A 275,327-nucleotide genomic window follows, 5' to 3' on the forward strand; every position below is an offset into this window, starting at 1 on the left:
TGGGGGAGATGTTGGAAGAAGTTTGCTTGAATAAATGATCAGGACATGTTCAAAGAATGTTTCCTTATGACTTGCAATAACAGTGCTTTACGACCTGGAAAAGAGCGGTTGGCACACAGACCTTTTTGTTATTCACTAACCTGTAGAGTCTTCTAGCTTGAGCATCCAACTTTGCCTTCAGGAAACCAAGATTCAGGTGGTAAAGAGAAAAAGAATCCGTGTCTGTGGAATGTGCTGACTCCTAGAATTTGTGTGGTAAACGTCTTTATAAATAAAACACTAACACAAAGTAAACTAACCCATTTCACTGATTTCTATTGACATCTGTCAACGAGAAGACATGGCTCATTCTGAACTCCAAAAACAATCAATTAAAGATCCAGGAGGGAGAGGACTCCCAATGGACTATGGTCCAGGATTTGAGGTGGTGGGTGTGGTGTGGTGACGTACATCTGAAGAGGCCTGACCTACCCCTCTGAATCATATGCAGTGTCGCAACCAACGTTACCGCAGTGAAGTAACGTACAATTAAAAAGAAGTGCAGGCGGCAAGCTCGGGGCTGAGCTGTGGACTTTGCAGTCCGTGCCTGTCACCGCCGCCCACACTCAATGTGTTCAGCCTCAGAAGCTGAAAAACTTCTCCCTGTTGTTCCCCTATTCAGAGGCTCTGGTGGTGGGGGCTTGAATAGAATAGCTCCAGGAGTGCTATGAAGTACCTTCTAGATGGGGAGCCATAGACTTACTGCTCCATTGTTGAATTGCATCAGAATATATCAGGAAGTCACCAAGCAACGTGTCCAGTTTTCACAGACCGAAAGGATGAAATGGAAAATATTCTATTCTTCGATCCTCCCCTCCAACATTGGTGTCTCCTCCGGGCGTTATGCCTGGGCACTCCCTGTCTCTCTCTGTGCATATTCCTCAGGCAAACCCAGATAGTTAAATGACTTAAACCACTTCTTCCCCTTTCTCCAACCCCACCTGAGATTGGCTCCATAGCTCAGCTATCTGCTGGCACCTCCATGTGGATGAGTCACCAGCACCTCAAACACACTGCGTCCGCAGATGAACTCTGTTTTTGTTCAAACCTGTTCATTGTCCTCATTTCCATCCCACCTCGGTTATTGGCATCTTTATTCACTTATTCATTCAAGCCAGGGATCCCAGTTATGCTTAATTTCCTTCTTCCTCTTCCGTTCCCCTGAGACATACAATCAAAATCCCTGAGCCCCGCCTCCCTGAACCACCGATGGGGTCCAGGGACGAAGAGGGAGTGGTGTTGGCTGTTTCTCTGCTGCCTCCCGGGGGATGCTGCCCTTGCCCTCGGCATGGATGAGGCTGGTGGCTTCCCTTGGGTCTTCATTTGCCGGACAGGGACACCACCCCCATCCTTTCAGAGGGAAGTTTCAGGGCTCAGACTGAGTCTCCGAGCACCACCCAAGGGGCAGACCTAAACGCTCCTTCCTCAGTGTTCCTTCCATGTTCCTGATCTTTTATATGTATATATATATATAATTTTATTTTTATATTCCCCATACAATTGCAACCCGCTTATTTTGACCCCAATCCCTCCCCTCCCCGGCCTCTACCCCCCATAGAGTGTCTCTGGTTCATAGTTGTTTATTGATTTTGATTTTTACTTTCTTATAGTTATTCATTTTCCTGGTCCCTTATTTAAGTTTTCTAGATTCCTGCTATGAGTGAGACCATCCGGTATTTTTCTTTTTCTTTCTGGCTTATTTCACTGAGCATGATCCCTTCCAGCGCCATCCACGTTGCTGCAAATTGCATGTGTTTATCTTTTTTGATTGCTGAGTAATATTCCATGGTGTATATGTACCACATCTTCTTGATCCAGTCATCTATTTTTGGGCATTTGGGTTGTTTCCAAAGCTTAGCTATTGTAAACAGTGCTGCTATAAACATAGGGGTGCTGGGACTACATCAAATTAAAGAGCTTCTGCACAGCAAAAGAGACAATAACAAAAACAAAGAGAAACCCCACCAACTGGGAGAACATTTTTGCACCCAACACTAATGATAAAGGACTGATCACAAAAATCTGCAAAGAGCAGATGAGACTCAACAAAAACAAAGAAAATAATCCTGTCAAAAAAATGGGCAGAAGAGCTAAAAAGAAACTTCTCTGAAGAGGAAATGCAAATGGCCAACAGGCATATGAAAATGTTCCTGATCTTTTGAAGCAGCACCTGCGTCTCGCCTCTTCTCCGCAACATTGCTCATGGAGTCTTACCTTTCACCGGCTCGCTCACTCCTACAATCCATTCAGGACAGTGTGATCTTAGAGGCGTGCTGGAGAGAAAGGCTAAATGAGATTGACTAAACTGCTTTATTTAGGTTAGGAAGGCTAACTTTAGTGTTTTGTGGAAGCTTTTCCCAAGATGAGATCATTAAACATTACTAAGAAGGAAATCCCCCGGATTCCAAAGGCTGTCGTTGGTTTCTACTCCATTTATTCTCCGTAGCCTTACCACCCATGGTCTAGCTGGGGCTGTCATCTTTTCCAACACAGTCACTAGGTTACTTCCTAAATCTCCTTCTAGCTCCTTCTGAGCTCTCATTCTCCCTGTCTTCAGAGATCCCAGATTTGCGCTGGTCGTGCCCATGCTTACAAACCTTGCTGGCTCCCTTTCACCTACAAGATTAAAGCCGCTCAGTGCGGCACCAACGTGTTCACAGTGCTGAGAGCCTTGTTCTTCTCACTCTCCGCCCAGACACTTCTTGCACTGTTGCGACTCAGTCCTTAGCACAGGGCATTCCTCTCTGGGCGCTGTTCTCCATTCCCTGTAGCACCCTCCTTTCACCACGCTTTCTTTGAACTCTGCAGGCAGAGTTGGCTGTTCCTGTTCTTTAGAAGTGCGGAGACGGGGTGACAGGTTTTCTAGTGCAGTGACATGCTGGTGTCAGCCTCCCTCCCTCTACTCCAGGCAACATGACGCAAGGCCCACAGAGAAAGCCCATCTTTACCTCTCTTCCTCTGACTCAGAAGCAGGGCTACTTATGTCTCCTGTGCCTAGATGCCAACATGTAAGTTCCAACAGGTGAACTGTGTCCTCTCGGCTCTTATTCTTTATCCCCAGACTCAAGGGCTGGTGCTTGCAGGACTAGCACAGGGTATTATAGTGCCCACCAGGGGGCAGCATATCTCCGCCGCCGCTCAGACTTTCTATTCCCTTCCATTGGCCCATTCTGCAGCACGGTCCAGGGGTCCTTTCTGGCAGCCTCACCCCGTATCAGGAGACTGCTTCCTAGGAGTAAGGCCAGGGTTATTGTCAGACAGGAGGCATTTTCAAGAAAAATAATTGACCTGTTGAGCAAAAGTTTGAGTCCCCAGTTCATTGTTCGCCATCTCTCTGCACAGCTCTTCTTAAACCAGGGTCTCAGCTTTTCTCATTTCCAACAGAAAAATATTTATTTTTTTTCCTGAAAAAATAATAACATGCTTATTTACCGAAACCAGACATTATAAAAAGTCTGATGAAAATAAAAATCACCTGACAGCCGACAATCTTTTGCTGAACATATTTCCAGTCTCCGTTTGTGCTCTCTGTGCGTGTTCACTGCTCAGAACAAGAGACAGACAGGCCGCAGGTCAGGGCCAACTCTCCAACCTCAGAAGCGTGGAATCCTACTATTTCTTTAGTCACAAAACCTTGAAAACCGACAGCTCCTATTAGGTATAATTCACAAACTGTAAAAAATTCATTTATTTTAAGTGCACAATTCAGTGCATTTATTTGAGCACAAAAGTAGAACAAACAAACATTTCCTATCCCTAAGACAGAGCATTTCCTCAGAAGATGGCCTAGGAAGAACTCCTCTTATCTCAGCCTGAATTGCTCATGAGTGGGGTGTGGCCCCCAGCTGACGAAGCGGCACCTAGGGAGACTTGCCTAGATTCAGGGACATTCAAGGGCTAAGGAGTCTTCTTTCGGCACAAGGAGACTTACAAGTCCTGACGGGGTGTGTGGAGGATTATTAAGTCTCAGAAATGCTGAGACGGCTAATCAGCCTTTAATAAGATTCAGTGAACCTGAATGAAGCTGAGCTCACAGTGCTTAATGGAGCTGACACAGGCTGCCAAGCTCTGAAAGGACAAGGGCGTGGGCCTGCCTACAAAGTCCTCAGGCTGTAAGGAAGCTAAAAACCTCCCCTGGCGGGGCTGATGTCAACCTTCCAGTGTTACCTCAGAGTAACCCCAGGCAGAGAATCTGTTGACAACCGCAAAGAACCCCCTTAGATTTACCCTTTGGTTTCTTTTATAAGCAATTTTATAAGTTCCTCCCCTTACAGAGGAAGACTAGAGGATCCATAGGACCCTTTGTGACCTGTGCCTCAGGCGATCCTGCCTCCTACCACCTCAGACCTGCTTGGAGCCCTACTTACCAGAGTGAGGTAAAAGGAGCTCACAGGGCATTTAAGAGGGAGCCGGGGGCTCAAGTGCATTGGTGAGTTTTTGTAATTCTTATCAGAATTTTAAAATGTACCTCAATCCTTATAAAAAGTTTAAAATGCACCCAGTTTTAAGTTGTTGACAACTGTATGAGAGTGATGACATTTCTATGTAAAATTTTTAAACAGTCATGAATAGTTATAGTTAGAACTCTTTGCCCTCAAGACGAAGAACTAACATCTTGAGAGTTAAGTGACTCAGCTAAAGCCACACTAGCCCATAGTCATCCTTTCCACTCTACCAGCCTTCGTGGATGGCCAGGTTTCTCTGAATTTTTCTTTGGTGTGATGAATTTGTGGCAAAGAGTCACACTAGCACAACTGAAAGTTTTGGTGAGTCCCCAGAAATGGAAGTGTTTTGTAGGGAGATGGGGCATACGCCTCATTAAATGGTGAGTCATTTAATTCCCACATCACCCCTGTGAGTTAGGTAGTTATTCTCATTTTACAGATGAGGAAACTGAGGCACAAAGAAGTTAAGTCACTTGGCTATGGTTACACAGATTCAACATTTCTTTTAATTTTCCCTGAAATGCAATGATATAGCAAGGGAGCAGGAGAAGCAGAAATAATGAACACCAGGCCTTGGGACCACCATGGGTGGTATCAGTGACAGCACTGACCCCTCAAAGCCCTTCCCTCCAATCATACTCAATTGTGCTGGAGAAATTGTGAAAATCTTTGAAATGAGCCAAACAATTTCTGGTGTCCTGAATAGAGCATCCTTCCTGATTACTTGGACTACTGGTCTTTGAGCTATTTATAACTTTGTAGCTCATAGAGTAGTACTGAGAATGCAAATGACTTTTGCTCATAAAGATGTAAACTGTGTCCTGTGAAGATACAGCTGATGATAATGGCCAGTTGATTTCAGCATTTCTGATGGCTTTTATATGTGTGTCTAGATGTTTCCCCCCTTGAGCTGGTTATAACATTTTACTGGTTCTCTCATTGAGCTAAATAAAATCTTTGCAGAGGTTTGTTTTATATGCGTAAGGGAGCTGTCATTTCATCTTTTAAAAATTTAATCTTTCACAACTGCTTATTGATCCTGATGGCCTGTGTGCCTCTCTTGTGCCATTTGCGCTTCATGTCATATATTTGCTCCCTTCTTTAGATCTAGTTCAGTGGTCAGCAGTCTGCAACCAGCTATATTTTGTGACATGTGACAATAATATGAAGTATATGATTATGAAATAAAATGACAATGTTGTTGTTTTAATAATGAAATGTTTAGGGGGCCTCCCTGGTGGTGCAGGCGGTTGAGCACCGCGCTGTGAAGCTGCCCACAGCCTCTGCAGCGCGGGTTCAATCCCGGCCGGCCAGGGGAGAATCCCACATGGCATGGCCAACCTCTCCTGTCTCGCCCACTGCTCCTCTCAGCAGTGTGTTTCATCAGTCTGCCTGTTCTGCTCCCCACTCTGTCTCTGGTGAATCCTCTCACCCTCCCGTGCATCTGGCCTGTACCTCAGCACTTGTATAAATAAAATAAATCTTTAAAAAAAAAATCCATTACCCTTGAGCTGTTAAATTCAAAAAGAAAAAAAAAAATGAAATGTTTAGGGGCCTCCCTGGTGGCGCAGAGGTTAAAGACAGCACTATCAAGCTATCACCAGCCACTGCAGCACAAGTGTTACCGAACGCCGGCCTCAGTTTCCCTCAGCCAATAAAAGGAAACTAAGTTTGAGGAAAAGGAAAGCGGTTTTATTTGTCGACAAATGAGGAGGGAGGCAGACTCATGTCCAAAAAACCACCGTCCTCCTCTTTGGCAGTGGGCAGGGGTATTTATACAGGGGGAGATGGGTAGGCATCCGCGAAGGGGAGGGGGAAGGGGTCCGCACAGAGACAAGTGGGCGCCAGCTCAACAGGGAGATGGATGGGTGTCAGCTCATTCATCTTAAGGGAAGGGGAAGGTGTCAAGGCACAGAGACGGGTGATCGCCAACTTGTTTTCCTTAGGGCGAGGGGGAAGGGTCTACAGGGAAACCGGTGGGCGCCAGCTTTTTTTTCTTCCCAAGGGGAGGGGAAGCTGCAACAAATGGGAAAGACAAGTCATCAATCCTGTTAATGCTAGATAAGGGGAATTGCAAAAAAATGGGGGAAAGACAAACTTGTTAACTGTATCACAAGTTCAATTCCCGGCCGGCCAGAGAGCAACCCACATGGCTCAGCAGACCTCTCCTGTCTCGCCTGCTGCTCCCCTCAGCAGTGTATTTCAGTAGATCTGCCTATTTTGCTCCCCATTCTCTCTGATGAATTCCTCTCACCCCTGGCACCTCTGGCTTACACCCCAGTTCTTGTATGCATAAATAAATAAATCCTTTCTAAAAAAAGAAAAAAAAATGAAATGTTTAAGTGCTCACAATTGGTTAAATGCATTACATAAGGACAAATTCATTTGTTTATCTGTTGCCTATGGTTTCAGAGACTACATACACCAAGACAGGGTTGAGGAGTTGTGAGAGGTCATAATGATGAAGGCTAAGAGTAGAAAATTTAGGATGGAGGCATCACAAGACCAGAAACTGGAGGTGGGGGTAGGAATGATTAACATAGTTGTTAAACCAGCTATAGAAATGGAAACTCCATAGGTGCCAACTGCTACCGCAAGTATCAGATTCTATAGAAAGTATCAGGAGGCACAGACCAGAGGTGGGGATATGGAGACTGAGGACCATTCTAGACAATCATTGCTCCTTACAAATCAACCTCTTCACACCTTAAAAGTGATTAACTTAACAACTGATCACAATTCCACAAAGGAATGAGCCCCTCCCAAATAGAGCACTGTATCAGGACAATTTTTGCTCTTAAAACGCAGCTCCCTGCCTGCCTGGGACTCTGCCACTCTGGCATTCCAATGCTCTTGTTATTCAGGACAGGGAGAGAATGATTACCTGAGCAAATATTGAGTGCCCATCATGTGCCAGACACTATTTAAGGCATTGGGGAGGGCAGGTGTGGACAAGACGCTATCCGTGTCTTCAGGGGGTTTACACACTAGGAATGAAGGCAAGTGAACCAGACAAGAGAGTCAAAGATCACGGTCTACGACTGCTAGTGTAGACACAGGGTGTTAGGTTCCCAGCATGAGGGAGCCAACCCAGGCAAGTGTTAGGAAGTGTCCCGGGGATATGCTGAGACAGTGGTAGCATTAAGCAGATCACAGGAGTCTTAGACCGTTTGGGCTGCTAGAATCAAGTTCTATGGGCCGGGTGACTTACGAACAACACAACTGTACTTTGCACAGATCTAAGGTTGGAAGTCCAAGATCAGGGTGCCAGCCTGGTTGGGTTCTGGTGCCAGCCTTCTTCCTGGCTGCAGCTGCCCTCTTCTCCTTACGTCCTCACAGAGGAAGGATCTGGGGAGCTCTGTAGGGATCTCTCTTCTAGGGGCCAATAATCCTGTGAGGGCGCCACCCTCATGACCTAACACATCCCGAAGACCCCACCCCCTAATACCACCATCTTTTGGGGTGGGAGCAGAAGGCCTGCACAAATGCTCAAACCATAGTAGGGGGTTAACAAACTTTTTTCTATAAAAGGTGTGATAGTTAATATTGTTTGACTTTTCAGGTGGTATTGATGTCGGTTTCATGAGGTGTGGGGTTTGGTGAGTGGGGTCCTTGGGTTACCTCTGAGAAAAGTTTTGCAGAGTTCCCCTTTCAGCAGCACATGCTGAGTTTACCCAGGAGACAGAGATGTTTGCACAGGCAAAAGGACAAGTTTATTAGGGAAAGGAGAAAGAAAAATTGCTCCACCGGCAGAGTCCCAGGCCGGCAGGGAGCTGCGTTTTAAGAGCAAAAATTGTCCTGATACAGTGCTCTATTTGGGAGGGGCTCATTCCTTTGTGGAATTGTGATCAGTTGTTAAGTTAATCACTTTTAAGGTGTGAAGAGGTTGATTTGTAAGGAGCAATGATTGTCTAGAATGGTCCTCAGTCTCCATATCCCCACCTCTGGTCTGTGCCTCCTGATACTTTCTATAGAATCTGATACTTGCGGTAGCAGTTGGCACCTATGGAGTTTCCATTTCTATAGCTGGTTTAACAACTATGTTAATCATTCCTACCCCCACCTCCAGTTTCTGGTCTTGTGATGCCTCCATCCTAAATTTTCTGAACAAGTATGTCACACGTGGCTCTCAACTTATTTTTGAAAATAAAATGACAGAAATCAGCATTTCTTTCAATTCTGAAATGAAATGATAGCTACGTCAAGGAGGCAGGGGAGGCAGAAGCAGTGAAGACCAGCTTGTGGCCTAACACCGGTGGCTGAGCTGAGAAGGTGGGACAGCCCAGTGAGAGCATGGGTTTACGGAGTTTTTGGAAAATGGGCAGCTGCAGCTCACTGCTGGCTCGGGCAGGACCAGCAGGGTTGCACCACTTCTGTCAGGATGGCTCCATGTCTTCCACTTATCTACTTATCCATGTGTCTCAAAGCTCCTCCAACTAGTCCTTTCAACTGCACCAGCTCTTTGGTTTTACTGCTTCTTCTTGCCTTGTCAAGGAGCTTTTCCCTAGGGCATCCTGGATTATTTGATGTGTCTGAGCTAAACACGCCACAGAGTTCAATACTAATTTTTTTTTTCTCCCACCTCTTCCTGCTCTGAATTTTCAATTCCTGGTGGCACTATTGGTGATAAGAGCTAAGGGTCATGTTCAATAATGACTACAGGAGTTAAGCTACTAAAACAGTTTCAAGGATGAAAATATGGATGAGGACAAGATTTGCAGAAAAGTCTAGGCTTTGCCCAAGAGCTCAGTGTTGCACTGTTCTAAGTGACCCCAACCCTGGCAGAGACTTTCCAGAATCTGTTGATTCTCATTCTTCCAGTGTGGATGTGTCACCTTGTCCTATTACAGGATTTGTCATCACCCAGTTGACCTAGGAATTCTCTACCTGCTGAGACAAGGTGGAACTGGGCACCACTCAGTACGTCCCGTATTGTGGAAGCCCCATGAGCGGTTGGCACTGGCGGAAGGAACTTCCCATTCACATGTGTGTTACAGGTTGAATTGTGTCCCTTCTCTTTCTGCAGATTCCTATGTTGAAGTCCTCACCCCTAGGACTTCAGCATTTGACCACATTTGGGAGTGGGGTCACTGCGGAAGTAATTGTTGAGATGAGGTCATGTTGGAGTAGGGTAGGTGCCCGAATCCAATCTGACTGGTGTTTTATTAAGCAGGGAATCTGGACATAGAGAGTTATGCTTGAACAGAAAACCACGGGAAAGCTGGAGTTTGCTGCCACATGCCAAGAAACCACCAGAAGCCAGGAGACAGGCTTGCGGCTGCTCCGCCCCTTACCCCTTCAGAGGGAGCACAGCCCTCCCAGCCACTTGATCTTAGGCTTTTAGCCTCCAGAACTTTAAGAAAATAATTTTGTTATTTAAGCCACTCAGCTTGTGGGGCTTTGCGGTGGAGCCCTAGCAAACTAATGTCTCATGGCATCACCCTTTCATCTCTCTCCCTAACCCCAATATGGGGGTTGTGAGTTTACTGTCACTTAGCAGTCACTGCCTTTTGAACTTGTGAATATTGTTGCTTTTCCAAATTGAATGCTTCTCCGTATTAGTTTTCTCTTGCTGCTACAACAAATTACCACAAATGGAGAGACTTCCGTCAACACAAATTTGCCATTTTACATCAGAAGGTCAGAATCAGTCTCAGCCTAAAGTTCAAGGTTCTTGAGGCTCTGAGGGCAAATGCCATTTCCTTGCCTTTGTCAGTTTCTGGAGGATACTCCCTGCCGCAAGCCCTTCCTTGCACCACTCAATCTCATTTCCATTGTCACATCTCTTACTGCTAACCCTGACACTCCGAACTCCCTCCCTCCCCTAAGGAGCTGTGCAATTAGATTGCACCCACCCGGATAATCCAGGGTTCAGCTCCCCATCTCAAGATCCTTAATCATATTTGCAAAATCATTTTTAACTTGTCACGTAACATATTTACAGGTTTTAGGGATCAGGGTGTGGATATCTTTAGAGGGTCATTATTCTGACTACCAAGCCTCTCTGCGGCAGCCTGTCTGAATTCCATTCTCCTTTCATGATCCTCCTCTGGGACTCCTCCATCTTCAGCCCATAGTGACATCTGTCTTTGTAATTACAGTCTGGATACTACTGCACGTCTGGACATGAAGCCACCCAGTTTCTCCAATTGCTCTGAAGGTGCCTTGAGTACAGAGACCACTGTTTCCACCCCTCAGTTCTCCTAAAACACTTGGTTCTGTTCATACACCCAAAGACGTAAAAATTGCTGATGGAAGGATTCATTCTTACAGGGAGTGGATACTGGTGAGGCAGAGCAGTGAACCCAGACCTTCAAATTTGCCCTTTTTCTCCCTCTTTGCTCACTTGAGACAGAGGTAAGAGTGAGCTTGGCTGAGCAGAACTGGATTCCAAAGTTAGTGTGTGCCCATGAGCCTGCTCCCCAGACCAGAGCTGCTGAGCAGTTAGGCATGTCTCTCCTATTCTCACTGTGTCCTTCCAGTCTCCATGGAAAATAACAATCATGACACATGCCTGACAACATCCAACAAGTCCCAACAGAGTTTAAGGCATTTTACGAAGCACCTGCAAGCATGGGGGACATGGAACAAGTTTTGGTTCTGCCTTCCAGAGCATCTGGCAGCCTCACAGCCAGCAGAGCCAGATGATTCTTGAAAATTGGGAGTCCTGACGCTGTGCTCTAGATGCGCAAATCTGAAAGGAGTAAGACGTGGTCTCTGCTCTTACATCAATGTGGGCATGGCCTTGGGCAGCCTCTAGTCAAGCGCGGCACTCCAGCCTCAGCACCACTGGCAGCAGCTGCTCACCTCTGCACACCCTCACAGACCACCTACCCCAGTTGGCTGGGCGGCTACCCTTTCAAGGTCCAACGTCCAGCCTCAGCTCTCAAGTGTCCGGTCAGCATCTGATTCTCTAAGGACCACGAAATTCCTCATAGTCTAACATCAATTACTCACCATTAAACCGCCCTCTAAGAAGCCGGCCACACTCGGCCTGATACAGGCATAACACACATTAGGTCTTTCATGGAAAAGGCAACACATCATCCTCTCTCACGGATTCTTTGCCCTCTACCTGCAATGACAAGCAGGTCGTGGGGGTGAAGCCCAACAGCGCGCCTGGAAGCTGCCCAGCGGGCACCAACAAGCATTACCTTTCGTCCCCTCTGGCTCCGTGTTTGGAGTCGAGTCCTTGGCCACACCTGACCACGCCTCCTGCAGGCTTGGACCAAACTTGGGTCTTCCTGGCTTTCCCTGGGGTTTTGCACTAAGCACCAATCCCCCAGGGGCAACCTGATCTACTCTCCTTGAGCTCCGGCTTTTGGCCTCTTCTCGCGCCGTTTCAGAAACCAAGGCCCTGATGTGTCCCGACCTGGTCCTACTCCACACCCAAGTCCCCGTAACGCCCTCAGTTACAGATGCCTCAGCACAGCTGCAGGGCCCTTGGGTGAGATGCCAACGCTGCCTTCTGGAGGGAGCCGAGCCTGCTGTTCAAGGCCTTTCCAAACAGAAAATATGGCCTCCCCCACCCTCCTTGGCGGAGTCTTAAGGAAGCGAGAGCAGCAGCCTCCTTCTCCCCCCTCAGGCTATTTGCAGAGCAGCAGCCTCCTTCTCCCCCCTCAGGCTATTTGCGCTGTGCAGGGTAAATGAGTTAATCAGGATGTTTACACTGCGAGCCTCTGTGGTATCACCTATGGCCTCGGTCGCATGAACGCAGAAGGCGCGTGGGTGTGGGGCACGCGTGCCTGATTGTGGACACCTGGAGCACGGGTGTGTGTGCATGTGCAAGTGTGCACACCTGTGCCCGGACAGGAGGGGCTCAAAGGGCAGCGCCACCCTGGGGGAGGGGGCGCAAGCTGCTGGCTCCCTGCTGGCTTGTGTCCTCCGGCACTGTAGAGCCAGTGAAGAGGACACCGGCTGGGAGGGCTGCAAAGCAGGGAGCAGCTTGGGACCAACTGCCTCCGACAGACAGGGAGTCCGGGCTCTTCCCCGCTGGCAGCACCACCTTAGTACCCAGAGCAGCGAGCTTGGGGGCCAGCAGCCCTCCCCGCCTCGGGCTCCTCTCCAGTACTGGCTTGGCCCAAACGGGAGAACAAATAGCTGTTCCCCTGGCCCCTGAGAAAGTCAGAACGCAGGGCCTTGCTGTAGGGTACGTAAAGCGTCAGGCTTTTCTGCCCTCCCGCCATCAGGACGGATGATGGATCCCCCGGTCCTGAATGCATGCCTGATGGCGGGCACCTGGAGTGGGGTGTGGGCATGCGTTAGTGGGTACACCTGGGCTGAGAGACTGGGATTATAGGGGCGGCGTCACGGGGACGCCAGCAGAACCAGAAGAGAGAGAACAGAACAGCAGAGCAAAAGAGGCAGAGGCCATGAGAGAAGGCCGGAGAGCCCTTGAAGACTTGCCAGGGGCTGGGAGGCCTGCCAGCCTCCCGGCCCCCCAGCACCCCTGCCTCCCGTGTACCTGGTAAATCCCAATAAAAGCCTGCAAAAGCTACCAAGGTATAGTGGCGGGAATGGGCACAGTGCAGGTTCTCTATGACCCGAGCAGCCGGGGTAAAGGAGGAGAGTCCTGGAGCCCTCAGGGGCTTTTGCAGGCTTTTATTGGGATTGATCAGGTACAGGGCAGGCAGGGGTGCTGGGGGGCCGAAAGGCTAGCAGGCCTCCCAACCCCCAGCGAGTCTTCACTCTTTCCAGGCTCTCCACCGTTCTCTGGTGATCTCTGCTTCTCTTTTGCTCTCTCTTTGGCTCTCGTTCTGCTTCTCTGCTCTACTGGTGTCCCCGTGACGCCGCCCTTGTAAGCCCAGCCTTCGCCCAGGTGTACCCACTTACGCATGCCCAGTCTCCCAGCACAGGTGTCTGCCATCAGGCATGCATTCAGGACCACAAGGATCCATCATCCATCCTGATGGCGGAAGGGCAGAAATGCCTGATATATTTTTACCATACCCTACACAAGGCCTCCAGGACTCCTCCTTTACCCGTTTGCTTGGGTCATGGAGATCCTGCACTGTGCCCCTTCCAGCCTCGACAATTGCACAGATCCACATATTCACAGACTGCTGGGCCACTGCTCAAGACCCGGTAGCCTGGTCTGGGCAGTGGCTAAGGAACAATTTTCTCAGACAAGGCAAGGCTATCTGGAGCGTCCACACAGGGAAAATAGCAAAATCCCCAATTCCTATTGTTGTTACTCACGTGTCCACCGACACTAAACACCTTACACAGGAGCCATTTTCTACAAAGTGACAGATCCCTTCACTAAGATGAGAAGTGGGAGAGCAATGACTCCCGGGGCTTTGCCTTGAGCCAAATTGGCATCATTAATGAGCCTGGAAGCACTGGGAAGCCAAGCGTTGCAAAGGGCGAACATATCAAGGTCTGTATTTTGAACAGTGTGACTCTGAGATGTTAATTAGACCTCATTAGGATGGAGAACTGAAAGCTGGGAAACTGGCTGCTTAGGCCAAGGAGAGCAGAAGTGAGAGATACCAGGAAGGAGGTATCTGAAAGCCTGAGAGAGAAAAGGGCGAAGAGGGATGGCATAAGGGGCTCAGCTGGGGAGGCCAAGTTGGAGACACTGAAGCTAAGCTTAGAAAGGCGCCAAATGAGGCCTTGTCCCAGGATGTAACTCAGGAAGCACTGACTCAGACTCACCGAGGAGGTCGAGGCATGTGTTACAAGTGACGCATATATACAGATGCCTTATAGTCGCCAACCCCATGACCCCAGAGGGTGGGGGACTTTTCCTTAAAGGCAGGCCTGGGTCCTGACCCCTGTGTTCACATAGAAGAGGAGCAGAGTGAAATGTCCCCAGAGTGAAACCGTCCCATGCCCCCCCTTTGGGCAATTAAACCAGAGGAAAAAAAACCAACAAGAGGAGTCATTTATGCCCAGTTTTTTCTTTTAATACCAACTTTATTGAGAGATAACTTACATACAATAAAACTTAATCATTTTAAGGATAGTTTTGAGTCCTGAAAAATGAACACACTGCTATAAACACCACCATAACGAAGACATTGACCATTCCCGTTCTCCCTACAAGTTCCCTCGGTGTCTTTGTGGGAGAGTCCTCACATCCCCACCCCCAGTGCCAGGCAATCGCTGACAGGATTTCTGTCACGTTACCTGAGTTTAGCCTGTTCTGAATTGGGGTTTTGGAAGCAGGCCTGGAGCCCGAGGAACCCAGGTTGGCTCTTTCTTGATTCTGGTCTTTGGGAAGGAAAGAATTCAACGTCGAGACCAAGGTCACAGAAAAGTAAGAGGTTTATTGACAGATAAGCAGAAGGACAGGAAAGCTCTCTGAACAGAGAAGGGTCCCAAGTGGGTACCGCTAAGGGGCCAAAAAGCAGTAGTTTATAGAGGTATTGTGGGCAAGAAGTGGGGTTCAGCGGTCAGGTGCTGATCGGCATCTCCTAGGTTACTGAGGCCCACTGAGTGTCCCACGTTGCTGGACTTGCCTTTCCCAAGCTAGCTGTGGTCTGTCGCTTTAACACTGTGTTACTGTGTTGATGTTCTGAACATTCCACTCTTTACTGGGTTGGGGGAGGCACCCCAACTTCCATCGATTGTTTCTCTTTAATAGATGGGTTTAGGACTCCTGGTCTCAGGTGGGGCGCCCTCCTGGCTCCCATTAATTGTTTAGATTGATAACCGGGCTTAGGGTGCACTGTTCCTAACTTCATTCAGTTCTAGTGTTTCATATAAATAAAACCTCTTTATTTGGTAGAACGTTACCGATATCAATAGTTTTACTTTTTATTGTTGATTGACACCAAGATTTGCTCATCCACTTATCTGTACACGGGCATTCGGGTTATTGCAAGTTTTTTACTCTTTAAGAGCCTTTTACTCTTTACTCCTTTAAGAGCCTGCCAGTTTTTGCTTTTAATCTCAATAGACCAAACCCACCTGCTCTTACGGGCGGGGAGCAGAGGGCTGGCTATGGACAGAGCGCAGTGTTTCCCACATGTGTCGTCAGAACGCTCACGAGCGCTTATGAAGCGCAGAAGCTGCTATCAACCCTCAGAGTATCTGATTCAGTAAACTGGGTTGGGTCAAGAATTTGCACTTCTAACAAGTCATGCTGATGCTGCTGTTCTGGGGACCACCCTGAGAACCACTGGTCTGGGGGTGACTTCTTGAGCAATCAGGAGCTGAAGTGGCATCTCCACGGGGCTGCACTCACCACACCTAAATTTTAAGCCCAAATGGCCAGTCCCTCTATACTCAGATGTCTCAGAGGCTTGTCAAAATCACTCATTACCTTGAGTGAATTGGGGCACAACTTACCCCCAAATCTGATTCATTCCTGGTGTTCCCACTTAATTGAACCTCAAGTTTGATCAGACAAGTCAGAAATCTGAAAGCCATCTTTGACATATCTCCCCTTCTCTCTACCTCTCATATCTAGTCCATTACTCCATTGCTTCTGAAGTATCTTTAGAATCCAGCTACTTTTCTCCATCTCCAGTGGCATAATTACAGACCCAACTTCTATCATTTGTGTAAACTGCTGCAGGCATCCCAGTGCCTTCTCAGCAACCTCTCTGGTCCTTCTCGCCTCCTTTCCCCATACTAAATTCTGTGAATTCTTCCCCTCCCTAAACACAAACTGGTCATACAATCCTTTGCTTCAACCACTTCAATTGCTCCCCACTTTGCATTGCTCCTTTAATAAACTCTTCAAGACCCAGCTTGGCCTGCCCCCCCCCCACATCTGCCCTAGGCACCCTGACCTTCACTCTGCAGCAGCTGTGATCTTCTCTTGCCCTCCTTGGTCCCACCTACCCCCAGCACCCCCACGCCCCAATTCCCAGCTCTCAGTGACACTTCATCTGGGAAGCCTTCTCGACCACTGGACCCAGGTCAGCTCTATTATTTGCTCTCAGAGCTGGGCATGCCTTCCCTTCTCAGCGATCTCAGTTTAGATTTGGTGTTCATTATCAGTGGCCATTGGATTAAAACCTATCATCTCACACCAGATTCCAGGCACCATGAGAACAGGAACTACATCTGGTTTTGCTCTCCTTCTTCCCTCTCCACCTGACAAAATAAATGGTTGTGAGTGCTCAAAAAAAATTGGGAACCATAGGAATAGGAACCACAGGATTTCAGCAGAAAGGGATATTTAGAAGCCATCTGCTTTCTGTCACTTTAGTAAGGAAATGGAGGCCTGGGGAGGTGGGAGGTTAGAGGGGTTCCATTACGCATGGTCACACAGGAAGACCTCGAGTGCTTAAGTCCCAGTCTCTTTCTCCCTCAAACTATTTGTTTGTTCATTTAATATAAATACTCTGCTATTATTCTGCCCTGCTGCTTTCTTAAAGTGAAAAATAAAAGCTTTCTGTCCTTTCTGAGTCATCCAATCACAAAACATTAAACCATTGGTGGCAGATGAAATGGCGCAGATAGAGAAAAGGGGGGGATAATGTTAAAGACATGCTCCTCCTCACCCCCATCAACTTGCAGCAGTGGTTGGTGCCTTGTGGCATCATGGTCCCCTCACTTCCCTGTCTCCTAATCAGCCACCTGCCCACAATCAGTAAGAGGAAGATTAACACAAACTTACTCCCTGGGAGCTGTGAACTCTTCCAAGTTGCGAACCCCACTTTCCCCGACTGCAGAAGGCAATCATTTTCTGCGCTTAGACCACAGTCTGATGATCACAAGTGGCTTACTCCTTTTCTCCAGAGGCTTTTTCTTCCTGAGGAAATGTTTCTTTTGTGCGGGAGCCCCCTGGTGGTCATTAGGAAAAAAATCCCTGGAGAGGGAGAAATTTGCTTGTGGTAAGAATTCTCAGTGCTTGGTATTTCTTTCCCTTGTGTCCACAAGCCATTTCCAGAATCAGCCATTCAGTGTAAACCAGGGAGACTATAAACCATTGGAAGAAGAAGGCTGTAATGCATCAGTGCGCTCTGTGGTCAGGCTTAAGATTTGCTGGCCCTTCTTGCTATATCACTGTGATTGACGATGCGGCCTGAGGCTGTAGCCTATGAATCTGGCCTGAGGTGTGCCACCGGGCCATCCTCATTTGCTGTTCAGAAGCAGGTACTCTCTGTGGTAGAAATGCTGAGGTGTATATAGTATTTTGCAATTGACTTATATGGTATGTTGTTATCCAGATAAGAGAGAGAGAGAGAGAGAGAGAGAGAGAGAGAGAGAGAGAGAGTGAGAGAGAGTGTGTGTGTGTGTGTGTATAATAGTAGGGTAAGGGACAGGTGTGAGCTCTGTGCCAGCATAATCTGTGGCAGGTGGAAAGCTGAGACCAGACAAGTGAAGAAGGGAAGGTGGTGGAACAGAGGCACAAGCTGGGCCTTGGCTGATTACAGACCAGTTGGGTTTGAGACAATCGTTAGAAGAGCAGGGCTGGTGAGTGAGAGTGGAGGACATACCTAGAGCACTTGCAAATGCCCAGAGTGTCTTGTCAAGCAGGAGAGGCTAAGCACTTGGAGTCACTGGTGGCGGGAGGGTGGAGGCCAGGTAAGCAGAAGAGAGGCTGACAGCAGGCTCCAGGGACCCAGAGCTGAGCAGCTCAAGTTCCAACAAAGGAAACAGGACCTGATTCCTTGAACTTTTTTTTCCTCAAAGGTTAATATCTATTCCTGTTTTTTTTTTAAATGAATGAAAATTTTTTGATATGCCCTTATTTTATTAGCTGTTTTAATCATACTAAGTTTTGTGGGGTTTTTTTCTCTGCATATAAAAACCTTTAAAAGCAAAAATCAAAGCTGAGGTGTATACAGTTTTGTGGTTTTAAAAGCTAGTTTAAAACATTAGGAAATATGTTTGAAAAAGTTAAAAATCACAGATATCAAGATTAATAGTCACTTTTTGATGGAAATCCCATGCCATCTGCCTGCACTATTACATATACCATTACCTGGACATTCACACTCCACCAGGGCATGATAAATACAAAAGAATGAGGGATTTTTGAAACCACATTTAATTTTAATACAAAATCTGTTGCACTATTACCGAAGTGACCCCTTCATGCACAGATAATTTAGCATCTACCATATGGAAGAGTAAAACTGTGGTTTTATTGTTACCCTAAAACACTGGCAAATATAAAGTAACTTTTATCTCTGTGCTCTCTGACGCCAAAGCAAGCCTGTTTTGTATATTTCTATTCCAATAGAAAGGTTGACCTGTGAGAAGCAAATACGGAGACATGAAAGGATTGAGGGCCATCTTTACTTGGGATTACTTCACACTGTGCTTTATCGAAATGACCTAATGACTAGGCCCTTGTGCTGAATAGGCAAATCTCAGAAGAGTTCATCTAGAAACCTGCATCAATATGTAGAATAGTTCACTATTTCAGTTTCACAGCAAAAAGGGGGAAAATATTCAAAAGGTAGTTAAGCAGACACTTCCCAATCCCGTGCACTGCAGTAATTAGCTTACTTCTTATACGGTACAACATACACACTGCATGTTTATTTGTATGTAACACCTATAAGCATATAGCATCTACACTTTAAGTATATTTACAAATTCAACAAAATATCTACATATAAAAGGCTTTACTTAAAATTAAACTTGATGCAAGTTATGAGAAACCAATTTATTGGCAAATGAAACTGAGCATTCCTTCAACCATAGGTTGTTATAGAATTTCATACTTGGAGGTAAACCATGTTAGATATTGTTTACGAATATAATAGAATATATGTGTTTATTTTTGGAACTGCAGATATAATCCTTCAACTGTTGGCCTTGTTAGCACTTGTCAGATTTCTTAGATTCTGAAATGGGTATATAGCAATGTGCATATACATTATTTAATGCTGCAGAGTTTCAAAAGCTGCCACATAAGTAAGACTTTGAGAATAAATTGGCATGCTTTTACATGTTTTTTGTTTTAGAATAATTTGTTTCTTGAAAAAAATTTTCTATCAAGTTGACATCTTTCTTATTTATTGTAACTTATTTTAACAGAAACCTTAAGAGACCACAAAATCATCATGCACTTCAATTGGTGATAAAGCTTTTCTTTTTATACATATGGGAAAAATGCTCCTTAAAGTGAAATGTCTTATTAATTTTATTTTCACATTTCCTTTTTTTTCAGCATTGCAGTTTTCCTTATCTCTGCTTTTTAAAAGTTACTTTTAGACAATGACAGTAATGTAGACTCTGTGTTGACTGCGGAAGGCAGTGTGTTATAGAATGCCGATCATCTGAAGGCACTGCATGTGTCTTGCCCTGTGCTTTCCGGAATAATGTTTTAAATTTCATTTGAATCATTTGTTTTTAATTCTTTCAGGATGGCACAAGTGTCCAAATGCATTGCAATACACATCATTTATGCCTAAAAACAACTGAACATAGAGGTGATGCAAAAAGTAGAACACTGTACTGCTGTAATACCTGGAAGATTAAGAAGGTTGTGAAGTAACAGGAGCGAAGAGCAGGTGACAGAGTCTCAGTAAGCATCAGCAAATGCAACTGTCATAATGAACTCATTTAAGCAAGTATATACTGTACATACTGTTCCTAACAGTCTCCCAAAAAGACTAACAACAGCTAGACATAGAGTCACCAATTTCACAACAATGTCCACAAAGACATTGAAGTCCTAGAGAATACTACAGTAACACTCTTGACAATGAAAACAGAATTCATATTTAGGGGTTCAGCTGAAGACAGTATAAACAAGGTATCAAATCATGTTTTAATAACATACACTGGTATGTCCTTTAAATGTGTAGCATTTTCATGCATCATATTAAACTGTATCTTGAAGAGGAAATAACATGATCTGTTGATGAGGTTACATTTTTTTTTATCAGTTCTGAACAAATCAAGAATACCTAGTTTGGATGACAAAGGATGCAGAACTTCGCACTGCAGTTCATATCAACATATATCATTTGACTGAGTTATGATCTTGCTCTAACTGTTCTCATAATATTAACACGCAGCAGAAAATAGACTTTCTGCCTTTATGTTCATAATATGAGAAGGCTGGCAAGCAAGTACTTACAGTTTCTAGAGAAATGGGCTATTGGCAAAGAACTTAAAATTAAACAAAGGAATTCATAGCGTTGACAGGAGAAGGTGCCTCTGAGCTTTCATTTCCTTCAGCCGGCTCTTTCTCTTTCTTACCACTGTATTGTCCAATAAAGGAGCCGTCCTCATTGAACTGGCCATTCACTCCCTCTCCATAGTCAACTAGGCTATCATCACTATCTTCTTTTTTCACAGTCCTGTCTGAAGGTGTTCGACTGCCTTTTTTCAAAGGCTTGTGGTCTTCTGCATCACTGGGGAAAAAAAAATACTTTCATCAAGACTGGCATTTAAGTGAAATGTTCTGTAAGATCATGCATGCAAACTAAGATTAAGTAAATGGAGTCCTGAGCTTCTACCAATCTACTCTTCAGGTTGACTCCACGGACTGGGATGTAGTTGGAATGAAAATCAGGTGCAGAAATGGTTTAATCATGAAGTCTTCAACAGAATGGCTTCTTATTATATGTCAATATCAATGACAGATTCTGACTCCTGACTTGGAAACAATTCAGAAATAATCACAAGCATTAAAAAAAGGAAGAGTGGAGAAAAGTTGAAAATCATCACCATTTTGAATCAAGAGGGGGTAAAAGCTGATGGCAAGTAAAGGAGTTAGTATGTTAAACTGCGTAATATCTCTGATTCCTTGGATATGAATGGAGAATGACTTGGGTTAAGTGTGAAATATGGATTTTTTTCCTGTGCAAGAGGGAGAAAGCAAAATCCTGCATTTCAAATAATTGTGTTTTTATGTGCAGGTCAGATTTGAAAACTTTAACCTTACCTTTCAAGAGACCTACAAATCCCATTAAAAGGATGCAGAAGAAACAAATGAAAATAGCCTAAGAAGAAAAGCAAAATCCTTATACTGATAGTATACAGTATTTTTTTTTTTTTGGCAAGAATTTTAATTAATGGGTAAAAACTTATTAATTTGGAAAGACACAATTTAACTTAAACTCACTATGTTTGTACATTAATAGCAGTTAAATATATTCTGAGGAGTGTGAGTGATTCCAAAACTGCAAAAGCAAACATTTCCTATACCCATCTTTACCCCTCTCCTCCCTTCTCACATGTATTATGCACTCTACTCCATGTTGGGTGGGAATGTAAGAAATATAATTTAATAAAACTTTATAGGATACATTTTATTTCTTATTTCTCTGTCGAGCCCCTAACTACAATATCTGAAGTAATCATATTTTACATCTACCCATGTGGTTATGTAACTAGGTATGTAAACTGACCTATAGCTTAGTAGGTAATGTGGTTAAAAACTAGGGAAAAAAAGGCAATGGCATCTTTTTTCTTTCAAAGAACAAAAATGCAAGGCAAAATAGGAAACACAGTATCAGCAAAAAATAAAAAGACTTAAACATAAAGGTCTCATTAGCTGCAGTGTTTCCTCTAGCAGTTGGTGCTAGTGCTTTATTGCTCCTTGTTTCTGAGAGTGACATTTTTCTAGCCAACATACAAATATTAACAAGATACACTAATATTCTGTCTCTTTGGCCAACAATTCCTACTAGGGGTTTCAATTTCTCGCCAAAAAAGGAATATCTCAAGACCAGAAAACAATACTATCTTAAAAGGACAGTGGAATGTGCTATTGAAAATTATTTGCTTCAACAACCTTCATGTTCTGGTCACAAACTTCATAAACGACTATTGTCATTGCTAATAAACACTGGGAAGTGTCACAGACCTTGCAGTAGCCTATGTTAGAGGCAGGGGACACAGCATCCAGTCTTCAATCTGCTGTAAGAATAACTTGCATATATTTGGGATTTAATCCTTGGATTGCTCATGGATTGGTGAGACACTTAATTTCATTGAAGAGTTCCATCATGAGCAGAATTCTGTTACCTGGATTCCAACTTTTAGTCTTATTTTGCTTTATAGAACTAGTCTTCCAATGAATGCACTACAAGAAACTCTAGCTTGTTCTTTGACCATCCATCCATCCATCCATCCATCCATCCACATAGACATCCATCCACATAACCATCAATCCATCCAGCCAGCCACTCACATGTTTAATAAACATTTATTGAGTACCTACTCTAGGACAGATACTAATCTAGCCATTGAAGACACAGGATGAACAAAATATAATAAAACCCTGATCTATGTATTATCTATGCCTGCTCTTGCTCTTTAATAGCAGAACTACAAAGCTGCACCAGACATCATACAGTCTGTAAAGTACAAAATTTCCTTTACAGAAAAAGTTTGCCAATGCCTGCTTTAGGGAGTCAGGGGAATTATTGCAATAACCTGGAGTGAGATTACTATGACTTGGGCCAGAGTGGAACATCGAGGGGGGGCACAGAGAGTCAGATTATAGACATATTTTGAAGGTAGCATCAATAGGATTCTCTGGAAGGATTGGATATGGAAGAATAGAGAAAAAAGTGACTCCATGATTTTTCAGTTTGAGCAACAGGAACAATGGAATTACCCTTGCTATGGCATCTAGTATATTTGGGGTGGAATATCAGCACTTCAGTTTTGTTAAAGTTTTGAATGTCAGAGGAACCTATCTTTTAATCATTTCATAGGTCTACTATAATAATGATAGCTAATCCACCACAAATACTTTGAGAAAGTAAAAACCACAGGACAGGGCCTCCCTGGTGGCGCAAAGGGTTAGGATGCAGCCTATGAAGATATCCGCAGCCACTGCAGCACGAGTTCAATCCCCAGCCAGGGAGCTGCCCACATGGTGCAGCAGACCTCTCCTGACTCACCCGCTGCTCCCCTTAGCAGTGTACTTTAGTCAGTCTGCCTGTTCTGTTCCCCGCTCTGTCTCTGGTGAATCCTCTCACCCTCTGCACCTCTGGCCTGTACCCCAGCTTTGCATGCATAAATAAAAATGAATCTTAAAAAGAAACAACACAGGATAATCTAATTTGTGAACACAGATGATAAAAATCCCAAATAAATCATGAACAAATTTATCAGCCCATTAAAAGATAATCTATCATGACCAGGTTTGGTTTATTCTAGGAATGCATGTTCATTTTAGCATTAAGACAACAATTTATAATAATTCACTATTGTAGCATAAGAAAAGAAAAAGATCTATGATCATTTCAGTAGATTTAGAAGATTTATGGTTAAATTCAAGAGACATTCAATATTCCAAAATTAATACACTTCAAACAGAAAGAATCCTCATTAATGCAATTAAGGACATCTACAAGAAACCTACAATAAATGTAATCCTTTATGGTGATTGTTGAAAACTTCTGTTTGACATCCAAATAACAGTAGATGCCTGCTATTATCATGTCTCATCAAATCTGCATTCGAAATACTAAGCAAAATGATGACAGAAAGAGAAGGCATATGTATTAAGAAAGGAAAATGTTATTCATAACTGATATGATTATATGTAAAAAATCCAAAAGGGCTTCCCTGACGGAACAGGCAGTTGAGCCCCGCACTCTGAAGCTGTCTGCAGTCTCTGTAGTGTGGGTTTGATCCCGGCCAGCCGGCGAGAATCCCACGTGGTGAAGCAGACCTGTCCTGTCTCGCCCGCTGCTCCTAAGCAGTGTGTTTCGAGTCTGCCTGTTCTGTTCCCCGCTCTGTCTCTTGCAAATCCTCTCACCCTCCCACACATCTGGCCTGTACCCTGGTTCTTGTATAAATAAGTAAATCTTTAAAAAAGAAATCCAAAAGACTTTCCTATCTGCCTATAACTATGCAGGAACCTTTTTCTTTCTCCTTTTCCTAATAAACCTGTCATTTTAAAATGTAAAAAAAATAAAATTCCAGAAGAATTTACAGGTAAACAGAATAAAAAGAGAATGTATAATGAATTTGTTAGCATAAAACTACTTTTTACATATGTAATTGCAAACAATTGGAAAATAAAATTTTTAAATGATTCAATTTTTACATAAAAATTTAAGTATATAAGAACAAATGCAACAAAAATTGTTTATCTCTCTGAAGAAAATGAAACCTTTATTCAGTTATTAAGGAAGAACTCAATAAATAGAGAAACACACCATACTATGAACAGGAAGACTCAAATACAGTAAACATTAATCTACATATTGTTCTTTCGATTTAATTTAAAAAAAATCCAGCAGATTTTTATGTAGCTCTTGGCAAGCTGATTCTAACATGTATATGTAAATGAAAAGGGCAAAGAGAATCTAAAAACTCTTGAATATTAACAAAGTTGGAGGGCTGACTTAGTAGCTATCAAGATTTATTTAATGCTATATTAGTAAGACAGTTGGTGCTCAGATAGACAAATGGGTCAGTGGAATAGAATACTAGATCTTAAAATAGTTGGGACATCTCTTTGTTGGCTTAATTCCTACACTAATTTTTTTTAAAGATTTATTTATTTATACAAGAACTGGGGTACAGGTCAGAGGTGCGGGTGTGAGAGAATTTACCAGAGATAGAGAACAGAACAGGCAGACAGACCAAAGACACTGCTGAGGGGAGCAGCAGCCATAACAAGAGAGGTCTGCCACACCATGTGGGCATCGCCCTGGCCGGCTGGGAATCGAACCCGTGCTGCAGAGGCTGCGAACAGGTCCATGGCACTGTGCTCAACCTGCTGCACTGTAGGGAGGCCCTCCTACACTAAATTTTTATGCTCCCTCATAATGGAATAATTTTTTAAATCCTATTTTCCAACTATTTGCCATTACACAGACAGAATTGACTGTTAATTTTGTGTCAAGTGGTGTTACTATGTAATCTTATTAATTCTATTATTTTTCTGCAAATTCATTTGGATTTTTAAACACACAATCATGAGTTATGAATAATGATGAGCCAAGAGAGGGCGCCTGGGAGCACCCATCCCAGATTAATAGTCCTAGTGGGTGAGAGAAAATCTACAGCAACACAGGCGGTGCTTGAAAGGAAAGAAGGAAGAGGGATGGTCTAACTGTAAACAGTCTGGTTAAATGGGAAAAAGTTACATAAGACACCAGCACAGATGTTGGCCAATATCAGAAAGATTTTTTTTCTAAGAAATACCTTGAGTAACACACTTAGAACTTTTTAGATGTGACAGGTGTTATGAGTCTGTGTTGAACTACTATATTAATGCCTGCCTTCTCAGCACAATGATGAATTCAACAATGAAATAGTAAATAAACTGCTTTTGACATTGTACGCAGGGAAGCTGCTTTATCAAGTTAAGTGTAAATGGGTGGTTTCCCAAATTAGAGGAATATAAGTTACAGCAGGTGATTTATAAGTTATGTAGCCATATACCTACACAGTATTCAAAGCTTAACATAATCATCCACTTTTTAAAGAGAACATTTAAATACAGAAGATATGAGGTGTTAACTCAGCCTAGAATGTCAAAGATTAAATTTTAAGTTCAGTGATCAAATAGGCACAGCATATACAGTTGCAAAATATATTTTTGAAACTTATATCCATGAATAACAAAAGTTGTACAATGGAAAGAAATGTTTGCATCACAATATCATAATTCAGTTCTTGTGTTACTTTCTCTGAGAAGTCTCTTGTACTATCCTTATTTATGCCCCCTACAAGGTGTTGGCTCCCTGTCCCTGCTTCCTTTATACCTTAGCTACATCCCTTTCATAGCACTTTTCACACTAGACTTAAATTGTTCTTTTACTTGACTGCATCCTTCACTAGATTATATGCTAGTGGGATCACACTCTATTGGTTTTAATATCCCATAGCATGGTATATAGCACGCTTCTAATAAATACTAGCTGCATGAACTCACTGTAAAATATTAATAGAGGAGACAGTGTTCAATTTACAAACTCTCCTAACATGAAAATGTTTTCATTCTTTCTTAATTTTATGGTGTCAGACAAAGCACTGAAATATAGTCTTTCCTTTCTTTTACTCAAAGAATGAATTTCAGGAGTTCAATTTTTTTCAACAGCAGTTCATTCAGGGTTGTGCATTCACAAGGTACCTTTTATTTGCCTACTCAGCACAAGTTAGCAACAACAGAAAAACTAGTGATCCCTGGTCTAATTTTCCAGTGATCACAATCTACCATGGTTAAACCATGCTATAATTTAGAATGATGCTGTACAATGATGTAGTTTAGAACGCTATAGACACTCATGACCCAAACACTCTTTCCAAACACCCTCTCTAATAGTCCATCATTATTAATTAATCATTGTTAATCTGCTCCCAAACAAGATTTTGTGTGTGAGCAGAGTGAATCTAAAGAATATAGCAAATGCGACATATCTTCACATCATTCAAGTTCATAAGCATGGGTTAGTATGCTTGCAACAGGACTATGTTCACACAAATGACAAGTTTCCTGTGCCATGAGTCTCTGCTTATCTATGCGTTCAAGTACCATGGTCATATAGTTTATGACCTAGGTTCATTCTGGTTTTAAAGGATGAATCTAAAGAATAAAAAAAAATACTTACACAGTTGGTTGCATTGTTTCTCTGATTTTTCTATATGCTAGTAAGGATGCAGATCCTACTGTCTGTATAATTAAAGAAACAAACAAACAAAGCTTGCAGGCTTCCACCAGAGGGTAATTGCTTGGGGGGTGGGTACTGGAGTGAGGGCATGGGGCAAATGGAAAAAAAATCAAGTTTGGCCATTAAAGTTCCATCCCTCTTTGCACTAGGAAATATCCTCTGGCTCAGAGCCGACCATACGGAAACTGTTTCATCTTTAAGCTGGAGAATGAGCAAATCATAAGCAGAATTAATTTACAGTTAGGCAATAGCCCTAATTTTGCATGTCTCTATCTGATTAGCATCATCATTTAATTTTAGGAAAAATTAGTAAGTAATATAGAGCTCAAAAGTCCAGAATGTGCAAAGCAGAGAAGGGACCCTAGTGATCTGGGGAGGAGAATGACACTTAGATGTATTATTAAAAAAAAAAAAAAAACTCTAATAAACAGTTGGAACCGTTTTCATTAATTGTGACATCTAAGGAACTAAAGATCTTTTGTTTGTTTTCTTTTTTTCTGTAAAAAAGAAACCAAAGGGAAAAATTCTGAGGTAGTGTCAGGAAGTCACAGGACAATGCCACATCTCTAGCAAAGGGTGTTGAGTGTTTGGGGAAGAGATCTCACATGTGAGATTGTCCTGTGAATTTTCAAATTCAATTAAAAAAAAATCTGTGAGTTGTGTTTCAAGTTTAAGACACCCATCAGAACTTTATCTCCCTTGGACTCTCCAATCACCATAATTACATGTATGACAAATGTTTTTGTCTTTACCCAGGAACCAATGAATTTGTACAAAATAGATCCAAGGAAAAGTCTTTCTCCTCTAAGAAACTCAAGAAATAAACTAAAGACAGTCATTTGAAAACGTTTCACAAACATATCACATATAATAACACCAAGACAAAGAAATATGATCAAATAAATGTAAATACTGTGACAATGAGGCTAATATATACTTGCTATATACTGCTCTGGAACCCAAAATCATATTTAACAAGTTGTTAGTAGATAGCTCATATGTGAACTGAGAAACCATAGAACTAGAAACTTATGGAGATCATCTACTACCTGAACAACTGTATCATATTATAAGTGGAAAAAAATGGAGATATAGACAAATTAAGTGACATATCTACAGGAATCAAGGGTAATGGTTGAATTGACCCCAAAACTAACAGTCTCTTGATTCCAAGTTAGTTCACATTCAACTTCAATTTCAATCATGTTATAATAAAGTAGTCAGCATAGTTATTACAAAAGTCACATTACATCAGATCATGGTTTCACATCACTGTAATAGCAAGTTGACATTGAAGACCCACAAGGTGAACAGTATATCGATAGATTCATTTAAGTGTGATAATGTAGAACAGGAATCCATCACCATGTGAAGAATGTATGAAGTGCGACAGTTTATTTTCAACTCATGCAAATACATAATTTTTTTTCAGGCTATATTGAAGATTTAGCTTCATCACAAAAAATAAGGAGTGGTATGCATATCCTGTGTAGAATTCCAGAGATAAGAACTCTAAAAATAAGTTATGTAGTAATGATCAGCTCACCTGCTTTACTGAATAAATGTGTTGAAAGTGAGTTAAAGATTTCAACTGATGCAGGTATGACTTGGCTGCCCTGGGCTGGGGTGGTTTGCAGGCTGTTCTAAGGTGTTGGGAAAACCTCTTGGGTAGATTGGGTGTGGATGCTGAATGAGGTTTTCATACTTTCAGTCCAGAGTCAACTTTTAACATCAAAGACAACCCTCACTAGGCATTTTTCTGTATCATAAGATACATAGTTTCTGGCAAGTTTTAGAAACTACTGTTATCTCTGTTGAAGAGATCAGAATATGACAGCTTAGATGCTGGGAAGGGAGGTACTTGTGTCTGCATGGAAAGTAGTATGAAACCAATTTTGTCAAAAACATATGGCTTTTATCAGTTAGTTCTAGATTTCTTAGTTATTCAAATTAATTTACTCCTTATGATACTAACATGGAAATACCAAAAATGATACAAATATCTACAAAAATTATCTGATAATCACAATTGTGAAATATTTCACTTCACCTAATAGTCTTCTGGCAAAAAAAAAAATCATAAAATGGGTTCAGTGCATATTTAAAAGATTATTTTTTATATAATCAAGAGACTTGCAGAAAAATACCAAGATAAAAGCATTTTATAAACAGAACACCAAAATCCAAATCTTTTAGATGAATATTTTTTTTTTGTTTTTTAAACATATCTGAAATAATCCTTTCTCTCCTTTAGAAAGACCTACTAAACCTAGGCTGGAATAACTATTTACATATATTAAAACTTTAGTATTTAGCATACAGATTACGTTAAAATTTGTCCTTAATAATGGAGCCATGCCAAGAAAATATTATCAAAGTTATGTGATAACCCTTAATAATTAATAGCTGCTAAAACAACACCATGATTAATGAGAAAGGGTATAGATATTTGTTTAGAAAAACTAGCTTCAAATCCAAGATTAAGAAGAGTAACACGGGCTTTACAAAAGCAAGACTGAGAAAGTTCAGGTCTTTAATGTTGTTTTAACTCTTTTTGTAAAACACCAGCTTTGCTAAGTTGATCAATATAGCGAAGTCTTCTGGAAAATATGATAGAGTGCAAGACAAACCTATGACTAAAATGGAAATTTATTTTTTGATGAAAATGAAATTATTTCATAGTGAGGGATGTATGAACATTTAGACAAAAAAGTGCTTCTAAACTAATATTTGAGGGAAACATGAAATACCAGGCAGACTCTTATTCTCAGGAGACAGAGCTCAGTGTGTGTGCAGGGCAGGAAGGCAAGGGGCTCATGAGGAGCAGAGGCTCACCTGTATTCTCCAAAAGTGCCATCGTCCTCCTTCATGGGCTGGATCTCAGGGTCAGCATGAGCATCTTCCTTTTCTTTAACTACAAATTACAAAATGACATTATTATCTATTGATCCTATGTTTCTTTATTCAAAGCTTGTAAAAGAGCAACCTTTCAGATACATAACAGTAGAAAATAATTCTACACATTGTGGTGTGATACAACCACATAGATGCATGATGTGGTCATGTATATATATTCTGAAGTTTTAGTGACTTTGAGACAACCTAATAACCTTATAGAATGAACATATTAACACATTAAGTTGACTTCATGGAAGCATTTTGTGTAACAAGTGTCTTACTCACTTGATAGAGTAAGTTTTAAGCTTCTGAATGGTCTTCCTTAATTTACCAATCTGTTTATTAACTATATTCATACCTACAAGCTGTTTTTGTAAATCTATTCTTCTGCAGATTTTTTACTTGTCACTGAAGAGTAAACTTCCAGGCTCACAGACATACATATTTCCCACCCAACCCCATGCCACTGGGCCCACTAAATTGAACAAAACATTAACTATACAGAGAAAACAATGTTTCATGGCCTTACTTGCTTCGGAAACCCCACAGATCCTTCCCTCTGCTAGTTGGCTTCAGATGCTATTTCTGCAACCATGATTTATTTGTAGCCTAAAGGAAAAGTCACTACTGTCTTCAGAGAACTGATTTATTTCCCCAAATGCCTTCTGATCCTTGACAGCAGTTAGTTTGCCATTATATAAAAAGGGATCAAAAATTGTTTGATCAGGAAATCCAAATTTATGGCTCTGGGAAGATATCTTTACTGCATTCTACATGATCACCCTCCTGAATTCTTGTTAGTTTAATGAATAATTATGCAGAGTCACAAAGCAATTTTAATTTTTCTTTCTTACCTGGGTATTTACCACCCTTGTTCCTTCTGATGAAGCAAACGATCAGTAAAATCAAGATAAGGAGAGCAACAGCACACATCAGCCCAATGAACCAGCCCTGAGTGGCGATATCCACCTGCCGACTTGCCATTGCTGGAAGACAAATCAGCGGTGTCGGTGGGGTGGGTTAAGGAGAGAGGAGCACTGTTGCAGTCTCTTACATTAAACATTTTCCACAGTTATGGGCTTTGTATATTTTACACATGACCCCCAAATTGTAATCTGTTGATTATCAATCAGGCGTTAACTTTGAAAAATCTTAACTAAAAAAATTTAACTAGAGAAGTCTGAGAGCTAATACCATTATTGCTAACAAAACCTGTTGAACATTATATTCAAAATTATTTTAACTGCATATTCCCAAAATAAACATAGTCCCAAACCAATTAGAAAAATAATTACTATTTATAAGTTGTTTATCAAGTCCAATGATACAAATATAAGACTGAATTTTAAACAGAACAGAATGTATACATCTAATAGAGTATTTTTCCTTCAAATAAACCATTTTTGGAGACTAAAATGGAAAATTGAAATAATGCTGCCATTAAAATTTTTTTTATATCTCTGTCAAGAAAGAAAACTTCCCACATAAGAAACCTTCCACGTAAGATAACCAATTTTATTATTTTGTATAACACCTCAATTTGCCCCCTAAATACACTTAGATTTGTTATTCATCTCATTTGGAAGCGTTTGTTCTGAATGATTTTTAAAAATTTCCAAAAAATTCAATATAATATTCAATACTATTTCAGATCTATTCAAAAGACTTTGAAATACATCTTGAACAGTGGAATCATTACTGAAATAACTGGCCAGTTTAAAGAGAAAATACTCATTCACATGTATACGTATTCTTTTCGTTTTAATCTGTTTCATTAAATAAATATGAAGGCCTCAATCCAAATAGTCACAGTATGCAAATCTCCTAAGAAAAATCACAGAATAATTAGCATTTCTGGTATTTCTCAAAGTGTCAGTCAAATGGGACAAAGTGCAGCATTAATGGCTATTCAGACACGCCCATGAGGATTTATTTAAATAAATTGGTATGAATCCTTTTTTAAAAGACCTTAATTTTTTCACTTTTGTCCAAAAACAAGGTTTTCTTCTTTTGACTTTATGAGCATACCTCTATCACGCTTTTAATTTTATTAAATTTCTTCTGAGTATATTTAACATGACTGGGTTAGGTGTATGTGATCTCAGGATGCAGAAATAAGCATGACTACACATAGGCCAGGTTCTGTTATATATTGCAAAAATAGAACCTCAATGGCTTTTTTTCTCCACATGAACTCTAGGGATAAAAATGAAATGTTTAAAACTAAACATGAAGAAGAATATGAAAATTATGTGGCTGTGTGTTTAGGAAATAAAGCAAGAAGTGGAAATGCACTATCTGGAATATAAATCAAGTGCCAGTAGTCTTTTCCCAACAGCACTTTGTGCCTCACTGGTTATAGGGGTTTTGACTGACATGGTACCTAGACACAACTGACGCATGAGAACAGGTAGTGTCCCCTTCCAAACATGTACCACAGTCACCGTGAAAATGATGAAGATGAAGACAAGGATATTGAGACTAACCCCTATAACCATTGTTCAAACCTTTACTGTGCTGAGGGCAAAATCTCATTTTATCTTCAAAACAATCCTTTGAAGTAGACACCAGGAGGGTAGACCAGAGAGGGTAAAGATCTTGCCCAAGAGTTGGAATTTGACTCACTGCTGTCTGATTCCAAAGATCTGCTACTGTTATGCTCTGCTGTTATAATGCATTCTTGAAAATATGTCCAGACAGTATTAAATCCGCAGAGGTTTTTACAAAGAATAAAATGTTATGGGGGAATTTCCACTCTGAGACAGGTAAAAAGTTCATACTCTGGCAATATATTTCTATCAATTTATATGTGGTCTTTATGGGCTTTTTCTTCAAAACCAGAAACTAACTGGTCCTCGGAACATTTGATTGAAAGTAATGAGTCTTCATCATTTTTAGATTGCTTAATGATTCATAGCCTTGTCATAATTAGTATCTCCATTTATAGTTCATCTAGTTAAACACATAAAAGAAAAATGCAATAAGTTATGCAAGTCCTAGCACAGATGTCTTACAATGATGGTGCCATGACTGAGCCATAAGCTGGCAGCTTGCAACTGTGCAATTATGCAAAAAGTGGACCTTTTTTTGACATATGATAAACAAATATCCAAGTTTACTTTGAATTTGTTGCCTATATATATAAATAAAGAAAAAGTAGCAGATATTTCACATCCATTAAGATTAGGCAACACAATATGCGAACAGGTGCATGTGTGGGCATGTTCTCTCACACATACACATACACAAACACACACACAAGTGCATCAGAAGTTTTACAAAACAAAAATTTTGTAAGTGAAAATAATGTATGTTGACTTTCTGTCCTTATAATAAGGGCTTAAAGGCCTGAATAACTATGAGGGGTTCCAAGTCTTTCAGGACCCTCTAATATCATTCTAACTATAGCATATAAACCCAAGTCAGAGCCACCCTCATGCTTCATGTCACCCTGTGGGCTTCCTGAATCCACGTTTCAGTGGATGGGTGTTAGCAGGATTGGGCAGGAAAGTGAAAAAGAATTTTCACCTTATCGGAAATGTTTACAGTAAAATTATAGTCATGTAGTACTTGAGTAATACCGAAAGCAATAATCAATCAAACTAATACAAAGAATATGGAAAAACAAAATAAGCCAGAGTGATAAAATTTGCTTTGTTTCCTGGAAGTTAGTTTTAGCAACAGTCCTCTATATCACATTGCTTGTTTGGTCATAGGTAACGTGTGCTCTGTGGTAGTTGGTCTTGGAGGAAAATGATCTTCAGTACTTAGGATGATAGATTAAATGTAGAAGAGACAGGGTGAGATAAATGGCTATTTGTTGTGTACTAGTATTATCCATTATGTATCAAAATGTCCTGTTCAATAAAGAGAATTTAAAACATTTAAAGAGAGGGGAAAAAATTACCTTGTACAAAGTTTGGAGAGAGCTGATGAAAAAAGTGTTGGATCCAGTAAAGCAAATCTGCTTTTTATCTTTCGCAAAATGAGAGAAGAAACTTGGTAATTGAGGGTAAGAGCCGAGAAAGGAAGAGAAGGAGGTGGATGGTCTTAATGTGAGGTACCAACAAAAGTGTTGATGAGAAGCTCACCATTGGGATACCATCTATAGTCTTACTTGATTTTCAGTTTATGCCATAGGACAAAAAACTAAGAAATATACCTTAAGAATCCTGACTATAAAAAACAGACATTGTGTGAAGTTAAGAAGTTTATGAAACAAAGAGATGAAAGTTAGTCTAGGTTCCTAAAATGAGAAGTACTCAGAGAAAAGCAACTCCTTAACACAGAGAATTTAAAACATTAGCCGGAATGGTATGTTTCCATGTCTATTACTGACAGTCACATCTCAAAGCCTAGCAACAGGAAGCAGAAGCAAAAGAAAATGCTTCCAAACTGGAGTCAATCTGGTACCCCAAAGGACAATTCTGTAAACTGGGAGAACAAGAGAGCTGGATTGATCAGCATTTGCTCCTAGAGGTAATATGCTAACTAAAGGCATCACAGTTGACTCAATATTTATTCTTTGTAATAGTTATATTTACATGTAAGAGGTGGCAAAAACTGGTCATTGCCATGATTAATGTATTTGTCTACCTACCTACCTACCTATCATCTTCATCATCATTATCTATCCGTGGCACACAAAAATGGCTGACCCATAACCATAGCTCACCTGGAATTACCTACCAGTTGCAGGTATATCAAAACTGAAGAAAAATAATTTTTTCCTAAAGGGTTTGCCTTTTGTCCCATAAAAGGATTAAAAAAAATGCCGTAACTCAATTTCTGTGCATGGAACCTAATTCTACCTAGACCTGGGACTATAAGGAGCACTGAGGAGTCCAGAATATCTGGAAAGACATAGCAAATTCTAAATAAAGTGGTCATTTCTGGGACATCCTGTTCCACTTCCAAGTATGGGCCCCAGTGGCTCTACGGTGGGTATAAGGAGAGCCTCTCTTCCAGTGTTGGGAAGCTGAGCCTCTCACTACAGCTCTACAACATTCTGGCTGGGTAATTTGGGTAGGCGATCCCCCTCTCAGAGTATCGACATGATGTGTAAGTGGGTAATAACAGTGCCTACTTCACAGGATTGTTGTGAGGGCTGAATGAGAAAAGCCAGGAAAGCTATTCTCCCAGTATAAGGAAGATTAAATACCAGTGTTGTTACTATTATTAGCATTCTATCTCTAGATATTAGATATTAATACAGCATTTTCCTAAAATTCTATATAAATGACTATGGAAATACAACAAACAGAATAACAGAAAAAAATTTGTTGCTTTAAACATTATGATTTCAGCACATGGATGCTTAAAAATACAATTAAGTAAGTTATTGAATATTACCTTTGGTATATATTTTTTAAAAATCATGAATATGTTTTTCTAAATAATAAGAAATGACTAAAAATCATAATGTTTGTGTACAAGACACAAAAAATACTTTGCTTACAGGAAATGCAAGATTTCCTCAAAAATCCATGAAGTGACTGAACATGACATGGATGTATGAATCACAACATGAACACATACCACAAAACCCTTCTTTAAATTTAAGCAAGGGGTTGTTTTTCATTTCTCCAGTTTAAATGAATATGAATGCATTTTATATGAACATTTTTCTTTGTTTTAGAAACATTAATTTTTATTGTATATTCTGATGTTAAAATAACTAAAACATATACTAGCAGTCAAATTTGGTGTGATAACGTGTTGTTCTATAGGAGTTTAATAATATTTACAACAGTTGTCTAACCAAACTGCAGGGTTCTACTGGGTGCAGCCATTTGGATATAAAAAGTTTCAGACCTTACTTATAAAAAGTAAGTTATTGCAGCTTCAAAAACATTTCAAAAGCTCCATTCTAACTCTGAAGGAGATTTCATAGATGTAAATGATATGAAAAATTAAATTACATCATTTACGTAGGTTGGGAATAATTTTCATCAGTTTTTGTAATGGCCATGGGCAGTAGTCCCAGTTAGACGATTTACTCAATTCTGTACTTCATTTGATATAAAGTCAAGAACAATAAAAAATTCAAACTCCATGCCCACTGGGTCCCACAGAAAGAATTCAGGGCCCTACCCATCACACAGCTCCACCAGCCCCGGTCTCGACTGGAGCACACGGTGGCTTCACCTCTGGGGTGAGTCAGAACTGGTGTGGTGTGTGCCTCACCTGGGCCTGTCTCAAACACATCCTCTGAACTCACAAAACCAGAGTCCCCCTCAGCACCAACTCGAACTTTGTATGCTGTTCCTGGCATTAGACCCTTTAACCCAAAGAAGCTCCGAGAACCATTTACAATTTCTTTCCTCCATTCTTCTTTGCCTATGGAAATTTTGTAAAAACAACACATTTAAATATTTCATGGGGCCAGAAATCACTCAATGCTTTAAGAAAGGAAAATTATTTATAAGTTAATAAGCTAAAGACAAAATCTAGGATTCACAGGGTTTATCACTTCAGATTATCGTTAAGTCAAGCCATGTCAAATAAATCAGTTAAAAGAACTACATGACAATGTACTCAAAGAAAAATTGAGTGATATCCAGATTGCATATTTATATTCCCATTGTATTAAATATTTTTTTCTTTTTTTGAGGTAACATTAAGAACACTGTATGGACTTCAGGTGTACATTTTCTCAATAAAAGAAGCTTCTTATCTGTTCCTTGCTTGTGAAACTATTGAGTTTCTCTAATGATGTTTATAAAAAGAACTGCTACATATTAAATAGCTTAAGTGAAATATTCCATGAGAGTCACAATCAGAATCTTTTGGTAAACTTAAATGTCTTCAAATTTATCCAAATTACAGATTCAATCTTTCCCTATTTCCTACAGATTCAAATTTATTCAAGTTATAGAGCACTGGTTTCCCTAAAGAAATAGTTATTTCTAAAAAATATTTGTTTGCATGATAAAGGCCTTAACAGGAAGCTAGTCTATGTCCAACATTTTCTTACAAACATTTACTGGCCACCCAGTTTAATCCGTGCAGGGCACACTGCGCTGAGGAGGGAGTGAGCAGTCTTCACAAACTACTGATAATTAAAGTTGCTTCATCTCCAGTAACATCAGCTACGACGTAAACAGAACATCTGATTTGGGAATACATTAAACATGGAAACACAATGCATGTCCCCTCTAAGTGTTAATTTTCCACAACTTCTGATAAAATTCTGTTGTCTAGTACAGGCAAAATGAGTATTTTCAAGTCAGTTTGATTTCTGCTATTTCAAAGTCCAATTTGAAGAAACTTTTCTTCTTTCCACTTATACTAACAAATACAATCATTCATTATTACTCTTGCTTACGTAGGTGGGTACAGAACAGTTTTAAGTACCATGATATGAAAATAACTATGCCATGGAACCTATAACATCTTCTATTATTAGCAACATAAAAATAGAAATTTCTATTTATATGTAAAATAGAAAGGCTGACTATTCACTTATAGTTTTTGGATAAATCTGATTCATTTAATTGGATCAAATTTTTTGTTTTTTTTTCAAGATGATCCAAACTAAATCTTTCAAAATGTTCTTAAGCTCTTAAAATGTATCCCCCAAATTAAAAACCAGGTAATGAAATTGTTTCTTACTGCCAGCTACACCATATTCAATATAAAAGTTCACAAGCTCTGGTCCCTCATATTCCCAACTGATATTGGCATAGGTCTCAGCAGCTGCAGTAGTAAGATTGCTGATCCTGGGATTTACTGCTTGAAATAAATATATAATAGAAAAATCAATCAAACAAACAAACAAACAATCACATTACAGCACCAAACACACAGATATAAAATAGATTTAAGTACTCTGAAATTGTGCAAATAAAATTAGAATTTACTGCAGAATGTTAGGGTTCATTCAGACTTTCCTTTCATTACAGAAAGGTTTTTCACTTATGAAACTGCACTATGAAAATAAATTAACAATCAGAAATACTGAGGCAGAATATTACAATATATGCATTCTATTGTATGGGTCCTGAATAATGGAAACTGTTGTCCATTAAATACAGACTCAGGAAACATCAGTCTTAATTTATTTCTATCAGTGGGGTGAGGGACTGATAAGCAATGCCGTGGGCAGAGATTACAGAACATCAGAGACTGCAAGGTAACTTGCAGGCAGTTGCTTTTCAATTCTGTTTATCACCTCATGTGGGTCTTTAAAGAATTTGTATTATGATGAGAAAGAATGGTCCTTAGAATAGTGGTTTTTGACCTGTTTTGAGTCAAAAACTTCCTTGAGAAGAATGTGCCTCTGGGGATTTCAGGGAACCCAGGTGAGGAACACTGCTTTGGAGAACAGTAAATGATTAAGGTATCTGGAAGAGAAGCTGCAAAAAAGAATCGCGAAATATGCTTATCAGAAGTTAAGAAAGAAAAATAAAAACAATGAGAACTACTTCACTTGACAAGCTCCAGAGAGGGAGACAATCTTACCTGCTGTGTGTTTGCTATATATACTGTTCTGAACAATCATAGAGCAATTTGAATAGTTTCTTAAGGCACCTAACTATAGAGACCACATAAAGCTCTACACTTGAGTCCCGAGGACATCTACAGACATTCAATGATGTTATTTATTCTCCGAGGCTGACAATTCTATCAGCCTTACCTCAGCAGACTAACTGAACATGAGATATTTACAGATACATTAACTTGAATAGTTGAAAAATGATAAGATTAATAGATGACCACAGAGAAATCTTCTTAGATTAAAACAGAAAGTGCCAATGGGTTTACTCAGACTCTAAGATTAAATTCTAAAATGTTATAAAATTTAGAAGCTAACAGCTAATTTGTTAACAAATTTAGAAGCTAAATTTGTTTCACTGAAACAAATTTAATGAAATGTGGTATTTTAAGGATCAAATAAAGAAGTAAATGAAATAAGTAAGGCATTTGACTGCTGAGATATAATTCCCGATCACCTGTGTGTTGTGGTCCTCTCTGTTGACAAGGGCAGCAAACCTGACTATTGAATTGTGAAGAGACAATAATGTTAGCTGTCTGATATTTTCCTCTTAAGGGAATAGGCAATGATAGGAATATGATCAATCAACAGAGAGAGTAAATATGTACCTGTGTGTAGAACATCAGTGAAAAGAACTGAGGTAAAACATTAACTTTCTTTAAATGACTTCAGAATTATGGAACTGAGAAATTTGGCCTGGGAGTAATTATGGAAGATATTTCAGGCAGAACCAAAGTGAAATACTTCCAATAGGGGTCTTCAGTTTATTCTTAAAGACATCAAGAAAAGATACTACAATTTCCCCAAGGTTACTATTTCTCCATTTTATCATAGAAATTTTAATTCTCCTTCCTTTTACTCCCCACTCATCCATGTTCACTTTCTCACTCTTTCCATGTTTCTTGACCTAATTGGGCAGCAGTGGACCTGACTCCAGTATAACAATAGTTATAATAGTGATAGTGTGACCATGGGGGATTTGTCACCATTTCTCAGTGCCTTTTGTAATTATATATTTGAAAACTTGGGTTTCATTAACATTTCTTAAAATCTTAAGAAAATTTAAACACCCAATGAGTACCCGTGATATGCCAGACAGGGAACTGCAGTGCCATTTCTCATATGGGCATTCTCAGCTGTCAACCTGCAACCATCAGTCTTGTCTGTAGATTCCACCAGTGTAGCTACCTGCATATTAGCTTCCGAGATTAAATATCTGATCTTGTAACTTCACTATTTAAAACTGGGAGGGCTTACCTCTGCCCACAGGTAAACACAAATTCCTTAGCAAGGCACTCATGGACATTAAGGATTGCTCACCTCTGGCTTCATCTGCTTCTGAGTCATTTGCAGTTCAGGTACTCTTCGCTCCTACACTCTACATTTCTGCCAAACTGAACTGCCAGGTATAGCCCAAATATCCTTTGGAGTTTTGAATCCCATGCCTCTGCTAATGCCCCCTACCAAAGATTCACACACCTCAACCCTCTGACTCCTAGGGCAAAAATTCTATTTGTTCTTTAAGGCCCAGTTACTTTCTTTGTGAAGTTTTTCCTGATCCTATTTGGAAAAATAAAAAGTTTGCTCCTCTGCTCTGCTCAAATTACTAGGGTAATATCTCTTTTTACTCCTTTTTTAAAATTACCTCCCTGATATTAACTATATCAAAGGCAAGGTCCATCTTACTATGTTGGCGCTTTGTGCCTTAAAAATGGCCATGTATTTTGGATGGAGCTGGAAGGGATCATGCTTAGCGAAATAAGCCAGAAAGAAAAAGAAAAATACCGGATGGTCTCATTCATAGCAGGAATTTAGAAAACCAAAATAAGGGACCAGGAAAAAGACTAATTATAATAAAGTAAAAATCAAAATCAACAAGCAACTATAAACCAGAGATACACTATGATGGGGGGGGAGGAGGGATTAGGGTCAAAATAAGAGGGGTGGGAATTGTATGGGGACTATGACCAAGATGAAAACGCATACATTGTGCAAAAATGAAAAATGTAAAAAATATATAAAATAAAATTTTAAAAAATGGCCATTTATTTTATGAGCAGATAGATATTCACTGTTGAACTGACTGAATCTTCTGTTTAACAACCTCATTGTCATTCAAGCCAAATAAAGCTGATTTTTACTTACTGGGTCTTTAGCTTTTCCATGTTTCTTGACCTAATTGGGCAGCAGTGGGCCTGACTCCAGTATAACAAGTTATAATAGTGAGAGTGTGACCGTAGGGGATTTGTCACCATTTCTCAGTGCCTTTTCAGGGCACTCAGTTATAACTGGTTGACCACCATCAGCAAGAGCCAGGTTCAGTGCCTGCCTTGCTACTTCAGTTCCTCCCTGCTCCTATACACCGGCTCGTCCCCTCACAGAAGTGTTCTGATGGTTGGTCCCAAGGACAAGGCAGTAAAATACTAGAGAAAAAGGAGTATTGATCCACCAGCAACACTGGGGCCATCATCTTCATGTTTTGGGTTCATTTCTATAAAAGCCTTCATTGGCCTATTTTCCAGAATTCAGACCCAAGAAATATCTAAAGAAGCATAGAAACTGAACAAATGTAGTCAAACAACTATAACAATTACATAGATATGGAGGGTTTTAACTAAACAAGGCCATGAATCAAAATAAGTGACTCCTTAAAAATATCAAGATTATTTCCATGCCCATCTTAGTTATATTGATGAAGATGATAAGGAAAAGGCTTGGTAGGTTATAATAAACTTAGTTGAATTATCCTGGTTTCTATTTCATGGTTTAAATAACCCTTTTGTAATTATATATTTGAAAGCTTGGGTTTCATTAACATTTCTTAAAATCTTAAGAAAATTTAAAGATGTAAGCTCAGTTGTATCACTTTCTCCCTCCTGTGATCAGAGGTAAATTAAAATCAGTAGAGGTTGGTGCTTCTATAGCTAAGGGTATCACACAAACTTTCTCACAATGATTCTTATATTTTTATTTTCTTTCATCTTGTTCTAAACTAAAATATAAAGGATAGATAAAATATCAAAATTGGAAGGATTGTGGAGAATTATTTTTCTACCTTTCAGAGACTATCTAAACTTCACATGGAGAAGGAAAAATATAAAAGAGGATAGTATTAATTCTTAGATAAAAAAAAGTATTTAAGGAATAATAAATTATTCTTAAGCAGCTTAAAGTTTTATGGTAAAATATTTTATGCAAGCAATGTTTAATTATTGCTGCCCTGTTAAGAGGAAAAAATATAGAAATTAGGAATTATTATTTAAGCTACATTATTTAGCTTGAAAATTTCTAAACACAATTTCCCTTCTTATCTGAGATCCATCAGTTTTTGACACAGATGGGGGAGGCCATGCACCTTCTGTCATTCCATTTTTGCTTAACTCTATAATCATAAGGAATTCAAAATTCAATTTAGAAACATTAAATGGTAAGACCTAAAGGCTTTTAATAACAATTTCTTTTAGTTTTATTCGCTAAGTTATCCTGCCACTTAATTTCTTCTGGTTTTAATTTATTACAAACAGGAGGTGATGTGCGAAGCAGAATTCATGTCCTGTTCTACCACAACCAGCCAATGGGACACTTGGATGCCCTCCCTGCAGCCAAATTATTCTGCTACTGAGGAGACAGGGCCACAGGGATGTGTTACTGCACAGGTCCAGGCCAGGCTTTCCCTACAATGCTTCATGTAGATGGTAAGAGTGGAACACAGCAGTAAATAATTGTAAAACAACCAAGAATTGTAACTGATGTCTGATTATCCTAGAAAAGGGGGTATATATCAAAAAGAGGTTTCCATCTTCCTACAATATTGTATGTAGAATTTTGGAATAGTCACAATTCATTTTTTGAAGTCTAAAAACACACACATGCCATGGTTAAGATAACTGAAAGTGGCTATGGTTCTTATTCAGTTAGTGCAAAATCAGATCTACATTCTATAACTTATCAAGGCTTTAAATATAAACAGGTTTCTAAAAAGCAGAAGATATGTATTAAGCTTAAGTTGACAAAATTAGAATAATTTAGGGCAAAACATATTTCTCTTGGTCTTCTTTTTCTTCATTCCCACTTGTACTCATTTAGTCTAACTCCAAGAAAACCCCTGGTCATGGGTACCCCATATGAAAACAGTGCTCTGTGGCAGGGATTCTCTCTCTACGAAGTTAACAGATTAACCATTAGCCAAGGGCCAAAGACTGGGGGATTTCAGGAGGAAGACATATCACAATTTATTCAAGCATCATTCTCCCAGCAAAGCTTTCTCACCCAGAGAACTGTGAAAAATAAAGGAGGATGAAAAAGTAATCCATTGTGAATTGTTGGCTATCCAGGAGAAGGAGACTTGAGCTGTTTGGTGAAGACAGGATGGAATAACACAACTGAGCACAGCATGCAGGCTGACTTGCTTGGAGGGGTTCCCTCTGAGGATGCTTCTAGTCCAGGCTAGCTGGAGGGTACTGCTAAGTTGGGATTCCACGTGGACATGTGGTGTGATGCCAGCAAAGTGTGTGCTGTATCTACCAGGAGCATAGCTAAATCAGATTAGAATGAGGAGCTTGATTGATCCACTTTTTCACAGGATGTTTTCATCACAGGATGAGTATTACTGAACCCTTAAAAAGTGGCATGGCCACAGAGAGGGTCTGTGACAAATCCACGGTTTCGGTCCTGCCTGATCCAGCCACAATCATATCATTAAAAGCTAAGATTAGTATTTGGACAAGGAATATAATCTTGAGGAAAAGTTTTGGGAGAATTCTATATGTGGCTTTCTACTTGCAAAAAAAAAAAAAAAGACTAGAAATTAATTTTAAAGCCAAGATCTTTGAAGATCTTCTCTTTCTTTTGGTGTTTCAAGGCTTCTTTTCCGTCTTTTTTTTTTTTTTTAACCCATGCTGCACTTCCCCATGTTTAACATTGCAAATTTCACACAGGTATAAAATCATGCAGATGAATTATTTTACCTTTGCCTGCACCTACATCAGGTGGAAGAATACCAGCTTTAATGAAGGGAAACAGAAATAGGACACTATATAGTTAGATGTAACACACCCATGAGCATGTTAAGCGATAAAAAACACTTATTAACATGCTAAAGCATGCAAGAATGAAGTGTTCCATATCAGGTACAGGGGACAACGTTTGTTGCTGTCCCCACATTTACCTAGTAATCAAATCCACACATTACTTAAGGTGTATTATACATAACTAGCTACAAAGTAGGAAGCCTTAAGATATTTCAAATCAACTTTTAGGTAGAAATGTCAACTTCTTATGCTATGGCAGATAACCAATAAATAACTCTTAAGTAATTCTACAATGTATAGACATGCAAACACAGAAAATCTTCTACAGCATATTAGATCATTTTCATTGACTCAAACATTTTCAAAATTATTTTTAAGAGTATGAAAGAAAGTGCTAATTCCTTCTTAGATACTTTAATGGGGCTATTTTGCTTTTTTCTGCAGCAGATGGCATACCAAAATACGAAGTCCCATTTCAAAACACAATGTAAACACACTATTTAATAACAGTTTCAATTTTCTTACTAGAAAACCTAAATCAGTATGTGGATTAGCACATTATTTTCTGCTTTATATCAAAACTGGAATTACATGTTTATTTATGTATGTGTGTACGTCTCTGTGTGTATAAATATATTTATGTATGTATGTTTGTATTTGTTGGTAGAAAAAAACATTGTCTTGAACTTCATACTCTAGAGTGGTAAAATATTCTAATTTTCCACTCTCACCTCAGTATGTCAATATGTTGCAAACTTTAAATGGACATGAAAAAATATCAAATACTTATTCTAATATGAATTAAATCATTCATATTATATATTATATATATCAGAATGAGAAATTACAAATAAGCATTTGCATCAATTGGGTTAGATGGAAATTCCATTGTAAGAAGAAAAGAGAAAGCACACACTTAAGATTTGTGTTCCAGGATACTCATATTTAGATGGATTTTATACATACCCATCTTACCTTCATCCACTGTTGTTATTGCTTCCTCCGTTATTTGACTTCCTGATCCTGCTGATGTTTGTGCATAGAAGTAAAACTTATATCGAGTGCTGAAATTTAAATTTTTTAAAGTCCAGCGTGTCTTATTGGCAGGAATTTTTAAATCTACCAGTGGACCTAATTCATGTGTATTGTTAACTGTGAAGAAAAAATTAATTCCCCATTAGTTGCTACAGAATATTATTATAAATAAATGTGTCAACCAAAAAAGTCAAACTCAGATTACACTGGCTTTTGTAACCCTGCTCTTTTCTTTTTAAGACCTCAGGAGAGGTCTGCTGTGCCGTGTGGGTTGCTCCCTAGCTGGGGATTGAACTCGAGCTGCATTGGCTGTGGTAAGCTTCATAGGTTGTGTCTTAACCTCTTGCACCAGCAGGGAGGCCCTAACCCTACTCATTTTTTACCTGACATAATATTACAGCTTCTATAATATAGCATAACAAGGGGAAATGTATTCTCCATGGGCCCATAAATTAGGAGATTGTTACACTGAATCACAGTAGCATTTGTCTCAGTGTTTGCAGGTGGAGTCACATATTGTTAACTAATCACAAACCCTGTCTTCAGAAACTTTGTGCCAAAGGAACTCCTCTTTACCAGTTTCGAGTTATAGAAGATGTCTACCTAATTACCACAGCACACTACAAACCTGCTGCTCAGATGTCTGTATTATTCTACAGATAGCTTTATTTTCAAATATGTCATTTTCCTTTAAAAAGTATCATTGAAGTTCCTTCTAGAATAATGCTTGAAAGTAAATGCATATATTCTATGGCTATAAGAAATAATCAGTTTGTAGGCCTCCTTGGTGGCACAAAGGGTAAGACACAACCTATGGAGCTGTCCGCAGCCACTGCATCATGAGTTGGATCCCTGGCCAGGGAGCAACCTACACGGCACAGCAGACCTCTCCTGTCTCGCCGCTGCTCCCCTCAGCAGTGTATTTCAGTTGATCTGCCTGTTCTGTTCCCCACTCTGTCTCTGGTGAATCCTCTCACACCCCCACACACACCTCTGGCCTGTACCCCAGTTCTTGTACGCATAAATAAATAAATCTTAAAAAAAAATAATCATTTTGTATTTTAAGAATATAGTTTTTTTTTTCCCTTTAAAGCCATATTTCCACTCCCCCACCCCTTCTCCCAAGAACTCACTTGGCTGATATTTTAAGGTGTATTCCGTCAAAATGCCATTTGGGTGGATTGGTGGATCCCATTCCAATGTGAGAGAATCCAGTGTTGGGTTAACAATCTTCAAAGAGGAAGGAGCACTGGGGACTTGTTAACAAGAACACAGAGTCAACATAAAGGCTTTTGAAAGTTTCAAAAATTACAAAAATGACATATTTCATGATGTTTGCACAATTCATTGAGATTTTTGTTTTCTGTAACTTATAATTCAGCTGAAAACTCATTAATAGAAGTATGTGATAGATATGTTCAGCTATTTTCTTTCTACCATTTCCATGTAGAACCAAAATACATGAAGTTTCTGCCTTTATAGGGACCCAAACCTCTGTGTGTGTGTGTGTGTGTGTGTGTGTGTGTGTGTGTGTGTGTGTGTGTGTATTTGGGGGGATGAGAACGGGCAATGATGAGGCATAGAGAGGGATTCTGAGCAGAAAGGCATGGGCAAAGACATGGCAGGAAAAAAGGATGGGCATGGGATAAGGATAAGGTAAGGCTGGTGTGGAGATTTGCCCATTACAGGTTATGGGTAAGGGGGGTGGTGGGAAACGACTAGAAACATGGGTTAGGAGTGTGTATGGAAGACTTTGAATGCCAAACTGAGGATTTATGTTTCAGTCAAAGATTAAAAATCCAGAATCTTAATAAGAATGATGGTAATAATATTTATTTCTATTACATGTATTTATCCTTATGATAATAATGAGAATGGTGTCTCTTTACACTTGAAGTTCAGCTGGCCCAGGCAGGCAAGCTTTACTCTGGAGATAAAACAAACTCAGAGAATCATATGGCTTCCTGGGGATCTCAGAGAAGTGTGTTAACACTAGCTGGTTCTTTTTAATCTCTTATTTAGTAAAAGTGCAAATATAAACTTACATTTTGGATGCTCTAAGTCAAATAACACACATTATGTGACTTCAGATCAAAATAATTCAGGGTAAAAATATATATGACGGCCATCTATATTGAAAAGTTCATGATTTTTTAGAAGCTCTGTGTGTGAGCTATTAAAAAATAACTGTTTTATAACAACACATTAGATGTTCTTTCTCAGGTGCACATCATTATATTTTTTTTGTATCTTATTTTTTCCCCACCACTGTCCCTTGTGTTCCTTGTTTCTGTCCCTCCCCTTCCTCCTAATCTCAGGCCCTCAAGATGTTGACTGGCAAACCAAACTTAAAAAGAGACAGAATACGTATGTCATGGTAACTAAAAAAAAAAAAAAAAAAACCAAAAAAACAAACCAGTGACTAAGGGAAACCATTCTAACCAGACCTTTGAATAGAAGAGGCTGTGTTCTAGGTTATTCAGGACTGTTTTCCCCCAACAAACCAGGCGTCTCCAGTCAGAACGCCCTGCCTGCTGGGCTCTGGGCCTGAGCCAGCCTGTCCAGGTGCAGAGCGCTTCTTATCCAGAGAGCTGAGAGAGGCCCAGATCGCAGTGGTGGACAAAAGCCCCAGTGTTGGCAATCCCTGGCTCTGGGGAAGGCCTGTGGGTATCAGGCTCTCTATGGCAGAGGCTGGCCAAGTACCAGAGGAAACATGCCTGGTCTTCTTCTAGTTACTTCCTCATGAAAATGAAGGTTGTGGCAGCTCCCTCATGGTGGTTGCTGCCTCTACCATCCTGTTGTGCCCCCTGCACTCAGTGATAGCAACAGTTTCCTCTGTTGCTCTAGAGAGAAACCAGGGTGTCAATGTCTGCTTCATTTTCTGATGATATGCCTCAGAAGTACCATTTGCTGGGACACTTTGCTAATCTCAACCATATCCATTCCTTTCTCTCCCTCAGCCACTGCCCACCTCAACACCTCAGGGGCCTTTGCCTGGGCCTACAACAGTCCTGGCTTATATTTGTAAACTTCCCCAAGCCAATAAGTGGTTTCTGACTTTTGGAGATTACAAACCCCTCTGAAAACCTGATGAGAGCCATAAACTCTCCCCAGAAAAATGTACACATTTGACATAATCTTAGGGAGTTCATAGAACTTCTTAAACCCACTTACTGATCCTCTAACAGACTATAGTCCCCAGATTAAAAGTCTTCCTACAGGTTAATATCCACAGCGCTCAAGGCCATTCAAGGTCCCCCCAGCTGACCTTTCTATCTTTTCTCACTATTCCTGATTATGAGACTTGCAGTTCCCTAAAGGAGCCATGCTGTTCCACACCTTTGTACCTTCAGACCTACTAATTCTTCCTTGCATCCCTTGATCATCTCTTTTATGACACCATCCCCTGAGCCACCTAAAGGACCAGTGTGGCATCTCAGTAGAGCAAGCCTCAGTGGAAGGAGTCCTTCATGTCTAAAGGTCAGTGAAACTGAGGATAAGCAATTGCTGAGAGGCGGGAATTGGAGCCTGGGGTGACTCCCAGAGGCTGCTGGGCAGCTAACAAGATCATGAGCCTTTCAAACAGGAGCAAGGACAATGTTCATCTTTGAAGTCCTTTTATCAAAAAGATCTAAGGAATCCATAGAAGGTACCCAGTTAATTTTTAATACTGGCTTGATGCAAAATTCAAAATAAGTAAAGCCCATTTTCATGCTTTTTCAAATCCCAGTCTTTCTGGCTATTTGGCTCCTGTCTCCCTCCCCTGTTCAGCTCCCATGTCCCTTTGCTCTAACCAACCTGCTCCTCCTTATCAGTGTCATACTGGTCCCCCCTCTAGATTCCTCTTGAAGCGATACTTCCAATAACTCTTTCCAAACCCTTTCATCAAGACTTCCAATCTTCTAACTCAGTACAACTTCAACTATGAAGGCACACACAGAACACAGCCATAGAAGTAAACTACAACTTAGAGAAATAGATTCCTTTGCAGGTGTTTGTCTTAAGCTAATCACATTCAGCTTTCATGCTTTTCTGATGAGGCAGCTGAAGCTTAGAGAAGTGATACAACTTGTTTCAGGTCAGAAAATTAATGTATCAAGCATCAAATTCTCAAGGTTTGTGACAGTGTAACTAAAGTGTGGGGAAAAAATGTTAAAAGAGAGGGGGTTTAGGGCAATATTTAATATTCTGAAGTCTTGGGCTTAATATGAGCTGATGCTTTGCCACTTAGTGTGTCCTGTGTTTGTCTATGGGGCAATCTCATCTGGCTTCATACAAAGCATTCATACAAGGCTGGGCCATGATTTCCTAAGACTTGGAGACCCAGTTGTCCCATACCTCCTTCCGGAGTGTTGAAGACTCTGTCGGGGCTGGCAGGGCCCTCCCCTTTGCCATTGACCACTCGGACATTCAGTGCATAGTGGCTAAAGGGCTCCAGCCCGGGCAACATGCCATGGGTCCTGCTGCCCTGGAAAGTGAGGATCTTTTTCTCAATGTGGCGTCTGTTTCTTTTAGATGACTCCTGTTCCTTCCAGTAGTAAATCTGAAATGGCAAGAATGAAAGTCAGGGACATAAGAGCTAGTAAACTAGATTCCTCACACTCCCAATATTAAAGTTTTGTTGTTTATTACCAGAACATTCCCTTGGTACAGTTTAGAAGATTACTGGCAAAACTGATAAATACTGATTTCTACGGCAAGAGAGTAGAAGCAGACAAATAATGACATTAAATTATGAATGTGTGATGAGCAGTACTAGCTACTTTGTTGAAGAAGTAGAGCAGATCCTCTAATAAGGTCATTTTGTTCAGCATCGTCTTCATATGAAGTTGATGAGAAGAAAAATCCAAGCTGATGTTGAACAAAATGACCTTATTCAATGACCTGCTTTTGTTACACACTGTGGCACCTAAAGTCAAATTTTCCAAGAATCTAATCCTGGAGTCAGTGTTAAATGAGGACTTACTGTGTGAGTAAAATATATGGAATAGCATGAGAGCCATAAAGTTTTCTCCAGAACACCAGGAAGTGGAAACTATAGGAGAGATTAAGTGTCTTTTATGTGAATAAATTATTCTCAATTAAAAAATTACTACCTATAATTTACAAACTTTTCCAGAGTTAATACATCTTCATGTACAATATATTACAATTTACTCTTAAAGCAATGAAGTTTTTGTTATTATTACTTTTAAAGCATAGATGACTCCCTGGGCTATGGAGTGGCTGCTGTATAGTGGATGGGACCCTCCACTCAAGTCTAGGGCTTTTGCACTAAGTTAAACTGTATCACTTAGTAAGGCATACTTATTTTTTTGTATTAAGTTATAGCATGGATAAAAGCAAAATGATTAGCTTTGGTTAAAAATCCTGAATTGTTTGTTAAATCCTTTTAAAATTCCTTTTAGGAATTTAAAGTCAGTTTTAAAAGGAATTAACTAATATACACAATCTGGCAAAGATGAGGTGGGGGGGGGGTGGGAGGTGGAATTGAACATGATGCAGTGTAAAAACCTGACCTCTAGGGGTCAGGCTTAACAAATCAGAGTAGTGACTTGTGGGCACAAAACAGTTCTTAGCACTCCTATCAAAAATCTCTATGAGTCACTTTTTTTGTGTGCCTCCTAATAACCAAGTTAATTGATGTTCTTAAAAATATTGATAGGTTGTATCTAAACAATCTTGAAAAGCTCATTTTAGTGCTTTTTCCAAGTATAATCTGAATTCAAATTTTAAATGTCTAAATTATTTTTAGGATAATTGTGCGTGTTTTACACTGTGATCAGTATCACTTTAAAACTAGGTGCATTTTGTTATATTCTCAGCTTTTAAACATTATTTCCCTCCATTTTATGCATATGTGAACTGTTTCACTGGAAGAATGTTAACTGTAAATGTCAAATGGAAATCTGTGGGAAGAATTGAGAATGAAAATATGCCAGGGTGTGTGTGTGTTTCCCCCTCACTCTGTATGCAGAGAGGTTCTGATTTACTTGTAGCTGAGATTTTTATCAGTGGCCTGCCTAAGGTGATAAACCAGACAGGATGAGAGAGGCCAAGGCCTGCTCTAACCAAAGGACGAGTCCCTGGCATTGGCTGATGGGCTCTCACTAATGGAAGAAGCTGAAAGTTCCCTTCACTTGCCCGATAGCCTTGCAGGTGTCCTCGGATGCTCTTCAGGGGCACAGAGTCCCAGTGCACCTCTGCCAATGTGCTGTTCACCACACTCACTCGAACATTCCCAGGAGCCACCATTGGAACTAGGGGAAAACAGAGTGGGTGGGGGAAGAAACATCAACACTATTTTGAATTTTATGCAATAATGTTACTGTCAATACTTTTGACTTAAGAATGTCCTAGCTTTCTTCTAGGGGATATCAAAGATTGAGAGGAGATTTGGGGGGATAGATTTTGTTTACTTGATTTTGTGAGAACAATATATCTTTTTTTTTTAAAGCATGACATTGATAATAATGTTTAACATTCTGAACCTACAAGTTACAGAGTAGGCTGTTTAAATTTGGAAATGCTGAACAAAATGATTGATCTACCCCCCTCTCAATCTTAGCACCTCTGGAGACAGCCTTTGGCTTGAGTAAGTAAGTTTGTTTTGCTGGGGAAAAATATAAACTTTAGTATAGAGAATATAGTATAGAATAAAGTTTATTCTGTATAAGATAAAATACAAAGAAACAGCATCAGACACTTACGGTCTTCTCCAGAGTGCCCCATGACTACGGCTGGCTCTGGAGCAAACCCCACATCGTTCAGGGCTTGAACTTTGATCAGGTAGGGAACAAAGGTTGGAGTGCCTGAGACAATGTATTTGGACACATTTGCCACCACCACTGACGTCCATTCATCGTCACCATCTTTCTGGCGCCAGCTGACTTTGTATTGAAGGCCTGGCCCATTTGATTCGAAACCATTCAAGGGCTACAAGAAAAGCCAAATAATCAGAGCTTATAAAACAGATTGGACAACCTGTCATTGGAACAGCAAATTCAATTCCCGGACTTAAAGAAAGTGAACACTGAAACTAAAATGCAAGCTTTTAACAACTTTCTCCAGTGGACAAGATCTTTTTTCATTTATGGTATGAGTCAAAGCTAGTTTGGGATCAACATTTCATAGGTTGTTAATTTCTCCTTTGAAGTTGTAAATGCCACAGAAGTCCCTCAAACCCTGGCCTCACAATGAAGGGTGGGAGGTAGGAGACTCTTAAAACTTTTCAGTCATATAGTTTCCTTTATATATATATATATATATATATATATATATATATTCCCATTTGTGTGCTGGTACCTCATTGTCAATTTTTACTTGGAGTGAAAGCTGTGCTTGCTTCTTAAAAAAAAAAAGCTGGCTTGTTTCTCTATCTTGTTTCTACATGTGCAAATGTATTTAAGTATATAGAAATATGTAAGCATCTAAATATGGCCATATAGATCTATCTAAAATTGACTTTAGGGCCTTCCTAGTGGCGCAGGCAGTGGAGCGCAGTGCTGTGAAGCTGTGCACAGCCTCTGCAGTGCCGGTTCGATCCCCACTGGCCGCGGAGCAACCCACATGGCGAGGCAGACCTCTCCTGTCAGGCCCGCTGCTCCCCTCAGCAGTGTATTTCAGTCAGTCTGTCTGTTCTCTTCCCCACTGTCTCTGATGAATCTTCTCACCCTCTCCCCCCACACATCTGGCCTGTACCCCAGTTCTTACATAAATAAAAAAATCTTAAAAAAAATAAAAAAATAAAATTGACTTTAAATTATGTAAGTAAATACACGTTAATTTTCCAAGCCCAGAAAATACAGATAAGCCAAAAAAGAGGTGGTGGAGGAAGAAGGGACAGGAAGGAAGAGAAGAGAAGAAGCAGATGTAGTAGTAGCTGGGAATCACATGGAGTGTGCTTGGGATGGTTCTCTAGGATGATGATAATACTAGCCAGCACTCACTGAACATATACATATATTAACTTTTTTAATCCTATGAGGTCAGTTCTGTTACTATTTCCCTCACAGAGGTATTTCACAATAGTGATGTTAAATAACTGGCTTAAAGTTCCACAGTCACTAAGTACAAAGTTGGGGTTTGCTCCCATTCATTTTGGTTCCAAGTCTCAAGCTTCTCACTACTACCTAATATTGCCTTTTAATTTAAGATAAATAATATCTATTTTCCCATAAAATGGATAAAATAATATTTTAACATAGGTATTACTTAAAAATAACTTTTTTCCCCAGTCTAAAATTGAAGATTTCCTATATAGCTTACCTTCCATGTAATCACCAAATTATCAGGTTCTGATCCTAGTCCTTCAATAGCCGTGGGATTTTTATCTGGTTCTAGAAATTAAGCAGTCACATACTGTAAGTTTGGGACCCTTTTCTGATTTATTTCATTCATAGAACTGTGAATGAAGAGTCACTTTACCTGCAGCTTTAGTCAAATACTGTTCAGATGCCTCACTGGGCAAGCTCCTCCCCAGGCTGTTCACTGCCATCACTCTGAAGGAGTAGTTCACGTAAGGGGACAGCTTCAACTGGGCTGTGGTCTGTGTTCCAGAAACTTCCGTTTGGTAATGCCAAAGCCCAGCCTCGTGCATTGCATCTTCATATTCAATGATGAATTCTGGCCATAACATACACATACACACACACAATAAAGACCCCAAAACAGTGAATTCAGTCACCCAAGGGGAAAGTTGCTAGGTCAATAATAGAATAATCTAATAAGAGTAGTTAAACATGAATTATTTCACTTTCAAAAAATTTCACTAGAATATTTTCATTTCAGAGTTCTATCATTATCCTCAATACTTAAGCACAAGCAGTAATATTGGTATTCTCTCTCTAACATGCTTAGTTTAGTTACTTGATACTACACTTATGTAAATGTAGAAAGATTTACTACGACACAGAGATAACTTATACAGTTAAATAGACATGCATTCCCTCTCGAAGGAGATATACTGATAATATTGGTGTTGCCAGAAGAACTGCAAGTCAGGGGTGGGAGAAAGATTTACTTTTCAGTGCATACTACTCCTGTCTCTACTGAAATGTAGTATGTACATGTTTTACTCTTGTAAAAAATTGGTATTTAGATACTTATTAATTGCCTAGTTTGTGCCATGAATTTATATGAATTATAGAAACAAAGGAAGTAGAAGTATTATGTGTTGCAGTTCTCCAGTGTTAAGTACTCACAGTTCTCTTTCAGTCTATATTAATTTGCTGGTGACCTCCGGTTCTAAATGCTCATGGTGATGTGTGAGCCTGCTAACTCTTCCTTGCAGGGCAGACTTGGACAGTCAGCTATCTCTCACTTGTCAATCTCATTCTGGGTATGACCAAGACTGACCCCTGACTTCCTCCCTAGCTGATAGTGATAACTCAGGTCAAAACCTCAAAGTTGATCTTGGCTACTTTCCTTTCATACCTTCAAAGGTCTTGTCAGCTGTAGCTTTAAAATATATACAAATCTGACCTTTCTCAGCACCTCATCCTTCTCAGCTTATTCCAAGCCATCATGATATTTTGTAAGAATTCATGCATAAACTAATACACAGGTTCTGCAATTTTTCTCAGTTCATAGTCTACTTACTGTCTGAGTTATTTTTTTCATGGCTCCCTATGGGCAAAAGGAATATTTGCCATTTCCATGTAAGTAGTTAAATCTCTACAACGTAATGAGTATTCAAGGTTTTAACAACTGAAATCCTGTACTTCTCAAACTTTGTAAACAGATTAGATACCACAGTCCTAACTTCCTTTTTCTCTCTGAGTTTCACATGATATTGCTTTTTATCACAGGAAAGGCTTTGCAGAGATAAGACATCGTCACAAAATACATAGTAATAACACCTTGAAAATGTACACCACCTCAAGCTAATATTTCATGTGGTATCTCCCAGATATCACTGTGTTTTTTAAGTATCAAGTTTAAAGTTCAAAAAATTAAAAAAAAATCACAGTGAGTTTTCTGAAGTTCCACAAAGTACTTCAATGCACATTTTGAGAAGTGATGCTATGTGCTCCCTTCTACTTCGCTTCTTGTGTTTCTACAGACTTTTCAATAGAAGAACCATTAGGAACTATTGGAAGAAAGAGACCTGAATTGGAACTTCACAGCCCTGACATCTGCATCTAATTCTGTTACCAACTGTGGGTTTGAAAATCCAATCTACTCACCAAGTCTCAACTATCTAATATACAGACTGGGTATTCCAGCACTTGATTCACCATCCTTCTCTCCTATCTTAGTGGGCAAAACAAAAAAAAAAACTAATCTATCATGCATTCTACCATGTGGTGGATATTTAAAGTGATTCTTATAGATCTTGAGCACAAAATGATAGTGTATTTGCTTAATTAACATTTTTAGCAATCACGTAGGAATGTCCCACAAAAGAATCTATAACCAGAAATAACTCCAGCACTGCAGTGAGCCCCAAATAGTTTTGTTATATCAGTAACAAAGGGGAGAATGCCAGCAAATACCTCAGTGAGGAATTTCAATTGCATATGATAAGGTGCTTCAAAATGGTCATGAAGTTTATAAGCGATAAAGCAAGTGACACCACGTACTTGTAATAGGGCTATTGTTGTCATCGCCTGGGGTCCATGACAACTGAACACTTTTATCAAGCTGATCTGTCAATTCTAAATCAAAGGGTGGATTCGGGACATCTGCAGAGCAAACACACACATCATAATTAACCATCCATCCTTATGAGGCTCTCCTTTACTCTGATGCTATTTGCAGAAGATGAGGCAAATTAAAGACACTGTACACTTAGTGGCCAATGAGCATGCAACTGAAAGGACAAGGTGTCAAGTGAGAGTGCTGGGAACACACAGGCACACCCCAGGTAACCCATCAATGAGTGCTGCTTGTCTTTTTTTCAAGGGAAACTAAATCATTCATAACCAAACCAGTGAAATGGGCATAATTGGTTCACCAGCACTCTCAGTGTCTTCTCATAAACATAAATGAGCACAAACAGAAAAAATAGTATCTAATAAGTGGGAAACAGAATAGCAAACATTGAAAAACAAATAAAGATAAATAAATATACTGTTGCAAGAAGACTCAAATTTTTTTTTTATGAAACATGCTAACTTATAGATTTGGAGCCTTCTGAAGGATGTTTATAATTTTAAGGGAATTCGAAACTTGGTGACGTTTAGGTTGCCCTCAATCATGCACACCTTAAGCAGATGCGAAGTAAGACAGGCAAATGGGGAGGTATGTTTACTCCCATGTGGCACCAGGGCCCAGACACTTCTGGGGACAAAGGGATCCCAGAAGCCTGTCTGTCCCTTCTAATGGTCCTTCTGAGATTCAGAGACTCAATGTTCCCCCTGAGCCTTTTCCTGACTTTGCTGCTGGGGGTAACTCTGGTTCTTGGGAAACCAGAGGCCATATAAAAATATGGACACTTCCCTCTTATCAGTAAAGAAGCAGTAAAAGTCTACAAAGGACTGGCATTTTACAGCATAATTAATGATATTTTGTGAAATCAAGCCAAGTTTATGCCGTAAAATTAATTTTTGTATTTATGTAATGAATAAACATGAGGGTTCTGTAATCAAAATGATTTCTGATCTAATTTCTGATTTATTTTCCAAACTCAGAAAAATCAGACAAATTGGAGTGTCCCATTTTGGTCTTTCCTTAGTGACTTGTTTTTGTTAACACACAGTGAGTCGGTTTTCCCTGATATAAAGGTCAAATGTTCTAAAAATGCATTGTTTTCCTGTGTAAATTTCTTAAAAATGGAATCCCAAAACAGTATTTGTTTTTGCAAACAACTAATAGACCAAAAAAAAAAAAACCCTAATTTGTAGAATGCTGGTATAAATAGTGTTTTCATTTTGTAAAATGTGGATGATGGTTTTTGAAAGAGGGACTTTTATCAAATGAAAGGAATTTATGTAACACATGAAATATTTAGAAATGAATGGTAATATATTCAGTGAGATGGTCCAGGGTTGTGATGAAGACATGATTTACAGCAGTAAATGGGCAACAAAACAGAACATTTGACAAAGCTTTTTTTGGTAAGGAAAATGATGTGATAGAGAAAAGAAAGCCATTTTTTTCTGCAAGCATGGAATTATTTGACAGACAATAGAAAAGAAGACTCATATTAGTTTACCGTAAATGGGAGCTGGAGTTGGAGTAGGAGCTAGAAAGAACATTAATATAAAGGATTTTAATCAAAATTAGTAATGGAAAGATATAAGATGCACAAGAAGACAGATTGAACATGACTAAGATTATAAAACTAAGCCTTATACTTAGCTGTGAGGCACAGCATTGATAAACATGCAGTAACAATTTAGGGGGAAAAAACTTCAACTTTGAGTAAAAGGAGATTATTTCCCCTGATTTTCTTTTAAAAATATCACTAATATCTATAACTTCCATTTTTCCCCAGGGTTGCTACAGAATACACCTACACAGAAATGACTGCCTCGAAGCATCTTTTAAAGAAGAAAAGCCTGGGTGTTAGATTCACCTATAAAATGGTAAAACTATATATAACACGCAAACATCTAATATGGTCAGTTTCTTTTCAACCTAATCCGGAGCAGCCACTTTTGCAGTATGCATTCTCGTCCTTACCCACGACGCTAAGCACGGCACTGGCAGAGACCATGTCCAGGGTCGTGTTGGCCACGCAGGTGTAAGTCCCACCATCATCATCGTTCACATCCACTATCGCCAAATGGTCCTTGTCAACAGTGAACCTGTGAATGCAACACATTCAGAGCAGCTGCAATGGACATCTAACCAAACTGACAAAAGGGAAAGATGATAAAGATTTGTAGCATATTAGAACTAAATTTTTCTTTCAGGGCTTTTGCATATGACTTTTTTTTCAGAGATTAGTGATTTTATTACTACTTATTTTGTAACCTTTTTTATAATTTTTTTTAACTTTACGTATTTTTTACATCATTTTTCATTTTTGCACTATGTATACATTTTCATCTTGGTTATAGTCCCCATACAATTCCCACCCCCCTCCCCCTGTTTTGATTCTACTCCCTCCTTCTCCCCACCCTCCCGTAGTGTGTCTCTGGTTTATAGTGTAACCTTTCTTTTTTTTTTTTTTTTTTTTTTTTTTAAACTTTTTTTTTTTTTTTTTTTATAGAGGCATGCTTTATTTATTTGTTTGCTGGTTTGTTTGTTTGTTTTGTTTATACATGCACTGGGTACAGTCAGAAGCGCGGGAGGGCGAGAGAATTCACCAGAGCCAGAGCGGGGAGCAGAGCAGGCAGAAGGACCGAAGTACACTGCTGAGGGGAGCAGCGGGCGGCAGGAGAGGTCTGCGCGCCATGTGGGACCCTCCTCTGGTGGCCGGGGAGCAGCCGGGGATCGAACCGGCGCCGTAGAGGCCGCGCGCAGCTTCGCAACCCAGCGCTCAACCGCTGCGCCACCGGGGAGGCCCATAACCTTTCTTTTTTTAAGTAATGTTGGTTTACAGCATTGTATGGAGAGGTGTTCACACCTCTTCAGATGCATGTGACCATGCCACACACCCATCATCCTCCAACATAGTCCATTGGGCCCCCTCTTCCCTTAATTTCACATAGAGCTAAAATGATAAAGAATGTGTATTTCTTTGATAATGATTAAAGTTGGAAAACAATTAGACTGAATTAGAAACTGGGGTGAGAAGGGCCATCATCATCTGGTCCAGTGAGCCTCTACCATCCTCTGGAGCTTCAGGTGCTTCCGTACAGATCAGGAGCATCTGAAGTGAGGAGGAGGCAGCTCCAGTTAGCCTGTCTAGAGGAGTTTCCTCAGGCTTCTGCTTCAACTCACTTTATAACAAAGTGTATATTTTAAAACAATTTCTCACTGACTGCAAAATTGTGTGCCATTTTTGTCACTTGCAATTGAACTCTCAGCAGAAAGTAAATGAGAATAGTAATCGGGTTTATCAGTAGAAACAGGAAATTTAGATCCGCAATCATCACAAAGAGTTTTTATGATGTAGCTTGTGGGCTTGAAAAATTACTCAGTGGGTCAAAAATCCATGTAAATAGGATTCATGTAAGGTTTTAATGAGGTTGCATAAATCACTGTCTTCACTAGAATTTCCAAGCTAAAGCTTTAGCTAACTTAACCTGACAGTCATTTCTTCATAGTTCCTTCTCATCTTTATCAACTTAGATCCCACAATAAAACTGACCAGTTCAAGCCCAGACCTACAGGGAAACTGTGCATATAGAAGAGAAGGCCACACAGTGCTTTTGGGAGCTATGAACAAGCAACAGGACGCCACTGTAGGCACCATGGCCATCAACAACAGGAATGATTTTCACCAGCACACAGCATTCCTTCCATAGGTGATGACGCTTGTAGCCACGTAGCTAAAAGTCACACACTCAACTCTGAACTTTGTTACACTGAGGGTGTCATCTGGGATATTGGTTTGACTGCTTTTACATTTTAAACTAAAGGACTACAACATGCTCAGAGACACGTGGAACCAGGCAGGCATACCCCAGTGCTGTGCTAGTTACAAGTCAGCATAAGCGCATACAGAAAGCTTATAAATGCTTTACCTGGTCTAGCTTTCCTTCCCTTTCTATCAGTGTTAGGTAAAATCAAAAGAAAAGTCCCTGTCCAAATAAATACCAGTGTTCTTTAAAATAATGACAAAGATTCAGGTGCACTCTGGCGATTAAAGAGATCATATTTCTGCTTATTTGTAGAATGATAATGAAAACATCTTTTGAGATGTCACTGTACAAGGTAAAAAACAATGGACAATATCCAAGGCCTGAAAGGTTTTTCCTGTCCTGAATTACATGGGAGACTGACACACAAAGATAAACAAACATTCTCAGGGTCTGATTTCAGTAGCTCAATACCTTTTTAGGTCTGAGTATTTTACAGGAAGGAGAAAATGCATGTCTATATTTTGGGGACAGCAGATGTCAGTCAGAGAAGTTAAAAACATTGCCATTAAATCACTATACGAGGGCCTCCCCGGTGGCGCAGCGGTTGAACGCTGGGTTGCGAAGCTGCCCACAGCCTCTGCAGCGCCGGTTCGATTCCCGGCTGCTCCCTGGCCGGTTCGATCCCCGGCTGCTCCCCGGCCACCGGAGGAGGATCCCACATGGCACGCAGACCTCTCCTGCCGCCCGCTGCTCCCCTCAGCAGTGTACTTCGGTCCTTCTGCCTGCTCTGCTCCCCTCTCTGGCTCTGGTGAATTCTCTCACCTTCCCGCTCTTCTGACTGTACCCAGTGCTTGTATAAATAAATACATACATAAATACAAATAAATCTTTAAAAAAAAAATAAATCACTATACGATAAACCTTCAGTTCAACAGCTGCTTAAAGAGAGAAGGAAGAGACAAGAAAGACATCGGCTTCCATACCGTCCATCACTGAGCAGCTCGCTGCTGTCCTTCAGCCACGTGACAGTGGGGATCAAGGTGTGGTCGTGCTTCACTTTGCATTCAAAGGACACTGTGCTCCCTCTTTGCACAACTGCATATTCAGGCTGTTTTATGATCCTCGTTGGATCTGAATGGTAAAGTTATTGTTATCCACTACCAAATCCTGAGAATTTGCTCCAAGTCACACCATACTTAAAAATATTTTGTCACCTCTACCTTACCTTTGATTTCTAAGTGGACTTCATTCTTTGCCATTCCTAACTTGTTCGTTGCAATACACGTATACGTTCCTGTACTGTCCTTCTGAGCCACAGGAATTTCCAAAGTTCCATTTTCATGTAAAACATAAATATCTTCATGAAGAGCACTATCTTTAGCTCCTTTAAACCTTCATTATAGAAATGATTACAACGAGAACAAAAACATCAGAATTTGAAGTCAGACATAAAATGCCATGCTCAAAGTCAACACAACTACTGACCTGGCATTATAGCATCAAGTTCACAGCCATTTGGTATCTGCACAAGTTTTTAAGTTAGGGGAGTCCATAAAGACAGATTGTAAAACCAGAGAATTCAAATATAAATGGTGCTTGAGAATTAGGGTGGCAGTACAAATACTTAAATTGCAGTTTTCATTATTAGCAATTTAAAACTTAAAACACAATAATTACATATGCTGTCACTAAATAAATTTTTAAAGTAAGTAAAATGAAACTACTTTTTTGACATTTCCTTCTAGTGTGATGTATTTATAACTGCAAGCTACAACGCTAAAGAGATTTTGATTTCAAGGTTAAAGGGTTTTATTTTTGAAAGTATCAATAGGAAAATATTCAGGAAAGAGTAAAATTAAAGCATGTATGTCATGTGTCAGACAAAAAAAGTAAGGATGGATTAGAAGTGGTGAGGCAAAGTCAACCTAGACTAAGAGTTAACCCCTTCACAAGAAGTCATTTGCACTAGCACCAGCGTTTCTCTTCTCTGTGGTAAAGATGGAGACCTGCGAGATTGTTCTTTATCCTAAAACTTGCTTTAATCTCACATGAGCCCCGCACAGTGTCTGACACCTGGTGGTGTCATTCATTCATAAATGAGTATTCTGATTTTCTTTCACTCATTTGTTTTAAGCCTCTGCCTCTCCTAGCCTTGCTCCAGCTCATGCTGAGGTAAACAAGCTAGGAAGATGAACAGGATTTATATCAGGAGGGTATATCAGTAGGAGTGGGACAGGAGAAGGCATGGACTAACGTGGCAGGTGAAAACGCAGAGGCAGGCTGGGTCTAAGCCTGCATTTAGCTCAGGTGGGAGAGGTAACAGAGATGGATACTGGTAATAACAGGTTTTGGTTTTGAGCTTACAGAAGTTCTCCCCCACCCCAAATGATGTTTTATTATCCAAGAATATCCCCCAACTCATCTCTCTGACCACCACGCATGAAGTCCCAGGTGATAACGACAGCACAAATACAGCAACCTGAAGTTTAAAAAATATTCACATATACTTCTGAGATTGATGAAGTGTGCTGCTAAATAGATTATACTTGTGAAAACAGTAGCTAATAAATAACTGAATGAATTTAATGATTTATAGTATGATGGTCTCTGCCCTACCTTTTCCCTCTCTGTTCTCTGACTAAAACCCAATATATTGAGAAATTTGAAGGCTTTATCGAAGGTAAATATTCAGAACAAATACAGCCATTACTTACCACTCAATGGTAGGCAGGGGAGACCCAAAGAAGGCACAATCTAGTAAAGCAGGCCTGTTTGCAATGACCTGATAGAGAGTGTTTGTTGCAGTAAGGATTCGTGGTGGCTCAGCTAAAAACATTTTAGAGAAAAGTAAATATTAAGGTAAAATAAACATTTAGGCCTACCCTTTATTTTACTGCATGTTGTTTTAAGGCCATTAGAGTTTACGATAAACCACAACCAATATGGCTCTTCCCATATATTCTCTATCAGACTGCACTACCAGTCACTCAATGTAGAAAAAAATGCAAGCTTGTTTCCTTTGTCTCAGGACCCCATCTCTCCCAGGAACAGTATTTTAACAAATGATTTATTTGCCTATATTTCCTACTACATTGTGAGTTCTTATAGGCAGGGAATGGGAAATTTGATGGTTTTCTCCCCAGAAACTAGCATAGTATCTGCCACAAAAATAATGGTCAAGTATATTTTTGTTGAATGACTGGTCCATCATAATCAGGGGTATCATGGGGGAGGGTAGGTGGGAATTATGAGGAACACACAAGTCAGTAGAATATAGCAGAGGGCTAATGACTAAAAAGCAGAACAAGAACTCAAAACTGTTTTCTAAACATCCATTAAGATCTAAACTTTTCAACTCCTCATGTGATTTCTTGTCATTTCAAGCATGAAAAAAAATGCCAAGTATTTGTTGGCTCCTTGACTTTAATTTTGCTTGAAAAGAGAGCCTATTACACCTCAAGAATGGAAACAAAATTCCTTGGCACCATAAAAACAATTCTCACGTAAGTTAACAAATTTGGCAACCAGGTAGTTTTGTCCAATACAAAAATACATCCCCAAAGACCAACCACTTGAGAATATGCTTGACAAAAATGTCACCTCTAAAAGTAAGGTGAAAATAAAGTTTACATTATGTCAAGTGTTCAGCATAGTAAGAGTTTAGTAAATGCTGATACTACACCAGCAGCATAAGCAGACTTCACTTCCTGGTCACCTCAAAAAAAATATGCTTGAGTAAATCATAGTTCTCTAAACATATTGTGAGTTAATAAGAACAAGTGACTTGAATGGAGGTCAAACATTATAATTAATGAATTATTTTCAAAATATCAGAATTATGAAATTGTTATTCAACTTCTCAGTTTCTAAGGTTGTACCACAGCAATATTCAATTACCAATAGCAGAAAACACTATTATCCATCAGAGGGGTTTGATACTCTCACCATCCGCAAATGGAGCCATCTACTAGATTATTTCTGGAAGAATTTGTGATTATAAAAATTTGATGAAAGAACATTGTGACCAGAGTGTAATCCCCTTTAGGACAAAGTCTGTATCTTACCCATTTCCGTATATCCTAACAGCTCCCAGTACAGCACGCTGCACACAAGAGATGTTCAATACACATCTGCCGAATGGGAAATCTTTCAGGCACTCATTGATTTCATTTGCCATGTCTTTAGAGAAAGGAGAGCTTACCCAGCACATTTACAAATGCATTTGCCAGTAAATATCCATATTCATTGGAGGCATTGCACTGATAGACCGCACTTGATCTTTCTTGAACATTTGAAAAAATAATGGTATCGCCATCAATTTTCCTGCTGGGGTCATCAGGGGCAACTGTTTGGTTGTAAAAATGAAAAAATACATATTTATTCCTTTTTGTTTAAAAATGTATATTAAACTTGTAAAGTCTGAGCTCTAAGGTACAAAAAGTAGTAAAATATATGAAGTTTATGAATATAGTAGAATATATGAAGCACCTAGGTGGTGACAGTTTTTCTTCCTCAGAGTCTGGTTACCAGTTGCATGGATATGTGCTCAATATTCATTTAGCTTTAAGTGGATTGATTCTTATAAGACTAAGTATTATTTTGAGAAATGCACTAAACAAAAGCACAAGTTAGTTGAAAATGCTGCAACAAATTCAGGAAAACATTGTCTTATTCACAAAGAAGCTGTGGTTACTTTTGAGGAGGCAAGTTAATTATCAAGAGGAGAGAGCAAAAGCTAGTCCAAAAATATTCAAACAGGGCATCTTTTAAAAATCTCTTATTGAACAGGTACATAAATAAGTGCATATGTAAATATAGAGTTAACAAGCAAACATGACAGTATTTATTTTGCAGCTCTAAAAACTCCTGAGGTTAAAGTAGAAATAAACTGTGGAAATTTTCCTTTAAGGCAGTGTTTTCAACTAAATCTCTCAAGCACTTAAAAACATGTTAAAGCCAGGATTGTCCCCTTAGAAAGCAGAATGGAACTGGTTGGGTAATAAATGTGAGAATTTGAAACTGCTGTGCTATTAGAGATAAATTCCCTTTAGTGAATGCTAGAGATTAGGCTGTGACCTTAATGTAGTTTTAAAAGTACACTAAAGGAGGTAATAGGTATCTGTCTCAGCATGTTGATCAAAATCAAAGTCAAATAACAGCACCCTTTCTCTTAAACTACTCTTGCAACTGGAACCACGTTAAGTAACCTTTGCTTTCATTCTAAACCATTCTATCTCTTTCGTAAGGAAATGCATGTAAGACTTATCACTTCATTCAGATTCCTTTATCACTTTAAAATATGAAATAGTTGGTTCACCTGTGAATTATCAATTCATTACAATAAAAAATAAGCCAAACCATAGTTATCTATCCTTGTTTTATTACACATATTCAAAGTATCATGCAAACTCATCCTGTGTTAATTTTCAAAACTGCTGCAATAAGTCATTACAATCTGAGTGGCTTGAGACCACACAAATTTACTATCACACAATTCTGCATGTAGTTGTTCAACCACAATCAATAGCTAATTTATTAAATCAGCAGAGATATTCCAGCGAGTTTAACTAGAGGTAGGGGCGTGCTGAGATATCGATTTGGCACCTGGGCTCATCCCTGCTCTTTATGACTCTAATAATGTCAAAATTGCCTTAAGGAACTTATTCTTCTAACAAGAAGACAAAAATAATTTCTAATTACATTAGCAGGTTATACACTTCAACCATGAATGACAGCAGAGGACAGAAATGTCAACCTGGCATAGGAAGTAAAGCACAGCTGTGACTGGCAGCCAGCTCCCTGGGAATGTGATGTACCTCAGGGCTCCCCATGTTCCTGGCCCCAGATCCCAAGTCTAGGATCACAGGACCTCTGTGACTCACCTGCTCTCGGTAACCCCCACCCACTGCCTCGGCAAAGCATGAAAGAGCCACATTTTCCGGAGTCTCCTTTCCTGTTACTGTTCTCAGCACTTGTGGACCAGCACATGGGTGCTCAGTGTTAAGACCCCACAGAGGACTCTCCGTGTCCACCAGGAGTCCACTCTGCCTCTGTGGACATGCCAGGCATAAGTGTAGAGCATAGGCAGAGATCTGGGTTCAATCTCCCTGGGTGGGAGTTGACTATGCAAAAAAGCTCCTCAAATTCCTTAACTGCATTGAGCTCTTAAAAATGACACCACTTTGTGCTGTTAAGTGGGTATAGAGTTTCAGTGTTGCAAGATTAAAATATTCTGATTTCACAACTATGTGACCATAGTTAACTCCACTGAACTGTACATTTAAAAATGGTTAGAATGGTGAATTTTATGATATGTTTTTAACCACAATAAAAACAAGTGTCATCACCATGACTATGGAAGTCCAGTGCGATTAACAAAATTACTAAGATAATCCTACCCTAGTGAGGACTCATTAATCAGAACACAAATCATTAAAAAAAAAAAATACCTTTATGTCTCTCACGGTTGCATTTTCCTTTGTTCTCTACTCTTCAATGTTATTCTTTTTTTTTTTTTTAAAGATTTATTAATTTATACAAGCACTGGGTACAGTCAGGAGCACGGGAGGGTGAGAGGATTCACCAGAGCCAGAGCGGGGAGCAGAACAGGCAGACTGAAGAAGTACACTGCTGAGGGGAGCAGCAGGCGTGGCAGGAGAGGTCTGTCACGCCATGTGGGACCCTCGCCGGCGGCTGGGGATCGAACTGGTGCTGCAGAGGCTGTGGGCAGCTTCGCAGCCCAGCACTCAACCGCTGTGCCACCAGGGGAGACCCTTCAATGTTATTCTTTACCCAAAAGGCATCTGATTGTGTCTGCCATTTTTCTGTTAACTGGAGCAGTTTTCAAATATTACTTTTGGCAAGATATTTAGAAGTAAAATAAAACCTTTAAGGAAGAGTAGAGAATAAGCAGATCTCTCTCATGGGGGCTTGGGCTACATTTTCCTCAAGCACTTACTAAGGAAGCTCAAACAAGCCCTGGGTCAGTCATGGTGACATATGGAGCTCAGTTGGTGCCTGGACAGAGAATGGAATCAGCAGTGTAGATACTCGAAGCCTTTGGACTCCACACTGGTTGCTGGGTGAGAGTAACTCCAGCATCCACATTATCCAAAAGAATAATAATTCTGAGACCAATCATCTTCATTTGCTATAAATGAGCACTGAAGAAAGAAAAATTCAAGAACATACACTCGCCACAGACAACGTAAAGCCCCAAAGGTGAGGTCCAGAACTGGAATGACAGCTTTCTGACAAGACTTTCTTTCTACCTAACTCTCCTGACATATGGTTGGATAAAACTACAAATATTTTCAGTATTTAAATAATGGGAACAGTAATAATAATAACTAGTGCTACCTGACATGAAAAGAGTCCTATTGAATGTTTAAAAAAATTTAAATGTATTGCACCATTTTATTTTAAAAAAGACTTTGTGAAATAGTGTATATGCATGCTGAGATGAGACACTAGAGACTGGAGCACTTCACAGTGCATGAGATTGATGCTTGGATTTTCTGAGTTAGTTGACTTGTAAACATCTGCTGAAATCTGGACATTTGGGCAATAATATACAACAAATCTCTGGATGAAGGGCTTCATCTTCAATCTTCTCTAAGGGAATGCTAACAGAGTCCTTCATTTTTGAGAAAAGGAAAGAGATGCCTTAGAATCTTGGGACTATCCTGGATGATGACTCCATCCTCCTGGCTGTTTATCATGTGCCAATCTCTCCCTCCAATGAGAGTGAATATATAACCGAGACAGGAGGCTGTCTTCTGCCCTCCATTCACTTCATCTCCCTTAACATAGTAATGGTTGCACATGTGCTCCTTGTGGAAGAATCTGAGAGCTCTACAGCCATTCACATGTGGGACAATTAAAGGATGACAAGAGGTCTTCTAAGACAGAGCCAGTAATCACAATACCCATGACCTTGACCTTAGCCATTTTCATTCTACCCCCATACACTCTCAAATGTTGCAGGTAACATGATAAAGCTAAAGTTCTATTCTGGCACCAGCTCTCTGAAGCTGTGTTCTTTTACCTGACTTCTGTAGGTTGTGTTTAAAATATTTTATGTGGTTTTGGGAAAATTCCACATTTAATACAAACTGGTTTTGCTTCAAGGAAAATTTAAAGTAACCTGGCCAGTCCTGGGAGAACAGAGCTTTGGAAGACCTTGAGATGGGAGCCCAGACACTTTTTGAGTTACTTTTTCTAGTTTTGTGAAACAGTAAGTTCCAGATCTGAAATACACAGCCACATATCAATGACTGTATTTTGCTGACAAAATCCATCTTGCCCCGCCCTTCTCCCTGACGCTGCTTCTCATTTTACAGGTTTTATGTGCACTTGGCACAGTGGCTGCAGAGGCAGAAGGATGCATCCCTGTCCTTAGGTGATCTCCAACAAGTTAGGAGTGAGGAGGCTGGGTATCTGGCAACGATTCCCTGGTACCATCTCTGTCGTGTGGCACCTGGTGGGGGTGCTGTCCAGTTCCCTGCACAGTTATGCCACAGAAGCACAGTTGTTCCCCAGCCCTCCCCTCAGGAGCTCCTTGTATGGTGGCACGGCCAGCTAGCCAGTTCATGCCTGCAGCTAGCTAGCTTCTGGGACCTCCTCCTGGCCCCTTGAGCTTAGGAACCCTGACCTAGCCAATTCTGTGCTGCTGGATGCTATACTTCTTGCTCTCTTGTGCCTCCCTCTGCCACTGTGCCATTCTCCCACCCACCCCACCCCCTGCCCCTATCACTGTTGGAAGCATCTGTGGGGCACACAACTCAGCAAACTGCAGATGAGAAACAAATTCCAGTCCAAATTCCAGACTGGTCCCCAAATCTCAAAGGCAATTATGCTTAAGGGCCCATGAATTCATGAGGCAACTATCAAACAGGGAAGAAAGGGGAGAGGCATGAGGCACGAGACTCCTCCAGCTTTTACTGTTGTTTTTTTTTTTTTTTCTTTTCTGACAGTTTTCTTCCTCATTTACTCTTTACGTTGGATCAGGGGAGTTTAACACAAGGTGCAGATGTGTCTGGTTCACTTTGAACTTAGCTGTTTAGACTGAGTGTTTAGCCAAGAGTCTCTCGGCAGAAGCTGTAGATGAGCCAGCTGCTGAGGGCAGGGGTGGAGAACAGCTGTGCCCTTGCAGTATCACCCTGCAGGGGGCCATGAGGGTGCCTGCCAGGTGCCTCAAGTATATCCCCTCAGTGATCAGTGAACGTTTATCTTGGCCACTTCACAGCATTGTGGTGTAAACACACAGCACCAGCATCATGGGGCAGCCTGGCAGGCTGGGCCCCCTCTGCTTTGCTGGCAGGCTGCAGTGTTTCTCTCCTGGAGAGAAATTGCTGGTGGGGCTGTTCTAAGATATGCCAGAGGTGAGCCACCCTGGACCTGTAGGCATTGTAGAATCCAGAGTCTACCTTTGCTCAGCCTCCTTTTTTCCTTTCAGTGGGGACTTAACTAATACTTTTGGGATGAAGGCAATGAATTGATTTGGAAATGTAATTGAGAGATTTTGTTCTAACTCTTTCTGCTCTGGACCTAATCAGATGGTTAGGAGTTAGAGTAGAAGGGCCTAACTTGTTTTCCAGAACCATTCTTCAGCAGCCCCCTATTCAAACAGGCCTCTTTCAGTGACCATCCTTCCAAAATATCACCAAAAGGAGAGCATCTATGAGTGCATTTTCAAAGCTCTTAATACAACTGTAGTTAGGAGATTCCCCAAGAGGCACTGCCGGCCAGGTTGGGAAGGACAATAAGCCAACAAACAAGGAGGAAAGATCAGCTTCATTATTTAATCTCCCCTGGTTCTTGTACCCCTCAACTACATCTCAATTTTCCCTGCTTATGATTGTGCTCTGGCTGCAGAGTTAAAGGATTTCTCTTTTCAACAAGCCATGGCTCCTGGGTTCTTCTGCTGAGTAGGTCAACTGGTGATTCCTCCCACTTGTCAGTTTTGCTGTCATCATCTCAGGTACATGTAGTCTTCCACTATTCAGCCTTCTTTAAATGGGCACAACACCTCTGAGCTGTAAAATACAGTGCCAAAGTGCTGGGCACCACCCTTCGTTCCCATGCTGTTTGCATTCCTGAGAAAATCAGATGTTGTAGCATAAAACTTTCTTTAGTTCTAGGCTTTCTTCCACTTTTTTCTCTTGTTTTTATTCCTATGCCTCTGAGGATGGCAGCAGCTTCCTGCACAGCCTCTAAGTACTCTGCAGTTCTTCCTGATCCAATCATGGTTAAGGCTGGGAGGGGAAATATCCAAACTCCATTTGCTTTATAGTATTTTCTCCCAGGAATACATTCCCTTTTACAGTAAATACAGGCTGTCTGCTTCAAGTATCTGATAACTACTGTGTGTGTGACACAAACTAATACCTAATAAATACTCAGGGAACAGGACACTAGTTCTCTGTCTAGACCCATGATTGTAAGACCTTGATGGTGAGAAGTGGGGGCAGGTACCATTTTAAATGTGCCAGCAGTTTTCAGGTCCATCTTAGGAGAAGATTGTTTTGGGGAAGCTAGTTTAATGGGCCTTTTAGTTATTCAAACGTAGAACCAATATTTGATTCTGGCTTGGAGGCAATAAGAAGCCAAGCTGCTCTACATCACGAGCTTACAGGTCATCTTTATTGTGAGTAAAGACTATCTTTGCAGATTATTATGGTATTGACTGGAGTGTGACCCTGAGGCTGGGTTTTAAAGAGAAATTGATTTTCTCTCTCTGGTCTACCAGAAGCTCTGAGCCCCAAGAAAGGGAAATTGTTCAATTTGCTGTGGGCAGCAGCTGGTGAAGGGTTGAATTGAGAAAAATGAGAGCTAGCAGGTTCTCTGTGGGTGGCCATGGCTTAGGCATCTGGGAGCAGGGGGTGTGTTATCCATCTTAAGGTTTTATTCTTTGCTTTGTTGTAATTCCCTTCTATTATTTCCAAACTTTTAACCAAGCTTTGTGAAAATGGTCTTTGCTGTGATTTAGAAGATTAACGGAAGGGTCCATGGCCACAGTTTGGGCATGTGTTCTGGGCAGCATGGAGAAGCAGACTGAAAGAGGGAGCCAGGAGTGGGTTAGGGAGGTGGCTGGATGAAGTGACACAGGCAGAGTGGGCTCTGTCAGCATTGCTCAAGGATGATCTCAGCTATACGCAGGGAGGGAAAACAGGCTAGACTGAGTGTCCTGATAAGACCCCAGTAAGGGGACACATTCTTATTTGGGTATTGAATGGGGCCATGCTCTCTGAAGACTGGAAAACTTGGGAACAGTTGGGCTGTGCTTAGAAATGAAAAAACTCTTTACATTGAAACAATGCTGTTTCTTATTCTTGTCATATTTGCTGGTTCCCTTGCTAATCTTCCCATCCATCTCCTCTGTCTGCTATGATGTTTCCATAAATCTCTTGACATTTCAAACAATGAAGATAGTCTAAACTTTTCAGTGATGTTTATTTCTCACCCTGCTTGTCATTCTTTCTGTAATAGATGCAGAAAATATTGCCAGCTCCCAGTCAACACATACCATTAGGTTGACAGCATCAACTATTCAGTCATAATAAATACCTAAGGCAATAAAATAGAAATCTAAAGGGTATTTGGTGCCTCTGTTTAGCTTATATACTGCTTCCTTCCTTAACCCAAATTATGTTATCACCATTTGATCCCTGTTGAGCTATAGCTGCAGGATATGCCTTCCCAAAATAGTCAGAGAAGCTTTTCCTAAGATGTCCAGAGCAGACACCTGTGTCTCCTTGTTTTCCTAAGATGTCCAGAGCAGACACCTGTGTCTCCTTGGCAGACACCTGTGTCTCCTGTGGAGCTAAGGCAAATGCAGGTCCCCTGGGCTCTGAGACAAACTGCTATCATTACCTTTGAGAATGAAGAGTACCCAGATTTAGGTTCATTTCTATATGGAAAAATCTATCTTATGACAGGACAAACATCTAGATCATCTAAGGTTTTGTCATGAGTTACCTTCTCTTCATCATGTGAGATGCCCCCTCTCCTCTTGATGCACCAGGCAGCTATCTTACTCTTTAGTTCAGGACATAAACCCTCGGTCTGTCTACTGAATTGAGAATTTAAAGTTATGTAAATTCTTCATAAATGCCATTTAAATTGGTCTTTTTTTCTATTAATTTTTGTCAATTTGTTTGCTTGACCAGCCCAAGAAGAACCCCGAGGGGTAGGCAAGTTTCCCCCCTGCGCTCCCATGTAGCTATATTCTAAAAATATACTCTAACAAAGCCAATCACAGAAACTTACTTTCTATTGGGACTCCATTCGATAACCAGCTAATTCTGGGCTTGGGGTTGCCATTAGCTCTGCAGAACAGGGTCCCATCCTCTCCTGGGGACAGCACAAGATTTTGAGGTGCCATGATCCAGTATGGGGCCGCTTAATTGAGGAAAGAAAACAATCTGAATCAAAATTAAGTATTCTAGCTAATTTCATACATCAAGTTATTTTAAAAATAAAAATAATTATTTTGTAAAACATTTGCTTTATATTTGCAAAAGGATGTTTTAAAAGACTAGTTGACATACATGTGTATTTTTTAGACCCTTATTTGTCTTGTTTTACATAAAATTAATCAGACAGCAAAAAAATAACAGGTGTGTCTGAGGTTTAGAGTAATTTACAGGTATAGATAGGGTTAACAAACATGCATTTAAAATCTCAACCCCATAGAACACATACAATTATAAAATTAGGAAGCATTTTTAAAAAGCTTCATTTGTGAAAGGTTGCAAAGTTAGTATAGTGTCCCCTAAGCCCTTTCACCCAAACTTTTCTAATATTAACATCTTCACCATGATACACAGTTAGCAAAACAAGAAGTTAACATTAAATTTGCAACATACATTATTTGAATTGCCCCTTTTTCCCACTGTCTTATTTCTGCCCCATGATCACACTGTGTTTATATGTCAAGTCTCCTTCCTAAGTTTCCTCCAATCTTGTAGTTTCTTTCTGTTCTCTTGTCTTTCATGACTTTGAAATTTTTAAAGAGTATTGCCCAATAGGTAGAATATCTTTCAGGTTCAGTTTATTTGATGTTTTCTCATGGTTAGACTGAGGTTTTGAGTGATGGACCTTTCTGATTGCATCATATCAGGGATTACATGGTATCATATGACTTATTACTGGTTATGTTAACCTCAATCACTTGGTTAAGGTGCTATCTGCCAGAATTCTTCACTGCAAAGTCACTATTTCCTGTCTCCATAATATAGTCATTAGAAGTGAGTTACTAAGTCCAGCCCATAGTCAAGTTCCATCTCTATGAAGGAGGGGTAGGAAGAATTTGTGAATTTATATTAAAACTGCCCCACTAATTTTCTTGGGAGAGGGGTTCTATGCAAATATCCTATTCTTTCTTAAAGTTTCACCCACTAATTTTAGCACTCATAGTGCATCTTTCCTACAGCAGCCAGGGAGTCAAAAGGTGATTTTCTATTTCCCGCATTCCTTCTATATGTTTTGAGATTCTACACAGAAGATTTAAGGGAGCAAATTTTCAGCCTGATTTAGATATACTACAAATAGCAAAGAGAACAGAATAAAGGTTCCTTGAATGTTGACATAAATTGACATTTATTATTATCGAACAATATCATCAAAAGCATATTTAACTGAAGATTTAGTTAAATTGCTCATTAAGCCAAGAATAATGCACTTTAAACAATGATATACCTTTAACTGTGACAGAAATGGTATGATGGATGGCTCCTAATGCATTTTTTGCTATACACTGGTAATTTCCAGAGTCTGCTTCTGAAACCTGAGTGATCTGCAGAGTTTTCTTAAAGTTCCTATAAAATGTTCGGTTGGCTGGCAGCGTTCCATCTTCTTTTATCCAGTAAATAATAGGAGTAGGCCTGATAGGATAAATAAAAAATGATATTACCTAAAAAAAGTTTCTGTGTGACTGCTATTAAGGGTGAATTTTATGCAAATTTATAACAATTCTTTATATAAAGATCATGAGAAACATAGATACGTTAACTAGCATCAGACTTTTATTTCAAAGCTCAGAATCTTATATTTAAATTGGTAAGCTACCATTTTCACATCATCAGAATTGCACTAATTCATACTACACCATAAACACTGACTTCAGAGATTGAGAACTGTAGTGAGATGCAGTGAAAATTCTGGCATGAGTTACTTTGTCAACGGGACCTAATATTTTCTTCAAAGTTGTTATCTATGGGGAACTCTTGGGAATTCTACAAGAAGGCACTATGTCAATCGAAAGAATTACCCTGAAATGAATGATAGTTATTTCTTATTGGCTAGAGTTAAAAATGTATAGAAAAGGAGCTAATACATATATGTTTGCATGTGTATATATATGTATATATTTGTGCCGGTGAACTTTAACACTAATCACATTTCCATATTAACTGGAAGATTTTTTTCTATTTTATAACAGGCCATTTGACAACGAGAATGAAATAACTGAAGGAATAGCATTCTTTTTAAAATTGTATTATTAATAATATCTTAAAATTTATACTAGTTGATAAGAATAGATAAAACTCATGTGTTACTCATACCATTTCTTACCTACTTGTTTTTCTTATTAAATTATAACATAAAGAGCCAGATGAAAAACTAGAAGTGAAAAGACTTGTAGTGAAAAGAACTGCTTCAAATTCCCAGCCCTGTACTGAACCTGTTTGCTCTCTGACCTTGGCTCCCTGACCTCTGTGGACCTCAGTTTCCTTAGTAGACTTAATAGGGATAATAATGTTTGTCTTGATCTAATGACTTTAGAATATTTTCCTGAGGGTAAAATAAATATCGATTCAGTGCAAACATTTATCAAGCACTGAATATAAACCAAGCACTGAGTTGTGGATTGGGAAGGGATAAATGAAAAAAGAATGGCCCAGGCGCTCAAGAAATCACAATATTTGTCATTAGAAATGCAAGTGGGATTAATTAATTGTGGAATTGTCTGATTTCTTTGATTGCATTAAAATAAGTGAACATATATTTGATGAAAACCTTCTAAAACAAAACATGCTGAGAAAAAAAAAAGAAATAGAAAATGTGAAATCATTTCGAAAAACTAAAGATATTATCAGTGGACCATGATAGCATGATATAGTGCTTCCTTACAGTCAGATAAATCCACACCTCATAGGCTCTGAAGGTGAGTGGGGATAGGAACTTAACATCATTGCTTACAAATGACTAAGTCATAAATTGTTTGGGAAGCTGACTAATCCACTGAGCAGTAGTTAAGGATTAGAAATACACTGATTCTATGAGTCTCATACTTATTGCCTCGTATGTGATAGAGCCTCATTCTTAGTTTTACAACATTTATGCAATTTTCAAACACTAATCATATTTTAATTTTTTATCTAATGTGTCATTCGTGGAGAGGGAATCACTAATTGTGAGAACGAATATCTTAACTTTCAAAAAGGTTAGAAGTTAGTAGAGTAAGCCAGTTTTCCATACAATGAAGGTGAAAGTTGCAGGTGTTTTTTTGTTGGTGGTGTTATATTTTTGGTGGGGGAGATGGATATTTAAAAAGTCTTTAAGGAGATTTTGCTCATTTTCAGTTACTTGGTAAACTCAAGGGCGTGTAGTGTGATTTCCCAACATGGCCAAGAGAGGGCTCCAGTTGCCTCTTGAGACAAAGGTACTCCTTGAGGCTAATTCTGAGAAGGAATGTGAGTAACCATGGCAAGGGTAGCACAGATCACAACTTAAGAGGCAAAGTGTTTCTGAGATGTCATTCAATGTTTGCAGCAGAGGAAAAGTACCAATAGTACTTGTTCTGTGCCAGGCATAAGAGGGAACTAAGTAGAAGCTTGCCTCTCATGGGTAACTAACGTAATAGTTGTTCTTGAATCTGAGCAAGGCGTTCCTGAAACTCCTGTCAAGGGCACAGGGCTGTTGGGGATGACATCCATTTGGATATGTGCACATAGGAGATATCTGCAAAGAAGTGGGACTTGGCCATGTGACTTTCCAATAGGAAGTAATGTAAGGGACAGTGTCAGCTCCATGGCTAAGTGTAGGCCCTCAGAGGCCATGTCTGCTTCTGATGCTAGGAGAAAGGCCAGAATTAGATCACTAGAAGGATATGAGAGCTCATGATCTGCCCAGCTAACACAACGGATGTCACATTGTGAACCCACAACTGAGGCCCCTGGCAGTGCAACTGGAATGAGTCCACGATAGCACAACTGCCTTGCAGACCTATGGACAACTGATTGATAATAGTTGTTGTTTTTAAGCTGCTAAGTTTATTTATTTATTTATTTATTTTTTAAAGATTTATTTATTTATACATACAAGCACTGGATACAGTCAGAAGCACAGGAGGGTGAGAGAATTCACCAGAGCCAGAGCGGGGAGCAGAGCAGGCAGAAGGACCGAAGTACACTGCTGAGGGGAGCAGCGGGCGGCAGGAGAGGTCTGCGCGCCATGTGGGACCCTCCTCTGGTGGCCGGGGAGCAGCCGGGGATCGAACCGGCTCTGCAGAGGCTGCGGGCAGCTTCACAACCCAGCGCTCAACCTCTGCGCCACCGGGGAGGCCCAGCTAAGTTTATTTTTTATCTTTGCCATATGACTGTGTTATTCTAAATTCTTCCCCCCCTTTATTGAAATAACATTGCAGTAAAACATTATGTAGGCTAAATATAACGGTATCAATCACTGAGAATGAACATGTACATATATTACTTTAATGTATGTATATTACCACTGAAAGTTCAAATCTTTATCACCATAGTTCCCTTTTTCCCAATTTGTCCACCCTCTTCCGCTGTCCTTATAACCCTAACTGGTCTTACAGTCTAAATAGTTATTTTTTATTTATATAGTTCATGTTTGTTTTCTCTGTATATCACACAGGAGTGAAATCATATGGTGTTTCTCTTTCTCTGGCTTATTTCATTAAGCATAATTTCCTCCAGGTCCACCCATGTTGTTGCAAATGACACGACGTCATTGTTTTTTATAGCTGAATAGTATTCCACTCCATTCCATGTGAGTGTATTTATGTGCATATCTATCCCACATCTTTATTCATTTGTCAATAAATGGGCACTTGTGCTGTGTTAAAGCTGCTAAGTTTTGAGGTACTTGTTACACAATAGTAGCAACATAATGCATCCTAAGTATAATCACAGCAAATCATAAGATGATTACTAATACTTATTTGTTTTAAATTTTTTTATTAATGAGGTGCCATTGTTTTACATCCTTGTTAATACTGATACTTATTTCAAAACGAACACATTACATTAACAAAATATTTAACAATGAGAGTCATATGGCCTATTTTGGAAATAATTATAAACTTTTTCTTAATGCTTGATGGAACCAGTGTAAGACAATGACTCTTCCTATGATACTCATGCCTCTCTACCAATCTACTATGTCTTTGTAAGAAACATATATCAGGGCCTCCCCGGTGGCGCAGCGGTTGAGCGCTGGGTTGCGAAGCTGCCCGCGGCCTCTGCAGTGCCGGTTCAATCCCCGGCTGCTCCCCGGCCACAAGAGGAGGGTCCCACATGGCACGCAGACCTCTCCTGCCGCCCGCTGCTCCCCTCAGCAGTGTACTTCGGTCCTTCTGCCTGCTCTGCTCCCCGCTCTGGCTCTGGTGAATTCTCTCACCCTCCCGCGCTTCTGACTGTACCCAGTGCATGTGTAAACAAAAAACAAACAAACAAATAAATAAATAAATAAATGCCTCTGTTTAAAAAATAAATAAATAAATAAATAAATAAATAAATAAATAAATAGGAAACATATATCAAGACAGTAAGTGTTGACTCACAGTCCTTCTGCAATGCACTCTAGTGAAAGGACATTTCCTCTTAATTCCTCTTTGTTACTTGCATTGCCTTCTGGAGTTAAAAATGTTGGTGGCCGTTCTCTATTTGATTTAGCTGCAAATAAGAAAATCAATATGCATTAAACATTATGAATATGCATTTCTAGAACACAGTTTACTGTCTAAAAATCTAATCCCTTTTCAAAACCACTTAACATTGATTGTGAAATTTATCAAACTACACATACACACTTTGTCTCACACACAGCCATCATTCACTCCATTAGCCAGGAACAGAAACAATTTTGGTCACATAAGCACTAAAAGGAAGGGTGAGTTTGCTTTTTGCACATTTCCTTAATTTGGATTAGATTTTCATGAATGTTCAGTATGTTGGCATAATTTCAAAATGCAGACAGAGAAAGAAAAATCATTTTATCAAACTACCCATCCTTTAAGATTAGTGCTCAGGTCAAAGCCAAAATTAGCTATCTTCTGGAAGACGTTAAGGTTTTCTGAAAGATATGATTATGAAAGGGGTATTTTGGTTTATACTAGGTTTACACATCAAGCCAATTCCATTGATTAATCATGTAAGTAAATCTGAGGTGCATGGCTAACACCTCAAGATACCCAAATGCAAGGTTTATGGAAAACACAACAACAGAGTTACTGACACAGGTTGCCCAATTATAGGCCACAAATGAAGAATAATGGTGGAGTTAAATAAGTTGAAATTGGTTTCCTCAGTGAAAAAATAAAGAGGGCTCAAGTCAAAGATCTAGGGAAATTTACACAGGCAAGCTTCTTTTTTTATAGAAACCTTTCCAAAATGTGCCCTTATCTTCTTGGCCTCTCAAAAAGCTTAAGTAGAAATGATACTGTCCAAGGTTCAATAGACTGGCTGCTTTCAGTACTTCAATGCATTACCTACTGGATGCTCACAAAAACTGACTGAAAAGGTAAGGCATGAATTATTCTCACTTATTAGAAGAAAAATACCAGACAAGGTATTACTTAAGAGAAACTAGAATTTTCCTAAGATTATAGAGATGGGGAAGGAAGCTTACCTCTCTGAAATCACTTAGGGAATGGCTTTGAGGTCCATATTCCTCAAGATTATATTAAGGTAAAATAAATAGGGGCAGGGGCTGTGGCTGTCTACCCAGATTCTTGATGGAACCTTAAAATTTTTATTTCATATCTCAAGGGTGAAAAATTAATAGAGCAAAATTCTGCATTAGAGATAATTAAGAGCACCCCATATCCAGAACCCATTACATGCATTGATAGATTCTATATTGAGAGCCATATTTTCCTTAAGGAAATCAAATTCTTTTCTTTTTAAAAAATTGATGTTAAATGCTCTAGTTTTAAAAAGATTACCCCCATTTAAGATAGTGACTCAATTTTTAACAAAACTAGGAAAAATACTATTATTAATTATATAGATAATGTCATGTGAAAATAAATGGGAAGTGTGATGATTTACTATCAAAATTCACTTAATGTTAGTTGCTAAACACTACTAAAGCTTTGATGAATTAGCATTACAGCAGCTTAATGTATCTTGCCAATTCTTATTTAGTTCATGAGACAAGTTTATGAACAAGACAAAATAATGAAATATACAATTCTGAACATACATAAAAGATTATTCCAAACTATGTGAGATGATTCTATACATGAGAACAGTTCTTATATAATTTTTATTATTATACACACAACATATAAATGTTTAGTGACATATTTGAAGTCTCAAATTTTATAAGAAACATACATTTATTTTCATGGTATTAAACATATAATTAGGAATTTCATAAGGAAATAAGGTTAAATAGCCATGGAGGTGAAGTTAGTGAACTAAATTCTACAATGAGGAAGGAAATATCAGTTACAATCACCATAACTCACCACCATAAAACTCAGTGTCACTCAAATTAGCAGCTATAGTGTCATTCAATTCATCCACTGAAATAAACAGAATAATATGAAGAATGCACAAAAGTAGGGGAGAAAGATCAAAAAGTACTGGGCAACAAAAGCAAACGTATACAGCAAGGCTGACCAATTGTCAACCTGATCAAGTGAAAAACAGTGCTTTACATTGTACTTGCCTAACTCATAATTCACGCAGCCACCCCCAACCAGTAAGATGTGAGCATATAAACTCAAGCTGCAGAACTACCAATGACGGCATAAAACACAGGCAAATGCTCAGAACACCAAGCAGATTCAGAAAATTATCATGAAAACAGTAAGGGCACTAACAGCAAAAAAGGTAAAATAATGCATTTAAGGTGTGTGTGTTCTTTATAACACATGCCAACACATTAGCAACTATTCACAGGTAGTTTCCAGATCAATAAACCTGTTTACTTCAAAGTGAACAGTATTTAATAGGTAACATATCTTGCACATATTTCTAAACATCACTGAAAGAGAGATTCAGGAAGCTGAACTCTTACCTGAAATCACCTTCACAGAAATAGGTTGCTTCTGCTGTATGGTTTGGGTGTGATTAAATCTGGCATAACAGATATAGTCTTCACGGGTGTCCTCTGGGAGAACATTGGAAAAATATAAGTCTCCATTCAGACCTTGGGAAACCCTCTCACTTTGTGGGAGTCTTTGAAAGGCTAGAGAAAGGCAGAAAGATATCTAGGTCATTCCAGCATAGAATGGCCACTTTCTAACTTAGCAAGACAAATGCATCTATGAATAGTTGCGTGAGATGCACTTTTTTTCTCTATAAAATTCTCTCAGCAAAAGCTAACAACTGAAAGGAAAAAAAAAAAAAAAAACAACACATTAAAACGCCAAGTGAGCCTGCCCTGAACCCAATTTCTCCGGGGTGGGGAAAGAGATGAGATTGGTGTGTTGTGCAGTGAAAAGTTTTATTAAGCAAGTATAATCCAAAAAATGCTACACATGAATTTAATCTCAATTTGTGACTTTTCCTAGAATTTATTTTATTTTACATCATTCTTCCTTTTTGTACAATGTATGCTTTCTCCTCTCAGGTGTAGTTCCCATACAATTCCCACCACCAATTTGCCTGTGCACCACCACCATAGTCCCTTGTGCTCTTTCCTGCCCTGTTTTGATCCCTCTTCCTCCCCCTCCCCTGCAGAATGTCTCTGATTTATAATTGCTTGTTAATTGTTTTTTAATTTATTATAATTATTTTTTTCCTGATCCCTTGTTTATTGCAGCGCTATTTTCCAACAATTTAAATTAGCCTCTAATTGTTAATCACTCACAGATCCCTCCTCTCAGAAACTGTGTTAAGGAAACATGTTAATGCAGGCTGCCTCTACACATGTGGTCAGAAACCAAATACCTGGGAGTACACCTAACAGTCAGCTGAGGCCTGTGCTAGGCATAGGGCATTGAGGGTCCCTGTCTAGCTCAGTTCATGATCTAACTGAAGAACCAGGCAGCAAGTGTTCTATGTCGACAAGGCACAGTGACACAGTGACAGGGCAGAGCTCTGCGTGCTGCGACGTGTCCCGCAGAGGCCTCCCTCACCACCCAGGCTTTCTCTTTTCTGAGTTGTCACCTTCTACTATGCAATGTATTTTCTTTGCCACACTGTCTCCCGACTAGAATTCAAGTTCCAGGAGGACAGAAGAGTGACACCTGCTTTCTCTACTGTTGTGGCACTGGAGCCACACTAGGCCCTTACCAGGAGCTCCATAAATATTCATTGGAAGATTAAATGAATAATTATCAGCACGCTGAACTTCCGTTTCTTTTTTTAAGGATTTGTGCATTGTATTGAAGGTTAATATACAGCCATAAAACATCATAAAAGGTAAATATGTTCAAAAGTTCTTGACAAAACTTCAAGACATAGAATCTTGAAGATCTTTTTACAGATCTCAGTAGCACCTTAAAGATAATACAAATAGCGCTATGTTGGGTCTGTGTAAATAAAATAACAAACACCACTATAAAACTTGAATTATAAAGACACATGGAAGGAAGACTTTAAGGAAGCACTATATCATGTTATCATATTCCACTAGTAATATCTTCAGTTTTTCAAAATGATTTCCAATTTTCTACCTCTTTATATTTTCAGCATGTCTTATTTTAGAAGCTATTTTATCAAATATACGTTCACTTATGCTTTGTTCTCTCTTGATCTCTTTTCTCTTTTTTCCTTGATAATTATGCTCTCACTTTCCAGTTTTATGCCTGACAATTTACTTCCTCTTGGGTCCAGTTCAGGGATGGAGAGAGGATTTTCTACACAGGGAGCAAGGGTGGGGTGGGGGGACCACCGATGTATGGTGGATTTCCCCTGGGCTGTTGAACACCCATGGTGAAGCTTCTGACTCAGTTCACAGAGTCTACCCTGGGAGAGTTCTTCAGCTCTGAAGTGAAAGCTAGGAAAAGTAACCATCACAGGGGCCTTTGTCTCCTGGAGGTCTGCATTGTGCTCCTTCTACAGAAGGTGTCTTAGCTACCATGTCACAAGATGCAAGACTATAGGTAAAAGCTAGTAGCTCCCTAACGCAAGAAAAGGCCAGGAAATATGGAGCCAGAGCTTGAAGGACCATTGCTTAAACATGTTACCAAGTTCTTGATCAAGATGGGGGTTTGGTTGGCAGTTGTAAATTTGTGGTTTTAAGCTGGTAATGCCTGGGACAAAGGTTGTTTTAAAAACCAGCTCAAAAAATAATGTACATTTATTTAATGACTACAAGAGGTTAAAGATAAGCATACATTTATTTCTCCCATTTCATCTGTTGCATTTTATTATTACTATTATTATTATGTTTGTGTGTGTAGAAGAATTAGGATGTAGGCCAGAGATATGGAGTGAGAGGATTCACCAGGGACAGAGCAGAACAGGTAGATTTACACTGCTGAAGGGAGCAGTGGGCAAGGCAGGAGAGGTCTGCTGCACCATGTGGGTTAGCTCCCTAGCTGGATATCGAACTCAAGATATAGTGGTGACAAGGCTGAGACTCAACACCCTAGGCCACCAGGGAGGCCCCCGTTGTATTTTATTATTGATGGGTGATAGGAGAGCAAATGAAAGTGAATGGGACTTCACGAGGATGATAATGCTTTGCTCTCTGAGTTCCTTTGTATATTTGTAAAAATAATATATGCAGATAGTAATAAGTTTATAAAATCATTTTGCAAGAAGAAAATGACTTCAGAGTTAGAGATTTGAATTTTTTCTCATATTCCAGATGCAATTTTATTCAAAAGGTCCAGATGCTTTGTCAACAGCCTCCAATTATGTAAATGGCATAGCCAGCAGTGCAATGTGGGAAAAATCACATATCGGATGATTTTGAGATTTTTATATGTAGACGTCTCTTTATTAAGTGGAAAGGTAATCATTTCTGAGTAAGAACAAAGAACCAAACTGGGTCTCATTTTAGTAGTGACATTTGCAGATTGTTATTTTTGAAGCCATACATTTTACATTTTACTTGTACTCATTTACATTTTGTTACTTATTCTTACAGATTCTGCAAAAGCTGTGATGTAATCATAGGAAAATAGGCTTGTGCCTTTATTCATTTACATATTTATTTTCTATATTGTGATATTTTCTCTGAATACTTTCATACAAATGTCAAAAATGGAAATTAAACATTACAGATAAATTTTATGTTTAATAGTAAGTATAGCCTGTGATTTTAGAGAAATATGTATCACCGAGAATAGAATACATTCCCTACAAATATTTTGCATTCATTACCGCCATTCCATGTGGCCACATGTGACTTCCATGTGGCCAAATTCCATGTCATTTCTAATTTTCAAGTTGTCTGACCTCTCAGCAGCATTTGAAACACTTGATTGTTCTGTCCTTTTGACACTCTATTCACTTCCTCCCGGGGGCACCCCTCTCAATTTGTTCTTTTCTTACCTCAGGGCCTGTTCCTTCTCACATCCTTAGCTGTTTTCTCCCTAAGTGCTGAGTCTCCAGAAACCCTGGCCTCAGCTCCCCAGGCTCTGCTTCTTTCCTCTTGTACTCTCTTTCTCCACTCCCTCATCCTGCCTCTCAAAAGCATCTAAGCACAGATACTCATCAGTGCTGACAGAGCCCAGAGTCTGCCTTAATACAGCTCTGACGCCTGCTGGGAACTCCACATCAACGTCCACGGCCCTCTCACACCCAAGCCCCCAGTTTCCTCGTCTCTAAGCAGAACCATGTGCTACTTCTAAGGAAACATGCTAACCTACTAGCCCAGGAGCTTTGGGGGAACAAATGCAGGGTGGAAGAGGCAGAGAAACACTTCCCTCAAGAATGGGGACGGGGGCCTCCCCTGGCGGTGCAGGCGGTTGAGCACAGCACTGTGGAGCTGTCCACAGCCTCTGCAGCACTGTTTCGATCCCCGGCCGCCAGAGAGAGTCCCACATGGCGTGGCAGACCTCTCCTGTTGTGCCTGCTGCTCCCCTCAGCAGTGTATTTCATCAGTCTGCCTGTTCTGTTCCCTGCTCTGTCTCTGGTGAATCCTCTCATTCTCCCATGCATCTGGCCTATATCCCGGTTCTTGTATAAATAAATAAATCTTAAAAAAAAAAAAAAAGAATGGGGACAGTGTGGACAAATGGCACAATATCTAATGTATCAGTTCCCTGTGCTTTGGTTTCCTTATCTAAAATGTGGAAGGGGCAGTTGGGCATGCTTCAGAGGCTTGCTGTTAAAAACTAATGGCATAACCTATACAAAGTCCTCTGCAAAGAGACTAGCACTTAGCAAATGTCCAATAAATGTTACCTGTTGTTGAGATTAAAAAATAAAAAAATCAGCATGGAAAAATATAACACCTTCAAAACACTTGGAGTCCTCCCTTCTATGGAGTTTCTGCTGTTTCAGAAAACAGAAATTTCATTTTACCACTTGTTTATTCTCCAGACTTATAATTCATAATTCTCTGTAAGTCCTCTGTTTCATTCCGCCCCCCCCCCTCCACCCTCCCATCACCATCCCTACTCCAAAAAATTCTGGAGAATCTGCTTTCAAGATAGATGTGGAATCTGGGCATTTTTTACCCACTTGCCAAGTTCGAATGACCATCAACTCTTGCATAGCAGTAGCTTCCTACGGGTCTTCATCCCCTTCTTCTCTAGAGTGTACTCACAAGAACTGAAGTGATGTTATTCTATCCACTAAATTTCCAGTAAAGTCACTGTTTAATGTCTCAGAGCAAAGGTCAAACCAGGTTTACCTGGTCTGCACACATGGTCTCCCTGCAGGTCTGTGCACACATCAGGGTGTTCCTGCCATGTGTGAAGGCACCAGTATTCTTTTGCCCCCAGATATTTAGGGGCAGGCCTTACTCTCTTATTCCTTTAGGACTCTGCTCAAAACTCTGCTTTATTTTTTTTCATAGCACTTTTGCCAATGGACACCTATTTTCCAAATTCACTTAATCTTCCTCATCCTCCACCCCTATTTACTTGACTGCAAAGAATATAAGTTCAATGAGAAGGGGGATTTGGTTCATTTAGACCAGTGCCTGGTACATTGCAGGTGCTCAATTAAATTAAGTGAATTAATGAAAGTAAATGTTATTTCATTCAGTAAGCATTCATTTCCCCAGGCATGTGTAAAACATTTCACAAACATTTCTTGAATCACAAGAAGTAATATTATGATGGCAAATAACATAAGACTTATGAAGAAAGAAAGTTTATACTTTCAAAACTTACAATTATCCATCCAGAATATTATAGGTGGTGGTAATCCAATTGGGGGTCTGCAAGGAAGTACTAAAGAGTGGCCATTTTGAAGTATTATTGGTTCAAGTTTTTCTTTGGTCCACAATGGTGATCCTGTGATATAAAACAGTATCTTCTAAGTTAATGCCGTATTAAAAAAAATTGAAAGCACTAGAAAGAAAGGCAAACAGCTTTGGGGCAAATGGTAACTCAGGACATGTGTATGTTAAAATAATGAGAAAATAATTCTTAAATACAGTGTGAAATTAAAAAAATGGCAACTTTCATGCACTGCCAGTAATAGCATAAATTCAGAGTCAGTGAACCATGTCTAAGAACTAATGTTAAACAGATAATTAAGAAGAGACATAGTATTTTTACAAGTATGTTCTTCATAAAATAATGGAAAATAAACAAACAAATAAATGTATGCCTATAGCTTTGAATAGCAGAGTATTACATATATGTATACTTATTTATAAGACTAAGAAGACAGAAAACACGACATGTTGATAAGTCAGGAAAGATTATAAAATTGTAATTCAGAATAAGCTTGTTTTAAGCACATACTTACATAGATACAGATCTATCTAGAAAAAAATGGAACGAGTATCTGAGCAGTACTTATTTCTTTGAATAGAAGAGTTCACAAGTAATTTTTATATTTCGATTTTGTTTATTTTTAAATAATTTTTCTATAATGAACATGTTATACAAGTAATAAAAACATTTTTAACAATGACCAGAGCTGTAAATAATCACTTTTCTTTAAGGACATACTCTGGAAGTCATCAAGAAGATTTGGGTGCTGACCACTGCAAAGAGAGTCATTAACAACAAGGTGGTGAGGTCACTGTATCACCAGTGAAATTTTTAAACAAAAATGTTTAAAACAATACTTACACCTCAATTATCTGGCTATGGATGTTCATTTGTATACAAGATGGTGAGAAATAATTAGATCAATTATTACAGACTTGTATAAAAGACACATCGGATTGGAAAACCATTAGGCTGACAAACATGTTTGGTAAAGTGGAAAGGATCATTAATTTTCATGCAAAACAAAGAGTATTGGAACCAATGTCACTGCTTTTTTGTAATAGCATTTGGATAATTAATAGATGCTGAGTCTTGGAGCAAAATCTGAAAAAGGATTTTTGTTTGGCCGACGAGTCCTACTTACTAGATGGTCGGACAACAATGTTGTTGGAAATTGCAGCTCCGCGTTCATTCCTGGCTGTACACTGATAGACCCCTTCATAGGCCTCTGCTTTCCCTTCACTCATGATGTTTATTATGAGGGTTCCTGAGCCAGGCTTCATCGTGACAAGAGGGTCTTTATCTATGTCAAAATGGGTCCCATTTCGGGTCCATGAGAAGCTGCGCAACACAATTAAGAATTAAATTTGTTGAAGGTTCAGAAGAACAAGATGGCTTACTCTTTAACAAATTCCCAGCAGTTTTATGGGTTTCTAGAAATAGTTGTTAGATTTTAATATTCAGTAGAAAAGTAGTAGGCACCATACCTAAAAGGGTCATTGAGTCATGACTTAGAAAAGTCATACATCTTAAGGTACAAGCCTTTATGGGAACGAGTCAAGATATGAAATCAACTTGGCAAACCGATTGCCCATCATATTTCAAGGAAAACACAGGAAGTGATCTCCCAGTCACATACTCTTGGAGACTGATTAGCATTTTTATTGTGAACTCCATTGTCCAAAGAATTGAAAACCTGTCTATAAAAATCTGCTCTGGACTAAAATATGACAAGAAAATTCCCAAAGAGTACTACGTAAGTGTATGTTTACAAGCGATCAGGCAAGTTTCAAATTATCAAAATGCAAAGTGTATGCCAAGAGGAAGGGAAGAAATGTGAGTTCAAAGGTGTTTTAAATGTTGGTTATTAAAAGTAGTAATTTCATATGAAATATATTTTTTAAATTTTTAATTCTAGAGATATGAATTTCCTAGGAAATATTTCAAAATCTCAACTGAAATGCTCTGTTTTATTTATACAAAAGATTGAATTCTATAAAAGTCATAGGGCTCGTATAATTAAATACTTTAAAACTGGTCCCAAGTCAACAAGGACCATGCTCATACAATGGCAGGGATCTCCAAACTGTACTGTGTTTAGGCCCGGTTAGATATTTCTTCCCACTCTGTGGCCTTACAGTGGTGGTTGTTCACAACTGCTACGGTGAGAGGTAGTAGTTGGTGCTACTGGCACATAATAGGTAGAAACCAGGGATGCTGCTGACTATCTTACAATGCATAAGACAACTCCTGTCCACACAAAAAAAATTACCCCGCTCAAAAATATCAATTGTGGTGGGGTAGAGAAACCCTGCCTTACAGAGTGTTCAGTAGTATTTAAGGGTAAAACTTAAGGGAAATTCCATCAGAGGAGAGCACCAAAGTGTTTGAGTGGAAACCCTAGTAGAAACTCTATTAGAAACAGGGTTTCTAATAATGTTTTGATTCAAACCTTTGATGGAAGTGTCTGACATACTTGATTTAGCACTTTTTTTTTCTGAGGTACCAGTCTGTGACAGTTTGAATAGGCTACTAATAGATAAACTCAGAAATAAACTATGTAGGAACTCTCACTTCTTTATTGTTTAAAAGTCCACATTATGGATTTTAATAAAAAACCCAACTCTCCCAAACACCCTTCTATTATTGGACATGTGACAGGTCATGTAATTAGCTGTGGAAACTTGGAAAGCAGCACTGCTGGGCACCAGGTGTTCACCTCTAACATAAATTGGCTGGACCAGTTAATCTCTAATGTGCTGCCAAGATCCATATGAAGACCCCTTAGTACTGAAGTCTGCCAAGTTTGGAAAAGCATTTAGGTAGGTCTTTTACACTTCTCTAGAGCCAGTAGGGATCTTGGATGTCATCAAATTCAACTTCTTTATTTTACAGATAGAGAAATTGAGAAAAGGAATTTTCCCATATCACAGACCATTAGAAGGCTTTTTTTTCCACATTCCTCTACAATGTTTGAGCATTTCACAGAAGGGTCGGAGTACAGAAATGCAAGAATGTTGGTTTCGAGAAGCACAAATGCACTTTAATCAAGCAGAAAGACAAATAGAGATATGTGGGACCTGAAATTAATTTCAAAATTAGTATCAGTGATTACTTTTAGTCCTGTAACAAAACAGAAAGCACACCCACCTTGGAGGAGGTTTCCCTTTGGCCTCACACTGAATGACAATATTCTCCCGGGGGTCAATAATATAATCTTTTGGAGACTGTTGAGTAATGGTTGGAGGTTGTACCACTTCATTGTAGAAAGAAGAATGTAAAGAAATAAATAATTTATATCATAATAGCAATCATTTTTTCTATGTCAAAATACCTGACCCTAAACTAAATATGCTCCAAATACTTTCAGTAATTTCTGTTGTGGCTGTACATACCTCAGTAGATTTTTAACTAAAATTTTTCTAAAAATTCAAAATTGAGATACAATTTCCTTTTGGTGCCTTTATATGCACTCACAAAGCCAATTTTCCCGCACTACAAGTTTGGGAAAATAATTACTATTGTAAGTCTAATATAAAGAGAGCTTCTTTTCTGATGTAACAATGAGAAATTTCTTGGATTCCTTTGATTCAAATGAGCCTTTCAATGAAATTAAAATTATGAGCTAAATATGTAAAAGTAACTGACTTATAGTATGAGTGTGCTCATATAATTGTGTATATATAATATATATATATATAGAGAGAGAGAGAGAGGGGGGGGAGAGAGAGAGAGAGAGAGAGAAAGAGAACAAATAAATCTGAAAAACTTATTTCTAAAAGACAGAGATTTAACATGTCTTAGTAGAGCCAAGAGGTGGGTAGCTAGTAGGAACAGATAAAACCATCTTATTTAGAAGATAAGTAGAATTGGGAAGTTTTCTACTAAAGGAGACACTCTTCAAAATAGTGTCTGATCATTTATTATTAAATTGTGTGGAGAAACTGAAGAAGAACAATTTAATCGGAACGGCTGGACATGCAAGGTTCAATCATTCTAAGATCACCATGTTCTTCCTGTGAAATCAGAATCACAGAATCATAGGGTTGTACATAAGAGAAAGGGTCTCCTTTTCTTACTCGGGGCAGCAAAATGGCTTGACGAGGGAGGAAGAAGGCAAAGAAGAGAACTAAACTGCCTGGTAGAAGCCATTGCCTTGTACAACTCCAGAGAAAGCTGCCCACGTAGATGGGTAGCTCTCAACCAGGGGCAATTTGCTCCCACCCCTTAGGGGACATCTGACCGTATCTAGAAAAGATTTTGATTGTCACCACTGAGGGTGGGGGGTGGTGCTGGTGTCCAATAGGTAGAGGCTGAAGATGCTGCTAACTATCTTACAATGTACAGGACAGCTCCCCAAACACTGAACTGGGCCCAAATGTGCAGCACTGAAGCTGAGAAACCTGGCCCAGAATTGATGTGAATGGTACCCCAGAGTAGTGCAAGGCAGTAGCCCTGCTCGGGTGCTTTGCTCTGTCTGCATCATGCAACTGACCCCAAGTTTCTTTTAGACTCTCACTTCCCTTTCCTGCTCTTTCCTGCTCTGGATTAGTTAAGGGTTTCATCTTTTGGATCTTCCCTTTGCTCTTCTCCCACGTGCTTTCTTTGTGAAACCTCTTATACCTGCCAGCCAAGCCTTTTCCAAAGTTTAATATTTTCCCTCTGAGCTTGTCTTTCTTTACTCTAGTTCATTGCTGATACTAAATTTACCACTTCCATGTCCAGTGTTTTATACATCTGCAAACATGGCTTGTTCTCTTGCCTTGTCTCCAGTCTTATTGGTGTCCACCAGACATCTCTTACTAACATCCAAGTAACACCTAAAATATAGATCAAAAACTAAATACATTATTTTCATCACTTATGGTGCACCTGTCACATACAATGATATTGGACAGTAGCAACTGCCCTACTTTAGCAAGATACACCCCCACCAGTTCCCACCACATACGGAGAACCTCATCCCTGGTTCCAGCCCTGTCAGTTCCCAGTGCTAGCTGGCAGTTTGGTATAATGGTTAAGAACTAGTCTGTTTATTTTTTTTCTTACCAGCTAGAAGATTTTAGCACATTTCTTGACTTCTGTGAACCCTACTTTCGGGATTAACAAGTAGTTATCTACTACCTAACATCACTAGAAAGGTTAGCTATAAACAATTTACGTAAAATTCCTATACATTGCAATGCTACAATGGTTCACAGATGTTAGCTGTTTTTAATTATTATCATATTCATTTATATTTAGGCCACCTTCACCTCTGAGTGATCCTTTAGACTCTGGGAGTATAGAGTTTGGGGTGAAGGGAGAAAAGTCCAGAATTCCATATCCAGGTAATGGTGGACACAGGTGATGGGTGAGGGGATTCTTAGGACTGATTCAGTCTATTTCCTTCTGCTTTTCTGCAAGTGAAAGAGATGCAAGTCTGGAGGTTTCAGAGACAGAACCCAAAGTTCTCTTCTTTCATGTGTCTGCAACAGAGCACCTGCCCCTCCTAACTGCTCGGATTCACTGTACATCCACACGTCTTTGAACAGTGCTTAGGTCACCTGGCAACTAACAAATAATTTGATGTAATCTAGAACAAGGGTATTTTACACAAATTCCCTGAACAATCTAATGCCTGGAAACTGTTTTTGCTAGACAGCAGAAGCTGCCCAACTGTGAGAGGTAGCTGAAGTTTCCACTGAGAGCAAACCACTCAGAAAAGATGCGAGTGGGGCTGCTGACTTGTTTTTTGGCACACTTTAACAGTGCTCAGATCTGCTAGGCCATTACAGTGGTGACACCTAGAAACATTAGTCTGCATAGTCCGGCAGGCTGAATGGGAGTAAGACGGCATATAGCTGCCAAGCACCCACCTGCTTAAAAACACGGAAAGAGGTGTCTTCATTCCAGCAAGCATATAATAGCATTTAGTGATTCTCTCCAAATTTTGTGAATTTTCTCATTGAGTTACATCAGATGTGAATCAAGCTTAGAAGTTAGTAGAGCAGAATATTGGTAAAGAAAAAGACTAACACCCAAGTCTCCAGAATTCATGCAGGGAATATATTATATGTTCTTCTTGGAATTTAAATGTACTGTTTAGTCACAGGAATGTTACACATGCTTAAAAAGACATTAGTCACAAAACATAACATTATGCATTTAAGTCATAGTATTAATTCAAAAACAAAGACACAGTCAAATGCTCACACTGCCTAGTAAGTACAGAAAGACACTTACAGTCTTCAAGAAGTTTTGCTTTTCCCCCATCAATATCAGCAGGTGAGTGGGCAAACAGGATTAAAGAAAACCAGATGTTAGTAACAAGAATGCTAGAACCCTGAAGATAAAAGGGGCATTTTTCTATTTCATTTGCCCTAAAAATACAGTATAGCAAAGACTGAAATTGTGAAGTTGCAAGAGAATGTCCCATTATTGGTTTTGTTTATTCCTGTAGCACCTACCCCACATGAGCATATGGAAGAACAAAAGGAATGCTGTAGGCAAAAAATGATTCCTCGGGAACAGGAATGACTAATTCCATTCCATATGAGTTGTGCCGGACAAGTAATTATGTTTAATTTGAAAAACAGCTGAAATCTGCAATTAATCTGAGTTGTCACATTCTGTGTCATGTCTGATGCTATTATCCCAGACATCACGATGCCCATGGTAATAACACCTAAAATAGGACACTGCTACAATGACAAGGCTCCACACAAGGCAAGTCCAACATTGGTTTTTGGTTTTTATATTTCCACAGTTAATCCCCAAGTCAGCAATTGAATTTTTCAGACTGTTAGCATATTTCTGGTGCAAAATTCCTCAATTACCCAGGGTTGCTAGTACCCACACCAAGGAGCAGTTCATATAGAAGGGGTAAGAGGAAAAAGGGCAGGGAAGAAATTACATTAGCATGTAGTTCAAAGGATTCTGCAGTGCTGCTTGTCATTACTACTTGCAAAGGTTAATGCAGGAGTGCCTGGGTTATCCGTGACTTTCTTTTCATCATGGTTATGCCTCTTCTCCATTAGCAGCGATAATTGAGTTAGCCGTAGGTGACTGTTTTCCTCTGATTGTTAGATTGAGCAGTCAGATTAAGGGGGAATATATTTAACACAAGAGAGAACAATAACATTTCTCTCAAGTGCTTTTCTCTCTTTTGTATATCTTAAGGCAAATGCTTACGTAGACCTTTTCATTCTACTGGCTAAAGCAATCCTATTTTCTTTCTGAAAGCTGAAATTAAGGTCATTGAATATTTTTTTAAATAAGGAAATATTGTTTTTTGTGTGCTTTAGACTGGAATCAACAAAGTGTGGTGCAAACCACATCTCTTCTTAATGTCACCCTACTGGTAGTTGCAACTTCCTTAGCAAAAACTGACATCTCAACAACTGAACAGCCCAAAGAAAGTGCTATCTTCTTTGCACCTTGGAAAGCCTGCCAAACAGATGTTCTATTCAGGAAGCTAATGGATTTAAAGAGGTCATGCAGATTAGGGATAAAGGATAAATCAATTCTGAAGTACAGTAATTGTCCAGATTTGATATTCTGCTTTCCATTGCAGGAAGAAGAGACAAGTTGGAATCTAGCATTATCTTTACTTTTCACAAATGGGCCATTCAGACCTGGGCGAGCACAGCATAAGCTTTTCTATCAGCAAATAAGTGGGCTAACATAGGCAGTTACGTGGTACCTTTTAAATAGCTCTCTTGCAAGTTTATATCTTGATCTTTGTGCTTTTTAAACAAAGACCACTCAGTAGGCTTTACATGAAATACCTTTCCTAGATTCAGATACATATTTAAGATTCAAAATTTGAGAGTCAATTGCCTTGTCTGTATCACGAGAAATAAATTATGGGTATTTGGGGATACAGAGGGTTGGCTGAGAGACCATCCCCCATCATTTCAAGGGCACTCAGCTTGTGAAGGGAGAGAATGGAGAAACAAAGAGGGACCAGTGGGGAAGTCTCCCTGACTGTTGTAAAGTGGGATTCATATCGTTTTCTTGTAGGCCAGCTTTGTAAAGAGTCCCCTGTTGGGAGGATCAGGGCAGTCCACAAGTCCCTCTCAGGGAATCTTTTCCATGGTTCACAAAAGGCATCTGGTGGGAAGATAATGATAGGGAGGATAATGTGTCTGACCGTTTCAATGGACATTTTCTAGGGTGTGATGCTTTATAAACACCAGGTGCTAAAGGTAAAAACCAAATTAATTTTGATTAGCTTTTCAGTATCACACAGACACCTTCCATTCACACAGTTCGGAGTGATGGTAACTGCCAGGGAGGCTTGACTCCCGGGCCTAATAGCTTTAAAATGTTAATACTTACGATCAAGGGGTACTTCCAGTGCACTAATCATCTGGCACAGGAAAAGAACCAGGGGCACTCTGCCTGCAGATAAACACTTCTTTTTCGGCATTATTTTAAGCTGCATTAGCTTAACTCCTGCTGAGACCCACAAACTGAATTTCCTTTTCTTCTTCCACAAAAGCTTTGCGTGCAATGTTTAAATAATTTTCACACAGGGAACTGAAAAAGGACAGAATAAGAATGATAGCACATTAGAAGGGAGGAAATGAAGAGTGGAAGTCTGCAGTACAGAAAATCAGTTCTGTATTATACATGAACTCTAAATTGAAGCTGACTTTTAAATATTTAACTCTCAAGGCTGGGATAATCATTTATTCATAAATCAGCTGAAATCAGGTCAGGAATATTTGTAGTGATGTCAAGAAAATTCCACCTACTTTACCATCCTTATGATTTTTTCCATTTCAAATATCTGCATTTATATCAGAGGTTACTAGGGTCTTTCCTAATAGCTCAGGAAAACTTGACTTATAAAATGGTTAGAATGTGACTTTAATGGGGAGATGTAATGGTGTCTCCATTCTACAGATTATCTCTGGGAAAGTTCAGGCGATTATTCCAAATTTGCTTCAAACCCAAATACTGATTTACCTTGACGCTGGCAACAGACATGCCAGGGCATGGAGTTGCAGGCCTTCCTCACTGCAATTACCTTCCTGAATAGTACTGATTACTTTTTTCTACTGGGTCTTCTTTGATTAAATATTGGGAGTAGTTATATGGGTGGTCTCTACCAAATAAAGCCCAATATATCCTCAAACAGGTATTAAAAAATTCCCCATGCTCTGGCCTCAATTTAGCCTATTGACCTTATCTTTTATATCCATATAAATATTTCTTGTACTTTTCCTGCCCTTTTTTATTCTTTTACCTGGAATTCCTTCTCTATCATATTTTCTCAGCAAAGTTCAATTTATTTCTTTATAGATCATTCAAAATCAAAACAGTTGCTACAAGTCCAAGCTAGTACTCATTCCATGCCCTAAGAATTTCTGAAATTCTTTGTTTTAATCCAATATACTATGTACCTTGATACATGGATAAGTAGATGGGATTTTTTTTTTTTTTGGTATGCATGTCTTCTCCTCCTGACAAATTGTGTCACCTCCATCACCTATGTATAGTATGCCTTGCTTTGCATGGCATGCAAAACATGAAGTGTTTTCTGTACATAGGAAAGCATGGACACAAACAGAAAATAGACCTGTATCCCAGTGAAACCTCCTACTTGGAATGATAGATATAAACAAGACTTCTCATTAATGCAGAGAGGTGCAGGTGATCAATGGCTCTCTCAAGAAGGTGGCAGGATGCTATTACTACAAATACAGGTAGCTCCCACAGATTGATCACTAAATTATTTGTGTAAATTTTATCATTTGTGTGTTTCTCACTAAATGAAAATATCCTCAGGGTAAGGGCTGTGTTTTTCATTTTCCTCAGTGTGTCCTCAGAGTCCATCATGGTGCCTGGCACATGGTAGGGAATAAATAAATATTGGTAGGGGAAAAAATGAAGTGAGGGAAGGGAAAAGAAATGGAGACTTAAAATCTTTGAGGATGTAGGGACCTCCCCAGTGGTGCAGCGGTTGAGCGCTGGGTTGTGAAGCTGCCCGTAGCCTCTGCAGTGCTGGTTCAATCCCCGGCTGCTCCCCGGCCACTGGAGGAGGGGCCCACATGGCGCTAAGACCTCTCCTGCCACCCGCTGCTCCCCTCAGCAGTGTACTTGGGTCCTTCTGCCTGCTCTGCTCCCCGCTCTGGCTCTGGTGAATTCTCTCACCCTCCTGCGCTTCTAACTATACCCAGTGCTTGTATAAATAAAATAAAAAAATAAATCTATCTTTTAAAAAAAAATCTTTGAGGATGTAGATGCATTCAGATAGGCATAGTCTATTTTAAGACTATTTATAGTAGACTTGGTTCAAAAAAGCTAACTCTAATCAGTAGGGTTAAATTAGTTGTAATATCTGTAAGTGGATTAGAATTTAAATATATAAAAGGAAAATGAAACAATGCTGCTAATGTGTTTCACTAACAATTAAGTGCTGATTTAAACCCGATTAAAGCTGTAATTGGACAATTACTGCTAAACAAATATAAAGAAAGGACTCAGTATGTTAAACATAGACCTTATAGGCATATAAATTTATTGTTTTGCAAATGAAACATCCATACTACATGGTTTCATTTAAGAGGCAGGAAATTTGTCCCTCTATATTTTAACACATAAACTATCATGTCCATTAAACATGGAGGGGCAGGTATAGAAGCACATAAAATTTCTAACTAAAATGTAAATCAGACTGACTTTGAGTACAAAACATACCTACACCATTTAATTAAATTTACTTGGGTCTCTCATGATTTCTCTGTTGAGAAGTCTAAATTCTGAATTTACAAATAAACTTCAGAGAAAATAAAAACAAATGACATTGAAACAAGTTGATGTTACATACCACAAATCATTGAGATGTTATACCCTACAGCCACAATCATTGAGAAAACAAATGGCTGTTTGACTGTTCTATGTGTCAAGCTAACTGAGTTTATTTGATTTAAGTGCCTAGCTCTCTGAATAGGTACTTGAGAACTAATAAACTTTCTAAAACATATACTAATAAATTGTAATGTCTATAAGATCTTAAACACACACATACAATTTCTGTTAGCTCTTCATTTATTATTTGTTTTGCCTGGATGCCTCAACTATTTAAAATAGAGAAAGCTGTTGAACAACTTCATGTACAAGAAAGCACCATTCAACTTGCTTACCTTTTCAGAGTATAAGGAATAAAATACTACACATTTTAGCAGTGTTTGATGTAGATAAAAATTAAAGATTTGAAGAAAAATTGAGAAAGCCCTTACTTAATGAGACACAAGTAAATCTTCAAAGTGAGCAGAGGTCATGAACTACAATTGAAGATGTAGCCTCTCCTCAGAAATTGTAAGCTAGCTGCTACAAAACTGTCTCTAGCATGGGTTCTGTTTGCGAGGACAAAACCAAGGTCCAGCCTATCCTCGAATCCTGCCTGTGGAAAATCACCCTCTCCTCCTTCGTGTGCCATCACAGGTGAACCACCCAATACAGCATCAGATCCCTGTACCAAGTCCAACTGGAAGATCCAATACAGCTACAGAAAACTGAGCTTTCTTTCAGGAAGAGCAATGTGTTCTGCACATCTCACAAAGAAAAACCACCGCTGCACTCAGTATCGAATGAACATCCTGCCTTGCAGTTTACCTTCGAAAATGGTGGTCATTCACTTGTAAGAGAGGATCATGACTAAGCTAAAAGTGTTTATGCAATTACACTTAAACGAATAAAGCCCCAAGTTGAAGTAACAGCATCACAATTAGGCAAGGCTAAAAAGCATGTTAGTGCAATATGGTTTGTAGTTTGCAAAAATATTTGCCACAGCCATTTCAAAGCAGGTTTGAGCAAGACAGATAGCAGCTTCACCTTTCCAATATGAATCACCCCGGTATCCAAAAGTACACATACTGTTAGAATGACTCAGAGCAGTGAGACACTATAAAGTCTTTTAATATTTTAGTTCATTTAACTCCATCCAAAACAACTTTTCAAATATTCCAACAGCATCTCTGAAACAGGAAAGGAAAAATTCAAGGCTCCTTCACTTTCGTTTTTGGCCTAAAATTGATTTTAATCATAGAGCAAACATTTCCCTGCATTATTTACCATATTATTTCAAAGCAAAATCTAAAATTTGAAAAAAGATTTACATTAACTCTGAGAAATTAAGCTCTCTGATGACTTACTTTAAAATTCTTCTCATTAGAAAGAATATAAAATCTATGTTTTACTCTCAAGTAAAAGATGAAATTATTTTAATTTAAAAATTTTTATCAGCTCTGCCAGAACTGGAAGGTCATGCATTACTTACCACCTGATTCTACTCTGTGCTTTTTGGCATCCCAGCTCAAGTGGTCCTTTGCTGATGGCACAATGTAACATGATCTACTCTCTAAGTCATTAAACAAATATGCTTATGTGTCTGGATGCCCTTTGACACACTAATTACTGCTCAGTGGACCCATGTGGCTAGCCTCACTGACTGATAGCTAACCCGGCATAAAAACCACCTTGGCTGCGAAAGGGGTTTTTCAACTCAGCGATGGTCACTTTTTATAGTTTTTAAAATATCTATCATAAAGTTTAAGAATATTAATTAATTTCTTGTCCATGCCTGTGTTTTTCAACCACAAAACTTGAGTCTGAGACTCCAGGAAGAAGGTTTAAAAGAAATGGAGACTGGATTTCAACACCATCACAGCTGATGCAAACACACAACTCCAGCAAGCAGCAACAACTGCAGAAAAATGTAGTCTGGGGTATGTGACTGTAAAGATTTTAACAATCTCTTCAAATAACAAGGCAAACTTTATGATTTATCTTGGTTCAAAGAAGTTCTATACCAGGGTTTCTCTAAGGAATCTTGGAGTCAGAACTTGTAATAGAACCTCGGGAATGGTAACTAACCTGTGGCTTTTACCTAAATAACAGATAATAGCTCAAATGTTAGCACATTGATAATAGCTCAAATCTCCATTCCTCATAGACAATAACCGGTTATCTTATTTGAGATTCATAAAAATCCAAGAAAACAGGAAAAAAGGTATTACATCTATTTAACAGATGAGGAAAAAAATCATTAATACTGTTCATTGAGTACCTACATGTGCCAGGGATCCTAGTGAGTTTCCTCCATGCATTAACTTAGGTCATCTGTCTTATTATTAATCTTAAAAGGTAAATTCTATTACATTTCCAAATTCACTTATAAGGAATCCAAGATGCAGGATGGCAGTCACTGGCTCAAAGACAGATTGACAGCCCCAGTTAAGAAAAGTGTTGCACTTCTGGTCTCCTCACACTGCCTCCATATGACATCTCCTCATTTTGCACTTAGCCAATAAGCAAACAGAATTACCAAATTCAGTCCCTGATATTAAAAAAGTGAGAAGCTAATGTGTTCTAAAATGTCTGCAGAAGGTCCTGACAGTGTTGCCCACAGTACAATTTCAAGGGCCTGTTCACGTTGGGTTCCATGTGAGTGGTGCCAGCCTAAAATGTACCACATGCTGGCCCTGGCCTCGCAAAGGAACTGCCAATTAGGTCAGTGTAGACAAGACATATTTTAAAATGTTAACTTTAAAAGTAGGCAATATATGTACCTTATGTAGCGTAAGGTACAAAAGAACGTAATTAAAAAGTAAGCAACCTAGCTTCTCCTTTGAGAGGGTTATTATTACCAAGTTTTGTGAATCCTTCTAGGGATGTTTCACTGGTAGAGAAGTATATTTAATATATATAATATATGCAAGTATATTGTATATAAACATGTATATTATAATATCTATATTTCCCCTCCCCCAAATACATATTAATATTTTAAGAACCTCTTCTATTTAGAAAGGTTAAGATCTTTTTGAAATTGAAATCTGATCATCAAAAATACCAATGTCTCATTAAATTATTTGGATACTGGCTTTTCACACTTCTTTTATTTAGTACAGCAACTGCAAGAAAGGAAGTAGGATAATATGAGACAATGATATAATTAAGAGATCTAAAACAAATGATTACGAATGGTTAATGAAAAGTTTCTATGTGTGAGACTAGTAGTGACACTGACCAAGGATGTCATCTGTTCCACACTTGTCCAGTTACCCGATGACAGTAATCAGGATCAGCTTCAGGGGTGAGAGAACTAATTGAAAAAGGAAGAATGAGTAGAGTAAGAGAGAAAGAATAGTGGTTTTTAAAGGAAGGAAAAAAGCCTTCTTCACTCCCACTTTCAAATCCAGCCTCATTTGGCTAAAGAGAATGGAGAGAGACCATTCCACTCTGAATGCCTGCTATGCTCATGATCTGTTTCTTGGCATTGACCCCAACACCTTGACCAAGGCAGGAAGAATCAAGGGTGGGTGTTTGATCTAAGGCAGCATCATGCAGAGCTTCAGAAAGGACTGGCTGTTGAAGAGAACTGAAGAGTCACCAATGAAGTAGTAACACATTCCTTTCCCCTGTGGAGGGTGAATAAGAGGCAGAGGCTAGTAGGTCAACAATTTGGAGCAGGATCAAAGGCCAAAGGTCACAAAGAGGTAAGGAGCATGGGAAACCATGAGAACGCAGAGGTTGTGAGGTGTCAAGGGTAGAGGGAAGCTGGTAGGCAGCACTAGGAGCAGTAGAAAAAGAGTCACTCTGAGTTATCCTCGCATGGTTAACTTGAGGGTGACCATTTTGAAAAATATTGTTTTCAGTCTACAAAATTTGGTTGTGATCTGTTATACAGATATGTGAAACAATTAATTAAGACAGAGATTGGCTTATAACCAACCAGAAAGACCCAAATATGCATATTTAAGAGGATGGTTCACACTATGGAAAGCTGTGTGGAGATTCCTTAACCTGCTAAAAATGGAGCTACTACCATATGACCCAGCAATTCCACTACTAGGGATCTATCTACCCAAAGCACACAAAAACACTGATTCAAAAGAACACCTGTACCCCTATGTTTATTGCAGCACTATTTACAACAGGTAAAACCTGGAAACAACCCAAATGCCCAAAAATAGATGACTGGATCAAGAAGATGTGGCACATATACACAATGGAATATTATTCAGCAATCAAAAAAGATAAACTCATGACATTTGCAGCAATGTGGATGGAACTAGAAGGAATTATGCTCAGTGAAATAATCCAGAAGGAAAAAGAAAAATATTGGATGGTTTCACTTATAGCAGGAATATAGGGGAACCCAATAAGATATCAGTGTAAAAAAGTAACAGTACAAAACACAACAAAGCAAAAATGGACAATTATAAATCAGAGACATGCTGCAGGGGAGGAGGAGGGAAATGAATGAGAGGGAGGTAAGAAGGGAGGAGCACAGGGGACTGAGGTGATGGTGCACGGGTGCACTGGTGAAGGAAACTCTATGGGGACTACACCTGAGGGGGTGGGGGGAAGCAAATATTGTTTAAAAATGAACAATGATGAAAAAAATTTTTTAAATAATATTAAAGAAAAGAATTAGGAAAATATTTTTAAAAAGAGGATGGTTCAAATACACAGATTTCCTTAAGAAAGCATGGTTAGAAATAGAGAAATTCTTAATGCTGTCTGGTATGTAAATTTCCCCTAAAAAATGATTTATCGTTTTGTTTTCTTCTAGACACATTTCTTCCACCACGTTTTAGTGCAGCCTCAGGGCACACTGTTACATTTCTAACACAATGAATGAATAGAAGATGGTTACAACTGGTATCAAACAAATTTGTTTACACTAAAATAATTGTGGAGTAGCCCTAATTTAGAATCTTAAGCATCAACACCAATTTATTTCTAATGCAAAGAAGCAAATACAAACCTTCCACTAAGTTGTCTGTCTGGTTGTCTGTCTATTCTCTCCTTCCTCACATGTATATGAAACAGACCACTCACCTACCAAACAGGGAATTAGAAGAAGAGGAGAAGAAGGCAGAAGCCAAGGAATAAAAACTGGTCTATGTCTTCATTACAAGGATTACTTCCCGGTTGATTTCTTTCTGATTATAAAAAAGAAACAAAGCTCAATTTAAAAAAATAAAAGTAAAAAAATAAAATAAAATAAAATCTTTAAAGGTAAAGTCTGAGAAATGGAAATTTAATTCTGAATATGGCCATAATAGTAACCTTCAGGAACATTTGTAGAGTCACTGAAATAAGCTCTGGCTCTATTTATTCTCTTGCAAGCTGAGATAACTACAAATATCACTAAAAATATCTAAGGATCAGAAATTGTTTATTAAGACCTACTGGAGGAAAAAAAAACATAGGGGAGATTAGTGGTTTGTAAATGCGGTACACCTTTTCCATTTGTTAAGTAAACAACACATGGCTAACGGCAGTCATTTAATGGCAGATAGTAGTATTTTGGAATGCCTGGCAGACTACTCCCTTAAAAAAAAGAACAAAAATCGTTGGGTCACATTTCAAAGATAAGAATCCAGGATTTACAAACTCTCATTCTGGCTAAATGGTAAAAACTATAAAAGGTGGAGAGGCAGGGCATGGATTAAAATCTCAGTGTGTGGTCTTCTCCTAATGGTGATGAAATGGGGAAGATGGGGTTCAGGGATAAGCAGGGGCAGAAGGGGCCTCCCCTGGTGGCACAGCGGTTGAGCACTAGGCTGCGAAGCTGCCCGCCAGCGTCTGCAGTGCTGGTTCGATCCCCAGCTGCCAGCGAGGGTCCCACATGGCGCGCAGACCTCTCCTCCACGCCCGCTGCTCTCCTCAGCAGTGTACTTCATCAGTCTGCCTGTTCTGTTCCCCGCTCTGGCTCTGGTGAATTTTCTCATCTTCCCGCACTTCTGACTGTGCCCAGTGCTTGTATAAATAAATAAATCTTTAAAAAAAATTTTAAAAAAGGGGGGGGCAGGAAAGAAAATTAGCCTATATTGCAGCAAGAAATTAACCCAGAGATCTCCCTGCTTAGCACAATACAGTTTATACCTCACTCACATTAATGTCCAAGGTGGGTAGGCAGGGGGCTCTGCTTCCGAAAGACAGAGGCTCCACGGTTTTGCGATGTTACCATCTGAATATATGACTCCCCATTGCCCCATGATCTGCTCTTAACTGTCTCCAGCCAGAGGCAACACACACATCATTTGCTTACATCCCATTGACCAGAAGCAATGACTCTACCCATAAGGGAGTCTGGGAAATGCCAGGTGCCTATGGGATATTTACTGGGCATGATTACCTCTGCAAAAGAGTATGCTCTAATTTACTGTAAATATGAAGGTGTTTTTTCTGGAAAGGCTTTCAGAAGTGGCATTGTGCAGGATGATGGAGTGGGGCAAGGCTGTGTAGGTGCAGCCACCTCTTCTGCCTTCCTCCCAGCTGCATTTCTGAGTATATTTTGCTCAAGATGGGGACATAAGAGATAGTAATCTACACTTGGATGCTAAAAATTCTAACTGGAGTATAAGTCTATAAAATTGAAAACAAAGCTCACGCTAGTGGCACAGAGGCAATGATGCCCAAAGAAGTCTGCCAGGCTGGGCATTTTAAATGGGAGAGTACTTACTTAAAGGAGCTTAAATGGGAGAGTACTCACTTTTACCTAGAAGCTTTAAAACTACAGCATTAGAGCTCTAAGTGCACTTTGATATTCTTTTGTAGGATTGGTTGTAAACATTTTAATAAAGCATTCATCGCATACCCATTAAATTTCAGCTACTCTGGGGAAAAATTCAAAGGTGAATTCAACATAGCTGGTGCCCCTGAATTGCTCAAATACGAATTTGGGAGAGGGAAATGAACTCTATTATAAGTACTAATTGTAAAAACAATGTAGTAAATGCTGCAGCAGCAGCAGGACCCAAGCCAAATGGGTGCACCAAGGACAACCAACTCTGCTTGTAAGGGAAGAAGAGAGACTTCAGGAGGTGAGATGGTAATGCTGCTTGGAAAGGTAACAAGAATGCTTACTCCAGGTGGAGAAGAGGGAAGCTGGAGCCAAGTCACTGAGGCACCAAGGGAATGACATCATGTGTCTGGCAAATGCCCAGGTGAGGTTGAAGGACAACATCTGGGGGAGGGGAGAGGGAGGAACAGCAAGTTGGTGCCAGGCTGAATGAACTTAAATGCAGTGTTATTGAGTTTTGATTTTATTATGATATTTGATGAGTTTCAAAGTACTAAGCTGGGTACAGTGCACTGAAGTGCTTTTCTCTCAAAAGAAGTATCAAGAGCCTACTCTTGCAAAGAGTAAAATGTGCAGGGAATTTTAGAGGATTCAATTAAATTTAACTCAATCATCTGAGAATCAATTATGTACAGATCAATGATTGCCTGATGCTGGGGGTGGTCAGAGAGAAGACAGGCTGAAACTAGGCAGAAGGGAATTTTTGAGTGTAGTGCTCAGCAGAAGAGAAAATATAAGGCTGCTGGAGCCAAGTTATAATTATGTAAAATAACAACAGTACACCTGGTTTCCTGACCCCTATTATGACCACAACCACTAAACCATAAAACCAGCAGAGATTGCCAAATTACTCTTGTGGCATCCAGATCACTCCTGGCCATTTTTAAAGGAATGAAAGTCAATAATATTTTCACCTTTGACATAAAGTGTAAAAGAATAGCTCTGTGGCCTCGGATTAGGAGGATTTTGTAGATACAATACTAAGACTATGACCCATAAAAGAAAAAATGATAAATTGAACATCGTCAAAATTAAAAACATGTTCTTCAAAATTCACCAATAAGCTAAGAATGTAAATTGGTGCAGCTATGGAAATCAGTATGGAAATTTCTCAAAAAAATAAAAATAGAAATTCCATATGATCTAGTTGTCCCACTTCTGGGTATTTACCCAAAGAATATAAAAATACTAATTCAAAGAAATATATACATCTCTGTCTACATTGCAACATTATTCACAAGAGCCAAGAGCTGGAAACAATCTAAGGGTTATCACCATGATTGGACAAAGAAGATGCTGTGTATGTACACAATGAAACACTACTCAACACTACTATATATATAATATATATATATATAGAGAGAGAGAGAGAGAGAGAGCATATATATATATATCATATATATATATATGGCTGAGCCATATATTTTTTGAAGACAAAATCCTGCCATCTGCAAGAACATGGACAGACCTAGAGGAAATTATGCTTAGAGAAATTAGTCTGATAGAGAGAAACACACATGATTTCACTCATAAGTGGTACATAAAAAAACAAAATACACAATTGAATTAAATATAACAAAAATAAGCTTTCGATTATAAAACCAATTCATTACCAGCAGTCAAGGGGAGAGGGGATAGGAAGTCAGGTAAAAGGGGTCAGTGATACTGTAAAGGGTGGAATTAGACTTTCTGTGGGGAGCATAACACAGTATATGGAGGCGTTAGTTTATAATGATCTATTTGAAACCTCTGTGCTATACATCAATTTTACTTTAACATTTTTTTTAAGATACCAGTAAGAAAATTCAGACAGGTCACAGACTAAAAGAAGGATATTTATAAATCATTTAGCTAATGAAAGACATATTCATAGCCATATAGAAAAACTCTTACAACTGAAAAAATAACACAACTCAATACAAAAAAATGGGTAAAAGATTTGGATACTTTCCCAAAGAAGACATAGAAATGACTAATAAATATATGAAATGCTATTCAATAAAATTTGTATCAATAATATAATTTCAAATATATACTGTAAAGTAATCATTAGGGAAATGCAGTCAAACCCCCACAATGAGATACCAGTTCAGATCCACTCAAATAGCCACATTAAAAAAAAAAGCAATGATATCAAGTGTTTGTGAAGATGGGAGAAACTGGAATCTCATACACTGCTATGGAAATGCAAAAAGTTATAGCCTCTTTGGAAACAGTTTGGTAACTTCTTAAAAGTTAAACATAACTGAGAGAAATGGCAAATAATATGTTCATTTATAAGTCTAACTGAATTATTGAAGGAGTAATTTTGAGAGGAGACATGTAGCTAGGAACCTAGTCTAACTAAAATCAATATGCCAACGAAAATAAGTCACATTTTAATTTTCATGAAGAAGTATTTCTAGCACCATGTGCCAATTAGTTTAGGAAAAATTTCAGCATTTCTCAAAATGATTTTTATGGTATGCTGACTCATGTCTATGTAACCCCGATTTCAATCAAAATCATTTTAAACCTCATATTCGCTTTAGTATGTCATTAAGGCATATAACATACAAAAATCCAAGTCAGGCAGAGAGGATCTATTTTGTCAAGAATCTCAGGTAAGGGCATATGCCCCCTTTTTACATACACAATGTAGCCTCCTCACCTCTATGTAGCTTAGCATGCTGTGGTTATAAACATTTTTAAAAGTAAAATGCCATTTATTTCTATCTCACTGAGCTAAAAAAAAAAAAAAAGCACCAAAAGTAAATATTAAAATAATTAAACTCAGACTCATTTTTGGGGAATCTGTGCCCCCACATAGAAGAGGAAGCTGAGCTTTCACCTGGAGAAGGAGTTAATCTGTGTGGTGAATGGGCAGTTGGCCAAAGCTGTCTTCACCAATTAACACCCTCAGCTCCAGGGTTGAGAATACCCACTGGTAGTCCTTCGTCTGAAAATCTGCTAAAATGGCAATAATCCCCTCTGACCACAAAGTCCCTCCCTGAAGGTCTTTCTCTTATTTCCAGTCCCCACTCTTCAGCCTCATATTTCTCCCACTCTTCAAGAATTCCCTAATCTCTTTTTCCTTCTCTTTCCAGCCTTTATCTCACAGACCACTCTTACTTTTCAGTCCTCTCAACTCCTTTTGCTCCTTAATTTTAGACTCATGCCCATCAAGGGAAAACCCCAACAGTCTTCGCTATAATGACGCAAAGTCCAAGCTCCCCATGTGGGACACACTGTAGGGCAAAGTGATGGGGTGGAAAGAAAAATGGGCTATGCAGTGAGACCCTAGTTCAAATCCCAGCTGTGCCACTTAGAAGCTATGCTGCATTGGTCATGTAAAATAAAACTTTTTGTGTCAAGTCTTCTCACTGGTAAATGGGGCTAATTTACCTACCTCCAGGACCGTAGAAAGGATAGTGATATAAATAAGTAATGTGCACAGGAACATTTCAGGAGCTTAGTGGGTCCCATACATGGTGACTGTTAAAATTCCAAGGCCTGTCACACACTGCGCCTGTGGGCACTCTCCCAGCCTCCTTTCTCATCACTTGCTCCGTCTCTAGACCAGTGGACAGACACACTCTTCCCACGCCTTCCACGGATGCTCCCTGTGCCTGCAGCACTTTCCACTCACCCTCCTTGATCCCGGCTTCCTCCTGGCCTGGAGAACACTGACTTATTCCTGGAGACTAAGCTAAGATGTCATCCTCTAGGACTATGCTGCCTACCCAGTAGTCACTAATCATATGTGACTAAGTTAGAATGAATTAAAATTAATTTTTAAAAATTCAGTTCCTCAGTGACACTAACCACATTTTGAGTGCCCACTAGCTACATGTGGCCAGCCGGTGGCCCCTGTGTTGGACAGCGCAGAACAGAATACATTCATTGGCACAGAAAGCTCGACTGCCCAAGGCAGATCTGCAGAAAAAGTCTCCCAAAGAACCTACACACACTTTTATAAAAGCACTCTTCACTTTGTGCTGTGATTGCTGATTATTTTCCTCTACTTCCTTCTGAAGTAGCACCCCAACGAGCTGAGAATTTGACAAATGGGTTATTGGGTGATTGGTTGAAATGCCTTGAAAAATCTTTCTAATTATCTGCAATAATAAGTTACATTAATAAATTGAATAAAAATTAACTGAATTTGAAATATGACTGACAGAACAGCAATATATAAGCCATCCAGTGGGGCACTAAGTTCCCAAGATGCAGACCCATGAAGAAGCTCCTGGTATTCTTGTTTTCAGGAGTAGGTCCTGACTATTTTTGCCTTGTTTTGTCTCCTACTCCATTTCTCAGTCCACTCCTAATCCTTCTTAATTCAGTTCCCAACTTCCTTGGCTCCTGACCTCCTGCCTCTCTGATACATGTTTCCCCAGATGGGCTACTGCATGTACCCTGCTCCTGCGGGGCTGTCCCTGGCTTCCCTCCTCTACTTGTCATTGCGTTCTTTTGTGGGATTACATTTGCTTCTGATTCCTCTGTGTCCTTAACCCATTCAGGCAAACCCAGCTCAGATCATGTGGCCAGGATTTCTTGCATTCCAAGAAAGGGAATTATACAATATTAGTTCTGGGAAAATATTTGATGCTGGATAAACCATTGAATCTTAGCTATAAAATACCTCTCTATTTGTAGCAACTGAGGTGCATAGTGTGTGCTGTCCAAATATCTGTTGAAGAAATGAGTGAGCTATTATTTTATCAAGAAATAGAATCTTAGGGAAGAATGAGGTACAAGGGGGGTGAAACTGAGAAGATCCAGGACTGGAAAGTCTACTAAGCTGCTGACTATGACAGTCTCTTCAATTCACAGGCCACACTACCAAGAAGCTATATCAACTGCAACTCAGAACCAGCCCTAGGATGGGGTGGTGAAAGGAAGAAAAAGATGTCTCAGGCTCTGCTTGGTCAAAAGTGTGCCCCTGCATCTCTGGATGGTGCACTCCAAGGCATGGGCACTAATGGAGTCAACACAGGAGACTTGGGTGGGAGGTGAGAGGTGAACTGGTGCAAAGCTGGTCAGAGTCCACACAGGGCTGGAACAAGATATGGGGCAGACAAGAGGCTCTGAAGTGAGGCATGAAAGATATCAGGCACAATTAAATAAATTAATCTTTCAAATTATGTAGCAATCGTGGGTGGAACTTGGAAACCACAGAAAAAGACACTTGGGGAAGCTTTACAATCTGGGGTGTTCACACACTCAACTGCTGACAAGTTTCTGAGTACATGATAAACATTAATAAAAATGAACTGATTGACAGAAGTATCTGAGCAGTCCAGTGGGGCACTAAGTTGCCAATGGGTGACTGCGATGCAGAAGGAGTGAGTGTGGACTAGTGGACAACAGATTGAAAACAAACTGCACCAGGAAGAAGGACCAAAAATTATCTCCAAAAGGTATTGGAGCTCTTTTAAGTACCACTTCAAACTCCTCTCAGTTGCTTCTCATATTTCAGCCAAAGCTGTTAGGGGCCTGTTTCCCTGCAGGCTTTGAGTACCTTTGCACAGGTACACCTAGATGCTGACCTCACCTTGACCCTCATAAGGATCCCATGCTCCCTGTACTGGATACCTAATTTGTGGCTCAATAGCCCATGAATCTATACTCAGATATGTGCAACCCAACAAGGCTGTGGGGCCACTCTTGACCAATGGGGATCTGGAGCCCGAGAATGAATACATCCCTGTTTTGCAACCTGTAAAGTAGTCCTGAAATGTATTTCATATGCCCCCGTAGGGGTCTGGGGTGGGATCCAACAATATCATCATGCATCCTTTTGTTGGCTTTACCTCTTTGTTTCGCAACCTCCCACCCAGTCCTACATTTCTCCTCTCTGAAATGACATTACCAACTAAACTATGTTTGCACAAGTTTGGGTCTCTGGCTCAACTTCTGGGGAACTCTAGGATAAGACAAGTGGGAGGCAGTCTTAGATTGGATTTCCAAAGTCTCACAGGTTGAATTTATGCTCCACAAGTATAGTAACACCCATGACTGGCTCCTGGGTATACCTAACCCCCAACCCCTGTGATTTGACTCACTCTTCAACCCTAGGCCAAGGAAAACAGAAACCAGTACTCCCTTGCACCATGTGCCTAGGCTTGCTTTAATTTTCTCATTCTTATTTTATACAATGAGGAAACAGGTTCACAGAAGCCAGATAACTCATTCAAGGTCTCACATGGAGAATTCAAACTAGGATTTGAACCCAGTCCTATGGGTTCCAAGTCCATAATCTTTCTTTAGCACTCTTTCAAGAATATGCAAGTCTTATTACTTCAAGCCTGGAGTGCCTATTCCTCTGTGAAGACTGATAGGACAAGTTTCATGCAAGAAGTGTATCTCTATTAATGTACTTTCTCTCTTTTGCTGGGCTTTTCTACTTTGGGAACACAAGATACCTGGCGGCTCATATTGACCCTCACATGTAAAAATTCTTTATATTTCATTGCCTAGAATTTTTTCCTCTTCTCTGCTTCTTCTGGGTCATATTCTTTCATCATAAATCCTTTCAGGTCAGTTTTTATTTTCCTTTGCCTCACTGGAAACACAACTACAGACTGACTCCTTTGGCACAATTTTTTCATTCTATGCAGAAGTTTTTACATCACCACTTACAGATGCATTTCTTAAACATCTTCAACTTCTCAAGTTTGGCTACCAGGTTGACTTGTGAACACACACTGGAAGGCAGTGTGAATATCACAGCCCATGCAGACCCTCATCTTCCAAATGGTATAAGCACTCTCACTCTCTCAGGAACTACTTTGATGCCCTGTGGCCAGAAACCTTAATTTCCTCTCAAACACTAGACTTCGGGAAGAATAACTGAATAATATTACTCTATGTGTTTGCCTCATTTCACTTTGTTCATTGAACAGCTTCACAGAAGAGAATTTCATTACTTTCCTTCCTTTTTTTTTTTTTTGATAGAAATGAGAACTAATGCCCTTTCTTCCCATCTGTGAGGATGAGAGTGACACCAACTCCAAAGGTTAAAAGAATCCCTCTGTGCACGAGTGACTCACATAGCCTGGCCTCTCCACTAACAGGTGCAAAGCAGCAGAAGAGCCGATTGCACAGCTTTGCTCACCTCTGAGCTTCCTCATCAGGCAGGGCAGAAACAGGGCCACCGAGAGCCTCTTTCCACCAGCACCATCTGGCAAGTGAAGGCACTTCCCACCCATGAACCAGACTGTGTCACTGCTTCAAGTCATGGGACCTTTCTCTGAAGACTTCACCCCAGCCATGAGCACATCACCCAGAAACCATGTAGGAAACTAGATGTCGTGCCTCTTCATAAGTGACCCACTCCAGAGAGCTGGGGATGACTTTATCAGAAAAGCTCATTTTCATGTTGGGTGGATGCCGTCGGTGAGAAACACATATTAGACAGCCAGAAACAGCCTGAGCCAGACTTCAGATGATCCCAGCAGCCTGAAGGATTCTTGAAATTTATTTAAGAACCATCCAGGGATATATATTATTATATATATTATATACCTTACCTGCATGTATTATTTACCTTAATATATGCAGATCTTCCTAGAAGCCTTTCCATATTGCTTTGCCTGTTGCTTCTAAAACATACCATAATAGTACTACTGAGTAATTCTATGTGTATGAAAACATAATATGACTTAACATCTTTTTCACTACTTCTTTGGAAAGCTCTCTTTTCATTTTTCACTGAAGACACCGAATGCTGCTTTATTTCATGTTACACTTATATTTTCTAAAAAATGGAACCACATGATTTTTAGCTTAATTAAAAAAGATAATGCACAACTGGGAACATAAGGACTTTAAGGCCACTCGGTGTCACCAAAGCCAGGATTATTCTTCTGTCTTTAGTTGAGATGATCACTCCAAAATTGGCCCAATCACTGTAACAAACTGATTTCAGACACATGTTCATTCTCCGTACAGACTGATGCAGCATTTAACTGTAACAGGCTCCAACTGTTCATACAATAGTCATCCTTATCAGCCTTCGAATGGTGACCCACTGCTTCTGATAGTCTTCTCTCCAGAGTTAGGGCTAAAAACAAAGGCCATTTCTCTGATCCATAACAAACATGTTTACCTCTTTTTTTCCCTGGGTGGTTCTTTCCTAATCAAAAATCAGAGAGTCTGTTTCCAGTCTTTATAACTGACCAAGACTTCATTCAGTTCCTAGGTTTCTAATTCTACAAGGTTTTAGGGGGAAGTTGTTTTCTCTTCTCTGGGCAAGCTATGATGGAAAAACAACATTTCCAACAGCACATAAACAATGAGGGGCTACTCTTAGACACAGAACAAGCATCAACCTTTCATTTGCTCAAAAGGAGCTGGGACACCTGGGGCTGAAGCTCTATCAGGTGGTCCCAGGAGCAATGGCAGCACTGTGGAGCCTCTGACAGTGCAAGATTCACCTCAGGACCACCTTTGGAAAGGTGCTCAAAGCAGTCAAGGCTCACACAGAGCTTTAGGACCAGACCTGTATTTGTAAAGTAAACCTATATGACTCTCACTTGTCCCTTCTTTTATTATTGGCAGAATCTTGGTGCTTTTCATAGTTCTCCAGGACCCTGTAGTAAACACTAGAGTTTTGGGATATAGGATACTGGAATATTCCTGCCCCTGGTGGAAGGTCTCACCAGTGCCCTCATCCTTGATTCAGTGGTGACGGCAGGCCACTTTGTAGATGTGTTCCAATGTACCTCTGCAAGACATAGATGATTTCACAGCACATCTCTGTGGAGACCTATCCTAATTCCATCCAACTTAAAAGTAAGCAGAGGATCCCTTACTTTTTCCCATCACCTCCTAAAAATAGGCTCATACCTGACCTCTATTTTATGCTTTCTAATTATACAGTATAATTTGGCTTTCTTCTGGAAACAAATGTTCAAAATACTCATGTTTTAACCTGTTCCCTCTCTATAATGACAGCCAACATTTACTATGTGTCAGGCTCTGTCTCTGCTAAGAAACTTGTATGTATGATCTTATTTGATCTTCACAGCTGAGTTGGTACTACCTCTTACAGGTAAATTTTTGTTAACATAAACTCTCAAACACGTCACAAAAACTGCACTCGGTTTCTTCAAGAATTTATATGTACGCATAATTTGCATGCTGATCACATAAGTTCTCTTTATATTATGCCTTTCTTATTTGCAATATCTTTTTTTAAGATTTATTTTATTTGTATTTATGCATACAAAAGCTGGGATACAGGCCAAAGGTAAGAGGTGAGAGGATTTCACCAGAGACAGAGTGGGGAACAGAATAGGCAGATTCAGACTGACTGAAATACACTGATGAGGGGAGCAGCAGGCTAGATAGGAGAGGTCTGCTGCAGCCATGTGAGTTAGGTCCATGGCTGGGGATCAAACTCATGCTGCAGTGGCTACAGATAGCTTCATAGTGCTGAAACTTAACCCCTTGTACCACCAGGGAGGCCCTCTGCAGTATTTTTTATAGTAGAACACATCATCAATGTTTAGTCAATAAAAGCATATCTGTTGGAGGGGAATACGGGTGAATTGGAAAAACAGTGGTTGTGCAAGTACCAGAATAGTTCTGAATTACTTAAATTATCCAAGTAATTCTTTGTCATACATCTACTCTGGTTTTCATGCAAGTTTCCATTTTTCAATTCTTAATGTACTGTATGTGTTTTCAAATATTTCCTCTTTCGTAAGAGAAGTGCTACTTTAAAGTACTCTTTATAAGGCTTCTCATTATTTGTTTTTCAGTGGGATTTATGATTCTGAAACCAAGTGAATCATTACAAATATTAAAAGAGAGAAAACAAATAGGCTTGGACCCTCAGGCCATCACGAACCAGTTGGCAGTGGCCTCATGCAGGGCTGGGCATGTTGTCTGGTGTTTCCAGAGAGGAGGCCAGGCAGGATCAGCCATGGCTGCCATGGGCATGGAATGGGGGAGTGTTAGCACAATAGCCACATTTTGCTGTGGCTTGCAGTGGCAGAACGGCACACCGCCTGTGACCACACAGTACAGCGACACTCCCTCAAGTGGCAGCCATATATGCTTTCAGTCAGGGCTCTGGGCCCTGAGATTCTCATGGCTTCCAAAGATGAAGATTCTGAGGTATAGTTTTCCACATACAGGAATCCTACTTTAAAAAAGATTTTAGTGCTTCAGTACAAATGCTCTAATTTTAACAAAATTTTTATCTTAATGTATGACCAAAAAACATACATCCCTAAAGAGAAACACTTTCATTTCTTACACTTAATTATTTGAGATGGAATAGTGCATTTAAATTTTAGCTTATTTGAGTTCTTTATCAGAGACAGAAAGATACATACATTTACATATAATCTCAGACTAAATATGAAAAGAACTCATCAAAGGAAAATACTTAATTGCATTTCAGTGGCCCGCTTTCTAAAAATTGCTAATTCAAAGCTGGAGGGTAAATTAGGAAAGAATTCATTTATTTAGCCGGAGATAAAGCTCACTTCTTCCATGGTGTTACATTACTTTCCCTAAAGCAGTTATTATTTTCATACATAGAAATTTAGCAAAAATATTACCTGTTTAACCAGAAATCTATATGGGTAATTAAATTCCTGCTTATCTCACACATTTGCCCCTAGTCTTAGGGAATAAATTAGTGCACATCAAGGCTTTTTAAAATTGAAATTTCTATCTAGCCATTTTCACATTAATAACGTGAATAAGTAAAATTTATTTATACTGTATTTCCTCACTGTTTGAATTAGCAATATTCCTGTTTATTCTTTGTGCCTTTAATGTGTAAATACAACACTCTTGCCATCAGAGATGAAGGGACAAATTCTCTTCAGAAAAGTGCTTTGGCATGAATAAAGACCAGATTAGACTACAATAAATTTTGTAGACTCACTAGGAATGGAATTTAAAATAGCAGGTACATGCTAGCAGAAAGCTATGAGTTTCTCCACAGACAAGAAAAGCACCAGTGGATCTCACAAATGGGGATCCTGGTGATGATAGATATATAAATGACAGACAGGCCTATCATCTGTGTGCGTCTCTGAATGGCTACCTAAGAACTTGTTAGTAAATGGGGGAGAGGGGAGAATCAAAAGGTTATGCTTGCCTCAGGAACACATATGCCACTCTGTCATCATGCAGGGATGGTTGGCACAACATTGGGGCACAAAAAAAAAACAACCCAAAGCGTTGCAAGGCAGAAAAAGTGTTTCATTCTAGAGTAAAAGTTTCATTCTAGCCTAAAAGATGAAGTTACTTGAGACTGATTATAGACCGTAATTCTCCACCAACTTCCTAGTCATCATAGTTGAAAAAAAAAAAAAAAAAAAGGAGAGAGCGAGAGAAGGAAACGAGAAAGTGAGTGCAAAGTCCTTCACCTTTAAAACATGTACCCACATTAGCTGTAAGACTGTCCTGAGGAGTATAGATAAATTTAGCAAAAACAGTGGATGGGAGAAAAACTAGTTGATGGCATCTGGTGAATTCAGACATTGGAATCCAATTCATGATGAATCATTCAGTACTTGAACTAATCTAGACACATCTTCCTTTATGCTGCTTCTTAAATACATACAGCACTGCTCTACTGGTTTACAAATAGTAGTTGACTTTAGTCCTAGTAAGAACCTTATCTAGTATTATTATTGTTAGCCCCACTTTACAGATGAGGCAACTGAGGCAAGAATAAGCAACTTGCCCAGTGGCACACAGTTAGTCAGTAGCAACACCAGGACCTGAGCTCAGGTAGTTTGGCTTTGCAGCAAGGTTTTGGAGTAGGGTGAGGAAAGAGAGGAACTCTTCTTAGGCGAAAAGTTTAACAGGGTAGAAAAAAGGTTCTTAAGGGCCTCCCTGGTGGTGCAGGCAGTTGAGCACTGCAATGTGAAGCTGTCCACAGCCTCTGCAGCACAGGTTCAATCCCCACTGGCCGGCAAGAATCCCCCATGGCACAGCAGACCTCTCCTGTCTTGCCTGCTGCTCCCATCAGCAGAGTATTTCATCAGTCTGCCTGTTCTGTTCCCTGCTCTGTCTCTGGTGAATCCTCTCACCCTCCCGAGCATCTGGCCTGTACCCCGGTTCTTATATAAATAAAAAAAATCTTAAAAAAAAAAAAAAGAAAAACTTGGCACAAAATTAAAGAAAGAAAAAAGGTTCTTAAAAGAAAAAAAAAAATCTCCAGTCTATAAAGACGGAAAAATTTACTTAATACATACTCCTACTCAGGGCCCTCCCTGTCTCTCTTAAGATATATTGGAACCTAAGAAAGTGAGAGGGCTATTGCCACAGGGCAACCTGAAATTGTTACTTGTTTAAGTTTGAATTAAATAATTTACAAAGTCTTCATTAGTTTATGGCACTTTATTAGTGGTAAAACTTCATGTGAGTCACCTCACGCTGATCCTAGCACCCCAGTGTGTGCAGGCTAAGGTCACATCAAGAACAAGCTGGCAGGTAAAATTTAGAATAGATAAAACATAAATCACTTGAGAGTATTCAGACACCAGCTGAACTAGTAAAGTGATTGATTTTTATCCCCTCATGTATGAATTATGGCAAAAAAAAAAAAGCTAAAAATGTCTTGGTCCTAATTTTAGCTATATGTAATGGAAATCTCATTTCCTGTTCTAAATGTGTAATTCTGATCTTATCAATCATCCCAGAGCAGAGTAACATATCTGGATCTAAAATTATCCAAAAAGGGATTTATGCTCTCTTGTGAATATTTTCTTGAGGAGTGAGGTTCACTGTCATTTTTCAAAATCCATAATGGCCTTTTATAAAATCCAGTGGGAATCAGGTGTCTGTTGAATAGAACTCCTTTATTCACATTGCAATTTGTGTAGGAGATGAGAACCACATCACCTGCCATTAACCAAAACAACAGCCGCTATTGGTAGAACAACTGTTATTCGTTGAACATGTACCTCCTCAAAGCATATCCAAAGTATATCCTCAAACTTTATCTAAACTTTCTGAAAAAATGCAAGTTCTGGTGACAAATCTGTTCTCATTATACATTTAATTCCACTATGTGAATATTTGTATGTTTTACTGCAGAATTACCAATGTGCTGATTAGAGGATTCTGCTTTCATATAATATATATATACACTATATTACGTTTCCAAAATAAAAATTATTTTTTAAAATCCTGAATTCTAAAACTCATCTGGCCCCAAGATTCTGAAAAGGACCCATGAATTTGCATCCCTATTTTACAGATGAAGAAACTAAGGTTTAGGGTGGTGGTATTTTACCAAGGCCATAAAAGCAAGAGGCAAAGACCTTGGAAGAGAATTATCTACTCACGATGCCTGTGCAGTATAATACATGTAATATAATACATGGTGTTATATAACACCATGTAATATAATACATGGTGTTAACCTGTGTAGGTTTCCTGGAATAACTGTGGCAGGACTTAAAAAAAAAGTGGATAAACACTAATTAGGTGTGAATATGGTAGGTTTCTCCTTGAGGTCAAGCATAGTTTGAATCAACTTTATTCTGTTTTTATTTCTTACATGGACAAAATATGAGATTTTTCTACACTTACAAATCAAATAGCTTATGTTTCACAATTACTAAGCTTTGTTTCATATACTTTCAAACAATTATCTTAAAATGTACAATACCTATGTATATACATGTAAATATATAATTTTTTTTTCTATCTGCGGGACTGGGGATAGGGAAGACTTATGTAACCACCATTTTCATGCTTTTAAAGGAGAAAAGTTTTATTTGTACTTTAGCGGCAGGATAACTGTGGAGCAGGGGGTGGTGAAGTAGGTAACCTGAGCACTGAGACAGAATGAGACACTGGTGTCTCACATTTTCAGTTGTATGCTCAGCTTCACAGCAACAGTACCAACATTTACTATCAACACCAAAAGACAGGTATTGTTTATATCCAAACAACTTAATGGTAAATATAATAATAATAATAAAACAGAATGAAAAGACACTAATGGCATCCTCTGAAAAACTGGCCTTCTTTTAACATCAATAGATGCAACATTATCTTTCCTTTGCTAGTGCAAAACAAAATTATCTTTCCACTGAGCTAATGAGCCTTGAAGTTTTAGCAATTCTGACTCCTTTTACCAAAACAGGCAATATACAAGGAAGAGGTCAGAGCTTCATCTGAGAGATATACAGAGACATTTATTTAAAAAGATTTATTTATTTATATTTATACAAGCACTGGGTACAGTGAGAAGTGCAGGAGGGTGAGAGAATTCACCAGAGCCAGAGCGGAGAACAGAACAGGCAGACCGACAAAGTACACTGCTGAGGGGAGCAGCAGGCCGCAGGAGAGGTCTGTGTGCCATGTGGGACCCTCGCCCGGCGGCCAGCTGGGGATCAAACTGGTGCTGCAGAGGCTGCAGGCAGCTTCGCAACCCAGCGCTCAACTGCTGTGCCACTGGGGAGGCCCTATAATGAGACATTTAGTATATGGTGTTAAAGCTCTTTTTTAACCAAGGAGAGTTGATGGGATGCCCAAGGGGCCACCTAGCACATCCAGCATGTCAGAATGTCCTAGTCAATGGTGCTACCGCTATCTTTTTGAAAGAACCACTGAAAACAAACCCTGAGACTCTGACAACAGGATGGCAATAACCAGAGGGGTAAGGAGTGAGAAGTGGGAGGAATGGGTAGGGGGTGTTGACTGAATGATGGTGGGCACAATGTGGTATATGCTTTTGTCATGGTGTGAAGCTGTACTCTTAAACTTGAATAGTATTGCAAACTAGTATTAAATCAGTTAAAAAACAAACACAATGAAATAAAGGATGGGAAATCTCCCACCAAACAATAACAAACGCCCACAACTCTAGATCACAAGTTGAATTGTCTCAAAAAACCACATGGAGATTAATCTAGAACCCCTATATTTAGTCCCTTTGGTGCTCTTGGAAATAATTTGACCTTTGTCCATTTTTAACGAAATCGATGGGAAAAACAATGCTGTTTTATTTTACATGATGAAATAAAAAAGATCTGACCATATAGTCAGCAGCTGTTATAAAGAAGACACAAATGCCACCTTAATATGATTTCTTAAATATTTAATAAGTTGCATTTTAATCTGGTCTGGATGCTCAGTAATATACCAGGTCAAAAGATAACCAAATAATGATATACACTCTGCATGAAGACAGGGACGGTAGACAGGGAAGCAAGGGGCTGTTGTGCTAAAAGCTCTCACATAAGAGTCATTAAATATACAAAAAACTAAAAATGATTAAAAAAAACCTGTCCTTCTAAAATTCTGACAGTCTTTAGAAATGGGTTTCTTACAAAAGGACATAAACAATTTACTGTCTACTCTTTGGGTAACATAATAAATATGACAATTACTTCATGGGACAACTTCAATTGTTTTAGGTAAATTATTTAAATGATTGCATGTGTTTCCATTTTAAAATATGTGAAAGACTATAAAAGTGTAAGTCTATTTCTTCCGCTTAAACCTGATAAAATGAACAAAGTTAAATCCTTGAACAATGTCCTCATCTCTTCAGTTAAGTACCTGCTTACCCATATATTAACTTTATATATGACAATAACCTAATCACACATTTTATAAATGCCTTTATTTTTATTTTAATAGTTTCTGTGTTTTTTCCTATACTGTGTGTGGGCAACGCAAAAAATGAACAATGAGAGTTCTCAAGGAGCTTTGAGTATTGCAGAGGAGATAAGAGAGTCTGTACCATAAATAATTGCAATGCAAGGAATAAAGGGTAAGAGGCACAGCAATAGCACAGGTCAAGAGAGTTCAGAGAAAGGCAAGCCATCTTGAGATTGTGAATCAAAAAGGTTTCATGGGGCAGGAAATACTTGAATTGGATCTGGGTAAAGATTTGAAAGGATGCTGGAAGTGTGCAGTTAGCTGCCCACGGGCTGAGGGAGGGGGCTATGATACACCCACCAGAAAATGCAGGTAAGAGCCTCACTGGCAGTTGTGTGGTGGGAGGGAGGGAGTCTCTAGAGAATCTGGGGAGATCAGCAGGAAACAGCTGCCTGGCTTGGGGGCTACCCTGCCCACACTAGTAGGCAGGAGCTGGGAAAGGGCAAAGCTTTGGCTTTAAGTGAAGTCAGCAGTGTTGACGAATAAAGTTAAATGGGAGGAAATGACCAAACTGAGAGAGTTGCAGGGATACAAGTGTCTGGAAGACTTTTGATTCAACAAAAGTGAGTGGATAAATCTGGACATTTATTCCAGGAGCAGAACTGGCTCCACAGAGCAGAAGTGCAAGGGCTCAGGGTAAGGGGAGGGGGCGGATTACAGGTGCTTGGTCACTGCGGGCTGCCTCTTCAACATCATGGTTACATAAATATGGAAATATGTTAAATACCAAGCAGCCATGTAAGGTGATTTGCTCAGTACTCTTAAACAGCTGGCTCTTTATAAAGAGTATATACACACACAAACACAGAAATAGAACAAGGCATAGTATAAAGAACAAAAGAGATCACTGTATTATTTCCAATGAAATGACAGTTAAAATTTTCAACAGAGAAATAAACAGGAAATTATTCCTCCCTTGAAACACACCGGCTTACTTTACTAATGTCTGGGATGAGCTGATCAATACCCGAGTGCTGCTTGTTCACGCTCTTTCATTTCTCTTTAAAGAAAGAACTTTCTTAATGCTCTTTTTATTCCCCCTGGAGACATGATTACTGGAAATGTTTAATATGTAGACAGGAGCATTCATCAACCCATTTTTATTAGGAATTTCTATTTAGCTGGAACTTATGAAGAACAAAGCTAATAGGGGGTCTTAATACCATTAACTATATATATTTTTCATCATTTTATAATTTAAAACCTGTACTATTGAACGGAAAAGTAGTTTCTTTTGTCTTTTTCAAAATGTATATTTAGAGTACTTCTCTACATAATATTGATGCTTTGCATACATTTTCATAAATTAAAACACCAAAATATCAAAAATTGTTTTTCTAGTTGTTTTTTCCCAGTTTAACAAGTGTTACCGGTAAGCATCATGAAACTCTTTTGACCACTAACAATATTAATGCACCTCAAAATTTCAGCATAAAATCAAATAAATATATTTTCTATCAAGTTAGCCAGAGAAATTATTTATACATTCAAGGTTTTGTTGTTTTTTGGCAACTGGCCAGAGCAAGACATTTATAAACAAAATTGATGATTATTTTCCTTGCAGAGAGAAGCACAATCTTTTGAGGATTGTTATCTCATGGGCTATGAGCAGAGAGAAAGAGAACATAGTACACTTAAAGATAAATTTCTGCTTTATAACTCCATACAAATTTCACTGTAGAAACAATAAACCACCACCAGGTAACAGATCTAATCTTCAAATGCAAATCAGTTTGAAAACAGTAGTTCTCAAACCTTACTGTTTCTTTTTTTTTTTAAAATATTTTATTTTATATAATTCTTACATCTTTTTTCATCTTTGCACAATGTATGCATTTTGGTTTTGGTTATATTCCCCATACAATTACACCTCCCCCCTTATTTTGACTCTAGTCCTTCCTTTCCCCGCCCCTTCCCCCCATAGTGTGTCTCTGGTTTATAGTTGCTTGTTGATTTTAATTTTTACTTTATTATAAATAGTCTTTTTCCTGGTCTCTTATTTAGGTTTTCTAAATTCCTGCTATGAGTGAGACCATCCGGTATTTTTCTTTTTCTTTCTGGCTTATTTCACTGAGTATGATCCCTTCTAGCTCCATCCATGTTGCTGCAAACTGCATGTGTTTATCTTTTTTTATTGCTGAGTAATATTCCATTGTGTATATGTACCACATCTTCTTGATCCAGTAACCTATTTTTGGGCATTTGAGTTGCTTCCACAGCTTAGCTATTGTAAATAGTGCTGCTATAAGAGCTAAAAAGAAACTTCTCTGAAGAAGAAATGCAAATGGCCAACAGGCATATGAAAAAATGTTCAACATCACTTGTAATCAGAGAAATGCAAATGAAAACTACAATGAGATACCATCTCACACCAGTGAGAATGGCACATATTAAGAAAACTAGCAACAACAAATGTTGGCGAGGATGTGAAGAAAAAGGAACTCTCCTATACTGCTGGTGGGAGTGCAAACTGGTCCAACCGCTATGGAGAGCTGTGTGGAGATTTCTTGAACTATTAAACATAGAGCTTCCATATGATCCAGCAATTCCAATCCTAGGTATTTACCCAAATGACATAGAAACAGTAATTCCAAAGGGCACCTGCACCCCTTATTGTTTCTTAGAGCCTCTTAGGATGGTATGAAAATTCCACAGGAGGTGGAATCAGACCACAGTATTGGTGTTTTTCAAACTCCCCAGGTGATTCCATAGGGGCAGCCAAGTTTGAGAACTGATCTTTGAAAATGGTTCTCTAGAATACTAACCTTTTGTAATCAAATTTAAATTTGATTTGAGCTGAGCTCCCAGGATGGCTAGAAACTGAAGACAGAGGAAGAATAAGGGTCACATAGAGAGAGACAGGGCACCTTAGACACACACACACACACACACACACACACACACACACACCTCGCCCCCACCCCAAATCTTGGCCCTAGATTCTTATAAACAAAGTCGTTTCTAATGGGCTTACGTGGAGGGGACCCTTTTTTTGTGTTACAGCCATTCTTCTTTTGATCTTTGGCCCTTGTCTCCTATATTACTTAGTTCCCTTTGTTGCCCAAAGGCTAGAGACATCAAACTTCCAAGAACTTGTAATTCAAGAGATGACAAACCCATGGAACTGATTTACAGGATGGCAAGCTTAGGTCTTCTCACTCATGGGGGCACTGGTAGTTATTCTTATCCTCCCAGTGGTGAGGCCTTATCTCTTAAAACTCTTTGTGTCATGTATTTAACAACTACAGGTAAAAAATGATAATATTATAGGGGTTTCAACCTGTCCCAGACCGCAGCTTTCTCTCTCTCAAGTTGAGACAGAACATCACTTCTCATACCTGTAGACAGGGCCTATGCCCCTTACCAGCAGGAGGAAGTTACAAAGGAGGAGACCTTGGCCCAAATCCTCTCAAGCACAGAGTGACTTTTCTCTCAGGGGGAGCTCAGTGCAAGGAAAGCCCCTATCATGAATTTCTCTGATCCACTGTTACTACCAATAACTTTTTTTTGCGAGGGGGCAATATATGCATTCCTGCACTATGTTTACAGCTAAGATCCCCTTTCAAAAGGAAGAAGCTGCAGCAGTCTGGGCCCAAACTGGACAGTCAGATTATGAGGTATGTGAAGAATGACCAAAAGTGACCCCCCCCATAGCCATGGACTCATCACAAACCTAAAATCCCTGCCTCTGCATGGGTTCTGCCTTCTGTTTTCTGAATACTGGAGGTATGATGAGGCATGCATAGCAACTGTGCAGGTGCCAGAGAAACTCCGCCCCAAAAATTACTGGGAAGAAAACCTCCCAGTTTGTGATGCTTTGTATGCTTCTTGCTAAAAGGTCTTGAACACTATATGAGCCAAGTTAAGGCTTTAGCCAGGGAGCTTCCTTGTAAGGGAGTCTCCCTGGAGCTCTGTCTCTTGCTCTATTACTCCCAATAAACTCTAATGCTCTTGTCTCCACGTGGTGTCTCAAGTCCTCACTACATTCTTGAGTGAGATACTCAAGGCCCACTGGTTGCAGCCAGCAACAGCATCATAACTCATTAAATTTCTGCTAAGAGCTAAATTTTGGGGGATTTGTGCTAGGATTCTTTAAATCATGAACAAAAGATGACTGCTTGTTTTTAGTATGACCTGAATACTTGAATTTCAAGATATTCTATGGATGTGGTATGTGTGCTTGCAACATAGCATAAAAAGGTCAATTAAATGAATAATTACATTAGGTAGAAGAAGGAAGGTGACACATAGACTCAGAGATAAAATACTATATGTGCCAAGAAAAGGGAGAAAAATTGTAGCAATATGGTCAAAATTGAAGGTGATGGAACTGAAGTGGACTTTGAAGCTTTCATTCCACTAAGGAAAAGGAGAAGGAGATGGAAACTGAGGGATATACACAGGACAAGGTTCAATTTGGCAGAAGCAAAAGGAAGCAAAAAGGAGATACATTTGGATAGGGCGGTGGTAGTCATCACTTCTGGGAAGCTCTTGGGCCCTGGAATGATAGCATCTGTCATGATCTCATTTGACCCTTCTGTGTGTGACACTTTTTTTATTTTGTTTTGTTTTGTTTTAATATATTTCCCCACTGACTGAGGTGTTTTTTTTTTTATTAAGATTTATTCATTGGGCCTCCCCGGTGGCGCAGTGGTTGAGCGCTGGGTTGCGAAGCTGCCCGCAGCCTGTGCAGCGCCAGTTCGATCCCCTGTTGCTCCCCGGCCGGCCACCGGAGGAGGGTCCCACATAGCAAGTAGACCCCTCCTGCCGTCCGCTGCTCCCCTGAGCAGTGTACTTTGGTCCTTCTGCCTGCTCTGCTCCCCGCTCTGGCTCTGGTGAATTCTCTCACCCTCCCGTGCTTCTGACTGTACCCAGTGCTTGTATAAATAAATTAATAAATCTTAAAAAAAAAAACCCTTAAAAAAAAAGATTTATTCATTTATGCATACAAGAGCTGGGGCACAGGCCAGAGGTGCAGGGGGGTGAGAGGATTCACCAGAGAGAGTGGAGAGTAGAACAGGAGGAACTACTGAAATATACTGCTGTGGGAAGCAGCAGGCAAGACAGGAGAGATCTGCTGGGCCATGTAGGTTAGCAACCTGGCTGGGGATCAAACTTGTGCTGCAGTGGCTGCAGACAGCTTGACATCACTATCTTTAACCCCTGCGCCACCAGAGAGGCGAACATTAAGAACATTAAGAAATATTCTATCACATTTCTTAAAAATCTCTTGGCCCAGAATTCTACTCTATTATCTTCATTTTTCCCATTACAAATATGTTAGATTTGAACTTTCACGTGCTTGGAATCCAAACTAGAAGTTATATGCCATCCACTTTCCTGTCTCTTTCTCCTCTAACTTAAGCCATTGAGTTGAGTCTCCCCAACCTCTTTCACCTTCTCTAGGTGGTAGCATCCATCCACCTGGATACCTGGATACGAATAGGATACCCTGTTAGCTCTAACTAGGTCTCCCGCCTCTAGTATGGATACCTTCCACATGGTTTCCAGAGCATAGTTAGAAAATTCTGATCCTGTGGCTCCTGTCTCCACAATTCCCAAGTTAACATTCAGACTCAACTTAGTACATATGGCCTTATGACTTGACACTTGCTCACTGTTAACTGTTCATTAGATCCTCTCCCACATATATTTGCGAATCTAGCCATCTCAACCCACCTGCACTTGTTTTAAGATTTATACCTTCTGGGGCCTCCCTGGTGGCACAAGGAGTTAAGACGCAGCACTATGAAGTTACCCACAGCCACTGCAGCATGAGTTCAATCCCCGGCCAGGGAGCTACCCACATGGTGCAGCAGACCTCTCCTGTCTCGTCCTCTGCTCCCCTCAGCAGTATATTTCGGTCAATCTGCCTGTTCTGTTCCCCAATCTGTCTCTGGTGAATCCTCTCACCCCCCACAACTCTGGCCTGTACCCCAGTTCTTATATGCATAAATAAATGAATAAATCTTTAAAAAAAGATTCATACCTTCCTAAATATTATTTCTCCTGCATGGTTCGCACTCCTCCTGTCTAATTCCTTAAGTCTCAGTCTGCTTCCTGGAAGCCTTTCAAGACTCCCTGCTCCAAGTCAGATGCTCTTTCTCTGTGCCCAGCTCATGGTTTACGAGCTGAAACTGTTAGTTCACTTGTCTGTCCCTAGGACGAGATTTTCACTCTCAGAGCCACATTGATTAGGAGCCGACCACACTTCACTACACTTGTTTACATGCCTTTCTCTGGGGAGAAAGCGCCTCGCTGGGGAGGGCAGGAAACACTTCTTGTCTTCTTGTTCTGTTTTGTATCTCACACACTGAGCACGGCGCCTGGCACATAATTAGCACTCAACTGAATGAGTGACTGGCTAATCAGAGTTGTGTGGAAGAAGGGCTCATTCATCTCCTTATTGAATGACGAAGCAGCAATTTGACAACAGACTGGGGTGGGACTCTGAGAGGAGAGAGGAATAGATGCTATAGTGCAGAGTCAGGAGCGCTACTGCAATTGACAGATGGTGTTCATTAACATTAAATTCACTGGCTTGTCAAGCTTGACCATCTGAGCTTTAAGTCCACCTAATGGTTTTCTTCCTCGGTCTGTCTCGGTCACTAGAAACTAGATCACATTGTGTCTTCCACATGACTGCAGGAAAAAAACCGACCTCCCACCCTTCCCTATTATTCACCCAGTTCTATTCCTTTAGAGCAAAACACTATGCTATGAATCCTGCCGGGAATAGCTGTTTGCATTTAATTGAAAAAACAATATGCATTTGTTCACAAATGCCAGCACTGGCTCCATCAGGGGGGTATTATCAAGGCATATGTGATCAGTTTCAATCTGTTTCTAAAAAAAAGCTTTACAATGGGTTTTAAGGTGGATATCTGATCAGGTTAGTCCTCCTAAAGAGATACAACAGAATCCCCAGCTTGCTCAGGGGAGACAGCAGACTTTCCAAGGATAATAGATTAATTGGGATGGGGGGCAGGGAGGAGCGGAGGGTGGGGAGGTGTTGGAGGGGGAGGTTACATTGTTATTAGATATCTTCCAGACTGTTCAAGGATTGTTTCAGTGAAACCTCACTGTACCAGTCTCTCACAGATCAGTGTTGATTGCTTCAGAGACAAAATGGTCTAAAAGCATCCAGAGGCAAGTAACAAAACTCCTTTGGATATAGTTATCAATCACTAAATTTTGTGAATGGAGTTAATGGCATGATGAGAGAAAACAGAGATGGATTTTTGTCTCTGTGTATTGACAATTTTATCAGGAACTCGATCATGTATCTACCTCAGTGTTCTTGTCCACACAGCCACCTTGTGGGGTCCTCAGTATTCATTCTAACCCGGCTACTGCAGCTCCTACCACAGAGTTCGCCTTTCAGAACTGGCTGCAGAACCAAATTAAAATTCACAGATTTTCCATTCCTTTAGAACATGGGTCAGCAATCTTTTTCTGTAAAAGGTCAGATAGAATATAGTTTAGGCTTTGGGGCCAACTATTCAACTCTGGCATTACTGTGTGAATGTGACCACGGTCAAAACTGAACAAATGGGTGTGGCTGTGCTCCAATAAAACTATATGTATGGACATTGAAATTTGACTTTCATATTATTTTCATGCAGGAGTTTATAGACCCCTGTCTAGAGCATCACTCACCTGTCTTATCCACAGATACTGTGTTTGTTGCCAAAGACATCTGGCCATTTCAGAAATCAAATTCAATCTCAATAGGTGAAAATGACACTAGAAATCCAATGAGGCGCTTCTTTTGAGCAAGATGATACTCATTGAGGTAAAGCAATGATGATAAATAAAGGTAGGAGGTGAAGGAAAGAGAAGGAAGGAAAAATGAGAGGAAAAGGAAATGAATGAAAAAGAGGAAAATGGGCAGGAGGAGTTAGAAAAGGATAAAGAGGAGGAGGGAGAGAAAGGGGTAAAAAAGGAAAGATTGAAGGTAGAAGAGAAAGTATTTACTGAGTGATTAATATGTATCAAGCGTATTTCTAAGACCTTATTTTAGTTGGTCCTCCCAAATCCTCAGGAGGCATTACTTACCCCATTCTACAGTTATGAAATGGTAGCACCACCGTTTGAAGCCAGGTCTGTGTTGCTCTGTGGCCCATACTCTATCTACTCTACTTCGGTGTCTAATGAATCAGATAAATCATTTTTATTATTTTGGTATAATAAAATAATGTATATTTTATTTATACATAATTATGTTATATAATATATAATAAATATATTATTTATATAATGAAGTTGCAGGACAGTGAGTTTTTAAACCTAAGTTAATTCCAAATAAAAAATATTTGTAGTCATTCAAAAGAATTGTGTTCACTCAAGCTTTATATCCCGAGTGCACTTCTCACACTAAAATGCATGTATCAGCACTGGTTACACAAAAGCACATGGAAAATGCCTATCAGGACAGCATTTTGAGAGCCGTAAGTAAGCTAATGTGAATGTGTCCTACATGCCAATTAGTTTAGATTCATAAGAAACTTCTATTTTTAGAATTCTCTACATGGATTCACACATTTATTGTATTCCCCTATCTTGACTTTACAGTATATTTTATAGATACATGAATCCTTTCTCAGGTTGCCAGGCAGTTTAAATTACATTAACACCTGTCCCTAATCCAACCTCCAGTCTTTAAATGTTCTCAGGATAAATTAGCGATCAGCAGGAGCCAGGGGGAGTTCTTCATTAGTCTTTCCAGTAACAGGAGGGGAAATGTTTTCCCTTACTGAAAAAATGCCACATAACTAACCATATGGGGCATCACTACTGAATTTGCTTATTTTTATCTATGATACAGGTGTATTATTTGCCTTCTGCAGAAAGAGACACGAGTCATTCAAAAGCCAATGATTTAGACTTTGGGTCTCTGCTACTGATTGCAGTGACTTTCCTTCATTTGTGTTTTTTTGGGGGGCATGATGAGGGATGGAGACGATCAGTCTGCCTGGAATAATACTTTAGATGAATTGGGCTGAGACTTGCCAAAAACGAAAGGTATCTAGGACTCAGGGAGGTCACAGGACATAACCCCTTGTTTCAAGTAAAACTGAAGAATAACTGACAGAATAGTATCATTTTTTAAAAATCTGACATTCTATTAAAAATCCTATGTATACTACCAACAGTATAAACAATAGAAACAGAGAGCACAGATGCTCTGCTGTCTCAGTGCAGTTAACTAGGTGTTTAGGAACTTGATGTATGTTGGTAAACTTTTTAAGACTTTGTCTGACTCATCTTTCTCTTCTCATGACTAGCAGTGTCTGTCAGAATCAGGCACACACACAGCAGACAAGCCCCTTCTCCCCCCCTAAAAAAGGGTTGTTGAATCAAACAATCAACTAATATATCACAGAAGTTAAAGCTTCAGAGCCTTATCTGGAGATTCCTCACTAGCGGGAATTTTGACCTGCGGTAGATAAAATTCTTCTAAACCTGGTAGTTTTCAAAGTGTGGTCTCCAGAACTCCAGTATCAGCATCACCTAGGAACCTGTTAGAAACACAAAGTTTTGGGTCCTTTCCTAGACCCACTGAACCGAAAAATCTGTGGGGCAGGACTAGAGTCTGTACCACAAAAAAGTCAGGTGATTCTGATACACTATGAACTTTGAGACCTATTGAAATATAACTAAAAATGATATTAGGGGGCTCCTCCTTTCCTGAAAGGAAACCCATGAAGAGGAAGAGATGTATTTCCCTGCATTGAGACAAGTCTATGGTGTTGCTGAACATAAACTTGGAAGGTAATGTAATAGGTAGCTTTACACACTGATCCTGTCAAACTCTGAAAGGTCTTTTTCACCTTAAAGTCTTTTTTTTTTTTTAAAGATTTATTTATTTATGCATATAAGAACAGGGGTATAGGCCAGAGGTGGTGGTGGTGGGGGGGGGAAGATTCACCAGAGACAGAGTGGGGAGCAGAACAGGCAGATGTACTGAAATACACTGCTGAGGGAGGCAGTGGGCACCACAGGAGGGGTCTGTTGTGCCATGTGGGTCTGCTCCCTGGGCGGGGATCAAACTCATGTTGCAGTAGCTGGCAATAGCTTGATAGCACTGTGTCTTAACCCCTGTGCCATCAGGGAGGCCCTCACCTTAAGGTCTTAATGATTAACAGTAAATCCAATTTTTCAGATGGAAAAAAAATATCATGAGGTATGCACCCTTTCTGTCCTTCCCTATCTTACTGCCCCGATTATGGGCATCGCCAGCAGGCAAACTGAAAGAATGAGGACTAGTGCCACAACTTAAGTAAGGAAGAGCAGAAAAGAAGAAAGATCTTGCTCCTGGTTATAATCTGTGGAGTATCTCAGGCTGACGGACTTCTTTGAGTCAAAATGATAGTACTACATTTAACTCATTTTTCTTCAAGTTTCTGCCAGCTGTACACCATTCCTATCTGATACAAAAACCGAAAACCATTTCCCTCAAACATCTAAAAAGGAATCATTTATATTCTTAAAAAGTCGAATCAGCAACTATCAGCACAGGATAAAGCAGGGTCGCCAGTCCAGAACAAAGCAGGCATTTCTACTCTTTGTGATTAAAACTGTCTAAACATTTCTGACAGATTTCACATGGTGATGTTTTCCTGGGTGTCATCTTACAGAAGTTAAACAATAAAGAATTAAAGTCAAAACTTGAAAAAGCTAATCAAAGAAAATGAACTGTAATTGGTTTTGGGAGGCTAAATTGCATCAACATTTGAATATCCATTATTCCTTTCCTCATTTCAGCATTGTGCACCATCATTATCTATTCTTTAAGGGTTCTGAAAAGGCTTTAGAATCTGCTGATTGTCATCAATGAGCTAGTGAAGGCACAAAGCTCCACACTACCACTCACTGGACCATGGTAAATGTGGAAAAGATAGCTAACTCCTGCAAATAGGGCTTCTGTTGCCAGATAAACAGCATTATAAAGCTGGAGTTACAGTGTTCACATCTGGGCACTTTCAGTGAGCAGTCTGTACATGAACAGGAACAAAACCACCTGGGACTAGTCAAATTTCCAATGGTTCCACAGAGAAAACTGGCAAATGCAGAGTCTGGCTGCTTAGCTGCTGGCAGATGAAATACATAAGCTCACAAGAAAAGAGCTGTGATTCTGGGCAACCCCTTCCTCCACATACCACTAGCCCAACATCAAATTAATTTGTATACATGAGTGTTTTGAATTAAACATGCCATGGAAATATTTTATCTCCTGCATTTACTTTGGGTAAATACTACTTAATTTGACTCCCTTCTGAGTAATTAAAAAGGTATTATCTCAAGGGAAAATAGAATTAGTTTCATTATGCAATTTTTTTTTTAATTCAAAAAAGCCAGAAAGCAAGAAAATGGTTAAAGGTCAGAGGCCTGATGGTACATAATTGGAAACTTAGAGATTAATACAATTTAAGGTCTGGCAAAACAATATAGAGGAAGACAGATTGATTCCAAAGAGTTTGTTCTTTCTCAAATATGTCTTTCTTGACAGTTAAACATGGGTCACAAGGACTGGCTAGTAACAGTGGATTTTGTTTTACAAAATTGTTTTTAAAGATAATTTTTAGACTAGTTTTAGGTTCAAAGCAAAATTGAGAGGAAGGTGCAAATATTTCCTGTATCTCCCTGCCCCATATATCATGGGTTTCCCCCATTATCAACATCTCCCACAGAGTGGTTAATATATTATAACTGATGAACCTACACTGACACATCATAATCCCCCAAAGTCCATATTTCACCTTAGGGTTCACTCTCAACGTATGGTAGATAGGTTTGAACTAATGTATAGTGACATGTATCCAACATTACAATACTCAGATTATTTTCACTGCCCTACAATTTTTCAGTGCTCTGCCTATTCATCCCGTTCCCATCCCAACCTGTGGAAGCCACTAATATTTTACCATCTCCGTAATTTTATCTTTTCCAGAATGAAATATAGTTGGAATCAAAAAGTATACATAGCATTTTCAGATTGGTTTCATTTACTTAGTAATACGCATTTAAGGTTGCTGTATGTTTTCATGGTTTGATAGTTCATTTCTTTTTAGCTCTAACATTCAGTTGTCTGATATACCACAGTTTATTTAAACATTCACCTATTGAAGGGCATCTTGGGTGAATACAATTGCTATAAACATCCTTGTGCAAGTTTCTGTGTAGACATAAATTTTCAACTCCTTTAGCTAAAATATCAAGAAGCACGATTGCTGAATCATATGTAAGAGTATGTTTAGTTTTGTAAGAAACCACAAAACTGTCTTCCACTTTTGCATTTCCACTAGCAATGTATGAAACCTTTTCATTCCACATCCTTATCTGCATTTGTGCTGTTGGGGTTCTATAGTCCTGCCATTCTGAGAGTTGAGTAGGGGTATCTCACTGCTGTTTTAATTTGCATGTCCATTATGATGCATGCTGCTGAGCAGCTTTTCATAGGTTTATTTTCATCTGTATGTGGCACATCACAAGCTTTTAAATGTATTTGTTATATATGAATGCATTTATTGCATGTACATGAGGAGAGTTACTTTTGCCCTTGCCTGGGAGTAATATAGCATCACAAATTCTTGGAGAGAGAAGGAATGAAATGAGAGGAAAGAGAAGGTGATAAAGACACACAATATCATCATCCTTTAAGAAGAGTTGGACCATGCTCAGTGAAATAAGCCAAAAAGAAAAAGAAAAATACTGGATAGTCTCACTCATAGCAGGAATTTAGAAGACCCAAATAAGGGATCAGGAAAAAAACTAATTATAATGAAGTAAAAATCAAAATCAACCAGAGGCACACTACGGGGGGCAGAGGGAAGAGAGAGTAGGATCAAAACAAGTGGGGTGGGAATTGTATGGGGACTATAACCAAGATGAAAATGCATACATTGTACAAAAATGAAAAATGATGTAAAATATACAAAATATAAAAAAAGAAGAGTTGGAATCTGACTGTAATGTTAAACATTTTTTAAAGCAGGTGAATTATAGCTATAATATTTCTAAAAAAAATAATGTGGTGGTATAAAAAAGATTTAATTGGAACTAGGAAGACTTTCTTGTGAATTAGTAGTCTCAACCTACAATACTTGAGGGAGACGAGAGATTAAAGAACAAAATCTGCCCAGTGAAGCCCAGAGTTGCTGGCCCTGCTTACTGGGCAGCTGTTCAGTACCGCCAGAAAGCCTGATTTATTTATTTATTTATTTATTTATTTATTTATTCATTTTTTGCAGCCAGAAATACAAATTCCTATGAAAGCAATTGTTTTTAAAATGGTAGCAACCAATTTAAAAGGGCTAGGCTGTTCCAAGGCCCTGGAGCTAAAGAAACCCATCAAGGGCTACCTGCCGTCTAGGCCTTGTTCTGTGACTAAGCAGCTGTGGATGTCTCCTAGACTGGTTCCTTACCTAAAAAAACACAAGTCCAAGTCTCCCTTGGCAACAGTTGGCTATTCTAGTATGCTTATGTAATAAATTTCTTCATTTGTGAAGTTGTTTAGAAACTATAATTCCAAGTAGATCACAGTGCTGAAATAATGCAAAAGTCGGAAAGGGTAATCTCAAAATGCTGATGCAATCTAAGTTTTTGAGATCTGATTGCCAATACAGGAGTATGATGCATTTACAGAAGTTCATCTTGTTAAATATGCCATGTCTAACTAGGTGAACAATCACCCAACAAGTAGAGACATGAAAGAAGTTTTGATTTTGAGAAGTACTGCCTCCTCATGGCAAGATCACACACTGGCCCCAGTTTGGCTTGGGTTCAAAGCCCAGTTTCCTATTCATTAACTGCAGCCCTATGCAAATTCCTTAAGGTTGTGTGCCTCGATTTCTTTATCTGCAAATATAAGAATCACAGTTCCTACCTCACAGGTTTATTATGAAAGTTAAGTGAGTTGGTGTAAAGGGCTTAGTGCAGTATCTAACACAGAGAAAACATCAGAAAAGAATTAGATGTATTATTACTTGTGTAAGATGTGTTATTAGCTAAATCCACCAAATCTCCTACATTGATTGAACTAGCATTTTACTCTAAAATATCTAAAAGAAGTTAAACCCAGTATTTATCCAATGAAAACCAAAATCAATGGTTTGCTAAAACAACTCCACTGGAAACTTGTAAATGAGGACCTAACATGCCACAATTTACCGAAATCTAACAGAGGTCAACTCAGGAAAGGAGGGTCAATGCAGTGGAACAAGGACCATTGGAAATCAAAGGGTGTGAACACCTCATCCTCAATTTCCACCCCCTTGTGATTAATTAACAGCTTTACTGCATCCACCCACCAGCTGTATCCTAGCTCACATGCCTGACCCCAACCGAGGACTACAACAGTATAATGAAAACTGAGCTTCTAATTGTCCAGCGGGTGATCATGACTTGGCTAAGAAAGGCTCTTTTCACTCCCCTCCTTTCTGATTAACTAGATGGCTTTATAAATCCCCTTAATAAGTTCATTTGTGTAACCCAAGGCTAGCTGCCCTTCCTTCCTGCTGCTAAGAGGGCTCAGCTGCTTATCTTTGGATGTGACCCATCAAAAGAGAATTTTAAAAAAATGTTTTTAATCTGTTAAATTGACAAATACTACTGATTTCACAACTTTTCCCACTTAGTAATGTTTTCCTGTATCATAAAGGATGTCTAAGTGCATGTAGTAAATTGTGAGACTTGCAGAAATCTTTTCTAATTTATAAAAAAGCCTTTATGATTGCCTTCTAAGCAGTGAATTTGGTAACTGCTAACAAGTCCATGTAAAGTAACTAATATTCACACAGCTCTTTGTTTCTATATGGTTTCCATATGCATTATCTCATTTAGTTCTCTCAATAACTCTGTGGGGTTGTTCTATTATTATTCTCATCTTACAAACAACAAAGTTGAAGTTCAGAAAAATCAAGTAAACTTCTAGTAGATCACACGATTACAAAATATGGGCTTGATTTCAGGTCTGCTGATTTTGAATCAAGTACTTTCTCCATTATAAATGGGTGCCAATTATCCATCTATTATCTTTCAGTCCCATACCTATCCCACTGTACTTTGTACTGTAGAGGCTAAGAATTTGCAAACTAAATTTTCCATGCCTGTCTAGTAATTGTCTTTCCATCTAGTTCTGCTAATTGGAGGTATAGTGAGCAATATGAAAGCATGATAAAGAGACCCTCGGTTCTAACTCTTACTGATGCAGTTAATAGTAGTTGCTACAGTAGTAGTCGGGCTAGTTGGAGTCTGGACTACAAAGAGACCAGAAAGGGTCAGCACTTTTTTTATTTGTTTCAACCCCGGTTGACACAGCACCTCTAAGTAGATCCAGAATGAAATATAAGAGTCTCCAAATCTCTTGCACCATCTGGAGCAAGTTCATGGGATTCATCCCATGTTAGGTTCTTCTTACTTAGTTGTCACCTCTTCTTTTTTTGCTCTTCCAACACTTCTCCCTGTTCTGTTTGTAGCTCCAGCCTTTCCAATATATTCTCTTATTTAAAATAACTAAAGTGGCTTCCATTTCCTTGCCTTACATAAGCATACCTGCAGTGTGGCAACCCTTTGGAAGAAGGATATAAAATAGAAAACATTATCCCTGCCCTGAAGAAATTTATAATCTATCGGGTGATAGAACTAATTCACAGTGAATTAGGGAACAATAGTGAACAAGGCAAAATAGATATATCCAAGGGCTGAGGTAAAAGGCACTCAAACTATCTGTGTGACTGGAAAGTACTTCATCACAAAGATCACTTGCCTGGTGTAAGGGTGGAATTGGCACCTGTGTTTTTCCTTCAGCACCCGGTTTAGTCTGCTCTCAGTCAGTCCAGAAGCAGCCCCTCCACCAGCCCACCTTCTGGTCTTCCGAAACACTTCCCCTTTTCTGGTTAGGGTTGGTTTTTACTTCCTGCCCTGAAGCCATCTCTGGTGCCAAGATGTCTACCCCATTCTTGTTCAGTTTCCTGTTCATTAATTTCAGGCTCATTAAAACATTAGCATCCCTTAAACCCACATTTGCATCACCATACATAAGAAGCCTTTTGTCTATAGCAAAAAGGGGCATAATTACTATACATACATAATTTGGCAGAACTATTTGTTACAAAAGGGGTTAAGAGTAGGAGAAAAAAAGAGATTAAATGATTGTTAGACTGTCAAATTTTTTCAGCTCTTACTAAATCTACAGATTTTCTCTTTTCGTCCCCAGTATCATTTGGGATTGAGTTGTATTTGCTTTAAAAAAAAAAAAAAACAGCAACTACTCTTTATTGAGGGTTTATTCTGAACCTGGTTCTTTGCATATTAATTTTTTTATACCTCTGCAAAACTGAATGCTTTCCCATTTCACAGATGAGGGAAATGAGGCTCACAGTGGTTAGTTTACTACTCCATGTTCCTTGTTATTGGCAAAGGCAGGACTCACATTGTCTGATGAGGCTCATTCCTGAATTGATGCACTTAAAAACAAGGTTCTAACACCTCTTTTGCCATCAGTGGAAAGCAGCACTTGAGACAACCACCAAAGTACCTCTGTGATCAGCCAGTGGAGAGCACCATGAGACAGGACCTCTTCAAGGGGCTGAGAAAAGGCTCAAGAAGAAGAGCGCCAGAGCAACTTCTCTTTTCTGTCGTATCTGCTGAGCTCCTACACATGAAGCCATTTGAAAAGGGCTCCACTGAACCTGCCAGAGGAGCACCTGAGCAGGGAGGGTGCCCAGAGGTTGTCAATAAGAAGCAAAGGCTATTTTCACATGGTTTTAGACAGAAGTCTGCACTTCTACCTGATACATTTTCACACACGTCAAGGTTTTAAGAAGGATACAAAAGCCAGACTTTCAAGCAATTGACATCTAGACAAGGCTGGGCTACTGTAAAATTTGAAAGTTGGGAAAACATCTCTTTTGTACTATCCAGTTGAGCTCCTTGTCTTACACAAGAGCTAGCCTTTCTCCTCTATTCAGCATCCTGACATCTTTCCTGGAAAGAGCGGGAATATGGAGCTGTTATAGACAGGGAGAGGGGTAGCCCAAGCCCCGCAAACCTGCCTATTCTAAATGGGTTCTGCCATCCGCCGCATCAACACAAGGGCGCCAAATCTGTTATGGACAGGGAGAGGGGCACCCCAGACCCCCACAAACCTGCCTATACTAAATGGGTTCTGCCATCCGCCGCATCAACACAAAACATATGAGACTTTAATGGGAAGGAACTTTAATAAAACTAGGAAACAATACAGGAAAGGCAAAGAGTCTAGTTTCTAAATGAAGCACCCAAAGTTACCCGTCCCCTCGTGGGTAAAAGTCCATCCATATGGGATCGGCCCAGAACAAGGCCCCAAAGCCCACCACAAGTCTAAAGCATCTTCCAGTGGGGACCCACAGAAAAGGGTCACAAACAACCGGACAAGCCCGGAAGGAAAAGAGCAAAATCAACATCAAGATAAAAGCTGCCATTGTCACCTCCCCACGGGTCTCACCCACATCTGTGTCACCCAGTCCACGACCAAAAGACAAGCACAGTTTCTTCACGTGTCTCTAGGCTCCATGTGCCTCCTCCAGGTCTCCTTCTGGCTCCATCCTGCTTCCTTCCTCAGTCTCTTCTTGCAGCTTCTTCTCTTGCTGCTCAGCTCCACCCTCCCTTGGGTGGGGCAGGGAACCTCCCCCTTTCCTGGGGACCACCCTGTTGCAGAGCTACTCAAGTATTTCCTACAGATGAGATGTTGGAAGTGTCATTTAGACAGGAACCAAAGCTTAAAGTCCCTGGCATGCAGGAGAGTATATAAGCTACTCAGGGGGAACTAATCCCATGTCTAAGATGTGATTGAAACAGTAGCAGCTCAATAAATACAAGACTTGAATTAAAGAAACTAAGTTCTAACAATTTTAAGTTTTAGCTAATAGCTTGGGTTAGGTTTTAGGAAGGGGGACTGTGGAGGTATCCCAGAATCCTGAAATCAAACATGAATGTAACATCAAGGGCAGGTCTTAGAGGTTGATAAAGACTTTTATTGTACGGATAGCAAATACACTGGCTTCAATTTCATAACACAAAGCAGAGACCAGTAATTGGGAAGCCATTAGGAATATTGTTCTGTTTCTTATGGTCTCTGGTGGTTTTACAAGTAGCAAAGTAAGTAAATTATTGAAAAATAAACTATCTAAAAAGCAAGTAACAATGTTCTCTCTCCCCACATAATCTGTTTCCCTCCACCATTACAGAACTGTTGTAACTTGGGCAGATTCTTAATGTTATATTTCAAGCCATGCATTGTGTTAACCCAAAAGAGAGCACTATGTTTAAAAAAAAATCTAATTTCTTTGAGGACAAGGACCTTTACTTTAAATATATGTATCTAGGCCAGATAAGAGTCTCCCCTCATAACTGTCAGAATTAGTCACAAGCCAAATCCAATCAGTCTTTATAAACTTACAATTTGCCTCAACACAACAAAGCCCTTATTTGTCACCAAAACACTTGCTTTTCCAGTTACTAGTTAAAAGATCAGTGACTTACTTCAAACATTTGGAAAACAGTTTCTGATCTTTGTGAAGAGCATTTGTTCTCTCTCAAAAACAAATGCTAGATTTGTGCCTTTGCTTCAAAAAATGGGAGCGCTATTTCTTTTGATTGCTTTCCAACTCCACCTCCACTTTTAACAATGGAAAGTCACAACACCCTTTCTCCTGCTGGCAGAACTTGTAAGCGGAGTTCTAAAGTATGACAGTTCTAAACCTTGGGGAGTCAAAATGCTACACCAAAGTAAGGCAGATTTATTTGGGGAGGACAATATCTAACAAAGAATTGAAACATTAAATTTTTTTAAGTCTACATTCATTCAGTCATTCATCGAGAAAACCAAGCACCTACTGTAAATAAGCCAGGCAATACTCTTGGTGCTGGGATACACTAATGAACAAAATAGACAAAAGTTCCTGCCCTCATAGACCTTATATTCTAGTAGACAGAGAGAGATAATAACAAAATAAATAGTAAATTATATTGTTTATTAGGTCGCAAGAACTATGGAGATAAAATAAGAGAGATGGGGGTTTTCAGGTGGGTATACCCACACATTGTTTATTCACCACGGGATCAAGAATGAATTCACCAAAAACTGATATTTGAGACCTGAAGAACAGGCAACAAGCTGTGGGGACATATGCAGGAGGAGTGTTCCTCACAGAGGGAAGCACAGTGGAAAAGCCGTGAGTCCCAGGAGTGTACCTGGCTTATTTACAGGACATCAAGGGGACAGCATATGAAGCGCAGAGTGAGGGGAGAGGAATAAAAGTAAGGTTAGGCTAAGGGGTTGGCTTTATACAAACTTAGTTAGGATAATGAAAAAGTAATATATCCAGAATGAAACACTTGGTAATATGGAGAGATTTGTTAAAACTAAATACACATTTAAATAAAATTCATGCTGTAAAACCATACCTACTACTAATGAAAATATGTAATCAAAGAAAAAAATACATATTTATCATGATAACTGTCTATAAGGCATCACTGAAATTTTTGTAATCTAAGTAGTGAGGGGTTTATGAGAAGAGAGTTTTACTATGTGGTGATTTAAGGGACTTGGAGGTCAGGGCTCACTGGCCCCAAACAAATAAACCCTTTGAGTGGAATTCTATTACTTGGATCTAATGATTGGATTTAATTTTTCATTTCTTTAGATCTTTAAGACCACTTATTTTCCAGATTCCTCTATTAAAGCACAAACACTGGGTTAAAATAGGGAAGGGGCTGGGAAAGAGTAGAAAGTCACAACCAAAGCAGTGGTCAGTTTATTTTTTTCTGAGAAGCAGCTACCATCATAGGAATTCTGTGGGAATGAAATTTGGCAAGAGTTCTAGGAGGGAAGAAGCAGAATGGTGCTGAAGAGGGGGGTACTGACAAGGTAAAAAATGAAGTTTTAATGATGACTATTTCTATTTAATATGGACAAAGGTGGCACCTGTGAGCAAAACAAGCTGTCACTAAATTCCAACTTTTTTTTTTTTCAGGTATCATCAAACACACAAGAGAAAAGGATGCTCTACACTACATAATACCACTTGCAGCAAGCAGGCAGTCCTAACTATATTATATCGCTTGGCTTAGAAATTCTTTTTCCTCTTTGGGAGCACCCATGAATGTACACAATGTACACAAATGTGTCGTGGATATTTAGAAGCACAGGTGCAGAGTAACAGCCTCGACAGCTTTTAGATTTATTATGCAATGTGACTAGGCAGCAGGGTAATAGCTTTGACTTCCATATGAGACCTTATTTATCATGTACATACAGCACAATGACCAGAACTCCCAAGGCCAAGTGCTTTACTCGAAGAGGTGTGGCAGTGAAGGGAATGCCCTCTGAAAACTAACTTGGTTTGAATCCCTGACTTATCATTTCCTTAGCTGTGTGTCCATGGGCAATAGATTTACCTCTGTATCTCAGTTTCTTCATCTATAAAGTGAGGGAAATGACAGATTATTGTGAGGATAACGTGAGATAAAAATATAAAATGTTAAAACATGTCTGCAAGATAATAAGCCTCAAAAATGTTGGCTGCTGTTACAAGAGGACGTAATGGTTTTCAAAATAGATATCTCTGGGAATAGTCAATTGCACTACTAAAGTATTACTGCCTACATACAAGTTTAATCCTTCCCCAAACTGCTGATGACATTTTTGATAGACATAGACTAATAAAAGAAATGGAGAAAAAACTCTTATATTAAAAAGATACCGCTTAGGGCATATTTTGATTATTCTCAATTGTTATTGTAGTACTGTGTTAATTTTACCTTATTAAATATTGAAGAAGGGCCATCACCAATGGGAAGACATTAAAATATGTGAAATTAAACTAATCTGTCTTTATGGAGTATAACCATAGAGGATCCCAGATGCTCTTGTGATAATAAACATCTGTTTTCTAAAAAAGGCCATCATGTCATATGTACAAGTCAACAAAACATAGAAGCATTACATAAATGCATCCCTGGGTAAGCTGGGGCCCTTTATGAAACTAACGTGCCTCCATGTTGTGCCAAACTAGGGGCAAGTCTGCAACTGGGGTGGGCCAATTGCCCAATTCCAAAGAAAATGGCTGTGGTTGAGGCACATAGGTCAGGAGGAAATGTAAGTTATTAATAATTAATAATACTAATAACAGAATCAGGCAAAATTTCCTTTACAGTCTAGAACTTCTTCATTTTTGTTTATAATTTATTCTACGATTGAAATCAAGATGCCAATTTTGTGGTGCTAAATAAGTAACAGAAGCTAATTCATCAAAAAGATTGTTTTGAAATTCAAATCCTTTTGATCAAAGTATAGTACTATCAAACTAGTTACAGAAAATCTTTTTATCTGGGCCTCCCTGGTGGCGCAAGGGGTTAAGCACAGCACTTTGAAGCTATCCGCAGCCTCTGCAGCACAAGTTTGATCCCCAGCCAGGGAGAAACCCACATGGCGGGGCAGACCTCTCCTGTCTCTCCAGCTGCTCCCCTCAGCAGTGTATTTCAGTCAGTCTGCCTGTTCTGTTCCCCACTCTGTCTCTGATGAATCCTCTCAACCCCTGCACCTCTGGCCTCTACTACAGTTCTTGTATGCATAAATATTTTTTTTAAAATAAGTTCTGATTTACTTTTTATTCAGGAATATTACATTGAATGTATGTTTCTATAGAATTAGATTTCACTAACTCATGAATTCTTTTTTTTTTTTTTAAATGGGTGTAGCCTTTTTTTTTTTAAGATTTATTTATTTATACAAGCACTGGGTACAGTCAGAAGCACAGGAAGGTGAGAGAATTCACCAGAGCCAGAGCAGGAAGCAGAACAGGCAGAAGGACCAAAGTACACTGCTGAGGGGAGCAGCGGGCGGCAGGAGGGGTCTGCGCGCCATGTGGGACCCTCCTCTGGTGGCCGGGGAGCAGCCAGGGATGGAACCAGCGCTGTGGAGGCTGAGGGCAGCTTTGCAACCCAGCACTCAACCGCTGCGCCACCAGGGAGGCCCTAACTCATGAATTCTTATAAAAAATTATTCTTTGTAAAAACAAAGGAAAGTGTACAGGATTCCCCATATTCGATACACAGAGGTAAAACAGTTTATGACAATGAAATATATACAAGGCACAGCTACATAATGCCAAGAGAGGATGATCTTGATTTTTAAAAAAAAGATGTTAAATTATAATGAACTCTCTAACATCATCCATGAAGAATTCAAAATAATTTCAACAATTTAAAAATAGTGCAATTTTATAGTCTAATAAACAATTTCCATTTGGTTTTCCAGGAAGTAAATTACTGACAGAGGAAAAATATAATTTTATTAGAGATGCCAAAGTATGTTATATGTCAACCCTGTTCAGAACAATGCAAGTAAAACATGGAAAACCAACCAGATAAAACCTATCGAAATTAAAATAAGTATTAGATGATTTTCCAAAAAATAGGTTCCAGTGGCCCACATGGACTCACAGGACTGCTTACTATCCCATCCCACCTAGCCTTGGTAGCCCATCCATAGAAGAACCAAATTAGATTGGGAATTCCCCCTCTGCCTGTTTATGTATATAGAAGGAAAATTAGATAATTTTTTAAAAAAACTACAGTTCTTTGCCATTTGATTGAATAAAATAAGAATGGACAGCGGTATGAGTTTTGATTAAGAGATACCTAGGAGCACAAAATAAAAAATTTATGAATTTGAGCATTTAAAGTTATGATTTGGTGGCATTAATTATGCCAGAATTCATCCATAACTGCACATGAATTCCCTCTGTAGTGAACACATCACTTTAGGACAATATTTCTGAGACTGGTAAGACATTTTAGCACATGCCCTGGATTAAGCTGACTTTCATCTAGAAATCTGAAAAAACTATTAAACTGGAAGTATCACCTCAATTATTTGATATATATCTTACTGAGTCACCTCTCTCAAATAATGGGAGGGGGGTGGGGAAACACCATGAATATAACAGATAGCTCTTTCCCCTCACATTAGACTCAAATTTGTCTGCTTAGTAATAATGCCACATTGTTCCATGTTATTGCTTTAAAAATGTTTCCAGTGACCCTTTGGAAAGCTGTGTACTGTTTTTCTTCATTTTTGCCCTTGGCAAATTTCCTTTTTGTTCTTTCAGATGACTTTGAGAAGCCACTTCAGTCTGAACTGTGTACATTCTAGGCCCCTCAGTTAATAAGAGTTTTTGACCTTTAGGTTTCTATGACCAGCTCTTCTCTTGGATATGATTGATGGCATTCATTCTCCTTGCATGTGGTCTCTGGGAAACCATCCCATTGACTCAAAAAAATGCACTAATTCTAAAGGTAACTTGTGATAACCAGTTATCACTGCTGCTAACCCTGTTCTCTGAGCTCCAGAGATGAAACTCAATTAAAACACAAAAGTCTCAAACAAGATTATACTCACAGGATGGGACAAATATTCTGGCTAAATGTAAACAGAATGATGAAAACCAAAGGTGGTCTTCTCCAGCGGCAGCTTGTTTGTCTCCTGGCACATCTCCGTACCAATTCCACATTCTCTGCCTAGTCCTGGGTTCTCGGTACTCATACATCTATCTAAATGATAGTTTCTTAATGGCCCTTCTCATCTTCAATATGCTTTCACTGAACATTCCTAAAATACTGACATTCAATTAACCTCAAAACATTGGTGGGCACACAACACTTTTCGCCCAAGAACTTAGTGTGTTCATAACTGAACATAACTCAAACTCAGTCCAGTATATTCAGAGTCAGACATACTTCAAATTCAACATATTCTTGACAATCTATATCTTCCTCTCAAAAGCAGCCCTCTGTCTGCATTTTCTATGCTGGTCCATAGCATCACCATCCTACCAGTCTCTAATGGCAGAGGTCAAGCCTTGCTTTTCCTCATTCTTTATTCCCAATTGGTTCACTCAAATATAGTGTAAAGAGCTCCTTCTCCATGGTCCCGCTGTTAGGAACTTTCTTACCCCTAAGTCAAGTATTGGGTGGTCTTTCTTGTCAAGTCTAGCTTTTGATTAGTTTAGTTTCCCATTTCAGCTATATTCCAATCCTCCAGGGTGTTGTTGTTGTTGTTTTTTTAAGATTTATTTATTTATACAAGCACTGGGTATAGTCACAAGCACGGGAGGGTGAGAGGACTCACCAGAGCCAGAGAAGGGAGCAGAACAGACGGACTGATGAAATACACTGCTTAGGGGAGCAGCGGGCGCGGCAGGAGAGGTCCGCGTGCCATGTGGGACCCTCGCCGTTGGCCAGGGATCAAACCAGCACTGCAGAAGCTACGGGCAGCCTCGCAGCCCAGCGCTCAACCACTGCGCCAACGTGGAGGCCCCAGGGTGTTTGTTTTAAACTCAGACCTGATCATGTGACTCCCATATGCAAAACCTTAACTGGAACCCTGTAACCTACCTGAAACTCCTGGCACAGACAACACTCTCCAGGCTGCCTTCACAACACTGCAATGTCTCCACCTTAGGTCATCACAAAGTACTCAAAGTACTGCAAGGCTTCCGATGGAATCAACAGTACCTTCTCCCACAGCTAAGTATCCTCCAAGTTGGCCTGGATGATGCCTACTCATCTCTGATGTTCTTTTTCAAGGGTTTCCCTCATGCCACTACGTGGAATTGTCACATTTGCCTTTACATCACATTACACCTTACATATATATTATACTGACATATATTATTTTACTTTTTTTTAACTAATTACACCATATTGTAATTATTGTGCCATACACATTTTATGTACAGCTTGCTTGCTACTCTTGAAGATGTCTGAATTGTAGCAGCTCATTCATAAATGAGTATGTATTCATTCATGAAAAAAGAACAAACCAACACCTCTCCAAAGTTACTTCCAACCATTTTTTAGGTCTACATTCTATCTAAAATGGCTTACTTATTTTTCCTTTGCCATGCAAACACCACACTTACTTTCCTCCTCCCTCAAGAGTTTGCCATCCCCCTCTGTAACTTCTATTCCATATTTTCACTGTAACACATTAAATACACTGTAATTTCAGAAAAATTAATTTTTTTCTGAACCAGCTTATTATTAATCTTCCTAAGTGACCAGTTCAAGTCTTTGAAATCAGTCATCAATCATTCGTCAGTCTCACATCATCTGCCTAGTGGTTGTGGAGAACTTTTAGGCCACAGCACACATCTCACACTTGATAATGCTGCTCTGTGCTTTCCTTTTATGTGTATACCTACTACAGACATATGTATATAAACAATTTATATGTGCATAATTAAAGAATATGAATTACTGACGGCATTATTAGAACCTTCTACAGTTCACCATAGATAAGAAGTAATAATATTAATTAATGAGGATGGCCGCCAGTAGGCACTATATATACATCCATAGGTTAGTATTTTATTTGTATTGATAGAACTCAAACAACTCCAGAAAAAAAGATGGATTTGTTATCAACAGAGTTGTGAGTTCTAGGTTCAAGTATGGGCAACAGCTCTCCCAGTCATTCAGTGATCGTTGAACACTCTACCTGTGAAGAACCAAGTTTGACCCCACAGCCAGGGAAAACCTGCTTTACAAAAGAAATTCAATTATTTGATCTTTATAACAAAGGTCTTTGCATCCACTGGATCACTTACTGAGTCAAATAGCTACTTTCATTAATGAAAATAAACTACAAAGATTCAGCAGGTCCATTGTAATGTAGGCATTCAATACCTACACTTCCTCACTGAACTTGGGGATTTGCCCTACAGAAGAAAAATCCTTTTGCTCAAAGGTCTGTTTTCAAAAACAAATCCATCAGTTTATTATAAAGCTATTCTGGGTAGCTGACAAGTGTCAGCAGCACATAGGATGATCCAGAAAAAAAGCAGGAAAGTTTTCCCTGGGAATGACTTTTGACTTTTGTACATAATGAACATTCATGTAATTCAACAAATATTTACAGAGCATGAACTAAGTGCCCAGGATGGTGCAAGAAGTCAGCTAAAAACCTATTTAATTTTCCTACTCCTCTATGGCAAGAAAGTTTTCCAAGTATCTGTAAAAACATATTCCAGCCAATAATTTATTATTTTGTACAACAAATCAATTCAAAGACTTTTTATTTTATTAAGGCATAGCTGTAGCTAGATTCTCTATAAAGGGGAAATAATGCAGAAATATCTTACAAGACACTTGGAACTTAAGATATATTTTCCAGGTCACTTGAATTATTTAAGTATAATTTTGCCTGGGTATATTTATCCAATTCTCTGGTTTGGTTGTTGTTGTTCAGTTTTTTTTTTTGCCCTAGGGAACAAAGCCATTTAGGAAACTACATTAACTACATTCTCTCTGTGCTTATTCACAAAAAATAAACAAATAGAAACTATCAGATGCCATTTCTCCATGTTGGATTGTTCTCTGCCTTCCCTTTCCTCCTTTCGTAACCTGTTCCTATAGCCCTTCCTTCACCAGGCTAGCGGCTTCTGCAGCGAGACTTTTATTCAGTACAGTAGCAAAAGCTTTGTGGAAAAATGGATTTATCATGTACACTGCTTCTCTTTGTTTACCCTTCAATTCTTATAGAATTCAAGCAAACCAAGGAAATGCATGTCTAATCACAAATGGGAACGCCCTCTAGTTATTTCGATGCAATTCTCTTCTAAACATATCCTATAACTAATGATTCTCTGAAAAATCCAATAAGATTAGTTTCCCCAAATATCTTCCACACCAAGTGTGTGTTATAATGATTTAAACACTTTTTCTGTGTACTCTGAATTCTAAAAGAGAGGCTTATGTAAATCCAAGTGCCAAGAACTAATTCAATACTTTTCAATTTTTCTTAAATATTGTGAGACAGACATAACTAAGCATTTAAAAATAATATGTTTGAGGGAAGATATCATTAATAGGAGTCACATATTCTATGAATCTCCAAAGTAGAGCTTTGAATTGTCTTTACATTGATGTCTAAATGGAATAAAACTCTTCACTGAAGCCATATTCTAGAAAATATCAGAATATCATCATTTACCATTAATTTTATGTCAATAATTAAATGGGATAAATATTGGTGACTTCACCACTTCTTGACTTAATAGTTTCATATAGTAATTCCTCTTGCTCAGGATAAATTTGTTTTCTTTGCTTTTCCCAACATTAGAAGTTTTTCTTATTAGGACTAATAAGACGGTCTTCTCTGTTAAATTGCTATCACTGGAGTCTCAAAGCACAGTGGACAAATAACCCAGGACCCCAGCAACATTGAACCATTTCTTCTACACTCAAACCCTCTTTCACCTATTGAGAACATGACATTCTCATTCATTTTTGCATTCTTGCTAAGAATCCTAAGTTCAGAAAGCTTTAAGCATAGCAGTAGAATTTCTTATATCTCTATCAACAAGCAAAAAAGATACTGAACAAAGAAAAACTCTGAAGCACTTGTCATTTTCAAACCATTAGCCAGGCAGACCTACGTCAAGATAAGCCTTTTTGGAAATAGGCTATGAAAAAATGTGTGGTTTAATGGGATTCATAATAGCAAGAAAAGTCACAAGCCTGAATAAAGTTGACTGGAAACAGAATCACCCTGGGTGAGCTGCTGGGAACCTCCAGCTCTGTGAAGAGTGGGTTTCCAACTGAGAAGCCAAGTTCACCAGGGGTCTAGCTAGAAGACAGTCGATTTGCATCTCTCTCCCTTTATTATTCAAGTAAACTCTGAACTCCATAGGTATTTACAGCCTTTTATTTTAGCTTTAAAAAAAATTTTTTTTTGAGAAGAACAGAAATGCAAGTCAGGACAGCATCCTCCCCTGGACAGATGGCACCAAGGGTTTCTGGAGAGCCAGAGAGCATCCTTTCTACAAACTTCATAGCTCAAGGGGTCCCTGCTAGATTACAGTGTAAAACTCTTTTGTGAGAGGAAATTCTGAAAAACATCTGCTACATCTGTAGTTTTATTTATGGAGGCAATGGTGTGAAATAGACACACAGAAGACCTGTGAGCAAATGTGCCCGTGTGAGCCGCACAGCAGCAGTGAGGAGGAACATGCTACACACCTCAGGTGCAGTCTCGGCTCAAGGAGGCATCGCAGGAACACATTAATCAACACATTCAAAGCATGCATTAATCAACACTGCCACATAGGCTGGCAAGTCCCATTGTTTAACCATGCATGCTAAAGAACACGAGGCAGCAATATGAATGTGAATTTCCACCATGCTGCAAGAAACAAAACCCTTTTCAGGACGGGCCCCATGCACCATATCCTACTCGACTCTCTGAATAGAAATCATTCTCTCCTGTATTCGTGCTAGTTTATGGACTTGCTTTCTGCAACAGTCAAGCAGAAACAAAGACGCTTTATAGAACAGCTCAGTTTGACAAAAGCTGTAGAAATGCCTTCTGCAGATATGAAAACTTGAATCCTTCCAAGAGATTTTTCTTTGCCTTACAAAACGAATGCTGTTGTGAAAGGCAAAATAAAACAAAACAAAATAAAGCAGGGGGAAAAAGTCCAAGCATCTATTTGTGTATGCAGTCAGATGTGACAGCGACATACTGCATTACCAGCAGGGGCCTGGGCCTGGCCTCCTGCTCCACACAGGGTTTCATTTTCCTCCCGGGTAGTTCCCTAGATAACCCTCCTGTCAGGATTTGACTCCCTCCAAAAGCAGCCAGGGATGAAATGTCCAGATGCTGGAAGGCAAGGATCTGATAAAGCTCCCCTAGAACCTAGGCACACATTTCTACCTCTGGGCCTGTATACATGGACTTGAACACTTGAGCTTTGCAGTGTTATCATCATTCAGAGTATCTCACTCAGTAAGATACAGTACACAATTAAAGTTCCATCAGTATTGCCTTTGATCATGGGAATGCTGAACATAAAAAACATCATTCTGAATGAATAAGGGATATCATTTATAGTTGTCATTTTAAATAAGCTTCATCTCAGGGGGTTTATTCCAGCAGAGGCTGTATTTGCTGGGAGCGAGGGTTGCAAAGCAGGGGCTTCCCTCTCCGGTGGCACAACTGTAGTCATTTCAATGAACCTACAAATTAAAGTCCATGGCCCACCGATTTAGCCTTATCTCATCACTAGCTCTCATTCCTGTGACTCTAGAAAACATTTAAAAACTACAAGGCAAAAGCACAGGGGAAATATCTAGTTAAGTACCCACAAAGGTCACTGAATCAGCCCTCCGGTGTATAAATGCTAAGTTGCTACACAGTTCCTATACTAGGGTGACTCAGGCAATTTTCTGTCTCTAATTTCAAAGCAGGTACTTCTTCCCACTAGAGCATGGTGGGAGGAAAGGGGAGGACATGAGGAAGTTGCAGGATTCCTTATTCTGACTCTGCGCTGTTGCTACCACAAAAACGTAATGCCAACACCCTCATCACTCTCACTCCTTCTGCTGTCTCTCTGGGGAGGAAGTTGATGTCCTTCTTTAGATGCCTCTCAACTGCTCTTTCTAAGATTTCAGAAACAGCCACCACATTGGGCATTCCAGAGTCATGGGAGAGGGGTAGGGTGGTTTCCAAAGCAAAATGGTTGTGTTCCCTAAGAATTACAAGGACACAATACAAGGGACAGAAAGGGCTTAATCAATAAAGGCAGCTCAATCATAGATGCCAAAATAATTCGGAGATAATATCAGGAAATGTATTATAATTCGCCCTCCCTCCAGAGACATAGCATGTGAGGTCTGATGTGCTTCCGCCTGGCCCTCAGGCTAGGGTGTAACACAGACTCCACACAAAAAGGAAAATTGGGCCACTGTGATGGAAGAACATGTTCCTTGTCCCTCTGTCACTCTCTTCCAGGAATGCTGCACTTGGGTGGTGAGTAGTCATTCCGAGAAGAGGTTTGTCACAATCACAATGCAGGGACTTTGCAAGAGATGTCTCTGAGCAGAAATCTGGAGCTTACCTTGGGGATGTGTCAGGGTGAGAGGGAACAAGTTAATAACAAAAGATTATTCTGGTTTTCTTGCTGACTAAACAGCTAGTCAGCTTAACTAGTATAAAACAAAGATATGAATATGCTTTCCTTAGATTTAGATTCCTGTCTTAATTTCTGCAAGTTGTAGGCTTTCCTGGATAACTGTTTTATTCATGAGTGTTTCATCTCTAGTTTGGAGATGTGAGTATTCCTTTTGTGATGGTTTGCACCACCTAGATCTGACTGTTGTCAGGTAACATGAGATGAAATTTCCAAGCTTCAAAATGATCCTCTAAAACAAAATTTTGATAGCTCTCTTCACTGTCAAGTAGTATTGAAAACAGTAGTCCTATTTGGGTTTTGTAATAAAATGGTAATTCACATTAAAAAATGAACATAAGTGTAAGATAAAACCTTTTTTACTGTTGTCAGCTTTGTAATATCTACTCAGAATATCACTGTCATTCCCCTAAGCTATGCATATAATTTTTAAAGTTAGAGTTATAAATCCAAGGGAAAGAACTACCAAAACCCATCAATAAATAACTCTGATAACCAGATTTTTCTTTTCACATAGCTTGCCAAATGGAAACACATTTTAAGGTGTAGCATGTCCCTTATTCTCTCCAGACTCTTATGGACCAAACTTACACAATTGTAGCCAGAGCAGAACTCCAGCTACAGAGAGTTGTTCAGGGGAGAGTGTCTGTCCCTCCTCACTATGGTTGCTTAGTGAAATTCCACCTTTAGCAGTACCACATTTTAAGCTCAAGATATCCAAACCAGGTAGAGGGTGTATTTTCTTTGGAGGGCATTCACTTGAGTGTTAATGATGAATGTGGACAGTTTCATCCACAGAAAAGGATATGGGGGTGGAGGTGGGGGTTGCCAACCAAAGTTCTAGCTGCTCACATCTTTTGGAAACACAGCATGCTAGTGAACGTGGGAAAAAGCACTGAAAACTCTAAGGAGCTACAAAAAAACTTTCTTATTCTAATGTCAGAGGTTGAATTCTTTGATTAGCCTGGGGACATTCTGAATACAAGTGTGCTTTAGAATTTGGGGAAGTTTCAGGGAGTCTTTGTAAAGCAAGGAAAAGAAACGGGAAGACACTCAGTATTTAGTTTCAACCAGATTAAACAATTCACAAAGATAAAATGAGACATTTTAGTGGCTTAACAGTGAATGGCAAATGAAAAGTTCACTTTAGTCACTTAACAAAAAAGCTAGCCAAAAAGATCAATGAGAAGTATGTTTTGAGAAAGGTGGAATGGCACCTTTTTTCTTGTTTCTCCAGAAGAGATTTAAAATCAAAAGCTTCTCTTGCACTGAAAGAAAAGGAAAATAATGCAACCAGTCATGAAATCTCACTCAGAGACCACCTGAGTGTCCCTTGAAAGTGAAAGTGACTGGGGCCTCCCTGGTGGTACAGGGGTTAAAGTCTCAGGGCTATCGAGCTATCAGCAGCCACTGCAACCTAAGTTCAACTCATGGTCAGGGAGGTGACCCACATATGGCACAGCAGACCTCGCCCGTCTCGCCTGCTGCTCCCCTTAGCAGTGTATTTCAGTAGATCTGCCTGCTCCGCTCCCCACTCGGTCTCTGGTAAATCCTCTCACCTACCCACCACACTTCTGGCCTACACCCCAGTGCTTGGATGCATAAATAAATAAAAATAAATCTTTAAAAGCAAAGTGTAAAGAACCTACTACATATTGGCCATTGCTGTCGACTTAACAGGGCACCATGCATTCCTTCTTGGCGGTCCTGTCACTTGCCTTGTCGTCATGTATTTTCTTCTTTCACTTGAACTACCATTAACTGTCTCTCTATCTTTCCTGGGTTTCACAGAATATATAATCCACAGAAGACCTTAGCATAACATATAGCTGATACTTATGTTTTATTGATGGACCATCTTACCTGACACCATTACTAATTCTTAATTCCTAACAATTACAATGGGTAATTACAGACCTGCAGGAATGGATGAAAGTTAATCTTACATTACTTATTTTATGAAATATGCACTTGTTGGGGGGGTTATGTACAGGCATATTAACACTTTAAAAAATAATCCAGCTTACACTATCTAAGGGAGCTTTCATTCAAACCACCATTTATACAAAATTAAAGCTTTTCTGGTATTGGTCATAATTACCTAGTTCAGTCATTTTGCTAGTTTTTACTTATTTTCACTTTTCAAGGAACTCCTCAAGCAGAACAAAATTTGATGTACAAAGCAAACTTTTAGTTTTCAGGCTACTGGTCTGGGGGTTTCTGATGGTATTCTGAAACACCATAATAACTAGTTAGTCATATGAAATCATTTTCAATACAATACAATGGAAGCAGATTCAACTGAGGCATGAATCACGTCCTGTTAAATACAAAATGACATCTGAATGTATCAACTTAAGAATTCTCAAGGACAAGGGACAATATGCTTGAAGGAGTTTATGACCTCAAAATCTTGTATAAAATCTGTTGTTCTTTTTTCATAATTAAAATTCACAGTTTATTTGTTCAGTAAAGCCTAAGAGGTAGAGGACTGAATGTCTGAACAATCACGCTCTCATAAATTCCTTAAGAAACCCATTATTCGTTGAGATAGAATCCTCTGAACTGTGTTCCAGATCTCCAAGTAAGATATTTTTTATCAAGTTCAATACTATAATAGATGGCCTTTCAGAAGGCATCATAGGCCTGGCAGAGTTCATTCTAGAGCTGATAATCCTAAAACATATAAATGGGAACGGGGTGGGTAGTGAGGGTGGGAAGTGAGGGGTAGGAAAGGGACTTTCAAAGCAGAAATCACATATCAAAGTAATTATTTTAACTTCCCAAATAGCCTTTTGTATTATGTTGACTTTTAAGACAAAAAAATCATGTCTAAATGGTATGTTCTCAGGAGATTTTTGATGCATGATTAATTGAAAAAAACACTTTTCTTATAAATTGCTCTACAATTTCAAACCTTTAATTCTTTCAGAAACTTATAGTTTACTAGCAATGCTTTTATGTTACTGTGCATTTTCTGAGCTTTATTAATTCACAATTTAGGAAAACAAAATTCTTATTACTATGAAAGGATATGAAGGGCCCGTTTTCTTCCCTATGCATTTGATCTATACTCTTTGACAAGCAATATGAAATGATTACTGTTTTTGCATCTCTACTCCTGCTCCATTTTATCATACTCTCATGATTGAAAAGTATTAAGTATGATAATAATATAGTATAATCACATCACTTTTGGTAGAACTTCCTTCTTTAACTACTTACTAATTCAAACTGTTTAAGACGACAAGCTCCTACCTCTGAAGAAGGTCTTGTCTGGAGAAGTACTCTTGCTTTTAATTCTTTAAACCAAACTTCTTAGCATTGCTCTGTGGGTTGAAGAGTAGGGGGAAATGTTAACAAGACATTTGTCCTCAATCACAGCAGATTGTCAATACATTAACTCCACTGACTCCCTGATGGGAAACACAATTACAGGGGGAGCCCTGCAAGGAAAGACAAATTATGAATAGATTTGCCAAAACATATCTCTGCTGGTTTCAATCAAATGTGACAGCAGAGAGGTGACTAGAACACTGGTGGCCATCACAATCCCAAACAAAAGAGACAAGTCTGTCTTCTTTTCAGTTAAGGGGGATAGAAGAGTTTTTTGTAATGCACGCAACAGTGTGGCTGACATACTTCCATGCGCTGAAGTTATTAATATTATTACTTTATTCTCATTCTAATATTTTAGTAAGTAAAGGGGAAATTCTTCTGATCATGTGTGAAAGGCTTGACAAAGACTATGGACAGCTCAGAGCCTGATCGTCTCCAACTCGCCTCTGCTCAGCCTCAGTGTTTCCTTTGCAAATATTCCAGCTGAGAGTCAGCCAGAAAAAGAGGGTATAATGGGGAGTGAACAATCCAGAGTTGAGAACATTAGGTTTTTTAGACAACCAGTACAGTGATGCCACAGTTTTCTAAGGGGGGATTTCTGGCTTTTTGGACTTTGGATTTTTCGAAACAGAAGTCACACTATCAACCTCTGAAAAACCTTTCAGAGAAGAGAAACAATCATCAATTCAGAGAATCCCGGCTGCACTCAAATATTAAGACAACTATGAATCACAAAATCATTCCATTAGTAAAATGGTATGCAATCATCTCAGATGTTATCTTTATACATGCATTACAAAATATTTTCTGTACTAAACTTCAAAAAGCTTTTTATCTTAATTACATGTAAAATGACTCAATAGATTTTTTTATTAATCTGATGCAATGACATTTTATCAGGACAAAATGTTAATGTTGTATAGGTTAGTAATTTTTCCTTGGGATTGAAGCCAATTTTGAAGTTAAAATGTTTTCTTTCCTTGTCATTTGGTTCCTACTTTTGAAAAATTCTCTAGAGGTCTATGTAGGAAAGAGCAAGAATTTGAAATTATAGCTATAATAACTTAATTCAACTAATTTATATCAAACATTTAATATACATCTGTCAATACTGAATAAATGTAAGTAAGGAAAAAAAGAATAAAAATAAACAAGATGTGTTTCCTATCATAAGGCATCTCAGTCCATATGCCGATGGGAAAAAGTCAGAACTACCATCAACCACTATAAAACGGAGTATTTACAGAGTATTAGGAGAGCATAGAAGAAGGGATAATTGAATCTACAAGGCAGCATCAACAAAGACAATACTTGAGGTGAATGTTAACAGCAGGTAGGAAGGGCATTCTGAGTTGAGGGAAGGGCAGGAGCAAAGAAGGGGCAATGACAAAGCGAGTGGTGTGTCCCCACTAGGAAAGCAAAGCAGTGATAGGTACAGTGATGATGGCAGGCAAAGAGGAGAGGTTACAGGGGTCATCTGGAACCAAAGTGCAAATGTCCCTGAGCACGAATTAACTGTTGTGTCTAGACTTGAACTTGAGAACAATGTGGTTCTACTGAAATTTCTGGGCAAGCAGAAAGAACACTTAACAGTAGTGTGAGTTATTCAGTACGGGAAGACAGAGATTGGAAAGGGCACCACTTAGGGGTGTTTTAGTAACTAACACACAAGATTCTTGCTTCTAGGGGTATCCCCTGCCTCCCCCCAAAGCCCATATGCAGCAAGCACCCATTTGAGTGTCCCCAGGATGAATATAGATATGCAGCTGAACACTGATTTAGGGTTGAGAACACAGACTGAACCATGATACCAAATATTATTGCATGTTTTATTTTATTCATGGAATAATTTTGTAAATTTTTGTCATCCTAGTATGGGAGTGAATTTTTACAAGTAGAACTAGATAAAGCAGCAGGTGGAAGAGGCTTTTTTGTTCTCTTCTCCACCTAGCCCTCTACATCTTTCCGCCATTTCTCTGCCAAGGGAAGCTCTGTGCCCAGAAGCTTTGTGCTTCTGACGCTGCTCAGGACCTGAGGCAAATTTACTTAGCCTGGTGTTGTACTGACACCAGGGAAATGCCTTCCTCTGTTACTGGACAGATCCAGTAACAGCCTTGGGTCAGCTTTTCCCTTTGCATTGCAGTGTTAAGGTCTGCCTGTTTGGGGTTTAAGGAAACTGAACTCTGCCTAACAGAATACTTTGCTTCTAGGCCATTCAAACCAACCTCACTCACTTGGGCAAAGGATGAATACGTGCTTGCATGTATTTCCTTTGAGGACTTCAAAGGCAGAGCATAAGGTAAGCATTCTTGGATTCCCTGGTCAAACATACCACATTCCCTTACCTCTAAATAATCACAGTAAGGCAGACATACAACCCAAAAGGGGTAGCTGTTCCTTCATTGGTAAAGTATCTTCTAAAAGAAATTTCTGGAGCCTCTCTGGTGGCGCAAGGGGTTAAGACACAACCTATGAAGCTATCCACAGCCACTGCAACATGAGTTCGATCCGCCACCAGGGAGTCAACATACATGGTGCAGCAGACCTCTCCTGACTCGCCCACAGCTCCCCTCAGCAGTGTATTTCAGTTGATCTGCCTGTTCTGTTTCCCACTCCGCCTCTGGTGAATCCTCTTACCTCCACATCTCTGGCCTGTACCTCAGTTCTTGTATGCATAAATAAATCTTAAAAAAAAAAAGAAATTTCTGTGTGCAATAAAATCAACAGAAACCTTAAGAGTGCTTTAGTTTGCTCAAGTACTTTAGGAGAATTCAACCCCAACTATTTGGCATTCTTCATTGTGTCTGAAGCACCTGTAAGACATTGCTATGAAGCTATTGCTGAAAATGTACATCACAGATGACTGGAGGCTACAATTAAGTACTGGGGCATAAACCAACTAAGGACTCATCAAATAAGTTAAATGTTACTGTAATTTTTACCTAGAAGAGGTAAGATAATATTTTACTGGACTACTACTATGTCCCAGACCCTATATATAAAAATGTATTTTGGGTCTCCGGGTGGTGCAGGCGGTTGAGCGCAGTGCTGTGAAGCTGTCTGCAGCCTCTGCAGTGCCGGTTCAATCCCCACCGGCCTCGGAACAACCCACATGGTGAGCAGACCTCTCCTGTCTCGCCTGCTGCTCCCTTCAGCAGTGTGTTTCACTCAGTCTGCCTGTTCTGTTCCCCACTCTGTCTCTGGTGAATCCTCTCACCCTCCCGCACATCTGACCTATATCCCAGCTCTTGTATAAATAAAATAAATCTTTTTAAAAAATTAAATAAAAAAATAAAAATAAAAATGTATTTTACAGGTGACACACCAATTCCTTTGATACAAAGGCAGGTACAAAAAGAGAGGTTAAGTAAATGACCTTAGTCACAAAGCTAGCAAGTAATATATGTGGAATATAATCTGGTCTTAATCCCAAACTGGTACTTTTTTGAAATTACCCTATGGCTTTTCAGAGAGGACAAGGATAGACATGCAGTGGGATTGCTACTGAGATTTAAGAGGAGGACAACAGAAGATGATGTCAGAAAGAGTGGTCAGATCAGGAGGGAGGCATGCTGGAAATCACAGAAAAAGGGGTCAGGAAGGAGGAGGGGGGTCCACAGAGTCAAACCCGCATGTAGAATGCAAATGGAGAACTCAGCAGCTGTCAATAGGGAGGCCCTACAGTCCTGAGCTAAGACTAACCCACCTCCCCATGGACACAGTTCCCAGCTTTCAGTGACAGCTTCTGCACTATCTTTCTATGTCTCTTGCCATGTATGTTTTATTATTAATAATGTTTCACATAAGGAACAGCTATGAAATATAAGGTATAAAAAAGTAAGGTATGGTACAAAAAAACTATGGTATAAAAAGATATTTTTCAACATAAATTTTAAAGATGTGTGAAAGGACTTGATAAATTTGAAATATTTTCAGTATAATTCAATTTTAGGGAAAAATACTCTGAAAAGAGCACATACATAATTTTGGCTAGGTATGGGTTTTCACAGGCATTGTGTGGGAATATTATTTCATCCTTGCTTACATGTAATATTCATAGGGCACTGCCACATTTTTAACCTCTCTGTGATGATTTAAATCCTCAAGCCTTTGCAAGGACCACCAAAAGACTATGTATTAATTGTACTACCATGTTAGCAATTATGCCAAGCATTTCCAGGGAATGCAGTTTTGTTACATTCATTACTCTTGCTTTGACAACTGTGTCAATGGGCTTTCACCACCCTGAAACGACAGAATAGGGTAATACATCACTGCTAAGAATTATTTTTCCAATAACAAAGTAACAATTTATTTTTTTTTTACTAAACTACAATCAACTTATCCTATCAAATAAAACCAGTCCTGAGTCAAAAGGTCAAGGTAAGATCTGATATAATTTAAAAGTAGCCTTCAGAAAAGATGAATAACATCTAGGTGAAATATATAAGAAAGCCAAAGGCCACAGTACACACACACACAATAAATCAATAACAATAAAAGGAATTCAGTTGTGCAGAAGCATAACATTAAAAATTTTAATAATTAAAAAAAATGAACACTTGCCTTAATCACTGATGGAAAAACAATTTAATAATGAACTTCTTAATCACTATGAAATAAACTGTACTACTGATTGATATAAAAAATTGGGGGGGCCTCCCTGGTGGTACAAGGGGTTAAGTCTCAGCATTATGAAGCTATTGGCTGCCACTGCAACATGAGTTCGATACCTGGCCAGGGAGCTGACCCACGTGGTGCAGCAGACCTCTCCTGTCCTACCTGCTGTTCCCCTCAGCAGTGCATTTCAGTCAGTCTGCCTGTTCTGTTACCCACTCTGTCTCTAGTGAATCCTCTCACCCCCACACACCTCTGGCCTGTACCCCAGTTCTTGCATACATAAATAAATCCTTCATTATTTTTTATTTTTTACATCATTGTTCATTTTTAAACAGTATATGCTTCCTCCTACCCCTTCAGGTGTAGTCCCCATAGAGTTCTGCATAAATAAATCTTTTAAAAAAATTTTGCAGGTTTTTTTTAAATGGGAATCCATAATATTCAGTACAACTGAAAAATCTGTTGCTGCAAACACTATTAGGTAAAAATTATCAGCAAGCAAAAACATTCAATGTCTTATTTGGATTACATTTTCTGGTACGATTGTGAGGACATTAAAAATGCTTACTCTGTTTCTGTGAAGCCAATTTTTAAAAACTGGTCTTATTGACAATATAGCAAATGGTAGATTACATTCAAACAGCAAACATTTGAACCCTCAAGTTAATTGTGTTCTCAACTGTGATAACTGTATTTCCTGTTTACACTCTTGAAAATAAATATAGCTTAGAAATACTTCTCACAACATTAATTTTTAAATTCTCACAGGCAACAATGTATTAATACCTGCAACTATTACATATTTGTATGGCATGAAAATTGTTTTTGCTTTTTTAATCACTATAAAAATGAGATAAATTTGGGCCTCCCTGGTGGTGCAAGGGGTTAAGACGCAACCTACAAAGCTATCTGCAGCCACTGCAGCACGAGTTTGATCCCAGGCTAGGGAGCTACCCACATGGTGCAGCAGAACTTTCCTGACTCTCCCACTGCTCCCCTCAGCAGTGTATTTCAGTCATTCTGCCTGTTCTGTTCCCCACTCTGTATCTGGTGAATCCTCTCATCCTCCCCACTATGCCTCTGGCCTATACCCCAGCCCTTGTATGCATAAATATTTTTTTAAAATGAGATAAATTTAATTTATTTTTAATCTTCGGCCTTAACAGAATTTTAGTAATATCAAAATCACCAACTCTTCTTTACATGTATATAAAGTTTTCTTGACTTCCTGCCTTTGACCTGATCCTTGGACTGAATTTGGAGTCCAGTCAAACTTATTAACTGGAGAGAAAAGGATAAACAAACAACTCTATTAAAATTGGCATTTATCTTTGGTTTCTCAGGGGTATGTCTGTCAACTAGCAGCCTAATTCAGTTTGGCATGGCAAAAAGCCAAAATCATCTTGAAACCAGTTCTTCCTACTTCACCAGCCTATGAAACACGGTGTTTCCTCAGAAGGAGGAAGCAGAGTCTGAAAGCAGCAGGTTCTCTGAGTAACTCCCCCAAAGGGGACCTTCGAGTCTACCTCAATCACCACCTGGAGGGTTTAGGTCTGGGGAGACTGAGTCGTCACTTTTGGCATCAAGTTTAGCACCAAATGCACTCTGTTCTTGCCAGACCAATAAACTTGTTGGGACTTGACACTAACCATAAGATATACCCAATTTAAAAAAGCAGGGAGGAAGCAAGGCATAGATCCATTCTGATAAGAAATTCGCAGCTGAACAAAAGTACATCATGCTTTGCTTTTCAGAGAAATGAAATCAAGGATCCCTTGATAAATGAAATTAAACTAATTGAAGAATGATCACTCCCAGAAGCTTTTGACTAACTCAAGTGATATCATCATTTGTTACCTTATAGACTAGAGAGCAAACATCCAATGATGAGTAATTTATATTGTTTTATGGCACACTGGATATATGCCATCTCTCTGCATTGAAGTCATCACATCCATACATTATTGCAACATTTCATGGCACACAGTACATGACACGTTGCATGGTTTCTTAGGAGGAGTAACTATAACTATAATAGAAACCTAGAAATCCAGTGTATACTAATAATGCCTAGCTGCCAACCACAATGTCATGCCTGCTTTGAACTCGTAGAGTGGCTGTGGGGAAAACCATCCTGTCCAGGGTCTATATTTCAAATTCCCTTTGGATATGTGTGAGACTGTGGGATGTAAGGGAGCTAATAAATACCACTTCTTTGCCTTGGACGTTTAAGAAACAAATCTGTCTTTCCCACACCTCTTATGTCTCTACTGCTAGCTAGATGTCAATGTCCAATGCAACTCTGGGAGTGACACAGCATGGCCTCTGTCAGCATTGATCCCTGACAGGCAATAAATTGAGATCCTTCCTTGCACACAACTGGTCTACATTATCAACACAGAACTGTTAGATCAGCGGGAAAGGAATTCTAACGGGGTGAATTTCTAACAATTTGGGGGTTTGTTATAACTGCTAGCTCTGCCCTAGCTAATAAAGTCATGAACATAACAGAGATCGTACATTTAAATCTTGTCTTCCTTTTTCTATGTCTATAATCTAAGAGGAATAGATTTAATTAAAAAATATTGTATTCAGAGCAGTAGAGCAAAGGTGATTAAAGGATTTTTTTTTACAATTTTTTTTCAAGATTTATTTATTTATTTATTTATTTATTTATTTCTAAAAGCTCTGGGTACAGTCAGAAGCGCAGAAGGGTGAGAGAATTCACCAGAGTCAGAGCAGGGAACAGAACAGACAGACTGAAGAAAGACACTGCTGAGGGGAGCAGCAGGCAAGACAGGAGAGGTCTGTCGCACCATGTGGGACCCTCACTGGTGGCCAGGGATCGAACCAGCGCTGCAGAGGCTGCGGGCAGCTTCACAACCCAGCGCTCAACGCTCAACTGCTGCACCACCAGGGGAGGTCCAATTGAAGGATATTAAGTGATAGTAGATTAAAGTAAGTGTTTACTTCTTCTAAGGAAATAAAAGCTTAAAGGCACTTATACTGTCAATGAATATATGAAGGTCCTAAGAATTTTATGCAGCAAGTAGTGAGAAACTAATTTTCAACTTCATTAAATTTAAACCAAACAAAGGCAGAAAGTTTACATAATGGCATATAAAATAACATATCCAGAACATGAGGAAAGTTGAAACTAGAATTTCTGAAAAAATCTATGCCACAGATGTAGGTGGCCTGGAAGTCCACTTTCTAACAGGTAGTCCCAGGGGTTTCTGGCGCAGGTGGTCCCAGCCACGTGGGTCCCAGCCCACAAGCAACATGGTGAAGAGTGTCTCTAGGATAATGTTGGACATGCTGTTAAATTTTCTTCCTTGAAGAAAGTAAAATTAGCAAACTTTCTCATCTGTAGGGTGTAAAACACACTCTTTTAATTAACATTACAAAACTCTGGGAATCTGGAAAAGGAAGAAATGACCCAAATTGTTAAGCAACTGTCTTAAGAGAATGAAAGTGTGTCCGTATGTGTGTGTGCATGTGTACCCAAGGATGAGGTGATGAGGAAGGGGAAACAAAGATGATTGCCAGATTTGAACAGGGGAGATGAGATCCCATCCTGGGGTCAGCATATCAATCCCAGTGTGGCCCCAGGTAACCTAATCTCCCCCAGGTACTCTTGTTGATGAACACGGTTTCCAGATAATGTTAACATCAACCAAGACGCAGAACAACACAGAGGAAGGAGAAGCACAAAACTATTCAAGAAGCAAAAGCAGTCCAAATTTACCTATTTCTATATAGAACTTCCAAGTAAAATGCTCAAAGAAGAGATTCTAAGGCAAGCAAAGAAAAAGTTTTATGCAACCGCATGGCTAAACAGGGAGTTACTGTTTAATGGGTAGTTTCAGTCTGGGATGAAGAGGAATTTCTGGAGATAGATGATGGTGATTGTTATACAACACTATGGACATACGTCATACCACTGACCTGAACTCCTGAAAATAGTTAAAATGGTAAATTTTATGTTACATATATTTTACCACAATTTTTAGAAGCTGTTATAGACTCCTTCTTATTTGGAGGTTAATGAATATAATAGGATATTAACGGGAGAAATTCAATTTACACTTTCCCGTCAATACCTTCTGTGGACTTGAAAAGTCAGAAAACCATTAATTAATTTATTCAACAAATGGGCCTCCCCGGTGGCACAGCTGTTGAGCGCTGGGTTGCGAAGCTGCCCGCAGCCTCTGCAACGCCGGTTCGATCCCCGGCTGCTCCCCGGCCACCGGAGGAGAGTCCCACATGGTGCACAGACCTCTCCTGCCACCAGCTGCTCCTCTCAGCAGTGTACCTCGGTCCTTCTGCCTGCTCTGCTCCCCACTCTGGCTCTGGTGAATTCTCTCACCCTCCCCCGCTTCTGACTGTACCCAGTGCTTGCATAAATAAATAAATAAAAATATATCTTAAAAAAAAAAAGTAACAGAAGTTAAAAAAAAAATTATTCAACAAATATTTAATGAAGTATTATGGCCTGGGGATTGTTCGTGGTTCTGAAGATACAGCAGCTAGCAAAATAGAAAAAAAATCATACTCTTGTAGACCATTTATTTATTCATCCCCTAATACATTCAACAAACATTCATTAACTTTTTATGCCAAGCTCTATGTCAGATATCAGAAATACAATGGTGAAAAAATAATAATGAAAATACAGCAAACCTGACCCTCCCCTGTCCTCATGAAGCTTATAATCAAATTAAGGAGTCAGATACTGATCAAATAATGGCAGAAATGAATCTAAAATCTCAGGGTCTCCCTAATGGCCTATGGGTTAAGTCTCAGCATTATCATCATGATGGACTGAGTTGGATCCCCGGCCAGGGAACTAACCCACATTTAGCGCAGCAAACCTCTCCTGTCTTACCTACTGCTCCCCTCAGCAGCGTATTTTAGTAGATCTGCCTATTCTGCTCCCCATTCTGTTTCTGGTGAATCCTCTCACCCCTCTGCACCTCTGGTCTACACCTCAACTCTAGAAACTACTAAAGCGGAGATGTGTGGAACTCCTAGAGTGTGTGTTGGGTTCACTGGCTTAGTCAAAGAGTTCAACTGTTCAGAAGGAAGCTCTGACCGAACTGCACTGAACTGGGCTGGGGAAGAGACAGATCAGAACAGAGGGAAGGCTGGCTGGTCCCAATGAGGCTGGGAAAGCAGACAAATGTCAGCCAACCAGAGCCCTCTAGGTCTTCTAGTAATTATCTTAAGGGCAAAGGGAAGCCATTGATATAACTTAATGAGATGGGGGGGGGGGCAGCAGAACTAATTTTGCTGCATTAACAATTCAGAAACTACCAACTGGAAATGAGGGCAAGGGACTACAAAATCCTAAACAGTTATAAAAATAGGCGAAACCCTTTGAAGCTCTCAGATGAAAGGGAATGTTTACCATATCAGAGGATTGTCATGATCAGATAAGAAATTATAAATGGCACTCTGATTTTTAATTCTTTAGTGATGATCAAAACAGTCTATTATATAATGTACTGATGAAGCTGAATTTGATTAAAAGTGAGGTACCTGAATTTTCAAGTCTGGTAGATTTAGTTATCCACAACTAATATTGTTTAAAATGGATACTTTGAGGGGGGACAAACAGTGAAATTATTTGATCAAAGTAATGAATTGCATTAAACTTCACAAATGTGTTTATTTAAGCATCATTTGTTGACACATAGGTGGCGGTGGCAATGGGACTCCTAACTAATACTGCACTAATTTGATTAATATTTAAGAATCTGAACAAAGAATCAAGCATACATATACATCATTTCTTCCCTAAAATATGGTTATTGCCATATTTATCATATCCTGTTGAATGAGGAAAAATTTCAGTATAAAGCTGTGTGCTTAGAGCAGATATATACAGTAACAAGAAAAAAAAAACACATTTTGTATATAATCAGGTTAGCCAAATGCTCACTATTTTAATTTATGCAGACATTCAGTAATTGACAACATTTCTTCATTTCAAATTGTGTAGTAGGAAGCACAAACTTCTAATTGTGTAGAGAACTAATCTGACCTCAAAACAACACAATACTTTCTAAAGTCACTCTCCAAGTTTAGAAAATTTGTAGACTTAACCCCATGATTCTTACCAAATTGTTGTTTATACATAATTCAGGCCTGTCAATTCATTTTCCTTTTTAATTTACCTTAACGATGCAAAGCCAGAGATGCATGAAAGGATATTTAGTTGCATTTTACTGAAAACTACCATATCTTCCTTAATTTTATAGGTTTTGTAACTATGGTTTATTTGCAAAATCTCGACCATCACTACATTTTGAAAGATAGTCATAAGTATCTTAATTTAGAAGTGTATGCTAACAATTTAAAACCTATTAATTTTACTGTTCCATCAATTTATACTTTAGTATGACCAATTTTAATACACTTGGGTACAAAAATGGTTTGAATTTCATGTGCAAAATTCTTCTTTTTTTAAAGCAGTTTTCAATGCCCAACTAAATTGTCCATTGTTATCAAGACTGTAGTTCATATTCCTAGCAGAATTACAAATAATGTCAGATTATAAGGTAAGGGATAAAAATGAAGTAAATCAGATTTAGGCACAGTAAAGGAGTGTGAATTCATTTCCCATAAAAGGAAGAAGAGAAAAAAATTAAAAGTACAAGTTGTGCATGTTTTATTGGCAGCAAACAAACCTCATTATAAAGATGAAATGAGAAGAGGTTTTGAAAAACTCAAACATTTGAATAAAGACTAGACAATTCTTTCCTTTTTTTTTAATATCAATTTTTAAAGCTGGCAACTTATATTTGTTTCAAAATTCTTTTGAGATGCTTTGGTTTTCTAGCCTCTTCTTGTTATTGACATAAACTCACAAGTAGTCCCCTCACTTTTATTTTTTTTCCCAGCTTCCTGAGTAGTTGCCATGTTCATTGAGCTGAATTTGAGGTCTTTTCATAATACTTTTCTGGAAGGAAAAAAGGAATGAAGTATAACAGAAACAAGATAAAATGGGCTTCAAATACAACTTTGATGTAGTTTCAGTGATATTTATCTTGCACTTGCCATAACAGATTGGCATTCAGAAACTCCTAAGATCTTGTCATCATTTTTTAATTGTCTATGCAAGCACTGACTTTGAATTTTAGTTACACTGATTTTTTTTAACCAAATGGAAATTTCTGAGCATTAAAAAAATGAAAAGCAAAGGAATTCTAACAGGATTTAAATTATGGCTTTAAATAGTATCTTAGCAGAGTAGGCTAATCCCAGTCAATACAAAAATGGTTGAGGGAAGTTCGGCTCTCTAAATCAGTCTCAGTCTCCCAATTTTAGATTTTGAGACACTGGTCTTAGAGAAAAATAAATAGCATTAGTTCCAGGTCACTGACTATAGTTAAGTCCAAATATGAAGTTGCCCATTTAAAAAAAGAGGTCATTTTTAATGCAACATGACCTGTATTAAGTGAACCATTATTTCTAAATAAAGCAATCAAATTATGAATTCAATAGCTTACCAGGTGACATTAGGCAAATTACTTCCTCTCTGTGTACAAAATGGGGTTAATAATCCTGACCTATCTTTTAAGGTCTCTGGGGACAATTCATTTAGGAATTGTCTAAGTGCTGTATAAATGTTACTGCTGTTATGAGAGCTTGGTTTTATTGTCATCGGAGCACCACCATCATAAAAAGGAATTCAGAGGTTTAGACAGAGGTGAATTAACAAAGCAAGGTCTATGCTAATACAAGTGCCCTCTGACCTTGGATCACTGAGCTTGAAAAATAGCACAGATCAGAATGTAAATGAAGTTCACATTTTGTTAATTTATTTCCTATTCAATTCTTTTGCTTTGAAAATCATTACTTTGAAAGCAAAACAATCATTTTCAATTTCCACCTCCTTTCTCTTTTTCATTATTCTCATTACTATCCCCAGCATCATTTGCATTAAAATATGACATTGGAAACATCCAAGACCTTTTTTTCTGAATCAACTACTTTGCACACCCAGGAAACATGCCTGTCAGTAGACATGGGCTGTGTAGACACCAAACTCCTTTCATTTTAAGGTTTTTTATTGTGTCACCCCCAGAATTTCATTACTTTTAGAGAAAAAAAGTTCTCTTTTCCCTATTAAATTTCCAGAGTTCGTTCGTTTATTTGACAAATAGTTACTGAATGCCAAGTGTGTACAAGCCACTGTCCTAGGTGCTGGAAATGGCAGTGACCGAAACAAGCAGAAATCCCTGCTGTCATTTAGCAGTCATGTAGCTGATATGTTATTGAGTGAATAGTAAACAAAAAGAATAAGGAAATAAATGTTAGAGTGAAAAAAAATTAAGTATGGGAAAAGGATGAGATTATGGAAAGATGAGGGGATACAATTTAAAATATGATGGTATGGGGTCTGTCCCCCCAAAAGGATCAGATAAACTTAGGCCTCTTGTCACCTTAGTATGTAAGTGAGAAGTCAACCAAGGCCCTGTGAACCCTGGGAGGTATGTCACCATTATTAAAAGAATGCAGGTTATTTTGCATGCAAATAGTGACAGTCCTGGAGGCTGAGGAGACACCTTACTCAAACCCTTCCCTAATCAAAGAAAAGATCATCATGCCCTAAATTCTGCCTTTTTCCTAATCAGAGAAATAATCACTGCTCCCCTCTTTATGACCTAGCAGAATGCAGTCTGAGGGTCTCACCCATTTCTAGGTTTATCAGTGAACATGCTCTTCTACATAAGAATCTCAGCACTAATCACCATGCAATATTACAAATTTTCTTGATTCACCTTGTTTACTGTCTCATGCACTAGAAACCTATATATTTATAACCAATAAAAATTTTAAAAATATGACATATGAAACAATAATTAACTACATAATGTGTGAAAAATGACACAAATACAATGTATTTGGTGAAACATACAAAGTCGGCATAAAAGTTGTATCACATAACTATTCTACATTTTTTTAAGATTTATTTATTTATGCATACAAAAACTGGGGTACAGGCCAGAGGTGTGGGGGTTGAGAGGATTCACCAGAGACAGAGTGGGGAATAGAACAGGCAGACTGACTGAAATACACTGCTGATGAGAGCAATGGGCGAGACGGGAGAGGTCTGCTGTGCCATGTGGGTAGCTCCCTGGTGGGGGACTGAACTCGTGCTTCAGTGACTGCAGATAGCTTCATAGGTTGTGTCTTAACCCCTGGCACCACCAGGGAGACCTTATTCTACATTTTAAATAGTTAAAGATCTCATACATAACAGGATTAACAGATGTGGTTTGAGTGGCATGTTGGCACCAACATATCTACAGCTGACAAGGACTTTCCAAAAATCAGGACACTTAGAATACTGACAAAGCTGGCAGATTAGAGTGTTTTCTTCTAATTTTATTTATACTAACCACATGGTAGCAAGGATTTCAGCTGAGTCAAAAACAAACTAAGCACAGGATTATTGAAACAGTAAGGAAATTGAGAATGAAGAGAAGGCAGACATGGCAAGAGAATGCAACTTGTTAAAAGCAAAAATAAATATTCTCAGTATCCTTCAGATAAGCATGAGACCTATTATATAGGTCATATGTAATATAGAGGGAAGATTTATAGATATGACTGTTCATTTTCAGGAAGTGAAATGTAATGTTGAGTTTGGGAAAGATGCTCTATATTCCTATTTATAATTGACAGGGGCCTATGGGGATGAGGCCCAGCAAACTTCTCAGAAGAAAACAGGGAGAAGGGAGAGCAGCACTTAAGGGATGGAGTATTGTTTTGAAAGAGAGAAAAGGAAGGAAGCAGGAAGACTTATGAATCACGTCGTCCTCATAGAATTTGTCTAACATTACTCTGTTATTTCAGTATCTTTTCTCCCTTTTCTATCCTCTTGATTATTCCAACTTCGAACCAAGGGCTTTGATTTTATTTTTAATCGACCTAACACCAGCTGTTGCCAGTCTTCAATTAAAGAACTTAGTTCAAATAGTCTGATCATTAAAGCAAATATCAAGCACATGGAGCTAACAGGGTGTTTTCCAAAGAGCACTAGTCCATGGCCTCAGTAAAAATTCAGCTCTGCAAGTTCCTAGCTGGCTGGCTTAGGTTTACCACTGACTCTGGTGAATCTTACTTTTCTCATCCTTTAAACAGGAATAACTGCTCTTCCTACAGAGGTTAACAGGGCCAAACTAGATAATGCAAACTGAAAAGCTCTATATTAGAAATGTGACAAGTTATTTTTATGGTGATTTTTATGCTATTTTGTTGTCAAAGGAAGATATGAACAGTTCAAAACTGAGAAACATTGACTATAATCTTACAGGTGGCCTTTGAAGATACTTCCTGAGCTCAAGCTAACAAATCCAATTATAGCATTGAATAAAATGTCCCCCTAATCTAGGTTTTATCAATCTCTTGACCACTGAACTCTCTAAAAGACAAAATTAATACAGAACATGTAGGAGAAACTCTTAAGTTAGTGCAGAAGACAATACAATCCTCTGTTTAATAACAAAGGCAAAAGGTACCACACTGTACACAGAAAAGTATTGCATTGCATTCCCAAAAAACAACAGGAATGCAGCAGGTAAGGGAGAATAAGTCCTGGCTGGGAAGTTGTTCTAAATTAATATAAAAATAGCCCATGAGACTATACATACCAAATATCTCTACACAGAATGACAAAATGTATTGAAAGGACATGTTAACACATTCTGTTAGTGTACCCTTACAGCAAACATAAACCTACTAGCATTTATTTTCTTTAGAGTATTCACTTTTGATAAATAAAACTATTTGAACTAAATTTTACTGTCATTACCCATCCAAGTCTCTTTTTAAATGTTTAACAAGCTATGTGAAAGAATCTGATTTTTTATATAAATTCCACTAACTAGATTAGCACACAAAGTAAAAACAAATCAATGAACAGCGAACATAAAGCTTCAGACAAGCCTTTGCAATTGCAAAGGCCACAGACCATTACAATTCTAATTTTGGCTTCAGCTTTAAACAAATTATTAAAATGATACCTGAGAGGTAGAACAAAACTCTATTGGCCCTTGTGAGCAGGTAAACATCACTTCCCTCTGCACAGAAGTTAGTACAGATAACTTACAAATGAAGTTATCTTACAGCTCCCCATCTCCTTCCAGTAACAAAAGGAACATCTTAAGGGGTCTACCCCAGCACATTTCTGCAGATACTGCACTGGCAGCTGAAGCCTGCTGTGGCTGGACCATGTGCTGTAAAATGTTAAAGTCCTCTGGGACAGCCAATCCAAAGCTGCTTAAGCCTCTCCTGGGCCTCCCTGGCTTTGTGGCAATACAATGGGGGTTAAACATTTCCTCGTATCCATTTAGAGGCAAGAAAAATCCATTTAGTTGCTCAAAATTATATAGCAAAACACACAATAGGTTATGGTTTGGTAACATCATTGTTTGCAAAAAAGTGCCATTTTTTTCACCCATGGTGGGAAATGTAAGGATGTTAAATAATTTCTTCTTTTTAAATTTTTTGGGGGGCCTGGCATTAACTCAAAATAGCATTTTAGAATTCCTATCTGTTTGAATGTTCTTTACAGAACACAGTAACTCTTGGGACTAGATTGTTTGTTTCAGCGTGGAAACCTACTTCACTAGCATATATATCTCCTGCCCATATGACTCACCAGCATCATTTCTGCCTTTTCCTTTCATGGAAACTCTTATTTGCTTCAATTAATTTAATGTGAAAAATTATAAAAAATAAATATCATAACTATTTTTCTTTGTTTCTTTCCCCTTACATTTTTATTTCTAAACTTCATTTCTTTTTAGCCTTCCCTAATACCCATTGTATTTAGTATTTACCTGTTCAATCTGTACTTTTAAATGTTGGTTGTTATTACTATTGTAAGATACTATTGGCATATAAATGCACAAGTAAAAATAATAGTATTTTCATTAGAGAATAAAATACATCAGGGTTATATTTCATGTGAAGAAGACCTAAAGACAGCAATAGAGGGTGTCCTAACATGTGTGTGTGTGTGTGTATGTATGTAGCACCTCATTGTGGAAGTTGTCACAAAGCCTTAACTTGCTTTTGTTCGAAATTTAAATTATTTTCAACCTTTAAGGTTTTCTGGAAAAAGTTCAAGGGAAGCAGATTTGTATGTCATTCACCAGCTATAATTTAAGATTAGAAAGCCTTCATTTACTATATTTTCAATCACAGCTATTCACTTCCTAAGAACAAACCTAAAAATCTTTTCCTCATTTATTAGTGACTGTCAAGAACAATGGATGGGATACTGCTTTGAAGTTCTTTTCAGTGCTTCTTAAGACCTGCTTAGAACAATGCTTTTCTTCACAAAAGCACAGCCAACATGTAACACAATCTCCTTCAAAGCATATTGTGAAGGAGATCAACAATAACCACAGCCAAGTGATCCCCCCCGCCCAAGCCCAAAAATGTAGAGACATCAGACAATCCTGGCTGGGTCCTACCTCTGCACATCTGATTTCCTGCTTACTATGTGCTAATTAGCTTTGAACTACACGCATAAAAACTTCAAAAATTAGAAAATAATTTACTGACTTTTTTTTGCCCCTTTTAAAGAAGTAAAGGAGGAAAGGCTTTACAGTTATCTCCTCCTGATGAGACATCTCCTGCTCTGTACTTGTGTTATTCATAGTACCAGCTGACAGGAAACAGAAAACACTGGGTTGCCGGGTCACCCATTCCAGTCTGAAGTGACGACAAACCAGGCTCAAGCATGATATACACTGGTATTCCTTTCGGTATTTTCCAATCATTCCTTTGGAGTGAATTTAAAAAAAAAAAATTAATCTAAAACTCTAAACATTCCCATTGGAAAGCTGAATCTGCCTGCTTTTCTAATCAGCATGTTAACATAAACTTTTCTCTTCCTAGTTAGCTATTCCTAGTTAGCTATTCCCACATACAACAGGCTCATGCACCAATCTGAAAGGTTGTATTTTAAAGAACAATGTAAAGCCTGCTTAAATGGCGCTTTAAACTGGGATTGTGTTCTGAGCAGTGAGTACTGAATGGAGGAGAGACGAGTCGGATGATGCAGCTTGACTGACCGAGCCTAATCAGAATTATTCCAGTGCACTGCTTCACTACAGCCGCAGGCCCATTAAACGCTAAATGCTTCTGAGGCCCATTTCTTGCTCTGTCTCCTACTGTGACCTGTTACTTTTCAACAGTGGTTACTCAGTGGGCTACTCAAAACATTTTTCAGTAAACAGAAGTAGTAGGTTTAATGGCTCCTCAAAATCCATCATCAATTCTGTCATTTTATGGCAAGAAATGGTACTTGTCCCACTTTAAATCAGGGCCACTGGAACTGTGAGGCAGAAGTGGCCCACTGAAGTCACTCTTCCACCTTGCAATGTATTTTGATGAAGAAAAGTTGAAGTCACTGGCTATTACTTCTTCCACAAAAGCAACTCTTGTCTTCAGAAAAGTAATGTTGGTTACTTCATGGTAACACATCAGGTTATTAACTCTTGTCATCCTGCTTAACCCATCCTGTTCAAACACATAGTTTCGCTTTGGAGGTCAAGTGGGGCAACTTAAGGCACCAAAATGTACAATCTGCTTTCTGTCTCCCAAGTTCAGTTTCTCAGGTCGTCCGGGCATACACTTTTGGTGTGAAAGTGATTTTCTGCAAGCTATGACATGATACCATTTTAAGTACGTAAGAATATTAGACATGCTTTTTTACAGAAATACTTCTTCATTTAACCTAAAATTATGGGTCCAAATTTTTGGTTAAGATGGGTACAATCATAAATTTTTAGATTTTCAAAGTACCAGCTATCCAAATTTTCTATTTCTAAATATCTTAATAGATGTATGGAATATTCAACCTCCATGCCTCAATAAAATGAAGTATATAATGCTTCCTTCACACAGCTTCGCGAGGATTAAATGAATCAGTATTTGTAAATCATTTAGGATAGTGCCTAGTGCATAGTGAGGCTATGAGTATTTGTAATAAATAAATCAAGTATCATCTATGAATGAGAAAATAAGCAAATTATCCAGGCATTCTTCCAGAATGGAAGAATTCCACCCTGATCTATATCAGTTTCCCTTCATGATCTTAATTTTGTTCCTATTTCACAAGCTTTTATATCTGTCCAAGGCCATATTCACTGCCACTTTCCTGAAACATTTCACAGGTTTTACCAGTGCAGAAATGAATCCTTTCCTTTTGAATTTTTTATAGGAAGAAAAAAGGATGTCAACTCGCTAGTTGAAAGTGAGATAGAGAATTTTGCTAAATGAGTAGGAGAAATGAACTAAGCAAGCGTTTCTTCCTACTCCCTGAAAGGCTCTGCTCTTCCACGAGCTCATAGGCATCAACAGGCAGGTCTCTCAGAGCTGTGGTAGGGACTAGCTTTGTGCCATGTCATTTGGTGCAAGCGTTACAAAAGCCATCTATTTATGTAAATACAGTCCGGGGGTCCCCAGAACCCCACAGATAATTTGATGGCACAGCAGGTTGGCATCTCACTGCTTTTTCAAAACTTACTGATAGGCAAAATGCCAAGATTCTAGATAGGCATTGTGATGCTGAGATGGAAAGAAAATATTTGTTAGGTAAATTGGTATACCTTAAAATATTTCAAGAGAATAGCAGAGATTGTTTTCCTTCCCAATCTGTGTACCAACAAAACACTAAAACAGCCATTAATTCTCAGCTTTCTTTTTCTCTCAATCCCCATCTCTTTCCTACTCCTACCCCACCTGAGAGTATATATTGATTTTACAAACCACTGCTTTAAAAACACAACTCCAGTATTGTTACAACTTAGAATTATTCTGTTAGAAAAGAGTATGCAAATGAAAAATGTCAAAACAAAAGACATCTTTAACATGAGTACTACAATGGGCCAAAATTTTTCCTACACTGTATCCTTGCAACACTTTTACATAGTTACTCCACTGTAGTGTCAAGATATTACACAATATGCATTTTTAAAACTTATATCTAATTTCTTTGTATTTAGTGAAAATTTTCTTCATTTACATGATAGTCTATCAGAAAATTCAAAGAATAATGTAGCAACATTGTAATCATAACTAAAATTTGGCAGAATATAACAAAAGATAGAAATGAAAAGAGAAAAAGAGGCATTTTTAAGGAATAGCAAACATATCAGGGATTATGACATTACCATGTTGTAGGTCATAATTGGTCAAACATAAGTAATTTCATATGGTTCAACCTAACTACTTCCTTGTGACTTCCCACTCCAATAGCATTCAAATTTAACAGAAATACAGTTAATGTTTTCAGAGTAAATATTTTCCATTTCTATCACTGGTTGTAAAACAAAATTTACTGCCATTTTCTGGAAGTTTCAGTTGCTATAAGCAAGGCCCTTCCAAACAGTTGCGCACATTGCTAAGGTGTGTTTTTTGAGTATCAAGCTAATTTTTCCTACCTCTTCTTAGATTTTTAAACACACGCACACACACACACACAGAGACACTCACATATCCCTTCACACACACACACCCTTACTTTTTCTGTAATCAATCTCCCCTAACTATATGTCTGTATAAGGATATACTAAGTGCAAGTTCTTATTTCAAAATGACTTGACTTCCAACGTCTAAAACCTATTAAATAATGCAGAAGCAATTCAATCTTAAAACCAAAATAGAAGAAGTCTGATAATTCTATGCTAACAAAATTAACCCAAATCTCCGTACTTGGAAGAGATATTTTTAATCACTCTTCAAATATTTTCTGAATTCAAAAATGTACAACCTCTTCTTTAAAAATTCTTACAAAGATACTTCTTAATAAAGTATCTTTCATTACTAGTATAATGATGTTTGTGGGACAAATTAAAATGAAATTTCCTTATATTTTTTTGAATAGTTCAAGCCTTGACCTTAAGAATCTGGTGGAAATTATGGAATGCTAACCTAAGAAAATTCAATCTGAGGTTCAGAACCCAGGTTAAGAGTCCCTAAAAGATGAATGCAGCTCTTTTAACTGATTTTTACCTCTTTCAACGTAATTGATTAGTAGGTAATTCTACTAATCATTTGTCTTTCTTAGACAAAACTATAGAAAATAATAAAATTCTTCAGTGCGCCCCATCTTCAGTGAATCAGGGTTTCCTTACACTTCTTGTCTGAATTTGTGTATGTGTATGTAATTTCAGCAAATTTGCTACAATGAAATTTTTAATTTTTGAAGCTAACAGTATGCCACATTGCTAACAGTATTCAGAATTATAATTTCAAGGGAATGCATACTCTTGCACTGAAGGCTGTGCTCCCATTTTTATCACAAAACACCAAGGATTTTTGAAAAAACATTTATAATAAATAGAAATGGATGTGCCATTCACTGTAACCAGGAATGTATTTGGTAACCTTTATGTGATGTGGTACTGGAAATTTTTTCTTAAAATATTTCAGCCAGACAATAGAGGTAAGACATGTTAATCTTTCCAAACACCAATTAGCATGTGTTACCCACATGTTAAAAGATTTCCATTGCCTAAGGACTAAAACCCTTAATCTATTATTCAAACCTCCTTGACAAACCTGCCCCTACCTATGATTCCAATCTGATGTTCCATGAGTCTTAAAACCACACAGGTTCTTTCATCTGAACCGGTTTACGATCTTGGTTCCAAACATGACAGAGCCATTTCAACTCTGCAGCTCTGTTGACTATTTCCAGATACCGCTCTTGGAATGTGCACCTCACACATCACCCTTTGTTTAAATCTCTCCCTTCCATCATCAACAAGATCAGGTGTACCTGCCATCATGATGATTTAACTTAGGGCTGTCATCAGAGAACTGCCCTTAAACATCATCATCTAGCATGTATTTCATACTTATTAACATTTTTTGCAACTTAGCTTTTATCAGTGTGATTTGTCACTTCTTCCCAAGTTGGAATGATTATAAATGAATTATAAATGATTTCTGTTAACTTTAATGCCAAGTACTACACCTTGCACAGAGTAGGCATTTATTGACTATTAGACCAATCAGGAGTGTCTGTTTTCTCCTACATAAGATTCTATATATGAACTTGGACATAATTCAAGAAAAAATTATCATTAAATATAAATAGAAACATCTTCACCTCCTCACATATTGTTTAGCAACAATAATTAGTTCTTGGCTACACGCCGTTCCTTCCATGTTGTCACATCTTGTTCTGCTACACCTCCTGCCTTTCCTTTAATAGTCTCTCAGTCATTACAGCATTTCCACCAATTCATCTGTCATTGTTTTTCTTCCCTCACAGAACGTTCCTCTTTCCCAGTTATTCAGTCACGTTTCCATTTCCTCTCCAGCTCATTTGTTCTGGGTTCACAGGAGCCCCGGGGTCAAATAGTACTGAGTTCAAATGCTGTCCCCTTAGGTCTTTTTGCCTTTTCAAACTTCATTTTTTCCATTTGTAAGTGGCCCTAATAGTAGTTACCTCATAAATTCTCAAGGAGAAAAATTACAACACAAGCAAAACATTATCTTATTTATTAATAAATACTTAATAATGTTAACTATTAACAACCACTTTATGTCTCAATCTACATATCCCGCAAATTCTTTAAAATTATGTGTCTTCACAATCACTTGAGCTTTCTACTTACAAGACCTCTCCACCTCATATTCTCTTTTTTCATTATTATTTAAAATAGAAAGGAGGCATAATTATTTAGTAAAGAAAAACAGTACTATAAAATTATAAAGAGACTAGAAAAAAAACTGGAAGGAATTTTGCAAACCTGCATTTTCTTTATATAGGACTCATTAGCTTTTTTCTTTCCAAGTTCATCGCATGCCTTCTAAGATATATATTGAATATGTATGTGTAAGCCTGCAAAGCTTACACACTCCCTTGATTCCATAATTCCCTACCATATCTCCAAATATAAAGCTGGATTGTTGTAGCTGGCACTTCTAAAACCCACTACTTTTTTTTTTTAAGATTTATTTATTTATTTATACAAGCACTGCACTGGGTACAGTCAGAAGCGTGGGGGAGGGTGAGAGAATCCACCAGAGCCAGAGAGGAGAGCAGAGCAGGCAGACTGACAAGCACACTTCTGAGGGGAACAGCGGGGGGCAGGAGAGGACTGCCTCCATGTGGGACCCTCCCCTGGCGGCCAGGGAACCAACCACCAACCGGTGCTGCAGAGTCTGCGGGCAGCTTCGCAACCCAGCGCTCAACATCTGCGCCACCAGGGAGGCCCTAAAACCCGCTACTTTTTAAAATAATGAAATAGCCATACAACAAATAGGAAAATGATGAGATGCTGGTCATCTCAGGGGAAGACTAGCAGAGGTCCTTCCAGATGCAAACGACAGGATCAGCAAAGTGAAGGGAGGGATGATTTGGTTTGACCAGGAAAGAGAGATGGTTACGATACTGACCATCCACAATCAGCCTGGGATGTAGCAGGTACAGTCAGATCCCACTTCTGCCTGAGGTGAGGACACTGACAGGGATGCATGAGCCACCTGACATGCTCTCCCTGTAAGTGACTCACACTCACCTGAATGAGGGATTTACTACCAAACATCACCTTTCCCACTAGATTTCTTTCAACCATTTAAAAATATAATTGCATCGAGTAATTAAGGAATGATAAAATGAGATGCTCCTGATATATTTAACATTTTATATAAAATAAGGAATGAGAAATGAAAAGTCAAATTAGAAAATGGGAGAGTTGCTGTTTATGTACTAAGATATAGTTATGTAATAAACGGTGGGATTTATGCAGTCCTTCTATCACTGTTTTAGGCATACGTCCATCTATGAACAAATCCAATCGTCACTATAACACAGTTATGTATTTACAGTTACTACTGCCATTTTATAGAAGAGGACACAGAGCATTAGAGCAATTAAGTAACTTGACTCAAGTCATACTGCAAGAGAACTACGGAGCTGGAATTTGTGAGTTACACACCTTGCTGTTAGTGTTCACTGTGCACTCCTTCAAACCACCGGTGACATTACATCAATTCGTATTTAACCTCAAGTTGACCATGTTATTCAAATCATAACTCACAACTGGCTTTAGAGCAATAAATGCTTTCTACCACTGATATATTATCCTTCACAGGGCCAATAAGACAGTCTCTATTTTTCCCACTCATAACATAAATGGAAGGCAAGGAAGTAGAAATTCCCCTTTCAGTTCCTCACCTGGCTGGTTCAAGTCCTATGACTGTTTTCTCAGCTTTTTTTTTTTCTTTCACTGCAAAGACAAAGGCACTGCTGGCTGAGTGCCAAGTAAGGAAAAGTAATTTTGAGAATGCTCAGGAAAGCTCAGATTTAACTATTTTGATCTCTCCTCCATCTTTGAGATGTGGGAAGTGTTTGGCGCTGCGTATCTCACCAAGAAATCCCCAAAGACCTGGAGATTTAAATTAATTGCCACATTGTAGACTGAAAAATAAATTTTAGTGGCTTTTCAAATTTTTTTCGTCTCCAGCTGAAACACAGAAATCTTAGTATTGCTATAAACTGGACAGTGTCAGTCTATAGTTCAAACATAGGAGACTGTATGACCCAATATCTTTCTATTAATCTCCCACTAGTTCCCTTTTATTTTTATTTATCCCATTCTTAATCCTCAAGCAGCACAAAGGCTAGCATTGAAGGGGATTTACACCAAGAACAAAAACATATTTTTAATTACCTGCCTTAAAATCAAAACCCTTAATTCTAGAAATGCCTCTCCACTGATTTGACTGGAAATGAACTTAGATATAAGTACAACCCCAAGACCTATTTTGCTCTGGTCTATATAAATTGTTTGCAGTCCGTGAGCTTCTGCTTCATTCAAACAATTTCTCTTTAGTTCAAGATTTATTCCCTTATTTTCTATAGTTAATTACTCATATTTAAATGGTTGTCTAATACTACCCAACTCATTTGCATAACTGAGGCAGGCAAATCCATGACAGGACCTTAAGCTTCTTCCACTCGCCAAGTGCCCCTTCCATGCTGTCTAATCCAATTTGAAGCTTTTTATGGTGGAGCTTCTGTTATTTGGTATGTTTATATCCATTTGTATGTGGCCAAAGAATGGATGCAGTGTTTACAAAAATATAATAATGAAAAGCACAGAAGGCTTTTAAAAGGATGCAAACCAGATAATTGCTAATTCAGTCATATTTAGGAATTAACAACTAAAACTAACTGCCTTCCAATTAATATTAAAGATTGAAATTTTTTAAAATTCTGCATGTTGACTGCAAATATACTAATAAGTTGCTAAACACTCCCAATTGCCCTTATCTGCCCTTAGTAATGTGCTAGCTAGTCAGTTTGTTAGATCCTTCTAAGGTTCACTAGAAGTGTGAAGTGTTCTAAAAGATTTTATGAACTTATGTATGACCCACTGAACTTAAGCACTCTCATCATCCTAATACATTTTTTAAAATTTCCAGATACGTTGTAAAACACAAGTGAAGAAATGGACTTAGATTCATCAAAAAAAAAACTTTCATATCTCTTAAATAACTACAAATAAATAGATCCTGTTCTAAATTAAGAAGCAAGTTTAGTTAATTTAGTTTAATTAGATAAGACAATTTTTAAAAGGCCTTTCCAATAAATTATTAATAAAAAGTAACAGTAAATATTAAAAATTTTATATTATAGTGGAAAACTGAGTAACACATCTGATGTTTTCATGACTCTTTGCTGCATGGAAAGCCGTAACTCATATTGCTCTTCTAAAGGGGCAGAGGCTCCGGCCAGTTAGTAGTAAAATTCAAGGAAATATTCATGCTCTTTACTATTACTGACAATTTGTCCCATTAAATACCAATTCCCTAAATAGTTTTGGAATGACTGTTGTGTGTACCATTTTAGGCACCATTTTAGGAGCTACAGGATGCAGATAGAAATTTTATAGTTGGAGAAGCTACAGAAATTATTCAGCTTACATTTCTTGTCTTATTGAGGAAAATATAAGTAGATGCAATCAGAAACTGAGAATGGGTAATAAGGGCTTGTTTCTAAATACAAATACACACCAGAAATCAGGCCATCATTCTTGCTGTCTTTAATTAAATGAAGTCAAAGATAAAAGAGGGAGAAGCCAAGAGGGGAGGATGATTTTGACTCTGTCTGGTGATTAGACTGAATAGATAAGACTCAATCTAGGGGAGTTTCAATGAACAATTTAACAGTCCCTGATGAAACGGCAGTGAAGCTTAGGGTTCCCTGATAAATTGGGTGTTTTATAAGGTGGGAAAAAATAGAATGAAGAGGAGAAACCAAATTGGAAAACCAAACATTTTACTGTCTACAGTCTATAAAGACATAAAAGATGACTGGAATGAGAGAATGAAAGCCTGGGTGCCAGGTTCAGCTACCACCTTAGTGAGCTGTGTGATGCTGCTAAGTTTCCTTTCTGGGTCACAGTCACCTCAGTATTCAGGGAGCTGTTTGAGTAATTACAAAGATTAAATCTAAGACAAAATTCCCAAAATTCCATGTAGTTTTGTCTCAAAATAAGAAAAACTTGCTTAAGTATTGAAGCCCTTCAAAATCACATGCATATCTTTACAAAACAGTGAATTATGTTTCAGTTTTCCTGTGAGCAACTGATACCATGAGGTTGTTCTAATTATTACCCAAATCTTCATCCACATTGATCCACTGACTCCCTGCTAAAAACAGAATGCTTGAATCCTCCTCAAATTCACATGTTGAAGACATAATCCCCAATTCAGGGGATTTTTGGTGATAATTAGGTCATCACGAGCACCCTCAAGAACGGGACTAGTAGCCTTACAAGGACTGACATGAGATAGATGAAGAGAAGGATACGGCAAGAAAGCAGCATCGGGCTTCCCCTGGTGGCACAGCGGTTGAGCACTGGGTTGCGAGGCTGCCCAAGGCCTCTGCAGCGCCGGTTTGTTCCCTGGCCGCCGGCGAGGGTCCCACAAAAAAAAAAAAAAGAAAAAAGAAAGCAGCATCCATGCATCTTGACTTCCCAGCATTCAGACTGTGAGAAATAAATTTCTGTTGTTTAATCACCGAGTCTATGTCACTTATAGCTGACAAAAGACAGTCCCAAGGCAATGTCATATGCTGGCAGTTATACCAGTATAATAAAGCTGGAACAGGGAGTGTGTGTGCAGGAGCCAGTAGTCAAAGTTGGGGAGCAAATAAAAGCAAATACATCAATGCTACGGACTGTAGGAACCACTGATGGACATTAATCATGTGATGATGAGATTTTTGCTCAGAAAGCTTTGGTGGCAGTGTGGAGACAGGACAGATTTGAGAATTGCTAACTTCTCAGCTACCACTAACTGTGGTAGTTCAGGTAAGAAATTATGCAGTGGGGTGGAGATTGAGAGGAAACAGCAATTGTGGAATTTACTTAAGCGGCAACATCAACATGACTTAGAATTGGAAGGAATCTAGAGGCATCCAAGCCAATCCCTTTATTTTATGGATGAGGAAACTGAGATCTAGATGGATTAATTTGCTTGCTAAAGAATCTAAATGTAACTAGTGGCAGAACTAAAACTAAAATTAAAGTTCCCTGGGCTCCAACCCTTTCCTCTCCCCCAGCAGATGATACTTTTTTTTTTTACTTTAAAGTGTTTTTCATGGGAAAGAAACATTACTCTCATTCATTTTTCTCATTATGAAACAATTCTATACAGACTAAAAATTTTGTCATCATACCTTAATCTATTTTTCTACTCACTACACAGAGTTGGTTAATTCCATTAGGTTGTTTTTTTTTTAATACACAAATTTGTCAGGAAACAAACTTTTTTTCCTCCTACCTCCTACTCAATTACACTTAGAGAACAAAAGGTGCTGGGTTTCCTATCTCCTTTGAGTGAAGATGGTTTCCTGGCCAACAGATAGGAGAGCTGGAAAGACAAAGTAGCAGAAAGGTTGCAGCACAGACACAGACAATCTCTGTGACACGAGAGCTGTGCTGCCCAGCCCTCAGCCACCAGCCCCAGGTGACCAGCAAGCGCCTGAAATGTGTCTACTCTGCAAGGAGGCACGCTTACTGAGAACACATGCTGGATTCTGAAGATTTAATGGAAAATGCATAATGTGAGATGTCTAATTAATTATTCAATATTTACTGCATGTTAAAATAACATTTTATATTTACTGGGCTAAATATTATTAAAAAGTAATCTTACCTGTTTATTTTTACTTTTTAATGTGGCTGCTAGAATGCTTAAAATGACATATGTGGCTTATTTTCTATTTTTGTTGGACTTTGCCACTCTAGAAACTTACAACATATTTGAGGAAGTAAGGCATTCATAAATAACACCACAGCTGCCAGGTGTATGGTATAACAAGTCAGGGAGATAAATTCTGCCTAACTAGCCAGGAATCTGTTTCCAATCCCCCCAGGCCTAAGAAAAAAAATCCCAATAAAATAAAGTCTGTCTCAAATTTCAGAATGAGAACTATCCCCTGAGGATTTGATCCCAGAGAGCTTCTAAGGATATAAATTCCTCAACTAATCTTCAGTGCTCAAATCCTGCAAGTTTGTAAACTGAAGTAGTATTTTCCTAACTCAAAGGAATCCAGGAGATATCTGAAGACAGTTCCTTTAAGCCAGAAGAAATTCTTGCTTGTCAGGACAGGGCCTTGCAAAGTTTTGAGCTGCTTTCAAAAATGTGAGAAATGCAAAGCCAGAGCATGAAGCGCTCTCCTTGGTACTGAGATCTCTTCATTCTGGGAGCTCAGTTTTGCTTTCTGTGCTTGTAAGTTGCAGCTCTCTGCCTTCTTCTGACTTATTTGCTCTGCCTCAACATGCCCAGCCCCATACCCTGTTCACACCACCATCACTACACTCACCACACTCTCCAAGGGTATATGTATGCATTCATTTCTCCCACTGCACTAAGCTGAGGCAGCAACAGCTTCTTTATTCATCTTTGAACCCCAAGGTCAGAGGTTAGTATGTAATAGGCACTCAAATGTTTAGCTAATATTTGTAACTGTACTACTTTATGATCTACTATATTTGCTTTACTGGGCTTTAAGAATAAGATTTGATGTGTAATTTTTTTTTATATATATAAGCACTGGGTACAGTCAGAAGCACAGGAGGGTGACAGAATTCACCAGAGCCAGAGTGGGAAACACAGCAGGCAGACTGACGAAATACACTGCTGAAGGGAGCAGCGGGCGCGGCAGGAGAGGTCTGTGTGCCATGTGGGACCCTCGCCTGCGGCCGGGGACCAAACCGGCACTGCAGAGGCTGCAGACAGCTTCGCAGCCCAGTGCTCAACTGCTGCGCCACCAGGGAAGGCCCGAGGTGTAATTTTTTGAGGGCAGGTGTGTGAGTATGTGTCAAATTCCAGAGGAGGAGAAGAGAAGGAACAATGTATGTTCACAGCATGACAAACTGTTAAACTGAGGCTCAGGGTTTGAGAAAGGAGTAGGAAATAAGCCTTACCTAGCAACTAAAGAGATTGGTTATTATCAATGGGCAAGGAAAAGAGCGTCAGAAAGGTTTTATTTGGGGGACTGAGAGGACATGAGCACTCTAGGGGCAGTGTGAGGAAGAGGATCAAAGATCAAAACAGTAATCAAGAAGTCTTGAGGGATAATAAATGAGGGAATTCTTCTCAAGCTTGATTTTTGAATTACACTTCATAGAAGTTTAGAACTGGGAAGGAAGTTACCTGCTGTGTGAATTATCTGTTGGGGGGTGGGGTGCACTGGCAAAAAAACAACATGGGGAAGGTTTACTGAGAGAGTAATGCAGCATCTCCGTGCACAAAAACCTAAGTACAGCCTGTACTATTTTTCATAAGCTTCAATGGACTGATGGATAATGAAGTGCTACTCTATGAACGAGAGACTGGCCAAGGACAGCACTGGCCCATCCATCAGGTTTTAGGTTGATCGTATTTTATTTCTATTGATGCTCTAAGCCTCTTGGCTCTTCTGACTTTTTGCACATTTCAGTCACTGCCCTTATACTGCTCTTTAAATTTGTACTTACCAGCCTTTAAATCATGTCCTTAGTCAATGACCTAATGGATTTTTTAGGTCAATGCTACATATTTCATCTACTTATTAATCATTGGATACTAATTTTGCATGAACAGTAGTACTCCCCTCACAATGAAAACATCTCTTTCTTAGAAGTTTACTGAAATAACATTGACTTACAAAACTATATGTTTTAGGGTTATCATTTCACACCTCTATAAATGTATGTTATCACAGCACCCCCAGCACAAAAGCACCAACAATCTTCCATTTATAGCCCACTGAGGCCCCATTTTCCTTCAAATCAACCCCTGTTCCCTCTAGGAAGAGGAAGAAGAAACATTTCCTCTTACAATATTTCTCTGCTCTATGCCACAGCAGACTCTGACCTGGATTGTTAAAATATCCTCCTTACCAATCTCCTGTTTTTACTCTTAATCCCATACAGAGGTCACAGTAATCGTTTAAATAAAAATAGATCATACTTACTGCTCAAAACTCTGTAAGAGCTTCTCATCATATTCAAAATGAAACCCAAATTCCTTAGCATGACTCTGAGGTTCTACATGATTGTGCCGTATCCACCTGACAAAAGGCACTCCCTACCACTACTCCATTGCTGACTGTTTCACCCGCAGTGGCCACCAAGCTCCCTGCCATCTCAGGACCTTTATGTCAGCTTCTCCTGGTATTCCTAAGCTTCAATCCTTAATATTCAGGTTTCTGCTCAAACACCACTTTCTCAAATGCCCATCCTCTCTTCAAAATGGCATTCCTCCCCAACCTCCAGACCCTTACACCACTTTGCTTCCTTCATGTTATTTATCATCTAAAATTACTGTTCAACATTGCTAAGATGTTCACTGTACCAGGCACTGTTGATATTCCTCCAGTATCCTCTTCACATGCAACCTTTCAAGCAAATGGATAGCCTCCTACAGTGAGGATCTGCAACTCAGCTTATGGGAAGAGCTGAAAGCCCACACATTAGCTGAGCTGGTACCTTTGCCACTGACCAGTGGAAGCTGCAAGATAAATGTCCCAGGCTCTTTATCATTTGGTGGGACAACACTAAGGCATAGACCACACCCTCTTCTAAAGCACACAGTGGGATTTGGTTTCAGTTGCCCACAGAAGTGAGCTGCTCATTATCACACCCTGACTCATTTTCTCTCTTTCCCAGTTCACACAGCCACACTTATTAGTGTTTCCTGGGACCAGCTCCCAAATAAACTACTTGTATTCAAATCCTGGGCTCAGACTCTGCTTTTGACATAACAATTTTTTTTTCTTTTCTCTCTTTTTATTACATTTAAAATATTTGATATTATAATCACCTTCCAATAGCTGACTGGTCCATCTTTAGATGGTAGTATCTTTCTTTTTAAGTTATCTTTATGTAGATTACCTGTTGGCTTGTGGACCGAGACCTCCCATAGGATATATGCTAGCTGCAGAAGCTGGTCTGGGTTGCTTGTAATTCACCACTATATTCCTGGTATACTTATCAGTGCCCAGCATAGAATAGATGCTAATTAAAACTCCTGATCAAGTATGGCATTGAAGGAACAGTATCACCTCCCTTTAAGAGCCACTACTCCCTCCCTAAGGGAGTCATTAGAGAGTAGACTAGCTTCATCGCGGACTGTGGAGGGCCAAGGGGCAGTGCTGCAAGAAGCAACAGCACAGTTTTGTTTCTTATCCAAAATGTATTTATTGGGATGGTTTCCTATTCCTCTTGATTCAGGGTGCTTTCAGTGCTGCATCTGTTTGAATGCAGCGCCTTCTGTAAGCCTTGATTTTCCTCCTGTAGCCTGACAGGGGACAGTTTTGTGTGGTCAATACACAAAGCTGTCTTCTGTGCTGGCTAAAAATGGTGATTTCATAGCCTCCTGAGCATTTCACATCCATGACACGGGACATGGGCTCTGCACCAGGTACTTATTCTTATATTTCCTTTTCTCCTCTTCAGGAGATGGAAGAAGGAAATCCTTGCCAGAGCATGTTCTCCTCACTACCAGAAAGAAACCAACAACATTACTGGATTGCGTGGATCAGCCATCTCTCCCCAGAGTACCGAATCTTGGGTAGACTTTAAGAATTGAGTATCTAAGATCTCCTATTTTTTCCTCTTTAGTTTTTGACACTGGCAGGGTGGGGGGAGAACCCACAGAGGGATTGACTGCTAAAATGATAGGCATAAGCAATCAACCAAAGACTGATAGAGATGAAACAGAAATTGTGCCTCAAGACTATAGAGCAAGTGACACTTTGTTTTTAACAAGCAAGTTAAGATAATTTGGAACAAGAGGAAACATAAGTTTCACAAAGGAAAATATCTGTCTTTCTGGATTTCAAGTACATACACTGCAGAGCAATTCTGTGGACTGTACAACCCGTTAGTCGCCCATAGCGAGGTGCCGAAAACACAATCTCACATAAAGCAGAGACAGCTGGGCTGCTGCCCTAAGAATGCCTCAGGGACCCCTCTCAAGGCAGAGATTAAAAGACCACTCAGTCCCTGGCTATGGAGTCATTAGTGCTTGAGTGGCACTAAAAATAACGCCACAATGACAGGGATTATTATTATTTGTAAGAATGGCCTGTCCTCTGAGAATGGATCAGAGGCTACTTCTTTTGACACAAATCATCAAAAGTTTCTAAATTTAGGTTGCCAAACAGTGAAAATTGTGAATTTTGTTAACTTGGAATACAAGATCCTACATACTATTATCAAACCCCTGGAGTCCACCAGTCCATTAAAATAATGAGAAATGTAATGTTTCCCCTGCAATATTAACAGCATCTTAATTACTTAATCTCCAGTGAGTAGCATACATATAAATTTTATGCATAATCCAGTAACAGAACTACTGAACAGTACCATGTTACAGTCAAAGAGAATTTCCCTTCAAAGGTGACACTTGGCCTGCCTGCATCGGAGGAACCACTTACAGTAAGTAAATACAGATGATCAGGTTTATACGGACTTCAGAAAGAATGTTCTGCTTGTGTCGTGTTTTCATATTTACAGTTCTATGAAAGAAATATAATTTTCATGTGACATCCTTGAAATTACTAAAAAATAACCATATATAGAAATTTTTTATATACTTTGAAAAAAAATTTAATGATTTTTTTTTTGACAGGTGCCAACATTGAATGTAAGTCACACTTGGGAGCAATGCCCTGGTAAAGAAATAGCAATTTATAAAAGGCACGTGTTTCCAACATAACATTTTGTTTTAGTGAAAATACTTATATACTTTGCAAACCCCACACACTATAAAAATATTGCACATTTATGAAAATGTGATTGAAAATAAAGAATATAATCTTGTCAAAAATATCTCTCCACTTGCATTCTATATTTTTAACCAAAACAAATTTGATTTTTATCCTTTATGAAACTGTATAAATAGTTTGGCTCATCAAAAGAGAAGCAAGCAATGCAGTACAGAATTTAATCTGAAGATTGAGAATAATAGTGGCCAATTTTTATTGAAGGTCAACACTTGTTCCCTCTTGGAGGAGAAAAATCTGTTCCTCTCCTGAACATTTTGATTTCAGTAAAAAGCATGACTCAATTTTTCAATTAAAAAACAAAAAAGTAGGAGTCATCCTAAATTATTCTTTTTCACCCGTACCCATTTCTCCACAGCCACAAACAACTATAAAATATAAGCTTAAAAAGCCTTAACACTGACCCATACGGTGAATCCTCAACAAGTTCTGTCAATTATGCCTCCTAAATAAAACCCAAATCTACTCATCTGTGCGCAAGCTCACCTCTATCCAGTACATCATCCTCTCCTGCCATGGTAACTATAACGGGCCTCCCCGTTGGCCCCCACTCTCTACTCTCCAGAGATTACCAGAGTGACCCCCTTAAAACAAAAGCCACATTGTGCCACTCCCATCTGCAAGTCTTTCAGTCATTTTCATTTTTATTTTGCCTGGATTTATTTTGTCCCTCACCACTAGAAGATAAATTCCTGAAAACAAGCACCACTTCTGTCGTATTCTTTAGTATTTCCCTAGCTTCTAGGACACATGTCAAGTGCACAATAATTATTTTTTGAATGAATGAATGAAAGAGTTCTTCAGCACGTGCTAGGCGCTGAGGAAAGTATTTTATAACCAATATTGCCTTTAATCTCCAATAGCTACATCATACATTAGTATGATCTCCATTATACAGAGAAATACTGGGTTCATAAACCATTAGGTACGTACACTCACTTCACATCACTCTATTTGCAGTGTATGATTCAATAGCGGTCACTTAGCATTTCAGGTTCAAGTTTCCCTCCCTGAGGAAAAGTACCATGTACATCTTCCCAAAGTCTAGAATAAACCAGGTAATCCTTGGAAACAGATCACAGAACCATCAAGACACAAGCTACTTTAGACAGTCTGTAGTCTAGTTCCCAGTGATAAGAGAGATTGCTGAACTGAAATATCCAACAATGCATAAAAATGTGTAAATATAAAATAGGTTTTCCAAGGAATATATAAATGGCTTAACACTGGAAGGCATGTTAAACCAATTCATGTTATCAAAACATGAAAAAATCATATGCTCATTTAATTCAGTGCAGAAAATACCCAATATAATTCAATAATCACTCACCTTCTATTGTTTAAATCAGACACACTAAGTATTTTGATCTAAATACTTCTATGAGATTTTGAACAAACATTCAAATTTTTCTAGTTGTAATTTCTCCTCCCCCTGCAAGGTGGCCTATTTGAGAAGGGGGAAAAAGAAGCTAAAACATTATTTCTTTGGTTTTCAGGTTTCCCCTACCCCTTGAAGAGAGTGTTGTAGCAAAATGGGTGGAGAAATCCCATCATCAATTGGAACTGGCTCGTCCCAATGGACTTGTGCAAAATCTCAGGAAATAATCTTCTATATGAAATCTTATGAAGCAAAGGATGAAAGGCACAAATACTACTTTATCCATGACAAACAATCTTTGGCTGCATTTCTTATTAAAGGCTTAAAAACTGCCATCCACCTTCCCAGTATTCCTTTGTAAAAGAACATTTTAACAGGGATACGAGGGAAATGTTGGCTTTAGTTGGTAAGTTTCTTATGGAAGCTTCATCAGCGTTGGGTGATGCTGAATCCATATTCACATAGATTCCACTTGAATCTGTGCACAACACAATGCTCCAGCCCCTCCTGAAAGCTTTCATCTTTTGAGCCTGAGACAGGCTTTCATGTCCAACGACTGCACAACCGCCAGATCCTCTCTTGCCTCAGTATCATCATACTCCCTGAACATTGCAAGTCACTCCCTCCTGTCAAGGGGAGTTTGTTTACCCTTTTAGCAAAACCAACTGAGTACTGCCTCTGGGTACATCAATGTGCCAGATGCCTTTGTTAGGAATTACTGCCTAAGGACAAAGTCTGAAAGTACTGCCAGGATGAGGACATAATAAAACCCCAGGAGCTGGAGGATTATAATGGGGGAAATGACTTAATAGAATGCACAAAACTGTTTAAAAATTATTCCAGAAGCTGTCAGGTTTTTCAGGCTTACAGAGATATGTTTGTAAGCTCAGGATTTGGCTGTTGGACAGCAAAATTTTATTTATTCTCTATTACAATTCATCTCATCCACTGTTCTGTATACCTTATGAGTGAGAGAAAGTTAGAGGTTTCGAAAGATGCTGAATGACTACCTCTCCTCTATAGCTCCATGTCCTCTAATCAAGTCATTCATCAAACCACCTCTGTCAGTCCATCCATTTCCATTTATACATCTATTCATTTAACACGTGCTAGGTCCTGTGGATGGCAGGAATGAAGCAACTGTGTCTTGCCTTTAATGGAACTTAGAGGCTGAAATGGGAATAGGGTATTAATAATCAGAGCTAAGTACATTGTAAATGCTCTACAATTACAGCATACAAATAATACAATAAAATCAGGGGAAAGTCAGGAATGCCATAAGAAAAATACAAAATGCTACCCTATAAAGATGTGTTTAGAGAAGGCGGATGGCCTTTGATATGAAATTTGAAGGAAGATCATTTTTTTTAAATATTTATTTATACAGACAGACAGACAGACAGACAAGCACTGGGTACAGTCAAAAGCACGGGAGGGTGAGAGAATTCACCAGAGCCAGAGAGGGGAGCAGAGCAGGCAGAAGGACTGAAGTACACTGCTGAGGGGAGCAGCGGGCGGCAGGAGAGGTCTGCGCGCCATGTGGGACCCTCCTCCAGTGGCCGGGGAGCAGGTGGGTATCGAACCGGCGCTGCAGAGGCTGCAGGCAGCTTCGCAACCCAGCGCTCAACCACTGCGCCACCGGGGACGCCCTGAAGGAAGATCATTTTGACACAAGGTGATTGGTAATGACAGATTGGAAGACATTCCTGTCTGAGTGAAAAGTAGACACACACAGGACACACAGAAGTGGGAAAACAAGATGCATGTGAAGAAAAAAAAATTCTATTTTGCTGGATCACAGTGTCTGACAGGCAAACAACATGAGAAATTTGGGAAGATATGTGGATATCAGATTTTCAAAGCCCCTAAAGGATGAATTAAGGAGTTTGAGCTGAAGGTAATCAGAAGCCACCAAAATTTTTACTTTTAAAAAACTGAGGTGTAAGGATAAAAATGCTCAGATCTTCAGTGTTCAGTCAGAAGAACTCTAACAAAAGTTTGCATCCATGTAACAAATGACCCAATCAAGATACAGAACACACCGATCTTCCCAGAAAATTCACTCTTGTGCCTCTACAAACGCAAGGTATCATATAAATATCTATTTACCCAAAGAGGTAGGGAAATGAGTAAAACCAATGTTTTTACCTTTAAAAATTACCATGTAAACCACATATTGTTTATCTATGAATGTCAAGCAACTATATTTTTAAAAACCCAAGTACCCCCATATATAGAGTTTAATATTTTTTTTCATGCTTTGGGAAGTAGATCCAGATCGTATTGTGCCTCCAGATCACTATTATAACTTTTAATCTAGCCTCTCTAAAGTTTATGAAAATGCACTCATTATTTGAGTTTTGATTGACTCTCTTCCAGAGAGGAGCGCCTACCAGGATTGTTAGTTTTGTCCTGATCCTCACCAGGTTTTTGATGTTCTGCCTGGATCCCACCGTGGCATATTTAGCACCAGCTCTAGGAAAAGCCACATGTGCACACAGTCATGCTTTCACACCGCTGCACTAATGTTGAATACTGCAATCGAAACCCTGAAACACAACTTTCAAAAGATTGATTTTTTCTCACAGAAATAAGGGGAAAATGTTTTTTAATGTGATTTGACTTACCAAATGAAGTTTATTAAAACTTGTCAAAAGCCATCTGACTTGCTAAGTACAAACACACCACACACACCACACACACACATACAATTTCTGAAAATACGGAGTAAAAAATACTCTCGAAAAAGAGGAATGATTTTAAGGCTAGAGATGACAAGCATATATTCTAAATGTCCCTCTTCAGGTCACACTTCATGTATGTTTGGTTTACAACAGTAGCCCAGTTAATGTGACCAGACATATATTTCACTAAGAGGTTGCTAAGGAACCCTTTCCTAACTAAAAATTAAATTTCTCCATCTGTTTGCATGACTTTGTATTCATTGCAGTGAGGAGGCCCAGCTGATCTAACAAACATGCCACTGAACAGATTCCTCAAACTAGGAAAAAAAAACAAGTGCAAAGCAGAGCAAATACCATGAGAATCCATGTGATTCTGAAAGATTCATTCTCCAAAAGGCACAGGAGTGTTAAAAAAACTGGCAAAATTTATAGCTACACTTTTCACACAGGATAACTCTCAGTGTAAGAAATATGACCTGCCCCAGGAAATGTTCTAAATCCAAACATTAAATTGTACTGTAATCAATAAAAAAGGACATTTAACGGACAGTTTAGTACTGTTCTGGGCTTTACTTTAAACACATCAAAATGATTAAAAAATAGTGTTCAATATTTCCCCTATGTGAAGACAAAGATTCTTCACTATAAAAACAGAAGACTGCAGTACAGACAATATAATTTCATCTGTAATTATTTAACTGATCACATTTATAATATAATTCATGTAAACAAGTTCTAGAACTTTCAAAGGCTATAAGCCTATTCCAATTAATTCGAATTATCTGAGTAACTTTATATTCATAAGGTTGTAATTGCTAAACAAATTTATAAACGTGTATGCTCACAAATACAATTTTATGATATCAGTGAAAATTTTTGATTATTTACATAAGTAGGTTTATCAAAATATTATACAGAATATACTGATAATAAAATTTTAAATTCTGAAGTACTTTATGAACTATAACCCACTGAAAAATCTTTGAAAGCATTTTCCTTTAAAAATAACAAAAATTTTAAATTGATTTAATTAAATTCTGTTCTTACAGAAAAATCAATATATACTACTAGTCCATTATTTTTCTTATCTTCCTAAATAGATGTTTAATTGCTTATACCATGGTTATAGGGGTTTTTTCTTTCCTGAATTGCAGGTAAGTTTACTTATGTCAAGTATTTCTTCCCTTAGTAGGTTAAGAAGTCCTGACAATAAGATGCTATCGTGCCTCACCTAAAATGTTCATCAGAGCAAATTATCCATCTTTTAATTCCACCATATCAATTAACCTCCTTTCTTAAAATAAAATATCAATTTGTTGATAAGCTTTAACATACAGATTTGTATTAAATTTACCCTTTGAGACCATATGTTTTAGTTGTGTAGGAAAAACAAATTTTGAAAGGAATTATATCATTTTCTCAATTATGGAATTTTATTTTTAGCATCACCTGGAGAAAATGTTACCTGATAAACAAAATAGTCAACCTTACTTGACAATTTTATAGTAATGAAAACTAAGTTTAAAAGAATTCTTAATAGATTGTTAAGATTAAAAAATTTATTCCAGCTGTCTTAAAATATTTAGAAATATAATCATTCATTCTGGTGGCTGACTATTTCCTAGATTGGGGAGAAACTCAATCATATTTCTTTAAGCCTTACCATTATTTTTATAACATAAAATCATCTGAATGTGCCCTAAAGATACAGTGCAAATAATTATTGGAAAGGAATTCAACAGACATAGTACTATAAACTTGGGGAACACCACACTTGAGTCAGTGTTTTCCAAAGTTCCAAGTTAAAGCTGTTCCAGACAATCTGTGGTTAAAGTACATCACCAAATACTTGGAAAACTTTCTTTTCATCTCACTTGCTATGCCCTGTATTTCAAATCCTCAGAAATAAAACCAGAGAATCAGATAGCAGGTAAGTATCCCTTCCAACAAATGGCAATAAAATTATTTTGATGAGAGTAAATAAAAAAATATCAGAAGGCTACTTTGTCAAAGCGTCCTAGGAAAATGAAACAGCAGGCTTTATACCACTTCTACAAACATTAATAAAATCATAACATTTTCCAGATAGTCAAATATTTCATTCATTAGCCACCTTTTTCTTGACATTATAATAAATAACTATGTTTCTAAGTGGCAGCAAACGCAAATGGGTAGAAACCCAACATTTGCTCTGTCTATTTCTGTAATACATCTCCTACATTATACATACAAGCGAAAGCCTCAAGACTGTGGTTAATTTTAAATCTACTCAAGATGGCAATCCACCCACATTTCCAGGCTTAAAATATAACATCTTTCATAACTACTTTTTCACACCTTGTAGAATTCATATGTACATGCAATCATACTAATGATATTTCACCAACCAGCGTCTGCTTACATCAGTCTCCAAAGATTTGCTTGATTTTCATGCACTGATGTTATTCACAGGAATTCTTTTAAAAAAACAGAGAAATCTGTCACAGACTATAGACTTATGTGAGAGAGAGTAAGAGAAATGACCTATGGCCTCCTATGAAGACTAAACATGTTTTTTCAGATTAAAAAGTAAAACCAAGGAATATTCAGATTTTCTTCTTTTTGCAGAAACTGAGAGGTCTTAAGCAAACCTAAGTTATGAGAATCCATTTTACTTAGCTGTTGAATGCTAGATCTATTGGTCATAATAATGTCTTAATGGGGGAGTCAGGAGAAGGCCGTGAAGAAAGGGAAAAATGGGGTATTTTCCTGTACACTGCTTGAGAAAGTGGATGTAGAGACATTATGGTTTTAGTTCTTTTTTTTTTTTTTTAAATGTTGGCATCTGTTTTTAATTTTTTTTTTTTAAGATTTATTTATTTATTTATACAAGCACTGGGTACAGTCAGAAGCGCGGGAGGGTGAGAGAATTCACCAGAGCCAGAGCGGGGAGCAGAACAGGCAGAAGGACCGAAGCACACTGCTGAGGGGAGCAGCGGGCACAACAGGAGAGGTCTGCGCGCCATGTGGGACCCTCCTCCGGTGTCCGGGGAGCAGCCGGGGATCGAACCGGCACTGCAGAGGCTGAGGGCAGCTTCGCAACCCAGCGCTCAACCACTGCGCCACCGGGGAGGCCCTGGTTTTAGTTCTTAATCTCCATTATGTGTAGGGTGAGTATGAGACGGCTCCTGTTCCCCTCCTGAGAAAAAAACCAAGTACATGAAGCTACTGCTTAAGAGGTAGGACACCTGTTCTGTCCTCTTTAAAATCTTTGGGCAGCCTGAATCTACCAAGAGCACATGTATGCCATGCTGGGAAACTTCTGCCTTATTTTCTTAAGCTATTTTCTTTTTCTACTTCTTTCTCAGTTGAGGTCCAGTTAAAGATGAATGTTATGGAATAGCAACATTGGAAAGCTGGTAAGAGATCCTTCCCACTTCTTCCTAGAATCTCTTAAATCAATAGTTATATAAAAACTACTCAAGTTATTCTTTCCAAAATAATGTGACTAGGAAATTTCACAAGTGATAGTTTGTAGACTATCTTACTAACACTATCAGTGGCACTGAAGACAGTTAGTAGACCAACATTAATGGAAAGAGAATAGAACATACAGTCTGTAAGTATCAGCAGAGCATATTCTCAAAACAGAAAATTTGAGCATAAGGGAGCTCCAAAACAATACCAAAAAAAAGTTACTTAGCAAACAAAACAAATCCTAGAGCAGCTGTACCAGTTTCACACTCAGGAACCTGGTTTACAATCTTGTGACTAGAAAGGCATATGAAAAGGATAATTAAAAGACATCAGAGATGAGTGTCAACAAACCTGACTATAAATAGCCACAATGAGAATGTTGAATTTCCTTTGGTAAATTATTAATTTCAGACTGGATAGTGTAGTTAAGAATGGAAAAGATCAAAATTAAGAAAATGAAGCTATTTCAGAAACTAAAGCAATCCCAGGAGTATCACAGTGCTATTATGACCTAGCCATCATTCCTAGAGACTCAATCAATCAGAAAAGCTTTTGCACAAATCAGAATCCTGTTTCTCTGCAGTCCACCCCAAAGCAGGAGTGCCACCCTCCCTCTTTGCTGACCAACATCACAGCAATACAGTTCCTAACACAGTTCAGAATTGGTAGCATTTTAAATGCTCAGGATTTCCATTTCCAGCAAAATAACACTACATAAGTTCATTCTATTGTAACCTCATAAATAATAGAACTGAACAGTTAGGGGAATGAGCTACCACATGGAAAAATCAATAGACAATAATAAATCTTGATGCCCAAGAACTTCAACTGGCATAATTATCAGATTCTGCTGAAAAATATTTTATCTGAAATGTTTAAAAACACAAGCACAGTAAAAAAAAACCACAAAGGAACATTTAGCACCTGATCATACAATCTTTAAAAAGGAAGGAAATCCTAACACAAGGTACATCAAGAATGTACGGGGAGAACAACATGCTAAGTGAAATAAACCAGTCACAAAAAGATAAATATTGTATGATTCAGCTTACTTGAGATAGCTAACCTAGTCAAATTCATAGGACAGAAGAAAATGAAATGGCGGTTGCCAAAGGCTAGAGGAGAGGGGAAAATATGGAGTGTTTCATGGGTATAGAGTTTCAATTTTGCAAAGATAAAAGTGTTCACACACAGTTGCAAACAATTTCAGTGTGTTTAAGTAAACGATATACTTATATATGGTTAAGATAATAAAGTTTTATGTGTATTTTATCACAATTAAAATGTTTTCAAATCACAAAAGCATAAAATATTAGGCAGATTGGCAAAACAACAAAACTTATGAAAATGTAATATAAATTCTTAAATTTAAAATGTTTAAAGTTTATGTGATAACCATCATATTAGACACAAATAAAGGCAGTATATTAAAAAGACCATAGAACTAAATAAATGATCTATATCAGCACAGGCAGAAAGAAAGAAGGAGGAGGCAATGTTCAAAAAAGTAATACCTGTGATTTTTCCAGGACTGACAGAAAACATAAGTTCAATGACACAGGAACCATGACATTTGCTAGGAAGGAAAAATAATAATTACCACGTAGGCATATTATAATAAAACTACAGTTTTCCAATGAGAAGAGAATATCTTAAAAACAATCAAAGAACTATCATCGCCACACAGCAAAAGTTAAATTGCTTACAGATGTTTCATCTCTTATAATTATCCTGGTTTAAGTATACATATGAGTACAACCATTTTATTAATTTTTTAAAGATTTATTTATTTATACATACAAGCACTGGGTACAGTCAGAAGCGCGGGAGGGTGACAGAATTCACCAGAGCCAGAGCGGGGAACAGAACAGGCAGACTGATGAAATACACAGCTGAAGGGAGCAGCGGGCATGGCAGGAGAGGTCTTCGCACCATGTGGGACCCTCGCTGCTGGCCGGGGATGGAACCAGAGCTGCAGAGGCTGCAGGCAGCTTTGCAGCCCAGCGCTCAACATGAGCCACCAGGGGAGGCCCAGTACAACCATTTTAGAAAATACTTCTCCATTATTACTGGTTCAGCCACTATGGAAAGCTGTGTGGAGAATCTTCAAAACACTAGAAATGGATCAAATATGTGATCAGTGATTCTACTCCTAGGAATCTACCCAAGAATACAAGAACACTAATTCAAAAGGAATTAGTATTGCAGCACTATCTACAATAGCTAAGATATGGAAACAACCTAAATGCCCCAAAGCAAATAGTGGATCAAGATGTGGTATATATATATATAATGGAATACTATTCAGTGATCAAAAAAGATTAACACATGCTATTTGCAGCAACATGGATGGAGCTGGGATTATGCTCAGTGAAATAAGTCAGAAGGAAAAAGATAAATATCAGATAGTTTCATTTATACAGAGAAAGCAAACAAAGAGTCAGGAAAAAGACAAAACTTGCAAGCTGACAATAGATCTGAGACATACAACAGGGGAGGGGTGGGGGAAGGAGTTAAAACAGGAGGGAAGAGCACAGGGGGCCACGGTGATAGATCATGGAGGGATGGATCACACCATGCTGTGGCGATGGGAGACCTACGGGGACTACACCATATATCAAATACTATCCAAAAATCAACAATGATGTAAGAAAAATAAATAAGTAAATTTAATTATTAAAAAAGAATAAGTCTCCATTACTAGTAAAGTCAAAGATGCCCACATACCACTACTCAGCAATTAGATCCTTAAAACATAAAAAAAAAAGCAACAAATTTTGCATGTCGAATACCAAGAGAAGTGCGTAAGAATGTCCTGAGTGCACTGCTTGTAATCACAGACAATATAAAAACAACAAACCCAGGGATTAAAAATATGGTATATACCACTGTCATTGAAAAAAATCACCTTGAATCAATTTCATAAACAATGCTAATTGAAAATTAGTATGACATTAGTTATATAAGGTTCAAAATATGTAAAGCTAAACAATCATTTGGTGTAATATTTACCTCTAAGATGAAGAAAAGGAATATAATCAAGGACTAAAACACAAAGAAAATAATAGTTTTATTTCCCATCTTGGTTGTGTTTGTTTTTATTTTTATGTTATATTTTTATCTTATATCTTTTTTAAATAATAACAGTTAACACTTTCCTGTTTTATTCTAACAATACCACTATAAAGGACATAAGTACTATTTTATCCCCATTTCATTTATGGAAAAACTGAGGCACAGCAAGATTAAGTAACATTACCAAGGTTTCAGCTAGCAAATGGCAGAGCCAAGACCAGAATCTAGGTACTGTGTTTTCACACAAATGCTCCTGTACCTGCATTACTCTCCCTCTCACTTTCAAGTATGTAATATTCCATTCTAAAAATAAAAAGAATTGGAAAGGAGAAAAATGGTTGCATCAATACTCCAGAGACTAACGGTATTAAAAATGCTTTGCAAATAGCTAAATACATCATGAGTATAGCTGTATGCGAATTAAATCAGAAATGTGTATTGAAAAGTTAATCATCATTTTGTCTGTGTTATTTTATTCTCTTCTTCACATTTTTCTCCATTTTCTAAATTATATGCAATGAATATGTATTACTTTTACACTCAGGGAAAAAAACATTATTTAAAAATACTCTTGCCCTTGGCTTTTTTTTTTTTTTTCTTAATCACATATCCTAAGTCACGTGGTAAATTGCATAGGAAGTCTAATTACATCTTGCCTGGCAAATAAAAAGACAACTATGAGTGTTACTGGGTTCCAAAAATGGGCCTTCATTTTGTTTCCAAAGGCAAATAGTGTTTTAAATTTCAGCAAAAATTATAAGAGGCTGAGAAAGAGTTGCTTTGGGCTGGTCTTAACAAGCACCTCAAAAGATTTATGTGGCTTCAGGGAAATCCCACCCCTATCCCAGGCAGAAATGTACCAAGGTGGGGTCCTCTGTCCACAGCCACCAAGCTAAATAAGGAGACACAGAGGGAATTTTATGCAACAATCAAGAAACAGATTAGCTGACTCACTGTCAAGTTTAGGAAAAAAACAGTTCTTAAATGGGAGTGTGAGTTTCCTACTGACACAGGAAAGCTGGGAGACGGAAGGGGGTAGTGGAAACTGCTAATTGCATGCTGTTGAGCCCTGCAGGGTCTCCCAAAAGCTGCATCTGTTTTGTTTTCCAGAGAAGTGAGTGAAGGAATGCATTTTTGCCATGCAGAACTTTCTTTAAAAGGGATAGAAGCGCTTTCCAATGGTAGGTTTGGTAGTATTACTCATTAAGAAAAAAACTAAGAGGGCAATTCACAGAAATACTGGGTCAATGCCTGGTGTTTAAGTGTGAACGCTGGGCCTCAGGGTAAAGGGAGGGCAGAAACAGCAGGCTCCACTCCAAGTGACCCAGGGTTAGTAAGATTTGCCTTAATAAACCAACATGAAAAAAAAAAACATCGACTTTCTCAGAAAAAAATATCTATTTCTACAGAAAAAAAAAAAAAAAAGAACACCCATTTTTCAACAAGTTCTGTTATCATCTGCTTCGTGAATTGGAGCAAATCTTTAACCTTTCATAAATTTTGGTTCCAGGCTTATGAAATGTAGAAAATAACACCTGCCTCACAACGCCCTTATGGAGTTAAGGGGAGACAACTGACATAAAGGCGAGCACAGAGACTCTGAAAATGCTCTGGAAATGCTGCTTCCACTCCTCCTCCATCGACTCACCCACTGAGTCACAAGTCACACCATATACAAAACTCACACCACCCACACACACAACCTGTGCCTTCTTGGAATGATGTAGCCTAGGCAAACAGTCTTCAAAAGTCACTCCTATCTGGTTCACAATATCCAAAATCAAGATTAACAACTCAAACATATTAAAGTGAGAATTGGGAGTTATTTTTCACTTCAGATTTCATTTAAAAATAACAAATTACAAAATAGTTGCTGGAAAGGGAAGCTGCTAATGAATATTTATGAAGTCGGCTAACCAGAAATAAAGGCAAAAGCTGCCTTTTCTTGTCATAATAAAATGAAAACAAACAAGATTAGGATGAGGCAGTGGGAGAGCCAAAGTGAAACTTTCATTTTAGGGATGCAGACAAGAGTTGGACAATCTATAGCTGGTGCTGGGGATGTACAACCCCCAGGAATTGTAATGAACACAACCCTCAGGGACTAAAACAGAATTTCATCTTGAATAACCCAGGGCAGTCATTTGGGTCTTGGTAAATGTAACTCTTGGCTTCCTTGCCAAAGAAGATTGAGAAATTTCAATAAAAATTAAGAAGATGTTGAAAAATGCTTCCTTTTAATGAAGGACAGTCTCACACTTCATCAACTTTGGTTCTTGTGAAAGACAACCGTATGTCATCCTTGGGCCAACAACTTGATAATATACAATGGATACAGACTGAAATGCTTTGTTTTATGTTGGGCATGTGTGCTTAGTTTTTACTGCTGAGTTTCACTGAAGATTGAGGGGGGAGGGTAACTAAAATTGCTATTCTGAAAAATGAGCATCATCATGATACATCACCAAGAATCAGAGCTAGGAAGTGCTATATTTGGTTTAAGAACAGGTTGACGAATAAGCAAAAGGGGGGAAAGGACAACTTTCATTTCCACGTGAGTTTGAAGCCTCTTTTTGTATTGATGTTGGTTAGTTGGTTGAAGTAACACTATCTTATAAGATACATAAGTTTCAGGTGTAGAACTTTATACTTTGACATCAGTACCTACTAATAACTTTTTAAAGATGGACTATATTACATTTTTAAAAACCTGAAAGTAACTAAAAGCCTATCAGATCTGTGACCTCTTCAAAGGAAAGGGAGATTTGACAGAGGAGATTTAACGGCAGGGAAGGGAGTAAAAGTAAAACCTTTTCATGTTTGCACCTCAAAGGCTTAAACTGTCCTTAAAGTATAATTCTTCTCTGACTTTAAAGTATATCTGAATCCCTGGGCATCTTGTTAAGCAGCAGGTTCACACTGAGCAGGTCTGAGGTGGAGTCAGAGATCCTGCATTCTTAACCAATTCCCAGGTGACGGCCATGCAGATGGTCTATAGAACATGCTTCTCATAACCTGTGTAGAGCACACTAAAATAGAAGCCAGAGGCTTTGAATTTTAGTGCCTAGTGTTGGCTTTTCACATTAGGATTTGGGGGCATATCTTTGAGCTCAGTTTTCTTGTTTGACAAGAAATGACCCTCATTACCTCCCCGGTCATTGTGTTTTGTGAAGTTCAAAGCACAAAGAATAGCAGTCTTAACATCATTATTGAAAAGATCACTAAGAATAAATGACTTGCTAAAGTACCAAAAGTGAGAGGCAGAACTAGGCCTAAATGCTTAAAGCAATAGTTTTGAGCTTCAGTGTGTTCCAACTTAAGGTAATATGAGGACCAGATCACTTTTATTCCCATTCACGATCCAAAGTAGGCTTATCTTCCCTTCTCAAAGCGTATATATATTACATTGAAATTTTACATTTGGGGTGATGTGAGTAGTTGTTACTTCCCTAGCTGGAGGGAGTGGAATGAGGGAAGGGGTGTGTCACTGTGACCTGTGTCGTAATCCCTCATGTCCCAGGGGGTGATAACAACACTATGCAAATACTGTCTACATATAACACTGTTGTCTACTTGGTAAAGGGTATTGCAGACTAGTATGCATGCCCAAATTAATGAGAATTTCAGAGGTGTGACATCAACATGGGCTAGAATAATCAAGGAAGGCTTTCGTTTGCTCAAAAGGGAGAAAACAATTTAGGTAACTTGAAAGAAATGCAAGAACAAAGCTGAGCAAAATAGGTAAGGGAACTCAGCTGAATGAGTCATTTTGATTGCATGAAAAGTTAGGTATTTAATAACCAGATTTAATAACTGTATTTAATAACCAGATCAAGATGATATCATATAGTACAACCACACTGAGGCAACCTCCACTGACAGTAGATAGTATAAACTAATAAATGCTGAAATTATTTATAAAAATTATTTATTAAAAAAATAAATGAAAGCAGAGCTATTCTGTATCAAGGGTAGTGAGGTCAGGGCTGAACTCTCAGGTTCTCTGGGTTTCCTTTGAAAGAAAATACTATAATGTGATGAGTATCTAAAATGAGCTAGAACTAAAAATGTAAAGAAAACCTATGCAGACATAGTTTCATGAGATTTACAAGAGATGAATAGATCATTCAATGACCATGATAGAACCAGAGCTAGGTATTTTAGCTTGCAGTCCAATGTTTTTTCATCTACATCACTTTACCTCTGCCAGTTTCTATTTGACAGCATATGGCAAGGAGAAAATGAAAATTTTAATATGCTTATTAGTAATTTAGAAACTTTTCAGTGGCTTTTTCTTATCTTCTGAGACTGAGGCTTTAAAAGAACATTTAGTCTAAAAACCTAGCCCTCTATCCACTCTTTAATCTTATTTCTAAGCAATCAATTGGCTAAAAAAGAACTTATTTTCCAAAGCTCCAGACTTCTTGTTCTAAAGTCCTTCACAGAGATTTAACACTCATGAGTACTTAACAATGTCATCCCAACATCTGAGTCCTGAAAGAGTTTGCATTGGAGAAAAATAAATGGCTCATGATGGTAGGCTGTATTTTTTCCCTGTTTTGTATTTTTATTTATTTGTGTTTGTTTTGAGGGTATAATTGTGCACTCCATATGTGCACATTTCCATTCACCCCCCCTCTACCAAACCGTCTGAGCCAATACCCACTCTGCCTCTCTCCTCCGTCCCCTCCTTGCTCGCCCAACCCCTCTGGTAACCATTAAGTTTCTTCACTATAGACATTATATTTATATAGACATTATATTTATGTACAGATTATATAAATAAGATTGAAATATATGACAGTAACATCTGTCAGATTATCAGATAAGATCTATCAGATTATAAAGACATCTATTTTATAAGAGATTTGTTGTATTATCAGAAAAGCACATGTAAGATGTAAATGGACATTACCAGATACTATAAAAAAATTAGCTATGAAGAAAATGAATGGATAAAATAGTAAGTTACTTTCTTCCATATGCAAATGAAACATTCATGTTTGAATTTCTAGGAAGCAACAGTTCTGAAATCTGAAATCAGAGAATAAGAATCCAGAGTTTTCCATAAATTCTTTGGGAATCATCTCAGTGATTCAGAACTGCATGTTGTCCTTTACTGAAGATTTATTTCAATGATAGATTCTACAAGCTCATTCCCATGTTTTTTTTTAATCTATTGTTCAAGGACTGAGGAATCTCCTTGACACAAACCCAACTATCTTTCTGTTTCAATTTATACCCATTTTCTTTTCTTCTCCTCTGTAATCATGGACAAAACAATGTCTAAAAGCCACCTCACTTACTTGAAGACAGAAGGCAAGTCATGCCTCAGTCTTCTAATCTTAACTTCATGTCCTTAGCTTTATTCACAGGACTTTCTTTTCTGCTCCTAATTATTTTAGGTTCCCTTTGGAACTTTGCCCAGTTTCTTCACATACTTTATAAAAGGAATAATTATTTAAATTTGCTGGTGATGCATCTCATCCTCTTCAAACTCTACTAATGAATGTAGTAAATAAGATATTAAAATGTATTCCGTATGGTAACCAATTGGTCAGAACAAGTGCACCATTTATGGGTTATTTATAGATAATTAAAATAAAAGCTATAATTTAATGAGTACTTCCTGTGTGCCAGATACTGAATCTTTTCTATTGAATCCTGGCAACAATTCTAACAGGTAGGTTATGATCCCAATTTTTCACAGGAAGGGCCTCAGATTATCGTAGATCTTGATTATGATTCTAGAGCCAGTAACATATCAGAGTGCTTTAAAGATACAAAACCACATACTCACACATGCACAAATTATAAGTTCTATATGTGGTAGCTACTGCAAGTCAGTTTTTCTGGAACTGCACTCTGAGATGAGGATTTGCATGCAGAAATTTTACTGGTGCAGATTCTTGGGCTGAACACTTGTGGAAGAGTGACCACAACAGGGCAAGGCAATGGGAGAAGTTGGGCTGGATTATATGCAACCACTACAAAAGCCCCAGCAGAACACAGTCACTACACAGTTGTCCTGGACAGGGGCAAGGGCGAGTATGTCCCCAATGGACCAGTAGTTGAGGTCCATCGCCCTGGGGCAGTTGGTGTAACTGTTAGGTGAGGCAACTCTATTCAGGAAAGGCTGAAAGGCAATCACCAAAAGGAGGGAAGCAGCAGTGAGCTCTCAGCTATCCACACCCCCAAGAACTAGGGAGTGTGTCTCAGTCCCGACTGGCAGAAGGGACCTGGGTGGCACATCCAGTTCAACTACAGTGACTCTATTTTCTGATCCCCACCTTAGGATATGGTTCTGTGCACCTGATTGTGGGTTTGAAATCATGTAACTTCAATGCCAGAGAAATCAAAGAAATAGATTGAGGAGGGAAGAGAACTGCAAATACACTTTGGTTTATGTGTAGAAAATGAGGAATATTTGTCTCGCCTTTCAGTCTCTATCTCTTTCCAGCACTCTTTTTTTCCTCTGTGTCTCTGTCCCTGTTCTATAATCATATTCTGTGTGATACACACACATTAATATCATGACTTAAAACAAAACATAAAAACCTGGAAAACAAAAAGGAGAAAGAGAAGAGGAGAGAGAATATTTTGAAATATTGGAAACACATAATTACTACCCAGTGGATACTGTCATTTTGGAATGATATTACTTATGATAATATATAGGTCCTCTAAGTGAAAGTGGTTACAAAGGATAAATAAACCCTATCAGTTCTGTATTCTCAGTGAATTTTTTTTTAAAGATTTATTTATTTTTTTTTTATTTATACAAGCACTGGGTACAGTCAGAAGCGCGGGAGGGTGAGAGAATTCACCAGAGACAGAGCGGAGAGCAGAACAGGCAGACTGACAAAGTGCAATGCTGAGGGGAGCAGCAGGCGGCAGGAGAGGTCTGTCACGCCCTGTGGGACCCTCGCCGGCAGCTGGGGATCGAACTGGCACTGCAGAGGCTGCGGGCAGCTTTGCAACCCAGCGCTCAACTGCTGCGCCACCGGGGAGGCCCCCTCAGTGAATTTTTTAATCTTCAATCTTTCCTTGTAGGTTTCTATTTTCTAAAGCATATTTAAAAGATATAATGCCTAAGGATTGCCCATGCCTTAAAGAAACTGCACAAATACAGATATTTGTGACGAAGCAATACTATTTCATTTTGCATTTTATAATGAGAACAATCAAATGTTTTAAAAGTTTAAGATCAAATTATCCATTATTTATTATTTGTCTATTATGTAGAAGATTTTTTAAAAGCAAGAAAGTCAACAACTAGCAAGGATGGTTTATTAAGGCATGAATTTGAAATAGATCTCCCAGGGATAACAAATCCAATTTATATTATGGGAAAATGTGAAGAGTCATTAATTCATATTATGCTGCCTTGCTATTCTATTAACGCATGCAAAAATAAATTCTCTAGTCACCATTTTAATTTTAACGCAAGCAGCAAGATATTAGTGCAGAAGCAGGAGTTCAAAAAGCTAATAATAACCCGAATGTAGAATAATTTCAAAAGAACCCAAACAACAAAAGGCAGTGGAAAGTGAAAATTCAAATGTAGTAGACCATTATCTGAGTAGAAATCCGTTGTCATTGTCCTCCACTAAAATGACACACAAATTGCTGATGCAAAGTCTATGTCCTCTATGGTGGGACTCAATTTGTATCAAAACTTGGTGGGTCAGCATTTCATCTATCCTTTCTTTTTAAAATCCCACACTACAGAAGGGCAAAGGGTAACACATTTTACTGTTAAATATTATTTGCGCCCACTGGAAAGCTGCCCATTCAAAAGTGTCACCCTGACAACTCACACATGGCTTCTAACTTCTGATAGAAGTTTTCCCTGCACAACCTCCTCCTGCAGAATTCTGTGCACTAACCACATGGTTAAAGGAAAGCAAGAGGAACACTATTTCAAACTATAAATACTTGTAAGCAGCAATTCCAAAGCTAAAATAAACTCTGTCCACTGCTTTGTTTGTATAACGGCTCTAGCAACACACTTTGGTATCTGTGCAGAAAGCAGTCACCCAATGCTGCAGCATTCTACTCTGCCCACAGGAAGATAGTTCAGACAAACCACCACCACCACCACTGCCACAAGCAACAGTGGTAAAAGCCATCTTGCCCTTTGGCAGTGTCACCCTCCTTGTGTTCACTGTCTGCAATAGCTTGCATATCTTCCCATCCCTGCACATGTCACTCTGTCCACTGTAACCAAGTAATGCAGAAAGAGTATCCCCACAGGTCTCATCCCTTACCAAATGAAGGGGAATTCACCTGCCTCTACATCTATGTTACACTGTTTCTACTGCCTGTCCATAAATACAGACTATTAACAGCTTATCAGTATATATCTGTCACACAAACAAGAATATGAGTGAGAGAAAAGACACAGATAGAAAGAGGCACATAGAGCAACTGAGACAGGGACACATATTCCTTGTATCCTGCAAACAAATGCAAACTCCTGTTGTTAACTGGCAGCTTTCGGGACAAGTGAATCACGTTTTGTATATCACCCTGGCGATTTACAGCCCACTGGTTTCACAGCAGTGACAGACCATTCTATGAATTTCAGAGAACAATTCATTGTCCTTGAGACCACCTACAACTTGCATGTATCTGCCATCACTCTAAGTTACATCAACTCAGCGTTTCCATAAATTCACTTTCTACACATAAAATTCATAGGCTATTGCAAATTATTTGATCGATTCAGAAATGCCTTGTGTTTAAAAGTACTGGTTATAAAATAATTGATGAGTATTTTTTTAATTTCTCAATGTATGAAAGTCCTTTATTTTAAAAGGGGGAATATTTCCAAAAGCGAATAGGATGTTTGAAGAAACTGGGTTGTGTGGCCAGTACTTGTATTGTTAGTGAATGTGTGTGATACACTGTAACTGAAAGTACAAATTAGGGGGCAATTGGCTTGAGAATGGATGTTGAAATGACTGTCCTTTCTTAATTATAATTTGAACATAAATGGTTTTGATTCTCTTTTAATCCTTCATTTGAGTGATGGGACCAGCACAGAGAAATACAGGATATCAAAAATCAAATTCCATGTTAGAAAATCTCAATTATAAAAATTAAAAATAATAAAGCCTTAGTTGGAACCTAAAGTATTAAAACAAATTCTGTTTGTTAAATGTAGAGGGATTAATCAAAGCAAGTTCCATCAGTATAAACTGATTTACTTAATTCAAACACTTATTTTAAGACACAAAGATAATTTTTATAGCTCAAAAATGATTTGGAATTAAGAGAAAAAAATGTTAAGGTAGAAAGGGCAGAATGAGTTTGAAGAGAGTGGGGTTCTGTTTCTGTCTGTAAGCATTCAGTAAGTTACTTAATTTAACTTCAAATTAATTCTTTTGTGCATAAAAACAAAAGTAATCGATAAGTTGATTTTTAAAAGCTTCTGGAGGGACTACAAAGATTAAAAGGGGAGTATTTTGTAACTTTCCAAAGGGTCTTAAGGAAAAAAAATCACTAAGCTAATTAAGGCCATAGTAATTAAATAACATTCACTCAAAATAGTACTATTGTAAGTATTATTTGAATTTAAAATTTTTACCCATGACATTCCCTCAAAGAAGGCTCTGAGTAATGTATTTCAAAAGTCTAACTCTAGTAGATTTGATCTCAAACAGAGCAGTCTCTGTTATAACAGATCCTCTAACCATGTTCTGGGTCAATGCTGGGAAGACCCAAAGGGAGGGGCATTGGCACCACCCTCACTGAAGAAAGAAAGATCCTGCCTAGTTTCCCATAAGCAATGCTAACACCCTGCCACAGCAATGAAAATTAGGAATTGAAGAGAAACCACGAATTATGCTAAAAAAGGTCTATACTTTGGAAAGTAGAGCACCTTTAAATAATTTCCATGAATTAAAATGGAGAATGGCATGGGAGTTTCTCCTAAATTTTAGGAGTTTAGGGTTCATATTGTTTTTTTAAATACTGTTTTAAAAACTGGTTTTCCTTTCTTCAAACTAGAAAACCTACCACATTTATTCCTACACAAAAATTATTTATTATGCCTAAAGACAACTACAGACACAAGTGAAACAGTAGGAAATATAAAAATAAAATGAAAATTGAAAATGTGTGAGTTGTGCTTTAATATATGAATGATAAAATTGATAGTTTAACTACAAAATCATATTTACATCTTAAAATTTTTTCATTCTCACCGATGACTGCAAAATCAATGTTTTAACCCTGAATTCTCCTCCAACTTCCACAATTATAATTCCAGCTTCCTGGTAGACATTTCTATCTAAATGTCCCATATATGCCTCAAAGTTTCCCTGTCCCAAGAATAAATCTACTTTCCTCCAAGATTCCCTTTATGGCATCATTTTGCTGTCAATCATCCAAGCCAGGTATCTGAGCATCCCAAATTCTAACAACTCGCTTCCCATGCCAAATCAAGCATATTCTAGCTCTTTCAAATTTCTTTCTCTATTCCTGCTTCTACCCTAATTCCAGCTCTCCCATTCTTCACCAGATTGTTACAAAATGAGTCTTCCTTCAATTTTGCTCACATCCAATTCATTCTCTACATCCTCTCCTACTGTGCACCTAAGGTGCCAATGACTTCCAGTTGAAAACACATTGCCTGTGCGCTTTCTCGTGCGCTCGCTCGCTTTCTCTCTCTCTCTCTCTCTCTCTCACACACACACACACACACACCCACACACACAAACCCTTGCCTATGGTTTAACAAACTGAACAAATTGTTACATTCACGCACAGATTTCACATCCCAAACCCATTGTTCAGGCCTGCAATAGCTTCTACCACAGCCTTCTCTTCACCTGGCCATTATTCATTCTTCAAGGGACATTCCAGGGGTGACCTCCAACAAGTCTGTGTTTACATACACAATCCTCTGCCCCCAAGTACATCAGATTCTTTTTCTATTGTTTAATATACTCTCGATATACCATACCGATGTCATTCATATCTATGAGTCTCTGTCTTGCAGTTGACAGCTATTCCCTGAGGGTAAGGATTTATCACTTGGCTTCTTGAGATCCTAGTTTACTGAATCACACTGACAATGAATCAAACTATAGGAACAAACAGATTGAAGGGTGTGAGAATATTTTGGAGAATTATAAATGAGAATAATAACTGTTCTTACTTGTGCAAATAATACTTCCTGGTTTACAATGTGCTTTCATTTCAGTTACATGTTTGATTCTTAAAACAATTCTAGGGCCTCCCCGGTGGCGCAGCGGTTGAGCGCTGGGCTGCGAAGCTGCCCGCGGCCTCTGCGGCACCGGTTCGATCCCTGGCTGCCGAACGAGGGTCCCACATGGCGCGCAGACCTCTCCTGCCGCCCGCTGCTCCCCTCAGCAGTATACTTCGTCACTCTGCCTGTTCTGCTCCCCGCTCTGGCTCTAGTGAATTCTCTCACCCTCCCACGCTTCTGACTGTACCCAGTGCTTGTATAAATAAATAAATAAATAAATAAATAAATAAATAAATAAATCTTTAAAAAAAATAAAAAATAAAACAATTCTAGAAGACAGGATAAGGCAGATATGAAGGTTGATACAGAAACTAAATACATAAGAAATTTGTCTGAAAAGAAAAATGTCATTGATTTTCTGTGGATGTGGATGTGGATGTGTGTTCAAATAAGTCTTCACAGATCAGAAGCTACAACTTCAAATAAATTCCTATTTGGTCAAAACCATCCACTAATTTTCTTCCATAACTACTAAAACATTCTCTTGGAAAAGAAAAATTCCCAATTTTTTAATAAAGAATTTTCAGTGACACATTCCTCTATGCACTCTTTTCCATGAAGTAGCTTTTAGATGATAGACCAGCAAATTTAGGCTTCTGAAGATTCAGAGAATGAGTGATTCACTCACCTTCTGAAGATCCACTGCACCAAGAATCTTCTGAATGTTTCGCTGATTTTTGAGGCTGCCCTCCTCTCTCAGAATAGTGTCAACAGTTGAGAGCAATTTTGGTGAGAGTCTTCAGCCAACAGGAGTAGGGAGCTCTGAAGAAGAATACCACAAAGATTCCTGAAGAGGAGGGAAAAATACAGAACATTGTAAGTTGTTTTGGATTAATTAACTCTATTAAGCTGAGATCTCATTCTGCTCTCTACTAAAGTTGACATGGGGGAACTTAATACATATTAAATTCCATAATTAACTTTAGCCGGGTATTACCCTAGTTGAGAACACCAATGTCTAAGAAAGGTTAAGCAACTGAATGGCAACAGGTAATGAAAAAAGGTAACATAATTCCAATTACATTTTGGTATAGAAGACTGAATGACCCCTAATAGCAGGAAACAACTGTGCACACAAATGAAAAATGAAGAAGAGGCATCTGATCTTATTCTACTCTAATTCTTCATGGGAATACATCATACTTTACAATCACATCAACACACAGGCTGCAGCTGGGAAGAATCTAATACAGACTGAAAAGAACAAACAATGAAAAACAAAGTATTTGATCAAGGTTGAGGATGTCAGAGAGGAACTCAGCAACGCAATTACATTTTAGAAGTGGCTTTGAAGGCAGTGAGAAAAGAAGGCATCTGGGAATAAAGGAGTTGCTGAACACACCATTGTAAGAAAACAAGCATAAGGTGAAGGTAGAAATACACAGAATGAAACCTTAATTAAATTGAAGCCGACGAACAGACATGTTTGAATAGTGTGTTTAACACCTCGCTTTTATAAGAAAAGGCAAAAATCACAGCAAGTACTGTTCAGAAAACCTCTTTTGAACCAGAACTTGGGGGTCAGTCTGTATGGAGGAGAACAGAAGCTGGGACTTGTAGACCTTCCTCCATCATCAATAGTATAACATTGAGCTTGCTAAGTGCATCTCAACCCTGCTATATGTGAGCACCACTGGGAGAGCTTTTAAAAATACTGATGACTTGAGGTATGAACCTATTCTCCTAAATCACATACAGCATTGTAAACCAATGCTACATCGATAAAAATAAATAAATAAAACCAAGGTTTTAAAAAGTATGACTTGGCCCTATCCAGGTCATCTAAAACTCTGACACATTAAGTTATGCTCTCAGGTGGGATAGAGCCTAAATTTGCCCATTTTTTCAAAGAAGAGGAAGTCAGAGAAGTTCTTAGACTCAGCTAGCTCTAACATTCTGTCTTTATGCAGATAACTAAGTTTGTTGAAAGACAAATTTAAATGAATAGTGTTCAAAATTTAAAAACCATACTAAATTCGAGGAAACTGAAGGCTTAGAGAGGTACAGTAACACGCAAGGAGCATCCAAGCACAGTAGCAAGAACAGGGCAGAATTCAGTCTTCTGGGGAGGGGTGCTGAAGTCAGCACTGTTGCAGGCTGGGCTGGGTCTCAGGGAGACATGGAGTCACAGCACTGACAATGACTGAGGCCATTGGCTGGGGAGGGGGTGGGGGGCAGGGGGGAGCACCTCCCCTATGGTAATGATAAAGAGAAAAATAATCCTATTAGTTAAATTACTAAGCACTCTGCACAAGCTGGATGCTGTGCTAAGAAGGGCTTTACTCCTCCCGGTGCTCTCTGACCTCAACTATTATTATCCCCAGTTTATAAATGCGGAAACTGAAGCCAAGAGACCTTAGTCTTGTCTCCAAAATAGTGAAACTAGAATTTTAACAAAGTTATTGTCTCTCCCAATCTTGCATGGTTCTGGGAATGTAGCTAGCAGGCATCTGGAGGCAAGGCTGCTCCGCCCTATAGCTGTTTGGCCTTTTTTTTTGTCACAAAGCATTCCCATGCTGGAAAGCGGAAAAAGCAGCAGCATGGAGTTTTTCTGGTACTTTCAGATTTTTTTCAAAGTAAATAGCTAATTTCTAGTTGGCAGAAGACTAACATTTTATGGAATGATTTTTATCCTCCCCCTCATTCCCCCCCCCAACGCTACACACACACACACACACACACACAGTTTCAATGGTGAGATTTAATTATACTACTTTGGGAGTTTCAGTACAGGTAATTATCAGAAAAGTCATCACTGAAATCAGCCCTAAATGACTTAGTCATCATGACAGGTGAGCTTAAAGGCCTTACTGAAATCTCTGGAACATCATTTACAGTTCATTTGGAAAAAATTTACCAAACACTTCTGCACACATCTTAAAGATGTACCATTGCTGCAGTTTGCTAGTCCATTACACTGACGTTACGTAAATTATTTTCTTTCTTTAAATAGCATTGCTATTAACTGTAATAAAATTTAATTCACAAATATCCTACGTGCTAAATATATTTTATTTAAGAGGCTAATGCAAAAATATTATAGTTTCTAATACCTTAGGCATATCCTAATTATAATGTGGCAGAATTATCTTCATGGCTCATTTTAATAATATTGTAAAAAAGATGGTTTTCATTAAGACACTTTGGAAAGACATAGTGATAATAAAAATAAAAACCCATTTTTGGAATTATAAGGGCCCTGGAAGATCATCAGATCCAATTGTCTCTTTACCTTTGACTGTTTTCTTGATTGGACCCTGTTGTGTAACCATCCCAGGCCTGGTAGGTTCACGGTCCGTTCTAGCGATCTGAAGAATTCTGGAGCACTTGGCAATATTTTCGCAGGTTTTAACGGTAAGTAGGGGAAACAAGCGAGCGGGGAGACAGCAACTTGAGTCTCCCTGCAAATCTCTATGCAAATCTCTTTTCTCTGGGCTTTCTCTTGTGACCTCTTGTGTCCTCTTCCCTTCGTAGCTGTCCCTCATCCTCTCCTAGCTATGCCACCACTGCAGTCTCTGAGTAACGCTACCCTTATAGCGCTGACCTCCAGGATCAGGTGTGCACACTTGCACATGCGCATGCACCCATGCTCAGGTGTCCACAGTCCATAGTCAGGAACGTGTGCCCCACGCCCAATCACCCTCTGCGTTAACAAGATCAAGGCCGCAGGTGAGAGCCACAGAGACCAATGGTGTAAAAGCCTGACCAGCTTCATTTACCCTACAGACCCATTTCTAACCCTCACCCATATTTGCATTCTAGTGTAAAATCCTCACAGGCCACTGTTCAGAAAAGGGGGGATACACTGTTATTTTAGTAGAGGTAGCCAGTGATTGGGCCAGGAGTGAACACCTGGCTCAAGAGGATCCCACAAAAGCTGGAGGGTCTCCCCTGAGACAAATTGTTGCAGATTTCTATCCTAGAAAGGAAATGATAATCAGTCAAGACAGTCGAGCTAGCTGTCTCTAGGATTTGGACTGGATATGAGGAAGCAGAGGAGAATCCATTGAATATGCAAAAGTATGCAGAAAGGCCGGAAGAGAGACCATGGGCAAGAGGAATAAGTCCCTAAAGTTGCCACAGACTCTGATGACTTCTCACTCTCCAGATTCAGACAGGAGAGCTCTGCACTAAGTTTCTCCTCCTTATAGGGTGCTCAGAATGAGTCTCTGTTCTGTGATAGTCCCAGAAGTCCAATATATATGTTCTAAAATTATAGCACATCATTTATCAGTTTTTCTGGTTGTAGGGTAAATAAAAGGTATCAGGCTTTTCTTCCCTCTGGCCATTAGGATTGATGATGGATCCTGGCGGTCCTGAATGCATGCCTGATGGCGGGCACCTGGAATAGGGTGTGGGCATAGGTAGACAGGATTCACCTGGACTAGGACTGGTCTTATAAGGTCTGCGTCACAGGGACGCCAGCGGAAGAACAGAGCTTCCAGCAGAGAGGAACAGCACAGCGAAAGAGCAAAAGGAGCAGATACACAAAGGCCATGAAAGAACGCTGGAGTGCCCAGAAAGAGTGAAGACCTGCTGATAGGCCTGCTGATAGGCCTCCTGGCCCCCCAGCACCCCTGCCCACCATGTACCTGGTAAATCCCAATAAAAGCCTGCAAAAGCTACCAAGGGCTCCAGGACTCTCTTCTCCTTTACCTCATCTGCTCCGATCATAGAGAACCTGCTCTATGCCCCTCCTCCTGTTACAATGGTACAGATGCAAATCAATTTGACAACATATTCCTCATTTCTTTGTCAGTACCTTTGTTAGAACCAAGGGAAGCTTTATTTTCATCCAATAATATTTCACCATTTCAGGATGGGTTTGTTATTCCAAGCTGCCAGAAAGTTTGACTTACCACTGTTTCCATATTTCCAAATTCCTTGTTTCCAAAATATTGTTATGTCCTTCACCTTTCATGTTAACTACAAACTATGCAAGTATGCTATCTAGAATGACATTCATGTGTTAATAAAAACACTGAACACTAGAACACAGAGAAAATAGTGGTATAAATATGCTGAAATCCAAAATGTTAATAAATAAATGAATCTATTTTAGTGCCAAGATCATCAATTAATAATCAGCAATCTCCAAATTGGTTGCAAATCATCCTGAAGATACAAATAGCTCCATAAACTGACATGACCAAGAGATTCATTTAACAGATAAAGGTTTTAACATTTACTTGACAGAGATGGAAAAACCCAGAAGAATTAGGTTTCAGCATCATTAGATAAAATTAGGCCATAGTTGAGATAATTGGCAAAATGAACTTTGCAGTGAGAGTAATTACCTGTGCAACAGATCAAGAAGTTATGTTTGGGAAACATACTGCAAAAACAGCACCAAGTTAGCCTCATTCTTCCCTGAGATAATCATGGAAATTAGCAGAATCTGTCATTTTAATTTATCTGGTGTATCCCTGCCAAAGGGAAATTGTCCTCCATAGATCTCACTCTTTGTCTAATTTGGCTTTTAGCAAGCTTTGTAGGATCTCTCCTAGTAAAAAGCTCCACACTGAAGGGCTCCTTAGAATAAACCCCCTCACACTGAAGTGTCTGCTTTGCTCAGTTCTTCTGTTTCCACCATTACTGTCAGGCTATGAGGGTATAATTTCTCATGGGACCGACCTCGAAAAACCCAGCCTATCCTCACCATTCTAACTCCTGCCCATAGGAGCCACAAGAAACATAAAGTTGAGGAAGTCTCTGGACCTCCCAGGGCTGACTCTGTATAAATGATGGCTGGCAAGCTCCAGAGGGAGAGCCTGATGAGTAGGCTATTACACCAAACCAAAACAAGACAAAGCATGACAGTATGTATAGATTTCACATAACCTCCATTGACCACACTGAGGCATTCTTGGCATGCTCCCTTTTCGTCAGCAGTATTGACTTGTAGTTTAACAAGTTAAGCAGTTTAACTTATTCGACAATTACTGCATCCCTTACCCTTAAGTTTGAAATTGGATAAGGCAATTCCAATGGTGAGAAGTTAAAATAACCAGTAAGAATAAAGTGAAATAGGAGCTATTTAAAAATGCTTCAGCTATATTTAGGATTTTCAGCATGGCCCCTATTGGGGTCAAGCTGTTAATTATAAAGTCTTTATTCTAGTGAGAAAAGGAAGAGTTTCATAAAACAGTACAGAGCAGTTTCTTCTAAAAAGCCTAGCTTTGCAAATTTTCCATTAGCAGACTCAATAGATGCCTTGATCCTAATAAAAAAAAAATTCCTAACATATATTCTTATCCTTTATCTAGTTGCCATGTTTCCTAGGAGCTATCACTAATGCTCAGTCATAACTCTCCAAAAAAAATATATATATACAGAGTAAAACAAAACTTACCCACTAAGGGCATGCTGCTGCCCTTGGAGCCACAGGGAACACAAAGCCTCAGTAACAGAAATTAGAGACGATGATGACTACATATGCCATGTTGTATGGCATCTTATGGTTTATTTTCATAGACATAACCTCACTTACTACTGAAAAGTAATTATTTTTCTAGCTATCTTAAAAAAAAGATTAAGAGCTATCTTAAAAAAAATTTTTTTTTAAAAGTCCAATGCAGGATGCCTCCCCTCCTGGTGGTACAAGGGGTGCAGCACTATGAAGCTATCCACAGTCACTGCAGCACAAGTTCAGTCCCAGGCCAGGGAGCTAACCCACACGGCTCAGTAGTCTTCTGCCTCACCCACTGCTCCCCTTAGCAGCGTATTTCAGTTAGTCTGCCTATTCTGTTCCCTACTCTGTCTCTGGAGAACCCTCTAGAACCCCCCAGCTCTTGTATGCATAAATAAACGAATCTTTAAAAAACAAAAGTCCAGTGCAGGTAGTTGACTTTTAAATGATTCATCAAAGATGGTGTCAACGCTGCAACTCCAAGGCGAGCTCTGTTGATTTTTAGTCCATGTTGCTTCCACCAACCCGGAGATGAACCCATTATGCAGGCAGATTAAATGACAACATGGAAGTATATATTGAGTACGTCCTCCATACTGGGTACTTCTGTAACTGGCTGGCATATATTTATCTTCACAGTAACTTTATGAGGAGGAGGATTTCATTATGCCCATCTAATAGATGAGAAAACTGAGCACAGAAAAGTGGGCCACTGGCTCACAGTTATATGGCTAGTGGGTGCAGAAGGGGGTAAACACCATAGAGCAGAGCCATCCGGAAGAAGTGTGGAGGAAGTCATTGGATCTGTTGCTAGGAAAAATGCTAAGAAAGTTTTGGAACGTTTTCTAGCATTTCCAGAACAGTGAGACTTTTCTTCTCTTGTAAATCCTGTGAGAAGATACTGGCATCAGAGATGAGAAAAAGACAGCCAATCCAAAAACAGAAGGAAATGCCATGTTTCCCTCCCCTCTGCCATGGCTATGGATGTGCAAGCGACTTGACAGCACGAAGAGCTTCCTGCGGACTAACACCACCTGCTGCTTTAATGCTTGCCATGTATATTTTCTGTTATTTCCAATTCCCTGGACAGCTCACCCTGATTAAGCAAAGCAGAGTGAACAGGCCCTTGACGTCCATGACCTCGACTGCCTGGGGGGCTGATGAGGTGTGATTTGGCAGTTTGCTGGGACACCAGTTTGAATCACACAAACTGGCAGTTGCTGGGCACCCGGACTTCAGTGCAGTTCCCTTATTCTGAAACTGTTTGAGGCATGAAAGGAGGGAGCCAGTAAAAAAGGAGGTGCTCCAGCATCCAGTGAGTGGCTTTCTTGGCCCAGATGTGGAGCTAAGGGTCCCCCAACACCACTTCTTTTAATCCTCACAATAATTGCATAAGGCAGGCCAATTTCTACATGGGCATGCTGAGGTACAAAAAAATCCAGTAACCAGCCCCCCAAAGCCAGAGTTTATCCATGTCAGATGAAGAGATTTCATCAGTTCTGTCTGACTCTTTGCTATGGCATGCCTTCTACACATCCGGTGAAGGTATTAAACAAGCAAACAAATAAGCAACACTCTGTGAGGAAGGGAAGACACTAGGTGAGACACTAGTTAATTCTGAAAGGCAGTTAACTCTAGATGGGTGGTATATGCAAAAACACAGAGGACGTGGTAGAATAGTCTCCACACAAAAAGCTAGGACTTCTACAAACCTTTCTGTATTCCTGAACTGAAAGATTTCACAGTCTTAGAAAGCAACCTCCATGGAAACTGCTGTGTTCATAGGAATTCAGTGGTAGGAGACACATGTCATAAACAGGGTGGGGGGAGGAGGAAGGTGGTGGGACTGACAGAAAAACATGAAGTACAGATAAAGTGCTCAGGAAGTCCACGGGAAGGAGAAAGTTCTGGCTGGGATAAGGCAGTAAATACTAGCAACTTCACTGAAATTTTAACAGTGAATAGAAGGTGAAAGATAGAATGCTAACTCTGGGGAGCTACAGAAATGAGAAGTGATTTTAGACCAGAGGAGATTGAAGCATATTCATAGGCTGAGAAGACAAAATGCAATAAAGTCAGAGAAAGAGAACAAAAATGCACTTCAGTGCCCATGAAGCTAAAAGCTGGCAAAAGCAGTGAACATAGCAGAGGTCCAGTGCAGAGAGCTGGGCAGAAGGGAGACACTGGATTGAGGAGTTCCTATTGTACTTTAGTCACCCTAACTACTTCACATAAAGGATGTGTGGACTCATGTCTTCTCCCATGACAGGGAGAACACTCCTCAGATTGAAGCTCTTCTGAGATGAGTTTTCAAGAACTACTGCAACAGCCCATATGCAGAAACTGCTTGTTTGCATATTGCCCAGTCCTCTTGCTAAAAAAATAGTTGGATTCAGTCAAAATGAAATGAAATGCCAACACGTTTCGACAGTAATACAAATGCCTTGCAACCTCGAACTTGAGTTTAATAGAATCAACAAAATAAATTTGCTTTGATGACTCTGAAAGGCAACTGAATGAGTTCCAACTTAAGCAAAGATTTGTTTATTTTGTTTAGCTCCAGTCTTTTACTCAAATTGCTCAAAAAACATTTAGTGAGTGCATACTACATTACACACATGAGTTCAAAACTGGAATGCTAATGATGCCTACATTTGTTCCTCATTTTTGACTTGATGGTTTTAGAATTTTTTTCTGGGGGGGGTAAATTTTGCAGTTGGTTTTTAGTTACATTTCTTTCTGATAAAAAGATTGTTTTCATTTTACAAAAGGCAAAAAGTACAGAAGAGTTAAAACAAAAATTAAAAGCAAATGTTTCCTTCTACTAGCAGAAATAAAAATTATCAGTGTTTTCGTGTATGTTCTCCAAGTGTGTTGTTTTTCCTACATGTGTGTGCGTCTGCATTTTGTTTTTAAAACAGAAATGGTATCATCCATTATGTGCTGGCTTAATAACCCACTGTTCTTATCTAACAATACAGAATGAGTATTTCCTTGTTATTAAATATTCTACAAAGTCCATTTTAGTCTGTGTAGTAATATGGTATCGTGTGAAGAAATCAAATTCATGTAAGCAATTTCCTAATAATGGCTATCAATGCTATTTCACTTGGCTGATTTTTTATATCATTTTCTAAGGATGTACTGTTTTACTATCACTGGCAGAAACACTGCCAGTAAAATTCCTAAACAATTGGTATGTGGCACATTATTCAATTAGGAAAGTCCATTTCCCTCATCAGGATTTGTGATCAACTGAACTGAGAGGACTTCAGGCTGGAGCCTGCTCAGGGTCGGCACATCAGCCTACCTGCTCCTCACCTTCCCCCATCACAGTCCTGCCCTCAACATTTGCTGTACATTGTAATTTGGCATTGAGTAGGCTGCTTGATTGCATGTGCTCAGAGGCACAGGCTGACCCTTAACCCAGATTATTCTCCAAGCTTGAAATTACCAATAAATGAATCAGAGCAGGACTGGCGAACACACTGGTCCCCAATCCCAGGCTGTACGTGGAGACAGAAAGAATTTAGTGAACCACTGAGAGTCCAACATAAAAGAGGATATTTTTTCTTGTCTTACAGCACTATGCCTCAAATGAGACAATTGGCTGTACTGTGAAATTATACCTCTATTTTACCAGTGGTGCTATTATTAAAGATTTAGATGAGAAGAACAGCTACAAGTTATACACCTTCACCAGCTCATGATTCTGACTCTCCAATGCAGTAGTTCCCAACACTGCTGGTGCTTAGGATCCACAGATGTGTTCACCATCCTGGTTGTGGTTATAATTCCACAGGTATACACAGGTGTCTGAATTTATCAAGAGGTCCATTTTTAATGTGTGTAGTAGGTTGTATGTCAATTATAACTCAATTATAAAATGTTAAAAAATTAAGAGTACAGGGCCTCACCAGTGGCGCAATGGGTTGAACACAGCGCTGCAGAGGCTGCAGACAGCTTCACAGCCTCTGCAGCCTCTGCAGCGAGGGTTCGATTCCCGGCCGGTCAGGGAGATTCCCACATACGAGGCAGACCTCTCCTGTCTCGCCTGCTGCTCCGCTCAGCAGTGTATTTAGGTCAGTCTGCCTGTTCTGCTCCCCACTCTGTCTCTGGTGAATCCTCTCACCCTCCCGTGCCTCTGGCCTGTACCCCAGCTATTGTATAAATAAAAAATAAATCTTTTTTAAAAAATTAAGAGTATACATGCCCAAAACCCAAAGTGATATTCTGGTTTAACTGGCCTTGAGTGGGGATCCTAAAGTTGAGAACATTGACCTGATAGAGTATTTCCAAATTTAAATTAATTGATAAATTAATACGATTGAAGTGAAATTGATAAGAGGATATATTTAAAGATATTATTTTATCATTTTCAAGTACAAACAATAGCAAATTTGCCTTTAAAAAATACGCTACAAACAAAGAAACTTAAAGGCTTGCTTTAATAATCTGTAATCAGAAGGGATCAGGGGAAAAATAACAATAATAATAATAATAAACAAAACAAAACTAGCAGGCAACCAGTGAGGGAGGGGAGGGCATCAAAATGGGAGAGAAAAGCACAAGGGACTATGGTGATGGTTCCCGGGTGAACCGGTGGTGGGAATTTTACAGGGAATACACAATGATGTAAAAGATATAAATAAAACAATAAATTACATTAAAAAAATCCGTAATCATCATTTATAAATTTTTAGAGCCCACATCGTACTAGGTGAGAGTCTAGACAGAGCATAGATTGTATATATGAGTGAAATTGATGCTTTCAAAATCCCAACATTATCTTAAGTGATTTAAACTAGACTAAATTCACAAACTAGTCTAAACATTGATTTATCTAGGCAATATTAAATACAGGAAATTTGAAGTGAACCTTGTATGGTTCCACAGGGTGATCATGGATTGTCTATGAGAGTAATTCAAATCCAGGAGGTTTTGCTCTATTTGCCAAGCCATTGAGCTGGGAACAGCCTTTTTAGCAAGAATGTGGGAAAAGCTGTCCCAGAAAATTGGAAGCTTCCTGCCAGAGGACACCATCATCCATGCCTGATGTTTGAGGCTCTATGCCAGTGTTCCATCTATAGAGACCAAGACAGCTTCACATCCACAATAAAACAGCCAAGCCCTCGTATTAGAGAAAATTAATATTCAATATTAGCTCACATGTCTCTGCTCTGTTATTAATAAGAAACTTTGAACATAATTAGTGTTGGCTTTGAGTACAGCTTGGAACAGCACCCAGCTGGAAAGAGGCCATGGAGCATAGGGTTTCATTACTCACCAAGGCTGAGCTCTCTCTGAAAGGGATTAGAAGAAAAAGAAATGGAACCAACCCTCATTCAGAAAGAAATGGTCTCCTTGAATTAACTGGGATCGCTGTGTGTGGTTGTGGGGACAGAACTGACTGCCACAGGCATGGTGCCTCTCAGATCCTTGTCACTCCCACCTCCATAAGACACTGCTAAATGAAATCAGAAAGATGAAGCACTCTGAGTTGAGGAAGGAGAGCTGTGACATGTCGGAGAACTCCCTGGGTTGAGGCAGGAAAAAAAAAAAAAAAAAAAAGCAGAGCAGACTACCCCACAGGACACAGACAGAATGAAGGGATAAATGAACACCAGGGAGAATTCTAGAGTTAGGTGAGCGTCGAGTACTAAGGGAAATGTAAACTGAGAAAAGGTATGATTTCCATACTGCTGACCACTATCACCACTTCCGTGAAAATAAGGCAATATTGAACTTGGATTTTTTTCCAAAGGATGAAATATTTTATAACCCTTATAATAAGAAAAAGTACAATAAACTAGCAATCTAGTCTCAATAACCAACTGAATATCTTTCACTGTTCCCTCCTACTAAGAGCCTGTGACACTCATATTCAAACTGAAAACAGGAGCTCCTCTTTACACTCCCTTCCCAAATTTCCCCACCTGTCTGACAAGGCCTCTTTAAATTCATGCCTGGATCATTCTTCAATTCTCTTTTCACCCCTGATGCCACTTCTCAGGTGACCCCAGTCACCAAGCACTACACCTGAGGACCAGGTCACCCCTGGTCAGCTCAAGGGTCTAGGAATAAAGTTTTATTGTGGGGTGGAGGCACAATGCCTTACTTAGCTCCTATCACACACACACAGAGTTCCAGGTATTCTAGCATCACTTTATGAGAGACCTCTGATGGAACCTCATTTCAGTAGTGAAAAAATTCAAGTTTAACAAATTTCCCTAGGTGAAACAACACTCACACCCCACAGAAACTGTGAACACAAGCCTCTGTTTTCCCTAACTTGTCAGATTCAGTAATATACATAGAATTTTGGAGGAAACCTAGATTCTAACACTATTCAGATCATGACTTCTAGTCCTAATGGCTGAACTTGAATCAAAATTGTTAAATTTTGCCTTTCTTTTAATTTCCATTTTTAATCTCATAATTCCCCTTATTATGCACACATGCTCTAGTATCTCCCATTTTGAATAAACCAATGAAAATCCTTTCCTACATTTTCTCCAACAGCCACATGATTTCTCTCCTTCCCTTTAGAGTATAATTCCCTAAAAAAAAAAAAATGTTGCCTGTATTCATCATCTACAATTCTTGTCCTTTCATCAATTTTTTAGTGACTATATTTAATAGGCTATATTTAGCTTATTGATTTTCTAGTAAAACAATTTCCACTAAAAGATGATTACCTTTGCACCCCAATTTTCCATTAAATGAAGTCAAGTATGTATCCCACCTTTGGCTAATTTCTGCCACTCCCTGGGTTTGTTTCTAGATCATTACGAAAAGCAAAACCCTGAGCCATTAAGAAACAAAAACAAAAGTAGAGGCAGACTCATGAGAACCTATTCAGTACATATATTTCTCACTCTAGAAACGTCCAAATCCATAATTCTTATTTGAATTTTAGTTAAACAGCTACAACTGATAAACCTTGAATTTCAAGCCAACAAACTACTGTAGTATAGATACAAAAATATAAACCCATATGTATATGCTGAATAGTTCTTGATTGAATCCTGGCCTGTTTCCTTTTAATACAATTCTGGTCACTTCGACTGTATTTCATCAAAATGCTTATAAACAAGTCTTTATAGTGATGTCTGCTTAAACTCATGCTCATCATACAGACCTTTCAAACATTACAAGCCACTTCACATGAAAACTGCAGGATAATTCTCTGGGAGAAGAGATGAAGGTGATGTGTGAGAGCTCTTACAACTTGGATGGGTTTCAAGAGGATGGGGCTGGCAGTCCTCCCTGCACAGGAAACTCCCTGGGGGCACTGCAGAAACTTACTGATGCTTGGGCCGGGCACTCCCAGGGATGTACACTTGATCTTAGCCAAAAGGCCGAGAAGCAATATACTCCCAGGGATCTAATTGGCCTCAGGTAGGGACTGGGCCTTGATCAATTTTTAAAGCTCATTCTAATGTATACGTATTAGAGCTAAGCCTTCCCAGAAGGTAGATTTTAATAGAGTACTAAGAGCTTTGTAACAACAGAGCAGTCCAAGGAAAAAACAGGTCACTTCCTGAGGGGGTGAGTCCCCTGCTACAGCGAGTGTGGAAGGAGGGTTATCTATGTGAGCACCTATCAGGGACTGCAGAGAAAGGGTTCCAAGATCTGTGAAACTCATTTCTTTTTCTATACTAGATATCAGATATCTAAAATCTATGCCAAACCTGGCATTTTGCTCAGATTCTAAGATTCCACAAGACTTTTGCAGACAACTTCCTTTTAATAAATCCTTGCCATTACAAACTTAAAAAAAAACTTGAAATTTGCCTCCTCCAGGAAGCCTTCCTTGATTGACTCCTCTGATCTCAGTCAATTGTATTCTACCTTTACTCAACATTAATATTTTTAGTTTGAGGTGATTTTTAAATGTCCCTTTGTATCTCCAAATTATACCAGTATGGCAGATTAACCAGAACTGAATAGTTATTTAACATTTATTATCCGTAGTTACTAAGCCAATATCTGTACTGGGTCCAATTTATAAACTTTTTGAGATCTGTTTCTCTGGTTACTTGCTCAATGGAAAGTCCCTGCTGCTGCTGCCCCCTTGTCTCCTAAACAGCTATCTCCATCAGCCTGGGAGTGATGACTGTGGCTGGCTTCTGCGCTGAGCACTGTAGCATGAGCTATAGCAGCTCTGGTGGTTCCGTCCACTTCAACTGGTATTGTGGAGGCTCTGCTCCTGTCACCATTGCCAAATTTCATGAAGTACTTGCTGTGGGGTATAGGATTTGGCTTCCACAGCCTGACCAGAAGGTCCGCATAAAAAAAAAAAAAAAAAAAAAAAAAAACTAGAAATAGAGCCTTAAAGCTCAATGGGGAAACCAAAGAGAGACAGGAGCAAAGGAGGAGCTGGAAGCTAAATCCCTAGTCTTTCCTCCCTGTAACAGACTGTTATGAGGCACGGTGGTTCCAAAACCCTTTCTGTAAGACAACATACATATGTCAGATAGCAACTAGTTGTGTTTTCCTGAGATGCTACAGGCAGTTTGGTAACACATTATCTTGTATTTGTCTTGCTTCCCCTCTTTTCTCACTATTGCTGTCCTGGAATTGCACTTCCTCATAAAGACTCTGCATGCAACTTTTGCCCCCAACTCTGTTCTCTGGGGAACCCAGACTAAGACATGCCTATATCCACATAAACACTGCCCTATACATTAGAACAGGCCTGGAAAGAAGTTCGTAAGATGCAGAGTACAGAAAAAACAATCCTGCCAGAACCACCTTATAATCTAACTGGGGAGTGAAGACATCTATACATATAACTATAAGTAAATAAGACAAAATAAGAGGTGGCACAATCCAGAATGAATGTAATAGATAAAAAGTGTAGAGGTTTACTACTGATTGATCACATGATTTTTTCTCTTTCAAACCTGTGAATGTGATGAATCACCTTAATTCACATGATTTTTTATTTTGAATTACCTCATATATGTACAAAGGTATAAAGAATATCTTGTACCCACTACATAGCATAAGTGCACATCAATGTACCTATTACTTAGTTGAAGAAATAAACCATTACAGAGACTTTTGGAAAAAAAAAAAGTGTAGAGGCTTAGAAAATGGGAACTATTTTATAGTACACTTTGTATAGGGCATACACTAAATACAGAAAGAAGTCACAGAGAAAAGGAAACCCATCAGATCCCACTGACAGCTTATTTTTAGGGAAGAGAGAGAAAGGGAACATTGGGGGTGCTTACTGGAGAAGTGTTACCTGGGGGACCCACAGAGCTGCAGCAGTAGGGGTGCTGGAACAAGCTGCAGAACCTAGAACTCTCGCCCAAGCAGAGGGGCAGGGTGCAGGGCAGAGGGACAAGTTTAGGGTTCAGAACAGGAGGCTATGGAAGCACAGTAGCAGGGTTTTGAGGGTGAAGGGCATGACCCACTCCTCATATTCCCATAGAAAAGATGAAACCCCACTCCCTTTCTCAGTAAAGTGTATGTACAACATCTCCAGCTTCTCCCACTCCCGCCCTCATACCTGATCTGAGTCATCAGAGGGGAGAGTCTGGGAGAAGAAATCGAATCTTCTTGTCCCAGAATCTTCTGGCCTCTCTTTTGAACCTGCTAAGTAATTAAAAAAAGAGGGAGGGGTATATTTCCTGGACAGGCTCTTCCTGCATTGGGACCAGGAGGATGAGATTGTCCAAATTCGAGAGGGAAGGACCAGGAAGCTCTCTGTGGATACACCTCCGACCGCTCTTCCATTCAGCTTCAACTGTAATAAAACTGGCATTTCTCCTTCTCTGTCTGGGTTTTGTGTCCTACTTCCCAATTGGTGCAATCTTGGATGGGTGGGGGAGGACAGGAATGTTATTTAATGACTCCCTAAAACCTCAAAATGGGTCTTAAACCTGATGCAATGAGAAGCATGATAAAAGGACTAGTAAATGCTTCTTAATCAAGTGGTTGTCCACATCCTAATTTATGCCCATAAAAAGGAGATGAGAGGACTCTGTGGCTTCCATGCGGTTTCTCTTCATGCTTCTTACCCGCGAGCGTTTGTTACAGTGGTCTTCTCTGGCTGGATTTCCACCATGGAGTTTCCTTTTCCTCTGAGAGACACCACAAACATTTCAGGAACATTTCATTTTTCTTCTCCACCGCAGAACATGGCTCTTCCAGGACAGAACAGGGGCAGCAGCTCAATGGGCCCTTCCCTCTCCACCAGCACGATCAAAGAGTTCATCTTCATCTACCAGGATCACTACAGGAGATCTGAAAGCCATGTCTGCTTCAAATAAAGCTGCCAGTGTAACTCCAGGAGTAAGGCAGACACAGAAAGACAATGCATTTCTTTTACAGTGCCGCAGTGTCTATTTTAATCAGTATCGTACAGATGTTTTGAGACATCCCAGTAAAACTGACATGGTTGACAACGCCAGATAGAACTGCCTGGGGGCTGGGGGAAGGGTAAGCACATGGCAAAGGAACCTGCTTTATCAGAACTATGCTTTGTCATCATTTCTCTGATCAGAGAGATGTTTCTATGGCAGCAGGTCACACGTTGTGGCCAGAGGCAATCACGTAGTGATTTTTTTTCTTTTACTTACATTTAATTGCCTACCACTTTGGAAAAGAAACAATTATTTTTTAAAAATCTTTTTTCACTAGACAGAGCAATACCCTAAGGAAAATCTTGTATTTTTATAATATGCTTTTCAAAGATTTGAATGTCATGTCCTTGAAGTTGAAGGCCTGGAACCACCCCCAATAAAGCAGAATGCAATCAGCAAAAGGAAAGAAAACCTGAATGAAATTTCAGTCACCAAAGAGCAGTTCACACATCCTATTAATTACTACTGCCATTCATAATTAATGGATCTCCCTAGCCCTGCTATCAAATAGCAGTACTTTTAAGAACCCTTGGAAGAGATATGTGTGACAGTTCCCTCCCATTTCAGCCCCATGCTGTTAATTTATCTGCTCAATTAACTGACAACTTTACAAACATACATTCTCCAGAGAAGATTTCTAGTTGGTGGGCATCACTTTTCAGTTGTGGCCATTTATTCCAGTCTCCCATCTTCCCTTAAAGATTAATTAATTAAATGTCAAATGATTCTGTGTTTTTGTCACACAACATGCTTCCTACAACTTGATCAAATAACACTGATGCCTCTAAGGATACTTGAACAGTAACCTCTTATAGTCACTATGGAGGAAAGAAACACTGTTTTAATAATGGGGTAAATATTCTAGCAAGTCAATTCAGAGTTCACCTCACAGTCACCTATAGAATTATTTTCTTTTTACTCAACCATCCAGACCTCAACCCCTACTTCTCTACGGGGCACCAGGCAAGTAGTTCTGTTCTTCATTTTTCTTCTTTTCCAATAGCAAAGGTAACACTTCTGAGCATTCCTCTTTAAGCACCACTAGCTGACAGTTGCTCACTGCTCGTTTTTCTGATATTGTGGCAGCCAAACTGTTGACTCTCCAAAATTGTGTACAAGGAGTAGGCAGCAATCTCAACACCTCACATCAAACGGCAACCATTACAGCCCCTTAGCACTGAAACAGCTATCACTAGCCCTGGACTGAGGGATCTAAATTAATTTCAGCAGAGAAATAAAAGCATGAATCTTTGGAAGCCACATCCACAGAAGCTACACCATGACAAACAGAAAAGAAGAAACCTCCAGGTGACTGGGAGAGGTATGGTCACCTACTTCCTGGAGAGTTGTAGTGCCACATATCTGCATCTTGGTTTTCCCCACAGTTCAAGGCCAGTGCAAGAGGACTTACTGGTTTTTATTTTTGAAGTAGAGACTTCACCAAACAAAAGATTTCTGTGCTTTCGCCAGACACACACTACCAAAGTATATTTTGAGAAAAGACAAGTCCACTCTAGATACACACAGATGGGTTTCTCCAGGGACACAATGGCTACTGTGATCTGGGAAGTGGGCTTTATTGAAGAGCATGGCAATGCAGGGACAAGTGGGGACACTCCATTCCAAGGTGGTCAGTGCTGCATCCGAAGCCAGGAGGGAGACACTGGCCTGACCACACTGGCTGGGAGGGAGATTTTATCTATCAATAGTACATATCTGGTATTTACACTCATCCTTGTGCAAACACTGATTAATCACCTACGCACTTAACAAATACACCACCAGCCTCGTTTTTAAGTTCTGATCAAGGCCACCACTTAAAATTTGATCAACTGGAAATATTTAGTATTGTTTTAACATGATCATATAATTACGTAGGTTTTTTGTTCTACCTTATTTTTCAGTATGAAAATTTATCTGACCATCAGTATGGTGACTTTTGTGATAGAAATACTTTCCAGCAATTCAGTGGTAAACAAAAAGTCATTTTAATAATTCAGCTCTGAATTTTAAAAATTACTCTAAGAATCTTTCAAGAGTGATTCTTTCCTACCCATAACCTCCAAAAATATCTCCCAGACCTTTTGATAATGAGATTTACTAATAGGATATATGTATGTCTAATTAGTTTCATCTGAAAAATGCAATGTGTCTACCTTAGTATTTATCACATGGATTTTCCTTTCATGCTTGTCTAACTCACTGGTTCGTTTTTTCTTTAAGTAAAAGAGCTGCCATCATTCCCATAACTGTTCTTAAAAGATAACGTTAGTCTTTGTGTTCGCACAATATGCTTCTCATATGGCAGCTAATTTCCCCAGGGAGTAATGCAGACGTTTTATTTTCAGATAATTTCCAATTAGCTTCTTCTCTTCATAATCCTGCTCAAGTGCACAGTTCAAGTGCACAATTTTCTTCTTCACATAATCCAACTCTCCACATTTCTTATATTTCAAGGAATATATATGATTTACATTGGTTTCAATCCTACCTTGCTACTTGCTGGTTCACCTACTTATAATAAATTTCAGATTTTAATTTTAATAAAACAAAATTGCATATCTAACAAATGTTGCTCTTCCATACGCTCACTCAGTCTTCAATCATTCTTGTTATGAGTTTGGAGGAGTATTTCTGAAATACTAGTAAAAAAGGACATGCCTATGATATAGAAGAGGGAGCGTTCACCTAGGTGCTCTCATTTGAAAGACATGCCAAGAAAGTTACATGTCTCCAGTTCGATGTCAACACCCAAAATTCCTCTTGATGAGACAAAAACTTACAGCTTAAAACAGAGCGGGTAATGACGATAGGATCTTGTGTTACTGGATTAAAGGGGAATTCTTTCTTTAGAATAGGTTTGTTATTGGGGTAGACGGGTCCAGCGGACATTGAGCCCCTACAATAGCAGGAAAGAAAAAACTGAAAAAAGGGGCAGTTGGGGTCAATGAATAAACTTCACTTTGTTTCCCATTTTTAAGTATTACAGACCCATCTTCCAGTAATTTAATAACACATATCAGGAAGTCTGATACTTAAGTATTTAAAAGTTTTAATTTTACACAATCATAATTCTTTTTTTAATATATAGATCCTTGCATCTACAAAAGGTATATGCTTTTAGAACATATGTGCTAGATTGAGCAATCTGGGGAAAAGAACAAAAGTAGCCTGAAGTGTATTAATTTTTCCTTCTTTGGCCTTAGTCAAAATTTACTTAATCAACCATTAAAAATATCTACTTCAGGGCCTCCCCAGTGGCACAGCGGTTGAGCGCTGGTTGTGAAGCTGCCCGCAGCCTCTGCAGCGCCAGTTCAATCCCAGGTCGAGGGTCCCACATGGCTCACAGACCTCTCCTGCCGCCTGCTGCTCCTCTCAGCAGTGTATTTCGTCAGTCTGCCTGCTCTCTCCTCTGGTTCTGGTAGATTCTCTCACCCTCCCGCACTTCTGACTGTATCCAGTGATTGTATGAATAAATAAGTAAATAAAAATGAATAAATCTTGGGCCTCCCCGGTGGCGCAGCAGTTGAGCGCTGGGTTGCGAAGCTGCCCGCAGCCTGTGCAGCGCCAGTTCGATCCCCGGCTGCTCCCCGGCCAGCGGAGGAGGATCCCACATGGCGCGCAGACCTCTCCTGCCACCCGCTGCTCCCCTCAGCAGTGTACTTCGGTCCTTCTGCCTGCTCTGCTCCCCGCTCTGGCTCTGGTGAATTCTCTCACCCTCCCGCATTTCTGACTGTACCCAGTGCTTGTATAAATAAATAAATAAATCTTTAAAAAAAAAAATGAATAAATCTTTTTAAAAAATAAATAAAAATATAAATATTTTTAAAAATATTTTTTAAAAATAAATAAAAATATCTACTTCAGTAGATAATATGTAGAGAATCTGCTTTCTGAACACACACACACTAAATTTCTGCAGACAGTTGATTACTGAGACACATCTCCTGTATATATTTCTGCTTCTGAGACATCTTCAATCCCAAATAATGAGCAATACTTTGTTAAAAGAATAAACAATTCTGTGTGTTTTGAATGAATGGAAAGCTTTTAGCAATATATGAATTCCTGAGTTTTGAAATACAAGAAGAAAAATAACGTTGTATCCAGCTATATTCTGGTCACTTATTTTAAGAGAATCCTAGAGTCTTATTAAAGAGGAGGAATTTCTCAGCTATCTAGAAAGAAAGGAAAGCAATTTCCCAGTTTACAAAACATCTCAACTTCCCACAGTACCTATGGCCTGAATACTCATCTTATACTTGCTCTCTGTGAATTTATGTTGTGTCTTGATGTTTTTAGGTATCTGTGGTTCCTCTCCCCAATATTCCTGGTTTCCTTTCTTTGGTCTTGACTTTCCTACAGTCCACCATGAAACCTATTAAATACTTCAATAATCTAGATGTCTCCATACCCTAAGTCTTATATTCTCTCCATTACATGACATTGTCTAAAGAAAAGTTAACTAAGGGTTAATGAAAACCACAACTGTTTGAAAGCAAACACTGAACTCCATGCCCCCACACACACCCTAAAATAGCACAAACAGAAAAGCAACCCTACACTGATGGTTAAGAAGAATTTCATATGCCTCTACTGAGTTCAACAATATGGTAGGTGCTGGGGAAACAAGATTTTATGTATATGTAGACAAGTATTATGTTATCCGTACATGTATACGTGTGTGTGTGTATATATGTATATATATATATGTTGTGTCCTTTAGAATAGACTGAAAACAAAATGCAAACAACTACTGTGAGCTAGATATTAGCATGCTCTGTTTTAATTAGCAAAAACTCATCTTTGACATGTCATATGAAGGTATTGCTTATAATATCATATGCCATGTATCAGTGTTTATGTTTTTCATAAGCATATACTCAAATATGTAGATGTGTTTCATAACATAGAACATTAAAATTTTATTTAGAATACATAAATGTTTTAAATTGTTAGAAAATAAATATTATTAAACTTTGTGATAGCATTTCCAAAGTTGTGAGCAAGTATCATTAATAACTATAAAAGATGTCAAATTTTCCACGGAAATGCTTCTATCACTGTAACACTGAGCAGCAAGGAAATATGTACCAAAAAAACTATCAGTATGTACCCAGTGAATTTTCAGTCATACAGATTCTGCAGTGTTAGTACAGAAATAATGAACACACTTATAGAATTTGTTTTTAAAGGGTAAGTCTCCCTTAATGACAAATGTAACTGAAATCTGTTAACACCAGATTTTCTGAAGATGAACTGAAAAAGAATGTGAAAGCATTTTGTAAAAGGAAAATCACTATCATGGGTAGGTGTTAGAATTATCATTATTGTTATTTTGGTTGTAAAATTACTTGAAAAAATTCAAGACAGAAAATTAGTATACAATATATCTCAATTCTGTTGTGTCTTTTTTTTTTCTTTTTAATAAAGAGTTAGGTGCTGTTTTTCCTGTAATCTAAATAGGGAACTGAAACCATTCAATCCTCAAGGAAAATCAATGGTGTAGTAACCACTGACAGAGTAAGTCATTTTGCTCTTCAATCATCTTGCTTTCTGACCAATCTGCACGGCTTATTTTGAGATCTCCATGGCTTTAGCTACTGTTAGGATCTTAAGAGCTTACAGAGACTGCTGACCTGTCCTGTGGAGATTAATGACATATTTAATCACATTCTGTCTAAAAGGAAGAAAAGAGATCTGACAGATAGAATGGTGGCAACCCTCCCTATAGATAACTGGCAGTGTGTTGGTGACACACCATACAGAGTGCACCAGCAGGAAGGTCTCCTGGAGGGAGGGATTCCAGCCTCCTACGCATCCCCCTGACATAGCATAGCTAACACCGCCTCCGGGGCCACTTCCCAAGATCTTAGATTCGAAGAATGTTTTTTTATGCTGAACTTTATTTTTTGGCAGAAATCTTGCTTAAAGAAACTATGCTTCACAGCATTCATAGACAGAATTCAACCTTTTCTCTATGACTCAGCATCATCACCAAGTACTTGGGTGAAACACACAGGGCTACTCCCTTAGGAGGACTGAGCTCTCTTGTCTAACCTGTCAAGGGAATACCAGAGAATCAGTACGCTTGGCCACATAAAAGCTAATCATCCTTGCATGTTGATTCAAAATATAGAAATTCCCCTTCTGGAAGTTGATTTTATTTTATTTTATTTTTTTGGAAGTTGATTTTAAAGTTTCCCCCCACTGAACAAAATGACAAGTCTAACATCTGCTGCCACAATTCCTCCCCACACACCCTGCCTTGCTCACACGAATATAGGAGCCACCTCCCACACCCCAAATATGCCCCAGGGCAGTTGATCTGACTATCAATCAGGTGCCTCTGGAAGCCCATCAGCCTCGGGTTCATGCACTCATGAACAAGAATGAATCACCTCCTCACAGTCATAAATCTCAGGACTCCAATTTAAGCCGTGTTGACTGACCAGGGTAAGGGCATATATGTTATGTTTCCTACCAGGAAGGGAGCAGCAAATAAAGTGGGAGAGAGGGAGCTACCTAGAAATTGTCCCAAATGGCCTCCCCTGTGTAATTACTGAGATGGTAGCCCTCTGTTCCTGAGAAAGATGAGGTATTTGGAAAACTGGTTTGCTGGGGTTTCCTAGAAACCCTGGAGAGAACAAAGTCAACAAGATATACAGTTGGCAACTCAAACTGACAATTACCATGTGTCTACTAATCACTTGAATAAAGGGATGTGTGGCCTGCCAGGCAATAGGACAAAGATGTGGGTAAGCAAAAAGGGGCCCTTTCTACAGTACGCTGAAACACATGCACTTCAGACTTCATAGCTTTTGTCAATGGGGCTTACACTATTATTCCAGACTTTCTAAATTGAATGTAAGGTAGTATTATCTATAGGTAGCATGCAATGGTTTTCAAAGATGCCTGGATATATAATCATTTCAGTGCAATGGAGCATGAATTATACTAACATGAAAATACCTGGGGAGAAAGGAAAAGTGCACCCTAGAAAGTGACCCTTCTTTGGCACATGTGTAAGTTTTAAAACTCAAGCTTGTATATTATTTTGAGCAGTGGTATGACCATAAATTTAACATTTACACAACTTAGGATTTTTGATTCATTTCATCCTGCCTTTCTCAGTCAGGGTTCTTCTTAATTTTGAGGGAATTAAGCTCTACAGAACATGCTTTGCATGATTAATTTCTCATTTCTTTCAAGGGTAGGACAGAACTAGTGCATAGATAAGTTAATTCATTACATTCAATGAAGGCCTTAGACATTAAGTTTTGATAAAGTACATGAACTACCTGCCTCTTCCCACGTCTCCCAACCTCCAATTTCATAGAATTTTTTTCGTAAGGCTGTACACATGAGTAACTTCCTCTAGTGCTGGGTCTTGGTATTCACTTGAGTCTAAAAAGGACCATGACCAAAGGTTAAGAACATTTGGTTCTTATATACTAGAATATTAGTAAGATTCTTTTTTAAATGATATCTATGTTAGAGAATAATTCTGAGAGGTGAAATATTAAAAGATAAAATTTTTCCCTAATATTTATTTTTTTATCTTTGCAAACCCACCTCTGATTAGTTTCTCTGTACACATATAGGGGTTGAGGCTCCTGAATAACTCTAAGTCCTAAGTTCCCCTCATATGACTCTCCAAAGTAGGACTCTAACCCCAGAAGAGGTGACATTAAGTGCAGTGTCTTAAGTCAAGCAGAATTATGTATGGTATTAATAGTTTGGGAAGCGTTGGGCTTAAATTCATTGTGTCTTTATTATCCTCACAGTTAATTAAATGAGTTTGTGAAAATATGTAAACATAGCAACTCAGATGTCTGGAATAGTTACCCCAGACTTTATAGTTTTTAGATAAATTTGAAGCATATACCTTTCCCTTAATAATCAGATCATTTGAAGTTGCAACATAAAATGCAAAACAGTAGCTGCCCAAATATAAGTAATTGTCACATCAGTCCTTCTGGCCTCCCTGACTGTACTGTAAATCACATGTCGTTCTTATTACCGAGAGAGGTTAAATAAACTATGGGCACAGCTAGGCACATCATGAGCACAAATGGCAGAGAGCAGATTAGACCCCAGAGAAACAGAGTTACTAAGGAAAGCGTCAGCACCCCGGGCAGGCTTGAGGAAAGCAGAGCTTGTAATTCTCAGTCACTACGGCTCCTCATTTTCTTTAAGGTCTACGGCAGGGGGTCCACACTGTTGTTTTCTTTATTTACAACAAAGAAAATGTTTAATTGTCTTCCACATAATAGTGATACTAATGCATTATTTTATTTTAATTTTTTTATTTATTTGTTTGTTTTGTTTGTACATGCACTGGGTACAGTCAGAAGCGCGGGAGGGTGAGAGAATTCACCAGAGCCAGAGCGGGGAGCAGAGCAGGCAGAAAGACCGAAGTACACTGCTGAGGGGAGCAGCGGGCGGCAGGAGAGGTCTGTGCGCCATGTGGGACCCTCCTCTGGTGGCCGGGGAGCAGCCGGGGATTGAACCAGCGCCGCAGAGGCCGCGGGCAGCTTCGCAACCCAGCGCTCTACCGCTGCACCACCGGGGAGGCCCAATGCATCATTTTAAAGAGAAAATTCAAATCTTCATGGGGATATGGAGAATGACTGACTCTAGGTACCTCCGAAGCTGGGCTTATTCTGTCTGCCGAGCCAGAAGGATGGGCACATCTCCTCATCAGAACTAGCACAACATGGTAACATTTATAATTTTAAGTTCACTTTTGAGCTGAAATTACAAATTTGCCATTTGATATTCTGAATGTCTATGCACCTATCTCTTCCAAGACTGGAGAAGCAACCTCTGAACAAGGAAACACATGTTAATCATTGCTCTGCCCAGGTATAGGCTTTGATAAAACATTCAACTGCATGACATCCACATAAAAAAGCCATTATTTCTCTCTGACTAGATGAAGTCGGCACCATTTATTTTTTCCTTTAAGAAGAAGTCTCATTTACAGGAGGGATGAAGCCCCTCTACCTGCAAAACAAGAAGACCCATGAATGGGGTGCAATATCAGCTGCTTGATCAGAGAAGACCCAGACTTCTTTTCTCCATCAACAGATTAAGACCACTTGTCATTTCATGAATAAAAGGCACACAAACTCACTGCATTAATAATTACATCAAGAGATGCCATTATTATCATAAACCCAAATAAATATTTTTATATTTTTGTTGTTCTGAAGCTATCTATAAAACCAGACTTTACTTCAGAGGCCACAAATATTTATGAGAATGGGGGGAGCAATGTGCAAAATATTATGAAATGTTCAAATTATGTGTGGATCCTACCTATGGCAGTTTAATAGTCATTCAACAATGTTTTCATTATCTCAGTTATTTAATCAAAATCTATTCTCATTGTTCCCATGGTCCAGTATACTAACTTTTTACTAAAGTAAATCTGTAAATTTGGTCACAATTTGGCCCACTTTGCTCATTCAATCTACTTGTCTATATTTCCAGTGAGTTTTGCGCCACTCAAGTCAATATTCCTAATTGTTTCACAAACTTGCACTTTCTCTGTAATCCCCATTCCTCACTCCAAAGGCTAAGGTAGCCCATGGCCTACTTCTATTTATTTTTTTTCCAGGAAGCCTTCTCCAACAATTGCCACCTCCAGGGATCACTCCCTTCCCTGAAGACCCACAGCAGTATATTTCTATTGCCTAAGCTACCACTTAATTAACGAACAACACAGGCACATGAAATTGTTTCAGAAGAGCTAGTTCTCTCTGCTCAACTAGAAGAGTTCCTAGAAAGCACTCCCTGTGCCTCCCTCAGCTCTAATGGATAAATAATAGATAAACTGCTTCACCCATGTTTTTACTAACAAAGAAATGTATTCATAAGTCCAGTGGCTCCCAAACTTAAGCATGCATCACCTAGACAGTTTATTTAGCACAGAAAGCTGTATCTGTGCTAAAGTATCTGACTCAGAAAGTCTGGGGTGGAGCTCAAGAATTTGCATGTCTAACAAGCTCCCCATCCCCCCTCCCCTTCAGTACAAATTCACTTGTTGGAATTACTCATTATAAGAACCACCAATTTTACTTTTAAGAGAAATAATTTATGATTACATTCTCACTTCATTAAAAATATCTGAATTCTACCATGTTTTCTGGGAATGTTATTTCCAAAAAAGAGATCAGTACCTTTGCTCAACAGCAAGAGATGACCACTAATACAAAAAGCTTGCCAATTCTTTGTCCAGAAAGAAATTATTGGCTGGCAATGCAAGTGATTATTTAAAGATAAACAAGCCTGAGAAATACTCTATTACATTGTGAATCTGATCTTGCTCTAGATTTATCAGGGCTAGTCATGGGACCTCACTCTGAGTACTACCATCTCTCATTTTATTTGAATGATAATCAAATTTTAAGATTCCCCTGTGATCTCACAACCTGCAAATTAGGAAAATGAAATGTCTCCTTTACCACTGAGTTAAGAACCATGACCTTCTTAAGTAGGTTTAATAAAAAAGAGGTCATGGGTCATTAATGACAAATGGGCTCTGTGATGAATGGTTCTACCCAGAGAAGGGACAAGATAAAGCAAAAAGAAAAACAATTCTAGAATTTCATAGAAACGAAAAGAAAGGATATAAAATCTATAGGTATCTTGCTATAGTAAGAGTGTCATGCTGTATTACCTATAAAAAATCATTTATGGTTTTTCTACACACATTTCAGAAAAGTGACCCTTAAATACATTTTTGGTTAATGTAGTCAGAATTGTAAAACTGACTCAACAGCTTGCAGGAGCTCTGCCCCAATATATTTTAAAAAGTATAAAAATGTTTGTATTTCTGCCCTCTGTTTCCCCCGACACATATTTCCATGTCCTAATGAAGAGAACATGTGGACCTCGCTGCTGCCGAGAGGGTGGGGGCCAGAGCTCCGCGCACATGTGACCTTTTGTAAAGGCTACATGTTCTTGCCAACAAACTCACAAAGGCTGCAAATCAAAAGAAGCTGAAATCCTTGGACAAAAGGACAAGAACTGGGAAAGGACACAGAATCAAGGAGTGTGATCATTATGCACCAGGACAGGCTCAGCAGACACGGGTCACCCCTCTGTGGGCAAATCTGTAATCGACCCAAAATAATAGCTTTTACATCAGTTTTACTTAATACCAGCATAAACCATTTTATATTGCTGTTGATCGGCATGTTTCAAACAGTATGAATGCCTTTCCTTTCAGACTTCGAAGTTGTTCCTACTTTCTCATCCCTCCACTTAATTTACACCTGCTTTTAAGGTTCTTTTTGCTGACAATAGAAAGGAGATGTTACTTGATAGGCTGGTAGGATACATACTGTCCTTTTCTTTCTTCTACAGTAACTATTGGCAAAGACCAAAAGAAAGAAAGGAAACTGGAATTTTTGACCTGCCATTTTGACCTAATTTTTTTTCCAAAAAGGGATTCCAAGGATTATCGGGCAGAGCAATTCTCCAAACTATAAGGAAGAAACTCAGCAGCTCCACAGAAACTTTGTTTTGTTCAGAGGGGCTAGTGAAACATGCATCATGTTAACAGGTATTCCGTTAACGACTTTTAATTTTCTTAACTTGAATTGCAAAACAAAACCATGGAGTCCTTATGAAGGAGACTCCTTTTTAATAACCAGACATTTATTTTTCAAATATGCACACCCTACACAGAAGAAAGCTCCCCGTTAGTCCTACTCATTGCAGGCCTTTAGGATTCTCCCAACTAAAAACGGTTCAATATGTAAAATGTGACAGTCCAAGGTGGTGAATATTTGCTTCAGAGGTGCCTGTCATGTTTCCTCACATATTTGAATTCCTCCATGGCAGCGAATGTTCCCATTGATTCATTCAACAGATATTTTCCAGGAGCCTAATGTCAACCGTGAGCTATGTGCTTGAGATACAAAGCCTCTGGTCTTCTGAAACTTAAATTTATATTAGGAGGGAGACAGATCACATAAGCAAATCTTGTAGTATTTCAAAGGTGCTAAAGTAATGTAGAAAATTAAAAAAAAAAAAAAACCAACAGCAAGTTAAAGGGAGCCAGAAGGGCTGGGGACTTGCAATGAAAATAAAGTGACTAGGTTAAGCTGTTTTAAAGGGGACATTTGACCAAAGATATGAAAGAGGTAAGAGAACGGAGCTCTCACCCAGGGAAAGAAGGTTCCAGGCCTGGGACAGCCAATGTAAAAGCCTAAGGCAGGAGCAATGCCTGGAGAATTCTGCCTTCACAGGAAGAGGAATGAGTTGCCATTAGAAGTCATTGATCTGATTTGTGTTTAAAGAGGATCTTTAGGTTTGCTATTGAGAGTAAAATGAACAGGCAAGGGTGGAAATAGAACTGTAGGAGGCCCATGCAGTAATCTGGGCATAGGATGATTATGTTTGACCCAGGGTGTATTGGGTGGTGACAGTGAGGTGGTCAAATTGCAGAAAATTAAAAAATATTTGTTGAATAAATTGTGGTAGGTTGAATAATGTTCCCCCCAAAATATCCCCCGTCTAATCCCTAAAACCCATGACTATGTTGCCTTATGTGGCAAAAGGGATTTTTCAGATGTGATTAAAGATCCTGAGAAGGGAGATTATCCTCTATATTTCCAGTGTTTTTAGTTTACTATGACCATAATATCGTGCACACACTCACACCTGTATGCCTTTGCATGTGCTGGTCCCTCTGCCCAGAAAGCACTCTCACCTGCTTTTTAGCCTGGCAAAACGTCTCATTTCCAAGAGCTACATGTGATGAATTCAACAACTCCTGTAGGCAGAGGAGCCACTTCCGTCTCCAGCGGCCTTAGATAGCTGCTGAAACTCTAAAGCCCAACCACGGCGTTCTGTGAGGATCTGCTAGTTGGCTCCTTTCTCCACCAGACTGGGAACCCACAAGATCCAGCTCCTAGGGGGTCTACTGGTATGCTAATAGGGATAAGGCGTGCATGGTGTGGACAGACATGTTTGTGGAACGAATAAAGAAACTACTAATATTTGCCACTGTTTTTCACTTTTTCAAAGAACTCTGACTTATTTTCTCATCTCATCTCAATAATAACCCTGTGACAAGAGGGCGGCATTGTTTCTATCAAAGGGGAAAAGGCTTAGTCTGCCCAAGGTCATGTTATTCATGGCAGACTGAACCCCAGCCAAAGCCTCCTGACTCTTCGCCCAGTGCTCTTTCCACCAGCTTGTGCTACTTCCATGGCCACAGGGTCTGACTGGGCTGCCAACATAAGCACCCCCTTTGTTACAGACGTATTGTGTTGGGGAAATTCAGACCTTACGTGGCACAGTGGTGAAAGAGAGCAGCAAATGCTCAACAATTGACTACTGTCTTTATGATCATGACTCATAATTCCTGCCAAAAGAGCAGCAGACAAGGGAGCATTAAATTCACAGGATCAAAAACAAATACATATATACATGTATATATAGCTTGAGCAAAGTAATAGTGCCACATATTAGTTTTGAAAGATCTATTCAGGGCCATGATAGTTAAATCAAAAGGCAGAAGCCAAGTGTAGAGAATTCCTGCACCCAAGGCTAATGAGTGTGTGGAGGCTTCCACACCACAAGTAATTTCCAAACACCAGTAGGATACTTGAGAATTCAACTTAACTGCATCACTATCTAACCAGAGAGCATCAGATGCCATAGGTCTCAGTCCCCCAAGGCTGTCTTCCTCTTCAGGTACCAGTTACAAGCCCAGAACCTGGGCTTCTGTACAACCAGCCTTAGAAGAGATTCCCACAACCCCCTCCTTACACTTCGATTAAGCTTGTCCCAAACCCAAATTGTTACCTTGATTCTAATGGACCAGCTACAGATGATAAATTCCCAGGATAACTTTCTCATGTTTGATTAGTTTGCTAGAGTGACACAGAACTCAGGGAAGTTTACTCACTAGATCACTGATTTATTAGAAAGGATGATATAACACAGTAATAGTCAGCTGGAAGAGATGCACAGGGCAAGGTATGGGGCAAAGGCACGGAACTACATGCCCTCTGGGGGCATGCCGTTCTCCCCCGAATTGCCACATGCTCACCTACCCAGTCACTCTCTGAAGCTCCATCTTTTGCGGGTTTTTATGGGGCTAGTAGGCAAGATTGATTAAACCATTGTACACTGGCAACTGAACTCAACCTCCAGTCTTTCTCCCTTCCCCAGAGGTCTGGAGGTGGGACTAGGCGTTCCAACCCTCTACTGATTTCCCAGGCAACCATTCCCCATTTTTGGGTATTTTCCAAAAGTTACCTTCATTCATATAACAAGAGTTACCTTTATCACTCACAACACTTAGAATATTTTAAGGATTTTGGGAGCTATGAGTGAGGAAGTATAGATGAAGACCACTAATATTTGAGAAACATATATTTGGGGCATCTGAATGACCAAAATACATACGTCTTGTAAATCACAATATCACACAAAGATGACTTAGTGTGAGATAAGTTGAGTTGCTTTACGTACCTGGTATTTCTTGCAATGTTGGAGTTAGTTTCTGGCCTCAAGTTTTGACAGAGGGCTAGCAAGGGAGGGAAGGAGACAGGCAAGAGGAGGTGCCTGGGAACAGGGACTAAGGATTCTAGTGGAAAATTTCTGGTGTGTGTTGATAGGATACTATACCATCTATTTAATTTTAATTTTGTGAAATATCTTCTGTAGCAATCTTTATTGAAAATCTCTCTAAAAGTCTTTACTCCATTTTCCTGGACAAATAGGTATAACACTGAATGTGTATCTCTATTTGACTAAAAAAAGACCTTATAGAGCCTCAAAGTCATCGCCAGCATGTGGACACACTGACAAATACTGTTGACGTCCAGGTGCACCCTAAGGTAGAAGAACCACCTGAGTGCTGGCTCTGCCACATAACAGCTCTGCAACCCTGGGCAAGTCACTACCCTCTCAGGCCTTACTTCCTATCACCAAAGTGATAATGTTGAATTCAGCAGACACAGACTTCAAAGCAGACATTACACATTTGCTTAAAAATTAAAGAAAAGCAGGACCTCCCCGGTGGCGCAGTGGTTGAGCGCTGGGTTGCGAAGCTGCCTGCAGCCTCTGCAGTGGTGGTTAGATCACCAGCTGCTGGGGGAGGGTCCCACATGGCACGCAGACCTCTCCTGCCACACCTGCTGTTCCCCTCAGCAGTGTATTTCATCAGTCTGCCTGTTCTGCTCTCCACTCTGGCTCTGGTGAACTCTCTCACCCTCCTGCGCTTCTGACTGTACCCAGTGCTTGTATAAATAAATAAATCAATCTTTAAAAAAAATTAAAGAAAAGCATGGTTAAAGGGGCCTCCCCAATGGCCTACAGGTTTAAGTCTCAGTGCTATCACCATGATGGCCCACCTCAGTAGCCTGATTTCCATGCCTGGCCAGGGAGCTGACCCACATGGCGCAGAAGACCTCTCCTCTCTCACCCACTGCTCCCCTTAGCAGTGTATTTCAGTAGATCACCTGTTCTACTCCCCACTCTGTCTCTGGTGAATTCTCTCATCCCCACCCCATACCTCTGGCCTATGCCCCAGTTCTTCTGCATACACACACAAAAAAGAAAGAAAAACATGCTTAAAAATTAAAGGAAAATGTGATGACTTTTTATATTATTCAACTATTAGAGAATCTCAATAAAACAGTGGAAATTACTTTAAAAGAATCAAATGAGAACATTTGAAGTTGAAGTTCAACTAAAATAAAACTTTTACTGGAGGCACTCGGCAAATTTGAGAAGGCAGAAGAGAGAGACTGTAAACTTCAAAACAGATATTAGAAAGTTTTCGATCTGAAAAACACAAAGAAGGATAAAAAAAATACATTGAGTCTTAGAGATCTGTGTATAGCATCAAGTATACAAACATAATCCAACAATAGTTCCAAAAGAAGAGAAGTTTGGGGGTGAGGGGCGAGGCAGAATAAATATGTGAAGAAACAGCCAAGAACTTTCCAAGTTTGATGAAACACAGAATGTGCATATCCACAAGTTGAACGAATCCGAAGTAGGATAAACAGAAAGAGATCTCTATCTAGGCTCACCAGGGTCAAAATGTTGCAAAACAAAGGCAAGGCAAAAATCTTGCAAGTAGCAAGACAAAAAATGATTCATCATCTACAGTAAAACACAATTCAAGTATCTTATGACTTCTCATCAGAAATAGTGGAGGCTGGAAGGCAGCAGGATGACATAATTAAAATACTGAATGAAAATATCAGTTCATCAAGAATACGTCAAAAAATTATTCTTTAAAAATGAAATTTTAGAAAAAGACATGTCATGTGAAAAAGGTTGTTTTTTTTTTTTTAGACTTATTTATTTATTTATTTGTTTATTTATACAAGCACTGGGTACAGTCAGGAGCACAGGAGGGTGAGAGAGTTCACCAGAGCCAGAGTGGGGGACAGAACAGGCAGACTAACGAAATACACTGCTGAGGGGAGCAGCGGGCGTGACAGGAGAGGTCTGTCGCACCATGTGGGACCCTCGCCGGTGGCCAGGGATTGAACCGCTGCTGCGAAGGCTGCGGGCAGCTTTGCAGCCCAGCGCTCAACCACTGCGCCACCAGGGGAGGCCCGTGAAAAAGGTTTTTTTTTTTTTTTTTAAATATTTATTTATTTATACAAGCACTGGGTACAGTCAGAAGCGCGGGAGGGTGAGAGAGTTCACCAGAGCCAGAGTGGGGAGCAGAGCAGGCAGAAGGACCGAAGTACACTGCTGAGGGGAGCAGCGGGCGGCAGGAGAGGTCTGCACGCCATGTGGGACCCTTCACCGGTGGCCAGGGAGCAGCCGGGGATCGAACCGGCGCTGCAGAGGCTGCGGGCAGCTTCGCAACCCAGCGCTCAACCGCTGCGCCACCGGGGAGGCCCCGTGAAAAAGGTTTTATGAAGGAATAACTATAGCACTAAATAGAGGATCTGTAACTCCTAAGTATCTGCCCAAGAGAAATGAAAACAAAGACCAACATACTAATATTCTGAATAGCATCGCTCATAATCCCCCAAAATTGCAAACAATCCAAATGTCCATATATATATATATATGTGTTTATATATACATATATGTATAAACTTAATATATAAACACAATGTGGTGTCTCCAAGGAATGGAATACCACTCATATGCTGTGTTACCACATGGAGGAATCTCAAAAACATTATGCTCAATGAAAGAAGCCGGACACAAAAGTGCCCATATTTTATGCTTCTATTAATATGAAATGTCCAGGAAAGGCAAATTTGTAGACAAAGAAAGCAGATCGGTGGTTGCCTTGGGGTGGGCACAGAACTTGACTGCAAATGGCCTCAAGGAAACTTTTGAGGGGTGATGAGAGGTTCGCAAACAGGACTGTTGCTGTATTGATTTCCTATGCTACCCAACAAGTTACCACAAACTTAGAGGCTTAAAACAAAACCCACCTATTTTCCTCACAGTTTGTGACAAATCAGAAATCCAGGCATGGCTGAGCTGAGCTATCCAGGTGTTGGTCAGGCTGCTCTCTTATCTGGAGCTCAGTGTCCTCTTCCAAGCTCACTTAGGTTGCTGGCAGAATTTAGATCCTTGCATTTGCAGGACTACAAGAGACCCTTCTCTGGAAGCAACCTGCAACATGGTTGGAAGTTTCTTCAAGGCCAGTGCTCTTCAGACAGCACCTTTAAAGGGCTTACATCTGAGTATGTCAGGACAGTCTCTCATTCCATTAACTCATAATTCACTGACTTGGGATCTTAATTACACCTGCAAAATTGCTTCAGCATTTGCACATACAATGTAACATCACTGTAAACACCATAGTATTCACAGGTCCCACCCAAATCAAGAGGGTATAAAACAAGGCATGGATACCACAGGAGAGAATTTTAGAGATCATTTTAGAAAACTGTTTATCATAGTTGCACAGTTTATAAATTTATTTAAAAATCACTAAGCTCTATGCTTGCCATAGCTGAATTTTATGACACATAAATTAAATCCCAATAAAAACATTTTAAATGCTATGAAAAAAAAAACCCTGAAAGTTGTACCATAATTCCATTTTTCACTTGGACTACATTATTTTTAATTTAGTAAACTAAGACTAGGATTATTTTTTCTAGGAAATGATTTAACAGAAATTTTTCTACATTTATGAACTACACTCTTTGTAATTCATAATACCAATTAATTCACAGTAACCACTTCACAAGAATACAGCAGTCAACAATTCCACTAGTCGGATTTTATTTCTCTGTCTGCTTTCTTAGTAGTGAATTCAAAGATTTGAGATATCCAGGGAGAATTGGGTTACCTCTCAACAAGAGTTTCCACTCTCTGATTTCTCCATCAGGGAGTGGTTCCATTTTGAGCTTCCCTCAAAGCACAAGTAACAATGTTTAGTCACATTAAGTCTCCATTATGCCAGGTGCATACTTCCTAAAATTTCATTCACCCTGAGGAACTGTGAGTTCTGGCTCCGAGTTATGGGTCCTGGATATGTCTTTGAAGTTTGAATGCTCGTGGCTTTTTGTGTGTGCTGTTGTCTAATACAAAATGTTTCCTAGCTTCAGTCTACTCTGAGAAACTTAATAAGAATTTGATGCATAAAAAAATACAGCATGTCGTGGAATTCTACATCAGGTGCTATCTCAAGACTATGAAGTACAACAAATGCCCTAAAGGGATGCCTAAAATGTCAACTGGATGGTTATCTTGAGGGTTGGTTTTTCTCAAGCCAACACTGAACTGTTACCATGGAAATAAAACACAAAAGGAACTGTCCAACCTGGAAAATAAAAGCTGCTTGGGGTACTCATTCAGGGTTTTTGCCCCTGCCCCTGTCTTCATTTTTCAGATAAAAGTTTGTATGTATGTGTCTGTGTGTGTGGTTTTTCAAAGTGAGGTAACATTGATTCACCACACTGTACATGACTGAGAGATATAGGATCACAGCTCTTCAGATGTATATGTGTATGTTTTCACACCACACCCACCACCAAGACACCCACAGTCCTCCACCATAGTCCACTGGGCCCTTCCCTCTTTGCTCTCCACTCCTCTCCCTCACTGACAGCTTCATTTTTAGTCAGATTTGTAGGGTGTGTTTTGCCTTAGTTTCGTCTGACCTTTTATTTTATTTCTCTATATTCCGTGTACAAGTGAAACCATCCTATTTTTGTCTTTCTCCTTCTGGCTTATTTCACTTAGCATAATTCCCTCCATTATCATGCATGTTGTCACAAAAGGCAAGAGTTCACACTTTTTATATCGCTGAGTAGTATTTCACAGCATATACCACATCTTCTCAATCCACTCATTTGCCCTTGGGCACTTAGGGTGCAATGGCTATTGTAAATAGTGCCGCAATAAACATAGGCGTGCATATATCCTTTTGAATTAGTATCTTTACATTCAAGGGTTTGATATTAAATGTGGAAGATACACTTCTTTGTGATTTGTTTTTGTGAAAATAAAAATCTGTCTTAGAAATATATCTTACTACATAACATATGGGCCACGAGGCACACAGGCAAATTTTTAAAAGTAATCATCTACATACTTTGAAAAAGTAGGGTAATTTGCTTTCTGTAATCCTACTGGCAAAACAGCTGCAATATCAGGTCATTTAGAGAATCCTAAAAGTATGTGGTCATATCAGTTGAAAGTGCTATAGATCAGACTATCTACATGGACCTAGAGACACTCATAAAAATCTTGAGAAGGCAGAAGAAAGACTCAGTGAACTACAAAACAGGTAATAGACATTATTCAATCTGAAGAACAAAAGAAGGATGAAAAAAAAATAAGTCAGTCTCAGAGATCTGTGGGACAACATCAAGCACACCAACATAATTATAATAAGAGTCCCAAAAAAGGGGGGGGGCATGAAGGGGTTTCATAGGGCTATTAAAGCGTTTCTTAGAAGCTTGGGTCATAAACTGTAACAGACAACTTGCAGAAACTAAACTTCTATTCTTTGTCATTCTCATGCCAACACAACGTGGTAGCTCACAGAAGTTAAATAAAACTAAGGGGTCAGGATGAGACTCCTTGAGTTTGAATTACAGTTCTGCAACTTCACAGCTGTGCTCTTCTGACTGGTTACTTAACCTTCTTGAGTTCAGTGGCCTCGTCTATAAAATAGGTATAATGTGAGCAAACTATAACCCACAGATCAAATCTAGTCTACCGCCAATGTTTGTAAAGAAAGTTTGATGGTAATTTGGAAATGTTCATTCATTATATATCGTCTCTTAATGTTTTGGAAGATAGTGTATGACCCACAAAGTCTAAAATATTTATAACTTGAACCTTTGCAGGAAAAATTTGCTGATCTCTGACATAAAGGGTTATTGTGAAAATTAAATAATTCATGTAAGGTGCTCCATAAATGCCACGCACTGTTTTTATTTATTAAGAGTGAAAAAGTGTAAAGTCATTGTGCTCTCATTTCCAAAAATCCAGAGGCACCTCTATTTATGCATCTTCAGGAGGAGCCTGTCCATGCAGTAATGTTTGCAGATCAGAAGGCTCAGCCCCTTTTTTTGATGGAGGTGGCCGAGGTGGTGCGATGGCAGGATGTGATGTGCAGCTGTCGGTGCAGGGCAGAGAGCCCGGTGAGCCCCAGACAGCAGCTGCCACGAGTCATCCATTTCAAGTAACTGATATGCTCAATTCCTTGATGGAGGAGCTCTTGGTCACAGGTGTGTGGCACATGCATATTCATCACTGGCCCCACTCCTCACTGTGCAGAGGAGACTGGAAGGAGGGGAGAAGGAAGGGGCTGAAATCCTGCTCAGATGATAAACAGAGCAGACCCCATTTCCATTTTCCCTGGCACTAACTGCTTTCCTAAGATGTATTCTGCTTGTCCAGCATAGGAAATAAGGAGAATGGAGTCGTACATAAAATTGTGCATAAAAATTTAATATCAGAGTTTACTGTAACAAAATCTAGGCTAACAAATCAAAAATACTATAATGGATCTAGAGCTGGTAATTTATCCTAGAACTGGAACTACTGGCCCCGTGTTTATTTGTGAATAAACATCGGTCAATATAAAACATGACAATAGATCCCATAAATCTTTCAGACAGTCTTCATGGAACTGTCCTTGAAAGCAAATATTTTAAAAAATGAAAGAGTTTACACTGAGAGGGTGATTTTCAGAAATAAACCACTGTCTGTTGTGTGTTCTTGTCTAAGGCCTTGGCCATTTCACTCCATCAATTTGCACCTCACTGCCTTGCATGTAAAAGGGACTCTGCAAGAACCTGCAAAATTAAAACAGTCATGACTCCAAATTATTTCCTGCTGGATGCTGGTAGGTTTTCATTAATCTCTCCTGACAGGATCATAAGTAAACTTGAGTTCATAGCAAGAGAAAAACATTAACACCAGGAGAAAACAACAAATTGGCAAAAGGAGTTAATGAATCACACAAAAACTCAGAGTTATAAAGTCCTTGGCACTCATCCCAAAAACATTCCTACCAAATCATCTCACTGGTATTATTTAAAACAATTGGGCACTTCTTTGCATGTCGCAGTCATTGAATACCATATACAAGACATGAACAGTTAACGTCATTGGCCTGGAGGAGCTTACCATCGAAGACAGGCAAGGCTATTATTGGTTGAAATTAAAAAAGAGACATTCACAAGCAGGCAGACATCATTAAAGACTAATATGGTTTCAGAATTTCCAGTTCATTCAAACTAATATTTACATTGGTTTAAATCATTTGGCAATCCTGCTTCTTGAAAAAGACAGTGGTGGGCCTCCCTGGTGATGCAGCAGGTTGAGCTCTGTGCTGTGAAGCTGTCCACAGCCTCTGCAGTGCGGGTTCAATACCCCACCGACCAGGGAGAAACCCACATGGCACAGCAGACCTCTCCTGCCTCTCCCGCTGCTCCCCTCAGCAATGTCTTCCGTCCGTCTGCCTGTTCTGCTCCCCACTCTGTATGGTGAATTCTCTCACTCTCCCGCGCCTCTGACTGTACCCCAGTTCTTGTAAAAATAAATAAATCTTAAAAAGAAAAGAAAAAGACAGTGGTACTATTGCCTGATTATAGTTAGTTGGAAATTCTCTACAACATCACAGTGAAGTGGTCTGGCTGCTGATGCAACCCTTTGCTTTGCTCCACATATGGAATATCAGCAACTACACCAATTCTCAAGTTAAAAGCCACCTTCTGATTGGCAAGAAACAGCAAGGACATCTGCAAAGAGACCTCAACTGAATATGTCCCAGGAAGTTCCTAAGTTTTAACAATTCACACTTAAAAAAAGGCAGCCAAGTTGAAGTCGACTTGATTTCAAGCAAAAAAAAGTCATCAACTGATTAAGCTACCAAATTCATACACTTCTAGCTAATAAAAGCAATACTCTCCCCACGACTTCCAGTATGTCTGTGGTTTCATTCAAGATACACATAATTTCTAAGCCGCTGAGTCTTATCAGCTATAATCATAATGTTATACATTTGATCATCAAACTTTGTTCTTCCTATAGATGAAAGTTTGTAATCTTTTACCAACTTCTCATTTCCTCCACCCTCTGAAAGCAATAAAGACTTTTTCACTCTTCGTTTCTACAAGTTCGTTTTTTTCTAATTTTTTTTTTTAGATTTTGCATGTAATTGGTATCATGTTGTATTTTTTTCTTTCTCAGTCTGTTTTATTTCATTTAGCACAACGCCCTCAAGGTCCATGTACACTGTCACAAATGGCAGGATTTCCCTCATGGGAAATTTCGACCTCCTGGTTGAATAATAGCCCATTGTGTATACATCACATCCTCCTTACGCATTCATGTGTTGGTGAACAGTTAAGACTGTTTCCACGTCTTGCCTATTCTGACTAACGCTGGGAAGATCATGGCAATCTACATAGCTCTTTGATATTCTATTTTTATTTCTTTTGGTTATATACCTAGAAGTGGGGTTGCATGATCACATGGTAGTTCTTAATATTTGGAGGAGCCCCCACACTATTTTCTACAGTGGCTATGTCTATCTTTAAATACCTATCTCTTCTTTAAGGTACAGAGGAACAGGAAAAAAATACAAACAGCCACACACCTCACTGTATCTATTTTTCTTTAAGTCAAACCTTTAAGTGTATGCAGTGAGTAAGTGGAATGAATTTAAAATATTAAAATGATTTCCTGCTTTATTGGTTTATGAGGTTCCTAGTTAGTCATGGCTGGCCCTCAAAAAATATTGACTGCCCTCTTGAAAAATATGAATAGGATTTGGTTTGCAATAAAAACACAATTAAATTTCAAAAGACTATTACTGAAATTGCATACAACAGGGGAAAAAGTATTTGCTGAAATTATACCTTCATTAAATAATAGTAACTCAACTGACTTTCACATATATTCTCATTCGTTGAAGGTTCAGAATAGTCTATTTTGAAAATTGTCCCACCATACAGCCTCAATAATCTCTCAGACTGTAGCACAAGACCACCTCATTTATTCAAAATCAGGTAGATACAGTCATTACTAAGGATGAATGACACATGTCTGAAGCAAATTTGATTACAAATTTAATTACACATTTCAAGCATTTTTTTACGCTAGGTCTTAATCAAACATGGCACCCCTGCCTTGACCCCAATCACTATAACCTACTAACTAGTTGGGAAAGGCCATGCTGTAACACAACTCACCTCTTGGAATATAAAAAAAACAACAGATTGGACAACTTAACGACCAACCAAAAAGGGAAGAAAGTTCAGTTTTTAAAGTACAGCCTATTTCCCATCTATTCTATTCCACACACCAGCAATCTCAGAAAATGCTTAACTGAATCAGTGTGCAGCCACCCAGAGATCTCCGGAGAGAAATGACTAGCACCAACTTCAGACAGTGAAGGGAAAGGAAAGTCTCATGCAAATCCTGAATCATCTGCCACAGCAAAGGTAGAAAATTACAGAGGAATGGTCACAAAGGTGTCATTAGGACTCTGAAGCAGCAATTTTTTAAAAAACGGTACCCCTCTGGATTGAATGATTTCACCTGTCTGCTCAAGAGATTAATTTAGAGCCAGCAAGAAAATTACAATCATACAGAATCCAGGCATGAAATTATGACTGCTTGATTTCCCATGGTCTAGACGTCTGTCTTCAAACCAGGGTTGAGGACAAAATTACCCAATTTTCTTTAACAAAAGATCTACTTGACATTTTGCAATATCTTGCATTCAGTCATTCATTCTTATTCATTCATCACACATGGGGAGCATCACATACATACCACCATGCATAATGACAAAAGCAGCTCAGGCACCTAAAGGCACTGGGCATGAACTAGATTTTCACTGTCAGAAATCTGCAGAAAGCTGACAAAATTCTCTGATGAGCAAGGGCTAAAATGTCTGGATCACTTGGAAGACTATTTCATCTCCTGCTTTCCTTTATCATGGCACACCTGTCCTCCCAATGTTATCTAGAGCAAATATCAAATACTTTCATACAATTGAGGTATTTCTCTTCATTTACCATCTGCCCACCTCTTTACGGATATTTTTATTTAGTCTTATTTGCTTGTGTTTCATTCAGTAGCTATTATGCTATGTTTTTTCAGTAGAGAGTGCATCTACTTAGATATCCCTGAAAAGGCAGTCCTGGATTGAATTTTGTCACATTATAGGAGCTCACCCATTATATAATTCTTGTGCCAAATAAAGAATCCTGCTTAACAAGAAAAATCACCCCAAATGGCTCTGGTAAGTCCAAATTCTCATATGCCTACCTTTCTTAAGCTGGGGCCACCTGTACATAAAGGAACAAAATAGCCAAAGAGAAGAGAAGATCATACGACAAGGAATTTGTTATGCTGAAATAACTAGCTTTGACCCACAGTAAATTCTTCTCACTGCACTCCTTTTCAATGTAGATGTATCATGATATTTCTTTTTGGGGGGTTATTTCTGCCACAATAAATGCCTTTTAAAATATTTAGTATTGGATGCTATGAAATGAAGACTATTCCCCATTAGTCAGACAATCTTATTTTTATTTTCCTCCCTTTCTTTCAGATTTTAAGTTTCTACCTTTATAGTACTCTGTTCTTGATTCTTTCCCTGTTATTTAAATTTCTCGCTTCTTCTTCCCTCAGACACTTTTCCAGGATGTTAAAACTCTCATTATCCAGCTGAGCCTTCCCTCCACCTGGGTCCTTCACACTCTGGTCTTTCAATTCCAGTCCCAGCAAATAAATCTGACCATGAACTCATGCGCTCCCTGCTGTTTAATGAATCCCCTCATAGTTCTAGGACAGCAATAAGCCCTTGATATAGTTATCTTCCAGTATAATTTGGCAAGGCAACTATTACTAAAGACATATGAATAGCCATAGAGTTTTTAAAACCCTACTCCAACTATTAAAATGCAACCTACCTTGAAATTTGCAAGACATCCAAAGCATAGACCTTAATTTATGTATGACACTTGATACAGTCAACCTTGAAGTAGAATTGCTTTTGTTTATTTAATAATAAGAATTGTTTCTAATTTCTACTCTTTTTTTAAGAGTGGAAATTTTTTTTAAAGATTTATTTATTTATACAAGAACTGGGGTACAGTCAGAGGTGTGGGAGGGTGAGAGAATTCACCAGAGACAGAGCGGGGAGCAGCATAGGCAGAAGGACCGAAGACACTGCTGAGGGGAGCAGCAGGTGCAACAGGAGAGGTCTGCCGCACCATGTGGGTTTCTCCCTGGCTGGCTGTGAATCGAACCTGTGCTGCAGAGGCTGCGGACAGCTTCACAGTGTGGTGCTCAACCCGCTACGCCACCAGGGAGGCCCTGATTTCTACTTTATCATTTTGTTCATGTCAATGTTATTTTCCTAAGAATGTATTTATTTGAATGTAATAAATGTATGTAAAAAATGGTTTTAACCACCACACTCCTAACATCAGAGCAAAAGACTGTCATCCAATTTTTTTGTGGTCACAGACACCACAGCAAAATTTTTCCAATTGTAGTTTTATAGAATACCAGGATGCATTTGAAATTACCCCAAATTATTTTTATTTCACTTACATTTTTTGTAACCTCAACTTCCCAAGCTAACTTCTGCTTTTCAAATGTTTTAAATCAGATGCTGCCTACCAAACTGAATGGGAACAGTGTGGATACTAAAAACTCCAACAGCAAAGAAAGCAGTAATGGATCCCACTAGAGGAAGGCTGAAATCATTCTTCATAATTACCCTCATATAGGAAAAAACCCTGACGAGTCAATATTTAGGACAGATTTATCTTATCATAGCAAAACAATCTGTGGTCAATACTGAAGCGCTATGAAGAGATGGCACATGGGAAGTTGGTTGGGTATTTCTGCATTTACTCGACTAGATAGCTAGAGAGGAAAGCAGCAGAACAGTCAGAAGAATATTTGCAATGCAATTAGGGGAGACAAGTGCATCTGAATGTATGCCAGAAGCAGGGGCCTCCCCTTAATTCACACAGCCGAAGTCTTCATGTGGCATACAGCATCAAACCACTTCCTACAGTTTTAAAACTTTTGTCAGTTAACTAGATGTTTACCGAGTGCCTCGCCTGGGCACTCAACATTTCGGGTATGCCATCCAGCACTATGTACGTTGTTCCAACACCATCTGTCACTTAAGCTTCCACAGATTCAAAAAATTTCAGTTGAAAGTAATCTACTCGCCACTCAAACTGAAGCTATAATTCAAATTTCGACATGAAGCTTGAATTCCTTTTCAGTGTTCTTCAACTTTGACCCAGCTCCCCGTCCCCCCCTTCACTGAAAGGGGCCAAGACAACAGCCCAGCAAGTGGGGCAGGCAAAACAGGCCTCCTTTGTTCACTTGTGTCCTTTCAGCTCTCTATTGAGGTGAGGGACTGAAAAGCCGAACAAGGCTTTGGAAGGCAGCAGCGCACTAGCTCACAAGCCATCCTTCCTCAAAGACCAAAAACTCCAGGATGAAACTTCCTGGCGGTCCATTTTTACCTTAAGGCATAATTAGTGCAAGATTAGTACTTTTCCTTTCCCCTTCCCTTGAGAGAGAATCTGTTAATGGTGTTTAACACAGATTTGCAATGTTTGTCAAAACGCATGCTGTAAATCATACCATTCAAATGCCAAAGGCATCTAAAAGTGGCATGAAATTAGCTTTAAAGTTGAAATTTAGAGAAAAGATCACTACATACTGAATACATATACTGAATTTTTTGAATGCCCTCAGCCCACTTGAGAAAGATAAATCAAATTCATTGCATATTACATAGTGGAAGACCTCCTACAGGATTCCCTCAGATTGCCCTGGGAATATATTTTTCTGGTTACAGTGGATTTTTAACCAATTTACCGTGCACAACATAAAACTGAAAAGTATGTAGATTTATATATTCAGAATATTCTCTCTAGTTCTTCCTATCATCTTTAATAATAAAAAATGCTAATAAGGGTCATAGTCTGATACTGTCATTTTAATTCTCACATGAATTAATAAACAATGCTTTAATACAGGGCAATATGGAAGAAAATCAGAAAGCACATAAGACAAAATAAGATTCATTTGCTATTCCTATTTTAAAGCTGAAAGCTTCATTTGGACAGTGTATGCAGTAGACAAGCAATAGTAATTATAGATTTATTCTCTTTACCATTAGCATTTCTTATATTCACTAGTTTAATCAGTGGAGAGAAACATTCCACCATTCTCTTAAAAATTACCTTTTTCTATTTTGAAGTTCTAGTCTTGTGGTCTGTAAAACAGGTAATTAATTTGACACCACATTTTTTTTTATTAGCTCAGCTAAGCAATTATAATTGGATAGTGAGAGTTTATGCTGTCATTTTCCAAGATTCAATGGTGGGGAGAAATGCCCAATGCAGACCTATAATTTACAACTCCTACACATCCCTAAACATTCAGCACAGGATATTCCTATCTACTCCCAGATACAAGGTGAATTTGCATATGTTCTGGGGTAAAACAACAATGTCTTATTTTTTCAGCATATGAATCTTCATAGAAAAACCACAGCACAAATGATATACAATTTACATGCTCTAATGCAGTATTTTAAAAATTAACATGAATATGTACCACTCGTGCCAACTTTCCCTGGACTGGATAGGACACACATGTCCACAGCATCTATTCATCTTTTACACAAAGTATGCGATCAACTAATACTTTCTAGAAACCACACATGGCTCTGTTAATAAAAGTTAAGCCAAGAAGTTTGAAATTGTTGTGAATGACTTACTAATAATACAGAGCATATTAATTTATAACTTTCAACTATAACAACTATGACTATTTACACCCGTTAGGATAGCTGTTATCAAGAAAACAGAAAGTAAGTGTTGGCAAAGATGTGGGGAAATTGAAAACTTTGTGTACTCTTGTTGAGAATTTTAACTGGTGCCACTGCTATGGAAAATACAGTGGTCCCCAGGCCTCCCTGGCGGCGCAAGAGGTTAAGCACCACACTATGAAGGAATCCGCAGCCTCTGCAGCATGAGTTCGATCCCCGGCCTGCCAGGGAGCAACCCACATGGCATAGGAGACCTCTCCTGACTCGCCTGCAGCTCCCCTCAGCAGCATACTTTGGTCAATCTACCTGTTCTGTTTCCCACTCTGTCTCTGGTAAATCCTCTCACTCTCTGCATCTCTGGCCTGTACCCCAGCTCTTGTATGCATAAATAAATAAATCTTTAAAAAAAAGAAAATGCAGTAGTTCCCCCCAAATTATAAAGAGAATGATCATATGATCCAGCAATTCTGCTCCCGTGTATATGCCCAAAAGAACTGAAATCAGTGACTCAAAAAGATTTTGTAACCTGTGTTCACAGCAGCATCATTTACAACAGCAAAAATCAAAAACAGCCCAATTCCCACTGGATAGATGGATTTTTTCTTTAATGTGGCATGTACAATGGATTATTTTTTTTTTAACTTTTTTTTTTTTAATAGAGGCATGTTTTATTTATTTGTTTGTCTATACAAGCACTGGGTACAGTCAGAAGCGCGGGAGGGTGAGAGAATTCACCAGAGCCAGAGTGGGGAGCAGAGCAGGCAGAAGGACTGAAGTACACTGCTGAGAGGAGCAGCGGGCGGCAGGAGAGGTCTGAGCGCCATGTGGGACCCTCCTCTGGTGGCCGGGGAGCAGCCAGGGATCGAACCGGCACTGCAGAGGCTGCGGGCAGCTTCGCAACCCAGCGCTCAACCGCTGCGCCACCGGGGAGGCCCTACAATGGATTATTACTCAGTTTTTAAAAAAGAAGGGAATTCCAACACATGATGAGACTTGAAAACATTATGCTAAGTGAAGTAAGTCAGTCAGAAGACAGACATTGCATGACTCTACTCATGAGGTACATAGGTAACCAACTTCATAGACAGAAAGAAGCATGATGTTGGGACTGGGAGGAACGGGGAGTTACGTTTAATAGTCATAAAGGTTCAGCCTAGGAATATGAGAAATGTTCTGGAGATGAATGGCGATGATGGCTACATAACAATGTTAACTATTTAATAACACCCAACTATATGGTTAAAATGGCAAACTTTACACTCTGTATTTTGTTATAAAACTATCTTAGCGGGCCTTCCCTGGTGGCGCAGTGGTTGAGCGCTGGGTTGCAAGGCTTCCCGCAGCCTCTGCAGCGCCAGTTCGATCCCTGGCCACCGGCGAGGCCCCCCCCCCAACACACACACACAACACCTAACTTAGCAAAAGTGTCACATTTTTCATAATGATATTGCATTGATACCCTTATTTAAAGATAACCTAATATTGAAAAAGTTATAGTGCTAACACTGTAGGCAGAACCAGTCTCACATTTTCCTCAGGGAGCCCTCTCTTTCACATTTTGAGAGGAAAAATGAGCATTCATCATTTCATTTTGGCACATTTTTCTATTCTTAGAAACTCTAGTCTCTGATGCCAAAAAAAAGACTTTAAAAGGAAAGGGGCTTTTCATTTGTGTGGGAAGACAATGAAATAAGCCACTGGAGCCCTGTCCCTAGCATCCTTAAATGCTACCAGATCCCTAGCATCTCCTCTGTCCTCACTTGGCACGAAGGCTCAGGTGGGGAAGCATGAAACGCAAAAGGACATGTAAATGGATTTGGTAATTTTTCATTATTTTCATACCACTTCTTCTTTACCAGTCATGTCAGCAATGGAAGGCTGACCTAAAGCGGTCTTTGGATACAAGCATACGAAACTTCGTAGAGAAGAATACTTTAGGAGCTCTATAGTCTAGTTAAGTTCATTATTGTTGCTGTACTTCACAGATGGAAATTGTTCCTTGGAACTGAGTATGAGATTCCAAAGGCTGTCAGTGGAGAAAATCAGGACTACCATGGTCTGAATTGTGTTATCCCCACCCCACACCCCAAATTCATATGTTGAAGCCTTTACCCTCAATGTGACTATATTCAGAGATAGGGATTTTTAGAAGGTAATTCAGGTTAAACAAGGTAATCAGGGTGAAGTCCTAATCTGATAGGATCAGTGAGTGACCTTATAAAAAAAGGAAGGCAGGACCTCTATCTACACAGAAATGCAAGAATAAATGGATATATGTGAGCACAGAGGGAGAAGATGGTGTCTGCAGGCCTAGAGGAGTGCTCTCACCAAAACCCCACTGTACTGGCACCCTGATCTGGCACTTCCAGACACCAGAAGTGCAAGAAAATAAGTGTCTGTTCTTTAACTCACCCAATTCTATGGCATCTTATTATGGCAACCTGAACTGACTAAGATAAAGACCTGATTTCTTAGTGAGAATATCAGGAAAAATGCATGGGTGTCTCAGTGGTGACGGTGGGGGTGAGTATTGACTGGTAGGAGCCACAGAGGGCTTTCTCAGATTTCCACAACACCCTGTCCCTTCATTCAAGCACTAGTTACAGAGATGTGTTCAGGTGGTGCATGTTCATCAAGCTGCACATTTATGATATATGAAAAAAGAATCTGAATGCAGCAGCACATAGCCAGAGATGATAAAATTATCATCTTCTCAGGGAGAAGAACTATTTCTTCCAGGGGCAAGAACAGTTTTACTCACCACTGTATGGCCAGTGCCTGGAAAAGGAGGCCATGTACTCAGTAAACACTGAAGAATGAATGAATGAATCAGAGTATGTCTTTTCCAGAAAAGCTTCTCCTATGGTTCCATTAAGTAGCTCCTTTGTGCATACACAACATAATATCTGCATTTTTCATTTATATTCAACGGATTACACAAGGGAAACTACACCTACACAAAAGCATTATCTGAAATGATTCTTAAGGCAATTTTCTACAACCCAGGTATACACATCTTTAGTACCCTCTCCTTCACTCTTCCGAGGCACTCGCACCCAACTGTCATTGTCATTATCATTATCAAATAGATCTCATAGGAAGTACCATTTCCAAAGAAGACTTGCTTTTCACTCAGTGTCACTGTCACTGCCTCAATAACAAAAATGATGTGAAGTATAAGCATGACCTGCACCTGAAAACCTCATCCTTACCATGTTTTCAAGGGCTGAACCCCATTCTACTTATTTTGAAACCCAAAAGTTTAGACAAAGTATTTTCTTACTGATCTAAATTTCCTGGATTACATGTAATCTTACAACTTTCCTGAAATCAAATAGAAATCAGGTTGAAAGAAGACCATGAGTCAGTGGGATTAAGAAAGCAAAATGACTCCACTTTCCCAATTAGCCAGTTAATTATAATCAATCTAAAAGCAATTCCAAGAATAGCTTTACTTCAAATTCTTTTTTCTATTAGTTAACATTTTTCTATTAGTTACAGAGCATCTCTGTAAATGTACCACACCTTATATAGTAAAATGTCAAATGCTTTCCTAAGATTTTATACTAGTGTCCTATTCAAACTGAAGGTCCAATTTTGAGTAAATCTTCTGCAGTCAAAAGAACCTACAAAGGATATTCTGAGCTGGGAACCTGGAACAGAAGCATTTGCCAAACATAGACGTTTGCCTTTTCTTAAAAAAAAAAGTTTTTTCAAAAACTGTGATGTGCCAGGAAGATTTCCAGCTTTCTATAATTGCAGGGGACTGTGGTCACTAGGAACAGTCCAGGGATTAAATGGTTAGATCGTGGGTTAACAGCTGCCACAACCTTAAAAGCTAACAAGAATAAGGAACTAAGGGACGTGTAAAGGAATTTATGGGCAATACAGGACAATAAAAGGCCATTCCACAACACAATTCGCTTAACTGCAATATTGCCTGTCACTGTGAGATCTGCAGGGGTCAGAATTAAATGTGCTTATAATACGTCCCTGATTTTCAACACTCGGTGGTTTGGGGCTTCCCCTATACTAATGATAGGTCTCCCAAAAAGTCACATTATCTCAATTTTGGATGGCAAAGTATAAGGGCAAAATCTAGTCCTCGCTCTCCCATTACTTAGCTACGTACCTTGAAAAAGTCACCGGACCTCTTTAAGTTTCCCTCCCCTAATGTTTTTCAAAATTCTTAAGTAACATAAGTTCGTCACATCATACAGGTTTCAGATGTACAACATTATATCCTAATTTTTTAAATGGGGTTGGTATCAATGTTTAATGAGATGACAGTGTAACACACACAACGCCCGGCATATCTGAAGCTCCCCTCCACACACACACACAAAATGTTGACTATCATTAGTATTACCGTGGCAGGTACCCAATTGTCAAAATACACCAGTACTTCTGGAAGACCTGTTCATTCGTGAACTATCATTGCACTATCACAGGGCTTCACAGGGCACAGTTAGCATAAAACAGCCCCAACCAGAGGTAGGTAGGTTTGCATTCAGGGGATACTGTGTTCCTTCCCCGGACAGCCCGAGGAGACGCTCCTGATGCAGAAAGAATGCCTCAGCCCCCCCCCCGCACCGGCCTGCATCTCTTCTCACTGGAGCCTGGAGCGAGGAAGGGTCCAGCCCCTCGGAACCGCATCTCCGCGCGTTAACCTCGCGGGACCGGGAAGGAAAATAACGTTTTCCTCTTAGGGCCGACCTCTTCTCGCCGGATGTAGCCTCAGGCTAGACTGCTGGTGCAGGGGAGGGTGGGGAGGCAAGAGAGAGACGCCAACACTCAGCGCCCTCCCCCGGCGCCCGCAGCCGCGCAGGGGCCGCCCCGAGCGTGCGGGGCACAGAAGACGCGGCCGCCTGCAGCGAGCCCGGCGGAGAGAGGCCCCGGGAGGAAGGGGGAGCGGCCTGCTCACCAAGCCCCCAGCCTCAGGGTACCCTCCACCTGCACTTGCTGCTCCGGGAAAAATGGGGACTCCCAGGCTCACCCGACCGTGGCACCCAGTTCCGCCTCTGCGCACCGGGTGGTGCGGGCGGGGAATGGCCGAGCCGGCGAACGGCGGGGACCGCTGGCTGCGGCGACCCCAGCGCGGCGTGGAGGGGCCGGGGGCGGCGCGCGGCACAGATGGCGCTTGCCCTCCGCGGATGCTCGGGCGCCCGCAGACACTCCCGACCCAACACAGCCTCCCCCCGGCGAAGCGGGGACCAGATCCCGCCGCGGGAAGCCTGGGCGGGGAAGGGGTTCTTCAGAGTCACCCCAAGCCCCGACCAGCCCCAGCCCCCCGCAGCTGGGCGGGGCGCCGGGACCCCCGGGGCCCGCACCTGTAGGGCCCACAAAGCCCCGGGTCAGCCTTGGGCGTCTCTCCCACTCGCGAGGTGTGGCTTCCCCCCGAGTTCTCCCCGGGGCGGCGGGAGTGGAGGTCGCTGTCGCCGCTGAACTCCGGGATGCGCGCAGGTGTGGGCACATCCGAACAAAGCCCACGCCCAGATGTGTCCGCGGGGACCGGAACGCGCACACGCCCGCTCGCGCCGGCCGGGCACCTGCGCCCCTCGCCCGGCCGCACGGCGCGCGCCACCCCGCACCCTCGGGGTCCCCGCCCGAGAAGCCGCGGCGCCGGGCCCAGCCGCCCCTCCCCGCCCAACTTCCCACCGAGAGCGCACGGGGAAGGGCTTCCCGGGGGTGCGGGCGCAGAAGTTGGCCGCGCACTGGAGCAGGTGACGGGCGCCGTGCGCCGCCGCCCGGGGCCGCGGACTCCAGCTGCGCCCTCGCCGGGGAGCCCGGGGCTCGAGGGGGCGGCGGCGGGGCCCGCCCGGCGCGGGGACAGCTGGCGCGGCGGGGAGCGCGCCGGCCACCACACGGCGGCCCCCTCCTCCGCGCCGGCCGGCGCCCCCCGAGCGGGACCCGCGTCGCCGCCGGACGCGCGCCGAGCTACTCACGTTCTCGGGCAGCGCCCGCCGCTCCGCCCCGGCGCCGCGGCTCGGGACCCCGGAGAGCCGACGTCGCGCGTCCCTGACGAGGCTGTCGTCTCTGGCGGCCCGGCCCGGCGGCCCCCGCGCGGTCCCCTGCGCCCGCGCGTCTGAGGCTCCGGCTGCGGCTGCGGCGCGCGTCCGCCCGCGACCCAGGCGAGGAGGCTGGCCCCGCGCCGCGCGCCCCCGCGCTCCCGCCCGCGCCGCTCCCCGCCCGCGTCCGACTCTCGCTCCCGGCGCCTCTTTCCCTCCCCCCCCGCCCCGCGCCCTCCCCGCACCCCTCCCCGCCGGCCCCCGCCCCTTCCCCTCCGGCCGGCCCCTCCCGCCCCCGTGGCGGCGGCGGCAGCGAATGGGCTGAGGCCGCCCGCGCCCCGGGGACTGGGTGGCCCCCTCACCTGCGCGGCGGCCGCCGTCAGCCCCGGTGCCCCCGCGACCGCGCGTGTGGGGGTGGGTGGGGTGGGGGGATGAGGGCCGGGGACGCGGCGGGAGCGTTCCGGGCACCAGGGGGGCTGAGGTTTGGCTACAAAAGACGTTCCAGAAAACGGGCGGCTTTGCAATGCCACTCTCGTGGGTGGAGGTTTCTGTGGGAGGTCTCGGGTCTGTTTCCCCCTTTTAAAGCGTTTAATTTCTTTGAAACTCACCAGTTGGGATGGTTGGAATTGGTTGTGGGCTTTTGGTTTCGTCGGCTTGTTTTTCAACCGTTCTTTCCAAGCAGCGCCGAAAAGGGGGCGTCCAGTGTAAGGTGGGTGCTGCTTGTTCGCTGTAGGAATTGGGTCTTCTCGTCCCGGAGAACAGGATTAGTTCAGACTTGTTTATTTTCAGATTTGGGAGCATTCTTGATAATTTTTTCCGCTGAAAAAGAGAATGAAGGTTTGTTTAAATGTGTAGTGTAGCACAGGCACTGCAGACAGCATGGCTCAGCCTCTGGAGCCCCAGCCACTGAAACCTGGATAGTGTCCCAGATCCTTAACCTGGAGTTCAGGGTCCTCAAGAAAATACTTAGACCAATAGTCTCCCCAGCCTGGGTGACACCCTCTGGCAGGTATCACCCAACTTGACCATTTGCAGCCCTTTGTCACTTCGCTGGTGCCTTATTTTCTTCAGCTCCCTAGTTTATTTCAAAAAAAACATTTGTGGCACCCCTACCCACCCCCAACACACCCCCAAGGGCTAGGACCCATGCTAGGGCAGGGATTCAGCAAGAAGAAAGGTGCTGGTCATCCTTCAAGACCCCCAAAACTCTCCTGTGTGCTTTAACTTGGGCTTGTCACTTCAGCCCACAGCACCAAGCAGGGATGTGAGTGGTTTTCCTCCTGCTTTCAGCCCTTCCTCCTGCACTGCCAAGTGTGCTCCAGCCACAGAAAACCTCCTGTTCCTGAAACAGTACCACGACCTCAGGACACTGTCTTTGCAGGGTAATTTTCTCAGTCCTATCAGTCTTCTGACTCTTTGCCTGGCCACCTAGGTACTTCTCACCTCTGAACAGTACAAATTTTTCTTTGAATATCTTTTCTTAAAAAAAAAAAAAAAGCCACGATTCCATTATACCTTTACTTAAAAGTCTGGACTGTTCCTTTGTTACCCATAAAGTAAATTCCCGATCTCCAAACATTCTCCTTCACAAACTATTCCTAACTGACCTCTCCATCCTCCAACAAAAAGAATTTTCATAACTGATCTTCCATGGGTGAAATTCCCATCTAGAACATTGTGCCATCTCTTCTTTTTCCATCTGGCTAACTCTTATTTATCCCTCAGATTCTTGCTCAGTTGTTACCTCCGTCAAGTCCTGAGTCCCTTTATGTTTTGTTGTAGTTGTGCTTGTCACACGTTAATTATGCTTGCATGTCTGACTCCAGAAGATTTCACTTCTTTGAAGACAATTTGTCATACTTATTTTTGTGTGACCTCCTTTCTCAGCAAACAGACAACCATAATAACTCACTGCCTGTCAGTCCCACATATAAAGGATTTCAGACCCCCTCAATTCCCTCCTTATCTGGGTAATTGCAGTACTTGCTGACAGTCCTGGGGTCATCCTACATGTCTTCTGTGCTGGGAACTCAAGGGTGTCCATCACCCGAGGCACTGTGAGCCTGATCTCCTGTCCACACTCTTTTCCAGAGCACCCAGATGACAAACCTGTGGGAAAATGGCACTCTGCTCCCTTCAGTTCTTTCCCTGGGCATGGAAACAGCCCTCATTTATGCCCCATGTGACTCAACCTCACAAAGACTCTCCTTAAACAAGTCCCACTTCTGCTTGGAAATGTTCTTTTCTTCTCTTCAGGCCCCAGTCCTTGAAAATGAGAAGTAAGGAGGGGGTAGACACTGTGCGGGCCTGGTGAGGTCCAAATCAGTTCTGCTGTCTTGAAGACAACTTAGAATGCAGAGCTGCCTGGGGCATTACTGAAAGCAAGCGTGTGTGAAGGAATCCCGGGCAAGAGACAGCTCGCTAGGTACAGTGCTCCTTACCTCTGCAGGTGGAATAGCGATGTTTATTATACAGGGTATCGTAAGGGTCAGTTTAAAGCACTGCACTGTGTCTAGGACATAATAGATAGCACATTCTAGTTTAAAAAGCAATTATTTGATATTTGTCAAGTGAATACATGCTTGAATAAAAACAACAAAGAAGAGGGAAAAAAAGTCTGGGGGGAATGGGGACCACAGTGACAGCAAAAAAAAAAAAAAATGAAAATGAAAACATTTTGATACTGTACACACTTGAATCCTTAACATTATTATATCGTTTTAATTTTCAGCTTATTACTTTAACCATATTGCACCCTGTGTGGCTGGGCATTACTCTCCTGAGAGGACGAGAGACAGGGAGAGCCAAACAACGGCTGTGTGAGCTGAAAAAGGGAGTATGAGGGGAAAGAGGAAAGAGCTGAAATGGGATTAGAAGGCTGCCTGAGTGGGCAAAGATCTATCTGATTGATTTGCCTCGTGATACATGGGGCGTCCTTATTCGGCTGCATATTTCCAGTGATGTGTCCCGCATACCTCCTCACACTACCCGCTGCCCAGTCCCCAACCGTAGGCCTGACTTCTCCCTGTCCCAAGCTTCACCCCAGTCTCAAACCCAGGTGATGCTGAGAAGAGCAAAAGTCTCTTGTCCTCATCACTTGGTAATAACAGAGTTTTCCCTGTACCTCATGTTGTCGTAAGCACTTTAAATTTATTAGCTCATTTAATACCACAGCCCTGGGCAGTATGTACTGTATTATCAACCCCATTTTAGAAAGTGAGGTAAGATCATGGAAGTAATTTGCAAAAGTCCTGCAGCTAATGGCAGGGCTGGGATTCAAGCCTGGGCATCCTGGCTCCAGAGTCCATAGCCCTCTAGCCCTAACGACTGTCCCATGCTGCCTTTCAGTGACACTGGTATAAGCTGCTCTTTGACAAGTCCGTGTCAAACAACTTAGTCATACAAGTATAGCATGCTTTTTTAGTTCTCTGTATTAAAAAGTACATTAAATGTTCAATTGTTTGTTTGGTAGACACATCAGAATGTCACCGCATGAAAGCAGCTACTTTGGAAAGTCAGGGAACCCCGCCCTGCTCCCCCCACCCCCACACTTACTGCAGTGAACATGGTTGTAAACCTTTCTCCTCTCCTTTTGCTGTCCTCTTTCTCAGAATTCTCCCACTCTTCTGCTTTTTTCTTCCCTCACCTATATTCATCCTAGTTTTCTTGATCCCCATCCATAATTTAGGCTTCCCAGACAAGGCAGTAAAGTCAGCCCTGTCCTAAAACCCTTCATTTAACCAAACTTAAATGAACCCAAACTAATACCAAGTTACACATCCATGAACAAGTGATTTCCTCTCTGTCTGTTTCCACACTGTGAAATGAAAGAATTGGACTAGGTAAGAATGAAAATTCTTTTTCAGCTGTTATTTTATGGTTCTGGTGGTAGCTATGAGCCTTTTTATTTATTTATTTATTTTTATTTTTTTTACTCTAATAATAAAGTTCAGATGAAAGCCGACTGAACTACAGGTAAAAAAGAGTAGAGCACTGAAGAAATAGTCTGTATTTGTATAACAAGGTCGTTTGCTATAAGAATGGCTTATACCAGGGTCATCATTGTCTTAAAATACTATTGTATATCTGGACAACATTAAGTTTCTGAGAGATGTAGTGAACTTAGTAATTTTAAAGCCCTTCTATTTGAAAGGGCATTATAATCCAGAAAAAATAATTGGGGCCTCCCTGGTGGCACAGGGGTTAAAGGCAGCACTATCAAGCTGTCACCAGCCTCTGCAGCATGAATTCGATCCCCTGCCAGGGACCTAACCCACATGGTGCAGCAGACCTCTCCCGTCTTGCCTGCTGCTTCCCTCAGCAGTATATTTCAGTCAGTCTGCCTGTTCTGTTCCCCTCTCTGTCTCTGGTGGATCCTCTCACACCCCCACCCCCCACTCCACGCCTCTGGCCTGTACCCCAGCTCTTGTATGCATAAATAAATAAATATTTAAAAAAATGTTAAAAAGCATAGTTGTAGGGAGGGCAGCTTCAAAGATGGCTTCCAGTGAGGCCCTCTTCTTGGTATTCATGCCTTTGCATAATCCCTCCCCTTGAGGTAGTGACTCACTTCCACTGACCATAATACTGCAAAAGTAGCAGGATGTCACCTATGATGCTAGGTTACCAAAAAGGACCCTGGCATCTACCTTGTCATCTTTCTATCTAGATTTTTCAGAGGAAAGCTGGCTGCCACGTTGTATGATGGCCTGTGGCAGGACCAAGGGAGGAGCTGAGGCCTTCAGTGCACCTACCATGAGCAGTGGAGTCCCAGCCTAGCCATGCCTGCGCAGCTCTGCAGCTGATAACCTGTCTCCAGCCTGTGCTGATTCCCTGATTGCTGCCTGGCGATAGCCCTGAGCAGAGGATATGGCTCGTCTATGTCGGGTTCACGAACCCACAGGATTGCAAGGTAATAAATGTTTCTACATTTAAACTGCTAAATTCATCAGCTAGTTATTTAAGAGCATTTTGGAACTCCAAATTTGCATCTGATCACACAAATCATATCTGTTTTCTGGCTAAGAAAGTAGCATGGTAGCTCTTCCATAAAAGGCAGATATGGTGCTGGGTAAGGAAGCAATTGTGACCTCGGTATGAAGGTAATCTCAGCAATTCCCAATTCCATACCCCAGAGTCATTCTCAGCTTCTGCAGTCAAACCTGGGCAGGCCTGTCCTCTGTGCCCCCTCTATGCTCTTTTCTCCTCTTGAATGCCAGCCAGTCTCAGCTGGCCACACCTCTTGAAGCGTCAGAATGGGTGATTATTACCCACTTTAGATAATTATAGGATGTGCAGTTTTAGATAATATATAAATAATAGAATATGCCGTTTCGTAGATTGCCTGACCAGCGAGCAGTGGAAAGTTTCCACAGATACAAAACACCGATTGCTATCTTGTGCCTCTCCTCGCCATCTGCCACACAACCACAGAATCCTGTGCGCCTGTCTGGTGCCACTTGGGCACATGTCAAAAGGAAACCGGAAATTTGCAACCCATTCCTCGCCTGGTGCTTAACAGCATAGTATCCCCACACCTATCTAAAGAATGTAACGCTCAAACTACTGAGGGAAATGTGACCTTCCTGGTTGCCATATGTGGATTTCTTCTCTGAAAGATTGTAAGTCACTAGGATCTTCTTGGCTCAACCCACCCCCATGCTTAGGGAACCAAATTAGAAAGAGGAACAACATTTAAGTGATTATAAGTACGTTTCTTGGAGCCAGCTCCTCCATCTGTTCCTACAGTTTCTATGTACAAGAATGTGCAAAGGTTTCTGCAGAATGGATTTCAGGCTAAACAAGGTTAGTGTGCAATCAGTCACTGCAGGTGGGGTCCTCAGGAACCGCCAACTATCCCCCTGGAAAACAGATGCTGAGAAATACTTGTTTGTGCCTTTTATTTTTGGCTTAAAAGGAACAAGATGACAGGTATGATGACGTTGAACTCACTGTGGAGGAAAGAAAGGAAATGGCTTCAGACACAACACTCTGGAGTCTAAATGAATGGTCGATTTAAAGGCTTTCCTATTTGGTGTCTCATTGCATTTTTTTTTTAAGATTTATTTATTTATGTATACAAGAGCTGGGGTACAGGCCAGAGATGTGGGGGGTGAGAGGATTCACCATAGACAGAGTGGGGAACAGAACAGGCAGACTGAAATACACTGCTGAGGAGAGCAGCGGGCAAGACAGGAGAGGTCTGCCTCGCCATGTGGGTTGCTCCCTGGCCAGCTGGGGATCAAACTCGTGCCGCAGAGGCTGCAGACTGCTTCATAGTGCGGTGCTTAACCCCTTGTGCCACCAGGGAGGCCCTGCTTTTTTTTTTTTTTAAATAAGAAAAAGGATTCTCGGTGAATAGACCCCGACAGTTTACTTTCTTTTATATTTTCTTTTAGGCCTCAATTTAAATTTTACTTTAACATCTAGTGTTTTTGAATGTCAGCTACTCATGGGACACAAGCAAGTCCAGCACTTCCCAGGGACCTGTGCTTTCAGAGGCTCTGCTCTGGCCCACCAGGAGCCCATGCCACCTTCTCCTCCTTCTAGATCACACCTGGGACCCAAGGATCCCAGAATCCCATCAGAACTTCCAAAGGCTTCCTCCTCACAGTCCTGCCAGAGGACTGTTCTAATGGGCAAAACCGGAGACCCGAAAAGTGACCGATGCAGGGGTGTGGACAGGACTTAGAAACGTGAGCTGAGTGGTCGCTTAAGGATACTTGAGGTCCTTGAAGAATAACAGCTAAGCCAGGGGTGGCCAGGGATCAGAGTCTGAGGATGCTTTCCCTATTCCAGCACGTGGTGGCATAGAATTCCAAGAATTTTAAATTCAAATGTGGATGTCAAAAGCTTTATGAAGGTATCTTTCTCAAGGTAAGACAGAACAGATCTTACAGTTTTGAAATATTTAGATACATGATTGAAATACATGTAAATCTCCAACTGTGTTCTTCACTTGTTAGGGAAGATCATAATTGAGTCAATTTTTTTTCCCCTATCATCTTGGCAACACATTGTTTTTGATGTTGTTCTTTATCCTGCGATAACATTAAGTTACAACACACTGTAAGTTTCAGGTGGTGTTTCATTTCAGCAACCTGTCACCATCCACCATCAAACTATTCCTTCCCTCTCCTCCTCCTCTGAGGACCACCACTTGTCCCAGCCAAGGGTTTGCTTTTTGTTGTTGTGTTGTCTGACTGCATTTACTTTTCTTTATACTCCACAAATGAATGAAATCATACAGTATTTATCTTTCCACTTTTGACTTATTTCCTTAGCTTAATTCCCTCAACGTCCTTCCATGTTGTTGAAAACCGCAAGATTTCTTTTTTTTAATGAATATATTTTTAAATGTAATGGATACACTGATGGTTGAAACATACTTTTAGAGTAAGGTTACATATGGATTTAAGTGATCTTATTTTAATTCCACATTCTTCGCTTGATCTTAGCCAAAAGGTCGAGAAGCAATAATTACATTCTCTAAGTGGAATTAATCTTATACCTTTGTGTGCGGGGAGAAGAAAGCCAGAATTATTGATAACTTTTCTTGAAATCAACTGTTGATAATACTTTGGAAAGTGTCTTCCTCTCATCCTCCCCTACCTTGAAAAATGTACTACTTTTAAAGAAACCTACTTTCAAAGATAAATATGATTCTTTGAAATGTTTTAATAAATCAGTTGGTTGATTGTCCAAAACTGTTGTTTTTGGTGTCTATTTGGGCTGTTGTCATTTACCAGGAGTTGCACTGAGATAGGAAGAGGTGGCAAAAATCAGATCACTTCACTTCCTGCTTGATTCCACCTGCTAAAATTAGAGGACCTGTAGTAGTTTAACATCTTATGGTACAACACAACATGAAGATACCATGCTATAGTTTAAATCAATGACTAAGAAGACTGAAATATAAGGAATATATTTAAGGAATATATTTATAAGCTATTTTAAGTGAAACTGGTGGAACACAAAATGGTATAAACACTATTACACTTCTAAGTGCACACAAAAGTAATATGCAAACGAAAAGTTCTACTACAATGACAGAATTATGGGGAATTTTAAAATCAATTGTGTAAGTTTGACAAGACTTAATTTTCCAATAAAATTTTTTATTTAAAATCTTTTTTATTGTCTATTTTTCTTCTCCTCCCCTTCTCTATTGTTGTCTCTTAGACCAGAGAGTGGTACCTGGCAAGCCCCTGGGCATTGCTTGGCCTTGGCACTGAGACTTGGGAGCTAAGGCAGCTAATGTTCTCACTCCATAGCGTGTCCCATGAATGTGCTCTCTGGGGTAAAGAGGCCTCTGCATTCTGGCGATCTTCAAAAGATGGTCTAGAAATAGAACACACCATAGTCATTCAACCTTACAAGGGAGGCACGCATGGTGAGGCAAAGACTACGTGCATGCTTAGTGAACTCTTGGGGCTTTGGCCCTGGGCAGTCTTTGGGAATGGATGATATAGCAAAATAAAAAACCCTAAAGGCAATAATAAAACCTCAAAATTCTGAAGTTTGATTTACTTTTGCTCTTCCCTGCATGCTTCTATATAAACACATAAAACAGTCTGTGTGATATAGAAGGTATTTCTCATTAAAAAACAATGTTAGACTCTTTTTTAACTTTTTAAAACATCCAGATAGATTTTTGTCAATTAAGATGGGTGTTCAATGCCACTAGTACAATGCCACTAATCCAATCTTATAGGTGAAGAAACTGAGCCTTCGAAGTATTGAACAACTTGTATTCAAACTAAAGTTTGTTTTCTTCCAAAGTTACTAAATGAATAAAATTAAACATATATATCAGAAATTATATACTCTCTATATAATTAAAATTACATCTTTTATATATAGAAATCACATACATGTATACACACATACATATCATACATATATATAGTATATACACAACATGTACTGGCTCAGAGATATAGTTCCAAAGGAGAGGTCCCAATGGAGAAAATCACGGATAAAACTGCAAAACTTCCCACAGTGACTATTTAAAAGACTAAAAACTCATTTGTGCAAGGTCTGCTATTTCAGTGTTTCTCCTCACTGTATTAATTTCCTGGCTATATCTGGCACATATTAGCTGTTCTAAGAAATATTCACTCAGTGAACAAGTGAAATATCAGCAGAGAGAACTCACAAGAGTCACAAACTATGGTGTCTGGGTGTCAGGGGAGTGTATAGTGTGAGACATAATGAGGATACTCTTTTAAATAACTGTAAGTTCAAAACACACTAAGACCAAAGATAACACAAAAATCCTGTATTTGTGATTTTAGGAATATATACATTTATGTACTTCAGTAATAATTATTCATGAGTTTTCCCTTGGTACTTGTTTTTGACAAATGACATTTTATTTGATATAAATGTTGATTTTAAGAATATAGTTATACATTTCAGTAAAAATGCATTTTCCCTCAGCACTTTAATTTCACAGAAAACAAAAATAGCTATTATTAATTGAGCGCCCACCAGACTGCAGGCACTTTAATTTATATTACAGTTAGTGCTCTCGCCACTCTGCATTTTTCAGGTGAGGAAACTGTCAGGGAGGTTAAGCAACTTGTCAGACTCAGGTTTTGCCAAAGACCTTCATCTCAACACAAAATCTATCACCTTCTGTGGGCTATGACTAGGGAAGTTAGAGAAATGAAGTCATGAAACTGGACCACACTGCAACATTGTTTCATTTGTGTATTTGCAAAGTGTATAGACTATTGCTCATTATATTGTTTTTCTGACATTCAGATCTTCATAGAATCTTGAGAGTAAATTCTGATACATTGAAATCTCATACAGAGTCAGATGAGTGATGTAAACGGGCACTTAAATATCACTTGGACGACCAAGGATTTTCATTTTAGAAAAATAAAAGCAAATCTTGCAGAAATATATCTCTTGTACAATTCTGGGCAAGAATACAAATTTCTACCACGGTCAAAATCTATTTATGGCATCTAATCCCCACATTCCCATTATTATTTGGAAAGCAGCTGTAAGAGTCCTGGGCTGGGAATCCAATGACTCAATTAATCATATTTAACAGGTTGCGGTCATAAGAAACTTTGTGCTTTTCATATATTCCTTGTGTGAAAACTGTTGGCCCAAACCACAGGACATTTGTTAGAGTAAAATATATTTCAAAGAGTTTTGGAAAGTAAATAACATTTGTGTTGTACACAAAAGTATTACTCTATTGCTCATGGAAGATTCAGGCCCCCCCCCCAATGAATCTACTAAAATAAAGTATATTATTAATGATCCAGGCAACAAGGTAACCTGATAAAGATTCAATCTGACAAAACCAGGAAGATTCCAAGTCAGCAGCAGTGATGTGATACAGGGATATGGCTTTAGATGGATCAGAAAGTAAAAAAAGTGCACATTTCAAAGACTCACCCTTTCTTCTGTACCGGAAGGGATTGTGCTTGAGTCCCTGTCAAAACATGTGAGCCCTGCAAATGCGATGACCACATTCCTACCTCAAGCACTAGGTGAGAGGAAGTGACAGGTTCTGAAACCTTCCCAATTTTTATGATCTAGAAAGTATCCCACTCACTCCGAGGAAAATGAGCCCATCTGTGATTCTACCTATCAACACAGGAAATGAGTCCCATTTTATTTTTGTTCCCGCTTTTTTTTTAATTTTATTTTTATATTCCCCATACAATTGCAACCCCCTTTTGACCCCAATCCCTCCTTTACCTGCCCTCCACCCCCCCATAGAGTGTCTCTGGTCCATAGTTGTTTGTTGATTTTGATTTTTACTTTCTTATAGTTATTCTTTTTCCTGGTCTCTTATTTAAGTTTTCTACATTCCTGCTATGAGTGAGACCATCTGGTATTTTTCTTTTTCTTTTTGGCTTATTTCGCTGAGCATGATCCCTTCCAGCGCCATCCATGTTGCTGCAAATTGCATGTGTTTATCTTTTTTGAATGCTGAGTAATATTCCATGGTGTATATGTACCACATCTTCTTTTTTTTTTTTTTGAAGATTTATTTGTTTGTTTGTTTGTTTGTTTGTTTGTTTATTTATTTATTATACAAGCACTGGGTACAGTCAGAAGCGTGGGAGGGTGAGAGAATTCACCAGAGCCAGAGCGGGGATCAGAGCAGTCAGAGGGGAGCAGCGGGCGGCAGGAGAGGTCTGCGCACCATGTGGGACCCTCCTCCAGTGGCCGGGGAGCAGCCGGGGATTGAACCGGCGCTGCAGAGGCTGCGGGCAGCTTCGCAACCCAGCGCTCAACCGCTGCGCCACCGGGGAGGCCCTTTTTTTTTTAATTTTTTTTTTTTTTTAAATAGAGGCATGTTTTATTTATTTATTTGTTTGTTTGTTTTGTTTATACATGCACTGGGTACAGTCAGAAGCGCGGGAGGGTGAGAGAATTCACCAGAGCCAGAGCGGGGAGCAGAGCAGGCAGAAAGACCGAAGTACACTGCTGAGGGGAGCAGCGGGCGGCAGGAGAGGTCTGTGCGCCATGTGGGACCCTCCTCTGGTGGCCGGGGAGCAGCCGGGGATCGAACCGGCGCTGCAGAGGCTGCGGGCAGCTTCGCAACCCAGCGCTCAACCGCTGCGCCACCGGGGAGGCCCCTGTACCACATCTTCTTGATCCAGTCATCTATTTTTGGGCATTTGGGTTGTTTCCAAAGCTTAGCTATTGTAAACAGTGCTGCTATAAACATAGGGGTGCAGGTGTTCTTTGGAATTGATGTTTCTGTGTCCTTTGGGTAAATACCTAGGAGTGGAATTGCTGGATCATATGTAAGCTCTGTGTTTAGTAGGTCAAGAAATCTCCACACAGCTCTCCATAGTGAAAGTAAACAGTTTCAGGAAGTGCTTTTTAAAGCATTTTCGTTTTCCTCACCTTCCCATAATGGTGTAATTCAGATCACTCAAATTAAGACTAACTGAAGAAAAATAATGATTCATGATATATCTAGGTGGGTGCTAGAAATGACATATTTGTAAAAATCATACGAGCTGAGGGCCTCCCCTGGTGGCGCAGTGGTTGAGCGCTGGGTTGCAAAGCTGCCCACAGCATCTGCAGTGCCGGTTCGATCCCCGGCTGCCAGGCGAGGGTCCCACATGGCGCGCAGACCTCTCCTGCTGCCCACTGCTCCCCTGAGCAATGTACTTCGGACCTCCTGCCTGTTCTGCTCCCCGCTCTGGCTCTGGTGAATTCTCTCACTTCCCGCGCTTCTGACTGTATCCAGTGCTTGTGTAAATAAATAAGTCAATTAAAAAAAAAATTCTAAAAAAAAAAAAAAATCATGCGAGCTGGAAATGCGTATATAATTAGATAAAAATAGTAACCATTATTCCAATTTTTTTTGCCCAGAGAACTTTTTCTCTCATGCTTCACAAAGCACATATAATTCTATCCATGAGTTTTAAAATTATAATCATGACTTTTGCAATGTTTTCAAATTATTATAGTGTATACAAGATACTTTTTTAAATGCAACTCTGTGGTTGTGAAAATTACTAAAAAGAGTTGGAGCTGAGGTCTTATTTTTGAGCTGATAATGCTTGTGATGAACTGATGTAACATTGTTTTTCCACCCACTATTGCAGATACATGGGACACTGTCTGAAGATGAGGACATAGATGGGCCTCCCTGGTGGCACAAGGGATTTAGCCTCAGCACTATGAAGCTATTTGCAGCCACTGCAGCAGGAGTTCCATACACAGCCAGAGAGCCCAGCCAAGGAGCTGACCCACATGGCACAGCAGACCTCTCCCGTCTCGTCTGTTGCTCCCCTTAGCAATGTATTTCAATCTGCCTGTTCTGCTCCCCACTGTCTCTGGTGTATCCTCGCACCCTCTCACACCTCTGGCCTATACTCCTGTTCTTGTATGCATAAGTATATAAAATAAATCTTAACAAAAAAAAAAATCAGGACATAGCCACTCACACATGCTCAAAACATGAGAATGGAGTAAGCCTCTATCACAAATTTCTACACTAATGCCATCAAATTTTTTGAAGCATAGACGTCCTTATTAGACTCTATAGTCATACATAAACACTTCTTTGTATACCAAACAAATGTCTAAATTTCATTTATTTGAGGCTCAGCACTGGATACTTCACATAATTTAACACAAGAAGTAGATGCCTAAAGGCATGTCTAGATGTGTATGGATTAATGGTATCCTGATACCGGACATGATCAAAATCAGCAAAATAACAGCAGCTGTAGTTTACATGAATGCGGATTTAATGACAGAAAAAAATGGTGGTTTTAAATGACTCTTAGTTCTACTAGTATTAACAAAAATTTGTGTTTCTAAGATCAGATCTGAAAGTCAGAGAGCGGTATGTTACACTGGCTTTAATTTTTTCAATTTAAGAGATTTCTGAATGAGAATTCTGTAGACTGCTCATGTATGTTTCCACAAACGCAAAAGCATAAAGGCCATTACCCTAGAACATTTTTTAGTAATGTGGTCCAATTGTACAAAACATAATGAAAGACAAGAAAAATCTCTGCAAGATTCATATGGTGAATCCCCAAAATTGTGTATCTTGGCACAGAAAATTTGGTAACTATTCTTTTTTTTCCTTTTTAGTAATTTTGTGTTTGGTCAAGGTATGGGCTATTTTTAATTGCATTAGCATACCCTTTACATTATTTTAATAGGTAATTAAAATGCTACATTAAATGCCATTTCGGAGCAAGGTGTGTTGGGAACATGATATTAAGATAATTAAAATAGGGCCTCCCCGGTGGCGCAGCGGTTGAGCGCTGGGTTGCGAAGCTGCCGGCGACCTCTGCGGCGCCGGTTCGATCCCCGGCTGCTCCCCGGCCACCAGAGGAGGGTCCCACATGGCACGCAGACCTCTCCTGCCGCCCGCTGCTCCCCTCAGAGGTGTACTTCGGTCCCTCTGCCTGCTCTGCTCCCCGCTCTGGCTCTGGTGAATTCTCTCACCCTCCCGCGCTTCTGACTGTACCCAGTGCATGTATAAACAAAACAAACAAACAAATAAATAAATAAAAAAACATGCCTCTATAAAAAAAAAAAAAGATAATTAAAATAAGGTGATACTCTCTCTTTCCTTTCTTAGATAATTGGCTGGACTTTTGGATTGCTATTAATTACTTTGCCTTTTACAAACATCTTCAGTAGTAGTATGCACTCTAAGAAAAAGTACTACCAAATAGCATTTGTTAACTTACTATTTTATTCTTCTATAAAATGGGTATTTATCTTGGTGTGACCTTTGAAAACTGCTAAATAATACAAATCAGATATTTAAATGTGATGTAAATTAATATGAATAAAATGTGAAAGGATAAAATAGTATTTATTTTAGATATATAATTTAAGAAAGATAGCTACATAAACATGTTTGCACTAGGATCTGTAAGTATCCATTGATAATGAAAAGGCTATTTACCTCTGTTTGTAAAAGGATGTAATGTTTGAATTTAATAGCAGTCAAGAAATGTAATACTGCCTCCCTGGTGGCGCAAGGGATTAGGTCTCAGCACTATGAAGCTATCCACAGCCACTGCAGCACCAGTTCAATCCCCAGCCAGAGAGCTACCCACATGGCGCTGCAGATCTCTCCTGTCTCGCCCCCTTCATCCCTCAGCAGTATATTTCAAATGAACAAAGTAAACAGTGTGACTTCTGAGAGACACATTTATCAAACCCTTGGACCAGCAAAGGCACAGTTTAGTCCAGGGACATCTGTACTCTATGAATCTTTTTTGGATGGTGGCTCACCCCTGCCAGGAACAGAACAAACTGTTTTTTAATGTAATCTCCCTCCTTCCTATTTCCTAGTCATGAAAGAGTAACTGCCATAGATTTGATCCAAAAAAAGTGAGATTAAGTGAACAGTTCAGCTGTATTTAAACTTGGCCAAAAGGGGAAGAATAAGGGGTAATGAATGAAAAAGAATTCCTGTCATGATAAAACCAAAATGGAATTTTAGAAATTGTTATGCACCATAAGTCTGGGTAAAGTAGATCCTCAATTTCTTGTGGAAGAAAGTCATTATTTGTTTTCTGTGGGTAAGCAGCTCAGTTTCTGAAAGGGAATAATGTTGGTATTTTGATGGAAGAGTCCTTCATTAAGAGGGGCTGTCCAGTGCCCTGTGCACTGCTTAACATTTACCATCTCCAACACTTGGAGTACTAAATGCCAGTAGTTCCCCCAGACAATCTCCCCTTTCTCCTCCAGATTTTCAAATCATTCCAGGGCACTGGGTAATACCATTCTTAGTAGAAAATCACTGTGTAAAATAAGGACAAATGTAATAGTATTCATATAGTGAGATGTTGGAATAATCTTTTTCAAAAAACAACTTTGAGGTCATGAAAGTTACATTTCCTCATTGTATAAACCCAAATTGTTCAGATTCAGTTAAGCAAAATGGATGTTTTATGTATTCACCATAGAAATTCACAATGAATAAATATAAAAATAATGAAAGCATGTTCTCTAATTCCTAAATTCTTAATCTAACAAATGTACTGAGTACCTAATATGGAGTTCTTCTCTAAAACAGTCTATAATGTATGTTTATACTGATTGGGACTAACTCTAATCCAATTCAATACACTTAATCAGAAATAAAATCAAACATTTTAGGTAAGAAAAACATAAAATGCTGAAATGGATATTTATCAACTCTTCAGTAATTGAATACCTGCAACCCTAAAATACTAACCACTTCATAATCCAGGATCTGACTCTTTCTAAATGAATAGTATTTCTAGATATTTAAATTCCTTTAGCCAAAATAACATGAGAGTGTAAATGTGACATTAAATATATACATTCATATTACACAATTTGAATTGAGGTTTCACCTCCCAGTGATGAAAATAACTCAGAACTATATTCATGCATTACTAGTAAGATCATTATATTATTTTTTACAATCTGTTATACCCCGTTACCAAAATTCATGGATTAAAAGGTTAACTGTGATATTACTAGTTCGATAACTCACAGGCTGGAAAATCACCTATCACCTGAGTTATAATTATTATATGTATACAATTCTATAGACTAGTGAAGAAATAAATTTTTTTAGATTCCATTCATAACTGCATCACAATGATTAATACCTAGAAATGTATATTACAAGAGGAGCACATGACTTATACATTAAAACTATAAAACACTCCTGGGGAAAAATTGAAAGATCTAATATAGAAAATCAAATTCACTGTATATGCTTTAAAGGACACCATTTAAAGATTCAACATTGCTTATATGCCAGTTCTCTCAAATTTAACTGTACAGTCAATGCAATCCCTATCAGAATTTCAGGATGTGTATAAACTGTCAAAATGACTCTAAAATTCATATGGAAATGCAAAGGACCCAGAAGAGCCAAAATAATTTTGAACAGGAACAAGTTGGAAGAATTGTGGTATCTGATTTCACAACCAGGATGGTGTGGAGTGGCATAGAATTAACAAATATATCAATGCCAAAGAGCAGAGTCCAGAAATAGACTCACAAATATAAACACAACAGAATTTTTGACAAAAGTACAAAGGCAATTCAGTGGTTAAGATTTTTTTTCCCCAACAAATGATGCAGGGACAACTGGATTCCCTATGTAAAAAATTGATAATAAATGTTGACCTTTCCTCAGACTATCCACTTGACTCAAAAGAACTGGTAAACTGACCATCAAAATTACAAACTTGTGTTTTCTTTAAAAGACACCATTAGGAAAATGAAAAGGCAAGCCATAAACTGGAAGAAAATAGTTGCAAAATCATCTATCTAACAAGACTTGTATCCAGAATATATATATATAAATACCTGTAGCAATTCAATAATAGGAAGACAAATAAACTGACTTTTAAAATTGGTAAAAGATATGAATGGATATTTCACCAAAGAAGCTACACAAAGAGCTAATAAGGACTTGAAAAGATCCTCAACATGAATAGTCAGTAGGGGACTGCAAATTAAAACCACAACGACATGCCATGACATATATGCTAGGAGGGTTATAATCAGACAAGCAATATCCAGGGCTAGGATGATGTGGAGAAACTGAACTTACATACACTGTTGATGAGAATGTAAAACAGTATATACACTTAGGAAAACGTTAAACACATACCTATCACATAACTTCAGCAATTCTACTCCAGAGAAATGAAAACACAGGTTATAGCAGCATTATTAACCATATGTAAATATAGAAAACAATTCAAGTGGTCATCAGCCTGTGAAGGGATAAACAAAACATGGTACCACCATACAATGGATTACTACTCAGCAACTACTGGTTTATGTGTAGCCTGGAAAAATCTCAAAAACATGCTTAATGAAAGAAACCTGATGCAAAAAATTAGATACTCTATGATTTCATTTATATGAAATATCCAAAAATGGCAAATCTACACAGGTAAAAAGCAGCATCAGTAATTGTCCGGTGCCAGGGACAGGAGCAAAAAATTACAAAGGCACATAAGAGAACTAGATGATAGAGTTGCTGTAAATCTGGATTATGGTAATGATTGTACAACTCTATAAATTTACTAAAAAATAATGAATTTCACTGTTATAATGGATGTCTTTTTGGAAATTATTCTTCAATAAAGCTGTAAAAAAGACATTTCAAAATAAATAGGAGTTGATGGTGAAATACAGGCACAGGGTAGAGTCAGTCCTGGAATAAAGGTGGCAGTGAACAGATACTCGTTCAATGAATAACGAACAATTGAATTTATCTAACTGGGAGAGAAAAAAGTAAAAGCTTAAACTATGTTACTTTCTTCTTTATCACACTATTATTTAATTTCCTATAGCCTGGGTTTCCTTAGCTGGACAATAGGAATAATAATATCACCTCCTTCACAGGGATATTATTAGACCTAATGAGAAAATGGACAGTTTTCAGTATAATGGTTGGTATGTAAGTGCTAGATATTAGCTATTAACAGTCATAAAAGTATTCCAGTTTCCTCTATAAAAACAGGTGTTTCTTTACTTCAATAGCTATGAAATTCCCCTTAATGTAGAAATGGAGCCACAATTTAATCAGCTTCAAAGTTACTTTAAGTAGTAATGAAATGGAGAATGGATAAATTTTGTTTTTTCAATCAGATTTTTCAAAATAATATATTAAGTCCTCACTTAACACAATCAACAGATTCTTGGAAAACTGTGACTTAAAGCAAAACAATGTATAACAAAAGCAGGTCCTCAAATGATGTCTTCCACTCAGTTCAAGGTTGGCCAGGATTTTTTTATTCCTTCTCTAAGAATATCCTATTTGAAAGAATATCCTAATTTTTTTTTTGATGGATAAACTTTTTTTAACTTATCTGATCATTGTTTATTTTTATTTTATTTTAATTTTATTTTATTTATTTTTATTTTATTTTATTTTATTCCAT

General features: G+C 39.4%; 1 protein-coding gene across 2 annotated transcripts; it reads right to left on the reverse strand.

Annotated features, from left to right (window-relative positions):
- Window positions 1–18,306: 18,306 nt before the first annotated feature.
- NRCAM (neuronal cell adhesion molecule) lies at window positions 18,307–209,314 on the reverse strand. 2 transcript variants are annotated; one of them, XM_054692554.1, is made up of 34 exons: window positions 209,051–209,314; window positions 206,447–206,605; window positions 192,980–193,041; window positions 150,920–150,990; window positions 92,741–92,941; window positions 90,644–90,661; window positions 87,569–87,674; window positions 85,563–85,759; window positions 84,368–84,490; window positions 79,147–79,317; window positions 78,593–78,649; window positions 76,682–76,793; window positions 72,568–72,752; window positions 71,137–71,268; window positions 63,068–63,211; window positions 61,581–61,692; window positions 60,092–60,258; window positions 59,850–59,997; window positions 57,077–57,201; window positions 56,607–56,636; window positions 55,033–55,134; window positions 52,877–53,074; window positions 52,718–52,788; window positions 51,160–51,385; window positions 50,594–50,709; window positions 48,788–48,992; window positions 45,583–45,705; window positions 44,390–44,566; window positions 43,352–43,387; window positions 37,502–37,627; window positions 36,074–36,226; window positions 30,742–30,873; window positions 29,825–29,903; window positions 18,412–20,758 (listed from the first exon to the last, which is right to left on the reverse strand). In XM_054692554.1, the coding sequence occupies exons 5-34, from the start codon at window positions 92,844–92,846 to the stop codon at window positions 20,521–20,523; spliced, it is 3,915 nt and encodes a 1,304-aa protein (XP_054548529.1). In that variant the 5' UTR covers window positions 92,847–92,941; window positions 150,920–150,990; window positions 192,980–193,041; window positions 206,447–206,605; window positions 209,051–209,314; the 3' UTR covers window positions 18,412–20,520. The 2 variants fall into 2 exon arrangements, with proteins under 2 accessions (XP_037367524.1, XP_054548529.1); XM_037511627.2 differs by lacking the exons at window positions 36,074–36,226; window positions 37,502–37,627; window positions 43,352–43,387; ... (1 more) ...; window positions 78,593–78,649; window positions 90,644–90,661 and having other exon boundaries at window positions 18,307–20,758; window positions 44,381–44,566.
- Window positions 209,315–275,327: the final 66,013 nt, after the last annotated feature.

Source organism: Talpa occidentalis, unplaced genomic scaffold (assembly GCF_014898055.3).
Source record: "Talpa occidentalis isolate TD23 unplaced genomic scaffold, MPIMG_talOcc4v2.1, whole genome shotgun sequence".
NCBI classification, from domain to species: Eukaryota; Metazoa; Chordata; class Mammalia; order Eulipotyphla; family Talpidae; genus Talpa; species Talpa occidentalis.

Excerpts from the sequence above, each read along its gene's own strand:
- NRCAM (XM_054692554.1), bottom strand. The coding sequence starts at position 92,846 with ATGCAGCTTAAAATAATGCCGAAAAAGAAGTGTTTATCTGCAGGCAGA. Across the intron at positions 52,789-52,876 it reads GTATTTGACTAAAGCTGCAG|AACCAGATAAAAATCCCACG; the intron begins GTAAAGTGACTC and ends CTTAATTTCTAG. Across the intron at positions 51,386-52,717 it reads ATTTGGTGATTACATGGAAG|CCCTTGAATGGTTTCGAATC; the intron begins GTAAGCTATATA and ends CTTTTCTTGTAG.